We start from the raw sequence: 227,753 nt of genomic DNA on the forward strand, positions 1-227,753 counted from the left end.
TTAAAGCAGTTATCAGTCTTTTGTTTAAAAGAACATTTAATGTTAGGATACCAGAAAGTTTGATAGTTTTCTGCATTTATATATATGTGTGTGTTCCTGTGCTCCATTTTTATATTCATAATTTGGTTTTGATAAATCATGTAAGTGGTATTTTCCAGATAAGGGCTTTACGTGCAAGAGGAAAAATTAGTTGCTGAAAGAAAATTGTGATCTAAGAACTTCGTATATAATTCTTGATGACGAGAAACCCACTTGAAATAAAAATATATCTCAGAACGGTGGTATCGGTATTAACACTTATCAATAAAGTAGAGAGCAATGTTTCGACCTTCCTGTTAGCCTGAAGATGACCTAAGAAGATCGAAAAGTTGTTCACTGCTTTATTAGTAAAAGTATTAATACCCATACCAGCCGTTCTGAGATACAGAACTCGGCATGATTTGGATGAAGGCTTTTTTCCCATCCATTCGAAAGATTATATTCACAATCTTGGTACAGCTATACGTTTATGGGTGTACCACACTTGTATACACTAGTAATAATACTATATCCTGCTTGCAGTACACTTATCAAAACCAGTAATTATACCTTGCATATAATACACTTGCCTTCACTAATAGCAACACTATACTTTATATGTAGAACATTCACCTATGCTAACAATGATATACTTTAAACTGTTAGTACTAATACTAAAGTTTGTAATCCGAGGGTCGCGGGTTCGAATCCTGGTCACACCAAATATGCTCGCTCTTTCAGCCGTGGGGACGTTGTAATGTGACGGTCAATCCCACTGTTCGTTGGTAAAAAAGTAGCCCAAGAGTTGGAGGTGGGTGGTGATGACTAGCTGCCTTCCCTCTAGTCTTACATTGCTAAATTAGGGACGGCTAGCGCAGATAACCCTCGAGTAGCTTTGCGCGACTTTAAATGTAAGTGTAAAAAAAACATTAGACTTGTATATACATATAAACACTTGCTTTTACAACATCCCAGATGATTTAGTTTCATGCTATTTAAAAAGAAAATGGACTGAAAATTTCAATGGCTTTATACTTTTTAATATAAATTTATTATTGACATTCATTTATTTTTACACAGGAACATGTACATCTATTTTACAATAATGATGACTGATATGTTTTGTACACTGAACAGAAATACTACGATTTACACAATTTTGGCACGTTTCCAACTTAAACTACAGTTATACAACACTATATTAAGATATTTTCCTTGTTTTTACAATTTGCACTTTAACAAAAACATACAAAACTGAGTAGCAACACCTCTACATCATTCTTTCCCCACTTACAAATTATACTCGAACCAACAGCAAATGAAATATTTAACCATATTACAAATAGTCTAAACAGTTATTTCCAAAATTAATATTACTTTTAAACCTTTAAAAAAGTCAGCCTTTTCACATAAATAGTTTTAACTTTTAAAATCCAAATGAAATATTTTTAACTCTCAAGAACAACATCACAAAAAATATATAAACAGATAGAAATTTTTTTAAAGTTTATACATTTGATTATTTGTATCTTACACCAACGTTTTCTTTCTACTTGTAACACTTTCAACAGAAATTCTAAGAAGGGGAGTGAAAACACACCTGTTCACATTGAAGCAAGTTATTGTTTAGTAACACTACCTTCTGATCAATAGAGCCATTCAAGTGGTTATAATAGAAACATTGTGGCTATACAGCCTACTTCAGGTACTGGTAGTGTATGTGGGAAAGGTGGAATGCTTTGAAACAGAGATCAATCAATCAGTTAAAAAAAGGTTTAATAATTTGTAATCAACAAATGTAAAATCACTTAATGTGTGTACTAACCTTCTTTGAACAAGATAGATTGTTTTGGTAACCAAGAATTAAAAAGTTATAAATATAGATCATATACAATAGTGGGTTTGTTGACAACAACAGAAAAAAAACTCGACTTTATTACACAACTTTAGTTTGCAAAAAATTAACATTATGTGACAGAAGGAGGAAACAAAATGTGATTGTTATTTTTCAACATCCAAAACTCATTAATTTCAAAGAAAACAAAAGATATTAGGAGCACATAGTCCACATAATTAGAGTAATAGAAAGCAATTTTCTTTTCTTTTTTTGTTATACACTGAAATACATATTACCATACAAATGTAGGCTTTGCAATTCATCTTACAAAAAAGAAACCTTTACCAAAAATTGAGTAACTATTATAAATCTAGTCATGCTTTTAATGAGAGTAGATAATTAGAATTGAATGTTTTCAAGTAACAAGCTTGGGTAGCAAAAAGTTCCTTCTGAAAAAAGGTAAAATTCTTGAGATAATAGCCATTAGTTTCTGGTGTTTTTTTCACATGACAGTTTCATTATAGAATACTGAATACACAGAGTTATCTAAAATTTTGTTGCATTATTAGAGACATCTTTAAACAACAGGAAATATTTTCTGTTTAATAATTATTTCTATGTAAAAATTACAATAAAACCATATAGATGTCTTGACACTCTTATGCCTGGTTTAAGAAATTGAATTGTTCTCTAGAAAAGAAAAGAACTAATTACACTAAAAGAAAATGTAATAATTGTTTTAGTTTTATTTTGGTTGTTGTTCATTTGATAGCTGTGATCAGAAAATAAATGAAGCAACAACACTAATTATGCCATTATGACAATCTTATACACTTTTATAATGAATTAAATTTGCATTCTTACTTTTAGAAACTTTATGAAAAAGTTTCATTTTTCTCCTCTTAATTATAACATCTATAAGAAACAGGTGGAAACTAAAGTAATAACTGCATGACACTTACACTTTTCATCCATTAATTTCATTCCATAAAATATTCTTTTGAAAATTAATTTAGTAAAAACAAGCCACAGGTAAATGTTCTTTGAATTTCATTAGAAATTAAGTAAAGAAATAAGTCAAACATACATCATATCTGCACAATAAATAACATAAATAACTGATCTAAAACATCAACAGCTACTACATAAATATATTGTTTTAATGTTTGAAAAATTTGAGCAAATAGCCTGAAGAGCAAGTCTGATTGAAACCACTTCAAAAACGTAACAGGTTTTGTTTAAGACGGGAAAATTCTACCCTATATTTGTAAAGACAAATCCAACAAAGATAAATGGTGGGTTGAACTTACTGTTTATTCTTATGGACGTTTCAGTCAGAAATATTTTATATTCTTAATGAAGCCATTGAAATAACACAGATTATATTTTAAGTTATATTAATTAAATATGAGTAGCACTTGGAATAAACACAAATGCAGGTAACAAAGAATAACTTCAAAGACAAGCACACAACAAATGTGCTTGAGAGGTACATGACAATATTAAGCAGATGTTACATCAATTCAACTAAACCTACTTTGAAAATTATTTTTTAAAAAAGTCACACTTAAAGACAAAAAATTATATACGACTTTTATTTTGGTAAAACATTACTTAAACCCTGATATTATGCAATTTTTCAAAAAATTGGTTATGCATTATTTTAATTTCCATATTTTATGATAGTGATAAATTAATTTATATGGTACAGTTTTGTTACTTATTGTAGTTTTATTTCATGTTTCAAAAGATGATAGTTTAAAACCCTAACACAGCAGCAGCACTAGCGTTTATCAACAAACCATAAACTTAAACCTTTGGAAATCTTGGGAAATATAATTTACTTTAAACAATAATAAATCACACCCAAACAAAAAACATGCTTCACAAAATAACACAAAAATTCAAACAGAGTTAAAGAAACAAAGATACTTTTCCTTCTACAAATAAAAAATGTATTAAAATAAAACCTGTTTAATTTAAAACACAACAGAACACTTGTCAACAACACGACTGTAAATAACGCAAATAAATTAATTATTTTATAGAGGTATTTAGTCACATTTCATTTATTTTTGATAAATTACTCATTAAAACAAATTCATTTGTATTCATGTCAGCAGATTTTATGTAACTGAACAGAGCTTGTATTTTGAACATGAAATTGAAGTGATTAGCATGATCAAACTTTGAAAAATGTTTTTCCACTTAATATCTACAAGCCAGTACAGTACTTGATAGAGCAAAGTGTAAGTGTAACAAAACTACCAACAACACAAGTTTGTTTTTCTCATAACTCAAGTAGATGTGTACTTAAAAAAAAAGAAAAAAGGCAGAATTCTACCACTTTCATACTTAGAATTATATATCAGTTTCAACTGGGTGGTAGCACACTGCAGGATGATCACTTATTGGCCTCTGTGATGTAGTTCGACATGGAGACCCCATTTTGGAGGGCAGAGGAGACTTTATGGGAGAAGGGCTTCGAGAGGAAAAGGATGGACTCCCTTTTGAATAATGAAAATCTTTATGGCTATCAATTCGTTGAGGGGGTGGTGGAGGAGGTGGAGCTAAAGAATCCACATCTAAGCCACCCAACTTTTTACTTACTAAAGCTGCTACTTCCAAGTTGTTAAATTTCTCATCTGTAGTCAAGCCAAACAACCTCTCCTAAAATAAAAAATATTTTGTTTCTCATATTACAAGTTGAAACATTGATAAACCTTAATTTGATAAAATATATTGCACATACTTAAAAATACACCAAAAAATTAAAAATCAATTACTGGTATTGGTTTTAGATTGGTATATATGAATATAGTTACAATGTAAAGAATGTGTATGTATTTTAAACTATATAGTCCAAATTATAGTCAATAAAACGTATAAAACGTTATGCAGCAGCACGTTTGAGCAACAACAGCACAGCTGATTTCCACCAGACCTCTAGTTATTCTGATTATGCTTTTCAGGCTAAGCAGAAATGTATTAAAGATATGTAATCTCTGATTTGACTTTTTAAAAAAGTACTTAGAAATCTGGGGGTTTCTTGTTTCTTTGTTTTTTTTTTTTAAATAGTAATTTACCTAAATTTGTTTGTATATCAGATAGTTGCATTTTTTTTTGTAAGAACTTAGAGATCAAGTGATGGGGAAGAAGACAATCCTAAGGTACTGAAAAACTGATTCTCATTCAAACTTCATCTTAGGTCCTCCATCTTCAGCACCTTAAAACTATACTCTGAAACACAGTATATAAACATGCATGTTCCCAACCATCATTAAACAAGTCTGAAAGAGAAAATCTTTAAATTATTTTCTAATCCTTATTTTTGTTTAAATAAAAATGAAACTAAATTATTTCAACCTTTCATTGTTTGAACACATGATGAACAACTTGGTGTGGTTTTTTTTCTCTTATTCTAATGTATTGTCAAGGCATCAAACTTCCAGCAGTATTATTTCTATGTTTGGTCATTTAACTCAGAATTTTGACCAATTGTATGTCAGTGTGAAAGAACAAAGTTACAAAACAAGAATTACAACAGTTATAAATGTTGAAAATAACATTGATTTAGAATGTTGTAAATAAAGTATAAAAGATAAGTAACTGAACTACAAGTAACAACATGAGAGTAGCTTCAATTATATAGTCAGAATGGCTATTAGTTTAAAAAACAAAACAGTAAAACGTTGTAACAAGAACCAAATAATACCAATACATGTTAGAAATGAAATGTTTTATACAATTACCTAAAATACAACCATAGTAAAACTACAGCAAACTTGAGATTCACAGATGGTACTCAAATTATGACATTCTTGTACAAGAGCTGCAAAGCTGATCAATCATGAACACTGTTGGAATCTCACATGCTGAATTTTTATTTATACTAACTTGTGAATACAACATTCTTTGACAATAAATGTATTTTCATGATCTAAAAGGTATTTTAAAATAACTTACCATTACTGGAATTAAACTTAAAATTCAGATAGTTTGAAATATTTGAAAGATATATTAAACCTTGATATAATTGATTATAACTGTTAGACACACACTAAAGTGGAGTTGGTTGCAGTGTGTATAATAATATTAAAATAACAAAAGAATGCACGAGCTATTAACAATAATATCAAAAAAATAGTAATCTCACCATTACAAGTTCATAAACCTGAAAATACGTTTAATAAAAATATTTACTTTCTCATACAACTTACCTCATTGTTATCATATCGTAGTTGTTTACCCCAACCCCACTTTTTATCTGCTTCCACTTCTGTAGAAGAAGTGCTGTAAGTTGGATTTGAGAAGGTTAAGGTTGGATCTACCTCTTGGACTCTTCTTTTCCTAGAAACCACAGTTCAATACTAGTAGTGTTCTGGTGAGCACTTAGGACTACTTTTAAGTGAAAGTAGCTGTTATCAAAGTAAGCTAATTAAAAAACTATTGAGCAGATGCTAATAAAATGTTCAGATGTGTTTAAACTTAAGTGTATCAAACTGATGGGAAGTAGTTTTAAGTTATAAAATCAATAAATAGAATTAACAAAAAACATTTAGTTCAGAGTATAATTCTGTGAAAATTTCAGTTATTTTGTTAAGTTTCTAAATGCTAAACAGACAACTGACAGTGATTTGAGATCAAAGTAATTGAAAGACCACAAAAATTAAAGGATATAATGAAACAATCACATTTGTCTTGCTTTCATTTACTAAAATTATCTTAGTCAATAATATTCTGAAACAAAAAATACTGAGAAAGTTGATTAAAACCTCTCAGAAACAATGTATCTGAGTTTTTAAACAATTTCCAAGGTACTAAAAACCCATTGTTTTGTACTTTATCATACATTCAAATTAGCATCCTTCCCCAGAAAAAAAACAAAACCTGTCTAATCCATCTAAAGTAAAAGATAACTATTACATTCTTACAAAAGAAATGTTCACCAAAAACAAGTGGAGAAGGACAATCAAAAAGTAGTCATTTTTATGATTTTTGTGTCAAAAGTTGAATCAAAAATGTAAATAAAATTATTTTAGAAATTACAACCACAAAATGGTTAAAACACTGTAAGAGAAGATATGGACAGAGTATTATCTTGTTTCTGTTGTTGGGTGTATTATGGTGTAAATGAATGATGCTGATATAGGTTTCATATATTATTTATTACTGAATAAAAAGTTTTTTTTTGTTTTTTTTAATATATATTATATAAACATTTGCTCAGGACAGAAAAACTGTTCAACAACGTTCCACATCAGGTTTGATATAAAACAGAATGACAAGTATGTGTGTTAAGATATAATTCCAAAATAGATTGTTTTATTTGAGAATCAGCATGTTCCTAAAGAGAAGAAAAAGTCAAACTTAAACCATTACTAAAGATACAAAAGGAGTAAATCATGAATAAATGCAATAAGTTTCAAGCTTAACAATAGACAGTTTAGAGAACTATAGGAAACTTAAGGATATGGTTAAAAAAACAACAACAGGATATCTAAAAGAGCTTATTAGAAACAACTGATTGAGAGTATTAAAACTATCAACAAGGATTTCTTTTTAATTATGATAAAGGTAAACAGAATGTTAAATGGGAACTGGACCTTTAATAGACTACTGTTATACCAGCTATTCAACTTTTACTTTTACATCTGTTTTCACAAGAAAGGACATTAGCAATATTCCTGACCCCGAGTATTCTTTGAAAAATAGCAGGACTGATCAGGATCATGTAGATATTATGTCATTAGTGTTAATAATAAAGACAGAGACTACAAATAGATAAACAAACAGGACCAGACAATGTTTATCCCAAAGTTTTAAAGCTCAGAAGTCAAATATGCAAGTCTCTCTCTCTCTCTTTCATTTTAGATTGATCAGAAAACAGTTGGTAAGTGCCCGAGATTTGAGTGTTACTAATATACTTGTTTCTATAAGGGTGTTATGTGTTGCTCTGGAATTAAGATAAATTGGTTTTACTTTTGCAGGTGGAAAAATTCTTGACAATCTGATAAAATAAGTATTAAAATGTTCAATACAACAAACAGACACGACTTTTCCTTGTGTTTAATATCTTATAAAAAAAATTAATGATAGATTATGAAAAATAAATGGAACATACAAGCACAATAACTGAAAATTGAAATTCCAGTTATATGTAACACTACATAAAAATTAACAATGCAAACTAGGCATGATATTCTAAAAAAATACAATATCGTACAGCAAAACTGAAGTAGATTCACTAAACAAAAGTCTTCTTATTATCATCATCATCAAGGATGTTATATGTTAGCTGGATAATGGAAGAGGTGTAAGAGTCAGAAAAAAAATTCAATTGTAGAATGATTGCAAAACAAAACGTTGTTACTAAAAAGAGTCTGGTCAAACTGGACCCTTATCACCAGTAAGGTGCCTTGGAGGTCAGTGCTTGGGCACATTTGTTTTGTTATTTACATTTAGTGATATTGATAAGAACTTCATTAGTAAATTCTGATGACGATGTTAAAAACTCTTGCGTATTTATAGTTGTATTATAAAGGTATATACAATGACTTGGATATTTGGCAAACAAGAAATCTATAGTTTTGAAAAAATAAAGACTGTTTATGTTTCTATTTTTCCTTAAGGATGGATCCACAGCCTTGAAAGAACAAATGTTGCCTTGTGATAAATATGCTATCTTAATGTCATTCAGAAATAGTATGAAAACATCCTAAGCCTATTTTACATCACTACTTTCCAGATTATAAGAAAATGACATCTGTCAGGCTTTAAGAAGAGAAAAACTACACACTACACTATTAAAAACAACAATAAAGGCATTCTCACCTCCTCCACAAAGCTAGAGCAATAACTAGCAGTCCAATAAGAGCTAATAACACCACACTGAAAGCTATGTAAGCAGACTGTAGAGCAGAATCTGGATAAATAAAACTTCTAATATCACAATCCATACATGCTAAACACCTACAATAAATGAGCTGTGTGTACTGATCTGGTTTATATTTGAATAAATATTTTTAAAAACACTTTAGTTACACATGGAAAAGTTAAATCTTTCTAATAGCTACACAAATAATTTGTTACTTAGCAACAACTAGTAGTTCATTAATATTTGAGACATCTTAGATATTGATTTTGTTTAAAAATATTATGTACCACTTAATTACTGTTTTTTTCCCATTTTGAAAAACAAAGAACTTAATATAAAAGGATCTTAATGTCAGAAAATATACCTGCTATATAAAAATCATTATTCAACTTAATACAAAAGTCACTGACATGAAATATATATATTTTATTATTATTATTAAAGATTTAGGCATGAAATAAACTGCATGACTTTAGATTATTTTTAAAATATACATGTCTGAAGTAAACAGAAAATTCTTAAAATCCTACTGTATTACTTTGACATACACAATCTCAACTCCAAGCAGAGTTGATAACTCTTATATAAGACAAGAAAAAAAACAAAACTGAACAGATATTTCACAAACTAAATTAGTTGTATAATTTGGTTGAAACATGTTGCATTAGCAATTCTTACAACTGAACAAAAAATTCGTGAAAGCCCATATTGACATTAGACTTAACCTCAGATATACAAAAATATTGACTACAATTACATGTAATTCCAGGTTTATATTTTGACCATAGATGTGAGAAGGTTAAGTAAGGCTAATGAAAAGAAGTCACTTACTCAGATGCTATAATACTGTTGTTGTGCTAATTTGTTGTACATTAACATGAAAGATGATTTGCAAATTATGAAGTTACTTCTTCATAACAATACCTTTTTTTTTTTTTTTTTTTTTTATTACTAACAGTCAAACCTTATTTAAGACAACTGATGTGTTCTGTAAAGACTGGAGACAGTACAGCAACAAGTTATGTAAATCCAATTATTTCTCTTAAAATGGGCTTTACAAACTTTTGGGAATATTGCCTATTGTAAGTCATCAAAATATTATGATACAAAAGTGTTTTCTGAACACTAAACATAAATTGAGAAATCTATATTATTTCAGCTTAAATAAACAACATGCTACTCTATTAAATATTCAAATATAAAATATTTACCACTCAAAAGAAAGTTCCCCTGTTGACATTCTTCATTGTTGTCATTTTCTGAGCAACTACAATACAAACCAAAACAAGTGTATTTTACACACAGTAAATTTCACTTTTTTTTTTTTAGATGATAAATAACTGAGTAAAACATGATTAAAAACTGTAAAGATATTTAAAACAATTAGTGTTTCAGATGTAAAAATGTCCTTTTTTAGTTGTTTTTTTTTAATCAGGATATTAGAAATGATATTTCAAGAAACAAACAAAATAAACAAATTTACAAGTTTGTACCATGTTTTTCAGTCCAATTTGGTTATGAATCAATATATAAGAACTTAATGTGTGAACTATGTAAAATGATTAGTGACATGCCAAAAAGAATAATTAATTAAAAATGACCATAATAGCAACTCTTACATTCAACAAGTTCAATGATGGCAGCATTTCATGACCTTATGATGATCTTATATTATAGGTAAAAACACTGTAGTGATTAAATTTACAAATTGCCTACTATAAAAGTTGCTGTTATTGTATTTTTGAATTAATTATGCTTAGTAATTTTTAGCATGGGTAGAAGCCTATGCAGTGACCCAAGTTTAATTAATAATTAGTTTATTTATTTCCTAAAGTGCAGCTAATTTCTTCAGAGGATTCCTGAGAAGGTTATTTGTAGTTTTAGGTATCACATTTTGCTCCCGAGTATTCTTGTTAGAAGAGGTGGTGCATTATTCATTCAACTAGTCTCTCCCCCAGATTTGCAGACTTCTATACTAGAAGTGCTTTACAGGTTACATGGACTTAGAAAGTTTCTTTCTCTTATGTGTAGTACACATCTCATATTTACATTATTCCATTTTATTATTCAACCTTCTCTGGCATTATTGACTATCGTATTAAGATCATTTTACCAAATCTTATACACCAATCATGCTCCTAAATTCTGACTTGTATTATTTTGTTTCTGCAGTTTACTGGAATCCACATTCACAGAGATGTTTTAAATAAATTTTTGGTTTCCAGCAGGTTATGAGGTAGTTTGGTGTGTACTAAGTGTGACGGTTATTATGTAATAGCTTTGAATAATGTGTACAAGCTGTGTATTTGTGACAATCCCTTTTTTCCCCACGTGTATTGCAAATTCTGTTGCCGGATATTGTGCGTGTTCATGAATTTTGATATCTCATCTGTTCATGTGTATCTTTAACATGTCTAAGCAAAATCCTGGGTCTTGAGGCAGCTGTTTTAAGAGGTGAAGTGAGCCCATGACTCTGCCTTACTGTTTGTTACTGGTAGTATTTATAATCATGTTAAAATAAATTGTATTAATACAGACAGCTGAAAGTTTTATTATCACTATATTCTGTTCATAAGTGGGTGTTTCATATATAACATGATGAAAGGAGTAAAGAAAAGTGTCAAGATATTTGGTTATCATGAACAGAAAGCCACATGCTAACTTTATGAAAACTATTACTGACCTAGCCATTATTAGATTATAGTTATCAGACTGAAGAATTTCTTAATACAAAAAGAATAAAACAAATTCTCTCTCTTAGTTAATGCAAATTTAGTTTTGTTAAAGCTTTACCAAAAGTGTTGAAAACATTGTTAACTAAGCCTAAATCAGATAACAATGAGCAATGAAATTACTTAATAGTGGTATTAGTCGTTGCTGTGTCTATTCCTCCAAGTTCATCATCATAGTCTTCAGTAAATGTTTTGGATATCACCTCTCCTGGTACTAAGTTAAACACCAATTAGACTTTTAAACAAAATATTTTATGCCAATAGAAAAGCAATGTCACAACAAACAAAATACAACATTCTCTTCCATTAGAAATAGAGGGAATCTATTTAAAATATTTTATAACAGTTATAATAAAACAAATCAAAGCAAGTTTTAATTGAGAATAGCATTCACTGGCAGTGTGTTTTCATTTAGTACTTGGACATTTAGGTATCCACATAAATTTCACTAGTTTTAAACTTCACTGCTGTCAAAAGCTATGTAAACTGTATCCATTATCACTGTTCACAATATCATACTAGAGATGTAAATAAATTAGTAAACAAATTTTGGTAATTCAGTCATGACTTCCATGTTCTCCAAAATCAAGAACAAACATTTTCTATATTACATTCATAGTATGAGAATCCTGCCTTACTAGGCAATTAATGAAAAACTGTTTCTTAAGCATATATAAATAATTTTAGTACAGACTATTACTGTGTAGCACAGAGTTGTTAAAATGTTAACAAACACAACTTTTATATGCTGATGAAATGTTGTAGTTGGCAGGAAACAAGTTTAGTGAAATACTATAAAGAAGTTTAGAGCTATTACCTGTGGAACATGGACGGGGATCAGGATAACTTGGGCAGTCACAGATGTACTGGTTTTTAGACTGGTACAAACACAGATGGCTACAACCACCATTCTGAATTGCACATGGATTGGTTCCTGCAGTTTAACACGATATTGTAAAATATAAAGTCTCTCATTCTTAAAACTAGGAATGACATGCTACAATCAAGCCCAAAAAAAGGCTATAGCAATTTATGTAACAACTATTAACATAAAGGTGGAAAAGTGATCACTGTACAGCAACACCAATTGATTTAAACCCAAATATATTAATAACAGTGTTACTAATAGTACAACAATAATCTTCCTTCCCTAGAGACACCTGAATGTATAAAAATGATTTTAAATTCAAATCTACCAAAGCCTGAAACTGTTTGGATTAATTAAATAACATACAACTTAAGAATATATGCTCCACTAATATTCAGTTAAGTATGCCCTATGACAAGGTTTCCTTCAGGTTCCATACATGAAGCAGAATAGCTGCCATCATGTTACATTTTGTAAACAGATATTGGTACATTGTAAGAACTCCTTTCAGTGTTTTATATAACTAGCGATCTTTACTTACCTGGTTGTCTTTCCTTTGCTACAGCTTTCACTTCCATCATGTATTCAATATTCCCTTTCACCACAGTCCTATGTTGTCCTGTCAGTTTATCTACACGTTCAATAGTTTGGCTTTGCCAGTCTGTCCAGTAGATGTAAGAACTGAACTGAAAAATTACAGTTAGGTTAATATAATGACACTGCTATTGGAAGAGTGACAACTTAATAGGCACACAACTATCTTTATCTCAAATAAAACAAATAAAGGTCTTACAAGGCATGACCTACTATTCACCTTGAAAACTTACCTGTGTCAAACCGAAAGGATGAGGAATATCCTGAACCAAAACAACTCTGTTTTTTCCATTGAGACTGGACGTTTCAATTCTGTCTAACTGAGCATCAGCCCAGTACAGCTGCTTAGAGCCATAGTCTATTGTAAGGCCATTAGGCCAGCCAAGGTGAGTTGCTACTATTATCCTACGGCCACTGCCATCTAGAAATGAACGTTCTATCTTGGGCAGTTTACCCCAGTCTGACCAGAACAAGAAACTGGAAAATCCATAAAAAGCACATCAGTAATTTATGAAATGCACAACAATAAGAAATAAAACATGTAATACAACTTCTTTATAGATTTATTACTGCTAACATTTTGTAGTAATATAGTTTCTAAATAAATTTTTAAAAAAATCACTTGTATTTACAACTTAACTACATTTGCTCTGATCAGAGTATTGCCTGCAAACTAACCTACAATAGTCCACATTTGTTTTTAAAAGTTATTTAGTAACCATAAATTGTAAAGATTCCTCAGATGCACACAGAAACATAAACAACTCAAAGAATATTCTCTGAATAAACAAATAGCTAGGACTGTTAAAACCAGGAAAAAATCTTTTAATGTAAAAATCATCCATAAACTACAGTTCTTAATTTTGCTATTAAGACATGTAGATACTTGCCCTTCACTAGGAAATACTGCAATAGCTCGAGGTTCTCCAAGATCCAAATTAATCAACACTTTTCTTGAAGTGCCATCTGTCCTGGACACTTCAATAACATTTCTTCCAGTATCAGTCCAGTAGAGGTTCTTAGCTACCCAATCAACAGTAAGACCATCAGCAGTAACTAAATCATCACTAATTATGGTTTCAACATTGCTTCCATTGAGGTTAGCACGTCTGAAAAATATCACTATCTTTTACTAACTACAAGTCATTCAACTGTAGTAGAACAATTTTTCTGAAATACTCAATGAGGAAATTAATTATATTATAGCAATTTTTTAACTTTCCTGAAAATAAAACTGTTATAGTAGTTCTTCAAAACTCTCAGTAAAGACTAACTGTACTAGAGCCATTTTTTAACCTTCCTTAGAATAAACAAATGTATTATAGCAGTTTTTCAGTGAAGAATAATTATAACTAGGGTGATTGTTTTTTTAAATCTCTAACTGAAAATAAACTAATGTTATTCATTAGTTTCTCAAACTCCGAGGATAAATTGATTTGAGTAATTTTTCAAAACTTTCTATGAGAACAAACTTAATAGAACAATTTTTAAATTCTCAAACTTTAACTGCACTAGGGGAGTTTTTGGAAACTTAATGGGGATAAATTGTACGAGTGCAATTTTTTTTCTTCAAAACTTTGTCCAATAACAAACTGAACCACAGCAATTTTCAAAACTTCACACCGAAGGTATACTGCACTAGAGTGATTTGTTAAGGATAAACCAACTGGCACAGTTTTATCTGTAGTGAGGGTTTTGATATATTAAGTGGTTCTAAGTTGTCAAAACAAAATTTCTTTTCTTTCATGCTACCAATACTTACTGCAATATTTGAAATTCAGTAATAAAATACATTAAATCTAGGTATTTACTATTTTTGTCTTTGTAACAAAATTTTTTGAAGATATATTCCCTAACCAAATCTCTATCTCTCTCAATACTATCCTTTTTCTCAGACGTTTTAGATACTGCATCTCAGAAATGGAAAAGCTTTGCCTGATAAAACACAGACAATAGCTTTCACAGTGAATTAATGCATGATTCTTAAAATGAGTAAAAATAACCTAAAGATAACAAATGCTCCAAAAAGATACTATTTTTGAAAATTGAAGTCCTTGATTTTTACGTAGTAATAAAGACAATTCTCATGAGAAGTTGTCCCTGCTGTTCCTCAGCATGTGCATTCACACTATTTGAAGTCCCCTAACACCATGTCTTTGAAACAGTAAAGTTAAAACTTGACATTTAATACTGTATTATGTTAATTTATGTGCAGTATGTTCACTTGTAACAAATATACACACAAATTTCTGACTCTTTGGAAAGATCTATTAAAGAAACGTTCAAACAAACAAATAAGTACTTTTAATACGTATAAATTTCATTATCATTTTAAAATACATCTAACTTCTTAAACTTTTAAAAACATTGTGATTAGATCCGTTATAGCTATAATTATGATGTGTATATTAGTGTTTAGTATGTAGCAAAGTGGTGCTACTGTAGTCTTTTCTCTCAGAACCTGAGATTTAATTTTTCTGACAAAGTTTTGTAGTGGTGCTGTATAGGTCTTATTTTAGAAGATGGCATTAAGTGTTTACTATAGCATATCAACTTTCTTATCTTCCATGGAATTCATAACTGATGAAGCAATATCAGTGTTACAATAAACAGAAGTATTGCAAATAATTAAGATATTGTACAGTTATTTGAAAGAGTCTTCTTATAAATACATTAGTTAGCACATAGAAACAGCTTTTAAGAAACAAAAATTACCTCAGAACATCTATTCCCACATCACTAAAGTAAATCTTTCCTTCTTTCAAATCAAAATCAAGGGCTACTGTATTATACACATCTGTGATTGGTAAGAAGACATCTGTAAAATCAGGTGTATCCAACGATATGCGACGAATGCTTACTCGATTGGGGAAAATCAGATAAGCTGATGGACCTACAGCAAAACAAAGATTTCACAACTTAACACAAGAATAACAATTATAATAATAAAAACTGGAAATGAATTTTTATTTTATTAGCTATAGTGCTGAATTCACTATTATACAACTATTTTAATATTATTGTTTGTTTCAGTTAAATATACATACAGAAATGCATGCAACTTATACTGTGAAATGTGTATTGCAAAATTCCTCCCTCTTCACTAGTGTTGTAGAAGATTCTTGAGTGTAAGAATTGATAAACTATCTACTATGTGTGTAAATATATACTAGTGACTGCTATTATTGGTGTTTTAGCAAAAATTTCTTAAATCTTACCTAATGCTTATTAGCAGAACACACCAAGAGGCAGTATATACTGTTAGTTTGCTACAGTTGGTGCACTATAAACCTCGAAAGCTATAATTTATTTATGTTTATTGATTGGGAACTACACATATTGACCTGGAATGTTTGTAGATTTTGAACGTTACAAATCATTTAATTTCAGCAAATTAACATCATATTAGTATTTTTCCAAAAACTTTATATAACTGCAGTGGTGAAGAACTCCAATGCAAATCACTAAAGAGCTAGCTAACTACCTGTTAAGTGAACTACTATACCAACATCAGCTCAGAACCAACATACCAGTCATGAACCCTCCATAAGATATCAATGAAGTACCAGATTGGATAGAAGACTCAATATTGTTCATAAAACATGTATCATAGATCATTATTTGTAAAAAAAAAAAAAAAGTTATAAATTGTATTATCGTTTTAATATTAAAATATACTTTTATTAACAAAGAAAATTGTGTGCATCTTGTTGGTGAAAATTATAAACGTGATTATTTCTTTCTATGTTTAATTAAGTTGTAAAATTTAAATTAAAATTTAACTGATATTTGAAATCGTAATATGTAACATAATAAATTGGAGGCTCATCCAAGATAAATTACAATATGTATCACTATGCATGGCTACATATTTATAACAAACATACAAGTACTTTTAATTGCCTCTAATTCTCAATTGGATTTCTATATGCAAAAATGTGTTTCATATATTTGGCAATGAAGTCATATCTTATACTACAATAATTTACCAGCTATAGATTAAAAATAACAAAAACACCAGAGTATTACAAAATACATTTCTCACTGTGTTCACAGCTTAGTTTATCCTTTAGTATGCTGAGTCCTGTAGGGCATGCACATGAATATCCATGTGAGTTACGTAGACACAAGTGACTGCATCCTCCATTATCAACTCCGCATTTACTAATGCCTGGTCAAGAACAAATACAAAAACACAAATAGGATTATATTAAATTTTATTATATATATATTAATAAATCAATGATCTTAATTAATGGAAAGATTATATTAATAACAAATTATAAAATGACAAAGAATTGTTCTATATGCTGAAAAAGATAAGTTTTGCATACATGAACCCTGAAGTTCATTCTACTAAAACTGACAGTTTTCTTTAAGTGCTTTTGCAAACTTCTAAACTATAGACCTAAAATACACTTAATAAACCTAAACTCCTAAAGTGGTTATCATTTTCTATATGAAAGGATAAAAATTTTATGTTACTGATGGATTTTAACTTTACCAGTGCTGTCAACCTGGACTGCATGAATATCCATTAACCCAGCCAAATTTTTACGGACAAATTCCACATTCTGTCCAGTATCTCTATTTGCTCTATGAATAGCACGTGTTTCCCAGTCAGTCCAGTAAATGGAGCTTCCAGCTATGGTCAAACCATAAGGATGTGGTACATCTCTTACAAGAATATGCCGGTTTCCACCATTCAGGTCAACTGCCTCAATCAACTATTTTCAAAAATAACAACATTAGCAAGAACCCTGACCACAAGTTAAAAAACAAAAAACAATAAGTTAAGCACTTTTAGAAATCATATCTTTCCTTAAGTTATCTGAAGTCTCATCATAACATTGTTAATTACAAAAATTACACCTGTAATAAATTATTTATCATGTTTTTATTAAATATAGTAAAATTTAGATCCAATTGATGTTTCTAATCTGTGAGAAATTAAACTTTATATTTATTTAACATTACACTGAACTCAAATCCTTACTTCTGTTTTTCAGTACAAAATAAGCCACAACACTCACGTACAGGAAGAAAACAAAAAGTATATTCAAACCATACAAGGTTATGTCTTACTTCTGTTTTTGCATCTGCCCATAACAGCTGTTCTTTGGGACGGTCTATTGTCAGTCCATTGGGCCATCCAAGATTCTCACTAACAACTGTTACTCTGCTTTCTCCATCCATGTCAGCTCTTTCTATTCTTGGTTTGTTACCCCAGTCTGTCCAATACATATATCTGCAAATATTGGTGGAGAGTTATTACAATTTGTAAAGAAGAAATTACATAAATAGAAACCCACTACTTTCACATAAAAGGAAATAAATGTTTTGCAACTAACAGAACAGATAATTTTGACTAATCTTATGTTCCAAACAAGTGAAAAGAAAAAAAATAGCAGTCTTGAAAACCGTTACTAAGTCTAATTATTCACAAATCAGTGCTGTTTATTGTTGTGTTAAATACCAGTTTTCTGTTGAAACTATTTTGTTCATCTTGTGAATAACTGCAACAGTTCAGGTAGAATACCCGTAAAATTTTAATGACTGGCAATTTCTAAAAAAGCCTAATATTAATTATACAAAATACTTAGTGCAAACAATTTTGTAACAGTTGATTTTAGATATAAAATGTAACACAAGCATAAAATGTATGATCAGGCATAAGTAAGATATTTTACCCTTTGTCATAATGTAGCACAAGACCTCTTGGACTATCAAGATTTTCCCATATTAAAACTTTCCGATGATATCCATCAAGATCTGCTACTTCAATATGATTTCGTTTATTATCTGACCAATAAATTTTGTGTCCAATAGAGTCTACAGCAAGTCCATCCACCATTTCTAGACCAACAGTAAAAATATCTTCTTTGCCTTTTCCATTTAGATCTGATCTTTGGATCTTGTCCAGTGATGTATCAGACCAGTATATTTTACCTGAAAATAAAAACTTGTGATACTGAACATAATGATGAATAGCTACAAGAACCACAATGATAGCTATTTACATTAATAAAGTAGTCAGTACACCAAGTTAAATGCACCAGGCACTCTTGGCAATGAACCCACACTTCAGCCATAAATCAAACACTACCAAGATAGTTAAAACGGAGTCCTATCTAGTTACTGATAAAAAATACTACTAATGTTATATAACTTATCTGAACTGTCTCATTTTCTTTAACCACTTTTACACACACAACTAAGTTTAAACATTTATTTAAACTGGAATGTAATGTTTATATTTCTTGGTGGGTTTTAGCACAAAATAAAGGCAATAGGGTAACAAAACCAAACTCCAGATTTTATAGTACCAAGACTATAAATTTGCTGCTGAACTCCTCGATCATATTAGATTAGTTTTCAATGAAAATTTAGCAATAAATTCCTACACTGAAAAGAATAAAAGTTTTGACAACAGCAAGGTTAGAAGATATTCTAATACACTTTTTGATAACTTGTGGCTAACTATTCTAATTTAACAATAATATTTTATACTTGTACAGAACCACTTTCAAACTCAATTCTTCTATATTATTACACAGTAGCTATAAAACAGTACTGGTCTTACTAAATATATAGTTAAAATGGTTACATGTCACTTAAATGACAAATATTTATTATTAATCTGTTAAAAAGAATGTTAAAAGCATTTATAAAATATTTTGTTTGAATTAGTTTTTACTGGTTCCTTTTGTTTCTAGTTGTTCTACAAACTTCAAGCATTTTCTATTGTTTCTTTTACTAGTTACTACAATGAAAACAATGCAGTTTCAAGTAGCTGTCTTACTGGTTTCCAGTATATCAGTGAGGTGTAATATATTGACTTTCTTGAAAAGTCAGTCACACTGACCAACCTTCTGCACTCATTATAACTTTCATAATACAACTTTAGACATTTTGTATCTTTGTAAAATGTGTCAAGCTTTTAGAAAAAATTATAAGTCTGTTGTATATACAATGAAATTAATTTGTTTATGTATTTACCAACTATGACTATGAATATATACTAGTATTTCTAAATACTAGCCCAAGTAGAAAGTGATGCAAACCTATATTTTGATAAAGAATTATATACCCAACAGAGCTTAATAAAAAAGTAATACTAGTAAAATGATCATTAATTTAACAGTTTAACAGAAGGCAGTATACAGTTGACTATGATAAGAGAATTTCATTTTCCCAGTGTTCCATCAGCATTGTTAAAAGGGATTATTATATCCCAATTAAAATGTTTAAAAGTTTATAATAACAGCAATCCAATTAGACATAATGTGTATCTACTAAAAAGTAAACTGAAAAATAATGGTTATCTGGACTGGTTCATAATTTTTTTTACTTTTTTTAAATAATAAGTAAACTTAAGGGTTAAGCTCTCATTCACAAAGAATACATTATGAAATATTTAGAGGGTGTTAATTACTTATTTCAAGTAGCTATTTGTGATTTCTAAAATAATTCAGAAAAACAAACTTCAGGTAGCTGGGCTTGTCTTAATTCCTCTAATGTATGCTTGAACAGTAAGAGTCTCTTATTTTTGTTAACACCAATTAAAAGAGCAGAAGTTGGCAGTTCTGTATTAGTTAAAAGTGGCTTAGTTCTACTGTAAAAAGATTATATAAATTATAACATCAACTGAGGTTGGGTGTTTTACTTTGTAGAATTTTTCATATCAAATTTTTTATCAGATAGTGTCATTCTACGTTAAACTCTAATTTTGTGCAGCCAGTTGTGGGAGGGATTTAACCCTTAATTTTGACATTGGGGGTTCAAACACTCTGCTCCTAACCCTCAACTTATTCTCTTTAGTTGCTGACAAATTCTACTAACAGCATTTGGATTTTGCCCAATAGATGAAGTATCCCCAACGCATGTAATTGCTACAACCACAGGTATTATCATTTATAGTAGCAGAAACTTGTTTTTGAATTTCAATTATATTATGCTGGTTTCAGTTTATATTAAAATTCATTATTGTTTTCTAATGCTTAATCTAATTACATATGAACAATTAATGTATTGTGTAGTAAGATATTCATTTATATATTAGTTTGTTTCACATGAAATGGCAGATTGTGTAGGTAAAAATTAAAACGTCATATTTTTAACAATCATTAATTTTATTAATCAAAATATGATCCATCTGCTGCAGTGGTTTTCTTCCAATTGGATACTAATGAAAATATCCCATCTATATAAAACTCCATTGTTTTGGAGACAAACTCTTCAAAGGATTCAACAAGTCTCCTGATTCCTAATTGTTTTGTTCCAAGAAACAGCTCTAAGTGCTGGAAAAGGTGATAACCATTTCGAGATAGATCAGATAAATGTGGTGAATGTTCCAAAATTCCACATTTCAATTCTCTCAATTTTGAAATGTTCATTTGAGGTATGGGGGTCTGGCATTATCTTGCAGCAGATCAATCCATACCTGTTCACCAGTAATGGCTGTTTGATGGTTAATTTGAGGCATTGTATCAATTTTTTGGCAGTAAGATCATGCTGTAATTGTTTCACCTGGTTGCAGAAAGGAGTAATGGATTATTCCCTTTGCAGACCATAATACTGTCACCATAACCTTTTGTTTCTTGAGTACAAAAGTGGTTTGGAGCATATTTAAGATTCAGCTACACCTAACCATTGTTCTGATCTCTTCCAATTGTTGTATAGAATATACTTTTTATTCCAGGTAATGATTCACTTCAAGAATGACTTCCTCTTGTTCCTAACCAGTTTCTGCCCTTCCGTCAATCTGTGTGGTACCCATTTGTATATATATATTTTTTTAAATTTCCAATTGCAACCAGGTGACAAGAAACAGTTGAACAGGAAACTTCCAAGTCTGCTGCAGGTGCCCAAACTGTTATTTGTGGGTTAGTTTCCACAACAGATTGAGGCATTCCTCAGGGTTCATTTTCAATATTCACATCACCAGAACCAAATTTCTGGAACCAACACCAAACAGTTCACGGAGAAGTAGTCCCTTGTCCATACACAAATTGATATTTTTAGAGATCTCAGCTGCATTTTGTTCACAACTTGAACACATACAAAAAAAAAAAAAAAGTAGTCAATTACTTTGAAGACAAACTTGTATAGGATTCCAATGAAGCACGAAAACAATTAGAATACAACTTGAGATGACAGACAGACAAACAAACACAGCCCTCTCATCAATACTGAATAACATATAACCAAATTACTACATCCAACTTATCCTACACTCTTCAATAAACGAAAATTTGCTGGTTCATATGAAATGAAATAACCACACACACACACACACACACACACACACACACACACACACTAATGGTAGTATTGCACTAAATTTTTGATTTCATAAATAATGAACCAAAGACCACAAAAGAACAATGTGTAGTAAGCAGACAATGTCTCATAACTATAAACTTTTGTCTTTCTAACTAACAACAAGAGCCATTAAAACTTCATCTAAGCTTGTGGTGAAATCAACCTTGAACCAAGAGCAAATTAACAATTCCCATTATTAAAAACAATATAATGTAATACATCATTTGGTAGATGAAAACTTTGGTGCTTTCTATTGGTTATAAATACTTTTACACTGAGTATCACAGAATATCATTTTTGAAACACAGAATGTGACAAGTGGGCATTGCAAGAAAGGTCTGGTTTTATATTTAATAGCTCTGTAAGCAAATAAGAATAAAGGCTATGTAAATGATACTCTGCCTGAGCAATGACAATATTAATAAGTAATTTATATTAAACTTCATACTTCTTGGAAGGGTGGTAAACAAATGAGAGGGAATACCTATGAAGCAAATATAACAATTATCTCACTAAGGAAAACTATAGCTTCTTTAATACTGTCTTATAGAAGTAAGAACTTAAAACTTTAATATTTTTTAAATATGGAATATTACCAATTTTTTGATACTATAATTATTATTATAACAAAAATGAAAATAGTTTAAATTTTGAATATAACTCACGTCAATCTTGTGACGTGCACAGAAAGTTACCAATGGATACAGGGTTGAAGGCACATTTTGTAATTTGATCGAGCATGCTAGTAACCCAATGCTTCTTTACTTTACAGAAATCTAAGTAGCAATAAAACAAATTTAAAAAACTGAAATATCTAAAATGTATCAGCTATGGCTGTAAAAATAAATTCTGTGTATTACCTATAACAATATGCAGTCATATTTAAGAGCTTCTGAAGATTACAAAAATAAAATCTGAAAACTAAGATAAAAAAGCAATATTTTCAATTTTAACATAAAAATCACCTTGAACTTGGATTAACGAGTGTCACGTAATAAAAAAAAAAATTCTTACGATTCTTTACTTTTACTATTAAGGACACATGTACAAAATATTGTTAAATGAGTCTTACCATCTTTTTTATCCACGTCTAAAGACACAACATTTTTTAGCTCATTAACTGGAAGAACAACATCAGCTAAATATGGAACATCCAAGGAGATTTTTCGAATGTCTGTTCTGCGAGCAACAATCAAGAAATTCTGCATATCTATAAACATATATAAAAAAAAAGGATAAAAAACTGTTGTAATGATGTCTTCTTACCAGCCCCTTAGAGAATCTTATAAGAATATTTATCTCTTATTTTATTTTACTTACACGATAGATACTACGAAAAACAATTTATCTTTAAAACTAAAAAGCATAATGACTATATGGGCAAAGATGCTATAATAATGTAACTTCACTATTCATGTTAGTAAACTACAATAAAGAACATGACGTACAAGATATCCAAGTGTAAAGCAAATGTACAACATTAAATCTTTTTTCTATCTTCATTTTTAATTATATTAAAAGAAAAGAAATTATCTACTGAATTGTGTGTCTGTCTGTCTCTGTGTGTGTGTGTGTGTGTGTTGTAATAATAATACACCATACTTGTATTAATTGCTAGTTAAATATGTTAATAGTGGAATGGAGATCAGCATTAATAGTAAATACACAAACAATTAAAGAACCTCATTCATTCATAACATGTGGTTTGAAAGCAACTCTTTACATTACATTTTTGCTGAGCTCTTACACTACTATTCTCAAGATGGCTGGTATGGATGTTAGAAAATAAAGTACAGGTTAACCTGAAGATGACCTAAGAAGGTTGACACATTGTTCTGTACTTTATTTTAATTAAAGTTCCAATACCAATGCCTGCCATCTTGAGAACACTTTTACTTTAAGTGGGTTTCTTGTCATCACGGAAAAGCTCAGCAAAGTTTTAACAAAAACATTTATAAAGAACAGGCAGCCATACCTTTAGCACATGTTCTTTTATCGTCCTGTAAAACAATACCAGTTGGACATGCACAAGTATAACCATCAGGCAATGGAGCAAGAAGACAAAGATGACTACAACCTCCATTGTGTGATCGACAAGGGTGTGGTACTGAAAATAACAGGTGGAATTGTACAAATTAAAATAACATGTTTCAGTGCTGTATAGTGTACTTATCTAAAAATAAACAAACTTGTTTCCATAATAAGGTGCATAAAGCAGAGATTTTTAATAGTTTAAAACACATAAAACATTTAAAATGACCTAGGATAAATATTTAGCTAAAGTAATACACAAAGAAACACAAGTTATCTCTTGCTTATTCTCACACATCGTCAAAGTTTTGGAAAAATACCAAAACTTACTGTCCTTAATTTATTATACCTACCTTTGTTTTTTCTTTATAAAATCACTTCTCAACCACAGAAACAGTACATCTACTATCACACATACTGCTCTTTTACACAAAAGATTTACAATGTGTAGAACCTAGTTTACAAAAAGGATTATAAATTAATTTATTTATTACAAATTAAATACTTAATTAAAAACAATAAACTGAGTACTACTTAGCCTGAACAATACAAGTACCAGGTTGGCGTTTTCGATGGAATACGTGGATATCCATCAGGTTTTCCATTCCAGCTAAGACAATAGCTCTATCTTTACCAGTTTTTTTATTGGCACTCTGTATACTAAATTTTTCCCAATCAGTCCAGTACACCAGATCTTCAAACAAAGCAAGACCAAAAGGATGTGGCAAATCATTGGCAATCAATACCTAATACGTAAACAAGACAAAACTGTTGTAAAAAATAAAATTTACATGACTCAATCAATTTGACCACATCTCCAACATTTCTAACAGTAAAAACTTTATTATTTTCTTCATCCTATCTCTATATGGGATTGATCAATATGACTATCCATATGATCTCTTTTTACCCATTTAGTCTTCATAGATTTAATACTTCTAACTTTCAATATAGTTTGTATATCTTCAAACTTTGGCAGTCTTTAAGTTACCAATACAAGTCTTTCATAAACAAAATATATCATATACTTCACTGAAGTATTTATAATAAACTAAAGTAAAAATTTGTCCATGAATATATCGAGTATTTGTTTCAAATATCCCATGTGCAAAGTAATTTTCATGTTAAGATTAAAAATACTTTTTCTCATCCAAAAAATACCAAATTTCCTTTCCATAACTCTAAAACTTCCTAAACATGTTTCAAATGCTTTTGTCTGTAAAACTTATTTGTTTTGTAATATTATTATGAATTATTTTACCTAATTTAACATTCATTAAAAAAGATCAATATGTATATATTTTTAGTTATGATTAAACATTAGAGTATATTTCTAGTATTTTAGTAGAGATTTTTTATTCCTGTTGATGACAATGAACTCTTTTTTTTTATACAAATGGTAATAATGCAGTAAAAATTTTTTATTTAGTTAAATAATGTACCAAAAAATAGACTAATAACATGGAAAAAGTATACAACTGCTCCCAACTCTCAAAATTTGTTTGGCTTTCTAACTGTGCAACAAATGCTGTTACCAACTTCTCCAAGCTAGTTGCTAGCTCTCCCATGGAAATGGAGCACGTAGTCAGAGAAGTCACAAATTGTATGTTCAGAACACAATGTTATACAACACATCACTATATAGAAGAAAACCTTGATTTATATAGGTTGTAAGTAATGTATGTTATTAAACACACAAAAGAACTACTAGAAATCCTGAAAGAGAGGATGTAAGAGGTGTGGTACAGTAAGAGGGGTTCTATTTGATAGCTCTGTAACCAAACAAGATTGAAATAATAAAAATTATGATTTGTCTGAGAAATGATGATTTTACAGCGAGTAATCTATGGTAAATTTCATACTTCTTGGAGAGGTGGTGGATATGATAGGGAAGAGAAAAGTTTAGAGAAAATGTGTCATGTGTGTCACACTAGGAGAAATTCAGAATTAAGAGCTTAAAACCTGTACACTATTAAAATATGGATCATTAGCTGTGATTTTCTTCCACACTAATTGGTATAATATAAATAAAAAGAAATTTAATAAAATTTGGAATGTATGACAAACTACATCATGCAAAGTAAATGATACCGTGACAAGAGGGTTAAGTGAATCTTGTATTTGTGTACTAAGACAAAATGTGTGTGTAATTGTACTTGAATTAATACATGCCATGCATCAGGATATAAAACAAGCTTTATCTATTTTATATTTATAACAAAGCTGCTGAGACTACATGTCAATTTTACAAATTTAGAGCAAATGGTCAAAGAGATAACAACCAGTTAGCACTACCATCCCACCAAAACTCCATCCAAATAACTATCTATTACTCTTATAATGCACCCACAGCTTAAAAAACAGTGACTAAATTGTGATATCACAAAAATCATACTCAACTCCATGTCTTCAAAATCTGGACTACCACAGGTCCAACATTAAAAAATTATAAATTTTTCATCAGACTATCTTTTTTTGTAATATCCACAAGCAACCATTTCTCTGACAACTAACACTTTGTATAAACTTCTAATTACAAGGTTTGGATAAATTGTTGTCTGTACTAATAAAGTTCTACAACTGATTTTTCCCAATTAAATAGTTCTACTTAAAAAAACTTAGTGTAAACTGTAATCTCATTAGCTAATACTATTCTCAACCTTCACTGGAAATAAAACTTAAAATCTCTAAACTGGTTAATAATTACTTTAGTCAACATAATATTACTTTAATAAATCTCATCTTTAATCAATTACTTGAATGATTTCAGATTGAACAATATTTAGATTATAACATACACTCATTATGAGTTGAGGAAATAAACACTGCTGTAATTACCTCGAAACAAATACATTCAATTACCTTACGATTTCGACCATCAAGCCCGCTTAGTTCAATAGTTTTCATACCAGCATCTGCCCAGTACAGTTTTTCTTTTTCATAATCAACAGCTAAACCATTTGGCCAGGTTAAGTTGTGTTCCACTATAATTACCCGTTGAGAACCATCCATTCCTGCTCTCTCAATCTTTGGGTTAATCCCCCAGTCTGTCCAGTACATGTAACTAACAAATTGAAGATAACATGTTTGACATTTACAGTAATAAATACCAAGATACTTCCCATATAAGCAGTTAGGTCCAAATTCACCCAACTATTACGTAAAAAAAAGATCCATCTAAAATCTGCACTATAAATTACAAGTACACAATTTATGGGCAACTTTCCAATCTACTTCATGAAATACAAAAGATCTTTTTTATTTTTTTTTTAATTTATGTTTCTATACAGTTCTACATTTTATAAAAAACCTTAGCTACAGTGATGGGTTATGTCAAGGTTTATGAAAAAGCTGAGCCTAATAATGATAGATAACAGTAGTTTCTTCAGACTGGCAAACTGTTTATCTACTTAACTTGATTGATTAGGGGAGACAGATATTCTCCAAAGGCCATTAATAACAATAAAACCAAAGCAGATATTGATGGCACTTAATCTTTTTCATTCCCAAACCAACAAAGCAATACAAATTATCCATTATTTACAATAAAATAAGAACTATGTTCAAATTCAGGACACAAAATACAGGGTTTTTGTTTGGTTTTTTAAACTTCAAAGAAATAGGCAAATTGAGATTGCAGGCAATCTGATCTGAAATTCATTAACAAAAGATATTTAAACTATATCATGTGACTGATGTAAAGTAAGAATAAAAAAAGTTTGAACCCAATTTGATATAATTTAAGTCAGTTTGTTTTTTTTCTGTTCAGGTGAATTAGTCACATTAAAGGCTATGGATGGAAGTACAACTTCAAAAAAGCTTCCAAGATGTCTGTGTGTGGTGTGTTTGTGTTTTTTTTTAATATAACACCCAATTACTGTGACTAAAGATTTTTTCATAATGAATTTACATTACTACACAGATATTTAGTTTAATAATGCATAAGGAAAAAACTAAATAGAATACAATTTCATTAACACAAACAAATGAATATGCAAATAAAATAGTGACCAGTAATTATTTTAAAAGTTGAACAGTTTTGTAATGAAAGACAGCTTAAATAATATATTATACAAACAGGAGCCTCATTACAGTCTATGCTGCATGTCCAGTAATGCTCTATCTGATGAACATGCAACTGGACAATTGCCATGCTGTTTAGTTTTCATTACAAAAGGTTTTGTCATAAGGCTGTAATATCCAAAGCAAACCACATCAACCTGCACAGTTTTCATAACCTGCCTACTGTATAAAGGCAATGGTTTCCAGAACATGTTTGAAATATCAAATTATACAGAAATCCAAAAGGAACTGTAGTTGGTGATTCAAATGGTACGTTTCATTCTCTACGTGTATAAAGTTTGGGAGGGTGGAACAGAAATGCTGTGGAACCAACTTGTGTTCCATATCCAGATGCAAACATTTCCTTATTGCATAGAGCAAGAGACAAAGTTATAAAAGCATGTTATTTACATTGTAATAAAATATGATTAAAAATTAGAATAAATGTTCAATTAAACCAAATATTGACTTTTATGAAAAAAAAACAAAAAACATTACATTTATTATCACACACCAACTAGGTAATTCACTTGAATCAGAGATGAAAAAAACAAAAACATTCCAAGCTTTGTTTCCTTTCAACATAACTATTAAAAATTAGTTTTGGTTTTCCACAACAAACCAAATTTCTATGAGATTTACTAGTTCAATGATGTCTAATAATGACTCCATTAGGGCAGTTGAAACATTGATAAAACCTATTATTTATTCATAGCTGCCATGATTTTTATTACTTTGAATCTCACCAGTTTTACATCACTGAAAAGAAATTTAAAGACTTTTTCCAGACCCATAAATGCAAAATCATATACTTTCATACTTTTTATATACTCGTGGCACAAATTCAACCTTACAAAATATTATACTACTAGCAATTGGTTTCTTTAAAAATAACGTCACTGAGTCTCCTGCTATAAAATTACAACCTGACAAGAAACTATAAACTTTAACACAGACATAAAACTAATAGGCTTTAATGTTAAAACAAACATACCTGAAGTATGATATGCCACAAAACTGGTTAATAGTTGTATAAGACTAACATACTTGTAATAAAGTTGAATTCATGATAATGTTTTGTTTCCATTATTTATACCTTAAACAATCAGGCATGTCTATAAGAATTTTCACAGATGAAGCTTGAGAACAGAAGTTCAATCCGATACTATTCACATCAACTACACAAGAACAGAAGTTCAATCCGATACTATTCACATCAACTACACAGATGGTATTTCTGTAAATACTTCTGTTACTTCATTTTATATCATTTCCCCATTGCATTTGAAATATCACTTCTCTAACTCTGTTTTTGTTTTCTAAAAATTTGCTTTACAATATCATCTGTGGGAAAGAGGCTGTTATTCAGTTTCTTTCACTTTATTGGTAATTATAACAGTACATCATTAAAGCAACCATTGAAACTGGAATTGAAACACAGATTATTATAATAAGTTTTTCACAATTGTGCTCATATAAACATCAGTTATTAAAATAAGTCTATTGTGGTTGAAACTGAAACCACCTGAGCATTAAATAAACTGGAAATAATCTTTGGCACTAACTCTTGACTTAACAAGGGATGTAGTTGTGGAAAATTAAATTTAACATTTTATACATACAAGAGTTGTTTTTATATTTTATTAGTCTAAAATCCTAACTTTTCTCGCACAATTTTAGTTACTCACAAAACCAAAATGTATAGTAAGTCATTTTTAGAATTACACTGCAAATTTATCAAGAACTAAAATTATATTTGATCAAATTTCTGGTTCAAGGTCAAGAAAGAACACATTCAGAATACAGTATAAAAAATATTTCATTAATTTAAAACTGCTGCAGCAACAAATGTAATAAATATTAACTCATCATCAAGGTACATTCATTATCATTAAAGTGTGAAAACTTTAGCAACAGTTGAAAATGATTACATGGAATAACATATCTAGAGTATCCAGCATTAAAGCATCTGACTAGTAATTCTCTATCAATGCTCTTTCACGATGCCCATGATGAAAAGAATGCTAAAACATTCTCCTTTCAGGTGCATCATTTACAGACTACTGATGCATTTTTGCTTTTAGGAGATTCATTTCCCATAATTGTTCAGCAGACCTATTCATTTCAGCAATCATCATATTTGTAAGTTCTTCAGTCACAAACCTGAAACCATGCGAGGCTGTGTAATAATTAACATATATAGCCTGGAGTGTCTGCCATTCATCAACTGATGCTGGTAGTCCAGTGTCACTATCTGGACTGGTAAGGTCAGATACAGACAATTCAGTTGGGAAGTTTTTCTGCTTCCAGGCCTTTTCATCATCATACTCAAAGATGATAATTACAAGCCTTTTCATTTTATTTTTCACAATTCTCCTCAAATGACCTTTGATCAGATTGTTGTAAAATATGCAGTTTCACTCACATTTGCCAAATCTTGCCATCTTAGATCAAGTGGCTTCAAACTTCACTGAAAATGTCTTTTCTCTCATTCACAAGGGGGCAGGAAAGGACATACAATCATCATACAGAGGTAATGGACTGCTTATCTGTACACTCACACAGTTATAGTCCTTTGCTACTTGATGTGTTGAGTCATCAGCAGCACTTAACTAATAGAAATGATTGACTATTAATTAACAAGTTATTACTGTTAAGTGTTAATCTTGAGATCTCCAGATAAATAAAGATATTTGGTAAAAGCATAGTTCTGACATTAAAATACAAAACTTAATTTAGAATAAGTGATTTATTGCAAAACTATTTTGCTAAAATATTTAGTATACAATGATTACTCCAACCAAACATAGGTCTTTTTCAGTTTTTTTACAGTGGATATACATAATTACTACAGTTATTTGTAAAAAAGATTACTCCATTTTTCTGCTTATGAAGAATTTCAGGAAGTTTGCATGATAAGAGATATGTAATATCTAAACACAACCTACCCTCCTATGGGATCTACAATAATATCTCTAGGCCTGTCAAGACCTTCCCACACCAAAATCGTCCTCATGGTTCCATCTAGGTTAGACACTTCAATACGGTCAGTACCAGAGTCTGTCCAGTAGAGGTTTTGGCTAACCCAGTCCACAGCAAGGCCAGCTGGTCTCTCAAGGTTACTATCAATGACCACCTGAAACAAATATTCCTCATTTATCAGCATGAAAATAGCAGATGTTTACACAAAACAAAACAAAAAAACATGACACAAACAGCTCAATTTATTGTAAAGAATGTTCTACAACCTTGTTAGTAATTATTCATAAAAGTTCGGTATATAAAAAACAGGCACATAGCAGTTATGTAATAAATAATTAATCGTTCAGTCAAGTGTAATCTTGAACCTGAGAAGAAAGAACCTGTTTAGGTAGGTACGAGAAAACAAGCTTATAAAATCACAAACTGCATAGAGTTTGTAGGGTAGGCAAGGAAAGGCACATTAATCCATCAAATTCCACCACAGTTGTAAGTAGATATGAGAAAACACACCCATTACAAATACTCCACAAGGTAGTAGGTAAACACAAACAGTTTAAGTGATGCATTGTTTCTAAATAAATTTTGCACACTTGTGATGAAATTAGAAACACAAATACAAAACTAAAAAGATTATATAACCTTTGTCTTAAACTTATGATTGCTTGACCATGTACATTCCACATTATAATATTTTAGCTATGCTGAATCTTATTTGTCACAAAACATAAAATGAAGTTGCAATACAAATTTTTTTCAGAGTAATAATAATACATAGTTAAAAAGTACCATGTAAATGTCCATAGAATTTTTTTAACATGGCTCTGATATTGAAATATAAATCAAACTTAAAAAACAAAAAATATCACAATAAACCTACAAATTTTTTTCCTATTTACACATTTTTCAATTTATTAGGTCCCAGGGTTTCTTCTATTAATGTAAGTTATATGTATGTTTACTCAATGTAATTTTTTTAGGTAAAATCAAAAGTTGGAGGACAGCAACTCAAACAATATAAATTCATCATTTATATTTTTCTTGGTTAGTTTATACAGTTTAAGTTTTCTTTCTCTTACTTGTACCACTCTCGTAAATTTTATTTTCAAACCACTGAACATAAAATTAAGTTCTACTGTTAATGCAACATCAAATGGTTGATGCTGACACTGGTTTGGGAAATTAATCCCACTTCACAAAAATGCTGAAGTGTTTGGCACAATGATTATTTTGTATTTTGTTTCTGCAACATTTTTCTTTAACATGTCCTTACTGATTGAGAAGTATGTGCAACATACGTCAATGTTATATCATTGTTATCCAAAGAACTAACTTTTTTTCGGCTCTAACTTTTTATAGCAAAAAATGTTTGTTGTGTTTCTATAAAACATGTCCTTTATTCACCACAAGTAACTTATATTTATAAAGGTCATGTTAATTGATTAGTACCTATAGTTATAGATAGGTGGAGGAAAACCCTCAAATCAACTCAGTAACAGGGGGTAAATCCAAGAATGAACTAGGCCTTGTGTCCGATGCCAAAATTCAGTTTTGTACATTACAGAAAATAATTATGTTTCAATGCCATGCTGTTAATACAGAGCTTGACATTTTAAGTTTCATGTTTACATGAAAGACATGCATCTATTTATGTAAAAACATTTTCCACCAGCCAATGACTAAACCAGTGTTTTACATGAATGCTAACCTTTTGATCACTGCCATTCCAATTAGCTTTATTAATGGTGTCACTGGTTACATCAGTCCAGTATATGGTGTTTGTGTCACTATCCCAATCTAAAGCAACAGCACTGCTTATGTTATGCAGTGGAATTGGTACATCTAACTGATCGTAACAGTCCAGACAAAGCCATCGAATATCATTCCTTCTTGTAAATAGGAGAAAAGAATCAATTTCTGTAATGAAATTCAATATATAGAATTAGTAACAAAAAAGTATAAAATTCTCTGTACATGAAATTTTCCTCAATAACATTTTGTCACATAATAACAATATGTTAGCTCAAAAGAGATAAATTATTTCTCACTTTTTTTCCTGCATAGAATTATCAGTCTTTAGGTTTACACAATAAAATCAAAGTATTTTAACTTTGGTTTCTGCAAGGTATCTAATAACAATGTAAACAACTTTAAATATACTTGTCATAAGTCAATATTAAACTTGTTATATTTATATAACGTTAATTCCTTTTCAGACCCTAAGGACTTTTTGAAGTATATAATGGTATTTCAACATCACTACATCCACCATACCCTAAAGAGATGATTGAAAAATATAATGTTTAAAAATAATAACAGACCTAATACTGATGTCTTCTGACAAGTGTATTTAATCTAATCATTATCTGATAGCACAGAAGAGGTGTTCACACAATAATAGTTATGGGTAAAAACAATTTTAGAAAGATATTTAAAGATCAGACTTAAATGTTCCTGAGGTATAAAATATGTGGACGTGAAACAGTTTTCACACACAGAATATTTTGAGATAAGTACTAAACACCAAGAACCATTAACTCATTAAAGTTGCTGTAATACAGATTGCATGCACACACTGACAATTCATTTTTCCCAATAAAATAAAATATTCTGATATTGTCTAACACGTATCTTTGTATTCTTCAACAAATAAGGTACACATACATTTTAATTATAATTTACCGAATATTTACAGTACTGTACTGATACACCATTACACTGTGATAACAGATATTGGAACATCTTCACCATAACATACCCTTCAATACAAATATAAAGGATGGTAAAAATGTTCTCAGCACATTAAACTTAGAAATGTTTGATTAGAAACACTTTAAAAATTATGTAACATTTGTTTCTTCTGTCAACCAAGTTTAGCTTGATAACAAACAGCAATTCTTCACTATGTATCTTTACCTTTTTTACATGACTGACCATTTTTCTTCAAGGATATTCCAGTTGGACAAGAACAACTATAACTTTTATTATTACCAAGGCAGAGATGGCTACATCCACCATTATCATCACCACAAGGATTAGTTGCTGAAACAAAAATACAGCAATTCAATATTTTTTAGCCATTCTAAGAAAATAAATAAATTAGACTTATATTGGCAAAAAAAAAAAAAGATTCATTTCTAAAGATTTACTGAAATTACATTATAATTTAAAATCAAATCAACTTTAAGAGTCTATACTATCAGTTCACTTTCCCATAGGACATGTTTATACACAAAGAAAAACAGGACGAAGAAACATACGAGAGAGAATTCCAAAGAATTAAAGAACAGTTCAATTTCTATTGCAAAAGAAAGTTCATTAGAAAAAATATAATTTAGCAAAGTTAAAGTAACACCTATTAGAAAAACAAAACAGTTAAAGTTCTAAACACCAATAGTCCTGAAAATAAATGATTAAAATACCCAGAATCAATGAACGTTATCTGACTGAAATGCTAATAACTTTATTTTACAGCAACTGTAACAATTTCTATGTTTCTTAGGAATATAACAACTGTTTTAAAAAATGTCGGACATAGAAAAACATACAACGTACATGTGAATGATCAATGGCAGAGAAAAACGTAGATTTTACCATATAGTTGGAATAATGCATGAACAGGTTAGTTTTAAAATAATTATTAAAATAACCATTTAATGCTTGTGCTTGTAAAAATTTAACTACCATTAGGTTGTCTCAGTGGGTGGACAACTGTAAGCTCCATGGGAAAGTTCAAGTTGGACAAGACAGTGGTCTTCTTCTGTCCAGTAAACTTATTAGCTTTATGAATACTTTTGGTATGCCAGTCTGTCCAATAAATATCGTCTTCAAACACACTGATGGCATAAGGATGTTGCAAACCTTGAATGAAATCATTTCAATACAACATGAATAACAAATTATTAACACAAATTGAAATAATAATATACTTACAGCAGAAGAGTTTATCCTTTCTAATACCTTCTAATACAGACATTACCTTTTCTATTTTTTAAATAATGCCAAAAGCTAAGATGTTTAGTATTACTTATTCCATTTTACTATGTTTGGTTAACTGTACATTTAACAAACCTCTTTTTTCTGTACATTTTACCAACATGCTTACTTCAAAGCTAAGCTAAAGCTCAATAAACAACAGGGCACTTCAATGTGCTTTTCTTTTCTTTCTCCATAACTTCTAAATAGATGACCTCTTTGAAAGCTAATAACAATCATTGTTTATATAAGTGTTTTATAAATCACCATCATCAATTCCAAAACATTACTAAGTGGCAAAAACTGAAGATTTCATGAAAAATCAAACAAAACAGAACACTTTCATAAACAACTTAACTAAAAATCATTATTTAAAAACTTAACTTTAAATGGCATATTTTTAAAGCCTGAGTTAACACTATATCCTTTTACATGTTAACTGTTTAACATGATCCTGTAGTTATTTTTTGCATAGTGCAACACATTTTGTTAATCTGCAAAAATTAATTGCTTTGAAATACCTACAAACCAAGCACCACAAACAAATTATTCTAGAGTAATGTAGTCTCTAAGTGGGTTTAAAATAAATATGTATATTTGTATTACTGGATGTATTATATTCAGGAAACTTCTAACCCTGTTTAACAATCTGTTTACGACCGGATCCATCCAGATTAGCACTCTCAATCACTCGATGTTTAGCATCAGTCCAAAAAAGACGCCTTATAGGATAGTCAATTGCAAGACCATTAGGCCAGAAAAGGGAGGTTGTGACAATGGCTTGACGACCGCTTCCATCAGAGAATGCTCTTTCAATTCTGGGTTCACTTCCCCAGTCTGTCCAGTAGAGAGTGCTGTGGATATTAAAGATACTGTGTGTATTAGTATTTGAAAATAGGTATAAAAATAATAAAACCTGAACAAAAAATACACCAAGTCAGTATTGTTATACAAAACTACTATACAATCTATAATAACAATAATCAATTCAAAAACAAAAATGGTTCACTGAAAAAAGTCATTTCAATCACTTGATTGCTACACACCTAAAGGAAAATTTCTTCTTAAAACTATATGCATAATGACTATAAATATATGAAGGATAAATATTTAATTGATAATTTATGATTTTTTCCATTAAAGCATGATTAAAATAGGGATTAGGCCTAAGCTGATATGCGTGCGTGCATGCATGCATACATATATATCCATGAAACTGAATGTTGTAAGCAATGTAAACCTTTGAAAGAGTATGAAGATCAAGTATATTATATTAAAATGACCATGGAGCCTCACCACATTACTACATTCCATGTCACCATTCCTGGTCATGTTCTGTTTGACAACCATAGCTTGTGGTGTTATTTATATTGCACTATATTATAAGACTAGATTTTCAAAGCCATCCAATGTATGAAGATAACCATTTTTCAGTGCCTGTTTGAAGAATCCAATTACAAAGAAGTCCACAGCTGCTGCCATCTGACAAGTTGGCTGGTATGTCTTCACAGGTAGCTTAAATAACCATTTCATTTTCCAACTAAGTGAGGTATGTATCAAATAATGGATATGCCATGAAAGCAAACTATGTAGAGCTAACTCATGTCTCATTGCTGTATGGAGATCCTCCTTGATTCTGTTGGATTATGCTACCTGAAGCATGATGACCTTTGAGTTCATGGTTTCACCTGTTGATTCATATCCTTTGTTTTTCATTGCTATTAGGTGTGGCATGGCCAGGTGGTTAAGGCACTCAACTCATGATCCGAGGGTCATGGATTCAAATCCCCATCACAAACAGCTTATTAACGTTTTACTGGATAAAGCTAACAAATTTTTTCACTGAAATTACATGTTTAGGTTACATTCCAATACTAGTGGCAGAAATAATTTTCCTTACAACTTATTCATTTTCTCATATTATCACTAACAGTAATTTATTTCATTATACTAAATGTTTAGCAACAACATTAACCTTACCTTTCATCTGGATTAACAACTATGGCCCGAGGTTTTTCCAATTTTTTCCAGAATAAAACTTGTCTCATGGAACCATCCAAGTTAGCCACTTCAATCCTGGATGGTCCAACATCAGTCCAGAATATTTTATTCCCTATCCAATCCACAGCTAGTCCACCTGGACTTGAGAGTCCAACAAAAACCACATCACGTACATTAGTACCATTAAAAGAAGCAGAGCGAATGACATCAGCTTTGATGTCAGTCCAAAACAATGTTTTTTTGTCATAATGGTAATTCACAGCAATAGCATTTTCAAGGTTGCTCAAAACAGATGTGTATGAGGACCCATCCATTGTAGTTCGTCGAATATCTACCCGTTTGGCAAACAAAATAAATGGTTCCATGCCTGTAAAGGAATAAAACTTGTTTTAAAAACAAATCCTGTTACAAAATGGAACTCAGATACATATTTAAAAAACAAAACAAAAAAACATTCACAATAATCTTCTTTGCAAGCCAGTACATGTTTTGGCTACAAAACATAAAAGCTTAAAGTTAAAATTGTCAATTTAGACATGCTGTCATTGTTTACAAACACTCACTTGATGAACATTTTTTGCATTTAATTAGCTCAAACTCTCTTAAGGGTCAATATCATTGTTAATTTTATCCCTCAAAAGTCCACATAATTAAGGAATAAACCCTTTTCAGATTCTTTACTGATTAATCTTCTAAACAGTGTACGACAATCATGTTGAAAAATTAAATATAAAAACTTTTAAATACCAATGTTTCCAGGATCCTACAATTAAATGAATTTCAATAAGTCTATAATCATATTACTTTATTAAAGATGGATAAATGAACAGGCTCAGACATATGTAAGAATGCTAAAGCACTGTCCCACTAACAGAATTCAGTGTACTTGTCCTTTTAAAGTTTCCTCAATACCACCTTACACCTATCTTAGCAATACCTCAATAACTGCCTGAACAGTGAAATCACCTGATGCTTTACATCCACGGTTATTCTTGAGAAGAGTATAACCTTCTTTGCAGAAACACTGATAACCAGGAACAGTATTCTGACATTCCTGACTACAAGAACCATCCCACTTGCACTCATCTATATCTGCATGATAGAAAAATTAAACAAGTCAATGGGTTACATTCACACATTATCTTTAATTACTTTCTGAATTGTTTTAAAACTTAAAAATATTTTGCATCACATTAAACTTGAATAAAACAAGCCTATTATGAAGCCAAATTATCTGGAAATTTACCGAGTATGTACGTTTTAATCTGATAACCCATCTGACGTTATCAACTAAAAACTTAATACATTTTGATTAAAAAAAATAAAATTGTGTATACCATAAAACTGTCCTTTAGTCTTTTCACTACTGCACTGTAATCATCGTGATTCTTTCAGATTTACGTGCACACCATTGGTGAGCCAGCCAAGTCTGCTAAACAATTCATACGTAATATTTTAAATTATCTGTAAAATGGGATGGCTTATTTAGACTCAAAATATAGCCTACATTCCCTATAGGTGCATTCCCCACTATCACAGATTACCTAAAAAAAACAAATAGGAATTTGTATATTTGTTCATGTTTACCAAGAGATTGTCATTATTTTTGTACAGATGAACACCTCAAAATCATTAATTACTTTTCACACTTACTGCTGACTTCAATTATGAAAAGAAAAAAATTCATAATAGGCCTAACTATTGTTTAACATTCAAAAACAAAATGTAAATGAAAGTTCATTAACACTAAGAAATAAACCAGTTCTTCCACTTATATTCATATGTCATATGAGCCAATAAAGTTTTAGCTATAATTTTAAAACCACATACTTACTATGCTTATTGTAAAACAAAGACGCCCACAAATACAAGATATCTTTAAAAATTATGTCTCCTTTTCTTTCTCTAATAAACAAAACAAGCCTGAACAAAAATTACAAATACTGCATAAATTGAAATTATCCCCCAGGGTACAGGTTATCAAATGTATTATAAGTTTTGGGGGTGGCTGCAGAAGAGGACCCCATTTGCTAGGCTCAAGTGAACAAATTAATAAATGATAATTAAATAATAGCATAACCAAATTAGGAATGCAACATGTAGGTGCTCAAGCCTACAATGTCCCTCACCAATATCACTCTTCACTGCCTGAGAAGTTGTGGGAAGGCGAATGCTCTCTGAAGAAAACAAGTAGTAATAATAAAGGATACTACAGGTTGGTGGTAAGTAAGATAAGCTTACCTCTTGAAGTTGGAATTCCAGCTCTCATTCATGGTGGTAATGCACTAATTAGTAGCCCAGGAGACAAATTATACTAGCATAAAGGGCCCCAACCAGTTATAAATGCTAAACAAAATTAAGGAAACAAATAAAAACCTTAACTAATTTTACACAGTGTTCAATAACAGAAAATTTGGCAATTTTCTGTAATCCTTAACATCTACAATTACTTTGTGAGAGTTTAACTACAATATGATACACACTTTAAAGATAATGGACAACAGACACACACAGTTATAAGGCTATTTAACATAACTCTCTATAGAAAGAAAGCAAAACACTTGATGGCATTGCAAAAACTTACGATGTTTAAGCTGGTATTAAATCTAAATGATTTTTTTTTATTTTTTTTTTAAAGGAGAGGGAAGAGCACTTGTAAAGTTGGGAAGTGAACATAAACTGAAGTTGTATGGAAAAAAACACAGATACACATGTGCCTACATTTAAAACTTATAAGCTATACATGCAAAGTACTATAACACTGTTGTATATACTATGTACTAATTGTGTATGATACAAACCACTATGAACAACATGAAGCAGTTTAACATGTTTTTAATACTCAAACTTTTCAAACAACCCTTACAGCATGTGTTTACTGAAGAAACTCTTAAATAACTCTTACAACATGCATTTAGTGCTGAAACTCTTTAAAACAGCTCTTAAAAACTTGTTTTCTACATTACACAATGAATGTTGGTTTTCTTATGTTAATTAAAATGTTTGTATATCTTTTCCCCATTTAGACAGATTTTATGTTCTCCTCAGAAATAAAAAGTTAATATAATTTGAGCAGTACATCTTACCTAGCACTTAAAATAGTTTGAAGCAGAAACAATGTTAAAACATACCAAGGCACGACCGACCATCCAAACCAAGTTCATAACCATCTTTGCATGCACACTGATGTCCAGTTGGAGTTGATACACACAAGTGCTGGCATGGAAATCCATCCTCCTTACATGGAGTACCACTAGCTGTGGGTGATTTAAAAAACAAAGAATTACTGTTAGTGATATTTTCAGCCACATAAATTTTTTATGCATCAATAACATAATAACATTTTTTTTTCTTTCAAATAAAGCTTTGATTTCCTTACTACAAGTTCCATTAGTAGATTCATCAGAGCTATCTGGACAGTCAACTTCACCATTACACACAAACTGTTGTCCAATACATGTTCCATCCAAGCACTGAAACTGCCCTAAACCACAAGACTCTTCAACTGCTAGAAATGTACAAAAAATATCAATCAAACAATTGTGTTTAAATCAAACTGAGCCATTTTACCTGAAAATTCTATATACATAAACAGATCCTCAGATAAAATATTAATCTTTCTTAAAATGGAATTTGGTTTCATAGCTGAGACATGGATTATTAATCAACATTATGATTCAGTCTGTCTAACAGACAAATGTTATAGAATTAATCTGTTCCCAAGTGACATTTCACACAGCAGAATTTTCATTACACCAAGAAGATTTAGATTGATCACCTAATTATATAATTAAACCTAAATCATCATAATAAAACTATGACAAGTGAATGGGACTTAGAAACTTATGAAAGTACAACTCATCTTCCATAAAATAAAGCTGAATGCAGTGTACAGATAATGAATTTAAGAGAACTAATTAGATACTTTAATTTCTCAAGAGCAACATAAAGGTTCTGCTCAAAGTAATACAAAAGACTAAAATTAGGCTTTAGATTGCCTCTGCATTCTAAAGAAAATTAGAAATCTATTAATTTCTTAAGTTGAGATAAATTTATTATTGATAAACTTAGAAGAGTATATGGTTATTCAAAACTGACAAAAACTAGGGGAATAATACAACTGCAAAATTTTGTACTAATATGCACAATTTCATATTTTACACATTAGTACCAGGTTATTGTGTATCAATTATACCAAAACAGAGAAACACTTTATATTTTAATGGAATACACTAGCCAATCAAAATTTAATACAAAATAACAAAGAACAACTCTTACAAACACAATCCTTTTCATCACTCTTATCGGGGCAGTCATTCCTACCATCACATATGGAAGACTTTGGAATACAACGACCTGAGGTACATCGAAACTGTGTTTCATTACATTTAACTGTAGCTGAAAAACAAAATACATGATTTGTAAAATTAATAAGAACAAAAGTTTTTAAAAACTTAAGTCATGGTTCTGAAAGCCAAAAGTTGTCAGTGTGACAAATCAATAGGCCAAATTATTATAATATGCAATTTTTAGATTCTCAGTTTTTCCCATATCCCTTTTATTTTAATTAACTTGATTTTACCATAGATAATATGCTTTAAGTACAGTACAGATATATTAGTGAAAGCTTACTATTCCTTCCTTGAGTAATATTATTAACTACTCTTCTTTTAAGAAATGTTTACTACTAATAAACTTTCCATTATAATCATATCTTTTATTAAAATATCTTATGGGTTGTGTTGCAGTTTATACCTAACACAACATGTCACCTAAATAGACATTAAAAAATCTGAAGTCCACCTATAACCAAGTAACACGACTACGGCAGTATCTAAAGCTATTAATAAAACATGAAAAAATAATAAAAATATTAAATGATCAGGACATATGCTAAGTGGTTTCTCGAGAAAAAAAAATGTTAGGAAAATGTTTCACCGAATAAAAGAAAGCATAAACAGAAGTGTACTTACGACAATTTATTTCATCCGAACCATCATCACAATCACTTTCACCATCACATTTCCATTCAAGGTGGATACACATTCCATCACCACACCTGTATTCACCTGGAGGACATTTACCACGGTCGCCTTTGGTGTATAAAATATTTTCGTTTTCATAAAATTGAGACAGAATAATGCGACACAAAATATTACATGAATACAGCTAATTATTACAAGTTACAGAACTCCTGCTCTTAACACTGAAGCCTAAGGTTACAGCGAGTTAAAGAGTGTATCGAACTCGAAATAACATTCGGCCGTACGTCGTTTTGAAATTTACTTTTGGGACACAATTGGAATAAATCAGCTTATCATAATTTCTATGCGAACACTTTTTAAATACTTAACCTACTATATAGTGTATTAAGTCACGCCGTAAAATGTAGCTAATAGCAGTGTTGTGTTTGAAATCTAAAATGTATCGAAACATTGTCTAAGGTATTAGAGGCAATTCGGCTTTTCACACGATAACCTTTTTCTCCTGAAGAAAGCGTTCTTACATATCGATAGGTCAAAAGTTTAAAATTCAATGTTACTTATAATACGCTCTCTTGTTCAGCTTAAAATATAATTCGCTTGACGCAAGTTCTGGTACATTTATTGAATTAGTGTAAAAACATGTCCAGAAAACATTGGATTGGTTAAAGCTTGTAAAAGATGCCAAAGTTTGTTAATTATTTCCTTTCACATATTAGCTATCCAATACCGTAGTTACACTCACAACTAGCTTCTGCCATTACTTCCGCCAAGAAATATTTTTACAACTCAATAATAAGCCATTAGTTGTTCGTCCACTCGTTAACATGTACCCCAAAAGTACTTAAAACCTTTAATTATTTCCAAGAAGCGCTCATGAATTGTAAGGTATTCAGCTGGAATTCATTAAACTTTTATTGAACTTCCACATCTGCGCAGTATCGTAAAAACTGTTTCCCTGTAAAATGCTTCTTCAATTAAATATATTACTAAAAAGCTACTTCACTCGTGCAAACTTCATGAATTTTTTTAATTGGTGAAAAAATGACAAAGCAATAACAACTGAAAAGTGATAAACAGACATTACAATCCATGTACTAATTATCCCAGTACAAAATAACTAGGTGGGTAGAAAAGGACAAACCTCTTCAATACTCTACACGTTATAATAATAATAAAATTAGTTAGCAACTAACTAGAGGACACGGTCCATGGTGGTTTACTGTAGCTATAAACTAATTAGTTCAAAGTATAAAATGTTAAACTGCAGGTAAAGATTGTTATGGAGACTTGTTTGATAATACAGTGAGCATACACATGTATATAATACATAGCAGTGGACAAATATATAACTCGACTAAGAAAAACAGTGATCATGAAGAATATTTTATCAGTAGAAAAGTAGTTTTTCAAATACAACTCATGCATTTAAAACATTTGGAATAAATCTTCGTGTCTTTAAGTAATTATTCTTCAAATTTTTTTATGTACAAAGAGTTAACGTGTATTGACTTTCTTTTTTTTTTACTCTTGCACTTCATGCACATTATGGGGGTTGACTTCCTAAATACATTGGTTATATTATGTACAAAGCATTGAGTACCTACTTGTTACGGTCGTCTAATATTCATTTATTATTATATGGCAATTCCTTTTTCACCCTGTTTCTTTAAAGAAACCCCATATACATGTAAGAATGTGAGCTTCAAAGTGTAAAGATAACATCGCTTACACTAGAATTATGACAGTAATTAACTCGTTTTTCGGAAAACGTGACTTAAGAAGAAAGACAACCCGTAAGCAATAACAGAATTCATTTATTAAACGTTTCGGAATCTTCAAAATACCATCACCAATAATCTAGAAAAACGCTTCTCAACTGAGTGAATGATTCACACAGGAGCTAATGAGATCGTAATCAGGAAGACAGGATATGCTGCATATTATCAATTATGCAAAATATTCAAGAGCAAAAAAGTTCGTTATCTGTTCTTGTTGTAGTTTGATGTATATTTTAGCCATAATAAAGAGTTTTGCATTTTAATTGTTGATTTTTTTCTTACAAACTGTGGTGAGTAAGCAGTTGTGAAAAACTTGATGTGCGATATCGGAAAAGGTTGAAAAACATGTAATACTATCTCCAAATTGACCTGAGAGTTATTACGAAATCCAGATTTCTGACTCATAATTTGTTGTGTTAAAGATCGTTGTTGACTGTCCATTGTTCACATCTCGTGTACTAAGTCCTCCTAGGTTGGTGAAACTAAACATCACCTTAAAGTATGATCATACGAATACATAGACATATCTATATAAACTGAATAAAGGGTTATAAACACTGCCAACTCTACACAATACGGGAACAGGACACATGATTTCTTCTTCCGTCCCTAAATAATACGCGTTCTTCACTTTATTTAAAACATTTTAATTTAACGATTTCATCCGTCCTACTTATTTTTTGTTACACTTAGCACTGTGAAATGATTTACTTCTTATGTATATCATCATTCTGATGTTATTACAAATACTGTTGGTTTTGTACCTCTGGGTGATTGATGATACAATTTAAGATTCCGAAATGTTTAGTAAATTATTACGTTCGTGTTTTGCTACAGATTTAAGATGTTTTCTACTTTATGTAAAATGTAGAAGAAACAGACTTTTCGATTTCCTCACGACCTTCGCAGTGCTTTATTTAGTATTCTACGAGACGTTTGGGTGCAATATACCAAGTCGCGTTTGTTGTAGGTTGGCAAGAGAATAAGAATTACACATTGACCGTTTTGAACAGATTTTCTTTACATGTTTAACATGTTGTCTGTGTGTACGTGCGTGCGCATTTTTTGTGCGTGTACAGCCTTTACAGTCAATGATAAGGTTTAAAATTGTTTGAACTGAATCTTTACTGTTTAAGCTATTTTTTGCCCAAATGTTCTATTGAGATTTTGTGTTATTCTTGCAATCCCTATTATGAACCACTATCGTTGTTCATGATGTTTTTGGCACTTTCTCACTCCACACCAGGTCTTGTATTTACTTTTATAGTAGATAAAAGGGGAGAACCATGGAATTACGATACCATGTTCGATAATCTTTACTGATGACAATTTTAAAATGTCCCTAATCCAAGTTCACTTGTGTTTGATTTCCAATAATCTTAGCGGAGAATGGACAAGGCATGTTTGAGACACATAATGGCTATCTTCTTTCACATGCGTTGATAAATTACATGAAGGAGCGTACTAGAACAAAGCCAGTTGCCCATAAAACGTTACGAAGAGATATTCATAAGGTTAATATGTGAATTAATATTAAATTCTGACGTAAACAAACTTCCACACAAAGATTACAACAAACGCACAATAACGAGCATAGCTGATTTCGTGCGATATTCGACTAGAATAATATATCATAAGGTTTGAAGAGTGCAGGAGGTTTGGGTTATTTTAAAGTCATATACTATGTTAACAAAGGAGATGGATCATTATAATAAAAATTAAATTGAAAGTTATAAAAAATACGAGTGGATATATTAAATATTGTAACTAACGGCGTATCACCACACTGTGATAAAATAAAATAATCAAGAACGGTATAGCAGGTTAAGACTAGCAGATCGTTAAACGTCACAACAAAATCTTATTTTGTTAAAATAAGTAGTGGACAAACCTAATGAAATGGTAAAACCAATTCAGTGATCGGAATCAAGATGAGTCGAATTCGTTTTTATGTACTTAAATAAGAAAATCACTTTTGGCGACTATCGAGTCAATTTTTTTGTAATAGTTTATAGATTTGATGTTAAAGAGCCAATATTTTGATGAAATGCGTACTTTTCATATTACGTATTTATAAACGAAATCAACACAGTTGAATCTTTGAAGTTCAGACTAATGCGGAGAAGGATGATTGTCTTTCTGATCCACTGTCTTCTTTGAAATACCTCTAAGTTCATCAGGTTTTTTCCTATTATAATACAACAAGTGGAAGCTGGATGTTTAGTTTGTGTGTTAGACGTTAAAAAAAGAAAAATTATCCAATAATAAGGCGTGTAATTCTAAATCTTAAAAGAACATCTGAAATTATAGTTACTTTCGTGTGGTTGTTATAATGTGGGTTTCAATATTGGAATGCCCTACTATAGTGAGTATCTCCACGCTGTAAAAGCCAAATTGTAATCAGTTACAGTACCTGTTCTAAATGCCAATGACCATCAGAAATATTCTGATGTAAAAGAGATAAGGTATGCCAAGCAGCTTTATTATGACATCGAGGGATAAAGTGAAACAGAAGAACTTGAAATTAAAAACGATCTTAAATAGTAGCAAAAATAAAATATGACGCATGAAGGGATGTAGACGCTAAAATACTGACAAATGAGTAAAAGCGAGAATTAGTTCAAGAGTCACAAGTATTCGATCGAAATGTATCATACACGTCTAACAATCTTGCACGGTTCTTTCATATCTACTGATGTTACAGATGAAATAATAGTTAAATCTTGACATTGCGATCGTAAGACATGAAACAGTATGTCAAGAGAGCGTCTTGCTACAGATTTATTAATTATAGAACACAGATCCTCCAAGCCAGAAGGTTCGCTTCAGAATAACTGAGGTTTTTACGACATCATGAGCAAATGAGGGCTAATACTGAACAACCACAACTGTACACATTGTGAACAGTTTGGTCCTTTGGTGACGAACGCAAACCTGCATCTCCAAAATGTTGATCCAAACATATGGAAGGGCCTACAGCAAAAAAATAGAGGATGCAAACTGTTTAACAATTGAGCAAAAACAAGTACTACTTTTGCATATAAACGGCTTGACCCTCACATACCCCGAACATTGTGATACGTGTTGTTTCAGGAACTTTGATCTTTTAGACCAAAGTATTGACCAACAACATTATCATTATTTACATAAAGATCGAAAACCTCGACTGAAAACAAAACAATGAAGATAAAACAAAGAGATAAAAGTGACGAAGCAATTCATTTGCAGATAACAAAATTCGACTTTGTGATATCATTCGTGGTTCTGATCACGTTACTGATGTGGTATATACGACTTTCAAACGTTTGTAGAGACAAAGCGAATAATCCTTCATATCTACAGATAATTCTTAAAATACATCAGAAACGTTAGGTCATATGAGACTGACAATAGTTCAATGAAGCCAAGGAAGAAGCTGAAACTAGTTTACTGGAGAACTACGGTTAAAGGAGAAACGTGTTAGTTCTAATACCAAGAACTAAAAGACCCAAACATTGCTTCAGTGTAACATGTTACTTTACACAGTCATTTACAATTTAAAATTTCGTAGGTTGAAAGTGAACACAACGAAACAGTAGTGACAGCAGTAAGGTATTGTGATATTGACACCAGTTATCTATGACAAGTCTCTCTGCAAATTATCACTTTCTGATAAAGTCATTTCGAAGAACTCTTTTTAGTAACGGTGTAAACAAATTGTCTTTTAGTCATATTCGAGTCTTAAAAATAAGATAAATCAATAGTTCACTTCAATACTAATGGGCGATAAGTTTGTTTGTTTATTTTTGAATTTCGCGCAAAGCTACACGAGAGCTATCTGCGCTAGCCGTCCCTAATTTAACAGTGTGAGACTAGAGGAAAGGCAGCTAGTCATCACTACCCACCGCCAACTCTTGGGCTATTCTTTTACCAACGAATAGTAAGATTGGCCGTCACATTATAACGCCTCCACGGCTGAAAAGGCGAGCATGTTAGGTGCGACGGGTATTCGAACTCGCGACCCTTTACGAGTCGAGCGCCTTAACCACTGGCCATGCCGGTCCTCAGTGATAGATAACACCGAACCACTGGCCATGCCGGTCCTCAGCGATAGATAACACCGGACCACTGGCCATGCCGGTCCTCAGCGATAGATAACACCGGACCACTGGCCATGCCGGTCCTCAGCGATAGATAACACCGGACCACTGGCCATGCCGGTCCTCAGCGATAGATAACACCGGACCACTGGCCATGCCGGCCCTCAGCGATAGATAACACCGGACCACTGGCCATGCCGGCCCTCAGCGATAGATAACACCGGACCACTGGCCATGCCGGTCCTCAGCGATAGATAACACCGGTTGTGGAGAATCCCACTCCTCAATGACAGCCGTCAACAAAGGCAATGCTAGGCTTCTAATAGCGGTAGATTACATACTGTGTGTATGGGATCTAAAGTTGCCTAGCTCACTGCAGTGAATCTATATTTATATAGAATTTGAAGAATACGTAGCATTGATGCTGCTAATTTATTCTTTAAAATATTCAACAGAGAACCTGATTGATGCTAACAATAAATATGAAGCCCAAATAATCACTCGATTAACTACTCGTCTCAGAGTTATAACAATAATCACTCGATTAACTACTCGTCTCAGAGTTATAACAATAATCACTCGATTAACTACCGTCTCAGAGTTATAACAATAATCACTCGATTAACTACTCGTCTCAGAGTTATAACAATAATCACTCGATTAACTACTCGTCTCAGAGTTATAACAATAATCACTCGATTAACTACTCGTCTCAGAGTTATAACAATAATCACTCGATTAACTACTCGTCTCAGAGTTATAACAATAATCACTCGATTAACTACTCGTCTCAGAGTTATAACAATAATCACTCGATTAACTACTCGTCTCAGAGTTATAACAATAATCACTCGATTAACTACTCGTCTCAGAGTTATAACAGTTTCTAGAAACTCCACCTCTCATGCACGTTACACCACAACTATCATAAGCCTAATTCTGCTCTTTCGATTTGCTCTTGTTTATGATTATGTGACGTGTTTTAGCCTAAATCTCTGACGTGCATTTCACATTAAACAATCTGTAGCGTGCATAACAACTTCCAAGTTAAACAATCCGTCTATCGTGTATGGCATATGGTAGGTTAAGAATCTGTATCGCGTATGGCATGTTATTGTTTGTAAACTATTTCACATTAACTTAGTATCTCTGGTAGTCTTGTTGGATGGTACGCCACACATCATGTTGATTAATGCTACTAGTGAAAAATTAGTAAGTCTAAATTATATACAACTTATAAACCTATATTAGTTTTAATCTCACCGCCGACTTTTCGTTGCTCAATATATCCTGAATATTCGTACGGATATATGATCATGTGCACAAACTGGAAAACATTAGTTTCAACTTTATGTAGTTCTTTGTTCATCATATACATAATACAAAGTGTACCTGCTGCTTGTAAGATTTTCGGTACCTAAACTAGAGATATTTCTCCAGTTTGAAGTTCTGATGAAAACCAACAGAAGGCACGGGCTTCCCCATCTTTTCTCGTCTTTTCTATTAAAAAACGTCGACACCTTACAGCAAATAAGCCAGTAAGTTTAAGTTTAATTAACGCAATACGCAGTTATTGCGTTTAAAAAAAAAAGAAAATTTCGCAAGAGGCTCAACTAGAGGTGTAAAAACCATACAAAGTAGTGTACAATACCATACTAGAGATAATACCAAACACCAAAATGATCAATCAAAGAAGCCAAAACAAGTCCTACCCATTAAAAACTCGAGATGTTCTGTAGACAAATGTTGCATGGATAGGATTCCGAGAAGTTTTTCCCTCATCCCAGTGAACCTGTATTCATATAGGATTTAAATAATATATAGCAATGATGCTATTAATCTATTCTTACGAATTACTGAGCAGAAAGTCTATGGAATTTCTTGAAAGTGTGCAACTGAGTTTCAAAACAGATTTGATTTCTCATTTATTGTTATTAATTTAAAAGGTGGCTTTTCCCTGGGTGTGGATTGAGCAGTATGGCATTTTACGAGGTAATGAATTCAAAATACCAGAGTAACAAGTGTTTACTCGAAATATATATTTGACGCATCTGTGTATTATTGCTTTTACTGGACACATGTATACGGCACATCTAGGTAACACAGTTCTATGATAAAGTGGATTTAGAACATCTGTATATGTACACCAGTACAACCAGAAATAGTACGAACTATTCTTGTACTATCCATACAGATACTTCAATGATGACTGAACCATTGCTATTCATCAATCGAACATAATGAGTTAACACATAATACATGTATGTGTCAACACGTGATTAAAATGTACCCAAGAACCAAATTAGTATCTCCACCTATTTATAAAATACGGTTGGTGGTATTCTTTCCCCTCCCCAAAAAATCTTACAGCCACAACTGTGCACTCTAGGACTAATAAAAACCAGTAGACGTCGCTTTATAACATACAAAAAATCAGTGCAATGAACAACTTCCAGAAACACGTTTCCAAGAGCAAACTGTGTGAATAAAAAAAAACAAAACATGTCAACAACGCTAATTGTAAGTCTGCATAATGTACAAGCATGCTCTGGTTTCTTTATTCACATACCTTGAATTAAAATATTTTTTCCTCTTGTAAAAGCTGGTAATTTTATAGCTGAAAAATCTTATGTAAAACACATGCCAACTAAGTATAATATAAACATTTTTTTTTCAAATATTGTTCGTAATTTCTAATGAAGGAAATTTGTGTGGAAAACAAAAACAATATGTACATTTTATAATTTCCTTGACTGGGCAATATTTTGTACCATACAAATGTTAAACATTTTATACAAGGGTAATATATTATTGCGATGACATAAAGCAATATTACAAAGCTACACGAGGACTTACATGCACTAGACGTCCCTAATTTAGCAGTGTTAAATTAAAGACAACGCAGCCAGTCAAAACTACCAGTCAATTCTTGGGATTTACCAACGAATAGTGGGATTGGCCGTAACAATATAACAACCACACGGCTTAAAGGGTGAGTATGTTTTAAGTGATGGAGATTCGAACCTGTGACCCGCAGATTGCGAATCGAGGATATTAGCCATCAGGCCATGCCGGGTTTCCTCCACCTACTTTGGTGCTCACCCCTCGCACCGACGGCGAACAAAAATGATGTATTCATTTTTATTTTTTTAAATCAAAGCAATTACTTTATTATTATATAATCAAAGCTTTATTAATATATAATCAATTGAGGCAATCTGGTGCAGAAATATTTCGCTCTAAATTGTTTTGAACAAAATATGTTAAAAAATTTAACTTTCAATATTTTTAAGGAACTGAACTGGTATTCTAAACTGTCTCACTATATACTGTAAAATATGATTGGAATTAATATTAACAGCAAACGCAGAACTAATTCCATGCTGTTTATAATGTAAAATATTCCTTCAGAACAAAAATATCACCAAGTGTATCACCAGAAACTTATACAATTGTCCTTTAACAATTGTATGTTTGAACTTTAATGTTTTCTCAACACATTATAGTATTTAATTGTTCGTGTGTACTACACTTCAATTTTCAGATCTTTGTGCTGTTCCAGTAGACAATTAGAACCTAAAATTAAGTTTTTATAACGATATATATGGTGCGTTTTTTATTTCAATATTCTAAGTTCGAGCTCACTACCCTCGGGAGGGAGAGTGCCCCACGGTTTGAGCACCACGAAGAGTTGATAAGAGGAGAACAATTATGATTATAGAAGCACAGAAATTTAAAAATGAACAAGTTTTAAGAGCCACCTACAAATATTGAAGTAATACACTAACAACAATTAACATGGAAAAATGACGGGGGAGGCACAATAAAACTCGTATTGAGAATAGAGGGGGTAATAAGTTTGTGTATAACTGCTCTAAGCTACTACAAACACCTTTACAAAATGCATGTTCCGTCTCCATCTGTTGATAGAGCATCTAAGTTTCATATCAATCTCCTTCGATATCAAAATAAAAAGAAAAAGAATGAGAGAGAGAGAGAGAGAGAGAGACAAGTGGTTGATTTTCACAGGGCTAATAGAATTATTCTATAAATAACAGTTACTTAGCGGGACTCTGTGGTCCTTTTCAAAGTCTAAGCCAAAGATCTTAAACTTCGTCTTCCTAAGGCAATGGTTCCCAAACTGGGGGTAATTTAAAAATTTATCGGGGGTAATGGAGGGGTGATAGAAAAAAAGTTAAAATTCTGAAAATCAAGAAAACATTGAGGTAGCTGGTATTAGGATTAATGTTAACTTAGTCTTAGTATGTAAAGTTGTAAATTAAACCTATTTTAAGTATGTAATAAAGTTAAACCAAATAACAATAAACATCAAAAACTAATATACAGTAGTAGAAAAGAAAAAATATGTATCTAAGTGTGTGGTAACCTAAAAGTATTTTGACAAGTATGCTTCAGAACACAAGTCACTCAGTAACCCTGATGACTCATCGACGTGTCCAGTACGCGTCACTCACTGCCTGAGGTTGCCTCTATTTCACACTGTCAGTTTCTATGTGAGCATCAGCCGAGGTAGACAAAACCTGGTATGTATGTGTACTGCCCTGTGCAGTATAGTTAGTATTTACCTACTATTACATCATTCCTATGCTGAATAAGCTCTTTTAATGCTATCTAGAATGCCATGAAAAAATAAATACTAAGTTCACATTGTTCACACTTTTTTTATGTAGTTTTTCTTTTTCTGTAGATTAAACAATAAAATGTCTAAAAAGCGCACCTACTCTGACGCCTTTCTTCGCTATGGCTTTGTGAATTTACCTTCTGGTGGAGAGGATCGGCCACAATGTGTAGTATGTCACAAAGTGTTGACAAATGAAAGCCTCAAGCCATCAAAACTCTCAGCTCACCTCCAGAAGTGCCATTCAAATCTTCAAAATGAGGATCAGGCTTATTTTCAGCGCCGGGCTGTAGCACTGAAGAATATCTAGTTCGGTTCATCTGGAATTCAAGCCCAAAACTTCAAGCTGCGGTCGAAGCATCTTACTTTGTTGCATATAAAGTTGCCGAACAACAAAATGCCACACCATTGCAGAGAATCTGATTATGCCTTGTGCATACGAGATGGTAAGCAAGGTGTGTGGGGAGGATCAAGCGAAGAAACTGAGTATCATATCTCTATCAAACAACACAATCCGCCGACGAGTCGATGACATGGCATCAGATATTCTGTCCCAAGTTACAACAGAGATCAAGAAAAGCTCATATAGCAAATTCTTCTTGAAATTTGATGAATCGTGTGACGTAGCCAGTTGTGCTGTTCTGCTTGGGTTCGTTCGTTACGTCCACCAGGACAAGATCAAAGAGTTCCTATTATGCGAAAATCTGCTGACAACCACGAAGGGAGAAGATATCTTCAATATCATAAACAGTTTCTTTACCACGAATGGATTGGAACAGCGTTCAACAGGTAGGGAGAGATGTTTATATAAAGTCTAGATTAGTATAAATACAATGAATTACATGGCATATAGTCATATAGTTTTATTTATTGTACAAGTAGCTGTAGTGTAGCTAATATTTTATACATAATTCACAAAAAAAGTATCGTGTCTGTCGTACTGAAATACTAAAGTACCAAAATAAATTAAATTAAAACCATATAATTATAACGCAAAAGATAAGTAAGAATGACTAACTGACGCAATCTATAATAGTTTTTCTTTTTTAATCTAGGTCTCCGTCGATGGAGCACCGTCGATGATGGGTCGGGTCGTAATCGTGGATTACGGGGCCTCATTCAAGCTGTGAATCCAGAAATTTCTGTAGATCATTGCATCATTCATCGGTACTCTCTTGGATCAAAAAGTCTGCCTGGTAATCTGAAATTAGTGTTTGAAGATGTGTTGAAAATCGTCAATTTCATCAAGTCCAGGGATGTGAATTCGCGCATATTCAGGGAGCTGTGCAAGGAAATGGGAGAGCAGTATCAAGTTCTGCTCTACCACACCGACGTTCGCTGGTTGTCACGAGGCAAGGTTGTACGTCGAGTCATTTAGCTCCGAACGGCTCTTCAGGAATTTCTGAAACAAGAAGAATCTCCTTTTGCTACCAAGTTCACTGATAAGGAGTGGCTTGCTCGACTTTGTTACTTGGCTGACATATTTGCGGAGCTGAACAGTGATAATCTGCAACTCCAGGGCCAAAACACGACTGTCATTGATGCCCACCACACTGTGACTGCATTTCTGGGAAAACTGAGACTCTGGATTCGACGCTTGGAGAAAAGAGTGATCGCTCAGTTTCCCACCCTAGACCAGTTTGTTGAGGAGAATAGTTATGATACTGGATCACTTTTACAGACCATCAACAAAGAGATGAGCGACCATTTGAAGGGGCTTGAAACAAGCATGCAGCACTACTTTCCAGAGAGTGACCTAAAACAGCCAGTCTTCAGTGGATCATTCATCCCTTTTCTGTACCTGATGAGACCATTCATGATGATGATTTCCCTGCAAAGGAGGAGTGGATCACAATGCGAGCAAATGAAGCCTTGAAAGTCAAATTCCAAAACCAAAATGCAGATTCCTTTTGGATTTCACAACTAGCTGACTCGCCAACTCTGTCCAAGAGAGCCTTGAAGTTGTTGGTATCATTCTCAACAACGTATCTGTGCGAGAAGGGGTTCTCAACCGTGCTGGGGATGAAAACAAAAGAAGACTCGCTTGAATGTTGCAAACGATGCCACGCTGGCACTTTCAACCACAAAGCCAAGAATTCCTAAACTAGCTTCAAGTATGCAACTCCATCCATCCCACTGATGTTCTTGACATCTTTAGCAATATTCATTAGAAATGCACAATGATCAAATACAATAATTAAAAGTGTAATTCAGTGTAAATAAATTGTAAATAAATAAAGTGTAATAAATAAAGTGCAATAAATAAAGTGCAATATATAAAGTGCAATATATATCTAGTTTAATTTAGCCATATATATCAATGTTGAAAACATTTTGTGAAAGGGGTAACATGTTTAATGTGGCATGTTAAATTGAGTAACAAGCTGAAAAAGTTTGGGAACCACTGTCCTAAGGAATAAACATGCGTATGGCATTAGGTACTTGTACAGAATTTCCCTGGTAACATATTGAGTGTTCAAGACGTATCCATCTATAGTAGTGTAGTTGATAACTGAATATTTTACTTTTAATGTTTACGGATCAAATAAGTAAACAAGTGTAACTATAATGACATTGAAGATATTCTAGTTGATATTGTGATCAAGAATTGTAATATCCTTGAATTATCAACTAAACTACTACAAATGGATGGGTCTCGAACACTCGATACGTTACTGGGGAAATTCTGTACAAATACTTAGCATTATTCCACTGAAATATGGCATAATTTAAAAAAAAATTGTTTTAGACACGAAATCTAAGCCTTTTTAACAATTGTTTTCATTTAACAACAACATCGAAGTTAAAGCAGCTTCGTCTGTACTGAGATTATAGTTGAACAGAAATTTAATAGTAAGGCAAAGTTGCATTTACTTTGGTGTTGTTATTAAATAAAAGCAATGTATTAAACATGTGCACCGTTTGTTTTTTTTCAATTTCCGTTTCAATACACTAGAAATTATTTAAATTGTTTGCTATAGTTATACGGAAGGATGTACGAAAAACAGAGCAACACATCTTGTCGCAACTAAACACAAAACTGTAGAGGACAGAAGGATGATCCCTTGATAGTGACATATCTAAACAGTTTACTCATGAGGAACGTTAAATTATTATAATAAAGTAGATTCTATTTGTAAGGGTCTAGTTTTAAAACTACAAAAAGAAAACTAAAATGAGATTTAGTTGCGTGTTTCTGCCAACGTCGCTGTGTTACTCCCAGTATTTCCCGTTTAAACGTTCTTTGATGACCTGGTATGATCAGATGGTTATGAAACTTGACTCGTAACCTGGAAGTCGCAGGTTAGAATTCCCGTGCCACCAAACATGCTCATTTTTTCAGTCAAGGGGGCGTTATAACGTTACAATCACTCCCGCTATTCGTTTACAAAACAGTTTTGGGAGCCACACTCGGTTCTCCCCTTTCAGGAAAATAGTAATTTGCAAATAACGAGAGATTCAACAGTAAACGTGATATATAAAATTCCTTAGCAATAAGAACGACATTAAAAACAAAAATCTCATCTTTCTTCATAACAGAAGATAGAAAAGGTGTACAAGTGCACTTGACGACTATAGTTTCTCTCTCTCATTTGAAGAATCTTTTCAGAGGGAATTCTGCAATATAACTGAATGAAATATTTTTAAAAACAGAGCTATACACTACATAAAAACTAATAGTTTTCCTTTCGAATAATTGGGTCAGATAACAGAAGGTCTGACAAAAAATTTTGAAATAAATGTTATTTGTTTTGACTAAGTATAAAAAATAAACTAGGCACATGGTAAAGCATTTAAAACAGAATAAAAACGAGTATTTCATGGGAGAATATTACATTTACTAGAAATTACAACATTTGCTCCATACCCAATAAAATACCATTATAATTACATACGCATTTCGAAATTACGATTCTTCTCAGAGTGCACGAGATGCTTATGCCACTGTTAGTAATTCTAATACGAAAAGAAAATGAGGCATCTTCAGTACGTCACCTGAAAATGATATAAAAGATAGTTGTCTACTTTCACATAGCGTGTGTTGTGTTCTATTTTGCATCATTTTTTCCCGCAAGAAAGTTCATAAGCTACCATAGGAAACTGACACAGAAGAATAGGTAACTAGAGTGAAAGGAACTATGTTCTACTCTAAACTTACATGCATAAGTATACATTAACGTTTTTGAAAGATTCTTAGTGAGTTTTAGATGTTCATACTACTAAATAAATTTGAAAAATAATATACTGACATACTAAATAGGAATATCTCTATTAGAGGTATGCATTTCACGTCATTGTTGGTCATCTTAAAAGGTAAAACACGGACACATCTTTAGGGCATCAGAATATTCAACATCTGTTTAAGAACACAGCTAATAAAGTGCTTTCTATCTTTGTATGCTACAGAAATCTTGCCCAAGAGAAGTTGTATGTGATAATAGAGAGGAATGACTCACAACAGGGTGCAAATAGAGCAACAGCAATTTAACCACGTTTGAGGACTAACTATTTTTAAATCTATACATGCGCCAAAATACCCAAAACACAGTATGTGCAAACAGTTCTTTTAAATTCTTGGTAAACAAGAAATGTTCACCTGTCTGAATTAAAACAAAAAAAAAGAAAAGAAACACAAACTTGGGATGTCTGCATACAACACAGTTTGGTGCTATATATAAATGGTTCTTTTTAAGAACCAAAAAGTAATACATTTAGGTGAATTCTTAAAATTAGTTCTGTTGACACACATTTATCAATAATATAAACTACTACACAGGAAAAACAGCGCCAAAATTAATAGCAAGTACCTGTTTGTTTTTTGTTTTTTTTTTATAACGGCTTTAGAATAAATATTGTCGTTTAAGTGAACTATTTATCAAATAGATTGTTTTCAAACGTTTTTCCTTTCTTTTTTATATTGCTTCACTGTTAAAGACCGGTCTCAAAACTGTTTTTCTACGATATAAGATGAATACTGCATGTTGGAACTCCATTTTATATGTAAAGATGTTTCAAAAATATAGGCCATAAGAATCGATTTTTAACAACCAACCCGCAGGTTGGAAAAAATAAATAAATAAAGTTTTGACTTTCTTGTATGTTAAAATTACCAGATAAAACCGGTTTTTGAGAATAGCCCCCAACTTTTGAGCATTTTATTCTGTTTTATAACATTTTGTAGATCTGTTTGTACAATCCATAGGGAATCTTAACTACGATTAATTTCCATATCACACATTAGAAGCTCTGAATGTACTAGTACCTTTGTTACTTTGTTCTGCACAAAACGTGAATATTTCAATACAATAATCGAGGTCCTCATAATGGGCTTTTTTTAGCAGCTTCATCGTAACCACAAGAGACTAACATCGGGAATGCTAAGAACTTACGAGTGTAAGTAAAATAATAATAAAAAAATATGTTAAGATGTAAACCCTGTTTCATCTCCAATGTCCAATGCGGAAGAGGCCATTCGTCAAATATCAGGGCTCATCAGATCGCTAAGATACGAGAGATTGTTGTTCTGTTTTATCTCATAAGAAAAATGTTTATCTGGTTCTGTTGTGACGTCATAACTAATAAAATATCGTTTTACCTTGGGGTCGGAAAAACGTTACTCAACTGTTGTATCCTGGTGACTGAAAAAAAAATCAATTTCTAGCTCTGTTTTTATACCAACAAATAAAGACAAGCATGACAGTTTCGAAGTTAGGTTCTACCTTATTGTGTTTAATTACACTGTACGAAAAATAGACAAAAATAAATGATAAAACTTACGACAATTCTCCTCATCTGACCAATCGCCACAGTCGTTGTCCCCGTCACATTGGTAGGACTGAAGTATACAACGCGCGTTCGTACACCGGAACTGGCTTGAGGGGCACGTTACTTCCGTCTGTGGTCCCTTCACTACAAAAAAAAAAAATCCATCAGTCTCTAAGGAATTAAAAAGAATTTATTTCATTTAAGCCAAGTTGAATAGCAAGGCCACATAAAGAAACGACGTACGTGTGGCTACAACAGGGGTTTAAGTACAGTATTGATTGATTCTGGTCTCACTCATAATCAAAGGAATTCTGTTTTCTTTTTAAACAGGCTAAATAGAACAATGAACATGAGGAGTCATAACATATTTGCTATTATAAAAACAAATAAAGCCATTCTGATAGACAAAGACAGAGAGGTTACCATAGATACATACATACACAGTAAAAATGTATCAATTTTATAATCCTTCGTTTGAATAAAGCAACCATGGATGGTATTTAACATCACCAACTTTTACTATTTTTTCCAAGTATAGAGCGTCAAAAGCAAGGCCGGGCATTCTCACTATCCACAACTGATTTTTATACCCGGCCCATATTTCTGATACCACAGAATGACTATTTAAGATGAGGTAACTGACCTTCATGGTTTTTGTAACTCCGTCAGTAATTCAGACGATTCTCTCATATGACTAATTCAAAGTCTAAAATGATTCCATCTAGAGTTAAAGAAGATACGAGTTTTTATGCTAACGTTGTTTAGAGTATCAATAAGTCTGTTTTATGTATTCGTATAGCTCGATAATTTTCTATAATATTTATGCTATAGATTAACTACTTGAACTTGGTACGTTTCAATAAAAAGTGATGTGTGACATGTTCTGAAATTTATATTAAAAAAAGAACTAATGTACATGTGGCCATAAGATGATGATTGTGACAAGTTGCTAATTGCATACAACATGTCCGGCTCTTGATAAGTTATCTTTCGACCCCCCCCCCAACAAAAACGAATAGTAATACAACAATATTAATTAAACAATTAAACACTTAAAAATAAACCTGGAGTAAACCAATAAAGCTAAATAGCGAATGACTATTCAACTTTGTGATAAAAAAAAATTTCTCCCATGTCTGGAGGAACACGAGTTTTTGAAAAAGGCCAATCCTAGAACCAAATAGGCTGCATAGATTACCCAAAATTCAAGAAGAATTTGTTATCCGCATGTAGCCAAGTTTATCAGCTTACGGAAGATAATTTAGATACATTCCTTGTTTGGGTGTTAGTACCTTTTGATAACCACTTCCTCTTCCGAAAATAAATTAGAAGGCTTTGCTCAAATGTATTCGACTCCATACTTCAATGATTAGTTCTGATATGACCTCTTAGGTCACTCAGTTAAAAAAGTTGTAAATTTGCCAAGTTTAAAATGATGATAATCTTATAGCCTCTCTTTAAAAAAAAAAAAAAAACTTTAAATGTATTAATAGCAGAGGTGATATTCTCAAAACGGTATTCAGCTGAGTGAAGTGGATACGTTTATGAAGAAAAATACATGTAAACAAAAAACGACTAGTACCGCCTTAAAAAAACAAAGTTCCAACACTCATTACCATGGGGAGTGCTACTTTTCTATTCTTAAAGTTGTAATTACTGTCGAAGACTACACACACATCTACGCCATATGTAATAGCATAAAACTAATGTTTACATCTAGTCTACAACGTTAAAAGAAAAACACAGTTATACAAATTGCAAAGAACTTTCTGTAGCATATTTGTAATTATCATAACTCGCCAAAAAGACTAACAGGCAAGTACAAAAACCACCACCAGTCAGCTCAAGTTGGTCTTTCCAGTTCTGGTTCCGAGTTATTTGACGTTACGGCCATTTTCTAATTACAAGTCGAACTAGAGGTACTTTAATTCTTAAAAGGGAATCACATTAAATAAGGTCTAATGGATAATTAAAGGTCATTAATCTTTTAATTGAAAACATTAATGACCTGTTTAAGTTTTTTTTTAAAGACTAAAAACATTAAGGTGGACAGTGTCACTATCGCCAATAACATTGTCTAACGTTAAGGATAAACTTTGGGGCAGAACATGTTCAAAATGGTATCGTCGTTGAGAGTCGTAACGACGGTAAGAAAGCAAAATGTGGTTTATTGTGACCTGAGTGTCACACAGACCACACACTAGTGCATCAGTCCCAGATAAAATAAAACGATGATTTACAAAACTGACCAATGCATACATAGTCTAGTTAGAACAACTTCTTTCCGATCCTTACGGAAGCAAGACGACCAAGGTCCAATATAGGGTTTCATTTGGAAAGGCTTGTTTTCATGTTGCTCACTCCAAGTCGACTGCCAGCTGGCACGGAGCCGAGCCTTGAAAACAGGACCATAGTCCATGTATGGAAGAGGCACAGCAGTTTCAGTGCCAGAGCAGATAGATTTAGCTGCAGTGTTGGCGAGCTCGTTCAGTGTTGAGATGTTTCCACCAATATGTCACCAGATCGAAGCTTCTTTACTGACTTTGGAAAGCCAGCAAGTCCCTCTAGTCCCTTCTGAATGAAGAAGGGAGACATTTACCCTAAAGGTTTGTCTAAAAGAGAATGTAGTATATGAAAATGAGGTACAACATATGTTACAGATGTTGAAGATTGCTGCTCAGAATCTTCAATACGTTGTCGTTTTCCTATGGACTGTTTTCACCATTTTATTTAAATTTTGTTTGGAGGATCCATAATAAAAAAGTAGTATTTCAGTGCCCACTGACCCACCCACCATGAAGCCCTACAAGGGGATACACTACAATGCTAAACAAGGACACTGCAGCAACGCCAGGGTTTCGTTAGCACTACATCCATACCCAAACATCAGCATCAGATACAATGTCCACAACACCTGTTGAGAACATCCAATACTGGTACTTTATTGACCCTAGCCCAAGTCGACCAGCCGACTGACCCAAGGGGAGAAACCCCAAGCCCGCCCGTCTACAGGAACTCAAGGCCAAAGCGGTGAGTTAGGGTTGGACTCCTCAACCACCAGGATCCTCTCCTCCCCTTCACGGGTCGCCATGCATGGCAAACACGTGGGTGGATGTTTAGGTCCCAGAGGAGGAAAACTGAAATAACAGAAACTTCCCTGGGAGGTCCCCTCACCACGTACAGGAATCCACCCGACGGGACGATGAGAAGACAACTATTCCCTGCCAAACGACATGCTGAAAACATATGAAGACAAGTGTACGGTTTTGTCCCGAAGAACATGTTTACTTGAATGGCGTGTTTATTACTTCCTCATGCAATGTTGTTGTTCACGGTACGATAGAAAACAGAATATGTGAACGTAATGAAAACTTTAACATTACATTTCTCATGTTAGTTTTAGTAATATTGTATGCCGTTAAGATTGTCTTTTCTATGATTTATTTTAGAAATACCATGTTCATCTATATATACTACCAAAAAAATTGATTCACGTATGCTTCATAATAATACTGGTTTAAGTGCATTAACTGAAAAGCTAAGCTTTAGAACATAAGCTGGACTTAATACACTAAAATCAGGAGTTCGATCCCCAGAGGAGGAGAGAATGCAGATAACACTATTGCGTAGCCTTTACGCTAATAAAATAAACATACGTTGTATTTACTGACGTGATAAAATGATAATAAGGTTGGAATGTGTTGTTCGTATTTTAACTAAACTAAATTCGATAGGAAATAGAAGAGCAACATCTTCCTATTTCAATGTACCGATATCACACATTCGATATATATTACCACAAATAATAGCAATCTTATGTACATTATTTATCTATATTAACCCTGAAGAAGTCGCAAAGGCGAAACGTTGACTTAAATAAAAATATATTTCATGTTGATCTGATGTTCAAAGGTCGTTTGTTTGTTTTTCTTAACTTCAATCTTATTACGTTTATCAATATTATGCTTCAAAGAATCAACAAGGCATTCTTCAAATCTTTAATGTTTAAACTAGAATTAAAAACTTTCTGCTTATTACTATACAGTTTTGATAAATCAACTGAAAAACAAAGCCCAGCCAATAACCCTAGATTTTCTATTTACCGTAAGAATTACCATTATAATTGCAACTACATTCATTTTCAACGAATCAGTGCACTGATGCGTAGTACATAGTTTCATATCGGTTACGACTAATACATGGTATTTTGAAACACGTTGTTTTCCGATATAGTTCCTCTTAACCATGCTCGTTCTCTGAAGCCTAATGATCATATTGATTGGAAAGCCATATACAACACATTCAACACTTAAAATCAATGATTTAATTCTCATGAGACAGCCCCCAGTTATTCTAGATCCTTCTAAAACTCGCATGAATCTCAAATATTGACAGAGACTGTCAATACTTGCAAGATTTCCCCCCCCCCTTCTTTCACTGATGCTAAACACATTCAAACATGTACAAAACCTATCACTACGTAAGCTCAAGGTCTGTTTTATGAAATATGATTTAGTACAGCGTGTTCCAGGTAAGGCTTAACTAATCATTCATATAGAAGGATAATTACCTCATTTGATTTTTATTTATGAAATATCTTTATCGTAAATAAACCCTAAAATTATGTTAGTTTTATTGTTCACAATGGAGTAACACATGGATAGATTCAATGACTTCATTTCTATGTTAATTTTCTTCTGTAACAACTGAATGGATTCTCGTATAATTAAACATATGATCTGATCTAAATTATAACAACCCATATTATAATATGTAACATAGTACAAGTTTCACCACAATCAAGTCAAATACTCGTCAAAAAACTGATTCAAGTCATTCTGTAGTACCTCAACATATAAAGCAAGAACGTAATCATTTATTCTCGAGGCCATACACTAGTAATACGGAACCCCGGAAGGTGAGAAAATTATTTATTTATTGTGCATATGCTGAATGGATAACGTTTTTTATCCAATTCACAATTTCGCACTATTTTGCTCCCATCTCCCACCCTGGAAAACTTTGTGCATGCCCATGTCTAGTGTAACTGAACCCCCATCAATAACAACCTTCTGCTTTCTTTCTTCCAACCATTCTATAATCCAATTGACTAGTTCTTTCCTTATCCACAACAAATGTGATTTTCGTACCTTTAAGAAGATTTGTTCTTTGAACAAGGTTACCATATTATTATTTGCCGGCTTACTGTCTATATTTCGCCTGCAGTTACTCAAAACATTAATACAAAAATCATAAAGGTTCCATCTGTATAACTTATCTCCAAATAGGTTAACTGCATTATACATTATTAATTTATATATGAAGAAAATTATTTTGTACAGTAAACGTTTTACAGGTTTAATCACATTGTTAAATGATACACAGGTGATAATAAAACATACAAGATGGGATTTATACGTTATGTATCATAGTATAGATATGTTTTACCACAAGTATTATCCGAACCACTAACAATATTGTTGAAAAGTTTAACAGTTCATTGTATCACTTCACTTAACGTTTTATTCTTTCCGTTAGCACTTAAATACTTGCGTTTTCATTGGACAAGAGAGCAACACAGTTAGGAAAGGTGACATAACTGTAGCTTTATCTAACTTCTTTTTAATGTTGGCACATTTGTTTTTATCAGAAAAATATTACGAATAAAATATTAATGAACAAAAACAAAAAACGCCGCTCTTCTTTTGCACATAAAAACGTGACCCAACCTTGAAACCCGAGCTTCACAGTCCAGTGTGCTGACCACTATGCCATGCCCGACTCGTTTAAAAAGATTGACACAAATACATTTCCACCTGATTCAGTTTCTCCTGTTAGAACATGACCTTGAAGTGAAGCATGTTTTATTTAAAAGATGGCGCTGATTTCGAAGCAACTTTCTTCGTCAAAAAAAAACCTTTAAAATTTACATTGAAGAAAACATTTTAAAATCCCCTTCACTTTATAATTAGAACAATAATTTACTGTTTCAGAGATATTTAAACAACTGTTTTCCCCTAAATACTGATACATTTCCATGTAATAATAAAATTCGAGATATTAGCTTTTTTTCTTTTTAATATGACGTTAGTAACACAAAACATGCTGTATTTTTAGTTTCTCTAATTCAGGGGCGCAGATTCTGAGAGAATAGGGAGATATATCCCCTTCATTTTAGGTGGGGGGTAAGGTGCATACAATCACCCCTCCTACAGTTTGGTCTTTTGAATTGTTTTATTGCATCACAGGCCTACAAATTGTGTGTTTGTTCTTGTGATTCTCGTGTTCTTACCAATCGAATTACATAATTAGGCCTACATGTAGGCTTTTTCAGTGGCCGAAATGTACAACTGTAATATAGGCGTGCTTCAAAGCTTTTCGATCTAAGCGATAGTTCGTAAGTATCAGTCAGTATACATGCAAGGCTAGCAAGCACTATCACAAAATCTACCTACGTCTTGTACGTAGTGTAAGATTAAGTAAACTTTTCATCACAACAGACTGAACAGAGTATTAAATTCGAAAATATTACCCCCAAGCGTAAACTCCTGTAATCTAGATCTGGCAGGCCATTTGTAGCTTGTAGCGGTTTTCCTACGCCATTTGTTCTTATGCATGTCTAGCCGGTTTTATTCTCGAACGCCTTACTCTCCTAAGCTGCCGAAGCGCTGACCATAGTGTACTTTAGTGTACAATTAATGACAGGTTCGGGCCATTCGGATCCAGACGCGCCCTATATCACCCTCTCTGCTCCCTTTAGTCTGAGCCTCGATTTTACAACAGGGCTCATTAGACCTGTGTTTGTGGCACTCAGTCCATGAAATTTCACATTATCACCGCCCTCTAATAAAGTGCTGGTGCTTTATGGTTAAAGAACAATATATTCTTTTATCACAGATAGTAAAAATTGTATTTTCTGGTATAATTAGAACACAAAAGGAGCGATTTCAACAGCCTGAAGCCTCTACTCGAATTGTATTGCTAGTTTTTGTTTAGGTGTTTTTATTTAATAGACGTGCTTATAGACATATCACAACGTGTTTGACTTTTGATGAGCTGTAACAGGAATATAATAGATTTGTGATTGTTTAAGTATTTTTGAGAAACTTATAATTACTTGTGTTGTAACTAGCATACATTATTGTCCCAGCGATGCCCAGGCGGTCAGTCGGCTCTGTAGTCACTGAGGTTCGCGCGTTCGACTTAAATACATTGTACAGTTCAGTCCTACTTCCTTCTGATTCAACCTTCCACACCTGCAGACCTAGATTACTCCTGCCAACCATGGAACACTGCATTCAATATCTCTTGTTCACCTACTAAAAGCCCGGTCAGTCTTTTTTCGGGACGTTCACCCAAATATCGACCCTGCAGAAATCAGACAAGCCATAGAAAGCCAGACACAATCCACACTTCACGCAGCCCACCGTATCTTCTCGAAGTATAACAACCTGCCCACTTGATTTGTCAAGATCGTCACAAAGTCAAAAAGTCACGCTGACTACATCCTGCAAAACGGATGCTACTATCACATCTTTCATTTTAGCGAGGAACGCCCACGTCGACGCTCTACCCACCAACTGTCTCATAATACCTTCAGAGGATACAGGCAACCATCGAACGACTGTCAACAGTCTAGCAACGAAATCCCTTGTAATCCTGTTCCGAATAAGAAAGACGATCACACATTCTCAATCACGACGACCAGCAACAAATCTCAACACACTGAAATCAAGAAGACAAACAATTCTTGCCAAACCACATCTCATTCCAAGTTCTACTACCTCTACCCAGATACAAACCTCGCGACCTAAAACTAAAGTCGCAGCTGTCCAGACAGACTTCAAGACCGCTGTAGCACAACGTGACCAAGAAGTATTGACCAGTGAGGCAGAATTACTACCTCTCTTCAACCTTAGTGCATTAATGAAACAATGCAACCTCCAACTAAAGTCGCATAAGTCCAGACAGACTTTAAGAGGCAAATGATTAAAACGTTTTTCACAAAGACCGTTCAAAAACACTAATCAGTTCAGACCACTGTAGCCAATTCTGTTCTGAAATAAACAGGCATTGCTGGATTATTGGCACCAGCGAGTGAAAGTGGGTTTTCTCGGGGTTCTCCCGTTTCCCCCACATTCAAATTCTGGCATTGGATCTACAGATTCCAGCCGCCATGATGAACCCTAAGTCACGTATCGGCCGTTGTTTTTGTGGTATTCACTATTCACTCTCGCATCACCAACGGGTGTTTGGTGTTAGTTCGCCGGTATTTGGTCTTCCCTGCTTGCTCAGAGCTCACAACATGTATCAAGGTGTTGTTTCGGGTAACTTTACCACATTCCAAATTCATGAGCGGGACGAAGAGAAACCACATCTTTCTGAACACCCCCCGGTTATCTCTATCTCCTCTGGGGATAGAGAATTTCAAACCGAAATTACTGTCAGTTTTGTTGTTGTTGCCCTACTTCTATTCTGTACGTTAGAGTTTTTCAATAAAGACTATTTTAGCCTGTTGAGTCATCTGGGAAACATATTCCAATTATGACAAGCAAGCCTCTGAAACTTTCCGATATTAGACAGTTCTACAAGCCAGTTACTAGTATTACAAGTGACAATGCAGATAATCCAACAACCTCAAGCAAAGGAATAGAAACTTGCCATACAGAGGAAATACCATGTTCATCAGAGGACGAGTCTGAAAATGCTTGTGCAACTATTGCACATCATGAACCACCAAATAGTTGTGAAACAAGATTGTGCAGTAATGAAAAATCTGACACTCCACAGATACAGTGTGGAAAGCCACATCATCCAGACGCACAACTAATACCACGACAGAAAGCAAAATATCAACTTCCAGGGCAAGTGGTTTGATGAGTTCCCATGGCTGCCCTTCGACAATCAGACTCAAAAAAATCATATGCTTTCATTGTGCCAAGACGGAAAATAGAGGCCTTTTACAGGAAAATTGAGAGGCCAGTGGAGTATACCTTCATGTCCACCGGTTTTGGAACTGGAAAAGGCAAAACAGAAATCAACGAACACCAATCCTCCCCTCAGCACAAATTCGCTATATCTCCAGAAGGTTCACTTGATGTAACTCCAGTGACTGTCCAGCTACATGATGGAAAAAGAAGCAGCAGGATGAATGCAAAAGAAGTCTAGCTAAAATATTCAGAAGTTTACGTTTCTTACTGCGTCAAGGTTTAGCATTACGTGGACATACTGATACGGAGGGAACTTCCTGCAGTTAATGAAGCTCCTGGAAGAGGAAGATCCTGAGTTGACGGTTGATTATACATTGACAAACTTTCATATCTAAGAGCAAGCGGTGTTTCCGCGAAGATGTAATATTCGTTTCTCCATATACATTGGCATTTAAACATAATTCATGATTTATTCATAGAATATACAATTCACATATCCAGGTTTCTTACTTAACAGAGTAGCCCGTAAAATACTTCAGGTTTAACTACTAACGTATCGTTAAGTTCACAGAGATATTAAGCAGATTTACATGAATTAATTAAATCACATTTATTTTAACAAAGAAAAACTGATAACACTTTCTTTTGCTTAATTTTCAAAACGTCTTTCCCACTCTTTTGAAACTCCTGGAATCAATATAATGAAACCCTCTTTTTCTATTTGTTTTCCTCCAATATACATTTTTTTTCGAATACACGTGTCTTCTTCCAAGTTTTCTTACTAACAACACCAAGCTCCTCAGTGTCCACGCGCCTTTTTCTAAACCCTTTATGTTTTTGGAACCAATCTATTTAGAATATACTCCTTCCTAATTTTGTTACTGTGAACATTAATCTGTTTCGTGTATAAACATTTTTGTTATCCTATTAGTGTCCTCACTGGCAGCAACTGGAAAAAAAATAATTTTGTAGATCTCTTCTCGTCATTGAGACGGGATTTGACCTTTACTTTTGATAACTGTTTTATAAATGGAGATTTAAACAGATCACTTTTGTAAATCCCATTATGTTAAATACGCGTTACACTTTACTCATCATGTATTCGTGTGTTCAACAACTCAGATGACTATTTTTTTTTGGGGGGGGGGGACTGCGAGTATTACAAGTTTTGAACAGTTCAAATTAATTCATGATAAGAAAAAAAAATATAGAAGTCTCCACTGTTCCACAGTTTGATCTTGTCGCAATGACAAACAGCATTATAAGTATTTATGAAATTAAAAGAACAACGTGTAACACCCAGTCTAGCATGTGTGTGTGAATTACCATTAGCTAATTTTACAGTGGTACTTTTACGTATTCTTACGAGTACAACAGTGAAACTTTAGCGTGCATCGTTCTGTATACCATGCTTTTAATAAGTTAATGTAATTATTATACATTTCCAGTTACAACAGTACGGGGTCCTAAAAAATCGACTGTTAGACTGAAAGTATCTTTCAAGAGCGAAGAAAGTTTACCTGCTTAGAGAATACAGTATTAGACCATTTCCATTATTGATGTTAGTAGACCCAACGCTTTGTCAATATTGTAACGTATTATAATTTATTTCGGACGAGTCTCCGATTTATTATGTTAATATATTACCATTTCATATTACAGGAAATCTGAATTTAAAGTTAATTAGGTATCAAATATATGCTATTTGCCAACAAGATTGATACACAATTTTGTCTTTTTAAACAAATATTTTAATATACAAACGAAAAAAATACAATTTATAATAAAAGTTATATAAACCATCATTTGTAATTATTAGTAATAAGTTTTACAAACAATAGTCTTATTATTCGGTCTAGAACTAAATATTTTGTCGACGATCCACGTACACGACGAGAAAATTAATTCCGAGTTTGGTTTGCTTGTTCAAAGTTAAACACAAAGCTATACAATTGGCTATCTGTGCTCTTCCCACCGCAGGTATCGAAACCCGGTTTCTAGCGGTGCGAGTCCGCAGACGTGCCGCTGTGCCACAATTAATTCTAAGTTTAGTTTGTTACATCTTGCCTAAGCTAACAAGATCTCTTCTGAGCTAACATCACACCGGGTAAAAGCTAACTCCTTCCAACAAAGATAGTTAATGTCCTCATAGAAACAGTAACGTCCGAAGTGATTCACCGAAGTTGAACGGTTTGTAATGTTCGAGATTTACCAACGTTCCTGGTCCAATTCTGCAGCTTTCCGATTAACAGGCATTAATAGCTTTCTAGGCCTATAGCACACTAACTGTAGCTGATTAATAACAATAATCTCTCTCAGCCAGCCGCATTTTATACGAATTACGCAAGTTTGTAGAAATTTCAACAATGTTTAGAGCAATTTCGTAAAACAAATATTGTTTGTTACTTTCAAAGATTTTCTACAACATTAGAGAACAGGTGGGACTTGCGCAATACAAGTCACATGCAAAAAGGAAAACTAATAAAACAAACGTAGACATTTAAATACAGTAAATACGTTACAATACTTCAGAGAGTAGAAATAAAGTTCAAACTATCACGGAAATAAAAATAAAAATCAGTGAAATAGCGACAAACAAAGATAGCCAATGTTTACACATCTTGATACCACAAGTTTTATATTAAAAATATTTTATATCGTCGCTTTATCGAGAGTTCAATCTAAAAAGAAAATATCAAAATATTAGTAAAAGTTCGTGATTATCCAAAAAGACAAGCCATTTTGTTACGTATTATACTTTATTAACGAGTCTTTGATTTACTTTATTACATACATTACGTATTATTTCAAAAACCGGAAATCTGAATCTAAATTTAAAAGTTACTTAAAATGTTAATTCGTATGAAGTTTACGATATTGGCCAACAAGATTAAAAAAAAAATATGTATCAAACAAATTGTTTAATATACAAACAAAAGGCAATGCAATTTATAGTAACAGTTATTACATATGATTTATGTGCAACAGTTTTGCAAACTTACAGATAATCTTATATCCGGTCTAAAACTGAATATTTTATCGACACAGATCCATGACGAACAAATATTGTCACACCTCGCCACAGCAAACTAGCTGTTGTTTCACGTTTAGCCTAACACCACTTGTTCACTTATTAACGATAAAGATATGCAATATACATATAGAAATAATAACGTCCAAAGTAATTCACTGACGTCAAACAGCTCGTATTGTTCGAAATCTATAAACAAACATTCTTGCTCAAATTCGGTATTTTCTGATTAATAAGCATTAATGACAGTTATAGCTTCATAGACCTGCGACACATTGACTGCAGCTGTACAACAAAAATACTTCTTCCGTCACTCACGAGCTGTTTTATACGTATCACGCGAGACCCTAGAACAGTGATGGCGAACCTATGGCACGCAAAAAGAAATTTGCTGGCACGCGGCATGTAATGCAGCCGCTTCGCTTGATTCTTTAAGCCATAATGCTAACCTATTATATATATCATTATTGCCAAATGCAGCAGCGAAGGATTTTTACTAACCCGAGAGCAGTGAGAAATGTTCACAGAAGACATCTCGCGCCCTCTTGGCAGCAGCTTTGTGATTACGAAAATAAGTGACATCGGATGACTCGTTTTGAATTCCTCGCAGACCCAATATACACAAGTGTTTGAGTAAATACAGAAATAAATTGTTGGTATTGGCTTCGCTAAGCTTATATTGTTCTTCTGTTGTTTGTGAATGAATACTGGATATTTAGTTATAATAATGGTAAATATGCATTTTTTGCAGTAAATATACGAATTATTGTTAAAATGTTATTTTGCGTGACATGGATTTTTGTTTGTTTTTATCAGTTAGTTGATTGTAGATTTATTTTTATATCAATTTTCACCTGCTGTTATGTTACGGTGAGTTAAATTATCGTAGTTAAGTTAGTTGGAGATATTTTTAGATTGTATTTACCCTTTTCAATTTGTCAGAATGTCAGCTCAACCAGCATAGCAAAAAAATAAATAAATAAATAAAAAGAGCAGCAGCAGAGATGTAAGGATTTGTGGACTGAAAGATTTGGCATGATCAAAAAGGGTGATAAGGCATGATGCATCTTATGTTCTGAAACAGTGATGCGCATACTTCCTCTGTAAAGCAGTATTATGAAACTGTTGGCTTTGTGATAAGTCATTCATTGTCATTCAATTCACATAAAAAATTATGTAGAAGTGTGTTAGTATAATATTTATAATATAGCATACTTTTATTATCCTCATCGTGATACTTTTTAAGTTGTGAGGAAAAAACTACTCACGACGCAGGGGTACGAACACTTTGTCGTAACTGTAGATAAATAACGACGTTAAAAACACAACAGACCTAATGCTAATTTCTTATGACAAATGTAGTTGATTATAACCATGCTAATGCCAACGGGAAAAAGGCGTTTACAATATAATACTTAATGACAGGTCCTCATTTTCTTTTGAACTCAAACTATCTGCTGAGGTAGAAAGCATGGTTTCTAAACACGTCTACACATTAGGGCAAGATAAATAATAATGATATTCCACACTTAAATCAGATTTGAGTCCTACTGTAACATTCCACAGTCTTTAGATTACCTACTGAATTAACCAAATAACATATGTAACAGAGAATCCCAACATATGCTAACTTAGACGAGAATCGCAATTACCCCTCGAGTTTCTACAGGATAGCTGATATAGTACTTAACATTTAACTAAGAATAAGAAGCGTGGCTATGATCTTTGCACATCAGGGTTACAAGGATGTTATGACTACATACAGAACACCCGAGTGGAAATTTGGAAAAATGGTCTTTGTACATTGGTTATGAAAGAGTGATATTTCAACTGTAACACACGCAGTCCTTAAAATGAAATGCTTTAGGATGCGACTTTAGCAATTTTGAAAAGTTTGGATACTGTACATAAATTTCAACGGTATTTATATACAGTTTTGTGCAGGAATACACGCGCCAGTAGTTGTAGTGAAAATAGAAAAATAAGAATATTTCATTCAAAAACCTTGTTTTTTTGTATACATTTAACGAGATTTTCGTTCAATGTGATAAACAGTTTCCTTAATCGTACGTGTAGCGTTTACAAAAATGGTTAACAGTTTCTTTAACAGTAAACTTTAATAAGAATGGATACGAGCACTTAACTTTTACAAAGATTGAACTTACAAAACTTCTTGTAGTTTAACTAGATAATACAAATGATTACTTTTACAAAATTTTCTTTCATTTTCGTAATATATCCAAACGCCAGCTGATTGTAATTTGTGGTGCTACAGGCTCAATGTTTATTCACGATTCAACGAATTTATTGTTATGTATTTATTTAATACCTACGCGTGTTTCAGTTTCATGCATGCAAAACATTGTTGGGTGTGTATTGCGCAAGTCCCGCTTGTTCTCTAAATTTGTAGAAGGTTCTTGAGAAAGTTACAAATCAACAATATTTGTTTTACGAAAACGCTAACGTGTTTTCAAACACTGTTGAACGTTCAAGAATATCGTCTTAAACTACATAAACCAATGCGCCAAGAATTTTATATTATTGGTCAGATATAGTCAGTATACTATACGTCTCGGATGATAATTATGATTAACGCTTATTAATCGGAAAACTACACAATTTGACCAGGAACGTTTACAGAGTTCGAATATTATTTCTACAAAGACATTAAATATCTTCTTTTCGAGACAGGTCCCGACCTTTCCTTCTTTCCACTGCTACCTTTGCCTCCACCCAAAAGACCATTTAGTGAGACATTCCCCACCTAAAAAGTCAAGAATAATAACGATAATTAATTTATTAAAATAATAATAATAAAAAAAACCCACCACTTAATCCTAATAACAATCCACGAAAGGGGACGAAGAGGAACTACAAAGTTCCTGAACACCCCAGTTGGAGAGAGAACTCTTCGGATTTCTCTCTCTCTCTAAACTGAACCCCTGCCACGTTAGTTTAGTTTAGTTTAAATATCTTCGTCGGTAAAAGTCGGCTTATAATGGGGTGTGGCCAGACCAGAAAAGATAGCGCTAGTTTAAGCGAGGTGTAGCAACATCAACTTAAATTAATTTGCTCCTTATGGATCTGGATCGTCGATAAAATATTCAGTTCTAGACCAGATAGAAGACTCAGTATAGTTTGCAAAACTCTTGTATATAAGCCAATATATGTAATAACAGGTATTATAAATTGTGTTGTTTGTATATTAAAATATATTTGTGTTAACAGAATTATGTATCAATCTTGTCAGCAAATAAATTTAATACATATTGATATTCAATTAACTTTTAAATTCAAATTTACAGCTATTTGAAATCTTAATACGTAACATAATAAATCGCAGACTCGTCCGAGATTATTTATGACACGTAACAACGACCACAGCGAAAACTGCAACTGGGTGTTCATAACGCCAAATACCACTATAATGTCAAAGTTTAGTGTATGGATGAAAGAAAAAAAGGCCTAGATTAATTTTCTCCAAAAATATGAGCACGAGGAATAAATATAAAGCAAATATCACAAGTTCACAGACCTACGGTTACAATGTGTTTTTTTTCTTTTGTTATACATTTCTGTAGGTAAGTGACAAGAAAAACAGAAGATTTTATTGTTGAAGTAAAACATGATTCCGTTCTGACAGAAGTGGTGTAGTACATATTTTGGTTTTGTTTTGTTTTTATTTCGCGCAAAGCCACACGATGACTATCTGCGCTAGCCGTCCCGATTTCAGCAATTTAAGACTAGAGGGAAGGCAGTTAGTCATTACCACCCACTGCCAACTCTGGGGCTACCCTTACCAACGAATTGTGGGATTGACTTTGATGTTGTAAGACATTCAATACAAAAATTTAATTTGGATGAAACCAGTGACAACTTAATAGGTCAAACTCTGAATGAGGAATGTGATGTGAACACACCTAAATTACATGCACGCTAGTGACCGATGCTACACTTTCCTCTCTCCGACCCCTAGCTTTATTGGAGAATTATCGGAAAAATAAAATTTAAAAAATCCCGGTCTAACGACAGTATTAGTACAGAACGGTCAGTTGATGGGTATAGGTGTTTAACAATGATTTCAACAAGTCCATTTGTTGCCTTTTGTAACCTTGACCTCCCATCAAAATCATGTATCTCACAAAATGTCATGTGATTATGTATTATGGGATGGACACTACATATTTACTAACAGACTTAATTTTCCAAAGATGCTAAAGATCGAGAGGCGACGGAGCATATTGCCGGTCACGAAACTTCGAGCGCCATTTGAAAGTGGAATCGCTATGACAGAACCACCTTGCAAGCGATTAAGGTAAAGTTTTATTGATAGCGTCGTTATACCAACTAGGGACATCGAAGATAAACAAAATACAAACAAAGAAAACACTGATCTGAAAGCTTATATATTTCATTTTCCAATAGCTATTCTACCCTATCTTCAAAGTTAACTTGTTTTATGAAGCAATACGCATTTGCATGTCCAAGGAATACAAGTTTTCCCACATCGAAGAATTAGCTCTGTGTAACTACTCAGTTACTAGGAGTTGAGCTATAGCAACGATAGAAGATGTTTACCAAGGAAATATGAGTGGAATATTGCTCCACAATGTCTTCTGACGAAGGGAAACTAAAACCAGTCATGATTCGAATTCATATGATCTCAGTTTTCACTTAGAGATAAAAACACAACTACAGACCAATGTCATGTTTCTTCTTATTAAATGGGAATCTCTACTGTCTTCTGGTATGCTACTTGTTTTGTTTTCCCTAGATGACTTCATGTTGCAAATTTGTTATCGAAGATGTACAATGGTTTATCAATGCTGAACCCACCTCGAACACCGAGCCACAATTTTGCCATTAAGCTTTCAGCCTTACATCAAAGACAATGACAGCATTAAAAAAGCACTGAAAGTATAACACGTTATCAGACACAACCTGGAAAGAAGTAACCCTGCGTTTAATACATATAAAATAAAATAACCGTCCAACACGAATTCCATGATGTCCATCTTCCGACCATCTTCTAACTGTCATGTGCATTTTCTCCGGGTATGCGTGTGTGTGCATTTTAATTTCGTTCTTATTACGTGTGTACGTGTTTCAGATTTCTCTGTTACCGATTTTTCTTGATAAATATAATATGAACTCTGGATTCCGCAGCCGACTCAAACATCTGCTACATCAGTGCAGTTACTCCACGCTAGCCCCTTTATCTACACGTCATTATGCACGATACATACACCCTTTTTACCTTTAATACTTAGTTGTTCTGAAAACTTAACAAAACTGTACATACTAGAAGTTATAAATGACAATATAGTCCATTAAATATACCCAAGTAAATGAATTTACTGAGAACAGGGGCGTAAATCCTTGAGTGGGATGGTGTGTTTAGTCTGTTGAATCGTTTTATTACATCACAGGCTACAAAATGTTTGTTCTTGTGATTCTCGTGTTCTTACCAATCGAATTACATAATTAGGCCGACATGTAGGCTTTTTCAGTAGCCGAAATGTACATCTTTAATATAAGCGTGCTTCAAAGCTTTTCGATTTAAACGATAGTTCGTAAGTATCAGTCAGTTGGCCTAAGTATACATGCAAGGCTTGCAAGCACTATCACAGAATCTACCTACGCCTTGTACGTAGTGTAAGGTTCGCGCGTTCGACTTAAATACATTGGAAGTAGGACTAAACTGTACATTCTGTCCTGTCTTCGTTTGTTGTACGTTAGAGTTTTTCAAGAAAGACTATTTTAGCCTGTTGAGTCATCTGGGAAACAGATTCCAATTATGACAAGCAAGCGTCTGAAACTTTCCGATATTAGACAGTTCTACAAGCCAGTTACTAGTATTACAAGTGACAATGCAGATAATCCAACAGCCTCAAGCAAAGGAATAGAAACTTGCCATACAGAGGAAATACCATGTTCATCAGACGACGAGTCTGAAAATGCTTGTGCAACTATTGCACATCATGAACCACCAAATAGTTGTGAAACAAGATTGTGCAGTAATGAAAAATCTGACACTCCACAGATACAGTGTGGAAAGCCACATCATCCAGACGCACAACTAATACCACGACAGAAAGCAAAATATCAACTTCCAGGGCAAGTGGTTTGATGAGTTCCCATGGCTGCACTTCGACAATCAGACTCAAAAATCATATGCTTTCAATGTGCCAAGGAAAAGAGAGGCCTTTTACAGGAAAATTGAGAGGCCAGTGGAGTATACCTTCATATCCACCAGTTTTTGCAACTGGAACAAGGCAAAACAGAAATTCAACGAACACCAATCCTCCTCTCAGCACAGATTCGCTATATCTCCAGAAGCTTCACTTGATGTAACTCCAGTGACTGTCCAGCTACATGATGGAAAAAAGAAGCAGCAGGATGAATGCAAAAGAAGTCTAGCTAAAATATTCAGAAGTTTACGTTTCTTACTGCGTCAAGGTTTAGCATTACGTGGACATACTGATACGGAGGGGAACTTCCTGCAGTTAATGAAGCTCCTGGAAGAGGAAGATCCTGAGTTGACGGCCTACTTGTCAAATAAACCACATTCACATCACCCCAGTCTCAGAATGAAATAGAAATGTTCAGCCATCAAATACGAAGGAACATAGCACACGAAGTGCAGCAAAGTAAAATCTTTGCATTAATGGTTGATGGCACTCAAAATATTACAGGTGCCGAACAGGAAGCAATACGTGTACGATACGTAGATGAGAACCTTGACGTCCTTGAGACATTTCTTGGTTTCACCAGTGTTCCCAATACAACTGGTGAAACAATATCCTCGACTATACTTGATGTACTGACTAGACTCAACTTACCACTGTCAGGATTAAGAGCACAAACTTATGATGGAGCCGCTAACATGAGTGGTGCGTACAGTGGATGTCAGGCAAAAATAAAAGAGAAGCAACCGTCAGCTTTGTTTTTCACTGTGGAGCACACAAGGCTAATTTAGTAATGCAACATGCAGTTAAAGTTTGTGAATGTGTTAGAGATTATATCCAGTGGGTGCATGAACTTGGTGCCTTGCTTCAGAGGTCAGGCAAAGACACTGCCCACTGTGTCCAACACGCTGGTTGTGCCGCCTATCTGCAATTACATGTGCTAATGATCACTACAGTGACATTGTTGATTCTTTGTCTGAATTAGCAAATGAAAAATCATATGTAGCAGTGAAAGCATAAGGTCTGCTGGACAGATTTGACAAAGGAAAGACAGTTTTAGGATTGTTGATGGCTCAGCATCCATTAGCTGCATTAGAGGAACTAAACTATGCATTCAAAGCAAAATCAGTGACAGTATCTGGCATGACTGAAGCATTTTGCAATGAAAGTTGAGCAACCGCGGGTATTGTGAACAGAGGAAAATTAGAACAAGATATTTGATGAAGCTGAGAAAAAGGTAACTTCCCTAGATCTGGTGCCTATTAAACTACCATGCATTCGTAGATCCCCCAGAAGGATCACAGGTGATGGCTCAGCACACCATTCTGCAACAGCTAGAAATTACTACAGAAGCCAATATTTTGAACTTGTGGACACAATCATAGAACATCTGACCACTAGATTCAATGCAGACAACAATGACTTGAGGCAATATCTGGCACTTGAAAACATGATCACATCTGGCAATATTGACTACTCGGTTATAAACTTCTATCCAGAAATCTCTGAAACTTGAGCCGTTGTGCAGTTACTCACGTACAAAGGAACAACAAAAGCAGCATCTCTGAAAGGTGCTAAGGATGCTTACAGTAAAATGCATGAAACAAGCCAGCAGATGTTTAGTGAAGGTTTCTTCTCATGAAAATTTTGCTTGTATGTCCAGCTGCGAATGTGAACGCAGCTTTTCTGCATTAAGACGGTTGAAGATGTGGTTAAGGTCAACTATGTCTCAGTGCCGCCTCAACCATGTGGTAGTCTGTCACACTCACAAAGATGAGGTGGACAAGATAAATATAGAAGAGCTTACGAAAGAATTCATAAACAGATCATCACAAAGGAGGTCTACGTTTGGGAACATGTAGACTAGAGGACTAAATGAATCTTACTTCAATGAAAAGTATGAATAATTATGTGCTACATTGTATTGATATGTAATTTTCAAGAGTTTGCAAAGACATTTCAATTATTTTTCTCAAACATGAACAGTTTTTCAGTAGATATAAACTTATCAAGGGTAATTACTAATTTTATTAATATTTGAAAACGTAATTCATGCAATGAAAGTTATTAGTAACCTTGTCAAGTATAATGGCCATCTTTAATACTGTGCAGTGTGCAGGAATAAATTAATGTGGCAGTTAATTTGTGATACATTTGTCTTTATTATATTAACATTTTGAAAACTGTTCACAACACCTCACTTATACAAACCTACATGGAAACCTTGAAGTATCGTGGCAACAAGATTACTCTGATTACGTGAACCTGAAAGCTGTAAACATGCAGTCACAGAGATTACCAATTTGCAAATTGAACAGTCCACATAAGTGGTTGCAAAAATCATCCTCCCCATCGGGTGTAAAAAAAATTTACGCCCTGCATGAGAACATAGAACTATAAACGTACCAAACTTTTCCATTTTACAAGGACTCACAATTATCATTACGTAACTCGTGCTTCAATAGCAATTAATAATTGATTACCGTTGGATTGTTTACTAAAACAAAACCTATACTTACACATCTACCTTAAATATCCATGAAGCTACGTCGCATTTATGTGGTATAATAACTTTGTATATCTGCTATAATACTGCATACAAAGCGACAATGCGCGTCATTAAATAATACCAGATCTTAGGAAACGACGGACAAGTGAAACGATAATAACCAGTAATTAAATTTTCATGACACAACACTATACTTCAATTTATTGAACGCAATTCTAACGTTATTGGTCTGAACTGAAACGTGCCTCATATTATGTTATGTATGGGCAAAATTGACGATATGATAATACAGCGTTCACAAGCAAACAATGTGAACTTCCTTGTTCTACTGCTCCGATACATTCATTCCGAGTGAAAATATTACAATAACAAAATTAGCCATTCCCGCAGTGTGTATTTTTGGAGCCTTATGTGCATATGATGGGTATAGAACTATGAGAATTACATTTTTTTATGACAGCGTTCATTATTATTCAACAGTTAAGTACCAATTGTCTACAGGACATCTAAAGATGGCGGATCATATTCTTCACCAAAACATGTAGTTTTCCCATTTTGTTTTGTTGTTTATATTATACAGAGTTATCGTGCACATGAAAACGTCGGTGTCGTGATGTCTTCCGAATAAGTCAAAATGTTTTAACAGACACATCACACTAAAGAATAAACCTCAAGTACACTTGAGGCTAGCGCGTTAACGTCACCGTTTCCATGCCAACATTAGCAATAGATGTAACTGACGTGTACTTCGTGAATGTCTTTCCTCCTGGATTATATTTAGGGACTTCAGTAATTTCATAGTGTCTTGTTACGTCAGATTTTGGTCTATTAAACATTGTTACAGGACTAAAGCGACACGCAACACAGACAGAACACCCACAGTGTACAAACTCTTCCGCTGGAAGTCGAAATAGTAAAGATCGTTTATCAACTTCCAAATTTTAGTCCGGAACTTTTTTTTTTTTTTTTTTACAGAAGCTGACACTAGCAAAAATGTTGTACGTAAAATTATCGCATACAATTTAGTTACAACCATCATTAGAAACGTTACAAAATCGATTTAAACAATAACCCCCTCTTCTCCCCTTTAATCAGCATACCAATATTATATACGATTCAGGTCATCTTCGTGTTACTTTGTACAATACCAATGAAACCTATACAACTCTGTACAAAGAGATTTTCTTTAAATTAAAATAAATTATGCAGTTTTTCTACTTCAACTGACTCAAACATACACTAAACTTTAATAAAACAAGTCACAAAACGCAAACTTAATTATAGACAGACGATACCAACATGGAAGATGAAAACAGAACATTGGTACGACTTTGATGGTTTCTCTTCTATTTATGGCTTGCATCTGTAAATTAATTTCTTTCGTCGGAAAATTCCTGCAACACAATGTATATCCTCATGTATAATCAGCTTTAATTTCACACCTTGACTTATGCAAGTTTGTCACGTTGGTTTACAAAAGGGCAAATGATCAAATAACGCATATCCCTAAACATTGCTCTCGCAATTAAAATTATAATACAGGAAACTACTCCTGAATAGGTGGAAACTTCTCACTTCGTTTTTTCTTTTTTTTTTTACAATTTCATGCCCCATAATAACTAAAAAAAATAAGTTTCATTATTGAAATAACATTAACTCAGAAGTTCGGCTCTTTTCAGTCAGGATCTTAATTTATTTTATGACAAACACCCGATCTCCACACACACAAGTTAATAAATTCCAAGTAATTTTTCAACAAGCTTCTAAAGAAACACTCCCCACTCTATATGCAAGGCTACTTTATGATGAAAAACATTTTTCCCAAATTTAAGCTGGGAATTAATATTCATTAAAACGTATCCTCAGTTCATAAAAGTGGTTGATATTCTTGAGTTTTCTCTCTCTTATGGTTCAAATAAACTTATTTTCTTTCACAAGTATCTTACTTTAAGGACACTGGTTTTGCAAGTCATGAGCAAGTTGTTGTCTTTGCTCGACCTCTCCTGAATATTTCATTGGACTATATAAATTGGAATATGCTTTTCATGGTTTGTTTGTCTCTGACGCCAAGTCTGTACTTACTATGTTAAACATTTCACTAAATAAAGTGAGAGGAAGGAACTGTGATAAAGTAGCACAATGTTTGGGATAAGAAAAGTGTCTTGAAGTATTGAAAGAAGAACCAAAGTTACCCAAACGTTGCTTGTTCAGATTCCATAGAAGTCACCCAAACGAGAAAAGTTAATACATTCAGGGAGCTATGGCTCTACAAGAATACAAATATTGTAACCAACCTCTTAGGAGCGTTCTGTGATCACCTATTGTATAATTAGGGCAAGAAATTACTACCTTTGCTCCCTTGTAACCTATTGTTTGGGGTTATTAAGATATGGCGTCATGTATACTTTCTAGTGAGAAATGTTTCTTTAAAGCTACAAACACTAAGTGAGAAGAGTAAGCGACCTTTTACACTGATATGTATGTTATATAGTATCACCTTATCTATCATTAAAACAATTTTTAATGTGATAAGTCTAACTACATATTAATTCTTAGATTACACCGAGAAGTTATATCAGAATTACAGGTGACGCCCTAGTTATCATTCCAATTAAAATTTAACAAAAGCACAAATATTAAACATATATTCGCAATGCACATATTACGGTCAAATTAAGAAAAATCTTTGATATGTATTTCAATTAATGTTAAACGAAGAGGATCATTTCAACAAGAGAAAATTTTAAATACGTAAAAGTTATATGAACATCTTTCAGCACATTTAATAAAAGAGTTTTACTGTATTATTTTTAAAGTTTACAATTAAGACTTGCACATAACACGTCTTAATTAATACGGGCAATAACCAGAACACTTTACTTCGCTGGGCGCTCGTCTGCACATTATCAACAACACTTAAACGTTAATAACACTTTGTAAGCTGTAAACCACTATAGAAATAAGTTCGTTTAAAACAAACTGCAAAAAATATATACATGTAAATAAAATACACTCACCACATCCGAGTTCGTCACTCCCATTATCACAATCGTTGTCTGAATCACAGCGCCACCTGGAAGGGATACAACTGCAGTTTGTACGAGAGTTAGGAGTACAAGCGAACTGATTAGCTTCACAGTTGCATACGGGATCCGCTGTTAATCCTGAAAAATGCAAAAAAAAACAAAAAAAAACAAAACAAATACGTTTATTTGATTATCTAATTATGATTGCAAACCCTACAAATTAATGTATAAAAGAATCGTTCGAGATGCAAGGAAGTAAACAGATATTGTAGCTTGTTTTAAGTATCTCTCAAATGACTATTCTGCTTTAATATGTACCGATAATAAGATCAAGAACTCCAAAACATTCACTTAAATATAACATAGAACAAGATATAAACTTCTGAAAAACGTGCTCGCTGACTGAAACGGAAAGTCGAAACGTTTCTACCTTGACTTTCCTGTATAAGTTCAGTTCGAAATCCGAGTTCCTTTAAAGTAAGTAGTGGATTTGTCTGCTAGAAACATGTATATACACTCAAATACAAAATACCTTAAAGTGAATCGTGGATGTCTATGATAGAAGTGTACAAACAAGTCCAAAACCTCAGTTATTTCAAACATCTCCAAATTTATTTCCATCCCAGTTGACCAAAAGACCTACGTTTTCCTGTGTATATTAAAACAAAAGTCAATTTTGTTTTTCAGAAGTCTCTTAATACTATAAACCCCGAGCAGCAGATGTGTTTCAATGCCTCCACCCTGGTTTGTATCCATACATTCAACCCAAAAATCAGCATTTCTTTACAAGGAGAGCACGAGAAACAAAAACTAACTATAATCAACACACGAAATGCGATTTCTCGAGAAATTCTCGTGTCCGTATACAAAAAAAAAAAAATAAAAAAAAAATAAACGTACATCGATCTATCAAAAAAGTTGTGTTGATGCGTCGACTCTTTATAACGAATTCCTAAACGCACGTGCTAGAAAGTTGAGCTGTCAAAGTCAGTGTCGCGTTCAAGGGCTAGCATGACAAATGACACATCAAAAACCACCACATTAGCTCTGTTACCGCTATGTACAGCTGACTAATTACCATACAACTCTACGAATTAATAAAAGTAATATACAATACACACACACACACACACAGTGCACCTTTCCAAATATAAACTACGAGTAAAAAGACGAACTTACAACAAAATATTGTTACCTTATTATCTATGTACTTCACAGACATATATGACGTATTTCAATCATGTTGAAAATTCTAGGTTTGTTATAAATAAAGTGCCCTTCACAATAGCTGAAGCAGTCACAAAATTTCACCCACTTTCTTATAACCCTTGGCAACTAGTCAAGTTGGCATCATTGTTACTATAAAAACAAATCTATGATTCTGAAGCAGTTTCTTTAGGAGGTAAACAATGAAGGCAGGTCGAGGTCAACTTATAGCGACAAATGCCGGTCATTGAGGGCAAACCGTTTCAATAGACCCGAGTTGAAAATAAAGATTTGCAACGTTTAAAACGCGGTAATTAGCGTTACGGGCGCGAATACCAAAAGATCTTAATTTTCACTTTTTCAGAAAAAAAAAAAATTAACACACACACAAAATCTTGTCGACATCATTGTTCAAACTTAAACGATGACGTCAATCAAAAACGTGAAAGCATTACGAACGCCTGATACACGTCACGAGCGGAATTCTTGTTGTGTCGTCTGAAGAGCGAGTGATGCATAGAACTGGTGATTGGCTATTGAAAGTATCCGTACAACTGATATTCAGGAAACAAGTTGAACACTCGTTTTGAAGTAATGTCAGAAATTCCGTGAATGCCTGAGGAATTTGTTTTGTTTTTTTGTCTACACATTCCACGACTTTGGTCGATCCCCCCTCCCCTCAGTGAAAGCTTTGCGACACCTTATAGATCAAACATAACATCTGAGCAAACGCAGTCTTCAAATCAACATGCTCATTGGAAACAAAAACAATTTATACGAATGCTAAAGAACCTACAGATAGTTTGTAAAAGCTCGATATATTTGGCAGTACGGACGAAATTGTGAGCAGCAGTATATGCGAAGTTAATTTATCAGATAAACTGATGTCCAAGAACAATTTTTGTAATATAAACAAATGTGGTAATATTACAAAATGGAACTAACACTGGAAATGATTGTGGAAACAAAATACGTCATAGCATTTCACTTTGAAGAAAACACCGCCATATTTTAACGTCACTTTCGATCTCTGCTCAACTTCCCCCCCCCCCATCATATTAAATTTAATATAAACAAATATTTAACTAGTGAATATATTATAAAAACGTTTATAGAAAATACAGTTAAAACAGTATTTTCTTCTGGTTTCTTTTTCTTCTTCTTCATTGATGGTATTGAGACTAAAAACACTTCAAAAGCAAACTGTTTTTCTTAAAATAATGCTCGCATTGGTTAACCCATTCTTAATGAACCATGAAACTAAGTGTTCTTTCTTTCGTCTGGGTCATCATTGGGTCAAGCCCAACTATTCGTTGGCGCCATAAACTGAGCTACTCTCTAGCCAGATCAAGTTTCCAGTTTAAACCTCTTTGTTAACGAACAGCTAGAACTACACAACTAAAGATTACGTCTAATATTTGCAAGAATTCAGACTCAAAAAGACGTTTCGAGATCAAAAAGACTAACGACGAGTCTGGACTGATGTAAATTTATACACGTAGGAAGGAAAGCATTCCACAGGAATGATTAAATTTGTTTGAAATCGAAGGATAAACATTTGTTAATTTCCTGGTCACGGTTGTCGTAAAAGCACACAACTTTTCTAACGCAAATGGTAACGAAAGTTTGTGCACGTAACTGTCTTAATGTTACTGTAATAGCATATATCTACTGTCGTACCAAACCCTATATTCTCATTTATCTAAGTGCGGTCACCGATTTAATTATAAATAGCTGTAGCACTAAGTAAACTTTCGTTTCAAATATAATTTTGACTACAAAGTACTTGTCAGAGAATCAGTTTTGAAATATTTTGTCCGGTTCGGTTGTGGTCGTGGTTATAGGCCTGACTTTCCCCCTACCCGTGCGCGTTTCAAAATTTTCGAGTTCACGCCTAGCCCTCACGTTACTAGTGTACATTTCACACCACCTAATTCACGCCTAAACCTCACGTTACCAGTTAGTATTCCTTTCAAACCCGAGTTCATGCATAGCTACCACGTTACAGCGCGTATTTCAAATCGCATAGTTAAAGTATAGCCTTCGTATAGTACGTTTCATACAGCTGAGTACAGGTTTAGCATCCACCGTCAAATAAATTATTAAATAACAATTAGTCTATTTACGTAATTAAATCACTTTATTTTGGTATAAAGACTGTACATGTTTATCGTTCTTCCCAGAAAAGTTCACTTTTTTCTTAATTCGAAATGTGATGTTTGATCGTAGTTCGATTTACTAAATACGACTAGTGTGTTTAATCTCCTATGGTTTAATTATTATGATATTTAAATATTTCTTTCTCACAACCGAACAATATGGTTTGATTCCGAAATCCAGATTTGCTCCATACTGTTTATATCATGGTTTTTGCAAACTATGTTCCGCAGAGCCCCTGGGGCACCGCCATAGTTATCTGGGGCTCCGCGAGGAAATTTTAGAATGTTGATGTTTTTTCCTAAAACTATAAAACTGAACCAGAGTATGATGTACAAAAAAGTAAAATGTATCTTTAATATAAGAAGTTTAAAACGTATTGGGCCTTTTAACTATTTTATTCTGCCTAACGCCACACGATTCTATTTAGCTTAGGGGAAGTTCTCGCTGTTAAAGTGTTAATACAATCTCGGTTAACTTCGACAGTGGCGCCACTGATCGCTAGTGGATATGGCACAATCTCAAGATCGCAGGCATCATTCGTATGAAACATCGTCCAACTCTTGGTATTGATGCCAACTGTCTTTGAAAAGCCAGATTTGGATTAGCGGCTAAATCTCGAACAAAATGAAACATGACGTCATAGCTGAAACTTGCCCAAATTTGAAACATTGCGATACAATTAGATGCAGTATCAATTGTTTCAATTTCAAAGTATATTTACATTAAGTATAATTATATTTATGGCAATTATAATTGGTAATAATTAGGTTAGATTAGATTCGTTGAAGTTTAATTAGACAAAGTTGGTGTCAATGAGCTCTGACGTCATGTTTCATTTCGTTCGAGATTTAGACGCACGTCAGATCTGGCTTAAAATTTTGTTATTTGGCTTAAAAATTTCTGTTAAAAATAAAAAATGTAAAAATAACAGGTTAACATTTTCCTTTAGAAAAGTATGTTATTCTAGCAGCCTAGCTTTTTTTTTTTTTTCCCCACAAATCTATATTTCTGACTTCTTGATGGCAATACTGATCTCAGGTCAGTATGATAACAAAACTCAAATGCTTGGACGAGTTTTCATTAAAAAGCTGTTTTGTGTCCGTAAAAATACTTTTGAAGTGTCAAAGATGTAAGAATGTTTTTAGACAAATTAATAATTAGTTGTCACCCTTACAATGGATAAGTGGCTGAATATCGGTAATAAATCTGATACGAGTAGACATCTTCCTAGGCCTAATAGTAATTCATCGGCGTTATCGTCGTGTGCAAGCACTTCAACGCAGAATGATGCAAGAAGTACCGAAACAAGAAAGAAAAGAAATGATGAAAGTTTTACTGAATATGATACCTCACAGAACTCAACTGCTTCGAAAATCTCAGTGGGTTTTTACTTATGAAATTTCCTTAAGTGAAGATGTAAAAGTTTGTCTTGCAGCACACATCTGATTTGTGTACAACTATTGGGGAGTACTTCCCTCCTCATTTAGAAAAATTACTGTGGATTCAAAATCCCTTTGACTCTGCAAATACCAACAATTTGCTTTTGAAATAGAAAGAACAACTCAAATTTATACTGATTATACCCTAAAAACAAAATGTCTGCAGGAGGAACTTGCACAATTTTGGATTTAAATGGCCATGGAATACCCTGAAGTAAGTAACAGATCTTTGAAAATTTTGATGGTTTTCCAACAACATATCTTTGAGCAAACGTTTTCACTGTATATAGCTACAAAGATCAAATTTAGAAACAGGCTAAATATTGAAGATGATTTTCGCTTATAGGTAACAACCGTAACTCCAAAAATTTAACTGCTTTATGAACAAAGGCAACCCCATCCAAACCTCTAATAAGTAAGTACGCTGTACTTTTACTGATATAAATTTTTCAAGCAGAAATTTTTCTTTAAATATTGATATTTTTAATAAATTTAGATTCTGAAAGATTGAAGTAAACTTTATCTGGTGCTAGTGACGTTTTGTTTGTTATTAAATCTCCGGATTGTTCTTTCTGATGTGAAGCTCTGCATGTCTAAAAAGTTTGGGAACCCCTGGTTTAAATACTCGATTTTTCAAAAACAGTTTTTTCTTCTGATTTTCCCACAAACTATTCATATTCCTCTCCGAAAAAAAAAAATCATACGTTTTCTTGTTTTTCTTATTTTTTCGCACAATCGAAATAAAATAAAAAATTACTGAATTTTGTATAAAAAGTTACTCTAGGGCTATCTGCGCTTGCTGTTTCTAATTTTAAAGTGATAGACTAGAGAAAAATCAACTGGACAACACCATCCGCCGCAAACTTGTGGGTTATTCTAATGGAATGATAGGATTTCATTCTCACACTTATAGACACATCCATGATCCCCAAACGAGGGGAACACCAAATATTGAGCCGCACTTGACCGCCACTTGAAACACAATTATGAAAGTGCAAATATTTTTATTTAATCGAATAAATTATTTCTTCAAGAGTAGTAAACCGAAACGAAAACTATTAACACTAATTACCATCATGAAGGATTTAGTGACACCAACTGTTACCAAAGATTTTGTTTTCTACTACAGACAGCAAATGTTTGTAGTTTTGGTTTGAATTTCGCGCAAAGCTAATGTTTGTAGTCAAAAACGGAAGTCTGTTTTACCAGTTATCGATTCTGAGCTGTTCAGACCAAAGATTTTATTATTTAACTCTTCCGAGTTCACATTAGTACAGGAAAAATGTGCAAATCATAAATGTTACTTTATCGTACTGAAATCTTAAAATAAATCGTTTTATAATACTACTAATAAATCTATATAATCAAAAGAGTAACGTGTGCGTGTGTAGCTTACTAAAGATCATTGAAATATGCAAAAAAACAAAAACGACTAAAGTATGGAATTATGGATAATGTCACGATATGCCTAAGTGAAGAATAGATGTAGATACTACTACGCATTACAAAAGGAAAGGTATTTGGAGAATGCATTGTCATCCCTCAGAACCTCATCTCAGGTAGCAGGCTATGCTACGGTTGTGTGCTTGTTGTTTCTTCATTTGTTTTTAATCTGTACAGATAGACTGCTGAGTAAAGACTTGAGAGCAATGTCGAGTTTTACAATACTTGCTCCCAGCACCTAGGTACTAAAAACGTCGCTAGATCTGGTATCTGTTACTAGACAAGTTGGATCTGATTGTCATTTTTGATTAGACCTTTCAGCTTAGTATCTTTTGTACTACAGCCGATTGTTGAATATCGCGTGTTGTGGGAATGGCTAAGCTCGCATTTAACCTCAAGTCAACGTGACGTCCCGCACGGCCATCAAATTCTACGTATTTAACGTTACGCACGAGAAGTTTAGTCAGATCGTTCAAAGTGTTTTACTTTCTTAAAATACAGCAATGCCTTTACATTTTATAAACTTAATGTATTCAAATACAAAATACCACATGCACAAAAAATGTTCGTAAGCAAAACACCTAACCTAATAATACAAACATTACCGGAAGAATGATCAAAATATATCCACTATCAATATGGCTTTATAAAACTGAAGCCTAGAAGAAAAACGTAAATATGTAGTCATCTCAAAATAAGTTATTTACACACTAAAGAAACAATGAGCAAAATTTCAATGATTAAGTCGGACATTACAATATAACTTTAGATATCTGAACGACCAGCTCCTCAAAACTCTGTAGCATAGTTGAACTGTAGTGCGTTAAAGCAACAAATACATAAATAGGCCTTGAAAAAACAAACATTCTCGTTACTTAAATATCAAATATCTTCGAAGTTTTTCCTCTACTAAATCGATTTTATTTATACCTTTAAAATATTTATTTGCAACTATAATCAATTTATAAACAAACATTTTTACCTTTGTTGACGAAGAAAAACTACTGTGTGTGTGTGTGTGTGTGTGTGTGTGTGTGTGTGTGTGTGTGTGCGTGTGTGTGTGTGAGAGAGAGAGAGAGAGAAAATCGTACCAAAGGTTTTATTATTAAGATCGTTTGAGGCTACTCGAAAGTAATTTTTTTTTTATATAAAATACAAATGAAAATCAACAGTAATAAATTAAAGGTTACTTTTATACCCATGTACAAAATTCGAACGAAATTCACTTCCTGTAACAGGCGCAAATGAAATTCGTATTACAGATCGTTACATACACCGAAGGATGAACTTAGTAAGATGTGTATTTTATTAACATCCATAAATACTTTGTTTTTGAAATTCGATACGTCTTATTACACACTGTACAACGAACGGTATGTACGGTTCTTGTACCTTGTCGTCGCAACTTTTAGGACGTGTCAGCAGAATTCTATAAAGAGGAACCTTGGAGTACATAGAAATTTGCTTCGTAGACAATAATATAGAACTTTAACTCTCAAGTCAAAAAAATAAGGTTACAAACATTGTAGATAATGACAGCAAGTCAGCAAAAATGTCAGGAAATTAGTTTCTTTTGGAAGTAAATTTACAGATCCTGCGGTGGGTTAGCGACGAGTCTCTGAACTTGGAACGCTAAAATTTGTGGTTCGAGTTCCCGCGGTGGACAAAGCGCATACAGCCCATCGTATCACTTTGTGCCGCAAGAAAATACACATTCGTTTATGCTGGTGTATTTATGTCTCAAGTGCTAAAGAGCATCATAACACTGATTACATTAAAGATGCATGTGTATCAACACACCTGCAACAATAAAACATGACACGTACCTCATTTGTAACAGTGTTTTGTTTGCTTTTAAATTTCGCGCAAAGCTACACGAGGGCTATAAGCGCTAGCCGTTACTAATTTAGCAGTGTAAGACTAGAGGGAAGGCAGCCAGTCATTACCACCCACCTCCAACTCTTGGGCTACTCTTGTCAACAAATAGTGGGATTGACCAACACATAACACCGCCACGGCTGAAAGGGAGAGCATGTTTGGTACGACGGGGTTTCGAACCCACGACCTTCAGATTACGAGTCGAACGCCTTAACCCACCTGGCCATGCCGGGCCTTGTGGCAGTGTAGTTCACTATGTACAAACTACAAAATAAGAGTGTCGAACATATTTATCATAGACAATAAACAACACCTCATGAGTAGATTACAGTGTAAAAACTTCTACCTTTCCAAAAGGCTTAAATTTAATGGGATATAAAACTACTATTTAAAATCAAAATTATTTTCTTACAAACGAGTTTCTTAAAGAGTGATATATTTCGAAAGCAAAACATTTTATTACACGAATTGAATCGCAACTTATCATCCAAGTTCCTCATTGAGAAACGATTTCAAATAAAAGTGTTAATAACATTAAATAAATGGGCAAAACAATAATTAATATGAAAATACAAATGTTTGAGGAGTTACATTAGTGAAAGTGACAATTTACGACTGGTATTTTTTCGTTTAAAAAATGAATAAAAACAACGTCAGATGAACACAGTTTAGACAATGCACATGTGGAATAATTGGATGCAATTTCCTAAAGCTAACTAAACCAATACTGTCACAAAACAGATTGAATTTTAGATCTTAAATTGTAGAGTAATAGCAAATAGACAACGTCTATCTTCACATGGGAATTACCCAGGTTACACCTCCTTTCACACTCACTGTACCTTCCGGGTTTTAAATACTCCAAGTTTTTTGTTTTTTTTATTATTATTATTGCTATGGACTAAAATGGTGTTTGACTTCCTATGGTATTTCGGTACAACTATTCTGAATAATTTATCTACATACTGAAGTAAATTGAATGATGAAGAAACTAGCTGTTTACATAAGGGTGCTTACAATAGTTAATTTACGTCAAAAAATTTCAGTCTGCGCAAAATGAGACAGAAACAGTCCCTAACTCCCCAAGTACAAAGGAAGATCTATAGAAAGTTTGTCAACATGTGAGTCATAATACTGACTTCTCCATTCTTAACAGAACTTAACGGATTTACTATTGTACATTTATTTTGATACTGATGGGTTTTTTTTAGTTAAATGTAGATTTACAAATGCATGAAACTTGTGTTGTTAAATGTGTACTGTAAGAGTCCCACTTAATTAAATTTGTAGATTATCGAGCGTAAGAATAACAATGTGTGTTTGTAAACTACTAGTGACTGCCAGAACTGTTGTCAACTAAACTTCCGATAACCTTACCTTAAAGTTTATAAATCGACGCGAGGAGAGATAGTTTAATATTGTTGGTTTGCTACGGTTATTTCACTATAAATCTCGAAAGTTATAACTGAGATAAACGCTTATTAATTATAAAACTACAGATATTTGACCAGGAACTTTTATAAATTTAAAACATTATACGCCGTTCGACTTCGGATAAACTTCAGACGTCAGTATTTCTACAAGGACATTAGATATCTTCCTTGGTGAAAAGTTTGCTTGTAAACTGCGTGAGGCCACCCAATAATGGAGCTAGCTAGATATCCGTAAGGTGAATTTTATTTGTGTATCAACACAGAATTAATTTGCTCATCCTGAACCGTCGACAAAATATTCAGTTCAAGACTAGATAAGAGATTCAGTATTGTTTGCAAGTTTGTAAAACTTTGTATATAAATCATTATTTGCAGTAACTACCGGTTATTATAAATTATATAGTTGGTGGTACATTAAAATATATTTGTGTGAAGAAAGAAAATTGTGTGCATCGATCTTGATGTCAAATATCAAATTTCATACATATCGAAATTCAGTTAATTTCTAAATTCGAATTTCCGGCTCTTTGAAATCGTATTACGTATCACAATAAATCGGAGACTAGTTTGAGATAAGTTATGTAATACGTAACACATGCAACACAAGATAATCATGGACAGACTAAGCACGACTACCAACGGAATTAAGTATTTCGAAGATCGGCACACAACATGTTGCAGTTATAATATGAAATTAATGCTAGGTATGGAGAAAACTTTATGGTCAACGCAACGGCAAACGCAAGCAAATGTGGTTTCCACAACGTTGGAGCTCTCCAGAGACAGACTGAATCTGCTTTTCTAACAAAACTTGAGCTGGAATTTGGGTCTAACACCATTTAATACTTAACTCTTCCTAGAAACATCAGAACAGCAGCAGAAATACAGGATATAAACTAATTGTTAATTCGTATCTAATAACAAAACGTAACTAATTAGTAATCAGACATACTGCATTACTAGCCGTAACAACGAACAGTCGACTGCCACCTTAACGTGACGTACTTGTTTGTAGAAGGCCCATATTAAGTTAGTAACGGTGATGAATGTTGTTCAACAACAACAACAAAAAAAAGAGGAATTTAGAGGAAAATAAAAACAGTGCGATTGTTCCATATTGCAAGCACTGTGCCACATTCCAACATGTAGATTATTATCAGTGCACGGTATACAACTACACTAGAATTCTCATGTTACACTTTGTCATGAACCATGGTACTGGTTCATAATAACAAATGAAAGGAATTCCATATAGCTAATAAGTACCTTAAAAAAAGTGAAGATTTCGTTTAATCAACATATCAAAACCTTTACTATTGACTGGTAAGGCTGTAAAAGCATACAAAAAATGTACAAAACGTAGGCATGTTAGACTTAAAAGAAAAGGAAAATCTGCTAAAACGGTCTCATTATTATTCTCATGCGAGCCTACAACAAAAACGGTTAACTATATTAACCCAAACTTTCTGTAGAATACTAAACTCATTGCGAAGATCATAAGGGTATTAAAGAGTCGATTTGTTTCTTCTATATTTTACACAAGCTAAGCATCAGTTCCGATGTAAACAATGTTATCATTACCCTTTGAATTTAGCTTTTTACAAATATCCGTTACTCCTTTAAAAAGTTTAAGTACAAGGCGAAACAGAAATTACCAGCCAATAATAGATGAACATTAGATGATTATAACACGTAGAATACTCAATGCTTTGTACACTGTACAATCGATATCTTTAAAGGAGCCAATCCCTATATTATGGATGAAGTTGAGAAGTAAAGTATATTCAAAACACACAATCAGAATAATGATGTTTAATATAAATCTTCGTGTCTTTAAATGTCTTAGACGTGTATGTTTTATTCGAAAAAAACAATCCGTGCTAGGTGCATATAAAATATTGCAAGTGAGAAAACATTTTTAAGACCAATAGAAATTGCAATAAATATATGTTGCAAAAATGAGGAATGTCTTAGTAGCAAAACTCGTTAACGTCGAAACGCATAAGAGACTAGCTAGATGTTGTGTACTAAGTACTTTTATACATGCTGGTGAAACGTGGACAATCAAGGATATCGATGCTCAGAAAAAAAAAAAATGCTGAAAACATCTTACAACGACAGAGTCACCAGTACTTAGAAGGGTCAAAGCTAGAAGAACGTTACTTTATACATTAGAAACAACAAAAGTGCAGACATTATGGTCATGTGGTCAGACAGCAGGCAACAGAAGGGGCGTTGGAGGGTAAGACTAATAGAAATACGTGTGAATGGGTATAAACGGACTGTTCAGGATGTCTTAGAGTTGCACAGGAAAGGAATACACGACGTACCATGATGTCGAACCTTCCGTTAAAGGATGACGACTCCAGATCCAGCGGAGATTGTGTCTCAGTCTAGACATATTTACCAATTGCTATGCATTACACACACACGAGAAGAGAAAGAGTTTAGTTACATAGAAACAATAAATGCTCACTATATTCATAAAAAAAATTTCCATTATAAATCACTGGCTGCAGTTTAACAGTTTAGATGTCAAATAAACAATAGCTTCAGTAAATTATCACGAACCAGCTCAGCTAGCTACTACCTATTTTATTATTATTACAATATATAAAGTTAGTTACTATATGAAATAATCCTTCATCCAGAGTTGAGCATAAAAAATAACAAGCCAACAAGCAAGATATCTTAAAATGTGGGAATCTGCAAACAGGGATCATAAAAAGTAAGCTACAAAATGTAATTATAGGTAACAGTATGACGTCAGAAGAGAGGTTTCCAGTAAATAACGTCAACAGCAACTCCAGTCTTGTTTGCCTTTTTGTTCTTCCCCCGATCCCTAATTGCAGGTTTTTAAATATTTGTTCTCTCTTGATTACTACTAACGACTAGTAACTACAACCTTTTTACCAGGTTTTTGAAAATTCGAGTTGTTGGTTTTGCGTGTGGAAATGATTAAGTTCTTTAAAGTTTGACTGACAAAGTTATGACTCGAGCCTTATTCCCATCAAGAGAGAGATTTAACACATGTCTGTGTTACAAACACATGCGCACTGGTACTCCGTGTGAAACTCTGTTATTTGGATTACTTATTTCACGAGACAATAAATTTAATGGAAGCGTCATTCATGACTTAGTTATTTTTATTACCGCTGGGAAGTATACACTATAACTATCACAATTCAGTGATGACGAGAAAACCCACTTGTAGCGAAAAATATATATGTATCTATCACCATTGTTTGCACTCAGACGTGCAGAGGTCTAAACTAAATCGTTTCAATACGTAATTTGCACACTTGGAGTTCATTAATCCTTTGCTAAAACCCGATAACTTTTTATCGTACGTTTTTAGTTACAAACTCCTTGTTTATATAGTTTCTTATTCAGTTTCAGATATTTCTTATAAAATACGTGAAAATATGATGATTGTGATCAACAGTGGCCACTAGGTGGCATTTCTATACCCTTTTATTTACGTTATTATATCAATTAAAAAAAGTAATTCTTCCACACTCCAATAATTGTTTGTTAAAATGTTTTAGTGTACCGTTTCAAATAAACGTATGCTATAAATTTAAAAAGCAGTTGTTTAAATTTATATCGTCTTAAAACCACGTGCGTCATGATTTTGTATACTTGAAAAAATGCAAGGAATTCTGTAGAGTTAAAGTTGGCAATAATGAAAAAAATTACCTTAAAAGGAATATTATGGTTTATACAATTTGTGTTGAAACGTAAACTTTGAAGAGAAAAAAAAAACTGCGTTTTTCCTGTCAACAGATATTTTTATAATAACCGTTCTGTTTGCTTTTATCGTCAGTAACTTCCGACTAAAAAAATAAGATACTTCTAACGTTATGTTTGCACTTATCGAAGGGGCCCGCATACCAACATGTCTAAGTAATAACGAACATAAGAGTAAAAAGCAAGGTCGTACCAGACTCGTGAGGTATCATATACTACGCGAATAAGAAAACACAATTTACTAGGCCTAACGAACCAGCCTGCTAATTAGTTAAGGGATCACTGTATATTTCTGGCGTCTAAGGAATACACTCCTTCACTTGTGAAGTCCTTGTAACGTGGTTATAGACACATGTAACCAATTAGAGATGATTTAACGTTAGTTAAGAAGATAGTCATTTTGTTGTGTCAAAATTATAATAACAGCGAACGACTCTTCTAAAGTCCTTGTACATACACTTACCCGTTTTACTGTATACCAACACAGTCAACGGAAGCGGTTAACCCCACTTTACCCCTGTGGAATATCGTGTAGACACGACATTCACAATAACTAACTAACTATATACCCCCCCCCTCTCTCCCACACATTTTGGTCCCAAATACCAGCCATGTAAACAAATATTATAAAACGCATGGCTTCGATTATTCTCTATTATTAAACTAAGAGAAAATGGGGTTACCACTAGTAGTCACATCTGATCTCTTCTTAAGGCTGCGAAACAAGAGCCTAAAGAATGACGTCTGATTACGCTTAATATCTACTGACGTCACAAATCACTTGATTCGAGTCAAACTTCACTTTTGCCATCAATTTCAAAGCTCGAGCGAATCGTCATTTAACTCGATTAACCACATGGTTCGACCACTGACCTCTTTACTGCAGTCACTCACTTCCTTCCTCCTGTTCTACTCACCCCTTCTCATAAAACCTTTAATTTAACGTCAAATTCATACACTCGTATTTGTATGAATCTTAACATACACATTTCACGTTTATGTAATTAAACAAATCTTAAATATAATTATCTTATCTCAGGCAGTATTTCTGACGATATAATTTTTGTCACTGATCTATGAATAAAACAAAAGGGCGAACAAATGTTCAAATGGTACATTTCACAATACAGTAAAAATGACAGTGTTAGTCAGTATTTATTTCGTCAAATCCTCTCTAACCAGTTAAGTGTTCCGAGGTATCTACCAAAGAAGAGAATTCTAACGACCATTCAAACGTTCTGTAAAGTTCAAAACGTCCAATTTAGGGAAAACAATAATTTACCTTCTGAGAGTAACAACAAGTTCTATTTCTTAATTAGTTGTTGCTACCACGTACACGAATTTTATCTTAACGGACGCGAGTAAAACCTGGTTCAAAACAACTTTTCTTCCAACTAAGGCTGCTAGGCAATCATTTTCTAATTTATGTCTCAGTCCTTATGCTGCTTATAACTTACAGGAAACAGCGAACGTTATTACATTCTTTCGTCCAACAAAGTTATTTATTCCGACATGTTATGAAATAACTTCCTCGCTTTACAGTTTCTAAACAACATCAGCGACTGAAATAGAATTTGTGGTGCAAGAAATAAGCAATGTTTAAATTGATGTTTTTAATGGCGTCGTTAAAGTTTGATATCATCTGCCTTTGAAAAGTCCAGTTCAAAAAGGTTGAAGTAAGTGTTTATTCCAGTCTCATTGGATGAGTTTGACTGCTCAGTCTAAAATTGTCAGTAAATTTCGAAGGGAAGATGCGCGGAAATACCGAATGCCAGATCTGAACAACAAAGAGGGAAAAAGCGAAACATTTAATAACGGACGAGGCTAGCAGGAGTACATCTTAGGTCCTCTCACTCCTTCCTTTAAAAAAAAAAAAAATGCATTATTGTCACAAAGAAAAAAACTACAACACGTTTTTTAAACAAAATTATCAGTATTTACTTGTACAATAACATCGCTAAGCCGGTACCTTTTTCAAATCCTGTACACTTATGTCTGAACTGCATTTATCAACAAATCAGCGCATGCGTATCGCACATGTGCCTGATAGAAAAGCGTCTTGCTTCTGCAGTTCTTTAAACACATCCATTATCGAATGATGCGTTGTTTTAAATCTCATTCATATTCAAACATGTACAACCAGAGTTCAGGTGCGAAAATAAAAACTAATTTCCCTGAACATGAGGACCCCTGACCTGCTCGGAGCCCTGAGGAACTGCTTAATCTGCTTGCGCCAAGAGCCGCTCTTAATGAAGCATCCTCCATATGAATAAAATAATAATTGTTTTTTTGTTTTTGAATTTCGCGCAAAGCTACTCGAGGGCTATTTGCGCTAGCGGTCCCTAATTTAGGGGTGTAAGACTAGAGGGAAGGCAGCTAGTCATCACCACCCACCGCCAACTCTTGGGCTACTCTTTTACCAACGAATACTGGGATTGACCGTCACATTATAACACCCCCACGGCTGAAAGGGCGAGCATGTTTGGCGCGATGGGGATGCGAACCCGCGACCCTCGGATTACGACTCGCACGCCTTAACACGCTTGGCCATGCCGGGCCGCTTACGTAAGGAGAAATTAAATTTTATACTTATCAGAGGGGTGGTACTAAATGAGAGAATACATACCTAGATTAAAAAAAAAAAAAAAAAACATTTCTCACGTAAGGAGAAATTCGGGATTTTTAAATGTTGTCTTGTAAATTTAAAAACTTAAAAACTTGTATAACATTCAAACATGGATTATTAACTACGATGTTGCTTCATACGATGTAGCCCGCAAGTATATTTCAAAACTGTTGTCAAACCAGCTCCCTGGAAAAAAGTTGTACAAACCCGATTTAAATGTTTATACAGAGACATTATTACATCACAAGCATAAAACAATAAATCTTTCAGTTTGACAAACTACAACGTATGTAGTATGAAAAGAAATAATGTAAACGAATATCCTATATTTAAACGTACAAGAAAGCGATACAGTAAGAGTAAAAACATTTCTGAAAAAGAGTTCGGATGAAGAAAGTTTATACAACACCAATACACTTGTAGTTGAATATACGAAACGGTGAAAGCTGTTATGATAATTTCGTTTAATTCGCGAAGTTCTGCTTTCTTTGATCTGATATTGAAGTCTACGTACACCAACTGTGCGATTATTCTAAGAACTTTTAGTGAAAGCAGAGATTACAATACGCCAAACACTCCACATTGCTGTACTTAGTGCAGACGATGCCTTTTGTGCAATAAATATAAAATCACGAATACGTACTAGGATCTTTGAGAGACAGTCCAATTGAAAGATCTAGCACGGGTTTCACAGACAAAGGGGGGAAGGGGGAGAATACGAATAACTGGTGTGCAAGAACTGATTGCACGTGTTGAAATATAAACGGGTACAAAAATAAAATCCTTTAGGATAGAAGAACCGATGTTAAAGTTACAATATATCAAAAACGCCCACTACAAGGGCTTGAAATTGGCGTTGGCCAGTTCGCAAAAAACAAAACAGCGAGTTTTAACCACAAACCATTAATGGGCACTACTACTTTTTTACCAATCGATAATTGTGGTAAGGTTTCGAAAATTCAGACCAATTATATACAACAATTATTTTAAAAATCTGGCCGAAATACCACGACATTTGTTTCATGAAACAAAATTACTATAATTCATTGTCAAACTTGTTCATTTTTCTCTCGCATTTTTTTTTGTAAAATTTTCCGAGTTTAAAATATCACAAAGTAAAAACAGTGCGATGAAGCGGTTGGTGTCAGATCTTTTCTGATATTACATGTGTCTGGCCTAGCCAGATGGGTTAAGGCGTTCGACTCGTAATCTGAAGGTAGCGGGTTCGAATCCTGGTCGCACCAAACATGCTCGCCCTTCCAGCCGTGGGGGCGTTATAATGTGACAGTCAATCCCACTTTGTTGGTAAGAGAGGAGGAGTAGCCCAAGAGTTGGCGGTGAGTGGTGATGACTAGCTGCCTTCCCTCTCGTCTTGCACTGCAAAATTTGCAAAGGCTAGCGCAGTTAGCCCTCGAGTAGCCTTGCGCGAAAGTAAAAAGAAACAAACAAAACAAAACATTATTACATGTATCTTTCCCATCTCATATTAAGTATATTTATCATCGCAAACGCGAATCTAAAATTTTGCAACATATTCAAAAGAAGTTTGTGTAACTTACTAAGTTTACATTAAGAACATGAAATTCTCCCCCGCCCCTTTAGTTACTGGTTATTTTCTAGCAAAGGTCAAAACAGATGCAAGGCTTGATTACAGGTGATTAAAAAGCAGTTCAGGATAGGACCCGGCATAGCCAGATGGTTAAGGCACTCGACTAGTAATCTGAAGATCGCGGGTCACGGTCAATCCCATTATTCGTTGGTAGCCCAAGAGTTAGCGTTGGATGGTGATGACTAGCTGTCTTCCCTCTAGTCTTACACTGCTAAATCAGGGACGGCGAGTAGAGTTCTCGAGCGGCTTTGCGCGAAATTGAAAACAAACTAAACCTTCACGATATTTAAACTGGTGTAATAGTTGCAATTTGTTGAAAAAGCCGATTTTCAGTGAAAGCGAGTTCTGCCTGAATGTTGAAGTGTCTTTAAAACAAATGAATAAAATGTGTTCACGCACGATAGATATTAAAAGTGGTAAGAATGATTCTAGTATACAGCCAATATGAAAAACAGCGAGAAAGGATACACAAGTTATTAAAGAACAGCGGGAGAGATGTTATTGAAAATAATAACGGGGATTTCGCCTTGTCTCAGGAAATACTAACAATCAGTATTAAAATGATCACATGTGTTCCCACATGTGATGTAATTGAACAGTTTCTAGATTTACTGACAGAAACAGTTATCTCAATAGTACGTAAACAAAAATCTTCAAAACTAATCCATTAACTATTTGCAGCAATTCCTCCCCTCACCATTATAGATCATCAAGCCTGGGCCTAAACTTTTAAAAAGACAAACTATAACAGCCATAAAAGTATTTAAAAAAAAGAGAAAAGTTTGGCATGTTTCAGTAAACTTACTCCAAAGTAGCTATCAAAAATAGTTGTTATATTGTAAGAGAAAAACAAAGTTCACATACATTAGGCGAACATTATACTAAGTCTTGAAACCAGCATGACAAAAAAGAAAATTCAGTTAACAGTTAGCGATATTTTTGATAGGAATAACAACATTCCTGCTGCATTAAATCATTCATTTTATTCAATATTGAAACATGTTTTGTTACAGATTAAATCAAGTTATATACACAATGCTAAAAACTTGCAATTGTATGAAAAGTACAAAGCAAAATAGTGGTACAAAAGAAATATGTACCACACAAAAGTATTATTATTCCAAAAACTACTTTAAAGCTCAAAAGATATTTTTCAAAGATAAGATCCTTTGAACAAGCACCAAATATATGTATCATGCATGAGACCAGTGCTTCTTCCCAGAGTATATGGAAAGAAACAAGATGACTCAAGAACATGACAACTGTTATGGAAAACCTGATGACACTGTCCTCTACATAACTATAAAGACTTAAACTTCCAGTTCTCTGGTCTTCATTTCTCTTCAGTAGGTTCTATTTTTAAATTAAATATATATTTTACGGTATAGACATGTTAACTATTTTAGTTCTGGAAATAAAACAGCCGAATTTCTTTAAACTACAATAGTAGTGACGTTTACCTAAAACATTGTATTCTTACTTAATAGTTACAACATGTTCTTGAACTTCTGCCCATGATTTTATCTACACACATACACAAACACACGTGCATCTTAACTTTAGTTTTGATAATGGGAAACTACGAGGTTTCTGATATTCTGAATTTTCTTCACTGTCACATTACCCTTCTGCACCACCACATGTACAGTTTGTTATCTCTCATTCATGATGATGATAATTTGAGATAACAATGGTACCCCTTACTCTACACACAAAACGCATAGTAAGACTGTCACACACATATTATATATATATATATTAATCAGTGACTTTGGTAATATGAAGAAGAGACTCAAGTTATAATAATGTCTGTTTAGATGTGTTTAGGCTTTATGCATTTCATGCAAACTATAAAGATGAAGCTTCAAGTTCTGATAGTAAAAGAATATCCTCTTTTGAAGAGATAACAGAAGCCTAAATGTAAACGACTGTCAGAACATTAATAAAGTCATCAGTTCGTATTTCAGGTCTGCTTCCTGGTATCCAGCTTTAATGTATTCTTAAATCAAATCAATAAGTGAGGTTTTAAAAGCCACTGAATCATTACTTGCAGACTCATAAGCAGTGCTGCCTAAAGTACAGGATTGATCCACTAAGAATGGCCGAAAAGCAGAGAAACTACATGGTCAGATTACTACCTGGATATACACTGCTGGCCAAAATCTTAAGGCCAATGAACATAAAAGAAAAAATATGCATTTTGCGTTGTTAGACTCAACCACCTATTTTAGCAGAGCTTCGAAAGATGAAAATAAGAAAAGGGAAAATAAAAATAACTTTTTTAGCATTTAATAGGGAAAATGTGAGCACTATGAAATTAAGCTAAATACTAGCTGGTAAAAAGTTTAAGACCATATCACAAAGAAGTCCTAAACATGGTAGGAAATGCCCAACAAGAGGTTTCAGTAGTGAGTTGCACAGCCGTCATAGCAAATAATTGCAAACATTCGCTGTGGCATGGTCGATGTAAGCGTTTGCAGAAGGCTGGCTGGAATGTTATTCCAAGCGGTGAAGATGGCTTCACGAAGATCATGCACTGTTTGGAATTGACGTCCATTTCTACAGACTTTCCTTGTCATCCACCCCCAAACATTTTCAATGGGGTTCAATTCGGGCAAACATGCTGGATGGTCCAAAAGAATCACGTTATTTGCCATGAAAAAGTCCTTTGTCCTGCGGTCATTGTGGATTGCAGCGTTGTCCTGCTGAAGGATCCAGTCATTTCCACACAAGGATGCTCTCTCCCACATGCCAATGCAGCCAGCTGCTGTTTGACGCCTCTGTATAACCTGAAGCTCCATCGAAGGAGAAAGCACCCACGATCATGATGGAACCTCCTCCACTGTGTCATGTAAAAAATGTCTCCGGTACGATATCCTTATCATGCCAGTAACGTTGGGAGCCATCTGGACCATCCAGGTTAATTTTTTTTCTCAGAGAAAACCTTCGTCACTTTTCTACGTCCCACGTTTGATGCTTCTCAGCAAAGTTTAACCGAGCTGTTTCATGGTGTGAAAGGAGGCGTGGCCTTTGAAGACGTTCTGCGTCCGTAAGGGCCTTAATCTGGTTCGACGATCGGCTGGTGTCTTGCCGGAGAACCCGTCGAACCCTTCTGCTCAACCCCGGTGAAATTTTCTTGGGCTGATCACTAGAAATTCTCGTTCCGTATCCCTCACGGTCTTTTAAGACATTTGCAACAGCAGTTTTACTACACCCAATCTCACCAGCGATGGCACGTTGAGAGAGACCTTGTTTGTACAGCTCGACAATTCTGCCACGTTCAAACTCTGTCAACTTTTTAGCCTTTGCCATGTTTTTACCCAATGTAACACAGGAAATGTCAGTAGTAGATGTTGACAACGCTAATGCTTGAACACAAATGACTAAATTTCGTTACTTGTTTACCGATTAACGCTTCGTTTCAGTATGGTCTTAAACTTTTGACCAGCTGGTATTTAGGCTAATTTCATAGTGTTCACATTTTCCCTATTAAATGCTAAAAAGTTTCTTATTTTCATCTTTCGAAGCTCTACTCAAATAAGTGGTTGAGTCTAACAACGCAAAATGCATATTTTTTCTTTATGTTCACTGGCCTTAATATTTTGGCCAGCAGTGTATGTGCGAGGCCATGCTAAAGCTAAACTAATAAACTCACAGAAAAAAAGTTCCTTTATCAAATCCAACACAAGTCTATTGGCAGGATAAGCTTCTTCTGCAGTAGTACTGTAGAAAAGGTAATGGTGAAAGTAATAAGACTATTGGAAAACAAAGTACCACACTGTAGCTAAGAACAAAGGATTAGGAATCAATAATACAGTACACAGCCAGAAGGCGACTAGTCTACGTGAGAAGTCAGCACCTAGGGGCACAACCGTTGTTCAATGCTGTCACCGAATGTTTCCTTCCAGCAGTACATTCACTATACTTGACTGTAAGACACCATCAGTTAAAACAATGGGTATTTTTTTTCCCCCCACTGGTACCAACAATGGTTTCCTTTGAGCAGCTCTCGAAGTATAAACAATTATATTCGAGCAAGAACAAAGGATGCCAACTTAGAACACTACTTCTCAAACTTCCAAAAACATTTGTTACTTATAACCTCAAATCTTAAACACAGTTCATTCTGTCCATATTTAATTTTTTTTACAAGTTCTAATTATTCATATTTGTATAAAAATAAAATTATAAAGATTGAAACCTTGAAACACATGCTTGAATTATCAATGTATGTTTGCATTGAGTCACTAATCCACACACTGATCTGTATCTGATGGAGTTTCAAAGCAATTTTTCTAATTTGTGTCCCATGTTTCTGTGCTGGTAATTAACTATAAAATTCACAACTGTTCCCAAAACATAATAGTTGTTTTGTTTTTTTCATATCTATAAATATTTCTCTGGGTTAGTCATAGCTACTTGAAATGGAGTCATGATATATAGTTCCACTCGAAAAGTCTGTAAACTGTGATTCTAGTATCAGGTTTACAGAGGTTTATACAAGTAAACAAGCCATAAAATGACAATTTTTGAAGAAAATATTTATCGTTTTGTTTCTCTCGACCCTTCTCTACATTACCAGTTACTGCTACTGATAACCGACAGTAAAAAGCAAGCATTATTTTATTCTTTAATACTTAAATATTATTATTTACTCTCATGGTTCCTTAATGTAAAAAACATTAAAACCTTCCCCATTACAATAAGTATCACTATAAACATTATCAAATGGCATGTATAAAATATCTTGTGCAAAATGTGGTAGTGGCTCATTTATGAAAATACCATGATTAACGGTTATTAATTCTGAGTTTAAAGTATCTATATAAAAAAACAAACTTAAACTATGAAACGATGTCAATTACAATATTGAAATTACACAAACCTTAATGTTCTTTACATACTGTTAAAGTTGCCAAATATTGAAGTTGTTAGGTTTTTGGTTTGTTTTCAATTTCGCGCAAAGCTACACGAGGACCATCTGCTCTAGCTGTCCCTAATTTAGCAGTGTAAGATTAGAGGAAAGGCAACCGGGCATCACCACCCACTACTAACTCTTAGGGTACTCTTACCAATGAATAGTGGTATTGACAGTCACATAACACCCCCACGGCTGAAAGAGCGAGCATGTTTGCTGTGACAGAAATTAAAACCCGTGACTTTTGGAGTACGAGTCGAGTGCCTTAACCACCTGGCCATGCAAGGCTTTGAAGGTGTTAAAAACAAATAATTATAAAATATTAACACATTTAAGTATTTATTACCTTTTTATTTAACCACATTAACTGATACCAAAATAAGTTAGATAGTTATTGGTAATCTCAGTAATAAATTCAAGATAAATGCACGTTTAATTCGAAATTTAGCTTAATTTATGGAGTTAATCTACCTATCAAAACACAAATTGCAAATAATCTAGATGTGCCAATTTCTAAACAAAACTTAAAAATAATTTACCTTTTCAATGATTTAATGACTGGAAAACATAAGTAAACTGCTACCTTTTGGCAGTTCAGTAACTGAACAGAAAGTGAGAAATGAAAGTTAAATACATAATTACCCAATATGATGATAACCACCAAACATGTTGCATGGATATGACAAAGTAAGCTCAGGTACTTACCAAAAAAATTAAATGTAAAATTATACTAGTAAAGATTTTTCATCAAAGTATTGAATATACGTTCAAACTATACCAAATACAATTGTCCCAAAATTCCACATAAATTTAGGTTTACTACCTATGCAAATAAAAATGTATTAGCCGAGAAACTTATTTTACTCGATTTCTAAAACACGTGCAACTAATTAAGGATAAAATTGCTAATTTATATGAAATCATTAAAATAAAAATGTATTAGAAAGCCTAAAATAGTATGCTTGCTCTCATAAATAAAATTTCTCTCATTTTTACATCACCTCTATTCATGTTTTGTAAATTATTTGACAAGCAAATAAAATTTTATAATTGTGTAAAATCCCAACAAACAAATGTGGGAAATGAAAAAAAATATATATTGTTTCAAAATAGCAAACATTAATCTCAAAACCAAGTTACATTCTTTAGTTATATTTTGAGAACATTTTTTCAATTGTGTGTGTGTGTGTGTGTGTGTGTGTGTGTGTGTGTGTGTGTGTGTGTGTGTGTGTGTGTGTGTGTGTGTTATATAAATATAAATAGAGAGAGAGAGAGAGAGAGAGAGAGAGAGAGAGACACACATGTTGGTAACACAGGTTTGCTCAGTTTATGGATGAAGGGAAATGTTACTAAACCTGCATGAAACAAGAAATCAAAGACATCCGACAAAACTAAGTGATTTACGATGTTTTTTAAAGCTGCTTATATAAACAAGAGGATTCGAAATGACGCCTATAAAACTGGACAAGCTGTGGAGCCAACAAATGAATTTCATAAATATTGCATTGTTGGCGTTACCAACTGCCAGGAGCGTGCGCCTCGTGATGACGAAACGCGGCAGAAAAAAAATAAATCAGTTATCTTAACAACACTATGCACTCATCCTGGTGACTACAAGAGGCATACTGCAAAGTTACACAGCTGTCACCTCCTCACAGCAAGTATTTTATAATTCAAAGGACTGGAATAAACGCTAATGAAAGCTGGTCGCAAATAACCTCAAACCATGAGTATTGAAAAGCAAGCTCGTTTATATCGAGAATGGTAAAATATTTAGACTTGCAGACGTCGCATAACGTCTGTCAATAGCTTACAAGAAGTACTTGAAGATCATTAGACTTTTACAATAACTTCAGAGACTTACAAAACGATCGATCGATCGAACAAGTAAGTTTATAAAACACTGATGCTGTGGTGGAAGCCCTTTGAATAGCTTTATTATTATGCTGAATAATGTTAGAGATACTGCGTTTAGTGTTAGGATAACATTAAGAGACATTACTGTATGTTTTTATCTTCCCCATGAACAGTGAAATATATAAACTCATAAGAGCCTCTCGAGGTTAATCCTCGATCAAACTACACGTTTTCTTGGTCATATCTCAGTCGATTCATAACAATCAGGTTTTATAACCTTATTATTCAAATCATAATACGTGGAATACAGTTTTTGTAGAGATGTTAGCCGATAAAGCTCATTAACTCGGCGTTTAATGGAGTTCTGTAATCTCTAGTCATTTATTCTTTGTGCAAAATTCCAAAAACAAACATTTATTCTCTAAATTTTGGATAACATCCAGAACCCAACCTCAGTATCATAACTCTACGTTAACAATTAAAAGTAACATAAAACGACAAAGTAAAACGCCTGTAGAACATCTTTAGCATGAAGTTTAATAAAAAAAAGCAAATACTGTACGATATACATGTTTAACATTTGATATTGTTAGAGTTAAGTAAATAATTGTATAAATACTTTACACTAGTGTTTTCCAAACTATGAGGGGGGGGCGATATTGGCAGGTAGAGCCAAAACATGACGATGTAAGAAATAAAAAAGTTGAAGACAACGAAGACCCAAACTATTACCCAAAACTTAAACATTTGACAAAAAATATTAGAAAGAGGTACAGAAAATGTTGCTTTGTTATCACTTACGAAAATTATGTTGATGTGGGGAGGGGGGCAACAAAGTCTGCTGAGTTAGAGGGGAGCCGCTATTTTGAAAATTTGGAAAACGGTCCCTTAAAACACGAGGGTAGCACATTTGTGTGGCGTGTTTTGTTTATCAAAATTTACCACACAAACACACACACGTTAAACATGGGTTTGTTGACAAAATACACACACATTTCATGGTTCTAATACACGTTATTAATCGAAAACGAAACTAAAACCATAGGGTTCAAATTTTACTATGGTACAAAAACGTTACATTTTTAATACACGTAAGTAATCGTGAAAAAAATTAAATAAACTTCCAAGTATTATATTATTTATCTGTGTGATTTTTCATTCAAACCCAGACTGAATCTCTTGTAGTTAGAGCATTTGAACAAAACATAGAAAAACTAAAACAAACTTATGAAAGCTTTGCATGGATATGTATAACTAGAGCATCATAGAACCGTTAGATCACGGTTTGAAACAAAAAATGCTGGCAAACAAAATATTTTTAAGTGTCACTATTAACACTTAGGATATGGTTTACAGTCAAGTAACAGATTATATTTAACAGTAAATAACCGCTGTTTGAAGGTTACTTTTTCTATTCTATTACACAATCCACTTCATAGTTAATGATTTTAAAATATTCCATAAAAACGTTTTTGTTTGCACTTTTAAAACATTTCGTAATATTTTAACCACGAATTTCTTTATCGGCTTGCTCGCTGAAGTTTTCATTATGAAGGTGCTCTCCTGAAAGTATGACGTAGAGTTTTACAAGAAACACTAAGGAACAAAGCTCAAAATCGGTAAGTAAATAAAATGTTTAGGTATTTTACAATGTGGACACCTGAAAAATGTTGAGTCCAGATCGCGATTCGATTACAGGTTTCGGCCACTGATCAATTTCAAAGTTTGAGTCTAACACACACACAAAATTACCTTTAGACAAGGAATCATTCAAATTTGTGTGTAATGAAACTGGCTTATAATGGAGCAACAAATTATTGGTCACGCTTCTCGTCTCAAGACCAGTAACATCTGACCATTTGAATTTTTGGAGTTAAATTTACTCATACGAAATGTATTAATACTATTGTGTATATAATGATATACACGTGGAAACAGAAATGTGATGCACAAAAAGTAACTCATCTGGTTCGTTCCAACAAGATCACAGCTCTATCCAGTTTTCGCTCGTCTTCACTTTATTATGATGTCTTGCCACAAGTACAGTTTCGTTTCTTTTTCTTATTCCCAACCCAGTGATAACACAATAAACAATAAATGAAACCCTCAATTTCCGACAAAATAAACCGATGGTTATAAAACCACACTTGAGTGCAAACAGAGATGGTTCCAACTGCAGAACAGTGTAAATCGCGAGGCGTTAATCATATTTCTTTTCGATGTATGGAGATGCATTTTTACGAGGAAAATCTGCAGTAAACAAATCCACAACGCAAAAATCTCACTTTCCTTTTCATTGCCTGTGTCATATGTAACAAATTCTAGGGCTATTCTAATGCTACACTTCATTTTCACTTGACTATCTCTTGAGGCTAGAGTTTTCAGAGTAAACACTTAAACCACACGTCCGTCAATGTATTTACATAACGAATCAGTTTTTTTTTTTTACTTCAGACCTCTATTTAAAAAAAACAAAAAAAAACAACTTTCTCGCATTTACAATTATTATTAATTATGTGAAATGTCACCTAGGTCCCGCAATATCTCTGGTATGTCTATAATTGAACCTTATTTACTTTTAGTGTCAATTTCAACAAATGTTTCCAGATAGCTGTGCAAGTGTATGTATGGGGGGGGTCCATGTATAAGGTAAATGATTTTTCACTGGGGAGGAATAATTTAAGAGGGGCAATAAGTTAAAAAGCTACAATTGATCTAAATTGTTAATAAAATGATCATTAAAACAAATCTAGTGGTATTTGTTCATAAAAGTATTTGAATTAAATGATACAAAACAAAACTTATATAAGCTGAAAATATGTGATCAATAAGTCTAGATTTTTTTCAAGGGGCCGAGCCCCCTAGCTACATGTCTGTTAATTATGCAAAAATCATCATTTTGAAATAGTAATATTGACAAGTATTATGACTAAGAACTGAATTAAAGAAGAATATATAATAATGTTAACCATAATATAAATGTTAGATCTAGTGCCGACGATGTCTTTCGCCCACTACCAGGCCTCTGTAGGCTAGCCAAAATACAAGATGCAGTAGAGGTTGAATGCTACTTACATGCCAGTTAAGATGGATTGTTCTGTTGTAGTCATTCTTGTTATCAGTTATATTACTAATACAGCTTGTCTTTTGTTAAGCGCAACGCTACAGAAAAAATACAAGTGTGCTTATCGCGGATATAGAAACTTCGTTTTTAGTGTTATGAACAGAGGGGGTGGGAGATTAGTACAGATTGATATCTAAGAATCATGGATCTCTATGAAGTGAGTGTACTACATAAATTTACCGTAAAATACAAAATTACTCGCATTTTCGTTTTTTAAAAGAAGGTTGGTTTGTTTTTAATTTCGCACAAAGCTACTCCAGGGCTATCTGTGCTAGCCGTCCTCAATTTAGCGGTGTAAGACTAGAGGAAAGGAAGCTAGTCATCATCACCCGCCGCCGCCAACTTTTGGGCTACTCTTACCAACGAATAATGGGATTGACCGTCACATTATGACGTCCCTACTGCTAAAAGGAGCGAGCATGTTTGGTGCGACCGGGATTCGAAATCGCGACCCTCAGATTACGAGTCGAACGCCTTAACCCACCTGGCCATGCCGGGCCCTTTTAAAAAGAAATAAATACACACTGGATACTTTAAGACAATTATGGGGCTAAACCAAACTTTGGAAATGGCCTGTAAACCAGTGATTCTCTGTACCCCTAGTTAATTTTCCACATCACCATGTACCCCCTGCACCACACCATAAACATAAATTCCCACATAGCTACCACGCCGAACTGCCGCCCTGTATCCCTCTGAAAGTAATTTTATCTCCCCACCCCCAAAGGGTACATTTACCCCCCCCCTCTCCAGGTTGAGAACCACTGATTTTTTCAATACCTTAACAACAAGGAATTTCTTCTGATGAAAACCATTACGGTATAATGGTTGTCACTATGTATTTAAATTCTGTTTAATCCGGGTATCATTGTGACAATAGTATTTATTATGACCATTATCATTCGTCTTCTTTTTCATTCCTCATTATCTTTGCCCTTAAATGAATCTCCTTAGTATTATGTGTTTAACCTCTTACTCATATCTTCAACACTCGTCTTTCCTCTCTTCTGCAAAGTTTCTTTTGTTGTTGTTTTTGCGCCAATATAATAAGTTATTCTTTATACTCATCAACGGTTGGTCGCAACATCCTAACAATGTGATCATTTGGTCTGTACGAGCCACAGTTAAGTGAACAAAACATTATTGATGTACATGACTTCTCTTAGTGGAAGATGATGATGGTTTTGTCATTATGATGTCTTCGATAAAGACGTGCTGCGCCTTGACATGGAAGATATCCAGATTCGCCTTTAGCTGCCAGGGTTTTATATATATATAACAGACACTCGTTAATCGTTTAGATTGCCTATTATCTCGAAGGTAGTAACAATCGCCTATTGCATCGGACGTCGATAGGTAGCTGGTTCGTCGTTAAATCACTGACGAGTACAAGCTTCATTAAGCCCAATCAATAATTACAACTAATAAACGAAACGTTCTATATTAGTTTCTTTTAAAATTCGTACCATAACAAAACAAGATGGCAAAATGTAGTTTAATGCGACATCAGATATCCAGAAATTATTTTTAGTCGTCTTAAAATTTTAAGACTTAACGCTCAAATATAACGAAAGTGGAAGAATTTAAGACCTTGATAAATAAACATTCTACTGATTCCACCTAAAAACATGGAATACAATGTCTGTTGCTCCCACCAATGTCCTAATAAAACTACTTCAATGTTCGACCAAAGAACAAGGAAGAACAAACTTAGTTTTCCCACTGAAACGCACACTACAGAAAGTGTCTTAAGTCGCTTTTCATACACTTGATGTTTTTAATTCTAAAGTAAAAAAGTAAAAACACGTAACGTTTGCGTATTGGATTATTTCTTCGTATTCTCTGTTTAACCTGTTATGACGCTAACTAATACAAATAAAAGCAACGATTTTTGTGTATTTGACCGACACTCATTTATGAAGCAAGTTTGGTTTGTTAGAAAAACTAGGAGATACTCAACCCTTAAAAACGGTAGTCAAACATACTGCTACCTACCATGTCCCCATTGTTTAAGGGTTAAAAATGGCATAGTGCGAGTAATGCAGAGACTAAAGGTTACGTCTTACTAAACACAAGCCCGGCTCTTAAGTTCTGTATTATTCTAAGACGGTTATTCTAAGACGGTACAAATAGAACACTAACAAATGGACTTGTTGTCTTTTAATGAAACAAGGTTTTCATACGTTACCTATCTCTCACCTACTGTAGTTTATTTTAAATTGGTGCAATGTTTTGTTCAGTAAACTAGTTTTTTTTTTTACGTGACAAAAAATCAGATGATTGAATATTTTTTCTGTCACTTTAAGCAAACTTGCTATCACGTGTAAACTAAATTTGATTTTTGTTATTTTTCAACAAACTTCCGTGGATAGTAAAACAACCCTTCTAATTCATCCAGCTGAGCTGATAGGGGCGTTTGTTAACTGATCAGTGTACCGAATTTGTTATATAATAAGAAAATACATTGTTGTCAAGTCTGTATAACTAATTCCAAATTCTGATTATACATATGTTCAAACATTATGTTGAATGGTTTACTTTTAGTGAAGCCCGACTAACTTACGAAAGAGTTACGGCGTCAAAAAACATTGTTTCAAAACTAACCCACAAGACGTTTTTTGTGTTTTTTTTTAATTTCACGCAAAGCTACACGAGAGCTATCTGCGCTCCCCCAAAAAACTGATTGTTCAAAGTATACTACAATGTATGCATTACTGCATTATAAAATGTTTCACAAAACATTTAGGTTTTGTCTTCAGTTATTTGTATAAAATAATGTAATTCTTACGCTGCAGTCTATTATAAAAGCTACAAAGATAATATCTACAAATCTTTCTAAAATGCAACTACAATCGGGTCGAGATCCACTAACAGAGAGCGCCACCGGGGGAAGAAATAAAGCTCTACAGATTTACCTATGTGTAATCTTTGATCAGCAAGGCGAGTACCGCCTCCTGGCCTCTAGCCACCGTTATTATGGTACACAGGTCACCCATTACATCCTAATCAGTGGGGCTTGAACAAACAAAGCAATCGTTTGAGGATTCCTAGCCCTGGAGGCCACGTGGTCGACGCACGAATTTTCCACTTACACTTGACAGGGGAGATCAGTATGTTAAATGTACAGGTTTGGAAGTTAAGACTGGAAAAAAGAAAACGACCATAAGCTCCACAACCACACGAGTACGTTTTTCACTCCACATTCCGTTTGTATTTCTCCAGGAGAGAAATGCTGCTTAAACCTGCTTGAAAACTTATAACGCTTAATGTCAAGAAAGCTTGTTATCTATTCCCGCAACGTATTGTAAAATTCGACTGTTGAACTTCACGATGTCTATCACAACAGTACAAATACGATAACTGAATTACAATGTAAAAGTATAAACGTCTACACTAAGCTTAAGTATTCACAACACTTATCTTGAGATAAACAAGTAAACACGTTTAAAAACATTTTGTTTTTACAAACACTGTTTTGCTACGTTTATCAAAAACACGTTTCTATCCGACCCGTGTTTTTCCTCAATCAAAAGAACATCAGTACAACATCCTACCAAAGTAGGATAGCGAGTGATTTTTGTCCTTAAACAATTAAATGTTTTGTGAAATTTAAAAACCCGCTACTTATGTGGTTTCATGCAGGAGACAAGGCCTCAAGTCGCTCAATAAGGTCCACCTAATCAAAATCAACTTGTAAAAAAACAGGTTACACTGTTAATGTTGTGATTCGGTCATTTATTAATACTTGTATTATTATTATTATTATTATTATTATATATACATGTATAAACAGAAACAATATGGAAATATACCTTATTTAAAAACATTCTGGCTGTAACCCGATCTTCACTATTAAGTATAAAATTCCACATTTTCATAAAGTCACAGTTCCTGTTGATTCTATGTAACTACTCTAATAAAATACAAAAAAAGTTATGTACTTTCTCATACACGCAACATAAAACACAATAAAAAGACATGTTTCAGAATTTAATTTAGACATAGTGGTGAAGTAAACCAATCAACCATGTTAAGTCGACGTTAACAGAACGGAATGTGTGCACAGCAGTGTACCGAAATGACAAATATTTAGGCGTATTATTACACGAGTAAAGTATATACCGCTTATTTAATCACGTAATCTTTGCGTAAAACTATTACTTTAGTACGTGATACGCCCTACTGAGCTTTATCACAAAACAGAGTTGAAGCCATAAGTGTTTATAACTATTAAATATAAAAATAGTTTGCAAACCACATACCCACAATCCGACTTCGTATTATTTTTAGTTTGTTTTGCTTACGTGTTGTTTTTGGTATTTTTTTAGAAAACAACTTAAGGTTGTTGTTTTTTGTGGTTTGTTTTATGAAAACACAACATCTTCAGTGGGCAACTAAACTGAAGATAAAAAGACAAGTAGACATACTAACACCATTTTAAAATAATGCGACAAATGTAAATATTGAGTTGGTAAAACTCACAACTGACTCATAAGCCTAAATTCAAACTTAGTACAGAAGATATGCAGTATACAAGACAACTGCTTATTTTAGTTTCGACAACATAATCGCAATTTTAAAAGTTTTTAGACAATGGATTTTAAATCTAAACACAACACAAATATGTCCGAAATATTTATAAAAAGACGTAAACATAAAAACACATGCCCATATTTTTAATTAGATTATCGTTCCTTGTCGGTCTTTCATGACTATAGTTGGCGACTTTGTGTCTGCTTGAAAGAAAGCCAAAAGAGAAGTTGAAAAACAAAAAGTCCTGTTTTCCAGGAAAAACGCATATCAAAATTTTAACGTGTTTCGCGTACGTTCATGTAATATTCAAAAGCTAACTGATGAATAGTATTACGTTATATTACGCACATTAAAGCTACCAATAAAAAACATATCGCCTTAAATGGGTGGACCCACATTCCTCAGGAATATTACCATAACAGTTATATTAAGGTTCAGTACTTAGTACAATAGAGTGACCCAAAGAACCTTCTATTATATAACGAAAAGTAATCACAGAAGTTCAGTTTCTGGTCTGGGTTGATACAGTCAAAAGAAATTAAAATTATTAAAATTACCATTCAATAGATAGTAAATTAAAAAAACCTTGTATAATTGTCAAGTACTGAGAGTATTAATGAAAAATTAAAAGTCTAAGTAAAATGATAAAAAGTTTCCAAATACGTGTATTAATCGTAGACAAGTATACAGAAGTCAAATAAGAGAATTATCGAAATACAAATTACGTTAAATATCCATAATAAACAAACTAGACTTTACTATATGGAGAGACTTAAGTTCAAAAAACATCGGCACGTTTCATCTTGATCACCAATGTTATTTCTAGTACTGTAAGTACAGAACGTTGATACGGAAAATTGTGGGTAGCAAAACCGTCCCTAATTTAGCAGCGTAAGACTAGAGGGAAGGCAGTTAGTTATCACCACCCACCGCCAACTGTTGGGATACTCTTACCAACGAATAGTGGGATTGACCGTCACGTTATAACGCCTCCACGGCTGAAAGGCCCAGCATGTTTGGGGTGACGGGAATTCGAACCCGCAATCCTCGGATTAAGAGTCGAATGCCTTAACCACCTGGCCATGCCGGGCCTAGCAGAAGGAAGCAGCCTCACTCCAACTTTTCAGCATAACATTAAGTCCGGCTAAGCTGGGAATCCGTGTGTAACTATTAACGTTAAATATTTTAATTCTAAAAGGCTATCGTGAGTTTAGGAATTCTAACTCAACCTGAATCTAACTTAAGACTGGGCCTCGACTGGGTCTCCTTACAAAATATAGAAAATTTCAAAATGGTCATATTGACACTGAAAAATATTTTAGAAATCAATTTTTTTTCGCTCAATTCGAATGTAATGGTATTAAGACAGCTAAGCCAAACTAGAAATTATATATTTAAAAGCGTCCGATTTTCCTTTACGTTACATTAAATACATCAGACAGAAAGTGTTGGGTATAACATGGACCACAACATTGGAACTAAAATATACGGAAGTCACCATAATAATTTGTTTTTGTTTTGAATTTTGCCCAAAGCTACACGAGGGCTATCTGCGCTAACCGTCTCTAATTTAGCAGTGTAAGACAAGATGGAAGGCAGCTAATCATTACCACCCACGGCCAACTATTGGGCTACTCTTTTGCCAACGAATAGTGGAATTGACCGTCACATAACGCCCCACGGCTGAAAGAGCAAGCATGTTTAATGCGACGGGGATTCGAACCCGCCACCCCCAGATTACGAGTCGCACGACTTAACCCACCTGGCCATGCCGGGCCCATAATTTTTTTTTTTTTTTTAATAAGGGTTGCGGCTCGTCAAAATAAGGAAGAAAATATTAAATACATTAACAATTCATCTTTTAAAATCATTTGTTTAAAAAGAACAAAACAAACGAAATACAAAATATTTTTCCAAGCACTAACATTACACACAGATAAGGCTAAAATAAGAATTTTAACCAACTGTCACACATACTAAACTGGAAAACACCTAACATTATAAAAACGTCAACTACTCAGGTAGATAATAGAAAAATCGTTGAAAGAGGAAACGCTAAATGAAACCACGACCGAAAAAGAAAAAGAAATGTGTGAAATGTTACGTCATTCTTGGAAAGAATGTAATCGCTGTGCAGCTGCATTCGTTGGTCTTTGGTAACTTAGTTAAAAGTTTGCATTTTTACCATGAGAGCCAGCTTCTGCGTTTTGGTGATACAGTGGTTAGTGAATACCGATAAAGGCTTTAGGCCACGTATTTTCATACGTTTTTTAAAGTTATCCATGTGAAGAAGTTTTACTGGTTTTAAACAACAGTTAATTGTCACCATACAGTTCTTTCATAATATGTGGTGGTAATAGGACTTAATATACAACTCAAGAGGGGATCAATCATTAATTAAAGTGATGTAATAAGAGGGCGGCTTCAAAATGTAAAACAGCGCACGTAAGAATGCAAGAAACAGACTAGAAAAATAAAATCAAGTTCTTTTCAGAAAAATCGGTAATAAATAACAAGGAAAATTTTCAGAGTTCTATTTCCACAAATACAGTTTATCTTTCCATTCTATAGAATTCAATGTTTTTGTTTCCTTCCTGCAACCCTACAACCCTAATTGTTCAGTTACGAAGTTAGTAGAGAAGTGATGGGGAATGAAGGGAATTATTTTTGCACGGTTTTCTTGTCATTAGATGCACATCACCACACGTAACATAGAAACACAACCTCGTAAAACGAGTGTCATAAGCGAAACAAAGTTATAAAAGGATATAAAATCATGTTTTTTGTCTGTTTGTTTGTTGTGTTTTTCAATGCCGACAGAATATAATTAAAATTCATGATTCTGCGTACGATGTGTTTCAGGAAGAAAAACACGAAGTTATATAGATATACATTCTTTAAATTGGTGATTACAAATCAACCCCTCCAGTGGCACAGCGGCATGTTTGCGGATTTACACAGCTAAAATCCGGGTTTCGATACTCGTGGTGGGCAGAGCACAGATAGCCCATTGTGTTTAATTAAAAAACAGATTCAGTGAAACAGCATTATGAAATGAAAAAAATAATCCGAAACACTTGAAAAATGTAAAAAGACACGAGCACGTCACGAAGTGCAGCAAGCAGATAAGAGATTGAGTTACCAAAGTTTCAGTATACACAACATAATGTACGATTTACAATTATGTAATTCAAGTTTGAAATTGAAAACAAAATGATTAAACTTGTTTGTTCAATGTATTTTATCCCTGAAACTGTACATTTACGTACAAATAATTGTCCTCATTGATAATTAAAATTGCCAACAACATATCCACTCCCAAAGTGCTACCTAAAGAACATCTACCACCCTCACAGTTTATTTTTAACGATATCTTCTTAACTATAAGCTATCATTACTTGGTATCTACCGGTATTCCTAATTCTGAGTACAACAATGACTAGAAGTATTTTCAAACTTTTCCCTAATTTATTATATTCATTATGTACCAGAATACGTTTACTGGATTAGAAGCTGCCAATATAACCCTAAAATAATTATTTACGAAAGAATTATTTTCATGAAAACGGAAAGTTATGGAGGTAAGCATGGTACCCCTAATTATTGTTTATTTATGGACACCTCATAAAAGTTCAAATATATATTAGAATTAGAGAAGTTTGCGATCTACGTTGATATATTCGTATAATTAAAAGTCAGTGAAGATACTTAAGATGGCTGTTTTATTTGAAGACATTAAATCATATATATGAAAAGAAATTAATGCCGTTTTGACAATTATTTTAAATCAAAATGTAAACCATTTTTCTTTACACCTCCACGACAACTAACTATTCTAGACATATTAAACAGGTAAATCATTACCTTAGCTAGAAGCAGAAATCAAGTAGAACAGAAAAACAAGAAACCTAAACGAATTTAAAAACAAGATTTAATACAGAGACGAAATTTACCACCCAGAGGGTTTAGCTGGAAACTTTCCTTCGTTAAACAGCTGTCACTCACGGTAGCAACAAAGAATAATTTATAGCAGCGCGACTGATGGAGTCTGGTTCATTTAATCGATGTACCCACAATTAAGAAAAAAGTAACTGACTTTACAATGCTATTATTCCTACAATCGGCTTCGCACCTTTAATTTGAATAAGATATTTATGCACAACTTTAAAAACTTGAGGTATCAAAACTTAAAAGACAGGTGTAAGCTATGTCATAATATAGTACTTCGGAAATTAGCTTTTCATGGGGAATAGTCTTTAAAAATACTTCGCAGTTTCAAATATCAATCAACAAATCGTAATTACATTAATATACGGAGAACTAGTCGGACAAACAGAAATTTTTATTGAACTTAAAATTTAAAAGTAAAGCATGAACATTCAAAATCATTATTTACCATTTATTTCTTGGACGGCGGTTTTTTTTAAATTTCTCGGAATATATGTCTAGAATAGACTTTAGAAACAAGCAAGAAAAAAGAAGACAATTGTAGGTGTGAGTTTCTGTTGGTTTTTCTTTTTTCCTAACAACATTATTTGGTGTCTCATTCACACAGCCATACAGAAGGCAAGAATATATCGTGCGTTTCTTTGTTTTATTGGTTTGGTTTAACTTTAGTGAAAAGTTACGAGGGCTATCTGCGCTAGCCGTCCTTAATTTTGCAGTGTAACACCGCAAACTGTTGGGCTACTCTTACCAAAGAATAGTGCGATTGACCGTCACATTATAACGCCCCCAGAGCTGAAAGGGCGAGCATGTTTGGTATGACGGGGACTTTATTATTGGAATTTCAATGATCACAAACATTGTAGCGGAGCGTTGTGTAAAAATTTGCTTACAAACGTTATACTGGTGTTAATTTGCTCAACAAATATTAAATCTACGACAATACTTGAAGCTAACTACTAGCGTTTGTGTATGTTCCGTATAAACAAGTTGCACTCCATTGTTTGTTTAACAATAAAGTTAAAAATAACCGTAAATTTAACATGATTGATTAGAGTGCATCATGTATACATAACTTACATTTTTGCAATTAAATGTTCATTAGAGATTATTTTGCATTGTTCATTTCGTATTTGGATTTAAGATTAAACCTATGTTGTAGAAACCTTGCTAGAGATTACAGGTTTATGGGCAAAAATATCGATAATAGTGAAACTATCTAGTTAGCGATATTTTTTTCTTCTAATTTACATGTAAAAACAGGATATTTAAATAAGCTAGATCCATTAACAGATTGTTCTTGGTTTTATTATTGTTCTGATATAAGTAAGTACAAGTTTGTCCTCATCAAAAGTTGATTTGTTTGAATTTAGTGCAAAGCTACATGAGGGCTATCTCCGCTAGATGTCCCTAATTTACCCATGCATTTGACCACCACATTACACCTGCATAGTTGAAAGGGCGAGTATGTTTGGAGGGATGGGGCTTCGAACCCGTGACCCTCAAATTGCAAGTCAACTACGTTAGCTTTGCCGGGCCCAATCGGAAGGTAATAGCGGAAGTTATACATGTCCATAGTTTATCTACTTAAGTGTTTTAACTTATTTAAACACCACAAGTGTTATTTTGGCAAGAAAATAAAGGGGTTATGAACCAACAGAATTCAACTTCTAAAGGCTCTATGGGTTCAACTTTAATTTTTGTTATTAAGAACAAAACTAAACAATTGTCTATCTGTGTACTGCCCAACGTGGGTATCGATACCCAATATTTTGCGTCATAAGAACAGAGTTACAGCTGAGCAACAGATGAGGGAGGGGCGGTCTCACGCTTGATAAATGTTTATTTTTTCGACATTAAAGACTTTGGTCGCCACATACCCACAGTCCCTAAAACTAATTCCCATATACTCTCGAAAACGAGTCCAGGATAAATATCGATTATTTTCACAGAGAAACGTAAATCGTATACTGTACCCTAAGCCAATAGAACACTTACACAGTATTAAGGACCAAAGTTTGTTGCAATTTCTTAATTATTCTAAAAATTTATTTTCAACTTCATTACAACAACATTTTTGGAAGCGTCGAAAAGTAATAAGAAATTTTCGTCATTTTGATTAAACAGATATTTCAACAATAAAAGACACGTGCAAGTTTATTATTTCAACAATAAAAGACACGTGCAAGATTAATCCACAGTACTTTCATAGAAACTTTGTAAGAAACACAAGTCATCCTGATTACAAACATGGTAAATTTTAATTACCATGATACCAATTGTCTTGAAGAGAAGTGCAACCATGCGAGATAAGCATGTTACAGTTGAGTACTACCGACCGCTGCAGTGAGCTGCCCAAGTCACTGATAGGTACCACCAACTATTAGTTTTTATGGACATTTTTACAAATACATATAAATGTAGCAACTTCACGGCCTAAGATAACCTTTCATTAAACATAGATTTAGATAATTTCAATTTTTCAGCAATGGAATGTGAACTACAGATCCTCGGGTTGCAACACTGGCATGTTAACCTCCCTTCCGATATTAAATGTAAACACCATCATTAAGCCTAATCATGTACCAGTTTAATGAAATCGTACACAAGATACATTTAGGTGATCCGAGTGATACTACGCCATGCTCAGCCCAAGATTTCAAACATAACACCATTATCAGTCAAATATTATATGAAACTTAACCTTTCAAAGGGTTCATTTATTAGTCTGATCGCAACAGTTAAAACACTTAAAAAACTAAAGTAAATTGGCTTTATTTACACTGACTGGTGCATGGATATTGATGTAGCAATTAACACATAACAAAACGAGTAATAAAAACCTTAACTTTCAAAACTTGAATATTCATTATGTGATAGTCAAAGTGGTCAAGCCGTTGGATGTTATAGCAAATGATAAAAAAGAAAATTCAATAATACGAGCTTAACAGAAACTCGACATTTAATGAAACTATTCTCGTGTAGAGCTCTCCTTTGCTTATCTAATTTGGGTACAATATCTAGCCTCGACAGAAAAAAAAAAAAAAAAAAAACACGTTTAGTACTAGAGAAGCCACAAACACACTTCAGAGACGACAACTCAATTGTCGACGTACGCCTTTAAGAAATACAGATCTGTTCGATCGATAAAAGCAATAAGGACGACAGTGATTTTAACAGATAGAGACAGCTCTGGAATGGTTTAATATAAAAGACAGCTTGAAGTTTGTGAAACTGTTGATGGGTATTGTCACAGACCTACGACTTATGAAAGTCACCAACTGTAAACAAGATAACGGTGGTACCTGAAAAATTGCTGTTTCACAGCAACCATGAATAGCTGATGCTGTAGAAATTACAGTTTAAATTGATCGAAACCAAAACACATTCCTGGAATCAGGTGGCAAAGCATACCAGAAGCTGAGGAATATTAAAGTGTGCACACACAAAAAAATAATTTTTGTATTATATAATCTGAAACTTATGTAGAAGCAACATTTCTTTTGCTAGCTTTGAACTAATGAATACATACTGTAAGCCACTTTATTCCAAACCTATTTTTACTGACATCTTGACCCAGTTAACATGATTTGCGCGTCACCCATGCTTCGACATGAAATATACATTATGTGCAGTTTTTGGTTTTCATGTTAATTACCCTTCGTTTGGCAAAACTCTTGCGACGCCTCCAGTAACTTGTCGCGACATGTTAGTATCGCAACGAAGTTTCAAAACTCCTATTGTAAGTCATTCGTGGCTACAATATAGAGAGTAAATGAAAATGTAGACAATGTGCGAAACGCTGACTAAAGTATGTTACTTCACACAACTAAAACGGCTTTCAACTGTAGATATGCATGAACTATTTTGCAGTAGTAGATATTAACATTTAAAATACGACAATTTGTGTAAATACCATCATGTAAGGTAACCATCCCACACCGAGCCCACACCCACATACACGTTTGTGTGCGCACTACTTTACCTTGTTGTAATACAACTGTTTTAACATACTTTATTTCAGTTGGTGGGTTTATATACACTGTTGCTAAAATGAGGCGGACAAATGAAATCCAAAAATCGTTTTTTTTTTTTACTTTTTTATTTTTTTTTTAAATGGCGTAATAAAAAGAAGGCATTTTGTGGAAGCTGGTTTGTTTCAATATTTTGCGCAAAGTAGACAAAAGCTTTCTGCGCTATAGCCAACTCTAAATTTAAACTGATATAAAGAAAAAAACTAGTCAACTGCACCCACCGTAAACTTTGGGTTACTTTGATATTATAACGTGGCTTAACCGAAACAGGCCCAGGAAATGGAGTGTTAATTTAGAGGAATGTTTTACTAATCATTGTTAAACAACTCATTGATTGTTTACATAAATATTGCAAGGAGTTACGAAATAGTTTCAAACCACGCCACCTATCTTAGAAACTTAAAAAAGAAAAACAGTAAATTCTAATGCTTTTTTTTTTTTGTTTTAATTAACTTTGCCTCTCACAAGAGGGGTAGCGGGTATATATGTATACATAGGTGGTTGGAAAGACATACGACGGCAGCGCCTCTATAAAATAAGAATTCAATGGAACTTTCGAGTCCACAATTTTCTATAAATTTAGCGTTTTAAATAATTATTCTAGAATTCTTTGCTCGTTTCATAGAGTCACATTAATTTCCCAAGTTATTTTATAACCAAGTTGTGTGTTAAATGTCTGAGGTTAATGATTTAAAACGATCATACGGGTAACATTTTAACAGTGTAACATCATGAGATGAAACTTGCAAATTTCGGATTCAGATGTATCGAAAATACACACACAAGTTAGGCACGATTAAGTTGGATTTAAAAACTTCAAAAAGTTTAATTTTATAGTATGAAACTACTCGCAAAAGAATAAAAACAATGTTCATGATTAAAGTATATACGAAACATGATTGAAGTAATATTAAATAAATGCGCTAACGGTTTCAACCTGAACACGACACTGACCGCGATCTGAATTGGAAGAAATAAGTACAATAAATATACAGCTGTTTTTTGCTAGTTTATTTACACTGATGCTTTGATTGTATTTACAATCTTAGAGTACACAATCTATTAAAGATTTTTGTTCTTTCTCTTCTCTATTCTTGAATTATTTAAGTGCACATTAATAAAAGTTACTACTTTATTTCACTCTACACATTGAATTTTAAATAAATGAAAGTATCAGAATGAAAATTCACTGCTGTCACTAGACGTTAGTATTAAGTCTTATAACTTTAAACTAATACTAGGCCTGACACTAATTTCTCGTGACAAGTAAAATTATGATAATGCTTCGCAAACTTGCAAAAGGCGTTCACAGACACACACACAATTACCATTACGAAATTATTTCGTCACATCATACTAAACACCAAAATGTATGGATGTGAGGCTATAATATATTATACACAGAAAAAAAATAAAAAAATCCAGATAAGTTCGTACAGGAATAACAAGATTCGTGCATTTTAAATAACACAGCGCCATCTGCCTCCTTTTCCTGATTTACTGCGTAAACTGAAGAGAGTTGTACATGAGAACCTTATTAGACCATTATTAATTTTACAAGTTTTCACCAAATCAATTCAATCAGTATCCTCCACACGACCGACACCAAAGAAACGTTCTTTCCACCCATTCCTAAGAGGAAATTCCCAGAGTTTTGGCAAAATTTGATTTTAACACAATTATATAGAAAATGCATAATAAACCCAATATCAGCATTAAACATAATACACACCAAGACAGCATTGAAGATGTACGAACAACATTACGTTCTTAAAAAGTTCGTCCGAAGACATTTAAACCCAATTTTCTTCCTAAAAATGGTCAATGTGTCATATATCAATCTTTTTTTTTTGCAATTTTAAAGAAATATTCCTTTATTTTCAGACGACAAAACCTCCAACATTCCGTTTCCTACTAGCAATATATTGCACAGTAAATTCTACACACACCACCATTTGTTCATTATCTGTTTACCATCACATGAAACATCAGCTCACCATCCCATTCTAACTCGAACCCCCGTCACACCAAACATGTTCGCCCCTTTTAGCTGACGGAACATTATAATGTGACGGTCAATCCCATTATTCGTTGGTAAAAGAGTGGCCTAAGAGTTAGCGGTGGGTGGTGATGACTAGCTGCTTTTCCTCTAGTCTTACACTGCTAAATTAGGGACTGCTAGCGCACATAGCCCTCGTGTACCTTTGCGAGAAAATTCAAAAGAACCCAAACCCATTCTAACAACCTTGTTTTCAGTGTACAATAACACATACAAACTGGAGGTTATACGAGTGTTAAAGATTTCGTTTTCTTTCCACCATATGTGAAACTGAAATGAAAATGTATGACGTTGATGCATTATGCGATTAGTTGTACAATTTGCTGTAGACTGCAGTTTCTTCTGTGCAAAGCTCATCACAGTTTGGACAAGAAAACCAATATAATACTATTAAGCCTTTTATAATGGTGAAGTGTACACAACATCTTTTGGATTTTGAGCCCATTTCACTTCACATACATTAATATAGGTTACTGTACCGTGAAATGAAAACGATTCAAAACCCCACAGAAACTGGAGGGCCACTCCCCAAATTCAGAGATCAAAACCTCCGATAGTTGGACCTTATGAATGATCAGTGCATAAATTCAAGGCAAAAGTAAATAATTAAAATGGAACGTTCATCAGTACACAACTAAAACATTCATTGATGACGTTAGTTGCCTCCATTTAAAAATGTATTACACTACATGTTTCGAGCTTATATATTCCTGGGGATGACCAATTAAAACGGTCGAAATATGCAAGATGGTTTTTAAATGGAGGTCGTCGACTCCCTCAACAAAGATGTTCTAATTATGGTTTAATAAACGTTTCACTTTAACTTTATTTTTCTTTCGACGTGCAATACAAATAACTACGAACAAAGCATGAAATAAAAGCATCTAACTTATCAACTTTTACAGTTCGCCTTCTGCAGAAAACTAAACATCACACGCGGAGGTTCGTGACAGTAGCTTCCGGCAATATTCCGCAGAGAGTGTTTCAACGTGTTCCAGAATGTCAACTATCAGATGTTCCAGACATAACTCCAGGAACACCTTTTCTCTGCCTTTCAGCAGTTCATGATATTTCATATTCACAATTAAAAAGCACAGATAGTGAACAACGCGTTAACCAAAATTGAATTAAAAATCTATATTATTCCCTTTCCGGCGACTCCAGTAAATTGGAGTTTGTTAATTAAAACTTGCCCAAGTTTTCGAACTAGCAAACATGAAGCCTGGGAAACCAATTACTCGCATCCTGTTTACATAGAAAAAATATGTTCAAGTTACCGAAATAATATTTCTGTATTAATAGACATTAGTAAAGGGTAAATGAACAAGCATTCTAAATGTAGAGCAGAAGTTTACACTAACATATGAAACTAATCTTATTTTTTAATTAGAATCCTGAAACAACTTGTTTATACAGTAAGCCTCCAATGAAATGATGAATGAAGTAGATTCACATTTTGATTTAATGTAATTGTTACTGGTCTTAGAAACGTGGTATCTTGCAATTGGTTTTTCCTCTTTCTTTTTTTTTTTTTAATTTAGAAATGGAACTGTAGACAGTAAGTCAATTCAAAATATTTAATTACTGAGGGTTTTTGGTTTTGTACAGAAATAATTGTGGGTGTCAGTACACATGACATTTTCGCCATGTTAAGTAATTTATTTGATACATGTGTATTTATTTCAGCAACGTTACAAACACACTGGACTGTTTTGAAAGTGATCACAAGGCGCAATTGACTGCGTTTATAATAACAAAACCACATTACACGTCGGAATCAAAGTAGCATGCGCTTTTAAAAAGTACGGTCAAAAGTCCACGAAGTCCATTAAAACTGCACCAGTCTGATGGATTGCCCTATGGGTGGCCCGGACATGCACATACGTTTTAAACCTTCAGGGTGAGAGTTTGACGCCAATACCATACAAAATAAGAGGCTCCCACCCATATTAGAAAGTTATTATGTTAACATTAATAAGTATACACTTTACTGAAACAACTTTGATGTGTTAAAATACTCTAATTTTCTTTACAATCTGAAGCAAGATAAACATTAAACAAATACAAAATACTCTTAGAAGAAAAAGGAAATTACCTACTCATGTAAACTTGCACTATTGAATGAACAATTTATCTTGTTATAATTTTACTTATATCATATTTTAACAGGCATGCCAGAGAACGGTTACATAATACATCGAGCATTAATAGTTTGTGTTTAAATTCCACTTGATAAGCTCAAATAATACGGAATTAGTTAATGAAATTGTTGTACTTTATTATTTAATGAAATCTAGAATGTTTCCACTTAGACAAACAGTAACCTCTAAGTCGTCTGTAGCGCATCAGTGGGAATAATTCCCCACTAAATTAGCTGTAGAATACGTGCAACTGGGATTTGTAATACAGATATTAACGTGGAAGCCACACAAAACATCATATGAGATCCGACTCGCCACACTTCAACGTTTCTGTAACACATCTGAGAAGTTTCAATATACAAAGCAACCTTAGTTGTAAAGTACACTGTAACCCATCCAAAAACTGGAAATCGATTCACCATAGAAGTGCTTATGAAACTGGCTTAAAGACAATGAAGGTACCCTGTTAAGTAAGACAGTAAGAGAAAAACAAAGAGACCACTCTAAATATGATTAATGATACTAGCTTTAAAATAAACGTTATCATTTTTGTTTGTTTGTTTGTTGAAGTTGAATTTCGCACAAAGCTACTCGAGGGCTATCTGTGCTAGCCGTCCCTAATTTAGCAGTGTAAGACTAGAGGGAAGGCAGCTAGTCATCACCACCCACTGCCAACTATGGGCTCCTCTTTTACCAACGAATAGTGGGATTGACCGTCACATTATAACGCCCCCACGGCTGGGAGTGCGAGCATGTTTAGCCCGACGGGGATATAATTTTTGACCAAATCATCTGGTCTACTGAACTTCGTTTCAGTTTAGTATTACACGTTAAGTTACAGTTATAAAGCTGAGTGATCATATATTATCGATGTCAAACTGTAGCTGTTGACAGTTGCAACGCTCTTTCTTTGGTCTTCAAGTGATCACAGTAACGCTCGAGACCAAATAAGAACAGTAATAAACTTGACATTCCAAATGTTCTCACGAAGTCATTTTATTACATAGTAAACAACAACAAAAACTTTCCGTCCATAAATTTGACATTTTAACTATTGTATTAAACATTCTGACTAGAGCCCGAAAAATTATTATATATCTGTTTTATTTGTCGTATTTTAACATACATCTTTATGAATTTAGCGCAAAGCTACTCGAGGATTATTTGTACTAGCTGTCCCCTCATTTAAGCGACAAAGTATTAAAAAACCAAAACTAATTAATATCACAGACCGCCAGCCAGCTCGTGGACTTATAATCGAATAATGGAATTTCACAGTTACTTTTATAAAGCGATGGCCGTACCAAAGTGTGGAACGAGACTGTTAACCCTTAATCTTGGCTCCACAGTCCAGCACGCTAAACGCGGAGCTGCGCTCGCCCCAGATTAAGAAGTCCCCTAGGCTTACTTATCTGCATTTAAGTTTTGTTGTCAGGTTTATATTTCATCGATTGTATGACGTTTATTTGTTAAACAGTTTGATCTGCAATAACAGTGTAACACCATCACCAGGATTGTTTCCTTTAATACTGGGTGCTATTTTCGTATTATCCAAATTCTTATTTCGATTAACACGATTGCCCTGTGTATACCAATTAATCAAAATATATGTATAGTTTACATACCCTGAAACAGCGGTAGCGGCGAAATAAGGGTACATAAATGGCGTCTCTTATACTGGAGTTATTTTTGCTTTCTTTTTTTTTTTTTTTAATTTAAGGATAGCATTAAGTGTAGAGGTATGTCAAACATCCGATGACTAAGTTAACACGTGCGTGTCAACGAACACTGATGTTCTTTCTGTAATATTTTAACAAACACTCTATATAAAGTAGTTCCGATCATACTTTTGAAAAGTCTAAAAAAGTATTTTTTATTACTATTTAGACGTGTGTTAATATGTTTGTCTGAACTGTTTCTTTCGAGATCTTATGAAAATTATGTACACGAGAAAATCTGTCCAAAAGTTAGTCACTAAAAGTACACTAATGCCTTTCACTGGTTTTGAGGTCAACGTACGAATCAAAGTGAACAGTAAAAGCTGGCAAAGGACCAACGGATTTTGATGTTAAAAAACAGCCAAATGTCTGTAGTCATTAGTTTCTTACAACCACAGCGGGGGATTTACACCCTGACGAAAAAGGGATGAAACTAGCTCGACAACAGCGGGGGTATTTATACACTAGAGGAAAAAGGGATGAAACTAGCTCGACAACAGCGGGGGTATTTATACACTAGAGGAAAAAGGGATGAAACTAGCTCGACAACAGAGGGGATATTTATACACTAGAGGAAAAAGGGATGAAACTAGCTCGACAACAGCGGGGGTATTTATACACTAGAGGAAAAAGGGATGAAACTAGCTCGACAACAGCGGGGGTATTTATACACTAGAGGAAAAAGGGATGAAACTAGCTCGACAACAGCGGGGGTATTTATACACTAGAGGAAAAAGGGATGAAACTAGCTCGACAACAGCGGGGATATTTATACACCAGAGGAAAAGGGATGAAACTAGCTCGACAACAGCGGGGGTATTTATACACCAGAGGAAAAAGGGATGAAACTAGCTCGACAACAGCGGGGATATTTATACACTAGAGGAAAAAGGGATGAAACTAGCTCGACAACAGCGGGGATATTTATACACTAGAGGAAAAAGGGATGAAACTAGCTCGACAACAGCGGGGTATTTATACACTAGAGGAAAAAGGGATGAAACTAGCTCGACAACAGCGGGGGTATTTATACACTAGAGGAAAAAGGGATGAAACTAGCTCGACAACAGCGGGGGTATTTATACACTAGAGGAAAAAGGGATGAAACTAGCTCGACAACAGCGGGGTATTTATACACTAGAGGAAAAAGGGATGAAACTAGCTCGACAACAGCGGGAATATTTATACACTAGAGGAAAAAGGGATGAAACTAGCTCGACAACAGCGGGAATATTTATACACCAGAGGAAAAAGGGATGAAACTAGCTCGACAACAGCGGGGATATTTATACACCAGAGGAAAAAGGGATGAAACTAGCTCGACAACAGCGGGGGTATTTATACACTAGAGGAAAAAGGGATGAAACTAGCTCGACAACAGCGGGGGGTATTTATACACTAGAGGAAAAAGGGATGAAACTAGCTCGACAACAGCGGGGGTATTTCTACACTAGAGGAAAAAGGGATGAAACTAGCTCGACAACAGCGGGGGTATTTATACACTAGAGGAAAAGGGATGAAACTAGCTCGACAACAGCGGGGGTATTTATACACTAGAGGAAAAAGGGATGAAACTAGCTCGACAACAGCGGGGGTATTTATACACTAGAGGAAAAAGGGATGAAACTAGCTCGACAACAGCGGGGGGTATTTATACACTAGAGGAAAAAGGGATGAAACTAGCTCGACAACAGCGGGGATATTTATACACTAGAGGAAAAAGGGATGAAACTAGCTCGACAACAGCGGGGATATTTATACACTAGAGGAAAAAGGGATGAAACTAGCTCGACAACAGCGGGGATATTTATACACTAGAGGAAAAAGGGATGAAACTAGCTCGACAACAGCGGGAATATTTATACACTAAAGGAAAAAGATGAAACTAACTCGACAACAGCAGCGGATTTATACACTTAAAAAAAAAAAAAAAGCAATGGAACATGAACGACAACAGCGGGATTTTCATACTGGAAAGAACCGGATGATAATTGCATGACCACTCGAATTTAGCTTACTCGCTGATCCTCATATTAACTGGTGTCTTATTTATGTGATGTTGAAATTGCGCTTTAAAGCAGTAAAAACGTAGCTATTCTCCAAAAAGATTGATTTTTGCCAACTAAAATCAACATTTGTAACCTGCACGTTATGACTGAAACCGTTGAATGTAACGTGTTCAGCCGTAACTTGAAGTTTATCACAGTATTACAATTACTGAATAGTTTTCTCCATTCATCATCTACAACAGTAATCTGGTACAGTCAGTATCATCACTGTTCTACGCATGTCTATATTTAAAGACAGAAAAAGTCTGTGGTTGAGATTTAACCATAATACACACATATATTGTATACTAAGTTAAATTATTGCCCATGCTCAAACAAATACAAATAACTTTGTATTGTTTTATCTTGGTTATTCAAATTTATAATGATATGTATTAACTAATCTCTCAAAGCTTTATCAGCATTACGTTGATAAAGCGTAAAAAATGTTTACAACATCAAGAAATTAAGTGGATGGGTTGAAAAAAGGAGAAAAAAAACAGAGGTCGTTAAACGTGATGTAATTGTAGGAATTTTCACTAGTATCGTGTCAGTTAGAGGTTTCTCTTGGGAAAAATTTAACTAGTGGTAAGTATGAGATGAGAGCAGTTAGTTATTGATCGCTTTTTATGTTCTGTCAGTGTTACAGATTCTGGTAGAGTTTTATGCCTGTTCTTTACGGTGTAGTGTTTATAGCTGAAAGACATATGGTACAAATCTGTTGAAGTTGTATATAAAAACAGCACTAGTAGTGTCATTATATATACATTTAATCCAACAAAGTTAAAATGGGTAGCAACTGCCTAGTTCAGAGTGACACTTGATTCTTGAAGGGATAATCCATAAAAATAAGCTCCAGTGGAATGGACATGTCGACAACCTTTCGTTGTTAAAATATGAAAATAATGAGGTCTTTTGAAGCGTTGTCCACCCGAACTTTTGTAGATAACTCCTCCACGAGTCTTCAAGTGTTACTCTCAGCTAAACAAGCTGGTATCAGTTTTAACTATGGTCACCATTAACACGTTGTCTAAATCTATAGAAGCAGTTTAAGCAAAATGTCATACCTTGTCATGCAACATAAAAAAAAAAAACTACTCTTATAATTTATACCCTAGCAAAGCTAGGAATCCAGGCACTGATAACAAGTGGGCAACTGTTTATAGTCACATTTTGCATATACTTAAACAGGGTTACCAGAAGCAGTTACTCGGTATACTAAAAGATTGTGTCAAAGGAGAAACACTTTAGAGCCCAAGTGGAACAACTGAGATATTGAAAAACCGTGCGAAAGGCGTAAAATTGTCAAGGAAAAAAATATTATATTTTATATTAAGAATACAAGTTCTGACATTATAAAAAAATTAATGTAAATTTTACACCTTTTGGAACTAAAATAGACGTTTTAACTATTAAAATGTGCCAGTTAAACATTTATGTGACGATTTAGATGAAAGTAGCAAAGGTATTAGTAAGAGGGCTGGCCAATATTAACTAACATTTCAGAAATACGGTTAAAATTTACAAACCAAAAACAGTACACTATAGATTTCAGAGGACAACAGGCGACTGCTTCACGCGCTGTAGTTCGGTTATTTGCTGTCTAATAGCGAGAACAGAATTATTAATAGTGAAAATGTAAATACTTAGTATTAAATATAACTTGTGTACGTAACCCAATAGTAAAGAATTATATGCTCAAACAAATGGAATAATGAAATATAACAAGTGGATTCTGGAACTACACACGAATATGATCGGTGGTTTGAATCAGCAAAACATGCAGAATGTTGGACTTAACGCCTTATAAATTCCACTGGCCAATACCAGTTCAGCAATGTGATTATGTACGAGTAACTTCAGGATTTCAAGGACCGAGAATCAACTCAGCAAGCTGACACGAACGGCATACGATATAGTGACCCTGTCAAGTGAATATCGATAGTGGTGAAAGTGGCTAAGAATCCGTTTTATTTGGAGACATATTATAGGATTCTTCTACACAAAGACTAGCAACTACACGCTGAAAAAACAAACCTCAAAACACGTTGTACCAGGAGATAAAAAGGAATTAAAACAGCAGAAAGTGTCAATATTTACCAAACAAAAACATTGCTCTAAATATTACCACTTACACAGCAAAGGAGGAAAAATTCAACTGCAGATTATACATATGATCTAGAAACAAGACATTCACGGCCAATGAATTCGTAGAATTCGAGATAACTCTGGAAGAAATGTTAAAAGAAAATATCGAAATTAGAGTACAACAACTCATACAGACCAAAAACAAGAGAATGGAAGACCAACGATGTCAGCATCCCAAAGTAGTGGTAGATTAAATAGAGTGCTTTAAAATGTCCGTTTGCAGAAAGAATACACGACACACTGATATACACAGGACTAAAAAAACAGAAGGAATAAATATTAACAAACCATGATAGCCATCAATCCAAAGTCAAGTGTAATAGAATTATTTCATGTTTTGATAAGAAAAAAAAACAAACGCATAATTAATGGCAGGTCGAGAAACGTAGAACTACGACGCTTATTATTATTGTTACAAATTTTGTAAGGAAGTGGCTGGCTTAGTAAAAACTCAGTGCACTTACATAAAATAATGGTAGGAAGATATAAAACAAAATACTAAAAACACATTTGAAGAAGATATTTAATACATTACTTGTGTACTTCAATTCACAGTCCTACGCAATTGGCTATCTGCAACATGCCTGTACAGAATGAAATCTCGAATCTTACTCTTATATGCTTTGAAGCTTGCTAAAGATCCTCCGAGGATAAGGTTTTGATTTTATATTCTGCGTACTAAACACTGGCTAATGATAATGGTGTAAAAAATTGGAAATTTACTCTATTCCAGTTACAACTTAACACATCCGGTGTGTATTCCAACGCGCAAATCACAATTACAGATTTAACTAAACGTATATACGTGTGAAATCCAAGTTACGAGACGACAATGTTGTTCAAAAAATAAAAACACATATGCGCTGCTTAATCATCAAGTATGGTCGCTGAAGCATAGAAATAGGGCCTACCTGAAAAAAAAAAAAAAGAACAAAAAACACCATTGTATTTGGTATCGTAAGAACCAAATTTATGTTATCTATACAAAAATAATTTCCAATGGGGATGTTTTTTTTCTATTTATCTAACGTTACTTTAACATTTTTCTCACATCCTCCAAAATAAAATATTTTCGGCCCGATAAGTGTGAAGTAATGAAGTGTATTAACATGAAGTAATGAAGCGTATTAACATTGTAACAGTAAATTCCTTTCGGAGAATATCAACTTTGCTTTGCAAATTTCTAAAAGAAATAAAATAAAGCTGTGAATTCAAAGAGAAACAGTTCACAGAAGAGAAACGCCATATATAATCAGGGAAGAATTTTCTGTTTAGTAGTTTCACAGGAATAAAAGGTAAATTGGGGCAAATAAAAAAGGCGAGATGGGTTGTCTGGCTTTTCCTAGTTTGCTTTTTGGCTTACTTAATTAGAAGACTGGTCACACACTTTTCGTCCTGTTTTCGGTCACTTGACTGGATTAATTTTGAAAAACTAGTTGGCATCCTAGATGCATTTTGTTTCTTTTTTGCCAGCAAGCATAACATTCAGAACGTTCTAGTAGCAAACTAAAACAGTAAAAACACTAGCAGTAGGAACTAGATTAAAAACTTATAAACGTTCTTTGGATGGTTAAATGGGAAATCGAATAATGAGATTAACTTAGTACGTATTCTATTTTAAAATCCGATACTTCCGCACGTTATTTAAGTGTGATACAATAATACTACGAAGAGAGGATTGTGCGCTGGCTGAAGGTACGTTAAATATCCGGTAAGTAAAGATCACGAATATCACCGTAACGAATACGTTTTGGTAGTTGTAACATATAGTACTTAGTGTTAAAATACACCGAATATACATTGTACAAAGGTTGATAGTTGACTAACGTGGTACACCAAATCGGAAAACTTTGGTCAAGGCACCATACTGACGTTATTTGTTTTTTTGCAATTTCGCGCAAAGCTACTAGAGGGCTATCTGCGCTAGCCGTCCCTAATTTAGCAGTGCAAGACTAGAGGGAAGGCAGATAGTCATCACCACCCACCGCCAACTCTTGGGCTATTCTTTTACCAACGAATAGTGGGGTTGACCGATCATTATAACGCCCCTACGGCTGAAAGGACGAACATCTTTTATGCGACCGGGATTCGAACCCGCGACCCTCAGATTACGAGTCGAACGCCTTAACCCACCTGGTAATGCCAGGCCTAGGGGGTGTTACGAATCTTATAATTGATGAAAACAATTTTCTGTAAGAATCCAAGTTTCATCACGTTTGATTTTTTATGTATTCCTTTCCCATCTTAATTTCTAAAATTTTATCCCCCCCCCTCATCCAATTTCTATGAAATTGATAATACTCCATATTTTCTGAAATAGGATTAATTATAAAAATTTCGCTCTAGGATATTTTCATTCCCAAATTATCTGTTAGTGTTTAAAAATTCCCGATTCAATGGTACCGAAAACAGCTTTGTAGATTATCTTTTCCAGAACTTTCCCTTCAACGACCTTATTTAGAGCACGAAAACATCAGGAATATTTATATTATCTTGTTGTGCAGTTAATAAACAAAATCTCGCATTCTTAAAATCACCAACCTTAAAATAAGACAGGGCTATGCAGATTAAAACTTGGAATATAAAATGATTTAAAATGTGCAAGTTATGTCTCAAATTACTTTAAATTTGAGTGAAGAATTAATTAGTCGAACAAACTAGCCTTCATGTTGCATTTTACCCAAGTGCATCACTATTCACCAAACTCAAAAAAGTTGAATACTCATTTTTTTGTAAATCAAAGTTATACAAGTTAGTTTTTACGAAAGTATAATATGCAGCATTTATTGCTTCCAAAGGTCGTTTATGTAAAATATGAACTGTAAATATTGGCGTCAGTTCTTCTAAGACCAAGGATGTGAAAATGTACTATAGCCTGTCAGCCTAGTTATTTCGCATCTCAAACTTTAGCAGCACCTTCCTGCTTTAGTGCTTTTAATTTCAAACAAATAGGACAAAAATAAAGATTCCTACCTAGAAAACTAGTTTAATCAAAGAACTAGACAGATCAAGTGTATTTATTCTACGCTATAAACAAAGAAGGGAGTTTTAACCTGAATACTTTCAACCTCCCTACTGTTGAACCGACATGTATCAACTTCCACCCTAAATAATTAACATCTTCAAAGTAATGTTGAAGCCTAAAAAAACTTGAATAAGCCAGATTTCTAGTTATAGAATGTAAAATATTCTCTCCCTTCATATTCAGTGTTTTTTTTCAGTTTTCTTTGTATATTTTTTACTTTACTTGAAATTATACAGAAACTTTAGTTTGAGAAAACACAGAAATATTAAATTTACGTTTACTAAACTTCATATTTCGTAACATAAAGCTATTAAAAACAGCAATGATTTTGTGTAGATAACTTACATATTATAAAGTTGTGTTTAATAAATCATTCAGTAAAATATGCTTTACTTGATGACCAACTTGACAATACCTCATGGTACATTTGTTTACAGAAGGGAGATAGGATAAAATATAAAGTAGAAACAGATATCAATACACAAGTTATTCCCAAACATTTGATCTTGAACACTCCAAGACCTTGGATACTCTGACTGAAGACCATTCCTTTAAAGATTTCAGTTTTGCCAGCCAATCAGAGGAGTTTTACTTTCACTGGTTTCTGGGAAGGGGGAATATCTTAGGTAACTGAAATCCCAACAAAGACATTTCACTTCTTAGTGAAAGCTTCCTCATGTTATAACAGATAATGAAATACAAACTGTTTAATTCTTTGAACAGATATGTGCAATTGAAGGAGAGTTAATAAAAGTAAAAGGGACATTCTTTACAAATATTGCGTAGGGTTTTTGTATCTTTAATAACACTTCCTTAATTAACCTTTTGTACATGTTCTGTTCTTTATCCATTACTTTTATGTTTTCATAATTTATTTTATAGTAAAGTTTCCTACTTGAGTTCATTTGCATGTAATGATCCTTTTAAGCACCCATTATATCTTGTTTTTAAGACTTCTAGTATAATCTAATCTACACAGATTATATATTCACAATTTCCAGTTAATTTGATTGATAGACCTGTATTGCCTTCATTTATGTAATCTAAAAATGCGATTTTTTTTGTTAAAATATTTCATCAGTCATTATACGAGAAAAAGTTAACGTTTACCCAAAGTATAAGGAAATACTCTGGTTCCTGGTTGTCAAATATATTCATATCCAATGTTTTCTTTAGGAAAATAATGAAGCATAAATGTTATGTAGTCATATCTATCAAACAAAATTCTCACTGAAGAAATTGTTTTCTCTGGTGTTAAGGCAGTTTTAGAGAAAATATTTCATGTGCTAAGCCCCTTTCACACACACACACACACACACACACAGCTGGCGGGCTCTATTCATACCAATTTTATACATCAAGAAAAAGCAAGTAGGAGCCCAATCAGTTTTAGATCACCATTAAATCCGCCCCTGGATAAACATATAAATGATATTCAATATAGAGTTGAGTCATGAGAACATTGTTATCACTGCAATACTCACTACACAGTAAAATCCGATTTATTTTTGGTGAACGGAATAAGACAAAAATAAATATTTAAATAATCGAGCATCAAAAAATATCTTCATTAAGCCTTAAGCAATTTCCAGTCACGTGCCCTCTTATTCGTACTGCTTATATACACACACACACACCTGTGCATAGGTAAGTTACTTAAAACATGATGATGACAAAACTTTCTTTAAAACACTGTACATTTGTTAATGTATTAAACTTTGATAAAGTTTTGTTTGTTACCCATTCAACCTGTCTCTAAACTATAAAAGCTTACGCACCTTATTTCAAATTATATGGTATTCTCACTGAAGATACGTTCAGTAGCTTTCAAAACAAATTTGATATATCTGTACTTTTACAGTTCACAACTAAAGTTTATAGAAACTACGAAACAAAGTTACTAAGCTTGTATATTTATTCTATTAATACTTGATAATCTAATTCCTCCTCTGTTCAATCACAACTAAAGTTCTTTACAGTTGGCTTTATTAGTAATCAAAGTGTGATTTGCAACCACACTAAAGTTTCAACCAAGGCCTGTACGAAAACTAAGGCAAAGGCTTGAAATTAAAGAAGTTGATAATATATTATCACGGGATGATACGTTTTTGGCAAATTGTTTGGTTTGTTTCGAATTTCACGTAAAGCTACACGAGTGATACCTGCGCTAGCCGTCCCTAATTTAGCAGTGTAAGACTAGAGGAAAGGCAGCTAGTCATCACCACCCACTGTCAACTCTTGGGCTACTCTTTTACCAGTCCCCTGGCTGGTACATCGGTAAGTCTACGGAGTTACGACGCTAAAAATCAGGGGTTCGATTCCCCTCGGTGGACTCAACAGATAGCCCGATGTGACTTTGCTATAAGAAAACACACACACTTTTTTTACCAAAGAATTAACCGTAACATTATAACGTCTCCACGGCTGAAGGAGTGAGTATATTTAGTGTGACGGAGATTTGAACCCGCAACCCTCAGATTACGAGTCGAATGCCCTAACCACCTGGCTATGACAACCTTTGTTTTTTTGTAAACAAAGTTAATATATGGGATGAGCAGAAAAAATTCTAAAAAATGTTTGTAGGTAAACCTCTATGCAGCTGTGGAGAAATTAAAATTAACTTGTTTTTACGAATTACTCCAAGTATTACTGGATGACAAAACATCAATTTCAAAATGAGTTAAAATTATAAAATTGTCTTAAAATTTATGGCAAAAATAAATGAAAGCTATAGCAAATCCTATCTTTTAGAACAATAACTTAGGAGTAAGTCATTTTGTTCATTTTAAACCGTTCTACATGAAAATGTATCATACAGAATATGACTAAGAGTTCCGCGGGTTTCATTCTATCAGTTTCCACAAGACTGCTGTAATAAATAATACCTAATTTTTATTTATGAAAATACATATATTACTACGTGACACTTTTAAATAATTTTTTTATAAAAAAATTAAACTTGTTAAAACATCAACAATAAAATATATAGTGTATAAATACTTCTTTCGTACGTGGAAACAAAATTAGTTTTTCAAAACAGGTGTGAAAAAAACAATACATGACATTTGACGAATAATACTGATCTTCGTAACAAATACAGAAAGCGCCAAGGCTTGCGCGATGGAGTTCTTATTCTAAACGTTTTGAAATATAGGATTCGTGGTTATTTAAAATGTTAAAATAACAGAAAACCCGACGTTGCTCAGATGAAAATGGCTTTAAATATCCTGAGTTGTTTTGATTAAATCAAATCATAATAATCGTAAAAATGGAAGTTATTGACCTAACTAACTATTCTGATTAAAATCAAGAAAATTAGCAGTGTGTGAAATTAAAATAAAAATTTGCTTTTAATCGAAGCAAAACCGAGTACATTGCTTCTGCACGTGTTTTGTATGACATTTCAAGTTTCGAAAACAAATATCCTTAATTTTTTGGTGTCCTTGTTTCTGCTTTGTATTATCGTTGCATTTAACGAAGAATTGATTTATTCTCTCCTCCTCGCAATACAACGTAAACGAAAATTTGCCGATACCAAACGTTTTTGTATGTAAAGTCATCGTATAGCTGACTTACGAGTACACGCAAGCAAAGTACAAGATATGGCTGAAGAAAGTCTACTTTAGTTAAGTGAGTATGCGTGCACATTTGAGAAAAGGCACGTCTTTTTTATTATTTAGAAGTCAAAGAGTAGATATGCATGAGTAGAAAAAATAGAGGGGGGAGGAATAGCACAAATGAAGGGTCCAGAAAGTTTTTAAATCGTTTCAAAAAACACACAATTTATCATGATTAGTATTACAAGTCCTCACACTAAGAAGAAATGTAATAGCACTCTTTAATATGCATTACTAAAAATCCGGACTTTTCAATTTTAGACCAACTAGTCGTCCTGTTTTTAAAAATTGCTATTATGGTCACCAGTTTCAATTTAGGGCCTCAAAACAATCTCCGAGGTCGAGATAACATCCAGAGCTTGTACTACTTCCCACACAAAGTTCTATCTGCACCCAGATTTTGAATTTTATATCTTTAAAGATGTGACCGTGCAAAAGGCACAGACACACAGAAAGAGAGATAATATATATATATATACATATAAATTACAGATCCATAATGCGATACTGTTATTTAAAACAGGGGTAATACAGAATATTGCAAAGGAGAAGGAAGCTCCAACGAGGGTTTTAATAGCTACACTGATATGGCTGTTGTGTTTTTTCCTTGCGTTTGTTTTATATCTAACTATACACTACACGTAACCTAAGTAATAAAATCAAGTAGAAAATTTATGAAGTCATTATGGTTTGGTTTGTTTTGAATTTCGCGCTTAGCTACACGAGGGCTATCTGCGCTAGCCGTCCCTCATTTAACAGTGCAAGACAAGAGAGAAGGCAGCTAGTCATCACCACCCACCACCAACTCTTGGGCTACTCTTACCAACGAATAGGGGGCTCGACCGTCACAATATAACGTTCCCACGGCTGAAAGGGCGAGCATGTTTGGTGTGACGGGGATTCAAACCCGCGACCCTCGTAATAAAAGTCGAGTGCCTTAACCACCCGACCATGTCTGGCCGAATTATGGTGGTTAAACCTTTAACAAGCCAACGAAGAATGATTAGTTTTACTTGTAACGGGCGTACTAATCATGTCTTCTAGCAAGTAAAATTTGTCACGAGTATTATGATTCCCAAATAAAAAAATCGATTTTGTAATAGGTATGCGTTTTAAAGCTGCAGGTGTCCTACAAGGTCCTTTGATGAAAAGAAATTTCTGAAATCTAAAGAGAGGGCGCGCGCGTAAACACTGTTGTGTGAGGAAAAATCAAGGCGCGAAAATTTACTATAGCACGGTTTAAATGAAGTTTATATTTTTGCATTTGTTTATAGCATGAAAAGAAATATTTTACGATAATTGATAGTATAATCAAATAAAAACACCGAAATCTAAATTTCCTATGATACGACTGGACGCTTTTTATTAATTTCTGAAACCAATGGAGAGGGTTTGGACCAGCGAGATGCGAGCTCACTAACAAAACATTAAATAGTTATTCATTTCTGATAAAAGTAGATGGAAGGGTGAGATACTCTTCCCTTATCCCGCGGATGACTACACAACATTAAATGTAATTTCTGAAAGCATGTGTACACAGGTTCGTTCCCCTGAACCTCTTCATTAAAACCGCGACTATTTATACAACTTCACAGAATACAGTTATTCATTTCTGGAACAAAAATAGATGGGGTTCTTGACCTTCTGGGCCCGCTTATACAACATTAAAGAATATAATTACACAGTTACAAATTAGAAACTTAACACGGTGTAAGAAACAACAACACAGAAATTTACTTTTTGATATTTAAATAATAGCCAGAAAGTTAGCGAGGTAATGTTAACAGCCAGTTGCCTTCCCTCTAGTTAGGAGTTCAAAATTATGGTCAGTTGAAGATAGTATTAATAACTTTAATTATAACGAAATAGTAAATTTAGTGGTAATGGGAATCGTGAAAAAATCATAAATCACGAAGCATCCCAAACACCCGCCTATTATGTAGGTTTGGGCTCAACAACAAATATAATGGCAACACCAGAATATTTGAAAAAAAAAAAAAAAAAACTAATCGAAAGCCCTAATTTTGATCATTTGATTATCTTCGTAACGAACGAGTTCACTGGAAATTCGATTAATCGATTGCTAGAATAATGAAAATCGTTACTAACTAAAAACTAATTTTGATTAAATGATTACTTTCGTCACATAAATCCATTAGTTTAGGAGACACCGATTGGTGTAATAGCCCAGCTCAAATCACAATGGACTTTCGTTCATAAATGAACACTTCCAACGCTATACATGTGACCTCTCCCTCCGTCCCTCCCTCTGTATGTGTGAAACGTTAACAGTCTTTAATAAAGGTTACACCCACTAAACATTTCTCTGTAAAAGTAACTGTACTTGGTAAGGTTAAGATATGGTTTTTCACAAGTTATCTTCTACATGTTATCCTGTGTTTACGATAACACTGCTTCAAATGGCATTATTATTATTATTATTATTTGCGTCAGCATCCAATATAAATTGACTACCATGCTTTGAACAAGCTAGCTCCAGTGCAATCAGTGAAGCTTGTCTTGATGTTCCGAATGATTTTTTATACATCCACCCACTCACCCACTCCAATCAACTGATATGCATCCAGAAGCGCTGTGGTCTCTACAAACTCTGCAACAGACGAGATGGAATGCGAAACAAAATTAAGAAAACTCATAAATTCATCGTTGTCATTTTACTGCTTTGATTGTGGTTGGATTAGTTAATATACCACTTATAATAACTAAAACATTATTCTAACTCGGTGTGCTTAAGTACACTTTCTCAGACCTGTTTTCTTTTTTATTGTTCCTTCCCCGTTTGTTTTAATTCTCCGAAATATTACATCTAGGTTTTTGAGATAAGTCTGAAGTGTGTACCAAAACATTAATATATCTTTAAAATATATTAGTTCTATTCCTATTGTAAACTTTAACACTTGCTCCATTAACTCTTAAGCACTTAAACGTGACAGGTATATCATTTAGACAATGCAGTCCTGGATCGTCTTTCATTATCAAGTTTGACTTCTAAGACAAAAGAAAGTTATAATATGATGAAACAACAGTAGCTCACGAGTTAAATACATGAGGGAGAAGAAATTAAGGGTCACAATATTCACATATTGGAAATCCACAAAAGAAATCTGGCTCCTCCCATATTGTTACTATCAGTAACAACTATCCACTATCTGATGACTGAACATTTTCTATACCTCTGCAATGTAACCTACCATTTGGACAAAAAGCAGTGTACTTCTTGCATAACTTCAATCTATGAATATGTAGGTGCTTGCACCCTAGACTGAATTTTACAAAGTATCGTTTGTCTTTTAGGAGAACTTATTTTCTCCCTCTAACTGCAAGATTGTAAGGTTTAATGTAAGGTTATCCCCTGTACCTTTCATTCTGTGTAACTTTATTTGCTACAACAAAGTGTTTACTGACCTGAGTTATGGCTTATTTCCTGTAACACTGCAAGCTGTAAGAGTTCTGGGAACTCTTAAAAGCACCAATAATTATACTTTACATTTTACAACATTTGAAACTACAATTAAACTCGCATTAACTAAGCCAGCCAACATGAATTTTAATACAGTGTTTCTATTATTTTTTTCCCAGGTTAATAGCCACACTCAAAACAGAACAAGTTAGTTTGAGTTAGCTAGCTGTGCGACTCGAGTATTTCCTGCAACCCTCTTTAGTTGTTAATTAGTTGAGCAATATGTAGCCTGGTTTTAATTTGATCTGGTGTTGCAATTATATAAAACTTTGTATTTCCAGAAATGCATGACCCTAATTACCACATCCAAAGAAAAATATTGATTTAGCGAGAGTGACAGGAAGTGGATAGCCATCTTTGGATGGAACTCATCCCAACTGAAGCATAGTGTATGTGGGTATACAAGACTAGACTGCTGAAGAACTTATTCAAATGGCTATGTCTGAAGCTATTGCTATGGTGGAATCAAGGCTTATGTTTTCCTTTCCATTAACTGCTTCAAATTCACTACTACAGATAAAATCTATGTGAAGATCTTTCTCACTCTTAGGTAACTTCACAAGAACTCACCTGATACATTTTTAATGAATTTGTCACCCATTTAAATGTGGACAAATATATTGGTTTTATTCACCACCTCTTGTAGACAGCATAAATATTAGTCCCTCCATGGTAGTTTCCACATAGTTTCCTTTCCAAGGTAGGAAGTACTTTGGTGTAGTGTCAGGACTACGTAAAAGGTGAGATGTGCTAGATACCTACATCCAAGGTACACTAAAAAAAACAAACTTCATATATATGCCTATCTACATTGGACTGAAGGCCTACTGCTGGTACTTTGTGTCACATAACCTGGCCATGTTGAATTTTCCGCCCACCAGTAATTGTAAAAAAAAGAAATGCAAGGAATTGAATGGTTCAGAGTACCTAGCAAAGTGCTACACTATATTTGACATCTAAGCTGAGATATTAAGGGGTGTCACCCACAGCTTGCTTGTGTAGATCCTGAGAAAAATATGAAATTTACTTTTACTTTTGTATGAAATGAGATTAAAATATAAAAACAGAATGATCAGTTAGATGAACCAATGCAAATATTGTTGTGAAATCTTCCTAGATCTCTTTTTTGACTTTTAATATATTCCACATATTTCTGATCAGAGCACTAAACTAAATGGCCTATTCAACTGCACTATGGTATTCTTGGATGCATTTTTAACAGGGTTCAGACACTCACTAAAACCAAGCACTCAGGAATTTTGGTAAGAATATGCAATACAATTTTGAATGAAAACAATAACAACACTTAGACTATAAACACACTTTATTTTATTATCCTTGAAAGGGACAACAGGAAATATTGCAAATGAACAAGCAGAAAAAAGTTCAAATAGATGAACATTTAAAAACATTTTAGTACTACTATAAAACAGTAATGATAGTATCTGTGTAGACTACACCACACTGTAGTGTAAATAACCTTGTAGATTATATGCTAATGATTCATATTTTTATTCAGCAAATAATTTAATAAATTGTGTTCAAAAAGAGTACATTAAATTCAGGTCATAAATGCACTAGTTTTGATTGTTGGAGCTAGTTTCATCTTGATTATATTTGCCCCCAAAAATGGTATGTAATGGTATTTTGTACATCATTAGTTTAATAACAGTTTATAACATTTGCAACCAACAACAGTGATAATGACAATATCTATGTGGACTACACACTATGGTAGCACCAATATTTTAATATAGATACATGACTGGAAGATAAATGTAACTGAACAGACTAAACTTGAATATCAACAGAGCATAGCTATGCAAATACAAACACATACTGGTTGGCTAACAAGTTCAATCAGATCTTAGAGCCCAAACTACAGATAATAGAGATGAATAGTTATCTTCAAAAGATATGCATTTTACACCAGTAGAAAAAGTTCCAAACTCAAACATTAGTCACCATATAACCTGTCTGTTAGCTTTTTCATTTATCATTACCAGGAAGAAAATGAGCAATCATATGCACTGGAGAGACTGGTGCACAATAAAAGCTACTAGCTGGCTACCATATGAGCTCTACTACCAAATTGTATCACAGTTCTATCTACCCAGCTTTACACATAGGTACAAGTACCTCCATTACACTTGTTCAGTTTCAGAAGAACAGGCTATTTTCCTTCCAATTGAGAAATCTTGTAAATGCATATTTCTCAATGTCCAAGTAATTATGACACCAAATTCCACTTGTGAGCTGCTGATCACAGGAGAAAGAAGCCAACAGCAACCCCTTTTACACTATTTTCAATAATAATAATAATAATAGTGTATAATATTTCATATATTTACTCTTCAACACAAAGTGCATTATGATTCTAATACTATTATTTCTACTATTATAAGATTGTGGATTTTGCTACTGGCCATCATGGTATTGTCTCATACCTTCAGAATCTTCTAGTAATAATACTTTTGTTTTTTTTAACCAGTCAATATTACAAGAGAAATGTATAATAATATTTGCCTATGGTACAACTGTTAATAGTAATTATGAATCATATGATAAAACTATTATTTATTATTATTATTATTATTATACTACAAATATACCCTAGAACTGAATTTAAAAATAGTCAAATGTTATATACTCTTTCCATTTTTTTTTTCTCTTTTTCAACTTTTAACTAGGTGTCAGGGCAGTTAAGAAACAGCAATCACCAAACAAACAAAGGGAGATAAATGAAAGCATCATTTGAAAATCATTTCCATAATCACTGAGGAACAAGTTATTTAAGTACTTCCACTAACTACACAAACAAACCACAGCCTATATAATAATCAAAACCACTCTAACTTCAAAAAAAAAAAAATTCACAACTTAATTTGCTGTTGTTTTGCTGTGTAAAACATCATTTGTTGACATGGGGTTTCAAACTGTAAAATAGCATCACAACCCCAGAAATCTAACAGTTTGTTATTTGAAGAATCAAATGTACTCAATAAGATGTATCATAAATACCCTACCCTCAACCTCTCTCATCCTATTGCAAGGTTTAATCCTAGACAGCACAAACAGCAAGAATACTAGTTGTCTGTGTCATCAAAACTGTACAGGGAGGCCTAGTCCAAGCCAGGATAATTTTTGTCACTTAATACATTCACAGAAGCTCCTGGAAATGTATGCAGGAGTTAAACCAGCCAGTCTGTACCACTGTCAGAAAATGCTATAATTAAAATATTAGATCTGGCAACAACTGAAAGATAATTACAAAACTACAAGTGCTGCCCTCCTCCCCAGTATGCTTAACCAAATGAAATATGATAAAATTATAATAGAGTATGTGGTCTTAAGTGATAGGTTACGCTCAATACATCCATTAAACAAGATATTCACACACAGATGTAACAATAACTTTACTGTAATTGTGTGTGGAAGTGTTGACATTCTTTTTCAAGTTACAAAGAAAAACAAAGCCAGTAACATGATTTGCACAGAAATCTTGCAGAACTCTCAAGTAACTCATTTAATGAAAAGGTGACTCAATAAAATAGTTCTTTCAGAAAGTTCTTCTCACCATCACCATGAAAGATCCTCACTTTAATTGAAATTATTCTTGAAGGTAAATTGAAAGATGGTCAAAACCTTGGGCCACTTCTTTATCTCCATATAACCACTAAATTTTCCTCCTTGGGGAATTTAAAGAACGTTTTAGTGCCTCCCATAACCATAAACAGCTACTATCCAGGAACTATAGGAGTTTGTTAGTTACAACATCCAAACACACCAAAGGTGGCCATATTGAAGTTTGTTGATAACTTTTGTAACAGCAAACATTACCACTTATAGATTTGTGTAAACCACTTGGCTAGTCGTACACTTAGTCTGACAAACACGTACAATATTTTAGACGCCCATGTATATCGTTAAGCCCAGTACGATTATACTCCTAACAAATATTGTAATATAAAACTACTTCCATTTCGAAAGAACATTCGAAACTGCTAACTTCAAATCTTAAACAAAACGTAAAACAATTACACAACAAATTCGTGTGGTATTAAATTATTAAACTCAATTTATGCGAAATACTAAAGGAAACAAGGAAACTACGGAACTTGCAATCTCAAAATAGTAGATATTACTTGGCTTAAGGCGTTTCTCGGTAAACATGCTAAAAGGCAGTTGTGCTGTTAACTTGCTGTTGCAAGCGTTGTCGTGCCAGATTTAAATTTTTTCACAAGTACTCTAAACAAAATTAACATTACTTGGTACATCAGTGACTTCTATACTTTTAAGATGATGGACCAGAAGATTTTTGCCGAAACTTAGCGTACGTCTTGTAATTTAAAGAAACAAAAAAACAACGAGATGTCCCACTCATGTCATTTCATACAGTCACTTACTATACAAAAGCAGAGCTGTTCAAATATTATTTAACCGATTACCTACATCTAAATACATATCTCCACCCAATATCACGTATATATTTTCTTTAGCTTACTTCAAGACAATCCTAAATATGTATCTTAATTGTCAGTATTGTATCACTTCAAATGTTCTATTCAGCATTTAAAAAAAGAAATAATTGAAGTTCCTGCATTATTTCGCTGGTTCCACAGTTATTCTCCCCACTGTTCCTCCTTCCTTGTCACGCCTCCATCCTCATTCTTCCTTGCCCTCAATTTTTTGCCCCCGCAATACGGCACCGCTGTAGGAGACTGCTTATCTTCTATAGATGGCCACTAACAAAAACTTCTGCAATTCGATAGGAGGAAAAAATCAGTTGTATTTATTATACACGCACTCGTCATAACGATTTTTTTTTTTTTTTTACCCTTTTATCTGCATAGTTGAAACAGGTGTTGCAGATCGCGCAGAAGGTGGTACTTACCAAATTAACTTGTCAAAAACTGCTTAAAAATTACTCAATTAAAACTAGTGTTGAAAGCTGTACTAAATTACGCACACACACACACACACAATGATATACATAAATTTAAGGACAAATATTATTTGTTTACCGAACTTCGCGTAGGGCTATCTGCACTAGTCTTCCTTAATTTAGAAGTAATAATAGATTAGAGGGAAGGCAATTAATCAACGACCACCAACTGCTAACTTTTGGGCTCAGCTAATCAAATGTTGGGATTGATCGTATCATTATAACCTCCCCAAGGCTAAAAAGATTGAACAAGATGTTCTGCGATTGGATTTGAACTCATGACCCGCAGATTGTGTCAATCACCCTAACCACTAGATCGAACAATAGATTAAGATTGCAAGTAAATACATTTGCTAAGATGTGTAGATACTCATTTGATGATTCTTTGTTGTTTTTTTGTTCACATATTTAATATTCCAACACCTTCAATAAGTGTCCTTGTTCACCTTCCACCTAGAAGTTGTATGAATGAAGTGAGGATGAACGGTGGAAACAAAACTCAAATACAGCTGTTAGAAAATTATTGTAATTTAACGACTCTACTCTTGTGAAACGAGCTTACAAGTAATATAAATCAATTCAGAACGTAAGACTTTCCCGCCCTACACAAGTCGTTCTACGCACCAGAGTAATAAATGTTTAAACAAGGACCAGAGTGTTTTCTCCAAGCTGACATACTTCACTGTAGCAAGCACGCCGTGACAGTTACGAACGCTGACCTGGCTTGAACACAAAATACTTGTCGACATACGTGGAGCCAGTAATTCTGGCAGTAGGCGGTGGAGAGAAGAAGTGGCGAGCAAGAAAAGCCTTTTGCTGAGCTCTTGTAGCTTTCCTTGCACTGGTAAAGTTTGTTCACATTTTCATCACTAACAGTTTTTGTTTACATTGCAATTTTTAAATGTGGAAATGGTGCCTAGCTTTATACTATACACAGTGTCAAGTTCATAAAATAAAACTAATGTAAAGCTTGGATCATTTTCACCAACTCAGGAGCATTGATTCACATACCTATACTGAAAAGTTTGTTTGTAGTTAAGCACAAATTAACACGATGGACTATCTGTACTATGCTAAAAATTGATATCAAAACCCAGTTATTAGCGTTAAAAGCCTTTAGACTTATTGCTGGGTCACCGGGGAAGAGGAGCCCATGTTGCAAAAGTGTAGGAAACATAATTGCGTTTATCATCATAATTATCATCAGAAATGTGTTGAAGGCCGTGAATATTTCATTAAAAAAAATAGTTTATCATAAACCACGATGATGTTTCATAACTATGATCATTTACGAATTTAATAAAATTCTAGAGTATACGTGTAAAAACCGTATTAAAAAGCAGACTTGTTCTTGAAACAAATACTCAAGACCTTCCATTTCATAGCTAATGGTGCTAAAATATTAATTATATCAAGAAGTTGATTTTTCGATTGTTAGACAAAATTCATTTATTTGTTCTTCGTATATTATTCTTTTTTCACAAGCCTACAGAAAAAGAAATGCTATGAATATTAAATTCAAACACGGGCAAACCTAGTGTTACAAAAAGAAAACTCCTTTGGAGGTCACAGGACTATTTTTGTTGGTTTTAAAATAAAAAAGATTGTTTTTCATTGCTACCAGCCAAGTTTCTCTTTAAAGCTATTCAAGTACGGAAGCCTATAGCAAAAACTGTTAGGTATATTGCGCTAAAATCTATGCACAGCTACAACATAAACTCCTGCGAAGGTTGTAGAGCTACTTTTACGTTTATTCTTGATATTTCCGTTCTCCAAAATTTAAGTTATTTTCGCCAGCAACATAAGTTCTTCGAAGTCATTCAAGCATCGCAGAAATATATTTAAGCACCATTATACTAATTAGAGATGCTCCATTTTATTAAGAGAAAGCAACGTACGTATTTATAAGCGTCTATAGCCTTATTATTGATTATAATATTAAAATGCTACAGAAACAAAAAACGGCTACGAATATTTTAATGAAACTTGGGCAGTAGTAATGAATGTAGTATTGAGTTTATCACTGGGTAGTTTTAAATTAATTCAAGCAACTTCGTTTTCCACTCTGAAGAACTTCCCGTTCTTACAAAAAATTCAATTTCACGAAAACGCATTAATTGGAACCTACTACGTTGAGGATTCATCATTTCTCGAACAGGCCGTTCTTCATCATTTCTCTAATTCCATATTGTACAGTATTTGATTTTCTACGTCTATTTCAATGAGTTTTCTAACAGTAGACGATTACTACGAGACTTATCTACTCTTGTAAGTGGCGATTTATTCTACCGATTTTCGTATTTCGCTGAAATTGAAAGCGCGTATTTTATTATTAATATTTTTGTTTGATAAGCCTACAGAAAATTCAACTGGTATTTAGCATCAAACCCTAGAAAGATATACTACTGAAATGCTGCGAATATCTATGACCTATTTAGAAAGTTGATTATTTTTCATTAAAAGTTAAAAGTTAATTTACATGGTTATAAATATATAATAGGATCTTCTGAGGGACTTCCTTCGCACTCGATATTAGTTAAACGCATGTTTATATCACATCTCATGCATAAAACTACCTTATTCAATAAATAATGGTTGTGTGGGAAAGATTTCAATGCACAAATACTGTAGAGAAACATGGAACATCCAACTTAATACATATGCACGTATTTAACTTAATTTACTCCATAAATAGACTTAAAGAAAGAAGATAAAACTGTTAATTTAAAAATAGAAATAGAGATGTAGTCAAAACAGAACAGAAACAGGTTGAGTCAACTTGTAAATATATTTTCAAAACACACAACTGGGGTTTTATATAAAAAAAAAGACTATGCTGGAGATAATCTACATTATCTTCTCAAGCTACAGATTCCTACTTTGATTCAGCCAAGATGAATAAGTACCGTAGACATGGAGCCAAAACAGTGGTTTGTAACTTGAGAAAACAATGTGCACAGTATTTCCAACCTAGTTTGTTTCCTTTTTCTTTTCTTCAAAAGTCCATAGCTGCAGACTTGAAAATTTAATACTTGTATTTAACTTGTTACAAAGTTAGATAACAAAAACGCCCATAAAAAATTTGGTAAGTTTACTCCATTGATAAATACAATGAAAAACTGATTAAATTTAGTACAAAGTGCGCATGTGCGAGAGTCGGGACAAGTCTGATAGCGTGATCATACTGCTGTTCCAAAGGAGTCCTATTGCAGGGGTTCCCAAACTTTTTAGACTTACGGAGTTTCACATCAGAAAAAAATAAACGCTAAAAATAGAAACAACAGGTCACTAGTTACTGTTCAAAAATTTCTGCTTGAAAAATTTATATCAGTAAAAGTACAGCGTACTTACTTATTAGAGGTTTGGATGGGGTTGCTTTTGTTCATAAAGCAGTTAAATATTTGGAGTTACGGTTGTTACCTATAAGCGAAAATCATCTTTAATATTTAGCCTGTTTCTAAATTTGACCTTTGTAGCTGTATACAGTGAAAACGTTTGCTCAAAGATATGTTGTTGGAAAACTATTAAAATTTTCAAAGATCTGTTACTTCAGGGTATTCCATGGCCATTTAAATCCAAAATTGTGCAAGTTCCTCCTTCAGACATTTTGTTTTTAGAGTATAATCAGTATACATTTCTGAGCTGTTCTTTCTATTTCAAAAGCAAATTGTTGGTATTTGCAGAATCAAAGGGATTTTGAATCCACAGTAATTTTTCTAAATGAGGAGGGAAGTACTCCACAGTAGTTGTACACAAATCAGATGTGTGCTGCAAGACAAACTTTTACATCTTCACTTAAAGAAATTTCATAAGTAAAAACCCACTGAGATTTTCGAAGCAGTTGAGTTCTTCCATAAGTATACATTCACCTCAGAATTTAGCTTACGTTGAAGTGCTTCCATTTTACTCTGAGCTTTGAAGTACGTTGCCCTGCACTGTAGCATTCACTCCATTTAGATAGGGAAATACGTCCGAAATGTAAGCCACTTTTTGTATCCAGCTTTTGTCCATTAATTTGTATGCAAGTTTAAAATGGCATTCAAATAAAAAGAAACCTATCTCCTCACGCAGTTCGTAAAACCGAGCAAGCACTTTTCTCCGAGAAAGCCATCAGACTTCAGTGTGAAGCCATTTTTTTTCAGACTTCCTATATCCTCGCAGAGTAAACTGAAGATTCTCACATTGAGTGGTCTTGATTTTATAAAATTAACCATTTTAATGACATCACCCATACCTCATTAAGTCTCCTGATATTCGTTTCATTGCAAGTGCATGACGAAGACAGCAGGTCCATCTTCATTACCTGTCCATGTAAAACCATATTAAATACAACTTTCACCATCCTTTCTTTTCTTTCTTGTTTCGGTACTTCTCGCATCATCCTGTGTTGAAATGCTTTCACACGACGATAACGCCGATGAATTCGTATTAGGCCTAGGAAGATGTCTACTCGTATCAGATTTATTACTGATATTCAGCCACTTATCCATTGTAAGGGTGACAACTAATTATTAATTTGTCTAAAAACATTCTTACATCTTTGACACTTCAAAAGTATTTTCACGGACACAAAACAGCTTTTTAATGAAAACTCGTCCAAGCATTTGAGTTTTATTATCATACTGACCTGAGATCAGTATTGCCATCAAGAAGTCAGAAATATAGATTTGTGGGGAAAAAAAAAAAAAAGGCTAGGCTGCTAGAATAACATACTTTTCTAAAGGAAAATGTTAACCTGTCAGTTTTACATTTTTAACAGAAATTTTTAAGCCAAATAACAAAATTTTAAGCCAGATCTGACGTGCGTCTTAATCTCGAACGAAATGAAACATGACGTCATAGAGCTCATTGGTACCAAGTTTGTCTAATTCAACGGTAACGAACCTAATCTAACCTAATTATTACCAATTATAATTGCCATAAATATAATTATAATTTATATGAATATACTTTGAAATTGAAACAACTGATACTGCATCTAATTGCATCACAATGTTTCAAATTTGGATATGTTTCAGCTGCGATGTCATGTTTCATTTCGTTCGAGATTTAGCTGCTAATCCAGATCTGGCTTTTAAAAGACAGTTGGCATCACTACCCAGAGTTAGACGATGTTTCATACGAAAATTACTAGGCTATCTTGCATTTCCAATGATGACTACGATCTTGAGATGGTGCCATATCCACTAGCGATCAGTGGCGCCACTGTCGAAGTTAACCGAGATTGTATTAACACTTTCACGGCGAGAACTTCCCCTAAGCTAAATAGAATCGTCTGGCGTTAGGCAGAGTAAAATATTAAAAGGCCCATTACGCGGTAAATGTGTTATATCAAAGATCCATTTCACTTTTTTTTTTTGTACAGCGTATTCTGTTTCAGTTTTACAATTTTAGGAAAAAATATTAACATTCTAAAATTTCCTCGCGGAACCCCAGATAACTACGGCGAAGCCTAAGGGCTCCACGGAGCATAGTTTGTAAAAACCATGTCATATTGAACAATAAAACACTTCGCACTTTCGAAGCCGTGGGTATAATATAATTATGACGATCAAATCTTATTACTCGCTTAAAAAATAGTATGTGGTTTGGCAACTGGTGCTATTGAATAGCTAGTCTACCCATTCAAAATTAAGGACAGCTACGGACAAAATTCCCAACATAAAACCATATGTTATACTTTTTTTAAATTTAAAAAAAGTTACTTTTAATTGTTAGCATATAGACTTAGGACTAACCTAAATTACCCAGTATAGTGAATTTTGCGAGATATTATTGAAATTATGGCCAAACATAACAGTTATTACCCAACTGACAAATAAATCACTGTATTCTACTCATTTTTAAGTTTTCATCTTCCTCCGTTTTGCTTCACGGCATGACTTATTCTTAATTAAGTTAGTATACAAGTAGATAAAACACTTAGCATGTTGTCATTCTTATCTGTGCAATTAGTTTGTTTAAATCTGATATAATTAATAACTGAAAAGAAATTAAAAATTAATTTGATCAAAGTTTTCATGCAGTGGCACAGCGGTATATCTGCGGACTCGTACCACGTGAAACTGGGTTCCAACATTCGTGGTGGGCCATTATGAAGCTTTGTGCTTAATTCGAAACAAACAAACGATCTTCCAGGGTTGAACTGTATATACAATATATTATGTTCAACTTGTTTTTAGTACCGACCTGATCAACTGGCTAGATTAGATGTCAGAACGTTAAAAAAGCGTTTACTTTGGGTGGATGTACACAGATTGGTTCGCAAAGAGAGAGAAATTAGATTAAGAGAAATTTTCTGCTTAACCACAATGAGTGTGTGAAGGATAAATATAGTACGTGTATCCTTCAAGTGTCAGTAAAGAAATAAAAGAACCGTGTCACACGAGTCGCCATCAGTGCCATCTACCATAAATAGTCGCACTCCACTATCACCAACCTGACATAAAAAGCTCATGTTGGTTGTGATGAACAAAACTGGGCAGCATTTTGGACTACGCTGGGTATTAAGGGAGACGTGTCGTCTTACTAACATGTTTTTATCCGGTGCATACTGCAGAGAAGTAACCAATTTTCGTAAGAAACTTAACTGTCATATCAAAAATTTATATAAAAACAAAATATTGGTACACGAAAAGAGAAAAATTGGCTTTGCGACAACACTACAAACGCGGAGGGAAAATGAATGTAAATCGATTATATGTTAAAAACCTACGACCACAGTCTCCATAAGGACTTCAGGTTAAGTAACCTTATTCAACTTCAGTTTTTAACCATTTTTCTAACGATTATAATTTATAAAGGCTACAATCGAAGGTGCGGTCAATAATCAAGATGGCCCAGTTAAGCCTATTAAACTCACCTTAAAGTCGAATATCTGTCAATTCATTTGTTAATATAAACAAAATTTAGAAGTTTTTCAACTATTCAGACTGGTAGAACTCTTAAATACAATTATATCGTTATAACGTGATCCATCGTTGGTCGGACTCTTGGATTATATGGTAAACATAACGATAAGTCCGTTTCACACATGGAAGAAATGAACAACTATCCCTAAGATTTGTTACATGCTACTCTCTCGACGTTTTCACTTTCAAAACAATTTCGATACTAACAGCCCGGTCAACCGATGGCAAACAACGAATAGACGTCATCCATTACACACTAACTTTAGATTCTCCCCCACTATTCACATAAATACTTCCCTGAGCTCTAACTGACTGAATGATCTCTTTACTTCGTGTGCGTATTAATACAAAATATCCATATCTTAGTCGAATATACTTAATATTTTAATATACATCTTAATCTCCTGTGTTCTTGCCCAGCGGGCGAAATCACGTCCATTCAACTTCGATTTTCCCCTCGAAAATATTTCAACTCGATGGGACAGACAACTACATTTGAAATTGTACCAGTTACGATCGTATGATGCTAGTAATGGAAACAGTTGAAAAACAAGTCCAAAGTAGAGCAAAATTAAATTTAACCTTGTTACAAATTATGAAATAAATAAAGAAAAACTTAAATATTTCTATGTGAAACCACAAATACTGTTAAGAAACAAACATCAGTAAAGGACTCTCCTACACGAGAAAACGTTTATTATTACCGACTGCTGTAATACTAAACATGAAAAGCCTCTCTAGTTCCATAGTTACTACTATCGTCGATATATTTACAACAAAGCCCCGGCATGGCCAGGTGGTTAAGGAACTCTACTCGTAATCCGAAGGTCGCGGGTTCGAATCCCCGTCACACCAAACATGCTCGCCCTTTCAGCCGTGGGGGTGTTATAATGTTACGGTCAATACTACTATTCGTTGGTAAAAGAGTTGACAGTGAGCAGTGATGACCAGCTGCCTTCTCTCTAGTCTTACACTGCAAAATTAGGGACGGCTAGCGCAGATAGCCCTCGTATAGCTTTGCGCGAAATTCAAAACAAACCAAAATATTTCAACTAAATAGTTGAATACTGAATCCTACAACAGTTTCAATTATTATTAAAATAAATTGTTCAAGTCACACAAAGAAAGTAATAAACTCCGATTAGAACAACTGCATTCTGCTCCAATAATCTTATATTATATACCATATAGAATGCAAGAAAATTACATAACTAATAACCAGTGTCCATTGTATAAAGCAATGCAGTTAACTGTAAACGAACTTCTTACACATTTCTCACACTAGTTGCTAAATATAGTGAGTGTGGATCTGCGAAAAGTCAGGAAGTGATTAACATTTTTTATCTATTTACTAATACACCATGTAAAACTATGTTTAAAAAGGAAAAAAAAATTCTATAAGTATAAAAGTTAAACTGCAACATTTGTTTCCTCACATTCAGCCTTTTCTCTTTCACTTCATATAATAAGTATCACGAAATTTACACATTGGTGTTAATTTACATTTTATTTATGTATGTGCATTAATATTATACAAGTATATTACAATCTTCAATCTCCATTTCTTTATATTCCAAAATTTGTGGGCATATATTGTATTTGTAGTCCCCCCCCATTCAAATTTTCCCATATACACATTACTTAAACTAGTTTTCACGGTAATTTGGTATGGTGCCTGCTGTTTGTTAGGTGTGTTACTAAAGTAGCGTAGTTTTAATTGTTTATACATAATTAGTCCTAAACGTTAAAAACAAAAGTAAAATAAGATAATAGCTTTCATTTTATATATATTATGTTTCCAGTAATAACTAAGTCGTTAGCGTTTCTAAACCTATGATTATGAGTCACAACCCTAAACTAGGCTGTCAGGATGTGAGAAAGGACCGCAAACAAGCATTGAAAATTTATTAGTTTATCTACTTACTCATTCAGTAAACCACACATTTTAGGATTGCTTTGTTTTTCACACTAAGGATACTTACCGAGTCACAACTGGCCCAACATATTGAAAAATAAGTCCCGAACCAAAAATGTTGAGAACTACTGGGTCAAGTGCCACTGGTGCGTACTTATACCATAGCAACAAGTACCATACTAGATTATAAGTTCGTTCAGTCTTTCTCAGAGCATACCCAATTAAAATGCCCAAGAGTATTAAAAAAAAAACTTAAGAGATAGCAAATTGCCGTTCATAACAAACTAAAATAGCTATTTTTTTTTCTCTCAAGCATTTCAAATAACCCTTATAAAAAATATATGTATAACTGAGGAGGGGTGCAGATACTCCAATATTCTGGTAAACTCTAAACGTAAGCATACGGATCAGTAGCGGCTTGATCACCAAAACATACGCGCAAAATACAATGTCAACCTTCAAGTTCAAGGCTACATATAACCACCCTTGAGAAAAGTGAAAATTTAAACCCACCCTTTAATTCTCTGGAAAGAATCTATTTCTAAACTAAAAACTCTTTTAAACTAAAGTACCGACCTCCACCACTGCCGGTGGCAACTCATTCCATAAACAATACACCCTGCTAAAAAAGTAAAACTACCGTAACTCAAGCTACGTTTGTCTTTGTATGCATAGCACATACTTCTCTAGTTTCAAGTTAGCCTTTTCTGGTTATATTATTATTACGCAGTCGCTCGTTCACGATAGTTTAAAAATAAAGTTATTATGAACATAGTAATTTTGATCACTTTCACTTTCCAAAAAATCCTTAAGAACAATTTAAGTCTAAAATCCTAACACACATAATACAACCGACTCATTTGGCTAATAACAAATTTTCGAATTCACTTGTTCTATATTAACAGGCGTATTGTACCAGAAGGTTTAACGTACAAAAATTACATACCTGTTTTGCTGAAGCAAAGGATTCTAACAGTCAGATTCCACAGCAATATGGCAAACAAACGCATTCTTAACGTGACACATAAAATTGTCACAATATACTCGAAGTTACAAGGGAGGTTCTTACATTCACGATTCTGTTATATCTATTGATTCCTCATAACGTGGATGTTGGTCGCATAGCTTTACTCTTGCAGTTGCGTACTTCTCGTCTCGATTTCTTCGCTTACAATAACCCCAGCTAACAACGGTCGAAAGATTACTTTCAACTATAGTTCTACATCATCATCATCGGTTCACAACCCGGCACTTATCGCTGTGTGGTCGACTGTACGTTAGCCTCAAACCATAGGGACACAACTATGTTAGATAATATTTCCATATCTGTAAAATATTTCTTATGTACTTTAAAGTTTAAAGTCTCAGTTTAAAAAAAAAAAAGTTTGAAGCGTCTATGTAAGCTGTTATTTTCAACTTACGAAATTCCTAATATTAATTCAAAATAATAGTAAGTATAGATGGCACTTCACTACAACAAACTAGTATATAGTTTAAGGGATCGTTTACAAATTCCCAAAGTATTGTTTGCCATCTTCCTCAACTTTGTACGTTTTTATTGGAAGTAAGCACGAAAGTTATTCACGTTTTATTACTTAATCAACGTTGAAAATGGCTTGCTCAGTGTTTAAAACCACTATGATTTATTTATGCTCCTAAAAATACAAATAATAGTAGTTATATCAGCCACACTTTAAACGATAATGATACCTTTTGACTGAGTATTCACCCTTTTGTTTTACCTATATCATTTTAAATTAATTGTTTGCTTCAACACAATAATGAAGAAACTATTTAGTTTTAAATTCAACGTATTAACTAAAATACTATTTATTTTAAAGAAACTTTCAATAGAACGCTTTTAGTTTTATCGTTTAAATAAAAGTACTTTACAATATTATTCAAAATTTAAGCAAAACAGTTTCAAATGTTACGATAACATATAAATATATATGATGTGTTTGTTTATTTTTGAATTTCGCACAAAGCTACTCGAGGGCTATCTGTGCTAGCCGTCCTTAATTTAGAAGTGTAAGACTAGAGGGAAGGCAGCTAGTCATCACCACCCGCCGCCAACTCTTAGGCTACTCTTTTACCAACGAATAATGGGATTGACCGTAACATTATAACACCCCCACGGCTGATAGGGCGAGCATGTTTGGCGCGACGGGGATACGAACCTGCGACCTTCAGATTACGAGTCGCACGCCTTAACACGCTTGGCCATGCCGGGCCTAAATGTATATGAAATACCTCCTTTTACAACAACCCTTTCTAAGATGAACGAAAGAAAACAACAGTTTTATAAAGTTATTTGAATATCTTTCTCTCTTTCTTTTATCTATTCCATACAACAGTTTTATAAAGTTATTTGAATAACTCTTTCTCTTTCTTTTATCTATTCCATTAATTAGAGATTTCGAAAAATAACTTGTGGCTTCACTAACATGATTCACTTTAAATAAAATGGGTGTGTAGATTGATTTTAGTTGTATAATTTAATATTTCCCACGTAAAGGGTAAAACACCATTAAGTAGCCTCCCCTCTCAACATGGTTCAGCGATACGTCTGCGAACTTTCAACGTTTAAAAAACAGTTTTCGATATCAATGGTGGGCACAGCGCAAATAGCCCATTGAGTAGATTTCGTGCTCAAATATAAATCACACAAACCATTTAAAAAGATCTCAGTACAATGCTCAATGTTTCAAGAACAAAATAAATAGTTTTCAGTTCTATAGCAGAAGAAGATATGATGACATACAAAGTAAAACATTGTAGGCTCACAAAAAATGTGCGATTTTATCAAGGAAAGTAAAAATTTATTTTATATAAAAATTATATCAACATTTTTATGTAAAATAATGTGTTTCAAACAAAGATCCACAATATATTTATCCCAAATTAAGTAAAATAAGTTTATTTTTACATAATAGCTGCACTTCGGGTAAGTGGTTAGTTTTAGAAAACAAAACTACATCTCAGTTTTATGAGAAATATTTTTAAGGAGACTTACCTGGAATGAAATCTTATATATTCAACAGTAGGTTTCACATAGTGGTTGTTGATTTATTATTTATTCGTAGTGAATATTTGTGTATTCCTTGCTGGGTCCTTCTTGCTTTTTACAATCATGATGAAAGGTATCTGAATTAATCATTATTCATCAGTGATGTCGAAAAAACCCACTTGTAGAGTTTTTGTTTGTTTGGGAATTTCGCACTTGTAGAGAAATATGCATGTAAAAACCATAGAAAACACTCAAATATTAAATAAATAAACAAACGCAAAATTAAAGAATCCTTACTTATACAACAACTTAAACCCAAAATAAACCAATACAAAGGAACACCTTTATACCTATGTTAAAAATAATAAAATAAATAATATAAAATTATATATTCAAACATCTAACACCGCCCTTTACATTCCGACACTTAGTTACACAACCTCTTCCAAACATGTGATCAGCTTCCGGTCAGTTACCTCTTTCTTTCTTTGTGAACCTGACGATGACCGAAGAAGGTCGAGACGTTGTTCGCTCCTCTACGTAAAATATTTTCTCAACCCAAACGAGCCGTTTTTACATATATATATGTCCACTTCATCACCTAGACATGATAGAAATGTTTCAATTGGGATATTTTCTCAAGTGTTTAGTAGGCAAAGACAGAAGCTGTTATTGTCGGGATCTCAGAGGACTACTGAATTCGTTATTTCTGGGGCAAAAGTGGTTGCCTGCATTGGTCACAGGCTTCTTTAATAATTTGATGTGTTTCATCCCTAGGAAAGTTGTATGGTTCACCTGTAGATAACGGTAGATGTTTCTGTGATATATCTGATCTAAGAACATTATTTCACTCCTTGTTTCCTTCCAGACTGGTTCTGTTGAAGTTAAGTACGTATGATTACATGGCCTGCGTAGCTGGTAAACTTGAGTCTGGTATTATCTCTGCTGTTATTCAAAACATTAGAAGTAGTGAAGATTTGGCCAAGGTGAATGACTTAGTTTATTGATCATCAAATTCCAAAGAGAGGCTCTCCTCAGCAGCTATTGAAAGAATCTACAGATCCGAGGTTTATACTTATAGGAGGTCTTCCTTCAATGGCTCTTCTTTGCCTCCTGTTCAGAGTCTTGGGAGCCTGAATGTACTTCTGTACAAATTCAAATGGCACATAATCGCTCACACTGTTAGGTGGTTACATATATTCATTTCCTAGTTAAAAAACGAAAAATAACACAAATCAAAAGGATTAAAAATACAGTTTTGTATAGATAAAGTCAAGATTGAAAACGCTTACTTAGTTCAGTTTCTGATAGGTAATGAGTTCAGCTAGGTGTAGAGTGAAACATTATAACTGAAAAACTCAGGTTAAGAGCATGCAAACCATCATTGGTGAAGTGCCGTTTCTAGAGATATACATATACCCATTTATATTACTTAAGAAAATATTTCCAAACCACACATGAACATCCCTGTTCAGTAATTTCCTTATGAAAGATTAGAGGGCGCTATTAAAAAGAAGACGTTAGAAAGCTAAGTTTTTATAATGTTGTGAATTTCTGAATGTTATTTGGCTTTATTATTTTTATCTTTAGAAATCAGAATTGAATAACAAAAAATAACTAAATATAATAACATTGGGGATTAAGACCGTAGGTATAAGCTTTTAATTTAGATTTTAGTGGTGTAAGGTGTAATATAACGTTTGATTAAGCTTAATACGTATAACAGTTCTTTTGGCTTCGTTTTAATTCAACTTGAAGCGAGATCGTAAGACAAATTAAATATGTTGTTTTATTTAATAAATACACTCTAAAACTAGTTAACTGTCAAACTTAGGCTCAACAATGTTACTAACAGGCTACTGGTATTTAATCATAGTATCGAATGTTCATTTTAATTCTACAAATAATACAATGATTAAGACTAGTTTGGTGTTAAGCGTTCTCAGTTTGTTAGGTGTGATTAATGAAATGGATGGGTTTTATGTGGAAACTGGACAACTATGCATTTTTTAAGGAAGCTAGTAGTGAGAATGTATATTTTATATGTAGAGTTTGCAGGTTGGAGGTTGTATTTACTAATATTGGGAGATAGATTAAGAGAAATATAAACTGTTGAAAATGACACTAAGACTTCAAGAAAAGCTTAAGCGTTTACATGTAAGAGAGGCATCAGGTGAGATTAACAATGACATTCATAAAGTTAGAAAGGGTAATATTAGGGTTAAACGTAGTGAACTTAATTGTAAAGACTCTATTCCATTGAGCAACAGATTTCAGCCTTTGGTTTATTTAGACGAATAACTACTGGAGGGAGAAAAAGCAAAACGAATGGAGTAGGATGTTGAATGTGAGCTTTAAAAGATGTAGATGATTCATTGACATGAAATGTAGATAGAACAGTCTGTGAGATATATGGAACGAAAAGAGTTAGATTATGTCTTCCAAATGTGCCCCAGAGTAGCATAATCTAACTCTTTTCGCTTCACATATCGTTGCCAGTTCCCAACATTGAATCTTTTTTTGAGACTAATGATATAAGGAAGAGTAAGTCAGATGAGCTAATTAATAAGTAGAAGGGGCTGACACAAGCATTTAAAGATAAAGGTTATAAATTAATTGTGTCAAAGATACTGCCAAGAATTAATTATGGGGATGAAATTTTGAGTAGGTCATTAAAGCTAAATGCTAGGCTGAAATTAATATGTAAGGGTGAGCTGGTTATACTTGTATGATCAGCTCAGTAGGAAGAGGAAACTTTTCAATGGATGGTTTACACTTAAGTAGGAAGGGATTTGGCATGTTTGCAGGGCAAATTAGCTCAGCTGTAAGGGAAGTTTTAAACCAGGACTAGATAGTAGTGTGGGTAAAGATAAACTAAATGAAACAAGATCTAGAGAAAAGTTTGGCATAGGAAATCAGAATAAAATTAGTTTTAAGAATAAGTTTAATTGTTACTATTGTAAGTTAGAAGTATAAGAAATAAAATAGATGGCTTTAGGGCACTGGCAGAAATATAAGACTTTGAGATGGTAGGAATAACTGAAAATAGTTATGTATATGATTTTGTTGACATAAAATCATTTGAAATACATGGTTATAGATTATTTAACAGGGACAGAGTATTAAAATATGAGGAGGAATAGATCTATATGTAAAGTGTGTGTTCCTTCTTGTTGAAGCTGAGAATATCAATTATAATAACAAGGCAATTGAATCCATTTCGGTTTCTGTCAATGAATATCAAGGAATAAAGCTCTTAATAGGAATTTGTTGCAGACCACTAGATGAAACTGATGAAATCAGTGAGGAACTTTAAAATGAGATTAAGATTTCAACTATTAATTAAGAAATAATTACGGGTGATTTTAATTTCAAACATATTAATTGGGAAATGCAATAGTCAAACCATGAGGTAAAGAGTTTTATGGAAATTGTTAAAGATGAATTCTACATTAACTGGTCAATGCTATTGATGCTAAAATAATGCTATTTTAGATTTATTACAAACTCTCTCTTTGTTAACCTGAAAATGACCTAAGAAGATCGAAACGTTCTTCTGTACTTTATTTTAATTAAAGTGCTAATACCTATACCAGCCGTCTTGAGAATACATACCGTGTTTCTCCGATAGTAAGACCTACCCATAAAATAAGACCTAGTGTGATTTTTGGGGATAGTTTTAATATAAGCCCTACCCTTAAAATAAGCCCTAGTTAAGAGTGGCAGGAAGAGGAAAGAAATAAAAAAAATAATTTATTAATTAGTTTAATAGTTAGTTAATTAGTTTGTTTAAGTATTAATCAGTTAGTTTAATAGTTAGTTAGTTAGTTTGTTTAAGTATTAATCAGTTAGTTTAATAGTTTAATAATAGTTTATTTTAAATGGTTAGTTTAATAGTTTTACTTTATAACTTCATTTTTTTAATATATCAAAATAAGACATCCCCCGAAAATAAGCCCTAGTGTCATATTTTGGAGTGAAAATTAATATAAGCCCTGTCTTATTTTCGGAGAAACACGGTAGTAACAGTGTTACTTATGTCCTCAGGCCATACAATCACAGTGTTACTGGTGCTATTCAAGTTGAAACTTGCACAAAAATAAATTATAAAAAAATATTCAACAAAACTGCTCACTCATAAAGTATTTCAAGTAAACATAATTAAATACATTATATCCACACTAATGAAAATATAAATTATGATGTTCTTTTTCTTGGAATAACAAATAAGCTACTAGTAACATTTCTACTTTCCATAGATAATTCCATTTTACTTATTTTATAAAATGTAATATATTTTTTACTGAAATTAATAAAAGTATCGAGTAGCACCAAGCTTTTCCTTAATGTAGTTTAGACGAACTAATTATTTTTATCTCTTAAACAGAAACCTTTGAGACTTGGCTATTTCAGTTATGAAACTAGTCATTTTCTTTCATTAATCTTAATAAGAATATTTGGTGCCTTATATGTTACTTTGATGTGGTACAAACCAGTATTCGCTGTTACTTCGTATCTCAACTTCTTAATATTCTGATCAAATTCTTTCTTTATTGCCTGATTATTAGGCCTTGTGAACTTATTTATATTTATAATAAAAAGTATATAAGCAATCTGTATACAATGTTTTTACGGGTGTGCAGTATTGCACGCATATTATAATATATTTATGATATATATATATATAGTGACGGATTTATTATCATATATTTATTTTAATATTGATGTTTGTTTAAGTTTTATACATTTAAATCTGTATTGTCAAATGTTCAACTATTCTCTAAATTTTTAGATTATTTTCGAGTGTAAGGATCAACCATATATGTGTATGTAAAATTAGTGTACCGTCTGTGTACAAGCTAAAATAAACTTCTATCATCTTTCTTCACGCCTATAAATGTAACAAACGAGATGCGCTGAGAGATAGTATATATTATTGATTTGCTACAGTTAGTATACTACAAGCTTCGGAAGTTATAACTATGATTAACGCTTATTAATCGAGAACTTCAGATATACTGACCAAGAATATTTATAAATTTCGAACATTAAAAACCATTTAGCTTCAGCGAATTCACTTCAGACATTTATATTTTTGCAAATAGCTTATATAACCTCAGCAATGAAAAACTTGATGTGTGATTAGCGAAGAGTCAGCTAGCTCCCTGTTAAGTGAGTTGTACTGATATCAACTCAAAATTAATTCGCTCATTGGGAACGCTCAATTGAACATCAAGAAAACTCCAGACCTGACAGAAGATTCAAAATTGTTTGTAAGTTTGTAAAGCTTTTGTATTATTATAAATTATATTATTACTTGTATACTAAAATATATTTAAATTAAAAAGAAACTGCATGTATCCGTCTTGTTGGCAAGTAACATAAATTGGATATGTATCAACATTTATTTAACTTCTAAATCTAAATTACAATTTAACTAAGTTTCAGGCTATTTGAAATTGTAACACTTAAAAATATGTATAGAGGAAAGTGAGATAAGACAGTCCTCTTGGGTAAAACGTTACTGCTGTATATCATCATTTATGATATGCTGACATCTAGGGTAAATTATATGAATATGTTGTTCACGTGACCCCTTGCATAAACACACTGTCGAACGAGCGCATATGTTAAAGGTCAAAGCTCAGTTCCTTTTTTTTTTAACAGCATTGACCTAAAATAAGTCAATACTTTGATTTTTTATGGTTACAAAGTACGTCGCTCAGATAGCTCGAATCACTCATTGTCTTCTACTATAGATGTGCTTAAAACATTTAGAGGAGCTTGCAACATGGGAGTTTTGGGATTTACTCAGGTCCTTCTCGAAGCAGACATCACCAGGGTTCACAGTTGTCAAGGCTGAGCCACGGGAACTGTTGCTATATGCTTTTATTTTCCAGAAACATTACTGCCTTACACATAATAATCACAGAAATTCTTTTCATGAAACTGTAGACTCCTTTAACATCCGTATGATGTCGTGTTGTTTCACTCGGGAGACCTTCATCCCGTATGATGTCGTGTTGTTTTACTCAGGAGACCTTCATCCCGTATGATGTCGTGTTGTTTCACTCAGGAGACCTTCATCCCGTATGATGTCGTGTTGATTCACCCGGGAGACCTTCATCCCGTATGATGTCGTGTTGTTTCACCCGGGAGACCTTCATCCCGTAGGATGTCGTGTTGATTCACCCGGGAGACCTTCATCCCGTATGATGTCGTGTTGTTTCACCCGGGAGACCTTCATCCCATATGATGTCGTGTTGTTTCCCTCAGGAGACGTTCATCCCGTATGATGTCGTGTTGATTCACCCGGGAGACCTTCATCCCGTATGATGTCCTGTTGTTTCCCTCAGGAGACGTTCATCCCGTATGATGTCGTGTTGATTCACCCGGGATACCTTCATCCCGTATGATGTCGTGTTGTTTCCCTCAGAAGACGTTCATCCCGTATGATGTCGTGTTGTTTCCCTCAGGAGACGTTCATCCCGTATGATGTTTTGTTTCACCCGGGAGACCTTCATCCCGTATGATGTCGTGTTGTTTCCCTCAGGAGACGTTCATCCCGTATGATGTTTTGTTTCACCCGGGAGACCTTCATCCCGTATGATGTCGTGTTGTTTCACCCGGGAGACCTTCATCCCGTATGATGTCCTGTTGTTTCACCCGGGAGACCTTCATCCCGTATGATGTCGTGTTGTTTCACTCGGGAGACCTTCATCCCGTATGATGTCCTGTTGTTTCACCCGGGAGACCTTCATCCCGTATGATGTCGTGTTGTTTCACCCGGGAGACCTTCATCCCGTATGATGTCGTGTTGTTTCACCCGGGAGACCTTCATCCCGTATGATGTCGTGTTGTTTCACTCGGGAAACCTTCATCCCATATGATGTCGTGTTGTTTCCCTCAGGAGACGTTCATCCCGTATGATGTCGTGTTGATTCACCCGGGATACCTTCATCCCGTATGATGTCGTGTTGTTTTCCTCAGAAGACGTTCATCCCGTATGATGTCGTGTTGTTTCCCTCAGGAGACGTTCATCCCGTATGATGTTTTGTTTCACCCTGGAGACCTTCATCCCGTATGATGTCGTGTTGTTTCCCTCAGGAGACGTTCATCCCGTATGATGTTTTGTTTCACCCGGGAGACCTTCATCCCGTATGATGTCGTGTTGTTTCACCCGGGAGACCTTCATCCCGTATGATGTCCTGTTGTTTCACCCGGGAGACCTTCATCCCGTATGATGTCGTGTTGTTTCACTCGGGAGACCTTCATCCCGTATGATGTCCGTTTGTTGTTTCACGTGGGAGACCTTCATCCCGTATGATGTCGTGTTGTTTTCCTCAGAAGACGTTCATCCCGTATGATGTCGTGTTGTTTCACCCGGGAGACCTTCATCCCGTATGATGTCGTGTTGTTTCACCCGGGAGACCTTCATCCCGTATGATGTCATGTTGTTTCAAGATTTACCCATCACGATCTCCTCTTCATCTCCTCGTCATTGTGACATATTCCTTCAATGAAGCTATTAAAGTCCATCCACCAAAGTATCAAGTTATTAATGGTCTCCTTTTGGGGGGCTTTAAATATGGCCCATTGGTTCTCTACTGGGTCAAAATGTTAGTGTAAGTTAGTTAAGACTGTATCCTGGTTCAGAAGCTGCACTTCCTCATGTTTGAACAAGTTAAGGTATGGTTCTACCAGTCAGGCATTGTAATTGTGGTTCTACATGAAACCGCAGCTGAATTGAGACTGACATGATCCTTTTCATTAATAGCAAAAGATCTTTGTGTAGAAGATAAGTTTTTCTAGACTATTCACCACATTCTCGGATCGCCATCTACCTTTATTGACTAATTCATTCCTTTGCGTAAGTTTTTCAAAATTCAAACTTATACGGACGACAAGAGTACAGACATATAAACGTAAATTGCAGAAAATAAGTCAAAACCAACACTTGGGGTCACAACAACAAATTTAACCTCATTACTTTACTCTGCAGTATTCTCAGCTATGCTAAATACCTTATAGGTAGTAACAATGACCATAATTGTTTAAGGAATGACAAAATGCATGCAAAGTTAAACTGACCTTTTTACTTGCTTTAATTGAAGGGAGAAACTGGAATCAAACTGGCAGAGATAAAACAAGATGAAAGATCAGTAAACAATGCAAGCCACGTTTACATAAAGCACAGACAATTCCCTTCTCTGTATACTAAAGTGAGGTCTTTTCAATTAGGTATATGAGAAAAAAAAACCTGAACAAAATCTTTCTAAAACTCGGAGAGTTATCCATTATGTTGAAAACATGTGAACGGTTTCAAGAAACTGCGAAAATACAAGTATAAACAAAAAAGAAAAGAAGAACCTATTATGTTTTTCATACTACAAGTATACATAAATATGTAGGTGTTTTTATCACCTGGAAATTGTTTACTACGAACATGTATTCTGTATCTGTGTTTTTCATACTTATATATCTGTTTATAACCTCCAAGCTGTAAGAAGTTAGAAACCTATTTAAACCCACTTAATATCAAATTGGTAATATGCATTTTGAAAGTTATCTATAAATGCCCTAAATCGTGATCCATAAAAACCCAATCAGTACCAAACTGAAGAGGTGTGACAGTTACTTGTTTGTAATTATATATTTCAAGAGAGTGCCTGTCAATAAGTGAAATAAATATATATTAATTCCAATTATATATATATATATATAACTCCCACAATTCTGAAGCTAGCAGGACAAAACTTGGGAGGCAAGCATGATGGAGTCTAACAGTGGATTTCCAGGATCACTGAATCCGAATATAACATAGTATTTTGTGTTCTTGACCTCCATCGGACGCCATGTTTGAAAATATACTCATATCCTCCGTTACAAGCTAATGGGAATAAACTTATCACAGGCGCTAAGGTATCACAGATGGGTTTCCTGTTTATTTTTTTGATACGGGACTCCTTTAAGGTAGATATAGAAGTAACTGTGGGTGATAAAGAACACAGCCTATATATTGAGGTCTTTGTGAATCATGAGGGAACGTTTAATTTTTACAGGGGAAAACGGGTTTGTACACTAATAATATTTTTCTTTTTGCCAACATTCTACAAAATGTAAGCTGCATGTCAATCCAAAACGGGAAGTTGTTATCCTGTGAAGTCAGACTGTTCCTAATTAGGCTTAACATAAATAAACTAGATGTTAGACTATGTTGAAAAGAGATTTTTTAAGCCTTAGAAAGGAAGTAATAGTATTTTTCTCAGGTATACCAATTACTCGGGTTGAAAACTAATGATAAAACTACTCAAACAGACTTCTACTACTGTAGTGTTTTATTTTGGAACATCCGACAGGAGAGGTCACTAAAAAGTAACAGGATTTGTTTTTCAGTTGGCAGTTACAAGATGGTTATTCCAGATGAAGAACTTTAATTCTACCTGTAATGATCTACTAGCTGCAGTATTCCGCCGAAGTAATTTTCTTATACGCGAAGAAATTTTTCGAGACACAAAACAAAGTTTATGCGAACGTTTTACTTTACTTAAAGTTATTTAGCGTGCTCGTTATGATACATACTTCTACAAAATTCTCCATCAAATCATCTCAAGCGTTTTTTATTTTCTCACTTCATGTTTAATTTAGCAGCCACAAAACCCAGAAAGGTTAAAGTTCAAGATTATTAAGGACAAATGAATTAAACTTTATTAAGCTTATTGACGAATGCCAGTGTGTTATTGATTTCAGGCTGAACTGTACGATTTGACAAACAAGCGAGATTGCATGTGACGTCATATTTTGCTTTAGACAATCCAGATAATTAATTAGCACGACGAAGATTATCGCGGAAGGCTGATTCTTGATCTTCTCTTCTTGTAAACACGCGTATCTATTGAATGAAGTTCCAAATATGAGAACAGCGGATTTCGGTGGAGCGCTAACACTTCTTATTCCATGGATTTTCCAGAAACAGTAGCGGATTAACTTTCGGTCTTTCCGCGTCAATAGAAAAGGAAACAAAACCAGGCAACTCGCCAAATTTTCTGTTTTACGGTTCTTTGGACAGAATGGTGATTACGGAACAGATAAATTCTTTGAAATATGTCAACCGTAAAATGAGTAAGTCTTGTGAAATGTGACAACATTATCGAATGGACATTATGGCAAATGTCAGGCCGGCTGTTCCCTCCAGTATGATGGCCTTCCTACGTCTTTATTTTTACAGAATCTGCTCGCTCAGTTGTGACAGTTATTTTTTTGGTTTTTCGTGATGTTTAGGGCACAATTCAAGAAAAGAAAAAAAACCGCCTAAAAGAGTAAATAAATTTTATAAGCAGAGAACAGAAAAATAACAGGATGTTGACACGTTTTAAAAATATTTAACATCGAAATTTATTCAAAGGATTTTGCACTTTCTATGATAATGTGGGCATAAAAAAGCTACAGTAGTTAATAATAAAGATGCTAAACCCTCAGCGTCTTTTTTTCTTAGCTGTAACCAATGAGAAAACTGAATTTTCTTCCAAAAAATGTTAAACATATAATTAGTAAGCGCTTCAAATACAAACACTTTATTAAGTTGTGTAAAACCGTACCACTTTTCGATGACCCAAAGATACGTCTGAGGAGTTATTATGCTAAAAATCAGGTTTCGATACCATGATGAGCAGAGTACAGATAGTCTAACAACAACATTAAAATCAACTCCTGTTCGCCATTTTTGTTACATTTATACAAGATACTTTACAATTAATTTACTATTAATCAATTATGTATATATATATCAACAGATAAGCTGAAAATACGGTACGTCGTATAACAAAATATTTGTATAACACGTAATAATGTACTTTTTTAGCCTGTCATCACGACTATTCTAAAATATTTAACAAATTGCATGTTCAAAGATGCAAAATTAAGAAAATTGTAACGCTAAAAATCACAGGTTAATCATATTACTAAAACAAAAAGTCACAAAATATGTTGATAATGCTTACAGTAAGAAAAAAGATAAAGCTAAGGGTAACATAGAGGTAGTAAGTAAAGATGAAGACATCACTGAAGATCTTTTTTTTCGATTGGAATGGACACCTCTTTCCACGAAGATTTCATGGTTCAGAACACAAGAACATGCGAATTGCTAAGCAACAGTTACCTAGCAACTGATGACGAGATGCAAGACAAGTAGAAAGCCAGGTTGCTGCTCGTATTACAAACACTAGCTGTTACTTTTGTATTTAGGGCAAGCAGACTGCGTTAACAATTCCATTAACTCTTGTTTTATGACTTACAGATTTTTTTGCTTCTAGAAACAGATAAGTACTTCGTTTTTGATCAAGTTTAAGACAAAACCTTACAATATAAGACCAGTATGAATAAAGAAAGCGACAAAGTATATGTGTGTCTATTCTATTAATTAACGTGATCTAATTTAAAAGACACTTCAGAGTTTAAGACACATTTCCTTTGAAATGTTCAATGGAGGCCACGAAAATATAATGCACGATTACAATGATATACGTCTTCCATAATTAATAGTTATTCAAAAATCGAACCTAAGTATAAAAAATATTTACTGAGCTCTAATTTCCCTCTGTTGCTATTGTCCCTCCAAACATTTATTATCACGTTTCTAAGAAGTTCCATTTTTTTCTAAACTTTTATCAGGTTTCTAAGAAGACCTGTCCGATAAACATTTATTATCTGGTTTCTAAGACGTCCTTTTTCCTTTTCCACACTTTAACCAGAGTTCCGAGGACAGTAACGTCCATTTAAACACTTACCATTAAGTTCAAAAACAGTGCTATGTCCTTTTAAACTCACCAGGATTATCAGATGAACTACACATTGTCTACGTAGCAGGATTGTTTGTTTATTGAATTTGACGCAAAGATGCTCGAAGGCTATCGTTTATAGCCGTCCTTTTGGTTTTAAGTTCGCCAAAGCTACTCAAGAGCTGGCTGCGCTAGCCGCACTTAATGTAGCAGGGATAGGCTAGAGGAAATGCAACTAGTTAACACCATCCTCGGGCTATAGTGGGATTGGTAGAAAAAATTATAATGCCCCCACGACTGAAATGGCATTTTCGGTGATAGACAATAGGTAGCTAGTCAATATCATCTATTCTAACTCTTTACCAACATATAGTGGGTTTCGGCTGTCATACCATAACTAGTCCTAAAGTCTGAAACGGCTATCATGTTCGGTGACGGGACTTGAGCCCATTGGAGAAAATTGGTTTGGTTTGAATTTCGCGCAAATCTACACGAGGGCTGTAGGAGCTAGCCGTCCCTAATTTAGCGGTGTAAGACTAGAGGGAAGGCAGCTAGTCATCACCACCTACCGCCAACTCTTGGGCTACTCTTTTACTAACAAATCGTGGGGTTGACCGTCACACTATAACGCCCCCATGGCTTTAAGGGCGAGCATGTTTGGTGTGACGGGGATTCGAACCCGCGACTCTCGACTGTCTTAACCACCTGGCCATGCCGGGGGCCGATTGGATAGAAGAATCGCAGATACCATAATTACGGTATTATAATTTCAAGGAATATTCAATAGTAGCCATTTCCTAAAATAGAATTGTTTACATGTTATGAATGTTCATATAGTTATCATGCGCTCCTAGTTATTCGTCTTAATTTACGTCATATTAAAAACAACTTGAATAACATTTTTATACAGCTAACAACACAGTAGCTTTAAAATCACGTGGAATGTTTCATCTCACTCGACTGTATACAAGATAGGATATTCAGTAAATCACGCACTTTGAAACACTACAATACAGTCAAACACTCAAGTTTAAACGGGATGATTTACACGTACACACAAGTGAAAACAACAACAATAAACATTAGAAACAGTGTAAACATCACGCAACTGTTAAAATCTAAAACAATGCCCTCCAGAGTTACGATTACATTAAGTTAAAGTTGCACAACATTTACATTAGATTTTGAAGGTTTTTGTGATTATCAACAGAATTCTTGTACGTTACTGTAGAAATAAAACACAAATATGGTGTGTGACATTTGGCGAAAACAAACTATCAGATGAACTCACTGAAAATAAATTTCGGCTCATAAGAAGACAAAGTCAGACGGAGATACACGTGTTCTGTTTACTATTAAACAAAGCTACACAATGGGCTACTTGTGCTGTGCCCATCACGTGTATTGAAATCCGATTCTTAAACGCACGTACGTGTCGAAACTAGTTTATCACGTTAATAGTTTATACATTTACTGTGGCTTTTCAGTATCAACACTAGTACTAATTACAGCCACATTTCCCGAGAAAAAAAAGTGTCATTTATAATTTAAAAAATGAACGAAAAGCTTGACAGAAACAACCGAGAAGAAAATTATCCTAGAGTGAAAAAATCTGATTTTTTCATGGATGCCTTAAATTTCTGTTTTTGTTTGTGTCAAAGGCAAAGCTATCCATTGGGCTTATCTGTACTGATCCCATCACTAGTATCGAAACCCGACTTTCAGTGTTGTAAGACTTCAAGCTAACCGTCGAGTTACTAGGAGGGGATTACGGTAATTAAATAAAAATATTTAAAAAAACATTAGCATGTTCCTTCTACACAAACACTTCAACCGTCATTTTTTTAAAGACTGCACAAGAACATCGTTAAGATGTTTCGTTTGTTTCAAAATCACACGCTGCTTTATAAAATTACGAACACTTTGTTTTTGAATTTCACACAAAGCTACTCTAGGGCTATCTGCGCGAGCCATCACTAACTTAGCAGTGTAAGACTAAAGGAAAGGCAGCTAGTCATCACCACCAACTTCCAACTCTTTTATCAACGAAACAGTGAGATTGACCGTCACGTTATAACGCACCCACGGCTGAAAGGGCGAGCATGTTTGGTACGAAAGAGATTCGAGTCCGTGACCCTCAGGTTACGAGTCGAGCTCCTTAACTGAGCCCGGACACTTTGTAAAACCTGTTTCAGATTTTGTACTTCCCTTAAAATCTTCCTTAACCCTTAAACTTCGGAAAAGTTCCAGGTAGCAGCATCAGTTAATGATTACAGCTGTTTAAGGGTTAATTGTTAATCTTGCTCAGTACGGCTAAGTCAACGTTAGAACAGAATTTTTAACAAACTCTGTATTACAGCCCATCCCATTGCACTTAACAAGTATATAGTAGAGTGGGCCTGCCGTGATTACATTTATTTTTGACCCACCTTTCTTATTTAAACAGCAAATGACTGTGATGTTGCTGTAGATCTAAAATATTATTAATTCGTTGACGATATTCACTGTAATATTATGTTGTTTCACCGTAGTATTAATTATGTTTAGTTTCACTTTTTTTTTTTTTTAATATATAAGAGTATTTTCTTTCTTAACAACAGCCTCCACCTTGTGATGATAACGTTGCCCTAGATTATCTTGGGGGATAATTTCAAAGCCAACTGCTGTTCTATTCGCTTTACTGCACGAGTGTTTTCGTCTCCACACTAAATATTTATCTTTTTTTCCTCAATTACACTTTTCACGATAGACTTTAATGAAACGTGGTGTCGCACATTTTAACCACAAATCCAAGATGGCACTGAACAACAAATAATAAGGAATTATCTGTGAATCAAATGGTGCAATAGTTCACATCTACAACACGAGGAAAAATTAGCAGGAGTAAATATTCTAAATAGTATGATTAATCCCCTAATTTCCTACATATAGTGTTATCTCTAATTCAACTGGTCTTAATAAGTGAACTACAAACAAAGTTAATTTTTCTTTTGGATTTTCATGCAACATTGGAACGGAAAAAACAAACAAAAGTAATTTTATTATGTGGAACATTCCTCACGACAAACAAAAGACAACTACAGTCAGATTTCAATTTAAATTAGGTTCACATTTTGAATTTATTAGCATTAGACACAATTAAGTTCAAATTTAATTTTTATTTTTGCAATCTTAACTTAAAGAAATATCACAAGCCTTTGACATACTTGATTGTGTGTATTCTGTGTATTCATACGCCATAGAATGTGAACAGATGAATTTCATTGTTCCATTTAATTAACTTATATTTGTCATGCAGATCTGGGTTAAAAATATTCACCTACTGCAATGTGTATAAAGCCCATTTCATGAGACAAAAAAACTGGTAAAAGCTAACAAAACCCACTGTTAAGTTTCTTACTTTATTTCTGAATGATGTGTAATATGTATGAATATTTTATCTGTTTTACATGATTTTCATACAGTGTGATTATATTATCTTGCTTTAAGCTGTGATGAACAAACAATCAGTGTTATCCTGATTTAAAACATCAACATTTCCCAAGTTATAAGTATTTAATTCCAAACTACAAAACTACTCCAACCTTACGTTTTATGGAGCAGATTGTACAAAAAGCCTTGAAACTAAAAACCTGTAGATCACGCACTTCTAAACCTTCATTCAACATAGAATTGAAACTTGTAGCATTTTAAAGAAAGCTCAAACAGTTGCATAACTCAGTTTAAAAGATAGTAAACACTGGCTTTCCTTTACCAGTGTAACAAGTAACAACCAGATGAATGGTCATTTTTCATCTTCTATACACCTTTGCAATTACAACACAGAAAATCTTCCAAAGCTTTTATTTATTCTTTTAAAAACCAAAAGAAATTAATTCAAAATTCTCAACACACCAATGTTTCAGTTTTTAAACTTTACAGACATCTAAAAAACTAGACATAAACATTACTATTTTCATCATCTACATGGAAACAAATTTTAACAAAGACAAATCTTCTAATAAAAGAAAAATCAGAGATACTTGTCTTCACTGTGTGTGATCAATAGTTGGTTTGACAGAAAATCATAATCTTCTAATAACAGAAAGATCAATGCAAGTTACTGATGTTTTATATCTATGTAGTCAATAGTTAGTTTGATAATGAACCATAATCTTCTAACAAAGATTTTTAATAACTTTCATTGTCTATGTGATAAATTAGTTTGATAATGATACATAAATATTTTACTGACAGAAAGATCACTGTGACTCATTTAACCTAGCAGTCCCTGTGTCCAATATTTACAGTTTGATATTACAAAACTAGTTACCTATTTCTGAATAACTTAAAAATACTTTTAGCATGTGTAATGGTGATTAAATAAGTCCTTTTTCATCTTGCATTTTTTTAGACATGTTACAGTTACCATATTCACATTATACTAATGGTCTAGAAACTGTGAAGTCACTACAAGGTCTAAATATGTCAATTTGAAATTTTGTCAATTCCAGCTAAAACATTAATAGAATTTTAAAATTTTACCTGGACTAATCTTTAAAGCTTTAGTTTAAGTATGTTCTCTCAAGAAATGTATTAAAAAGTGGTACATTTTGTGAAAAACAGAAACAGCATTATTCCCAACAATTTTAGTATCAGCCTGTAGTTTTTCAAAACAAATATGGAGACTAACATTTAAAATCAAATTTAAAACAAGTCTTAATTTTCAATTGATTTTCAGTTTTCCCTCATCACTATAATCAGCTAGAATTCATTTGAAAACATCTAAACTTTTCAGAAAAAAGGTTTTTAAAATGTTTCAAAGGGAAATAATCCAAAAACTTGAGAAAGATCACACAAAAAAAAGTTCAGATCAAAAATGTAGATTTTTAACAGTATTAAAGTTGCATCAGAGATATCTGTTCACATATAATTTTATCCATTTTGTACAGTATTAAAGTTGCATTAGAGATATCTGTTCACATGTAATTTTATCCATTTTTTCCTACATTTCCTTTCAAGATATATATTTTACAACTTAGCATGGCTGAAGACAGAAACTAGGTAAAAAGTGATATTTATTAAAAATTCACCCTATGTTTATTTAAACTTAGCTATTTCCACATATAATAGGTTAGTGCAATACAATAATTCAGTAGAAATACAACTGTTACTTAGGGTTTAAAAAAAAACAAAAAACATTTTTCACACTCATATTGTAATCTTACATATTAAGATGCTGGCGTCCATATCCAAAACTCACAACTTGCACTTAACATGTTTTCTTACACAAAAACAATCATCAAACACCTCAAAAATATTTTACAAAGTTGTGGACTATATTTTGAGAAAACACATCCTCAGAATTATCTGTTTTTTTTTAAACTAGTTACCAAAACATTCTTGTTAATGTATCCTTGTAAGTTCTTCAATAATCTTAACCAGATCATCTACTGTTGCCTCATGTTTCATCCCACTTCCATCATCAATCTACCATGAAGAAAAGAATTTGAACATTTCATTTTAATATCATACCCACATATATAATAAAAAGATCCTTCAGTTAAGTTTTATAGGTCTACTAAAAGTAGCCTAAGAAATTAATTGTTAGTCTAACACCATTATTATTATTATTATATTTTTTTTTTTACAAATGAAAATAAAAATCACAGGTAGTCAATGGAATGTTTTAGCATGAGATTCAATACACACCTGTAAACCATTAACCACTTCCTGCATCTTCTCTCTGTTCAGGTCGAGAAAACTTTCAATCAAGTCTCCATCAATGAACCCACTTGCTTGTTCCATCTTTCTCTCTGTGGAGAAAGATCTCCAAGTAGTCTAGTTAAGAAATTATCTTATAATAGAACAGTCTTATAAGCCAACCGAGAAAAAACTAAAATTATTTATAGTAGGAATTACATTAAACATTTTGAAACTTAAAAGAGTAGATTCACAGTAAAGTCTTCATAAATATTTAACAGTAAATTTCATGACTAGTAATTTTTTCTATTTAAAAATACTAAATATTAAAAGTGACAAATGTACAGTGTCTGAATGACTAGCACCAAGTGAACAGTCAGAATACTTCTGGCACCAATTTTAACAACTCATTATGTAAATATGCTGTAAGGTTTAAATAACATGTGAATCGTAAATGCCACTACTGTCATTAAAGATTACATGACAATTTCCATCTAAATAGTTCCATCAAATTTAGTGTCAAGTGAACTGCCTGAGCTTCTAAAGCCATGTGGACAGTTCAAATTATTACAGTTTCAAATGAACAAACAGCGTAAATGCATGGATGTCCACAAGGAAGGGTGACAAATAATTATTGGAGCACTACAGCAGATAAGACAGAGAGTAGTATACTAAGAGTAGGAAGGTTGTGCCATTTTCAGCAGCTGAAACTTGAACATAAAAACAAAACAAAAATGAAATACATTTGGTTATGGTACTGATACAAACAAGTACACATTGTGCACAATAATATTAAAAACACACCCTATAATTTAAAATCTAATAAGCATTTAAAGATGTATCAGAACATTTTTAAACTGCTACACAACTGTGTTTTCAAGGCCTTTGCTTATTCACATGTAATTGCATAAGTAAATATGACATGTAATGTAATATACAAATTTTACGTAGGGCTAGTTTGTCCTCCAAGAGTTGCTTACAGAAATGTAGATGTGGAATAATAGTAAACAGTGTTTGCTAACAAATGTACACATTAATAAACTGAGAATTAACACACAATCTGATGAGCTTATTCTCACCTACAGGTGGCTCAACACATGAAAGTATTTCATTATTTTTAATTTAGATGCCATGTGAATAATTTCACATTTCTTCTTCTTTATTAGGGTGATTACAAAATACTTTTTTGCCACTGCTTTTACAGTTCAGATAGCAATTACACATTATGCACAAAACACTGTTCAGGAATGTCATTTTTTGCACCTGCTCTCCAAGTAGCTTATTTATCAAACTGCTTTCTTTGCAGCATTGTAGATGACAGTTTTTCTTACCTTATCAGTTAGGTGTTTATGATATTTGTGGATCCAAAACATCAGCATATCCACACTTTGTTACCTGTATAAATTCCAAGTAGTAGCATGCTTGTACTGACCATCTGAAAACTTAGATACCGAAGAGTGCAGCACATTAATGTAGCAACATTTTTAACATTAATGCACTTAGTGAAAAAATGGGTAAACAAGTCCTCAACATAAGACTGAAAAAATAGAAATGCAAATTTAGTTCATCACATTGTGATTCAATGTGAAAATATGAACAAAAGTTGTTTTACATCATCAATAGACCTCTTCACATTGAACAACAATCTTAATATTTTATTATAAAACAAATTAAGATAAAAATCCCCCTCCATAAATAGTGTAAATGGCTACCTAAATTATTTCAAAACTCAAAACCTGGAAGAGAATTAGACCAAGTATCTCCACCTAAAATTGTAATAAAATTATATTTATGACTTTCCTTACCTTTAAAAGATATCCTGAAGAGAGCTAATATAATTCAAATTTTACAGTTCTCACCTGGTCATGGTAGGAAATTTAGATTTACTTATATGAGCTAAAATTATGACCATCAGCACCAAGTAGTAAAAACACTGTATGCATTAGATTAAACCAGATGACTAAATAGTTCCAGCTAATCTCTTGCAATAAAAAAATAAATCTAAACCCAAATCTACAAGTTTCTGCTTCTGTTACAAACTAGTTTTTGAAGGATATAATGAATGATCTATTTTGCCAACAGATTTGATTACAGAGGTCAGTTTTGTCTGGACATCCAATAAGAAATTGTAGAATTCTGCTGGAACTTGAGCTACAAGTCCTGCAATAGAAAAAAACAAAAATACTTGGATAAAAAGAACTGTTTAAGATATAAAAAGATATATGAATAGAAAAAAATATTTCATATTTCATTTTTCATAAAATCTTATGTAAATAAAATACACCCAACCAGGAGCCAAGAAATCAAAGTAAATTATTATTCATATTGCCTTCAGAATGCTCTCTACTTCCACAGCAGTATTAAAGTTTTGGCCACAAATTAAAGATCACACATTTCTGAGAGAGAGGTCCATGTGTGGATTAGTGTTTTGTTTACACTTGTATGTTTTTGTTTTTCCATGATAAATCACAGAGAAGTCCTTACAGTTTTAAATAAACTGAATTAAAATAGTTATTGAGCATTTATAAATTTATTTTAAAACAATTTTCCTTAATTAACTGCACTAGCTACATACATTTTAAAATCAAGATAAACTCTTGTGATGCAATTATCTGATTTACTACCATGAATAAACTGTTTAACTTAATGTCATAATGAAACTGTTTTTCTGTCACAATACAACTAACATACTAACATGATGCAACTGTCTAACCTACTACCATGATGTAACTGTGTAAAATAGCCATGATGCCACTGCCTAAATTACTTTCATAATGCAACTGAGTTATTGCCACAATGCCACTGTATAATACAATGCTATGATGAAAATGTTTAAATTGTTGCCATGATACAACTAATTTATTGCTCTCTTGCCACTAACTTACTGCTATAATGCAACTACACGACTTATTATTAAATGTCATTAAAGATATAAGTTATGAGAGATATTTTTGTTGAAACTTTATAGTACTTTTTGTTTATGTTCTCCTATATGTTAATCACAACCCTGAAATACAGTATAACATGAAAGAGATCAAAATATAATTTAAAAGATTGAGTTAGATTTTGTGCACGGCCACATGAGAGCTATCTACACTAGCAGTCCTTAACTGTGAAGTGATACACTAGTGGGTATACACTTAACTAACATCATTCACTGATTATCCCAAAAAGTGAAATTCGACCTTCACCCTTATAACCCCCACCCGCTGCACCAAAGTGCGTCTGGCATACTGACCACTTGTTTGTACTAGGCCCCAAAGAGACAGAATTAAAGATAATAATAATACCACAAAAATTAAATAATTAGAAAAATTATTAACTTTAACAAAAAACCTACCTATAGCTCCATGAACCGTTCCAAAAAGTACAGAGCCTTGAGTTGGAGTTGTCATCTCACCAGGATGCTGCATAACCAGAGATCCTAAAGACAAAACATAGTCATTAAAATCAAACTTAGAATTAAAGAAATCTAAGGTGGAATACCTAACATTTGAAAACAGAGAGCCCAAAAGTTAGAAATGATGTGGTAACCATACACAATGCAACAATTATGGTGGTGATAAATGATTAGCAGAAATATAATTTTTATTTATTTCATATGCACGTCTAAAATTTTAAACCAACATCCAGCTAACTGTACAGAAAGAGGTCTTTTCTCTCAAATGTATTATACCATAAATTGGTTGGGTAAATGCTTATATTTTATGGTACACAATAAAAATAAAACTGAATTTACCTTGTTTATTATTCAGATCCCTGATAAATCAGAATTGAATACCAATTATAATTACTATTAAAACAGAAATATACAATTTTAGGAAGTTATATATATATATATGGTACTTGCACCCCAGGATATCTTCCACAGCTTAAATAAAACATAACCTTAGCATTACTTTTTTACAAGGGGTCAAATATACTTAAAAGCTACAATTTTATTTATCTCTATGTAAGTATATCTGCACTGATATTTCTACAAAAAAATAAAGACAAGCAGAACTACAATGAATAAAACATTACACTATACTTTAAACTTCCTGGGTCAACAAATTGTATATAAAGATTCAAAAAGAGAGCTTAATTAAGTTTATTTTTCCATTCTAAAACTGTTTATAATTTCACTACTCTTTAAATAGAGTTCTTGGCAAACCTATATAACATGTAAAGACTAAATAGTTCAGATAGAACAGCATATCTCTTAAAGTGCTGTTTAACCATACCATGCCTAAAGACATTAACAAATTCTCCCAAATGAAACTGTCCCACTTCCTGCAAGTGTTGTCTTTCCTCATCATTTGTAGCAGCACTAGAAAAAAAGTAAATACTGATTTTAAAAAATGTGTTTGTGTCTTTGTGTCAAGGGACAACTCAAACAAACTACACACACACACATTGAAAGAACTGACTGGTTGTTTGCTTATTAATATCACATTGTGATTCATTTTCAAAATATCACAACATGCATATGCTATACTCATAAAACTATCATGGGATTTAAAACCTTACTGCACATATTATTTTTGTAAGGATTGTATGTAATATTTTGATGAAATTCAAGAGTAAAATACTATTTAACACTTAAATCTTTGATACACAATGACTAATATCCCAGCAATCTCCATTTATCATGGTCTTTTCTTCATCACGAGAAAAACTGTTTTCTCCCAATTCCAAACCAACTTCTCAAAAGAGGCCAAGAATTTTTGTTTTTATTTTTCCTACAATTTTAATACTTGCTTTATGCTGATCTAGAAAAACATAACAACTGTTGAGTTAGTCATGAATAATGTTAAAGTATGTGGTTTTGAGAACAATATTTAAATACACATATCAAAAATTACTTGTAAAAACCCTTACCTATCTTTCTGACAAACAAACAAATTAAAAGAATTTTCTGCACCCAAAAAATTATCATCGTCAAGTATTTCTACAGCTGACATCCAGTTTGGTTGATAATCCCGGGCAATCTAAAAATTGAGCAAAACAGGTGACCCAAATAAAACTTTTGATGTTTTTAAGGCTGTTAAAGCTCTTGTATTGAAAACATTTCTTCAAAAATGCTGAAACTACATATCGACAAGTAACAAACCAAATTATCTGTTAACTTACAGGTTTACTGACAGTAGAACTGAGCATCAGTGCATCCAGTGAAAAGCATTATTTCTGTGTGTGTGATTACAATTCAAATTCTACACCACTAAAGGTGTCTTTAAACTATCTACCTCAGAGCAATATTACTGTGTATTAAACTTCCAAACCCTGATCAACAGCACTGGTTTGTTAACCCTGTCCACACAGGTTCCATCAATTTGACAAATGTGTTTGGTTTATCATTACATTTTATAATTACATTTAAAATTTAATGATTTTTATGTTCAATGGTAATAAACTTGGTATAAAAAATGCACTTTGTAAATTCAGGTTTTTATGCTACTCAAGTTTCCATTTCATAAATTCAAAAGCAAACAAGTGGAAAGTTATAACTTTCCAACACTGAAATTGTATTTCCTATATAGGCACTCACCCCCTGTATTTTTGCTCAGTGATGCCCTCTATATGTAAACTGTTTACACAAACCACAAGCTTTCTTTCTCCCCTCTGTTGAAATTGACTAATTCCAATGTGTTTTTCAAGCAAATCATCATGCAACAACCCTCCATCAAAAGGAATGCAACATACTCTAATTACATATACAAATCTCTCCATTCCATTCTACTGAACTGTCACTTTGAGTTTTGGGAGATGATGGAAGCACCAGTGTCCAGTGAGAAGAGTGGAGGGTGTAGAGGGAAATTGTGAGAAGAGGTAAGGACCTATCAGAAATACATTTTAAATAGAAAATAATTATAACCTCCAATAAGGTATATTTCTGCTTGTCACATAAAAAGCTAGAATCCCACAATGAACAGATGGGAAGACCAGTGCATTGTAAAAAAAAAAAGCATTCAAAGGACACTCTTTAATGCAAGAAAGTCAGAATTGCAGATTTGATGAGGGGAACATCACCATTTCTGAACCAAGTATACTCTTTGCCCATCCAAGTGAGAGAAAACTATGGCCAAAACGTGATCCATACAAGATAAGATACACCTGAAAGGACAGGGACAGGTAAATAAGAACATGGATGAGAAAGGAACAAGGGTGTGTCATGGCTCCAAATGTGAAAAATTTGCAACCAAAGAGAAAAGGATCAAGTGTTGACACTCAGATTACACAAGATCTCAATGTCTCAGATACATGATTGAAAACATATCAATCACCAAAGAAAAAAAAAGTACAAATCCCAAAAATAAAAAGGCAGCAAACATATCCAGAGCAAGGCCACATTGTGACCTACAAAACTCCATCTACAATGAAACCACATGTATAAAGTGAGAGCCAAAGATGAGAAATGAGACATGTAAGTAATAAGGAATCATGGAAAAACACGGGATTACATAAAATATAATATACCTGAGAAATCATGCTGAGAAATGCCTTACTTGGCAGGAGTGGTACAGGAAAATCTGGTGGTGTAAAAATGATAAGCATTCTTCATTGGACTGAACAGGTTTGGCTTGTTTTGGAGGATTAGTGAAGCAAGTTCAGGAGATGATGATTGACCCATATAACGTTCAATCTCATAATGCACAACAAAAGAGAAAGTTAATGACAGGTCTCCCCCACCTGCAACCCTATGAAAATAGTGCTATAAATATATCACACCCAAATGGGAACATGAACCTCAGAATTTGTTGCTGAAATATGTTAATCAAGCGAAAGTGTTTTATGTAAAATATGAGTGTGTGAAAAGTTTTAAGAGAGGGAAATTAAATGAAATTAAACTATTAAAATTACGATTCACATGAAGAGCACCAAAATAAAACACATTTTGACACAAATACTGCCAAATGAAAACTGATATTTTGGTAAAACAGAATAGAGGGAGCCACTTACATCATTCAAGTATGTTGCACTCTTATTGGTGGAGGGTTGACACATGATGATTTACATGAGAAACATTAGAATCAGATAATTCGAATGGAGGGGAGATAAAAGGCTTGTGACATATGTAAAAAGTTTGCATATAGAGGGCAGCAATGAACAAGAATAGTTATTTATGAGAGAGGAGGTAACTTACCACATCAGGAATTCTTTGTCTTCACTTCTCTGTATCACATGACGCACAAGTGCTCTTGTTTCTCCATTTGAGATTGTAAAATTTCAAAATGATAGCTTCTATAATGTCTACTGTGATTAATCTTGCAACCACCAGATAACCACAAAACCATTCATAATATAACTATGAATGTACTAGTGTATATTCATGGGTTTTGATAAACTGTTCGTAAACATTAAAAATATGCTTTGCGTAAGAAATCAATTTAAAAAAAAAAAAAATTTTATTAGAGATTTGTCTGCAAATTTAGAAAGCTTTTACTGAGTCAGTCTCAATGAAATGTTTTATGTTAAGAATAAGAATACTTATTTTAATCTTACAGTTTTTATATTTCATTTGCATAACTTATACAACAGAGGTTCCTATATTTATTTTGGTGGTAACCCTCTTTCACACATTCTGAATCTGCATGATTCCAGCTGTTACAAAATGTACTTCAACTGCCTCATTTGGCTTTGTTCATAAACTTTTTTTTTTGCCAAACTTGTGAACACAAGTTTAAAAGACACTACCCTAGAACCTCGTAAATGGATATCAAGATTTGTTTTTTCTTTTTGGTAAATCTTTTATTTCTCCTTCTTATTTTCTTTACCCTAACACTAACTGTTGTAAAATCATCAATGAACAGTGAAAAGAAAAAGATGAAACAAAATCAATACCTGTTTTTTAAAATTATTCTTTGAATATCTAATTGCCTCAGGGTTTCAAATTACTTTTTGCAATTTCAATTATAAATCTTTATAATGTGTTTTATGTTTTTTGCCTAAATTTGTACTATGGAAGCAGTTTATCTATTCCCTTGTCCAGAACAATAAATCACAGCAGAAGTACACTAGTTGTTTCTTACAGAATATAAATTTTACACTCACTGATGTAAAAACTGTGCTAGGCCTCAATTTTTTTCAATAAATTGGTTGTATTAAAAAAAAATTCATGAAGCATTCAAATATGTATTTTAAAACATTAGTAACCAAAACAGAATATCCAAAACTATTTTCATTCATTTTGCTATATAGGGATGTTCCAAGTAGATAAAAATTCAATAATTGCTAGAACCACCTAAAAATTAGCTTCATATGATACAGTTCTACTGACTATTGCTTTATATAAGAAAAGTAACAGATAACTTGGAAATATTTATGTAAAAGAGACTATTTGTTCTACTGGTAATAAGCATGTCAATCAGCCATGTATGTAAAGTTGATTAAATATTAAGCTTGAAAGACAGAGAGAGATGGGTAGGGCTTTTCTTGACAAATCTACTGACACCTAAGTTATAACTAATATTTTGGAATTACTTATGCATAAAATCCCTATATATTAAATTTGTATTAACAAATACATCTTATATATACAATATTTTTTTCTTATTTAGGGGTTTAGCCAAGATACAAAAAATGAGCAAATTGAAAAAATTAAGACACAAAATGACTGACAACAGGATCCAAAAATTACGTTCACTTCTGAAAAAATGTGATACCTCTTCAAAGTTTCCTTCTAAAGGTTTGTATGCTAGTAAAGCCATCGATCTCATCAAGTCTCCAACAAGTACAAAATCTCCTTTTGTTTTTAGGTATAAAGCTATTATGTTATTAAAGAAACTGCATTCATTGTGGAGTTCACGTTCTGCAGTCCATTCAAAGAGTCTCACTGTGCTGTTGATACTTGCTAAGAGTTTGCCATTAAATTCTACTAGGGTATATGGGGCACCTTTAATTTCTTTTTCAGCAATTTGTTGAAGTTTCCCTGTTAAAAAAAAATATATATATATTAGTACATGAGTGCTTCTTTATGAACTTTGTTGTGGTTTCATCAAGCTAATACAAGTTGGATACCAATTTCATTCTTTTTTACCATACAACTCCTAATATTATGTATAACATTAATATAGCAGAAGTTATTGGTAAATCAAGTACTTCCAATTGCAGCTGCAGTTGGTACTGGGAAGGCTTGAACGAATTGAATACAGGAATAAATGTTTCATGTTTACAAGGCAAAATAAATTCATTCCAACTTCTAAATCTTAACCTTATGACCATTTTTAAATATATGAAACTATTTATTTCCTTTTACTTACAGCTATTTGAGGAAAATACTTAAAATGTAAGGAAAACTGGAAGAACAAAGTAATTGTTTTTTCAGTTAAAATTTGACACTTTTAGTTAATCTTGTTATTAAGCAACATAAGAACAAAAATTTGATTTTCAAGAGTTAAACTTGATAATAACAACAAGTTTTAGCAAGACAAGCTAACTCTGACATAATGTTTTTCAATAATACCAATGATGTTCAACCTCCTATAAACAGAAATATAGATTTCTTTCCCAAAACATTTATCATATATGCAAAAATATCAATGGACTACTGCTTACCATCTGACCAATGAAAAATGATTATTTTCCCCTGTTTCGGCTCAGATTCCTCGGGATTTATAATTGCAGTACCAACAATAAAATATACATTTGGATCTTCTCCTAGTTTTGTAGAAATAATACTCAAAGCAAATTCACTAGCCATAAACTGATGAGAATGAAGAACTGTGAAATAGAAAATCATAACTTGATCAAAAGTACTCAAAGTTTACTTTAAAAAATTACATAATGATTACAAGAGAAAACAAAAAGTCTCCAAAACAGAACTTTCACCAATTACTAATGATTAGAAAACTACAATATTCAATAAAGTGCTCAACTTTCACAGTTTACTTCAATGAAGCTCAAAAATTTTAAAATATTTTATTAATATGGGGTCTTCTTTATATATATATAACTAAATCTAGTTATATTTCTTAACCATTCATTATTTCTGATAAAAAATATTAACCCCACAGACACAGATGGGGGAGGAAAGTGAACATGCCACAACTTTTTACACAATGTCACTTAACATATTACTATATTACCCTCAATAAATGTTCCAGAGGCAATGCGAAGTGCAAGGGGGCTATGCTATTTTTTAAAATAATAAACATGAAAAATTACAAAATGAAGAACTGAACAAAATATTTTTTCTTCCTATTGATTGTCAATGACACTTAACCCTACTTTTATTATTTTTTTTAACACTGATGGTAATAATATTCTAAATTTTAATTTCATTGAATAATACACCAGAGAATGAAGACTAATAACATGCAAAAAATGTACAATTTCCTTAACTTTCATATTTTCTGGCTTTCTAACTATGTGACAAGAGCTGTGACAACTTCATAGAAGCTCGCCATTGTGATTCCCATAAGAAAAAGTTGTATTATGAGTGAAATATTTAGTGATTTTTATTTATTAAAGATGCAAAGTTCTCAAAAGTTGAACTAAATTTTACTTCATCAAATAAGTATAATGTTTCTTTACACAAGTATTACATTAACACAAGAAAACACATTCAGAGGTAGACCTCACCCTCAAATGTATGTTGGTCAATAATCAAAAGGCTGTGAACTTCTATTTCCTGTCCATACTGGTCACTACTGCTACTGCCCCCAAATGTGTTGTTCCCAGGCTTAACCACACTTGAACTAAATATGGAAATATTTGTTAGAGAATAATTTTTTTCTTCTTATCTTTATAGCCTAATCACTGCAACTTTAAAACAAATAAGCAATTAATTATAAACTTCTGAAACAGTATTACTTGATATGTAATAAACCATTATTGTGCAATGAATTATTTAAAGCAGTGTTCACAATTACATAATGAGCCTGCATTAATCATTTTCAGATTTTAACAAAGAAACACAGCTGGTAATAAAACAGTCATGTCAGATGAAAGTTTAAAAACAGTTCATGGCAAAAAAACAACAACACAACACTGCCTTAGATTTATCTTTCAAAACATTCTATGGATTCTTTATATGCTAAAAGACAAAATTCATCATCTTCAATAAAAAAAAAACATTTCTTGAATTATAATCATCAGCAACACTTATGAGACATAATGTCATTGTTTTATATATATGTGTGTATATTTAAACAGTTTAATTCAGGTTAAAAGAATTCATAAAATATACATAAAAGTTTTATTACATGTTATGACGTTACCACTTAAAGAAACAGAACAAAATGTCAGACACTTAACACCTTCTGAGTTCCTTCTTTAGTTAAAATCTCAACTTAGAACTCATCTGTAAGACATACTGCTCAACTGAGTGTTATATTCTAAACCAGTAACCATACAGATCTAGCTGAAACATTGGAAAACTTGGTCCAAAGCTAAGGTTGCACATGATCTCACCTGTATGTTATATTTTGTGCCTGAGTGCTAGCACTAGGTCTGGCTGGAGTAAGACCACTACTATCATGAATATCCTGTCTCATACATATCACACCAAACGTCTGAGTAGCTTCCTGATAAGCTATCCTCCTGGAACAGAATACGTGAGCTTAATATATTAAATAGTTAAGAATGTCAAAGAAAAATGTGTTTACAAGAAATAAATGTTTGATAAAAACGTATCTACGTGATACAAATAAACAAATTAATAACATCAATGTTTATGAGTAAATTAAAGATTTAAGTAAGCTGAATCTTAAGTGCAAACAATTGGTTTTTCTTGTTACTGTCATGAATTAACAAGTTATATGGTCATCTAATCCTAATTATTAACTTTATGTGCATAAGTAGGGATCCAAGTTAACATTCCACAACCTTTTAAAGAGTGCCATTTAATATGATATTATGTAATTTATGTCAAAATTATTGACTACACACTGCTGATTTGACAACAGTTCATGGTAACAAAAGTACCACATTTCACAGGAAAACTGAGAAAAACCATAGATATGCATTTTGAAGGTTATAAATGGTTACAAATATAAAAATCTTTGGATAAAAAATTAGAAAGTAGAAATGGGAGCACCAAAAAAGAAAACAAGATGGAATTGATTAGATAGCATTATAGCACCCAGTAGTTGACATAATGCAACTTCAACATGGACGTGGCCATCATTCCACCCAGTCATACTTTGCAAGTTTTTTGTAACTTGGTAACTATTCAAACTAAATGAAAGGTGTGTGTGTGTGTGTGTATATATATAGTTAAATTTCTCTGCCTTAAACTTTGTTTCAGCATCCAAATACAGATACATTTACATAATCAAATTATGTGACCCTAATAAAATGCACACGACATAAGTTGAGTGTTTAATGTCAGAAGTGAAACAAGAAACTACAAAAGATCATACTTTGCTTATGAGACATTATAGCTAACCATCTGATTGGTGGGACAACATAATAGTATCAAATATTTCAAAAGGACTGGATTAACTACTGATGAAACTCAATTCAAGTCTATAATTGGATCAAGGTTCAAAGTAAAATACAAAGTATGAGAGGCATAATGAAGGCTACACCTACTATGAGGTTGCACCGTGTCAAAAACTATCAAGTGTTGTAATGTTACCCTACCCACATCCTTAATTTTTGGTGTTCCAATTCCCACTTCCTAATTTTGTGTTTAAGTGTTTTACAGTTGCCTCATAGGTTTTTTTTTGGTACTAAGGTTCAAAATGACTTGGTTCTAAGCCTATCTTTCTCATAGCTGTTCTTAGAGCTATCTTTGGACATTTCCTGGCTAATGCTGATACCTTTTTGCTATAGTTTTACATCCATCTAGTCAGAATGGCAACCTTTTCTCTGAATGGATTAATAAATGATGTTTGTTTTCCAATTTCAGTATTACCATTTCTAACTGTATCTTTATTCTTACAGTAGTGCACTCTGTGCTAAGACAAAGACTTTTCAAGGTTATCAATATAAGAATTTCTCCTTTTATTTTTATCCCTTGAAAGGTATATTTTAAAGATCACACTGTTTGCAGTATAACCTTAGATTGCAATAGGTCATGTTTAGTTTGAAAACAATGCTTGCGTTCAGTCCAGATCTCTTGCACAAAGCCATGTCAAACTTTGGCAGTGGTAGCATGTCTTTATATAGGAAACTCTTGCATTAGGCATCTACTGCTAAGTTAGAATTGCTTTGTTCAACACAGAACCCTTGAACTAGATGTATAAAACTGTATTTATATATACACGCACACACACCAAACAGATACAGTTGCAAAGTAATTGTGTAGAGTGCACACAAGTAATTATGCACTCATAGATGATATGAGGGCAGGTTGTTACTTGCCAACTCATAGGTCAAAATATTTAAGTTTGTTGTTTCAAACTGGACTACTTACTATATTGTTCTTAGCCTATAAACATCATATTATTTAAAATGTTGTATAAATAGAGTGGTATACCATTTTCTCACTCCTCAATCCATCAAAATTAATATCGGCTTTGTTATTTTTACATACAAAATTATTTATTATTCTATATAATAAGCTTATTTTTGTTTAGAAGTTATTAACAATTACTTTTCAAGTTTGATTTCTTTTACCACTTCATCAGCAAATAGTTTTACAAATAAACATGCAAATAATTAACTCAAAAAATGTTTTTCATACAATAGTTCCTGCTCCATAACATTTTAAGAACATTGTAATAGCACATTCAATAAGAAATTGTATATAGTAATATTGATATTGTTTAAAGTTTTACAAGTAAATTTACTACATCTCAGAGACTGATAATGTGTATACTGTCATAAAGTTTACACTAATACGGATTACTATAATAATTATATGACTTCAAATTTTACCAGTTTAATCTAGAGAACATATAACACCCCCATGTTGAACATTCTATCTTACCCACTTACCTCGGTGATTCTCCTAAGGGTACAGTCCTTATGTGTAACTTCTGAATCTCATCAATTGTTCCAATCAACAAGGTGTTGTCTCCAGCTAAAGCAAGACTGGGGTTTCACAACAAACAATATTAATTAATTTGTTATTTTGTAAACAAAAGCAAGCAGAAAGTTTCCAGAAACAAAAATAATTAACAATATGCTGTGTGTGTATTAGGGATTAAAAAGGTTTCCAAATAATTCCCATACTATTGAAGCCCTAAGTGATAGACTAACCATTAAAAGTATTGGTTATGATATATTATGTATAGAAATTCTAATAATACATTGAAAAGATTGCTAACATTTCTGGTATAACAATTTTTAAAATAGCAATTTTTTTCTACTACCTAACTACCTGATCACATCAACACGGATAGCCTCTAGAAGTCTTGAACTATAAAATTTCTCCAGCTTTGATATTCCGATAAATATATACTTTTTTTTTAAATAAATGGTAAATATACCATGCACATACATAAAAATATTTGCAATCCAACAGATGATGCTACATACCAATGGATAAAATTAAGTTTCTAAAGGTAAAGTATGTCCTTCTTATAATTATAACATGAAAAAGACAAACAACAGTATTAAAAATTATGAACTTTAAAATAAAGTAGTGATTTTGCTGCAAAAAGTAATGAAACAAGAATTAATATCACAATCACAAATTTATAAAATTTAATCCCTCCTTTGACAGTTTTACACACTTATCTGTAGGCCAAAACAAGGATTATATTTTATAAATTTTAACACACACAAATAGATATACAGTATTAAAAAATTATGAATGTTAAAATGAAGTATGGATCTTGCTACAAAAAGTTAAAAAAACTACATATAAACATAAATTAACATTTTAACCACTTAGTGTAAACATTGACAGAAATAGCATATTTGTCACTCAAGTGTGAGAGTGTAAGAAATGTAACAAATAAATTTTCAGAGTATAATTGAAATCATGAAAATTCACCCATTTATTTACAACTCACCAGAATACGTATGTAAAAATAATCATAGCAATGTACACACAAAAAGTGGTACCTACCTATCGGGGTAACCCTCAGAGTTTAAAGGACACATATGATTCACTTCCCTCAGGTTTACATTGGAAAACACTAGCTTATGATTACTAGAATAGATAACTGTAGGCCTGTCTGAACAAGCAAACACATTTGTTGTTGATAACGATCTGAATGTTTTCAGAACTGTTGGCTGAGTTCCTAAAGTGACCTAAAAACACAAAAACAAAGAATGTTACACTTACAAAAAAAAAAAAAAAAATACTTTTGACCTTCAACAGTAAACCAATTTCATGAGATGAAATGTTAGAAAAAGAATATTAATATCACAATTTCAGAAACATTAAATATACACTTCATATTTTCTCTCAACCTTGGCAAGACTTGACTTCTTGCCTACAAAGCATTTTGGATAGCCAATAGGACTGCTGAATCACTATTCCAAACAAATTAATAGACTGTCTGCTGTTTTAAAACTGTAACTTGATTGTTAGGAAAAAACCAAAAAAACTTATAAAGTTAACTTCTCTAGATATTTTCAATCTGATTGCATCCTGTTCAACCTTATGTGAATGGGCAGGAGTCAAAAGGTGCATGTCATAACCTGTTACAGAGTTTCATTCAACACGGTATTATATAATTGGTGTCAGAGTTATCAACTATTCATTTTACCAAACATTACTAAATTAACAACAATTCATGGCACAGTAAATATGAGATGCAATACATAAACAAAACACTGCAGATATGCATTTTGGAAGTTATAAAGGATAGGCAAATACAATCTACAATTATATGATGTACAATTTTTTGTTATCATTACATTAACATCTCTTTGCCTTCTGACTTATCAGACTGATGTTGTCAATTCACAGACATATCTTAATTACAATTTCTTCTGTAACATGTTTGGGTTTGATTTTTTTGTGTACTAAAAACTTGCCACTTGCGTAGATATACATAGCAACTATGGAATTATAGCCAATATTCCTTTACCATTATCTGATGTTTCTCTCAGCATTAAACTTGGGTGACTTTTCCAAAACCTGTCCAACAAATCTAATTTTAACACTTTTACAATGGGCATCCTTCACTACACATTGTTTTTAGTTATTAAACATTTAACTGAACTATTTCTTGTTTATGTTATACCAATTAGTATAGCATAAAATCACAGCTGATAATTCCACATTTTCATACTATACAAATTAAGTTCTTGATTTTGTAAGGCAATATGAAAAAAATACTGAATGTCCCCTAGTGTAAGAAATGTGATTTTTTTTTCTCTAGCATCCTTTCTTCTGTAATTTATTCACTGCCATTCCAATATGTTCAAAATTTAATGTAAATTACTCACTATCAAATCATGATTGTCCAGACAATACATACTTTTCATCATTTTCAATCTTGTTACAGACCCATCAAATAGCAAAACAGACCCTCCCTTACCACACCTATCTGTCATATTCTCTCTTTCAAGATTTAACCTTTTCAACACAGGCTTGATCAATCTGACAGATCATGTGACCTCTTTGTACTCATTTAAAGTTTTAATAGATTTACTACTTCTAACTTTCAATACAGTGCATATATCTATACAAAATTTGGTAGTTTTTCAGTTAGCATAGAAATAAAGTACTTATCCAATCTTCCTTTTTCTTGCTATCAATTGTTAATGACACTTTACCCTACTTCTTTAATAAGAATGGAAGTAATGTATGAAACAATTTGTAATTAATTAAATAATGCACAAGAGAACACAGACTAACAAGATGTAAAAAGTAGAAAATTTATCCTAACTCTTAAAATGTTTCTGCCTAACTATGCAACAAGAGATTTTACAAATTCATCCAAGATGATCATAAGCTTTCCTGTGAGAGAGGAGCTTGCACTCTGAACTAAACAAACAATTTCATACTACAATATGAATTAATTCCAGAAAGAAATTAAGTTAGATTTACTTCAATTTTTTTTTATAGTTAGAAGATTAGTTAAAATAACAGATAAAATATAAAGTTTCATGGAAAACAAATGTCTTAAATGAATTTAGGTTTTTAGGGATTACACAAATGTATTTGATATCTTTAGGATGAAGGGAAGTATTTTAATCTTAACATTAAAATCACTTTGCAATTAGACGAGTAACAAAACAGACCCAATATATATACAAAGAAATCTTAGTAAAAATACTTCATTACAAAATCTAATTTTTTTGTGTGCACAAAAGATCCTTAACATTTCCTAAAAGTCTACCAAATTTTGTGAAGATATGTATACTGTATTAAAAGTTATAGTATCAACACTTTATCAGGGCAAATGTGTATACAGACTTGGTATTTTATACCAAGCCCACTGCAAAAAGGTTAATGGGTGTTCATATATAAAAAGGTTTTTTCATTATTTATCTGTAACTTAAAACAACTAACCAAATTAATGTCAGCAACTTCATTCTGTAAATATTGTAATTTCTATGCAATAAAATACACAGTAATTATTATAATCAAACATAACTTACTTTCTTCTTGTCAGTAAGATTTCCCGAGTCTGACTTCAATATGAAATAGAAAAGAGACCCATCACCCAAAGCACACAACAAATAATGAATGCCTTCAAATGTTGTAGCCAGGATTGACCTTGGTATAATTTCTGATAAAAGAAAAAAAAATCTATAAAACCCTGACATTTATTATGAAAAAATTATCATAAATCATGAGTAATACAAAACTAATAATCTGTAAACACAAAACAGGGCAATGAATTAAATTCAAATCATAATACTTTTAAAAGTACACCATAATTAGTGTTTACCTCCTCCTAACATTTCTTTATGCATCTCTCCCAATGCTGGTAGACGTAGTATCCTCACAGAAATATCAGTCCACTGTCCTACTGCACACAGTTGGGCTTCATCTTTCCCTTCTTCTAGAGGGTTTATATCAATACAAGCTACCTCATATTCCATTACTGTAGAGCTTTAAGAGGAAAAAAATGTGCACAGCACAAGTTTTTGTGTAAATATTAAATATATAGAAATAATTAATACAAAATGTAATCTATTAGGGTTGTGACATTTTCCCCAAATGCCCTTAATTCCAACTAGTATATTGTCAGCCCATAATTTGTACAAGCCAATAATTTTACACATGGGTGACAAGCCCAGTTAGCAACTACAATATATGAGCATTTTCAGTTGTGGGTGTTTGAACATGCAACCCTCATACTATGAGTTGTACATTTAGCTGGGGCTGTGACTGACTCACTATACAAAGGAATGCAATTAGTTCTATGGAACTTAAACAAGGGAGATACAGATTGTAATGGTTAAATATAACTTCGAAATGAAGAGAGGTGCATGTACCTGTGAAGTGCTGTTTTGTTACACAGACATTTGAATCATACTTTTACGACTACTGAACTTTGAGTTGCAATCATCAGTTTTTGTCCAAACTAGGCATTAAAAGAGAGAAAAATTTTAAAGGTGAAATAAAATATTATATCAGCCAAATATATTTAAACAACCAGTAGATAATTTACCATGGAGAAGTGAGCGACAGTTAGAACATTATGAAAGTGTACAGCTAAAACACTTTTCAAAGTGTCGTTTAATGTTGTGAGTATTTTAAATTAGAAATTGTGAAATAAAATTACAAAATTTTATTACACCTTCAACTTGTAATTATAGTGACAGTTGTATGCAATAAAGTATTGAAATAAATAATTTTTAATTAGCTCTGATTACTCACTGTAATTAGATTCAGTAGTTTTGAAATATCAAGATTTTTACAAAAAATAAGGAAGGAGATACATCAAATCTCAGACCTTTCTGCAGTTTATAATTTAGTTCTTAATTAAAAGCAATGTTTAGGTAGGCATACTTGTTGGATTCCTAATTTAAGTGGTAGTCTAAAGGGAAGTCAGCTAATCAATAACACCCACAGTGATCTTTTGACAGATGAAACAACAGGATTTGACCTTCAATCTTATAATGCATCCATGGATAAATAATTTATATGGCTCTAACAAGACATGAATTATGGAATATCAGCTCCACAGTAAAGCATACTAACCACTAAGCCATATTCAGCCTATTCAAAATTGGTGTGTTAATTTTTCCAAAAAGAATTATATGCACACAGAGAATTCTAAAAGTTGGTGCTAATACCACCAAGCAAAAAACAAAAAACTTTTGATTACAGAACTACTTTTCTAAGTACAATATAAACAATATTTATACTTTGATATAAGATAGCTACCAAGTATTTCTACTAGACACTAGTAAAATAGACGTAAAGAATATTTCAAATAACTTTTTAAAGTGCCTTATAAACACCATTTAACACTTTGACATAAGTCTACCAAGTATTTCTACTAGACACAAGTAAAATAGACTTGGAAAATATTTCAAATAACTTATTTTTGAAGTGTCTTATAAACAACATTTGGCACTTTGACATAAGTTAGTTACTGAGCATTTCCACTAGACACTGTTAAAACAGAGAATATTTACACTTCTGTATGTAATAGTCTAGCACAAAAAATATATTTAACTGTCTTTTAAGTTCAAAATTATTAAAAATTCACCACTTACTAACCTACCTAACTTGTTTCACTTTTCCATCAAGAATTTCTAGATAATAAAGATTTTCTCTTGCAGCACAAACAATCTGACTGTTGTTACATGCAACAACACTTATATTCTTTTCTGCTGGAGGTCTCCATTCATTGAGTAACTTTCTTGTCTTGCTACTTACTAATCGAACAGATGCTGCAGTCACCTATATTACACAACAAAGCAGTTGGACTTGTAACTGGATAATAAACAGAATATTAACATTTACAAAGATAGATCAGAAAAAACACCTGGGACTTCTATTAATAAAATATACGAGTTTCACAATTATTTTTAAACAAAATATAATCTCTTTGAACTCTTCTTCACCAAAATGTGTATAAAATTTAGAGAAAAGAAAGAAAAATCTTGTCCTTCTTAACTAATACTTTATTTTTCATTATCAAAATTAATCAAATAGTTTTTAAATTCAAACTACAATGGATAAATCTTAAATTCTACTGATAAATATATATTTACAAAACTATGCTACTTTAAACTACAGATTAGTGATGGTAATTAGATGTTTTATTACATCCATAGTTTCCAACAGTCCTCAGTTTTCATTGAATCTTCACTTAATCAGCAACAACGATGAATCAGAAAGATTTAAATTATTGAAATTAAAATATTTTTTTTACACACATTTCTATTTCATAGTAAAATACATATGCTGTATACAAAATTAATTAAAACAATTTGATATATACTACATGGCCAAAAGTATGTGAACACCCAACCATCACATCCATGTGCTTGTTGAACATCTCATTCCAAAACCATGGGCATTAATATGGAGTTGGTACCCCCTTTGCTGCTATAACAGCCTCCATTCTTCTGGAAAGGCTTTTCACTAGATTTTGGAACATGTCTGTGGGGATTTGCTCCTATTCAGCAACAAGAGCATTAGTGAGGTTGGGCGAGAAGGCCTGGCTTGCAGTTAGCATTCCAATTCAACCCAAAGGTGTTTGATGGGGTTGAAGTCAGGGCTCTGTGCAGGCCAGTAAAGTACTTCCACACCAACCTTGGCAAACCATGTCTTTATGGACCCCACTTTGTGCACAGAGGCATTGTCATGCTGAAACAAAAACAGGACTTCCCCAAACTGTTGCCACAAAATTAGAAGCACACAATTATCTAGAATATTACTGTATGCTGTAGCATTAAGATTTCCCTTCATTGGAACTAAAGAGCCTAGCCCAAACCATGAAAAACAGCCCCAGACCATTATTCTTCCTCCACTAAACTTTAGAGTTGGCACTATGCATTCAGGCAGGTAGCATTCTCCTGACATCCAAACTCAGATTCATCCACAAGACTACCAGATAGTGAAGCATGATTTGTCACTTCAGAGAACACATTTCCACTGCTCCAGAGTTTAATGGCAGTGTGCTTTACACTACTCCAGCTGATGCTTGGCATTGAGCATGGTGATCTTAGGTTTTTGTGCAGCTGCTCAGTCATGGTAACCCAATTCATGAAGCTCCTGATGAACAGTTCTTGTGCTGATGTTGCTTCCAGAGATAGTTTGGAACTCGATAGTGAGTGTTGCAACTGTGGACATATGATTTTTATGCACTACACACTTCAGCGCACAGCGGTCCCTTTCTGTGAGCTTGTGAGGCCTTCCGCTTAGAGGCTGAGCAGTTGTTGCTCCTAGATATTTCCACTTCACAATAACAGCACTTACAGTTGACTGGGACAGCTCTATCAGGGCAGAAATTTCACAAACTGACTTGTTGGAAAGGTGGCATCCTGTGATAGTGCCATGTTGAAAGTCAATGAGCTCTTCAGTACGACCCATTCTACTCCCACTGTTTGTCTATGGAGATTTCATGGCTGTATGCTTGATTTTATGCATGTGTTAGCAATGAATGTGGCTGAAATAGCTGAACCTACTAATTAGAAGGGGTGTCCACATACTTTTGGCTATGTAGTGTGTATATGTATATATATATTTTGTGATATTAAATAATTACATCCAAAGAAGCTAAATAAACAAAATCATGAAGAAGGACTGCATTAAAAACAGCAAACCTCAACCTCTGATTAATTATACTATAACCATAAAATTTTAAGCCATTTAACAAAACACATTAACATGAAACAAAATATGCTGCATATTTTAAAAGTATCCTAGGGTACAATATACAACATGGGATTATAAAATTTATCCTAGGTTTTGGAGGTGACTGCACAAATAGGAACCACATTGTGGTGGGGTACACGTTATCAGTTACAACCTCCAATTTGCTAGTCTCACATAAGAAAATTAGAAATTGGGAAAGTAAGATGTGGGTGCTCAAACCCACAACATCCCACATCTATATCACTCATCACTGCCTGCAGACAGTTGTGGGAAGTTAAAATAAGAATAAGATAAACATAAAAAATATGAAAAAATTTGGATTTTCTTTAATATTACATTGTAAAATTTAAATTTAAAAGTTAAATATTATTGAAATATAGATTATTAGCTAATACTTTATGATCTACTGGTTGTTATAACAAACCAAAAGCAGGTTAATAAAATTTTGAATATGAGTCACTAAAACCACATTACATGCACAGTAAAGAATGTTAATCAATAGCAGGCCTGATGGTTATGGTCATATTATAAAAACTATATTTTTTTAAAACAATTTTGATATTTTTCAACAAACCTGTATGATCTGTTGCCCTTTAACATTTCCACATACAAATGTTTGTTGACTAGTATCAAAACCAGGAAGTTCAGTTTCTTCCACTTCTTCTCCATTCAACATCAGTATTCTATAAATAATAAAGAAATCAAAACAGGACCTTACTCAGACACACCATCTTACAAAAATCATGTGGGATTCTTATAACTCACCATTTAGAATGCATAACAACTCAAAATCAAAGTAAATTTGTTTTTTTTTCATTGTCATCATGAAGGTGACTATGATTTAGGCCTACATATAGATTTTCTACCTCAAACTGTTCTTTCATGCAATCTTCTCAATGAAAAACTCATATTAGGGACAGATTTACTGTAAATCAGCCAACTCTACTATTTCCAGACAGTCATACTTTACAACATTATATATACATATATGTTGCTTGTGCATTTATGCCTTAAATTACATTTCTCTTCTCTCATTCAGATAAGTCTGTAATTAAAAAAGTTTAATTTGAAAGTTTAGAAACATCATACAGATCCTTATACAATAAAGACCATTTTTCATCACGCATATGACAATCCAGCATACATCAATGTATAGGACAAGCACCTAGAGCTAAAACACATGTTCCTAGACCTGTTATGAGAAAATTAATTACACATCAAAAATATTGCTGCCCGAGAACCAAATAATTTTTAACAACAATTTAACTAGAGTTGTATTACAGACTTTTATAAAAATGATATTTGTTTCACAAACTGAATCACTTTCTCTTTAGTACATACTTTCTAAAAACATAAAGTTTTAAATACTAATGTTACTACAATATATTACCTTGTCTGGCCAACAAAAGAGAGAACCAAAACATTATCATATTGTGTGGCTGCATCGACTTTTAATGGCCAAATTCCTTTAATGCCTGGAAGATCAATACTAGCATGTTCATGGATTCCTATTCCATTTCTGATTATACGTAGAGATCCTTCTTTATATGCACCAGAGCATGTTACTAGCTGTGCCAAATAGAGAAAAGCATAAATTTGTATCACATCAAGAAACTCACTTACTCAATATTGCTGTTAGTAGTAACAGAAAATTACATATACAATTAAAATAATTTTTGTTTTAGATAATACAAATAACTAGCTTTCACCTTCCTTAATTTCTTTTATCAAAGAACTAAAATTAACAATGGTTCTGCCACTATCATCAGCTGATTCTACAGATATTCAGTCTGATGATAATGCTTTATTATGTTTCACATCTAATATATGAAGCTAAGTTTCTGTCCATCTGCTCATGCCTTTCAGCCTCTGTAATAGTTGGCTTATAAGAATATGGAATCATTGTACACAGGTTTAATGTCTGTGATGTCAAATACTTAGTGTCAATGAAAATTTTGTAATCTAATTTTTTCCACAGAAGATGGACTGAATTTCTGGTCTGGTTTAAATGAAAATGACAGCTGAAAAAACTGTGTGTATTTTATAGAGGTGGTGTCGGAATAAAAATCCATCAAATGCAATAACGACTGTTGATAAACAAAACTAACTTTTTTATAGAATAGAAAAGTTAAATCCATAACATCCTGCAATAATAAATTATTTTGGGAGGAGAGTTGAGTATCATAAACATTTCTGTTGCTGATTATGTACCTTAGAGTAAAATGTGAATAAAAAGAAAAAAACAATTGTCATTGCCAATCACAAGCAGCAAAACATATGCAACAAAAGTAACAGAGTCAGAATCCATAAATAGAGAAAAAATTGGCCCTCTATTCAGGTAGTACCTGGGCAAAGTACAGTAAGGGCTGGTTTATATATATATCTTAATTTGTTATCACTTAAAAACAAGCCAAAAGAAAAATAAATTAAACAAAAATGCTGCACGAAGTGAAACAATCCATGGATACAAGTATAATGCGGGATTACAAAATGCACCCCAGGTAGTTCCTTTTTTTCTTACTCTTATTTCAATTAATTTTCCTTTTCAACTTTGGAGAGTAGTCACCTTCCAACAAATGTCTGCAGACAGTGAAGGGTAATACAGATGTAAGACGTTGTGGATTAGAGCACCCAGATCCCACTCTCCTAATTTCTATATCTATTGCTACTCTTTTATTTCTTGTGCAAGACTGGTGAATGGAGGTTAAGACTAATGAACAGTGTATCCTTACTACAGAGTTGGTCCTATTTCCACAATCACCTCCAAAACCTATGGTACATTTTACAATTCCATATTATAATTTGTTTCCTGGGATCTTTTCAATTAGTGGTTTTTTGTTCAATTTAGTTTTGTTTTGGCTTGTTTGTTACATTATAACAAACTAATATAATTAGTCAGTTATGGATTTGCTGTTTTTAATGCAGTCCTTCCTTGTGATTTTGTTTACTCAACCTTAACAAAATGTATTAATTTTCCCTAATATATAATAGTCAAATGTCTGTCTGTAATGACTTATCTTTATATATGTATATTATAAATTCTTATTTTCAAGAATACATTACATGAAAAGTTACTTCATTTTTTTCTATCTCCTATAATTTCATACAATTATCAACATCAATTCATCAGTTTTGGTATGTGCTGAACAGTCAATCTGGGAAAAATAAACTTAAGAACAAAAATGTTTCTCTTCTGGAATTTCACAACAAAAATTGGACACTCTCCATTAACTGAATGAAAGATATGTTTTAAAGATGGAGCAGGAATGAAGAATATGTACAAGTAGAGGAACAACATGAGTGTGTATGTACATTTCACATTTGATTACATTCATCATGAGTGTGTACAGATATTTCACGTTGGTATTATATTCATCACGAGTGTGTAAACATATTTCACGTTGGTATTATAGTCACCACAAGTGTACAGATATTCCACATTGGTATTGCATTCATCATTAGTGTGTACAGATATTTCACGTTGGTATTATATTCATCACGAGTGTGTAAACATATTTCACGTTGGTATTATATTCACCACGAGTGTACAGATATTTCACATTGGTATTGCATTTATCATGTGTGTAAAGATATTTCACATTGGTATTACATTCATCACGAGTGTGTACAGATATTTCACATTGGTATTGCATTTATCATGCGTGTAAAGATATTTCACATTGGTATTACATTCATCACGAGTGTGTACAGATATTTCACATTGGTATTACATTCATCACGAGAGTGTACAGATATTTCACATTGGTATTACATTCATCATGAGTGTACAGATATTTCACGTTGGTATTATATTCATCACGAGTGTGTAAACATATTTCACGTTGGTATTATATTCACCACGAGTGTACAGATATTTCACATTGGTATTGCATTTATCATGTGTGTAAAGATATTTCACATTGGTATTACATTCATCACGAGTGTGTACAGATATTTCACATTGGTATTGCATTTATCATGTGTGTAAAGATATTTCACATTGGTATTACATTCATCACGAGTGTGTACAGATATTTCACATTGGTATTACATTCATCTAGAGTGTACAGATATTTCACATTGGTATTACATTCATCTAGAGTGTACAGATATTTCACATTGGTATTACATTCATCACGAGTGTGTACAGATATTTCACATTGGTATTACATTCATCATGAGTGTACAGATATTTCACGTTGGTATTATATTCATCACGAGTGTGTACAGATAGTTCATGATGGTATTATATCAATTCAAGATTTTATTGTACCATGTCAAATAAATTGATTTGAACTGAATACCTCCCCATTGATACTTCTTATGGAAATAACAAATGTAAAAAAGTCTTTTCTTGCATCCAGTAAAATGACAAGGAACGACAACTTACAGTGGAAAAAACTACTTACAATTACTTAGTGAACTTGAGTTATCTGTTGTCATGGATGCACCCATTACATCAAAACTCAAACATTTTTACCAACAATGCATTATAATCATTCTCCTCTGCTTGAAGCAAATGAAATTCAATTTTCCTGATCAAAATAATACACAGAATGACAAAACAGTTGCAAACAGCCCACTAGACAATTCTATTTAATGTAAGTTATGATCCAAGAGTTTGGGTTGGCTGCACAGTTTATATTTATTTATCATGATTTTTGGGGAAATTACCATTGAATCATATCAACAGGCATCTGTTAGTTATTTATAAGGTAAAGGGAAAAAGTTTGCCTATTTACTGAAATTGCAAAAACAAAGAAAAAAATCAGAGTAAATACAACTTGTTTATCCTTGTATACACAATTTATATATTACCATAAAAACACTGAATACAGACACACCAGTGATAAATTGTTTCTGATTTATTCATTGTGATTTATATTTAAAAGTTCATTAAATAACCTAGAAGTAATGTATTTTAACAGTTTATTAAACTGGGCACTGCAGATTCAAGTTTGATACATCTCCTGGTCTGACTTTACAAAAATGCAAACATACACAAATTTATTAAAAGTGTACACTTAAATAGCTTTTTTTTGTGTAATTTTTCAAGTCACCTGCACTAGTACAAATTTCAGTTAAAACACCTGATAAAGTATTAACTATACTTATTTTATGATCACAACAAAATTCTTTCCTACAATGTAAAAAAATTTATCACAAACAAAACTTAATAAAAACACTTCATTTATTGCTTTAGCTTAAACATTACTTGAAATCAAATGTAAAAATTTGGTTAAAAAATTATTCATATTTTCTTTCAATGTACATACAGATTATGATACTTTCTATTATTAATTTTGTAAAAAATAAACTAACTCTCTTGTTGATGATACTAATAATTACAAATATTGCTCATTCTACTTAACATTGGAATAATAAAACAGGCACTTTCAGATGATGACACCAAAGTGTCAAATCTAAACAAGGCTTCTTTTGAATGAAATAGGAACAAGCACAACACCCACAATGGCCAACACCAAGAGTTACAAGATTTGTCTTAAAAGGGGTAGAAAATTAAAGAACAATCAAGAGATGAAAGATGCTGGCACCAAGGTTGATAATTTGGAGATAACTTTTCTACAAATAGAACTAATCAATGGTTCAACAGAAAGAAAACGTGACCTATAAAACTTAATCTCTATTTGAAAATCTACAACAATGACATTGACTCTTGCATAGCAATAATCCAAATGAAGACAAATTTACAGCCTTACCTGACCTTGACCCTGACGTTCCAGATCAACCACACACATATCTACTAGTGGTCCTAGGTTTGTGAAGGATTCCATTACTTCTAAATAAGAGCCTTGTTCATTGGCCTCAACATTTAGTTTGACAAGTTGTGAGTCTCCAAGACGAGATCCCACATACACTACACTATTGTCAAGGTAAGTCAAACACTCAGGAATTGTTATCTGTCATAGAAAATGTTTTAATCAATGTTAACAAGTACTATACACACCTAGGCCAAATCATACAAAGACCATCCCACATACACTACACTACTCTCTAGGTAAATCAAACACTTACAAACTGTTATTCCATAATAAAAAATGTTTTAATCAATGTTAACCACCAACACAGATACAAACAAAATTAGACCATAACCTCACTACAAAAAAAAAAACCAAAACAAAAAAAAAACATTTTGTCTTACTGTTGTTTTAGAAAATTAAAAATTACTGAACAATTTAAATATTAAACTAAAGGGTTACAAACTCCATAAGAAGTAAGTAATCATTACCAAAAATAACAATCCACACATTTCAAACTGTGGCAGAAATGTAATACATAAACTTATTGTCACTAAAACCCATGATTATTTATATTTCTTTTTTACGTTTTTCTAATGTTTGGTATTTTTGTGTTAAGGTCTTCTCGATAGACATTTTTGTTATTTGTGCATTTAACATAATAATATACAAACGTATTAAAACTTTTATTTACTTTTTCTGAATCAAACAATGCTTGTGAAACACTATAATACCCAAAAGGGGAGTTGTTACTTATGTACACAAATGATGACTTCATCTAACTAGCCATAAAATGTGTCAAGTGTTTCAGAAATATGAAATGTAATTTTCTAATTTTTCATACAAAATTATATTATCAGGGAAAAATCTAATCTCTCGGCAACAAAACTCACTATAGAGGATAATTTCTTCAAACTCTTTCTTTTTCATCTCTAAGTTCTGACTGGTTCATTTTTGTAAGTCTTACTTTAAGGTTAAGTTCAAAAACAATTGACAAAAATGAAGAAGGAATTTTAAATCTACTGGCTCCATCAAGTGTGCTGTCATTTGTTTGATATAGGTAAAAACTTAAGAGGAAATTTACACAATTTTTACAAAACAAGATGAAAGGTGAAACAGAAATAATTTAAAATTAATTTACTTTATTTAAAAATATCAATGTTAGTTGTCCAAGTGTAACCAATGTTGCATTGGGTGTAATACAATTGAATAAATGCATGAGTCATGTACAAATGATATCACTAAAAAACAACACCCAAAAAACAACACCCATGCAGAACTAATATTTTATCACCTTTCTAATTCTTACAGTCATAAACTTACATGATATGAATCTATCCATTAATACAGACATGTATTCTTACACTTAGTGAGGAAAATCTTAGAAGCTGCAGTCTTCTTGAACAAGATTTAATTGGCAGAAATTCTGAGGAGCTGATGATTCAAAGACTGACTTGAAATTCAAAATATCACTCATACTAAATGGTGTAAACATAAACAATCACTGATGAAAACTACATGTGATGTCTTTCAGATAACTCGTTAGTCTAAACAACTACTTAAAAGAGAAAATCAAACTGACTCAAATAGCCTTAATCCCAGACTGAAGTAAACAGAGCAAATGCACGGTATGCTTGGCTTCACCAAATTATGATTTACCTTATTTAAATTGATAACAAGAGATCAATAGTTAGCTACCATCAGGTTAATTCCATGTAATTCAGCACTCATATCAAGTGGTATTAACTCTGTTAAATATGTTCCAATCCATCACCACCTCACAAGACTGATCCCAGAGTTGTAAATAACACTTTATTTGTTGTAGTAACTTTTATGCCTTGCAGAAACCCATGTTAAAAGTGAAAATTTTATCATGTTAATTAGATGGATATCTGGTTATTAGTTTTACATGCATTGTTATTTCTATTTAAGTCTTTAATTCTTTTCTCTCACTGTAAGGACTAGACATGATTTCAAGCTATGCCTCAATTTAAATACAAATTATATTGTATACAATCTGTTTAAGACATCAGCCTGATCACCATCTCACCTAACAGACTCTGACTTTTGGTTACTGATATGACACACTGAGAATTAAGACTATGTTTAGGGCCACTGCATGATCAAAGTAGTTACCACCTTTCCAATAACATTAAAAATAAACATTTTGTTTTCAAACTGCACTTTATTGATGAATGAACTTGTTTGTTATAAAACTTTTTAAATATTAAATCTAAAACACATTACCTCTCCAAGTAGTTCTAACTTCAAATCTTTCACTAGCATCGTTCCATCCATTCTTTCCTCCCTTTCCAAAAGAAGTACGAAGAGCCTTCCAGCCATATCCCCTAGCAAAAACCTGGAGCCATTAGAATCCACCTTTCCATAACAAACTATAGTACTTTGCTGCAAAGAAAAATGTTAATTTTTTACATTTGGATGTCCAAAACGTATCAATTAAACCCCCTTACACTATGTACCAAATATTTACACTAAAAACAAATTCACACATTTCATATATTAAAACATTCAAGTAATTTCTCCCCTAAAATCATTAATATTAAATTTAAAGTAGTTCAATTTGGTTATATAAATCAAGTCTTCTAACAGAAAATTACTGAAAATACAGAGACATAATTTATATATAACATATGGCATATTCTGTTAACTTTCAAAGTAAATTACTGTTACAGTTCAACTTATACAGATAATTTTGAAATGTCTTGATGCTTATGAATTTCTCACAGATAAGTATCTTCAATCCATAGCTAGCAATGAAGATTACACTATGTAACACAAATTTTGTTCCTGGATAGTATGTGTTATTTCTCAATTGCTTATGTTGTAAAAGTACAGAAAATGGCCATTATTCCCTTCAAACTTTGCTTCTGTGACATGGATAATGAACTTTAGAAATTAACCTATTTTCTACGTAAAATGGGCAAATTTGCACATTTTTATTTACAGAAGGTCTAAATAAAACAACATATGAATCAAGATTTACATGTATTTATACTACAGTTATACAAAAATATTTAGAAGTGAGTAGTTTCCCAAGATTGGCAACTGTAATGTAAATCACTTTCATGTATCAGCCCCCAAATAGTGTCCCATCATGTTTTTGTTATACCCTCCCAGGTCACAAAAGCAAAGTTTGAAGAGAAAAATAGCTCTTTTCCATTTATTTATGCATAAGTAATTAGGAAATAACACTTTCTGCCCAGGAACAAGAAAAAGTAAAAATTTTGTAACTTAGTGTTATTTTTCTCACAGTTAATTCAGGAACATTAACCATTTTTCTACTTTACACAACTGATAACTATGAATTTTTAGAAATAATAACTCAGTTTCCCATACACAGCCCTTTTTCAATGTTAGAGAAAGAACTAAGACTTAACATGTTCACTGTTGAGAATGCACATGCTCATAACAAACGTGCATGTCCAACAATGTGATATTCCTGTTTGAAACGTACACAGATGGTAGCATAGTGAGTGGCTAGAAGCATTAAATACAGGTCTGATAATTCATACTTTTATGTTTATATGGGTATATAAATGGAAATGATAGGCAAGATGAGATATTATCATACCATCCATGTAGTATTATTACAAAATATGTACTCATATATAACAAACTGCTCTGATAAATTCTCTTTATTGAAATAATCAGTATTCTGGGAACAAAATGACACTATGGTCTTCCCATGGCATTAAATAGAAGTTTTTACCCTCTGTAGTCGCAAGCAGATCAACAAAAATTAACATGTTAAACATTTGCCAATAAAGTGCAAAACTGGTATAAACAGTCAAACAAAGAGAAAAAGGTGAACATTATACAATGTAAAGTAAAGCGTGTCCAGATCACCTGGACTTTGTTTTTATCCATAATCAAAGTGTACTATAAAAAATGTTGGTTATTCATCATGTGGCATGTATATGATAATAAATGGAATATATTTTAATTCTTTGAATACTTTGATTTTTCTACATTTTACTCCACTGAAAATGTATTTCTAATAGATTCTTACTGCTTCTGACAAAATAGCTTTTCTCAACAACACTGGTCTCTACTGGTACAAAATTTCTAACCAATCTCAAAATGATTAATAAGTGCAAATGAGGAGAGAGTGCTGGCTATGATAAGGATTGTGTCATGGAGATTAGTTGGTTGGTGTTTTTATGGCACAAACCAACTAAGCTATCTGCACCAAACATCCAGTAAAAAGTTAAAATTAAAGTAAAATTATTAAAATTCATAAAAGGAAATTGACGTAAAACAAAATTTAATTTTTCAAGTAAAAAAATAAATACCATTAAATCCAATTTTTACATCTAGTCTACAGCAGTAAGAGAAAAACTACAGTAATACAAGTTGTAAAGGACTTTCTGCAACATAATTGTAATTATCATAACTCGCAAAGATGATTAACAGGTAAGTTCAAAAATCAGCATTAGCCACCAGAAGTTGGCTTTTCCAATCATGGTTTTGAGTTATTTCACGTCATGGCCATTTTCAGAAAGTACAGTAACAAAGGTTTTAAAAGACTTGTGACAAAATTTTAATTATTATAACTTGCCAGGAGGACTAATGGGTATTTCAAACAGCAGTGTTAGTCACCTGAAGTTGGTCTTTCCAGATCTGGTTTAAAGTTATTTGACATCACAGACATTTTCTAATATTATATCGAATTAGTTGCACTTTTATTCTTGATTAAAAAAAGATCTAATGTATAAATTAAAAAACTTAAACAGCATTAAAAAAGAATAATGACCTTTAAAAACCTAAAAACATTTCTAAGGTCACCATCGCCAATAACACTGTCTAACATTGTGGATAAATCCTTGGACAAAACATGTTTAAAATGGTGCCATCATTGAGATCATAATGACGTCAAGACAGTAAAACATGGCTAATTGTAACCTGAGTGTTACACAGACAACACATTGATGCATCAGTCCCAAATAAAAGATACCGATGAGTTAAAAAACAGTGAAAAACGCCATAGTCTAGTAAGGACAACTTCCTCTTTCCAATTCTTATGGAAGCAAGATGATCAAAGTCCAAAAGCTTGTTTTCATGTTGCTAACTCCAAGTCAATTGCCAACTGGTACAGAGCAGAGCCTTGAACACAGGACCATAGTCCATGTATGGAACAAGCACAGCATAGATAATGCCAGAGCAAACAGATTTACTTGTGGTGTAGGTGAGCCCATTCCTGCAAATACCAACATGGCCTAGTATCCAGAAAAACTGGACAGAAGTAAATGTTAAAGAGAAATGGGTCAGTCAGTTTTAAATATCTGTGAGAACAAACATGAAGCAATTCCACAGCCAGTAGAGAAATAAACGAGTCAGTATAAATAGTGCAATTTGAGTACTGCTTAACTTCCATGTGATCCAAGGCAAGAAAAATGGCATACAGTTCAGCAGTGAACACAGAAACTGCAGAGGGGATTCTGCACGCAACCACTGACCAACAACAAACAATGGCAGAGCCCACAGAGTCACCTGATTTCAAACCACCTATATAAAGAGGAATAGAAGGATGGTTCGAAAAATATTCAGCAAATAACAGACAGTATTATTCATCAGAAGTACTTGATTTTCTCAGATAACTTAAAGAAAGGTCATATTTGGGGGCTGTAATAAGCCATGGTGGGATGAGCTGACCAGTGTACACAGCAATGTTATCCAAGGACTGACCCAATTCATCCAACTGCATCTGGATACAAAGGCTCAAAGGAGCAATGGCAGATAATCTGTTCTGAAAAAGCATGGACCAGCAAGGAAGAAAAACACAATCCAAGATGGGATGCTTTGGTAAGGAACGACGTTTCGAAGCATACAGTAAAGACAGCTGCAAATGGCAGAGGTGTATAGGAGGTTCATGAGACTCCATGTATAAGCTCCCAGCTGGAGAAATGCAGAAAACCCCTGTGCAGAGCTGAAGTCCCTGATGATGAACAGGGTCCAGAATCTTCAAGGCCAAGGTCCTGCCAGAGCCCTAGACCAGTGATCCATAACAGTTTCAATCGAATAAGGGTACAATATATCTTCAGCATAGAACATCGATCCGCTTCCAAAGTGGTAGAAGAGAGGACACTGAGGACAATCAGTGCTCTTGTACATTTAACCTGTAGCTGCTTGATCTGTGATATAAAGGTCAGCTTATGGGCAAAAATAAGCCCCAAGAACTTTGTCTCAGGGACCACAGGTAGCACAACTTCACCGATACGGACTTCAGGATCAGGGTGAATACCCCGTTGGCAGCAAAAGTGCATGCAAACAGTTTTAGAGAGAGAGAGAAGTTAAAACTTTTTGCTGTGGTCCACTTCAGTAAATGATTGCGGACAGTCTGTAGCTGCCACTCAATATACCTCATGATCAACAACTGATATGAGATGTGAAAGTCATTGACATAGAGCCCATTTGCAACAATAAAAGAGAGTTGTTCAGTGATAGCATTAATCTTTATATTGAAAAGTGTGACACCCAAAACACAGCTCTGAGAGACTCCAAGTTCCTGTAGAAAAGAATGGGAATGTGTCAAATCCACATGAATTTGGAATCACCTGTCCATTAAAACATTTTTAATAAAAATGGGCAAATGGCTACGTAACCCATATAGAGGTCTTGCAAAATGCCATACCTCCATGATGTATCATAAGCCTTCTCAATATCAAAGAATATTGATACAAGATGTTTCAAGTCGAATAAGGTGGTCCATGGTGGAGCGCTGTTGTCGGAACCCACAGTGGGTAGGCGAGAGGAAGTTGTTTGATTCAAAGGACAAAACAAGACAAGTATTAACCATCCTCTCTAAGGTCTTACAGAAATAGCTTGTCAAAGCAATTGGACAGTAGTTTGAAAGAATATTGGGATCCTTCCCAGGCTCAGAGAAAGGTAAGACAATAGCCCGACACCAGGTATAAGGAAAAAGATTCTCCTGCCACATCCAGTAAAAACAATCAGAAGAATAGCAAAAGAAGCAAGAGATATATGGTGCAGCATTTCAGAGTGTACATCATCAAGTCCGACCGATGTACTGCCAGACCAATGAAGGGCCAGTTTGAGTTCCACTAGTGTAAAGCGACGATTATAGTCATAGAGACAATCAGCTCGAAAGGAAAGAGGTGATCGCTCTACCTGATTCTTGGTTGCCAAAAAGGTGGGGGAAGAAGAATTGCTAGATACCTGGCAAAAGCTTTCACCTAGAGAATTGGCAATGCTCCAGGTATCAGGTACTTCCTGGCCACCAGAAAGCAAGATCAAGAGGGGGACAGAAATATATTGCCCACCCAACCTTTCGAATCTTGTCCCATATGACTGTGGAACTGGTGGTAGAAGATATGTTGGTTGTGAACTTAATCCAAGAATCCTTCTGGCTTTGACATCTTACCCACTGAGCACATGCATGGGCCTGCTTGAAAGCAATGCAGGTCAAGAGTGTGGGACACCTACGAAAAGTATCCCAGGCTCGTTTTTGAGCCTTCCAGGCAGGATTTCTTCCTGGATGAGGATATCATGGGAAATGCATTGAGGTTTTAGGAATACACTGAGCAGCTGCCTGTAAAATACAGTCAATTACTGCAGCCACACAGTCATCTACTGATAGCTTACAGATGACGGAATGATCAAGTTCTGCAAGAGCAGTAAAAGTGGGCCAGTTTGCTTGATCCAGTTTCTGCTGAAGCACAAGGTCAGTGGCACTGGCCACAGCTTTGTGGGTTATTGTCAACCCTCCATGAAAAGTGGGAGAATAGTGAAAGGGAGCAAATTGAGAGATCAACAGTAGTAAAGGACTGACTAGGTGCATGAAAATAAGAAGAACTGCTATTGAAAAGAGAAAGGTTGTGATCAGAAAGCATATACTCTATGGAGCGAACCCTCCCATCAATATCAGCACTTCCACAGAGGAGATAATGTCCATTTAAGTACCCCAGGATTAAAAATGGAGACAGCAACTGTTCAATGAGTATCAAAGGCTGATTGATCATATGTCTCTCCAGACGACAGGTAGAGAGAACAAACAGTGATGATACAACCCAAGGAAACGCAGATGGCTACAGCCTCCAAGGGTGTGTCGAGTGGCAAAGACAGGGTGGGCACAAGCTGATCAGCCAACAGCGCCACCCCTCCATGAAATCATCCATCACACAACCTGTCAGTTCTGTACAAAGAAAACTGCTGAAAGGTGACTGTATCAGCAGGTTTCAGAAATGTCTCCTGTGAGGAAAGACCTACAGGATGGTAGGAAGCAATCAGTGCATTGATGTCATCCAGATTAGAACATAAACCTCGACAGTTCCATTGTACCAAAGTGACCATTTTGTTTGTGTGTAGGTGAATTGGGTGAGGAGCCCTCTGTTCACACCATGTCTTTTTTCTTTATTGTCTTTATTCAAAGTAGGTCTGTCAACCACCATGGATCCTGCCTTGGGTCATTCGGGCAAGTCTTTGTTGTTGGAAGAGGATTCCAGTGACTGAGGATGTGAACGAATGGTCCTTTTGCATCTTGAGGTGGGAGAAGATGTGCCCAAGGAAATGCCTGTACCCAGAACCAAAAGAAGTGAATCTTGGAGTTTGCTGGAATGTATGTTAGGGACAGAGATGGGTGTTAACTTTGATTCATCAACTTTTTTAACCATGGAGGTCAAAAGACTCTTCATTGGGTTTGATAACAATTCATTTGGAGGCACAGAGAGATCCGTCTGCACTCACACTGAAGTAGTGGAACAAAAGGCAGCAGCATACATCCAAGATGAAGTAGTACACAGCAACTTTCAAGCCTCAGGGTAAGTAATGCTTTGAATTATCTTCAAACACTGCACCTCTTTATCTTCCAACCATTTAGGGCAAGAACGAAAGTTGGACAGGTGAGAGCCATAGCAATTAATGCAATGAGGGCCCATTTCACACACACAGGCATCGTGGTCCTTGCCACCTCAACGAGCACACATCAAGGAACCACAACATAATGTGTTCAAGTGACTGAACCACTGACACTGGAAAGATCTGAGAGAGTTTAGAATGTATGGCCATATCTTGCAATTAAGATAACCTTTCTTGATGATGGCAGGCGGACATGGTGATATAAATGTTAAAATGAGAAACATCTCGAGTGGAAAAACCAGTGAGAATGTTTGACACGGGGATGTTCTTCAAATCCCTCTTAACAATAACTCCTTGCGATGAATTCAAAGTAGCATAAAACATAACCTCAATAGGTATATCCCCAATGCCTTTGAATGCAAAATTAGTTCTCACTGTGTTGAGATGTGGATGTTTCCACCAATATGTCACCAGAACAAAGCTTTTTAACTGACTTTAGATAGCCAGCAAGTCTCTCTAGTCTCTTCTGAATGAAAAAGGGAGGCATCTGACCTAAAAGTTTGTGTAAAAGAGAATGTGATACAAGAAAATGAGGTACAACAGCTGTTACAGATATTGAAGATTGCTGCTCAGTCTTCAAGATGTGGTCGTTTAACTATGGACTGTTTTTTCACTATCTTATTTAAGTTTTTATTCAGAGGATTTATAATAAAAAAGGAATATATCGGTACCCACTGACCCCACCCACCACGAAGCCCTACGAGGGGACACACTACAATGCCAAACATAGACACTGCAACAATGCCAAGGTTTTGTGAGCATTATACCTAAACACCAGCATCACATACATGTCCACAACAACCACGGGGGGCACCTTAAGGCTGCAAGTCTACAGGAATCCAAGACCAAAATTGTGTGTTTGGGTTGGACCCCTCAACCACCATGATCCTCTCCTCCCCTTCACAGGACATCACACATGGCAAACACGTGTGTGGATGTTTAGATCCCAGAGGAGGTAAACTGAAAGAACAGAACTTTCCCTAGGAAGTTCCCTTAACATGTACAGGAATCCACACTAAGGGGTTGGTGGAAATATGCTGCATAATTATAAACAGGAAGTGGAAGGCTAGTGGTGAGCACTGAAAATTTATGTTGACAGAGAGCAGTACTATTTAAGAAAAGCTATTTTATGAACAGAGGTAAAACATCATCTCAGATATTCTGTTTTTGATTTGTTGTTCCAATTACTGTTATTTATACTGGAAACATAATGCTATTGCACCAAAACTCTTCCCAGTACCTGTCACAGATACCAAATATTAAAGCATGTTAACTATACGAGAAACAAATTTTATTGATATATTTTGTGTTTTAAAATGCATACTTGAAAGCTATACAAACTATTTTTTTAGATCACAGATATAATTGAAAAAAGTGCTTACTACACCAGGCACCCAAATACAAAGATCCTCAACCTCGACGTAAATTTCTCATTTTTATGTATATTTATTATTTTTATGGTTCAGGTAGATGTCTTAAAACTCAAATTCACTACCTCTTGAATTCAGTTTTAAAGGATAAAACACAAACAACAGTTTAATCTGTTAGCCCAATATTATATAAATATTTGCATTATATGGCATAAAATTACAGTGTTTGTGCATAAAAATAGATATTTCAGACTAAATACTACAAATTAAAATATATTACATTCTAATTGATGCAAACTGTATTGAAACAACTTACTTTTATAATAGGTGGAGCAATAGCAATATACTTATCACCATTGTGGTAGGTAATCGATTCTTGACCAATAATAACAGCTCCACAGTATGGTTCTGGCACTGCAGAAAATATTCTAGTTATAACATAATTTTTACTGTTTACAAAAGAAAAACTTATAAAAAATTAAGTACTACTGAAGTACACTTCACCATCAATCACACAAAATTTTATCATCACACTTACAAGTGTCTTATGACTTTCAATAATGCCCCTTCTCACAGACACACAGCTTCTTATTGTTAATCTCCCTGCATTCCCCCAAAAGATATTATTACTATCATGCAGAGTAGACAAAAGTATATTATAAAAATATACCTGCAATTATGATTGCAGCTTCACTCTCAACATTGTCTTGTCTCCAAGGCCCTTTGTTAAATTCCTTATCTCGCAAAGAGATTTCATAAGTTTTTTACATGTCGTCCTTGCGGATCTTGATGGATGAGGGCTATTGTTGGGGTTAGGCAACCATGGAGGAATTCAATGTCTTGGACAACAAGATCACTCATTCTTCAGATATTACAAAAAAGATGACAGAAATCACACTTGTGTATATAAAATGTTCATATATTTAACATATAGCAAATACAACAGTTCTTGTCCATTACTTAAATCTTTTTTAACTCTACTTGTAATCACATACCTAATGTTGAAAGCTTTTAATTCCCTGTTTTCTTTCTCCAAAGGAATGACTTTAAAAAGTCCATCATATAGTCTCAGACCAATGACTCTACACTGAGGGTCAATAATTCCAATACTACCAGTCTCTGAAGGTCGAGCAATGGTGTCCTTTTAATTGACAATAAGACATTAAAAATCAATTAAATATTATAATGTTGAATGTATAAAACTACATCACATAAAGACATTAAAATTCAAATAATTGGTGTTAAAAGGTCACGAAATAAGTGAAACAAATTTCATTTAAACTGCTGACTTTCATCTTTACTATATCTGAGTGACAAATTTATATAGCACTCATGAAAACAAAAACAAACCAACCTCGAGGTTGGTTTCTAACCTGTATGATACAATTAATGGACATATTTTAACAACCAGAAAGAAAAAAATTCACAGTAGAACATTCATTTATTTTAGTTGTCAAAACTGTGTCAGTTTGTAATAAAAGCTTTGCATGTATTGAGTAAAGTCTCCAACTAATAATTTTTATCCTTTTTAACCATTTCAATCTTCATTAGAAAGTCAGACAAAGGTTATGGGACATCTTATACCAATAATTGATATATACAAGTATTTTTATTCTTATCATGCAATCACTTTTCACATCGATTGACTCAGTAAAGGTATTGTAAAGTCTGACAAATATTTACTAAAAAATCAGAATTTTTGTGTACAACACTTAACTTTTACCAAAAGTTTGTCAAATTCTAGATACACTAAGTACATTTAGAGTAATACAATGTATAATTCTGTAGTTACATGGTAGTTATAAGGTCGATCAAATAGACTGAGCCTATATACATGGCATTAAATGACAGGTACAAAGTTACTGAAATGACTGAACATTGGAAAAAAACTTTACATATGACATTCTTGGGAAATTAGTATTTACCCATGGAAAAATTAGTGACCCCAAAATAATTCATTAAAATAAAAGAAAGTATCTAAAAACCCTTTCCATAATGCCTCATATGAGCAATACTTTTATGAATCCTTGTGTCTATCTGTTAAAATTCTAGAATTATTTACAATATCATAAACTGCTGGCCAAAATCTTAAGGCCAAAGAATATAAAGAAATAATATGCATTTTGCATTGTTAGACTCAAACACTAATTTGAGTAGAGCTTCGAAAGATGAAAATAAGAAAATTTTAGCATTTAAAGGGGAAAATGTAAACACTATGAAAGTAGCCTTAATACTAGCTGGTCAATAGTTTAAGATCATAATGAAACGAAGCATTAATCGGTAAACACGTAACGAAATTTAGTCATTTGAGTTCAAGCATTAGCATTGTCAACATCTCCCACTGACATCTCCTGTGTTATATTGGGTAAAAACATGGCAAAGGCTAAAAAGTTGAGAGAGTTTGAATGTGGCAGAATTGTCAAGCTGCAAAAGCAAGGTCTCTCTCAACATGCCATCGCTGGTGAGATTTGGCATAGTTAAGCTGCTGTTGCAAATTTCTTAAAAGACCCTGAGGGATACAGAAAGAGAATTTCAAGTGGTAGGCCCAAGAAAATTTCCCTGGCGTTGAGCAGGAGGATTCGACAGGTTGTCTGGCAAAACACCAGCCGATCATTCATCCAAATTAAGGCCCTCATGGATGCAGAATGCAGCTCAAGAACAATAAGATGGCATCTGTGAGAGAAAGGCTTCAAAAACCGTAAACATCTTCAAAAGCCACGTCTCCTTCCATACCACGAAACAGCTTGGTTAAACTCTGCTGAGAAGCACCAAACATGGGACGTAGAAAAAATTTAACCTGGATGGTCCAAATGACTTCCAACATTACTGGTACAATAAGAATATCCCACTGGAGTCATTTTCTATACAACACAGTGGAGGAGGTTCCATCATGATCAGAAGGGCTTTCTCCTTCCATGGAACAATGAAACTTCAGGTTATACAGGGGCGTAAAACAGTAGCTGGCTACATCAGCATGTTGGAGAGAGCATCCTTATTGACTGAAGGTCCTCGCTTGTGTGAAAATGACTGGATCCTTCAGCAGAACAATGCTGCAATCCACAATGCCTGCAGGACAAAGGACATTTTCATGGCAAATAACGTGATTCTTTTAGACCATCCAGCATGTTTGCCCGAATTGAACCCCCCATTGAAAATGTTTGAGGATGGATGGCAAGGGAAGTCTCTAGAAATCAACATCAATTCCAAACAGTGCATGATCTTCATGAAGCCATCTTCACCACTTGGAATAACATTCCAGCCAGCCTTCTGCAAATGCTTATATCAACCATGCCAAAGTGAATGTTTGCAGTTATTCTCAATGATGGCCGTGCAACTCACTACTGAGACCTCTTGTTGGGCATTTCCTATCCTGTTTCAGACTTCTTTTTAGTATGGTCTTAAACTTTTGACCAACTAGTATTAAGGTTAATTTCATAGTTTTCACATTTTCCCTATTAAATGCTAAAAAAAGTTTCTTATTTTTTTATTTTCCCTTTTCTTATTTTCATCTTTTGAAGCTATACTCAAATAAGGGGTTGAGTCTAATAATGCAAAATGCATATTTTTTTCTTTATGTTCTTTGGCCTTAAGATTTTGACCAGCAGTGTATATATAGAAACTACTAATAAGAAATTTTAGACAGCCAAGTTTAATTTAACAGAAATAATAAAAATCACTACTGTAGTCAAGTCACATTGGATAACTTCACTCATCTATTACTAGTAGAAGATGCACATTTAAAGCTGTCTTGCTGGATCTACCTACAACCTACACTGTTTCCTCAGTTTTTATGCGACTTCAATCACAAATATTATGCAATATACATGAATACGTAATCTCATTAGAGATAACAATTATGAAGAATTACTAATTCAGCTTTAAAAGTAACTAATTATAGCACTTCATGTGTTGCCTTTGTTAGAGATCTAACTTATTTCAAAGCATAAACTAAATAAGTTATACTAAACATATTAAAATACCCAAGTACCACTTTTTAACATGCCAAAGCTTCCATAAATAGTTTACAACTGCTCAGTTATAAATCTTATAAAGGTCATGATTCATCACAATACTTACAGCTACATTCCCATGTGCTTTTGTTATGATTTCAATGGTGTCTCCACTTCCAATACATTCCAAAATAGCAGCATTGTATTTGTATGTCAACAAAAATAGCAAGTCTTTCTTCTCTCCCTTAAAATTTTTTTTAAAATGTTTAAATGGTAACTATTACAAGCAAAAATCTACATAAAAATATCATAGTTAAAATAACCTTTCAATCAATAAAGCAATTAGATCTGGTATAAAACAATATATTTACAACATTCAAGAAAACTTATTCCCTGGACCCGATTACCATTTTTATTGTTGTTAGATATCACATGAAGTGAAAGAAAAATTCAAACAATCAAAACACAGCATTAAATAATCTTATCACAATAAAAACATTTTAAGAACAATAACACTACTGACACCAATAAATGATGCAATACACTTACTATAGTGAGGCCACATAATTAAAAATTGTTAGTTACCACCTATCAGTAGATTACAGAATGTATGGCAGCAAAATGAATTTTAATTTTACATTCAGATGGATAATCTAAACACTATTATAACTTAAATAGAACTTTTACATTGTATTGGTTTCAATATGTATAAATGATTATTTTATGGCATTTAAGCACAGTTTAACACATTAGCTCCCACACGACCAACCAGTGAATCATGCTCTATTTTCTCTGTTAAAGGGCTACTTACTGGTTGGGACACAATGGCTACATATATACTCTTCCTGAGAAAAGTAATCATAAAATAACTAGCTGGACCCTGGAAAGTATCGAAAAAATAGGCTCGGGAGCCAACATGTTAAAAATTAGATCACATAGAACAAAAAATAATATACCTAAAATATCACCATACAATCTGGAATCTCTAATACAGAGTGATGTTTCAAAGTAGTAGAAAGTGCACAACAGGTTTTTATAGATTTCTGGACTGACAGTTTCCCAAACAATTGAAAATAAAAACATTTTGATACCTTTTTTCTTCAACACTGCTCACTGGTAGTTATTTCTAACTTATAAAACTAATATGCTTATTGATCTGCACTGTCCTTAAGTTTCTGCCTACTACTTGTATGTAATCATTGTAGAAGTGTTACAATTCACAGCATAGAACTGCATGCATTGGTACATAGCACTGCTTGTATTTAAATTTTATTTGTGATTTCTAGACAAGTCACTACAGACTAATGCAGTCTGGTTTGTACACTGAAACATCAAACTGGGTAATAGAATGTCTCTCTCCAAGTATGGTTGGAAGATCAAGACATAATAGTTGGTCTGAACGTTTACTGCTTTTGAAAACTATGCAACCAAGCAATAAGTTCTGAATCACTTGTTTGAAAAGTTTTCTTGAACTTTTTGCATTTTCTTCTTGATCATCATTGTATCCTGAGGTTTACCACTTAAAGGACTTGGAAGGAAAGTGCAAAATTTCAAGGTTTTTGATCCAGTGTGTTGACACTATCCAAGTGCTCAGTATGTATGTCTCAGCTATTATATGTTGATCTATTTCTGTGTTGCCACTCCATTCACTTCTGGCATAAATCTATCTAGCAACTATATTATTACAATGGACAATAAGTGGACCCCTTTTGTACTTTGCCAAGCACAAACAAGAAAGTTTCCTGTCTCATAAACACCGGATAATAACCTTTTTCTGGTCGAGATGCTATGGATGAATCTCTAAACCAACCAAGTGCTCATTATATATCTTAGGTTATATAGGTTAATCAGTTTCCTTGTAGCCACTCTTTTCACTTCTGGCATAAATCTGTCTAGCAACTATATTATTACAATGGACACTACTTTCATAAAAAGATTGAAGTTGAGCTAAATGTAGTGATTAATAGAGGGTCAAAGATATCCAAAAGAGAGAGATTTTCCAGAGAGGATCAAATCCAGGCTGACCCTTTATGTTCTGTCTAGACCATTAGTTATTAGCTATCCCTCAACATTACTTCACTGAATGGAGAAAAGGTGGACCAAAAGATTCCCCAGGTTCATTCTTTGAGCACAGCCCCATTGCAATCTGCACTGCTAAATAAATTTAACACATATCATAGTATCAATCAACTTGTGAAAACAAGACTTGGGCACAATGTAAACAGGACTGTCAAAACCTACTGGGCATACCTGTTCATCTCTTGAGAAACAAGTTGAATATCTTCATCTGAAAAAACAAAACTGAAAATAATATTCAAGTTTAAATTTGTTGTATCCACAAGTACATAATGTTGACAGTTATGCTCCAGTAACCAGCCATTTTCAGACCAAAGTTATCATGCAAATCATCAACTGCAGGTTGTTGTTGTACTTTAAGAAACTATACTACAGCTGAAGGTGGTTCTTAGTTAAGATATATAGTACTGGCTGGCAAACTCATCCTCAAAGGTGCTTGGAGGTGTTTAAGCAATCTGCTAAATGGTTGAAGAAGCAAGTAGCTGGACACTTAACTGACCTTCATTGGCTACATGGGCATGGAAAACCTCAGTTTCTGAGAATACATGCTTACTCACCAGCAGACTTAACACTGCTATCAGTACAGAGATTTGGTAAGTACACATAATCACCATCATTTGTTACAATATTTTGTATTGCATTAGTTCTGAATATTTTCTTCTGTAATGTGGCTGCCATTTTTAAATACCCAAAAATACTACAAAAGTTTACATTTTTGCAGTCAGAATCTTTATGATTTCAATTTGTTTGGGAAATGTTGAGTATTACAAAACCAAATGGCACAATCGATTTTAGTGACACAGACAAGAGGTCACGTTGCCAACTGTACTGATTACATGTAAGCTTTATTTGCCATCCTTGGTGAAAAGTTTAAATAAAAAATTTAAAGTTTGTTCTGCATTCTTTCTCATTTGCTCAAAAACTTAACACCACCATTTCTGAACCTTTTCAGTAACCATAACAAAAATTATAAAATTATGACATATAGAGCAAAGTTGTTTTATAGTTGCTATGCTTGGTTCATATGTGATGTTAATTTATAGTTAGTATGGTTAGTACTTTGCAAGGATTTATATAGTTTACATTATATTTTTGCCACAACCCACTAGTTGAAAGCATGCATGTATGTGTGTGTGTGTTTTTCTTATCGCAAAGTGATATTGAGTTATCTGCTATGTCCATCGAGGGAAATGGAACCCCTGATTTTAGCACTGTCCTAACAGGGGACCAAAACCAGTTGAGAAACACTATAGTTACAGTTACAATCTTATCAACATCAAATTAATACAAACTTTAAAAAAATTACTCACTGGAGGTCTAAAGAATTTCATGATAGTAATCTTGCCATAAATGCCAACTTCCTTGACTGGTCGCAGCCCTTCTGGTGTAACATTGTAGATTTCTAGTCTAGTATTTTTGGCAAGAATAAGATTTAAATCATCTGGTGATGTAAAATTTCCTAAAAAGGAGAAACAAAAATACTTGAATAAAAAAATTGAAATAACTAATAATTCAAAAGTTCTTCAATAACTCAGACTGTTTTCTTAAAATTATAATCTTCAGATTTCTTTGCCAACTTGATAAAACCACGACGTCCAACACGATCTACTCTTAGGATAGTGCCAAGTTGGAGTTTATTGGGACTGTTATCTGTCAAAACAGCTACCATATACTTGTCTTAAATAAGGTTACATATATATTAATTCCTTGGAAGTAAGTAGAAAGACTGAAAACTCAAAAACAGTTAAGCACATGGGCTGAACAAGTTTTTACCACAATTTTAAATGAAGTCAAAAATTAAGTGTGTGATTTATTCATTTTTAGTAGGTCAACAGACAGCAGGCAGGTGTCTGATAACTGGACTTTTTTTTATGTTACTCTTCTTTCAAACAAGGACAACAGAGAGTGGTTCTGCTAGTTATAGAGCCATTAGTGAGAAAAATTATAGTCTTATAAGAAAAAATTACAAAATTATTGAGTGAAATATAAATGAAAGCTAACATGGATTCACCACAGGGATATTTTGTCTTAATGTTTTTTTTCAAAAATGCTTCTTATCTGGACAAAAGAAAAGGTGTGGACTTCATATATTTATATTTTCACAACCTTCTGATAAAATGCAACACAAAACAGCAGTTGTAGCCATCTCACCAACAGGGATTAGAGAAAGTCTATTTAACTGGATAATAGAGTGGTTTAATGGTACAAGCAAGAAGATTTTATTAACAGAGTCCAATCAAATTGGACCCATGTTACTAGTGAAGTACATTAGAGGTCACTACTTTGACCTTTGCTTTTCCTAACTTACATTACATTATTTATATTGATATGTTATAGAAATTTAAAAGATTATTTGAGAAATTGGTCAGACGAAAGTTTCTGATTTCTTAAAGATGTTTAAGCTTTAAAAAGACAAGCTATGTTCCACTTATAGGTTTTCCTTTTTCTAACAGAATGACTGACTTATACAGGGTGTTTGGAAAGTCACTGTGCAGTTTTGAAAACAGTGATAACACCATTCATTCAGTCTATTTCAAGCCAGCAACTGATAGCTGTGTTTAGAAACAAAATAAGAAGGATCTAAGCCTGTATTGATGCCAACGGGGGTCATTTTCAACACTGTTTATAATTGTCATTCATATTTACCTCCTGTATTCTATATTGAAACATGTCTGCTAATAAATATACAAGTGCACAGTGACTTTCCGAACACATTGTAGAATGAGTTGTTGATTACAGTTGTGGAAGCCAGCACTTCATAGGTGTTTAAGAGATGAATTAATGATTCCCTCAAAAGAAAACAATGAGCCTAAATATTGTACTTTTCTCAATAGTGGGTAGATAAGGACAGACTTCAAAGATTAAGGATTCCTTGTTATATTAGCTTCTTAAAAAAAAAAAAAAAGGATGGATAAGCTACCTGTATTTCTCTTTCTTCTTTTTTAATAAGTCAAACTAACCAACTGTAATGAAAGTGATTTAAGTTGTGCAAATATTCAAGTATGTAATGTTATTCTTTAACAAAATCTTGAAAATTCCAGCAATGAAATTATTCAAAGTAACATTTTAGAACTTATTTAATTTTTTCTCAAATCTCCTAAATTGAGTTTCAGAAATCCATGTTGAAAAGTCTACCCTAATCTTCTTTATCAGTTTGTTTGTTCTCTAATGTAACTTTTCTAACCAACAGAAAGAAAGGATTTGCTGAATCCCTCTCCACTTACTTTAAGTGGGAGAGAAAAGGAAGCCAAAGTGTTTGATATTTTCTTTTGACGTGGCCCCCTGAACTAATGACGTGGCCCCCTGAACTAAAAAATTTCACAATTCACCAGGAACACATTGTTAAGAGGGGTGAGTAATATATCATTTATTTTACAAAGATAAGCAAATCCCACAGAGCAGTTTTGAACATAACCTAAAAAGTACTGTGGATGACAAAGAATAACATTGTTTTGATAAGACAGCAAACTCATATCTAGGCCACAGTGAAGACCATTAAAAAATAAGTAAATAAATTATACATGATGAATCCTATTTTACCCTTCAAATCATCCTATGCTCATAGTTGTTGCACTGACTTAATGTGAGCCTCCAAAAAAACCTTTAAGATAAAGTTTATAATATGTACCCTGCATAAGCATAATATGGTCCCAGTCTACAGGTTTCATGAGTTAAGATAAACTATTTCATTTAATATCACAAAGTGCACCTGACATGAAGTTACAACAAACAATTATTCATTAACTAGTTTCTATGCATTCTATCTGATGATCTATACGTTTTGTTGCTTTAAAAGGTGGCCAACTAACACAAACATTCGGCACAGCTTCTGGGTTAACTGAAATCTTAAAAGTAATTATGATCACTCACAAACAATTTCATCTTCTTTTAAACAAATATTAAAATAATGACATACGTTTTCTCACTTTACCTTTATCACATTAATTAGCATCTACAATTTTAATTTTAAAATTCTTAACCTTAAGGTGGAAACTAAATTGTACATTTCAGTTAATTATATACTTTTTTTCTTACCAGTTATCAAAAACGTATCCTACTTAATACTTATATCTATGTTTCAGTAAATTAACAAAAATTATAAGACCTAATTATTCCTTTAAACCAATAACAGTTATGCAAGACTACATGTACATAACCATGTATGTGTGTGTATATTAAATCAAATGAAAACAACTACCCAACTATCACTCACATAATTATAATTGTTACTATATACATTATCAAAAGGAACTACATAATTATGTCTACAACACTCTTTATAATAATGAAAATAAGTTATGAGAGAGCACATATGTGGTTGTTATATACAGTAAAATGAATACACCATCACATATGTAGACAAACGAAAATGGTATATGCTCCTTATGCAGTTGTGACAATATATATATATATAAAACCATTTTGGAACATTTCATCCTACTAGTTACAACTAGGTGAACTACATACTAATTTAAAGTAATCAAACCTAATCTAACCTAGATGAGGTAGGAAGTAAATCATTCCTCTTTCTGCCAATCATAGTCCTTTATGCAATCAAGCAAATGTAAGCAACAATTACAATTTCTATAATGTTAAAAAAAAATTCTATACAGTTTTTCATAAAACAGAAAAGGATAGATCAAGATAAAATATATTATCACTGATTATATTCAAACATTTACCTGTAGTATCTTACAATTAAAGCTTTTGGCTTTTATGCTGCCAAACCCTGCAACTGGTTAAATAAGAATAAATTTAACCACATAAGCAATCAGTGTAGCCATGTACATAACCACAGTTCATTAGCTCTAAAATATCTGCAGTGTATACAGTCCTTTGAAAAGATGATGCATAACTGTCTTTAATAGTCATTATCTAATGGTTCAGTGACAAAGGACAAATTAGACAAGGATAAAATGTTCATAAACTTAAAAAAAAACAAAGCCCAAAATGAAGTTCTGAAAAACAGAAATAAAGTCGAGCTTATATTTAATGCTTTGAAATATGCACAGAAGTCCACAATCATTGCAACACTCAGCATAACATATTAACAGTAATACTAATATATCCATTTTTACAAGAATAACGTACGGTATTTCATTTATTACAACGTTACAAATATTTTATATCAATAATAACATTAAATTACAGAATATTGAAATAGCACAGGTACAGATAACAGAGAAATACATAAACTGCATCAATTAGAAAATAATCATTTAATCAAACCAAAATAACACGATAAAAATGTTTGTTCTGGTGTTGTTATGGGCTGGAGATAACTAATGAAAATAAACTTTGAACCTAAATTGTGTTAAATTCAAAAGTTGTCAAGCCTAACGTTCATTTGGCGCGAAGATCAGATGTAGCACTTATAATCCAAACAATAAATAAATACAAATTGTAACTACCTGTAGCACACGCAGTTACAGCGGTAGGTTTGTGAGCTGTCACAGCATATATATACGACATCCCGTTAGTTTAAATTTGTTCATAAATTATGTTTATAAGACGAGCTACCACGGCCTTCAACCGGTTACTAAACGCATGGAAGTGTTTGATCAATTCTAGTTTCCTTGTTTGCAGAAAGATCTTCTATGGAGTCCAAAATAGACCAAACTTTGTAAATTGAGTCATATAAAACGAAACAATGAAATGCAAATTGCAAATTTGTGCGTCAAGTGTAATATCGCAAGTAACTTTCCAAATTTAAGATACTATTTCAGCTAACTTTTTGTTTCTTTAATAAAAATCAAGTAATAGATAGACATAAGATAGGTAATAACTAGAGCTCTTTCCGAAAGTACAGTTTTTCTTCAGGATTAAACTGGGTAAAAGGTTTGCTTAAAAATATAATATAACATTAATAATGATATCTCGAACAACACATCTGAAATACACAATTTCACATTCTCCCTGAATACATCATTAAGTCCGTATTATCCAAGTCATCAACTAAAGAAAGTCCTCCAGTGGTACAGCTGTATGTTTGTGTACTTATACTGTTTGTTTGTGAATTTCATGCAAAGATGCAGTAGCCTTCTTTAATTTAGCAATGAAATATTAGAGGGAAGGCAGCTAGTCATCACCACCCACCACCAATTTTTGGGCTACTCTTTTACCAACGAATAATTGGATTGACAATCAATTTCAGTGATGTCGAGAAAACCCAGTTGAAGAGAAATATACATGCAAAACGAGCCGTTTTTGCATATATATGACCGTCACCTTATAACGCTCCACGGCTGGGAGAGCGAGCATGTTTGGTGTGAAAGGAATTCGAACCTGCGGCCCTCGGATTATGATTCGAGTGCCTTAACCACCTGGCCATGCTGGGCCGAACTTATATTGCTAGAAACCGGTTTTCGATACCCGTGGTAGGCAGGTCATAGATATTCCTTTGTGTAGTTGTGTTTTGCTACAAACATGAACTAAAGCAATATAATAACAACAAATGTAACTTATTTACCCAACACATACCATAGTGGGCCTTCGGTAGGCTTATAGACTTACAATATGGAAATCCCAAGGTTAGGTTTAACTCGACTCCTAATCTGAGGGTCGCGGGTTCAAATCCCCGTTACACCAAATAAGTTTACCCTTTCAGCAGTGGTGGCTTTATAATGTGATGGTTAATCTTACTATTCATTGGTAAAAGAGTATCTCAAAAGTTACACTGTTAAATTAGGGACAGCTAGCGCAGATCTCTCTCGTGTAGCTTTGCGCGAAATTCAAAACAAAGACTAAATCTGACCTTATTATGTTTTGCAAAGTACAGCTTTTAGAGTAAATTTTGCTAATTTTTTTCATAATGTTTATTCTACTTATATTTATAGAATGCTTTCAGGTGATTATTAGTTTTACATCATTTGGATATTTAATTAAACTTGTCACATCACATTAGTTTTTGGCCTGGCATGGCCGAGCGCGTTAAGGCATGCGCTCGTAATCTGAGGGTCGCGGGTTCGCATCCGAGTCGCGCTAAACATGCTCGCCCTCCCAGCCGTGGGGGCGTTATAATGTGACGGTCAATCCCACTTTTCGTTGGTAAAAGAGTTGCCTAAGAGTTGGCGGTGGGTGGTGATGACTAGCTGCCTTCCCTCTAGCCTTACACTGCTAAATTAGGGACGGCTAGCACAGATAGCCCTCGAGTAGCTTTGTGCGAAATTCCAAAACAAACAAACACATTAGTTTTATATTTTAACATTATATTTCTATGCAGTCCGTCAGAATTTGTGAAGTTGATTATACAATGATATTTCGCCAAAACCACATCTCCAAATCCACTGCCGGATAAGCGTTTCTCTCAATACACAGCTCATCAAAGAAACTTGGAAACGGCCCGGCATGGCCAAGCGTGCTAAGGCGTGCGACTCGTAATCTGAGGGTCGCGGGTTCGCATCCCTGTGGCGTAAAACATGCTCGCCCT

At 33.4% G+C, this 227,753-nt stretch overlaps 2 protein-coding genes across 4 annotated transcripts; both read right to left on the bottom strand.

Annotated features, from left to right (window-relative positions):
- Window positions 1-1,046: 1,046 nt before the first annotated feature.
- Lrp4 (LDL receptor related protein 4) lies at window positions 1,047-157,477 on the bottom strand. Of its 3 annotated transcripts, none has more exons than XM_076453984.1 (32): window positions 157,139-157,477; window positions 82,221-82,367; window positions 58,558-58,689; window positions 42,272-42,391; window positions 41,577-41,696; window positions 40,678-40,806; window positions 40,430-40,555; window positions 38,265-38,390; window positions 37,278-37,665; window positions 35,934-36,151; window positions 35,007-35,183; window positions 34,239-34,364; window positions 33,031-33,239; window positions 31,292-31,479; window positions 27,144-27,345; window positions 24,838-25,027; window positions 24,226-24,357; window positions 23,323-23,460; window positions 18,617-18,875; window positions 18,012-18,174; window positions 17,431-17,653; window positions 16,972-17,097; window positions 15,642-15,819; window positions 13,817-14,035; window positions 13,160-13,403; window positions 12,874-13,018; window positions 12,282-12,398; window positions 11,588-11,678; window positions 9,944-9,999; window positions 8,690-8,780; window positions 6,076-6,205; window positions 1,047-4,525 (listed from the first exon to the last, which is right to left on the bottom strand). In XM_076453984.1, the coding sequence occupies exons 1-32, from the start codon at window positions 157,200-157,202 to the stop codon at window positions 4,217-4,219; spliced, it is 5,283 nt and encodes a 1,760-aa protein (XP_076310099.1). In that variant the 5' UTR covers window positions 157,203-157,477; the 3' UTR covers window positions 1,047-4,216. The 3 variants fall into 3 exon arrangements, with proteins under 3 accessions (XP_076310099.1, XP_076310098.1, XP_076310100.1); XM_076453983.1 differs by having other exon boundaries at window positions 16,963-17,097; XM_076453985.1 differs by lacking the exons at window positions 40,430-40,555; window positions 40,678-40,806; window positions 41,577-41,696; ... (2 more) ...; window positions 82,221-82,367; window positions 157,139-157,477 and having other exon boundaries at window positions 16,963-17,097; window positions 38,236-38,371.
- Window positions 157,478-176,019: 18,542 nt separating this feature from the next.
- Window positions 176,020-225,893, bottom strand: pic (DNA damage-binding protein pic). The gene is given in 26 exon segments (XM_076453986.1): window positions 176,020-176,448; window positions 176,671-176,794; window positions 178,719-178,821; window positions 180,002-180,085; window positions 180,885-180,970; window positions 181,522-181,631; window positions 185,304-185,569; window positions 186,196-186,360; window positions 187,222-187,337; window positions 188,053-188,181; window positions 190,525-190,620; window positions 191,603-191,787; window positions 194,092-194,222; window positions 194,385-194,548; window positions 196,173-196,351; window positions 198,849-198,957; window positions 199,665-199,843; window positions 203,995-204,195; window positions 206,281-206,439; window positions 214,615-214,712; window positions 214,969-215,062; window positions 215,064-215,160; window positions 215,294-215,439; window positions 218,376-218,492; window positions 221,635-221,783; window positions 225,736-225,893. Coding segments are annotated over 26 exon segments (3,432 nt in total). The 5' UTR covers window positions 225,797-225,893; the 3' UTR covers window positions 176,020-176,364.
- Window positions 225,894-227,753: the final 1,860 nt, after the last annotated feature.

This window comes from Tachypleus tridentatus, chromosome 9 (genome assembly GCF_004210375.1).
Source record: "Tachypleus tridentatus isolate NWPU-2018 chromosome 9, ASM421037v1, whole genome shotgun sequence".
In the NCBI taxonomy this organism is placed as follows: Eukaryota; Metazoa; Arthropoda; class Merostomata; order Xiphosura; family Limulidae; genus Tachypleus; species Tachypleus tridentatus.

Coding starts and splice junctions, on each gene's coding strand:
- Lrp4 (XM_076453983.1), bottom strand. CDS start 157,202: ATGCGTTTGTTTGCCATATTGCTGTGGAATCTGACTGTTAGAATCCTT. Junction 36,152..37,277: donor GTTGTTAATCCAGATGAAAG/GTAAGGTTAATG, acceptor TAATATCCACAG/CACTCTCTACTGGACAGACT. Junction 17,098..17,430: donor AGTCCAGGTTGACAGCACTG/GTAAAGTTAAAA, acceptor GTTCTTGACCAG/GCATTAGTAAATGCGGAGTT.